The 260,983-nt window shown below is 32.7% G+C and overlaps 10 protein-coding genes, 2 long non-coding RNA genes and 1 pseudogene across 18 annotated transcripts; 5 read left to right on the top strand and 8 right to left on the bottom strand.

Moving 5' to 3' along the window:
• Window positions 1-25,814: 25,814 nt before the first annotated feature.
• Window positions 25,815-26,228, bottom strand: LOC133192825 (complement C1q tumor necrosis factor-related protein 6-like). The gene has a single exon (XM_061328831.1). The coding sequence runs from the start codon at window positions 26,226-26,228 to the stop codon at window positions 25,815-25,817; it is 414 nt and encodes a 137-aa protein (XP_061184815.1).
• Window positions 26,229-40,118: 13,890 nt separating this feature from the next.
• On the bottom strand, window positions 40,119-40,669 carry LOC133192824 (uncharacterized). Its single transcript, XM_061328830.1, has 2 exons — window positions 40,309-40,669; window positions 40,119-40,219 (listed from the first exon to the last, which is right to left on the bottom strand). The coding sequence occupies exons 1-2, from the start codon at window positions 40,661-40,663 to the stop codon at window positions 40,119-40,121; spliced, it is 456 nt and encodes a 151-aa protein (XP_061184814.1). The 5' UTR covers window positions 40,664-40,669.
• A 12,808-nt stretch (window positions 40,670-53,477) lies between these two features.
• On the top strand, window positions 53,478-68,841 carry LOC133191902 (PDZ domain-containing protein 8-like). Its single transcript, XM_061327652.1, has 21 exons — window positions 53,478-53,734; window positions 54,111-54,229; window positions 54,818-54,896; window positions 55,366-55,452; window positions 55,535-55,792; window positions 57,498-57,711; window positions 57,977-58,086; window positions 59,611-59,697; window positions 60,110-60,192; window positions 61,419-61,503; window positions 61,768-62,145; window positions 62,769-62,864; window positions 63,199-63,342; window positions 63,610-63,716; window positions 64,161-64,382; window positions 64,579-64,654; window positions 64,763-64,857; window positions 65,654-65,781; window positions 66,118-66,371; window positions 67,130-67,327; window positions 67,622-68,841. The coding sequence occupies exons 1-21, from the start codon at window positions 53,585-53,587 to the stop codon at window positions 68,330-68,332; spliced, it is 3,681 nt and encodes a 1,226-aa protein (XP_061183636.1). The 5' UTR covers window positions 53,478-53,584; the 3' UTR covers window positions 68,333-68,841.
• Window positions 68,842-78,022: 9,181 nt separating this feature from the next.
• LOC133192822 (uncharacterized) lies at window positions 78,023-92,787 on the bottom strand. Its single transcript, XM_061328829.1, has 10 exons — window positions 92,579-92,787; window positions 87,364-87,531; window positions 83,708-83,872; window positions 82,827-82,936; window positions 81,614-81,795; window positions 81,037-81,190; window positions 80,783-80,839; window positions 79,163-80,681; window positions 78,977-79,068; window positions 78,023-78,227 (listed from the first exon to the last, which is right to left on the bottom strand). Exons 1-10 carry the CDS (start codon window positions 92,785-92,787, stop codon window positions 78,118-78,120), a joined length of 2,766 nt encoding a protein of 921 aa, XP_061184813.1. The 3' UTR covers window positions 78,023-78,117.
• Window positions 92,788-108,031: 15,244 nt separating this feature from the next.
• Window positions 108,032-109,867, top strand: LOC133192512 (uncharacterized). The gene is made up of 3 exons (XR_009721819.1): window positions 108,032-108,183; window positions 108,493-108,662; window positions 108,890-109,867. It is a non-coding gene; the product is annotated as an uncharacterized LOC133192512 (long non-coding RNA).
• Window positions 109,868-125,627: 15,760 nt separating this feature from the next.
• On the bottom strand, window positions 125,628-128,954 carry LOC133192821 (uncharacterized; annotated as a pseudogene).
• Window positions 128,955-136,600: 7,646 nt separating this feature from the next.
• On the top strand, window positions 136,601-139,198 carry LOC133192511 (uncharacterized). 2 transcript variants are annotated; one of them, XR_009721818.1, is made up of 3 exons: window positions 136,601-136,816; window positions 137,041-137,151; window positions 137,307-137,454. XR_009721818.1 is itself a non-coding variant. In XM_061328508.1 (3 exons), exons 1-3 carry the CDS (start codon window positions 136,749-136,751, stop codon window positions 139,170-139,172), a joined length of 348 nt encoding a protein of 115 aa, XP_061184492.1. In that variant the 5' UTR covers window positions 136,601-136,748; the 3' UTR covers window positions 139,173-139,198. The 2 variants fall into 2 exon arrangements, 1 of the variants encoding a protein (XP_061184492.1); XM_061328508.1 differs by lacking the exon at window positions 137,307-137,454 and adding an exon at window positions 139,004-139,198.
• Window positions 139,199-143,201: 4,003 nt separating this feature from the next.
• On the bottom strand, window positions 143,202-148,126 carry LOC133191897 (uncharacterized). The gene is made up of 7 exons (XM_061327644.1): window positions 148,095-148,126; window positions 147,661-147,842; window positions 147,111-147,264; window positions 146,627-146,683; window positions 144,677-146,198; window positions 144,435-144,526; window positions 143,202-143,406 (listed from the first exon to the last, which is right to left on the bottom strand). The coding sequence occupies exons 2-7, from the start codon at window positions 147,790-147,792 to the stop codon at window positions 143,270-143,272; spliced, it is 2,094 nt and encodes a 697-aa protein (XP_061183628.1). The 5' UTR covers window positions 147,793-147,842; window positions 148,095-148,126; the 3' UTR covers window positions 143,202-143,269.
• A 7,972-nt stretch (window positions 148,127-156,098) lies between these two features.
• LOC133191900 (acid-sensing ion channel 5-like) lies at window positions 156,099-158,426 on the bottom strand. The gene is made up of 2 exons (XM_061327651.1): window positions 158,218-158,426; window positions 156,099-156,270 (listed from the first exon to the last, which is right to left on the bottom strand). The coding sequence occupies exons 1-2, from the start codon at window positions 158,424-158,426 to the stop codon at window positions 156,099-156,101; spliced, it is 381 nt and encodes a 126-aa protein (XP_061183635.1).
• An 11,766-nt stretch (window positions 158,427-170,192) lies between these two features.
• On the bottom strand, window positions 170,193-232,937 carry LOC133191899 (ankyrin repeat domain-containing protein 10-like). 5 transcript variants are annotated; one of them, XM_061327647.1, is made up of 6 exons: window positions 232,583-232,934; window positions 231,484-231,639; window positions 230,901-230,992; window positions 230,303-230,634; window positions 172,761-172,924; window positions 172,042-172,177 (listed from the first exon to the last, which is right to left on the bottom strand). In XM_061327647.1, the coding sequence occupies exons 1-5, from the start codon at window positions 232,781-232,783 to the stop codon at window positions 172,761-172,763; spliced, it is 945 nt and encodes a 314-aa protein (XP_061183631.1). In that variant the 5' UTR covers window positions 232,784-232,934; the 3' UTR covers window positions 172,042-172,177. The 5 variants fall into 5 exon arrangements, with proteins under 5 accessions (XP_061183630.1, XP_061183629.1, XP_061183631.1 ...); XM_061327648.1 differs by lacking the exon at window positions 172,761-172,924 and adding an exon at window positions 174,821-174,992 and having other exon boundaries at window positions 172,054-172,177; window positions 232,583-232,935; XM_061327650.1 differs by lacking the exon at window positions 172,042-172,177 and adding an exon at window positions 174,821-174,992 and having other exon boundaries at window positions 172,789-172,924; window positions 232,583-232,935.
• LOC133191901 (uncharacterized) lies at window positions 180,134-202,576 on the top strand. 2 transcript variants are annotated; one of them, XR_009721762.1, is made up of 6 exons: window positions 180,134-180,249; window positions 183,044-183,139; window positions 190,162-190,266; window positions 190,480-190,577; window positions 199,618-199,690; window positions 201,871-202,576. It is a non-coding gene; the product is annotated as an uncharacterized LOC133191901 (long non-coding RNA). The 2 variants fall into 2 exon arrangements; XR_009721763.1 differs by lacking the exon at window positions 199,618-199,690 and having other exon boundaries at window positions 180,138-180,249.
• Window positions 232,938-235,271: 2,334 nt separating the features above from the next.
• On the bottom strand, window positions 235,272-239,320 carry LOC133192510 (uncharacterized). Its single transcript, XM_061328506.1, has 5 exons — window positions 238,841-239,320; window positions 238,380-238,520; window positions 237,831-237,948; window positions 236,819-236,983; window positions 235,272-236,135 (listed from the first exon to the last, which is right to left on the bottom strand). Exons 1-5 carry the CDS (start codon window positions 239,299-239,301, stop codon window positions 235,932-235,934), a joined length of 1,089 nt encoding a protein of 362 aa, XP_061184490.1. The 5' UTR covers window positions 239,302-239,320; the 3' UTR covers window positions 235,272-235,931.
• Window positions 239,321-240,044: 724 nt separating this feature from the next.
• Window positions 240,045-258,019, top strand: LOC133191896 (sorting nexin-25-like). The gene is made up of 23 exons (XM_061327643.1): window positions 240,045-240,127; window positions 242,408-242,656; window positions 243,153-243,313; window positions 243,662-243,793; window positions 246,828-247,003; window positions 248,073-248,259; window positions 248,568-248,638; window positions 249,170-249,264; window positions 249,492-249,605; window positions 249,809-249,900; window positions 250,276-250,315; window positions 250,893-251,015; window positions 251,397-251,547; window positions 251,917-252,107; window positions 252,458-252,598; window positions 252,975-253,130; window positions 253,257-253,364; window positions 253,688-253,818; window positions 255,495-255,563; window positions 256,245-256,388; window positions 256,776-256,957; window positions 257,079-257,179; window positions 257,717-258,019. The coding sequence occupies exons 2-23, from the start codon at window positions 242,432-242,434 to the stop codon at window positions 257,783-257,785; spliced, it is 2,859 nt and encodes a 952-aa protein (XP_061183627.1). The 5' UTR covers window positions 240,045-240,127; window positions 242,408-242,431; the 3' UTR covers window positions 257,786-258,019.
• The last annotated feature ends 2,964 nt before the right edge of the window (window positions 258,020-260,983 follow it).

The following is a 260,983-nucleotide window of genomic DNA, read 5'->3' as shown; positions in this document are numbered from 1 at the left end:
CAGCGCCACACTCCCATTGAAATACAGTTCGTAGCAAATTGCAGTCATTGCTCGGTCATTTATTTACAACGAAATTTACCAATTAAAAATGTTTGTTATCAGTTTATTTTATTTGAATCTGTAATTATGACTTATGATATGGGTCACCATAAATCATTGGGTATTTCAAATAAAACAAAGAGGGTCCCTTTCACCATAGCGATTGATCACACTAATGCGGGAATATACAGAGTGTATTTTATATAGGTAATTGGTAGCACAGTGTTAACGATTTATTTGTTAAAATAAACTGCTTCCAAACATCTTTGCAAGGTTGCAAAAAATGATGTTAATTTCATTTTCTAGAGTAACGGAAATGTGCATGAATGTAATAATACGTAACAGGTGTGCACACAAAAGTTTTTGGTCTTCTTACAAATTACAAGACTATCTTGTTCATGTGTACGTCTTTTATTCAGAGATGAACTTTGTTATACGGTTTCGGAGAACATATTTTGATTAAATGTAGGTCCGTAGACAGCAGTTTAAGTTTAAAAAGGGTAAGTGGTCACAAACGAACTATAAAGTTAGAAATTCTTCGACAAGCCAAAAAGGGAAAAAGTCTGATGAGTTAAACTGTGTAAAAGTTAACTCAAAATATGAAAACGTTTATAAAAGATGAGAGTAGCCGTACTCAATGTCGAAACTCGTAAATATCAAAGGTTCTGATCAATATAATTATATGGTTATTCTAATATATATTGAGCGTTTAGAAACGTAAAAAAAATGTGTTTATTAATTATGATAAATTGCACATAAATATGTATTTACCTTTAGAACTTTATAGAGGAGAAGCAAACAAAGCAGAAAAATGGAAAGATTGCGTTTGAAAATTGCGTTTCCGATAAACTAAAATGATGTCAAGTCCCAACTCGGGGTCATATTTCAAACGTCAAGGTCACTTGGCGAGGAGGTAGCTATATATTGTTAAATCGTTTCCATCGACAACTTTGAATTGGTTTCAAACAAGGAAATACTGTGTTTTGGAATATCTGAAGGTATTCCATTGGGAAGTCAATTCACAAACTAAAGGTCTAGGTCCTTACCGATTCCCAGTAATATAATTAGGATGTGGAATATTTTTTTTCGTCAGAAAATGTTATGGTTGTATTTCTCTCCTTGAAGAGATGTAGCGCTTTTATACGTGTGAATTAGGAGTTGAAGTGTCGTAAATAATACGTTTGTGTACCCGCGAAGTAGATCATTTGAAAAGCTTTATAGCAATTTTAAGGAATAAATTTCTAACATTTGATGACAATCACTTGAGAAATTTCAATAATTCTTGCAGTCAGGCCTAAACTGATACCGAAGTACATTAGTAAGAGATAATGCTTGTGCCACATCTATTTTGTACATAGAAGTGTATATGTGTATAATTATCTTTATATTTAGTGTGTTGATACAACAAACGTAATTGTAATTGTTCAACAAATACTATTTTTAAAGTTCATATAACCGTTATTGCAGTGCATGTACATGTACTTGGGAATGACACAGGATACATGCACGTGTCATATGTTACAACAGCTTATATTAATTTTTCTCAGTAATGTAACTGAATAAAAGATGTGCTGTAGTGGTCAGATTTCGTTCGCAGGCAGTTCTTTTGAGTTGTCTTTTAAATATTAAATGTATACCTACTTGATTTTTTTAAAAAATGGTAACTGCTTCAGTTAATAAAAATTCCGAGGAGTACGATTCATAAGCATCTTCAATATGTAGGGGAACCCAGTACCACTGCTGCCTTCAAGATCAAGCAAAATAAATGTGTTTCTAATAACCCGTCCGACCTTGATTTTACCCATCAACCCTGCAGTTTATAGAAACAAGGAACCATATGGTGTTGAGAACCCTAGAGGGTAAACAGAAGTTGCCACCGATGGCTTGTTGCAAAATTCCACAGTGCATCGGGCATGGTGTGCAACATGGAAGGATTGCTAAAGCCATCTGCATGACGATGGCTAATGTCATCATAAAGAAAAGTCCATAAAATCCTTTGAGGTTCCTTTCAGAAACCATAAAGGAATAGGGCAGAGAGACACAGAAACAAACGACAAAAATATTTATCATATACATCTTTTACATTTATACGGAAATAATATGAAGATGTTGACGCTTACAGCTATGTCCGTGCTAAATAACTATATCATAAAAGTAGATAACTAGGGAGAGAGAAGGAAATCCATGGAATGATTTATGGAGATCTACATATAATAATTTGTCCCGTTAATGAATTCCAGAATGTTGGGGGGGGGGGGGGGAGGGGGTTGAGATCGATGAAGCAGAAAGGATTGGCGCGCAAACGTATTTCCTGACTTGCGGCTAACGGAGAAATTGAGCTAAAAGTAGTAGACATGATCGTTCTTAGACTGTTCTTCTTCAATAAATGGCACTTATCGCACTTACATGTAGCGATAATTGCAATCACATTGAAAGAATAAACAATTCAGTATGGCGGTATCTGACATGGTTTTATTTTGGTTTTACGTTTTTTACATCTTGCAATTAGATTAGCCATGTAGATTGATGAAATATTTTTGCAAGTGTGACTAATCATGCACCAGTCCTCAAAGTGACATTTGGAAACAAGAAGTCATACGGTACAAACCCTGGAGAGAAAACAGAGGTTTGTCATGTGGATTGTTGTGTGCGATTTACGGGACAGCAATCCATCAGCCAAGTGCAATAATTATCATTTGCCTCACGCCTTCAAACACTGCTGATTGGCCACTTAGTAATTCGAGTGAAATTTAGGGGGGTTAGCAAGTATTAATGCAGTACATTTCTAAAATGGAAAATCAGTACACTGAATACTTGTCATTACTATAAGTATTTTAAAATAAATCGTACTTTTAATCCATTGAGTCGAATGATTTTTCTAGCAGAGTTCCTGCGATTTTTAGTTTTGCGTATTGTTTGCAGCACACAAATAATATACTACAATGTCCAAAGAAGTTTAGAGATGTCAAAACTGATCACATGAGGTATTAGTCTCCACAATTCAAGGAAAACGCACATGTACGTATCGCATGCTAAACATTTAATTTACAACTGTTATGCAACTGTGATTAGTAGATGTCATTTGGATTTTTTTTCAGTTCGGGTAATACGAACTACATTTATACTTAATTCTCCCTCCAATGATCGAAGAAACCTGAAAAAATTTTGGAATTTTATTTTAAAAGACGTGACAAATTTGCTGTTTGTACGTATAATGTACTAGTTACTCATACAATATTTTGCTAAAGTAAGCTGATGATGGATTAAAGTGATTGTGCAGTAGTGTTCGTATTTTTTCACCGTGAACATTTTTATTTGGACAAACAGAGAAATGATACAGGTGTGTAAAAGAAAAAAATCGAATGTCATCCTTGTATTTTAATTTTTTTTTCTTATACTACAATTCATCTATAACAATACTCTATTTAATGTATATGTATAAACATTCAAATTTCTTTGAATAGTAACTTTTCTTACATCACCCCTACTAATGTTATTGTGATTTAAATTCAAGACACGTGGTGTAGGTTGACCCATTCAAAGTTTATAAGGTAGATCCGTTTTTTAAAGATAAAATTGGCAGTAAATAGGATATTGATATAGTCTGTTCCTTTTAAAAACATGTCCCATGAAACCTTTCTGAAAGATTTTCATGACTTAAAAAAGAAAAGGGTGGAGGGGAGGGGGTTAAAAATCAAAATCTACTTAATCTTCGCTAAATCTCGCCAGAGCTACTGCCAGAGCTATTGCGAACTCCTCGGTTTTTATAATTTGCAGAAGACCGAAAAATAAAAGGTTCCGAACACATTAGTAGGGGTATTACATTGCACAGTGACTGTGGTTACCGGTAATAAAAATGATTTCCATGATATTATTCATGTACAATTTTATTCAATGGTTCAAATAAGAACAGCTTAAATCTATTAGAAATCCCGAGACGTGCGAGCGATAAGATCTACCCGCAATGTTAAAAAACCACTTCCAGTGGTTTACTTCGTCCACTTCTGAAAGCTCCAACAAGGTTTTTTTTCTGATCTTTTGACCCAAAAACATTCTGTTCTGATAAACAAGTACGAGGAATTTGTGCCGTTTATCTCGATATGTATCCTCACGTAGTCAAGCACTGTTACAAGAGGCGGATGGGGTTGGAATACTTATAGTGACCATAAAGAAGTATAACCCGAATACAAGGGTGGTCAACATATCAGTATTATTGTTGTAAGCTCCTAGTTTTTGGATAGAACATTGCCAAAAAATAAAAATCCTCTGACGATTTTTATATTGCCTGCAGCAGTCGCCATAAATGACAAGCGATGAGCTAGAATACCAGACCAATCATCCATATTTAAAAAAACAATCAGTGGTATGCATGTAAAGAAGAAAATCAAGAACTAAAAGAATTAAACAAACTTACGTGCTCTGGTTTGTGAACACTCAATGGATTCAACTTTCGATTCCAAAAACGTCAACTTTTCTTCAATATACGTATTATACTCTGAAAGGTGATGTTTACAAGAGTCCTTATATTTGCGACGTAAAGGACCTTCCATATTCATATAAATTGAAATGGGTTGAAACCAGATTCAGTACTTTAAAATGATAATTATACATGTAATATTTAAGTCAAATAAAAAAAGGTGCACGTACATAAGAGTTACACATTCACAAACTCCAAAATATATAATTCATATAACATTTATAACAACTCGCTATTTCAATTTCTTTTTCACAGTTTTATTTTGACCAGTTCTTTCTTTAATTTCCAATTTTCCGTTTAAGTCAGAAAAAATAAATGCAAAACGAAAATATGAGATATATTTTTCTTTAAAAATATGGCACTTAATACAGAGCAGAAATAGGTTTAAAGAAGCGGGTAGACATTATATGGACTTGATTAGATATATGAATTTACAAATAAATTTGGAAAATCTATAGATCGCAGTGTCAATTTAGTCCAGTTAATCTATCGCCAAAACACTCTAATCTTAAACAAATTGCAATAGAGATTATACTACTTGAATTTTGATATTTACAATGCTTCCTATGAAATATCAAGACTGTAGAAAAATATATTTGTTTAAACATCCCCTTTTTAAGTTAAAAAATCTATAAAAAAGGGATTATAAACCACTGTTTAAGGTAGTTCGATCCTCAGGTTCTGAAAATAAGCTTTTAGGTAATTGAAAATGCTCACAAAAAGTCTCTGATTTCATATAGAAACTTGAATTTACCCATGGAATTTCTTCAAAATTCATTATTATAGTTAATCATCTTATGTAGGGAAAATTATCAAATCTGAAATATATTTTCAGAAAGTGCGAATAAAAACACCAGCTATGCATTTTCTAATTGAAAATTGATCAACAAATATAATTTAGGATAGAAAAATATAAGTATCCAGGCATTTGGAGAAAATTGCATCTTTTTTATGCTTATACAGTATTTAAGTACTTCTTTTTACTTCAATTGTCATATAATACATAGTGTAGAAGCTTGTGCTTTCATTGCTAGACATCACATATCATATCTTATTTCATATCATGTTAATAGGCAGTGGTATCTAATGCTAGACTAAAGGAAATTCGATTTCTCTAAAAATGAATTCATTTTTTTTTATTTTATGGGGTACAAATGTCAACTTTTTACTAGACCGTTTCTAAGACTTCAAAGAACATAAAATGAAAATTGTTGCACGAAAAGATCTCAATTTCAAGCTTCATTTTGAGACTTTTTAAGTAAAATAATAATTTTAAGAGTTATCCTTCCTGGCAGAGGATTGTATATCCTTAAGGAAATTCTCTGTATGCACATATACTTTTTGGCATCCATAAGCATGGATCATGCAGAAATGCACCTTCAAACTGAATCTAATGATTATTTCATTTTTCATTGCTATGGCTTACTGTTCTCATGGCAACGAGCCTAAAAAAAACTTTAAAGATATTTTTATTTCTCGATGTGGCTTTTTGCAGGGAAAAGAATCTAAATGTCCACAAATGTAGTAAAGACAAACTATATTTTTATGCCCCGGGATCGAAAGATCCCGGGGGTATATTGTTTTTGTCCTGTCTGTTTGTCTGTTTGTCTGTTGTCAACTTTAACCTTGCCTATAAATTTTGATTGGTTGGAGCTATGACTTTCATATTTCACATGTGTATTCCTTGTGACAAGACCTTTCTTTGCGTACCATCATATTTGACCTTTTGACCTTGGAGTTTGACCCACTTTTGCAAAATTTTATGAGATTTTAATATTTGCCATAACTTCTGAACAGTTGGTGCTTGGGGTTTCAAACTTCACATGTGTATTCTAGTTACAAGGCCTTCCTTTGGATACCATCAACTTTGACCTTATGACCTTGACCTTGGAGTTTGACCTACTTTTGAAAAACTTTAACCTTGGCCATAACCTTTGAACAGTTGGAGCTTGGGGTTTCAAACTTCACATGTGTATTCTAGTTACAAGGCCTTCCTTTGGATACCAACAACTTTGACCTTTTGACCTTGACCTACTTTTGAAAAACTTTAACCTTGGCCATAACTTTTGAACAGTTGGTGCTTGGGGTTTCAAACTTCACATGTGTATTCCTTGTGACAAGACCTTTCTCTGGATATCAACCTCTTTGACCCTTTGACCTTGACCTAGGAGTTTGACCTACTTTGAAAAACTTTAACCTTGGCCATAACTTTTGAACGGTTAGAGCTAGGGCTTTCATATTTCACATATGTAATCCTTGTGACAAGACCTTCCTTTGGATACCAACCACTTTGACCCTTTGACCTTGACATAGGAGTTTGACCTACTTTTGAAAAACTTTAACCTTGGCCATAACTTTTGAATGTTTGATCCTAGGGCTTTCATGCTTCACATATGTTATCCTTGTGACATCATCTTCCTTTGAGTACCAACCACTTTGACCCTTCGACCTTGACATAGGAGTTTGACCTACTTTTGAAAAACTTTAACCTTGGCCATAATTTTTGAATGGTTGGTGCTAGGGCTTTCATTCTTCACATATGTAATCCTTGTGACAAGACCTCTCTTTGAATACCAACCACTTTGACCCTTTGACCTTGACATAGGAGTTTGACCTACTTTTGAAAAACTTTAACCTTGGCCATAACTTTTGAATGTTTGATCCTAGGGCTTTCATACTTCACATATGTAATCCTTGTGACATTATCTTCCTTTGAATACCAACCACTTTGACCCTTCGACCTTGACATAGGAGTTTGACCTACTTTTGAAAAACTTTAACCTTGGCCATAATTTTTGAATGGTCGGTGCTAGGGCTTTCATTCTTCACATATGTAATCCTTGTGACAAGACCTCTCTTTGAATACCAACCACTTTGACCCTTTGACCTTGACATAGGAGTTTGACCTACTTTCGAAAAACTTTAACCTTGGCCATAACTTTTGAATGGTTGGTGCTAGGGCTTTCAAATTTAACATTTTTTATCTTTTGGCCTGGATTTTGACTTGCATTTGAGAAACTTTAACCTTCACCATAAGCTGCCATACGGGGGCATCAGTGTTTCACAAACACATCTTGTTCATCTAGATTTTTTTTCTTTTTCAAAAAGTTCATTCTGATGAAATGGGCTTGATAAGCAGGATACAAGATCTACGGAAGCACATTTAGGACCTATCAAAAATATTTTCGAATTCGATATAAGAATTGCAAGAATTTGTTATAAAGAATTTAATTCGTTATAACAATTTCTTTGAATTCGTTATAACGAATTTAATCTGTTATAACAAATTTGTTGATTTCGTTATAAAGAATTCAAAAAATTGTTATAGCGAATTAAATTCGTTTATATGAATTCTAAAATTTGTTGTAACAAATTTAATTCGTTAAGACGAATTCAAAAATTTGTTATAACGAATTAAATTCGTAAAATCAAATTCAACAATCAGGGCCTATACAAAAACAGGTATGAATTTGATATAACGATTTGGCGAATTCGTTTTAACGAATTTAAATCGTCATAACAAATTACAGAATTTGTTTTAACGAATTTAATTCGTTATAACAAGTTTCAGAATTCGTTGCATCGAATTTAATTCGTTGTAACAATTTTTTGAATTCATTATAACGCATTCAACAAATTTGTTATAACAGATTAAATTCATTATAACGAATTCAAAGAAACTGATATAACGACAATTCGTTATATCGAATTCAAAAATATTTTTTGATAGGTCCTAAATGGGCTTCCATAAAGATCAGTTTGATCTACTTGAAGACACAAATGGAAACTAAGGCCAAATGTTAATACTGATATTGTCCATCATTCACTTTTGATAGCATTAGAGTCACCTTCAACTTCAAACCCTATATCTAGATACCGGCAATTATCACCTTTGATTGTGTTAAATTTGTGTCCACTATATAAGCCTGCCCAGCTAATTACAAATGCTAATTCATTAGATTATTAATGCATACTCGTTTTACAATTATAACATTATCAGTTAATTAAGTATCACTTTACATTAAACATGTAGGTTTGTTCCCATTTCGCACACATTTGATTTCAAGTATTTAAAAAAATGTGTGCAAAACGGGAATTTATCCAGGTAAGACAATTACTTTATTGCTATAGTCTATTACATAGGCTGCATTTCATTTCCGGAATTTTTACAAAATTTCAACTTTCATTTCCGACATTTTATAGTTTTCATTTCCGACATTGAAAGTTTTCATCTCCGACATTTATCATAAAGTACTTATCCGGCAATGAAAAAGAACTCAAGACTCTCCTTGTAAAAAAAAATTAAAGAATAAATCATTGATATCCAGCATAAATTCGGTGCAGTCAGCTACATATAGTTCAGTGGACATTTAATTTGTTGAACAAAAATTGAAAGCTCTGTTATATCATGCAAAACTTTTAATAGACTTTGTGCTACATTTATATACAGTGCATTGTAATATTTTTATTTGGAAAATGTGGTTTAAAATAAAAGTAATATATATATATATATATTATGTTTAAATTTTATTTCCACCTTCTTGGTTAACATTAAATTGCTCGAACTGTATCCTTAAAAAATCCGGAAATGTAAAAAAAAAAAATAAATATCGGAGATGAAAATAGAATATGTCGAAAATGAAAAAAAAAATTGTCGGAAAAACAATGCAAAATTCCGGAAATGAAATTCATATGAATTTGAAAAAAGAGTTCTATTGAAAGAATAGGAAGAAACAATGCTTAATTTGCATTTGATATTTTGATTTATTTATGTACTTTCATAAAAAAAAAACATTATATTTTCAAAAATTAAAAGATTTCATAAATACTTATTAAAAGTATAATTACATTTATATGATACTAACCGGACAGATAATTTTTTTATTAATAAGATTGAATTCATTTACCCATTCATTTGATCGTTATATGAAATTAAAAAGCAGGGTGAACTGTGATAAGGATATTTGTCTAAATTTTCATCTTCGTCTTCAGTGGGGTTGGACAAGTTAAGTTTTCGAAATTTACTCTTAAAAATATATATTATAATGCATTGGTAAAATACAGTTAATTCCAGGTAAAACCCAGACAGAGATAAGACTATAATTGTTATCAAAACATATTTCACACGTATTGTTCTATACCTAATTATCAAAATGTAAAACTTTTAAAGTAATTGTAATTTAATGCATTACATTTCAAAGTAATTGACCCCAGGTAATTGTAGTTAGGAATCATCCTTCGAAATTCAATCACCTCAGAGTTAAACATTAAGCTCGAATTTTCTTTTCTTATTACCATGCATCTTTTAAAGAAACAGTCAAAATTGCACATTATGTTTAAATTTGACTCGATACGAACCTTAACAAAACCTTAAAAAAGAGGCCCATGAGAGACAACGCTCACCTGAGTCAATATGGCCCTGCTGTTCTTAATCAACAGATTTTTTTCTCCTATATATTTATATGTTAAGCTTTAATCGCCTGTTCTATCTATAACCTGCCCCATGTTTTGAACGAAATTGAATCTAAACTATCTGAGGATGTTTTCATATTCATATGATTAATCATGGCTTTGCTGGTCTTGAAAACAGAATTTTAAAGATGTCTGCCACCCTACCTTGGAGGGGGGTTGTTGTCATGATTTGAACAAAGTTGCAGGATGCTTCCATATCAATATGACTAATCAGGGCTTTTTTGTTCTCGAGAAGAAGGAAGAAGATTTTTAAAGATTTTTTCCTCTATATGTTCAAATGTAAAACTTTCATCCCCCATTTTGGCCTCACTCTACTACTGGAGGATGACTTGAACAACTTGAATCTACAATACTTGAGCATGCTTCCATATTAATATGAGTAATCATGGCTTTGTTGTTCTTCAGAAGATTTTTAAAGATTTTACCTATATTCTTATGTAAAACTTTGATCCCCAGTTGTGATCCCACCATTCCCCCGGGGTCATGATTTGAACAAATTTGAATCTACACTATGCCATGAAGGTTTTTAATACGTTTAAACTTTTCTCTCCCAATGCTCTTGAGAAGAAGATTTTTAAAAGATGACACCAAATTTTCACCAATTCGTATTGTCTCACCTTGAAAGAGGACGTGGTCCTTCATTTGAACAAATTTGAATACCCTTCACCCAAGGATGCTTTGTGGCAAGTTTGGTCGAAGCTGATCTAGAGAGGAAGTCGAAAATATGAAAAGTACAGACGGACAGACAAACGGAGGACGGACAAAATGTGACCAGAAATGCTCGTTTGAGCTTTCAGCTCAGGTGAGCTAAAAATACTATTATGACTTTCAAAATAAACATTTTTACGTTTTCAAGTTAAACATTTGTCCTGAAAGCTGTACTGAAAGTGTGTACATTTTAATCATAAATTAGACTTCTTTTGGAAAATCAAAAGCGTTATGAAGCATTATTTTGTATAAATGATCATAGAGATGATGAATATTAATTAGCTAAGAAGCATTAAACGACCGCTTTTTAATGTAATAGCGTAAAATTAAATTTCTACGTGTTTGTATGATGCTTACAAATTTTAAGAAGCGATAGAACTGACAACATCAAATATCTACACAAACGAAATTTTTGCTCTGGCCTGTTATTATAAGTGTAAAAAAAAAATAACGTTGGAGAAACTTTTATTGGAAGAGAAATTATATGCTTTAGAGATATAATGGTTACCAATGCATACATGTATCTTTATTGTTAATAATCAACAAAGACTCATTACCATTCATAATTGTTCTAATACAATTCTCATTGATATGTTTCTTCTTTTTTAGGAGGTCAGCAAACTTGCTCCTCGGTAACTCATTTTTTGAATACATGCAAACTTCTTTCAATTAAGGAAAATATTTAAAAATTATTAACTTTTACCATAACTAAATGTTGATGTTATATATCTTAAAAGCACTTATACGTATTATTGGTATTTAGTAAGTTCTACAATAAGAAATTGGTTTTTGTTTTAGCATAATCCATGCCGTGATTCATGATATGAGTGTGAAGATGGAAGATGTAGTCAAAGTATGAAATACATTCAAAATTTCAAAATACAGTTTGAAATATTTAACAATGTTTTATTCATTAAAACTTATCTACGACTCATTAACATTTGCAATTTTTTTTTTCATTTTAGGACAACAGCAATTCTGTTCCATGATACCTATTTTTTAAATACATGTATACTTCTACTCATGTTAAAGAAAAAAGAAATTTTTATCACAATCAAATGATGGTGTGAGATATCTAAAAATGATTAAAATATTATTCTTATTCAGTGAGTTTTGTTCTTTGTTAAATAGTTGCTTTCATATTCTGATCCATGAGATAAATGTCTAAATGGTAGATGTGCTTCAGGTATGAGATACATCGAAACATTTAAAATGTTGTGATAGGTGTAAACAGGATTTACAGATTTACAAAAAAATCACGGTCTGCAAATGTTTACACTTGTAACATTTAGTGCAAATCAGTACAAATTATAGGAATCTTCCTAGCATGAAATAATTTGAAACATAAGATTTATTGTCCTATTTCGGCAGTTTCTGCGAATCATTGCTCCTGTCCGTTATATATAAGCGAAAAAAAGTTTACTGTTGGATAACGTTTTTGCAAAGGATGATTTTTGCTTTTAAGTTATATTCTTTATTTATTTAACATTTCATATCTCAATCAATGATAATTATCTGCTCATAACTTATTGAAATGTTATAAATACAATGATATATGGGATGTTTTCTTTCATTTTAGGAGATCAGCAATCTTGTTTTCTGGTAACTGTCATTTTTATAATACTTTAAAGAAAATGGAGAAAAAAATGCTGGTATTACATTCTTTTAAAAAGGGTTATGCATTATTTTTATTCGCTTGGTTTTGTTCTTTGTTAAAAAGTGGGATCCATGTCCTGATCCACGAGATGAATGTCAAAATGGTATGTGTTCCAGGTATGAGATACATTGAAACTTTAAAATGTTGTTAGTGGGATAAACAGAATTTACAGAACCATTCTGCATATGTATACACAAGTATCAATATACATTATGAGAAAATTCATAGCATAGAATTATTTAAAATGAAGATTTTTTTGTCTAAATTGTCTTATTTCCGATGAAATGTTACCTGCCTGTAATATACAAGTGGCACTTGCAATACTCTAAGTATATTGATTAATGGGATGGGTTTTTTTTTTTCATTTTAGATCAGCAATTTTGTTCTCCGGTAACTCTTATTTTAAATATATGTATACTATTTTTTATTTTAAAGGGAAAAAAGAAATCTTTATCACAATTGAATGATGGTGTTAAACATCTCAAAATGATTAACACATTATTCTTATTCAATGAGTTTTGTTCTTTGGTAAATAGTGGAGTCCATGCCCTGATCCACAAGATGATTGTCGAAATGGTAGATGTGTTCCAGGTATGAAATACAATGAAGCTTTCGAAATGTTGTCAGATTAAGAAAAAAATTACAGATCTACCGCTAAAAACCATTCTGCATATGTAAACATTTAGTGCTAGCCAAATGAAAACAAATTATGGGAAACTTCCTTAAACTAAAGGAGTCAAAAGAAAGACAATTCACAATTGTGTGAATTGTCTTAATTGGACAGTTTTTATGAATTTGTTGCACCTGCCCATAGTAAACGAGAGGAAAGAAGACTAAGTTTTACTGCAAGAGATGACTTTTTAAAGAAAGTGTTTTTAACAATTAACGCCCTCATTATCAGTATTACGATACGACTCATTACCACTTGTACTGTGTTTAATACACTGATTTATGGAGGTTTTCTTCCATTTTAAGACATCAACAAACTGGTGCCTAGGTATTTCATTTTTAAAATACTAGCAATTTTCCATCAATTTAAAAGAATAAGAAAACGTTATAATTAAATGATGGCGATATACACATTTGTATCTCAAAATGATTAACATATCTTATTCAATGGGTTTTGTTCTTTGTTAAAAAGTTGAAGCCATGCCCTGATCCACGAGATGAATGCCAAGATGGTAGATGTGTTTCAGGTACGAGATACATTTAAACTTTCAAACAAAGACAATCGATTTACCGCCAAAAACAGTTCTGCATATGTAAACACAAGTAACAATTAGAGCTAATGAATATATATATTATGAAAAAGCATTACACAAACTGATTTGAAATATAAAATAATTATTTACAATTCAACAAAATAATCCATTTGGAGGTGTTTTTTTTTTTTTTTTTGAAAATGTGCATTATGAACTACATGTAGATATTTTTATGGAAGATGTGTTGTAGAAGAGTCTGTGTCATCAGTCTTAAAGGACTTATCGCATGTTTCTAAATTATTTGAAATTAAAAGCGTAAAACGTTCCTTATGACCAGAGTTTATAAATTTTGTGTTTTTACTGAGGATAAACCGCGGTAATTAACCAATTATTGACTCAAATGAAAACCCCTGAATTAAAAATCTAAGTTAATGAGATAGCGATCACGTGACGTCAAAGGCAACAATGGCTGATCAGCTCCTAACGTTAATCTTACTGAAATATACGCGATACAACCTGAATTTTCTGCGTTATGGACGACCAAATCACCGATTTTATCGATATGTAATTTAATATCCAACCTTATATTTTAGAATTGCCAGCAAGAAATAATCTGAAAAATCCGTTAACATTGTAAAAATAACAGCGACGATAGCTAGGGAGACGCGGCGAAGACGAAAAAACTCGCCATCACAATGCAACTTGATTTGTCATCATATCACATGTATAAACTTATTTGATTCACAAATTTAGTATTATATAACTTTGTTATTCTGCATTTTTAACATTATATTAATTTATGAAAGTATGCCTTCACATGTTTTGTACAAGAAAAATCATGCGATAAGTCCTTTAAATTTATGCAAAATCAGATGAAGAGTGTAACATGTGTTTCCCTATACAAATCTTTTGTCTTTCTTGCTTAGATGAACATATATTTTTCTGCCCTTGTCTATTCCGCTCACCAAATTTCAACTGATTCTATAATGCAAGTTTATATTTTTATTGTGTGATTTGTAGCCATTTTTTCTGTGAACAGTTGGTCGTCCACACCTGCGTTGTTTGAGCGAGTGTCTGTCGTTAAGGAGTAGATTGAGTAAAATCCTTCAAAATACACACAGACGAGAAACGTTTTCTTGAAAATTCAAAAAGAATATTAGAATTAATCTCCAATTTTCACAGTAAAAGAATAAAGGTAAAAGAATGTTTTGAGTAATCCCTTTTTTTGGGGGGGGGGGGTGTTCGACATTGGAAAAATGCTTGAAGTAAGTAAGAAGCCACAAACTGACCATTATGGCAGATATTTGATAAATGAATATGATAAATAAACATTTGTAGAAAATTTTAACTTAGTGCGCCCATTATTTTTCGATAGAAACGCTTTGTCCACGATTTTATCAACCCTCGTATATTTCTTTTTGTGCTTTTGTTTAATAGCACATCGTTATTTCCAAATTGTGCATTCATTTAGCTTACAAAATATGTAGAGTTAAAAGTTTTGTGTGCTGTATAGTGATATGTATAATATTAATTAGAAATGAGGCAAATATATGGCAAGCCCTTTTACTATTTATTCGTAAAATAAGATCTCACTTAAATTACAGAGATATTTCTTATTTTAGAGAGATATCTCTTAAATAACAGAGATATCTCTCAAATTAAAGAGTTGTCTCTCAACTTAAAGAGATATCTCTCTAAGAAAGAGATATCTCTTTCACTTAGAGAGATATCTCTTTCATTCTGAGAGATATCTCTTTTACTTTGAGAGATATCTCTTACACTTAAAGAGATATCTCTTTTCCTTTGAGAGATACTGTATCTCTTAGCGTTAAAGATATATCTCTTTCACTTAGAGAGATATCTCTTTTAGCTAGAGAGATATCTCTTTTACTTTGAGAGATATCTTTCCAAGTTAAAGAGATATCTCTCAAAGTAAAAGAGATATCTCTCTTAGTTTATCTTAAGAAATATCTCAAAGTGAAAGAGATATCTTTCAAAAGTACCGAAAAGAGATATCTCTCAAGCAAAAAGAGATATCTCTAGATCTGTACTGTATAGAGATATCTTTCTCCATTATCTTTATCTTAAAAGCATTTTTAATGACTTCTCCCTTTACCGGAAGTAAGCTTTATATTCACGGAAATGCATTAAATCAAAACGAAAGTAGAGACGAGAAAGTAGAACATGTGGTGTTTTATGGTATTTCACCGTGTTTATGAGCAAATTACTGACTTGCAGGTGTAACAATGACCCCAAAATACGACACAAAAAGGGAACTGTCTTTCTACAAGTGCTTGATCAACTGATTTAATGGAAAGAAGTTCAGAGTAAGAAATAAGCGTAGCCGATCATGAAACAACGTAAACGTATCATAGAGGTTTGCTCCCGAAATGTAAACAATATAAATTAAAAAATATATATATATTTTAAAACCCAAAATGACGACTGATACAATTTAGTAGATCTACAAATATTTCTTTCTCTTTATTAACATTGTTTACATTCCGGAAGCACCCCCCCCCCCCCGTGATCGTACCTGCATACGGGGGGGGGGGTCAAAACTGTTATAAGTGGAGAAGAAAATTTATAATATATAATTTTCTGTATATCTATCATTTTGAATATAGTTAGTTTGTCCTTTGCTGGTATAGAATGTAATAAGTTGACTTGAAAAATAGCCCTCTATCCCCCCTTCTTAGAATGAAATGATTGCCCCCTTAATTTCTAAATTTTGAAACATATTTAGCTTTCCTGTGCTGAAGGCTCAATTGAGCTTTGAATTCTGATCTATATTTGTGGATCAAATGAAGGGGATTCGAATTAAAAGGCCCCGCTCTCTTTCAATGGGAGATAATAGATATTTAGTGAAAATATTATGACATATTTGATAAATATAAATCTTCTTTCTTGAAAACCACTGGACCAGGTGAGTTGAAATTTATGTGGAAGCTTTATTATATAGTGTAGATTCAAGTGTAGATTCACAATCATTCATAGCTTGACCCTTTATGTACATGTAATAACCTTTTTATCTTGAACTCAAATAAAATAAAGATATTGAAAACTGATACATTGTTTTATTGACTTGGGAATAAATTGCTTGTCAATATTGAAATGTGGGTACATGCATCTACACTGTACCAGTAAGTAATTAAACTTTTTCAAACAATTTTTTGACATTTAAAAACAAATAAATGTGCAGAAATTGTAAAAGTCTGTGCATCACTTTTTATGGTCTGGAATTCTTCAAACAGGGCAGGATAGGTTTGGTAGGACACCCTTAGATTCTCAACTTTTTTTCTTAGGTAGTTGCTTCTTGTGATTCACCTGTGAAATTATAATTTTAAAAATAAATATAACAAAATGTAGAAATGTAACTATGCTCATTCAAATGTCAAGTAAACAGCTAAGCAAATAAAGGAATAGATAATGTAAAACTGAAAAAAATATGAAAGTGAGAGAGGGCCTAACTAAGAGATTAAGAAGTAAACAAGCTTGAAAGACACACAGTTCGATCTTAGAATATGTACCTGGTATGTCTTAAATTTTAAGTTCATTTACAGTGTATGTAGGTGTCAACCTTTCATCAACTACTTCTGTATATAATATTGAAGGGTTTTAATTTGTAAGACAGAGTGAAATAAAGTTATACATGTATTTATTTATGTGTATTTAATACATCACCATAAATGTGATAAATGGTCTACAACCAAACAAACTTATTTTGTATGATCTCATAGACTACATGTGTCTTCCTTCTGTGGACAAACATGTATAAAATTTGAAAGCTAAGGATATTACAAAGAAAACTAATATTGTTGACCGATTTATATCCAATTCCCACATAAATGTTCAATGACATGGATTCATAGTGACTGGACCCTTACAACTACAGTTGTCTTTCTGTAATAGACAATTCCTCTGTGTAACAATATATATTTTTTTTAAATATGTGGTAAATTAAAGGTTGGTGGATAGAGGGAATTCATTAAGTTATGATTAATATATATTTTTTTAATATTTAGTCATTCAATCTCATTAAACAAAAAGTAAGAATAAATACCTTTCTAAACTATCTACATATATTGACTCTCTATTCCCTTAGGAATACACCAGGTCTAGAGCACAGTCCTAAGTTAGCTTAGAGTACATTGATCAATCTCAGCTTTACACTTGCCTGGCATTATGACAAAGGAGGGGACACAACTCAGATGTTTCAAACTGCAACACACAAAAATGAATTATTTGAAGTGGCCTGCTTTACACTATATCAGAGATAAAAAAAAACAACAAAAAAAAAAACAACTCCCAGTCATGGTTACTTTATGGAAGGTATACTCAGTGACTTGTTCCATAGTCACTGAAACTGCTCTCTGTCAATACCAAACAGCCATAAAATTATTTACATCTTTTGCAGTCAAATCAAAATGAAAAGTGATTTTGAATACTATGTACCCTAAATGACTGCACTGAACTGTAAACGGTGTTAAATTTCAGAAAAATTTTATTTCAGAAATATAAAAAGAATTCTGAGGAATTGTAAGAGAATGTACATGTACCATGATAGATTTTGTTTGGAAATTAAAAAGACCAAAGGGCAAGGATTTTATTTTGCAAACTATAGATGTGTGGTAACGCCACAAATGCCCCTGCAGACAGCTAAAATTTCAAATTGCAAATTGTAAATTGCACATTTGTAGCCAAGATAATGATTAGAAATTGTGAATTTTTAAATAGTTTCGAAGTTCAAGGGGGATAACTGTCAAAAATCATCGAACCATGACCAAATTCAAAGTTGACCTGCGTATTCCTATGACGTATCCATTTATAAAATTTGAGTTGAATGTGTACATTTCTTGCCAAGATAATGAACGGAAAGTCAATGATGACGGAATGACAGAATGACGGAACATGTAACACTATATGCTCCCAACCATTTTATGGCGGGGGCATATGCCCCCGACCATTTTATGCAGGGGAATAAAAATTCTGAAGATTAATGGGTACTTATATTCTCCTACATTTCAGATGACAAGGAAAGTATTTCTATTCCGCTGAGGCAAATTTTTAAACTTCTAAAAAAAAAAAAACAAGTTCAAGCGATAGATTTCCGTCAAAAGAAGTGTTGCAATTATGACTTGGCAATCCATTTTTATAATTTGTATTTCCATTTCACACGATAGAATTTGCATCAAAATCAAGGAATGCCTTGATCCCATTTCTTTAGTGAGAGCAGAAAAAATTAAAATTAGATCCAACTAGATCGCAATGTGTAGCAATCTTGTTGGAGCGGAATAAAGATCTAATTTTAGATCTGATTAGTTAGACTGAATTTATTTAAATTTGTTAATTTTTGTGATTTATTGAAGGATAATGACCAGCGCATATTATTGATCTTTGCAATCAGAGTTCAGCTTATTGTATATAAGACAAGAGCCAAAATGTACGTAATCACTTTGTTTTTCTTAAATTAATTCCTTAAATATCTTTATAAAGCCTTCACTGTAAATTAAATACTAATTAAACCACAGGTGCTTCAAGGTGACAGGAACACAACCCACCCCCACCCTTCATAAATTTTGGGCTTCCCGAGTTATTTTTTATGATCTTTTTTTTAAAGCATATGTTGATGTATAATGCACTATAAAAATTCACAATTAATACATTAATAAGTTATGTATAAAAAATGTACCAATGATATAAATAGAGAGGTTATTTTTTTTGGGGGGGGGGGGGGGAGGAAACATCAGAGACCAGAGACATATATGTCTCAGGATACATATATAGCCTTTTCCATCAATTGTGAATTTTTGTAGTGCATTATACATCAACAAATGCTGAAAAAAAATCATGAAAAATAATTCAGAGAGCCATAAATATTTTTGAGGGGAAGTTGCTACCCCCCTCGCCTTTTGAAATCGTTGCAACGGGCCTGGTGAGGGGGGGGGGGTAGGGGGTCCTGTCCCCAAGTACCTGTACATTAAACTATGAGTATCAGAACCTTATCCCAGCAGGCACGCAACGTTGTTTCAACATTAAAAGTAGGTGGAATATAAGTTGTAACGTTGAGCAACTATAGTTCAACGTTGTTTCAACGTTGAGGTTTCAACTTTGAATCCTGAACCTTTCTACAACGTTGAAACAACGTTGAACCTGCAACATATGTTCAACGTTAAATGGTCGTCGATATTTCAACGTTGAAACAACGTTGAAGATTCAACATATTTTCAACGTTGAATGTTTGGTGTTATTTAAATGTTGAAGCTGCAACATATTTTCAACGCTGAATGTTCATCGATATCTCAACGTTGAAACAATGTGGAGGATGCTGTAACGTTTTTACTAATTACAAATGATTAATAATTGGATTCGCTTAACTTTCCTTCCTAAGAATCACGTTTATAATATAAAATCAAGGCAAACTTCAATAATATTAATTGCACTAAAAGAACTGACTGAAATTCACTATATATACTTTTTCTAGGTCCTATCTGGATAATGATTATTAAAATAAATGAAAACGAACTATAACAAATGAATCACCTGTAATCAAATCTGTAACGTTTCCCCTGTAGCTGTAGACTGAGTGGTTTAACCAACAATTCTGTTGTTTCCCAACACAGTCTGCAACTACCCTAAGACACACCCTAAAGAGTCACTGAGACAACTCTATTATTTAAAGTCACTAAGACACAAACTAAAGTCACCAAGACACAATCTTAAGTCACCAAGACACTAAGGAACTAGATCCCTGAGCTGAGTGGTCTAACTAACAATTCCGTTGTTTCCCGACACAGCCCTGGAACCTAGCCTTAACAAGTGTTACTCAAGCAATGGGTAACAACCAATTAGACGAAAACTAGATGGGTTTCTTTATTTATACCTTTTATCCTATGCCTAATTACTTTTGATTGGTTAATGATTGGAAAACTCTGATTGGCTGAAATGTAAACATTGATTGGCTAAATATAAAATGATTCGATTGGATGATTCCAGGTGCCTTTCAATCCACTATGATTATTCAATTTCATTACAATGCAATATATTTTCAACTTTGAAAAGTGAGGAAAATTTAACATTGAAACAACGGGTAATGAGCACCTTAATTTTCAAGGTCAGAATAGTAAGGGTTATTTAACGCTAAATCAATGTAATTTTTGGCAATATATATGCATTGTGAGAAAATAAGATTATTCACAATAAATGAAATGCATTATGAATAAATTCATTTAAATTAATTTTATTCAAAAGAATTGTACTTACAGTACTGAAATAAAACGTTTAATATGAGTTTATATGAAGTAGGACATCTACATTTAACACGTACGTACTTCAGTGTAATTGCATGTTTCAAAAAAGTTAATTTGTAAATTAATTGTGAATGCAGTATTTTTGCATAAATGTAAAAAAAGAAACCTTTTTATGCTGTATATAAGCTTTTTATAAATAATGACATCCTTATCTATTAAACACTTCACTATAATTCCATGTTACTATAGAATTAATAAAAATAATAATTTATTCCGAATCAATGTAATCTAATTAAAATTAGACTTCTTAGATCCGCGCCGTATACTCTTCGCAGAATGTGTACGGAGCGAATCTAAGAAGTTTGATTGTAATTAGATTGTTCTTTTGTTGCATTTATGAAAGAAAAAGGTAAACTGTATTAGATATATTACTATAATCTTTCCCATCACAAAAAATAAAAACATTTAAATAAACACGTTACAATTGGGGTTTAACAATTTTCACACTAACAATTAACCCCGGTCAGTTTACATTACTTAAGATCCACTCCCCAAATTTATTTTCAAGGCTTCAGATAAGGATCGAGTGGTGTTAGCTTAGCTGGTCAGTTTTAGTGTCATGCATATGATAACCTTGCTATGCAATTTTTTTGCTGGGCAGCATTACAGAGTAGTTGTTTGCAGATTATCTAAGTCAAAATTTGAATTCAACTGATGGACAAGAAGTGCGTCTTCCTGCTGTTCATATATTATGTATTTTATAAGCCACGCACAAGGATTAAGGCTGGATTATCAACTTCTGCTCAGTAAGAATAATTTCCGTTTCATGGATTTAAAAGAAATTTAGATTTTCTGGTACCCATATATCATTTTTTTTTATTCTTGTTTTGTAAGTATATTTGTGTAATCTGTGTGAAATGCACATCCTTGGTTAGTGTATTTATGTGTTTTGTTGATATTCATTTGCACATGAAATTAGTATAAAGTACAATTTAATTGCAGTTGGCCGTAAGGACAGATGTGTGATATGATGAACCTGGATATAATGATTACTGTGACCCCCTTTTCACTAGGAAGATAAATTTTGTTAAATAGTGATTTTTGAGATTCGTTGATTGGTTCCTGGATTTATGTTTGTCTTAAAATAATTGTTTTAAAATAGGTTCACTAAGAATCTTGATACGGAATTACAACTTACATAATTCGCAACTTCAATTTACTTGAATAAAAACTTTTATTAGAATTTGAAATGTATTTGTTTATAAAGCAAAACTCAATATGAATTCAATGTGATTTCAACGAAATATCAATATTTGTACAATTAAAAGTCAACCTAATTTCAACCAATGTTCAACCTTTTTTCAATGTTGATATTTGACGTTGAAACAACGTTGAAGTTTCAACGTTGGCTCAACTTTCATTTGCAACCAAAATTCAACTATAAATCAACCAAAGTTCAACTCATTTTCAACGTCTATTCAACGTTGAAAATTGAAGTTGAAACAACGTTGATGTCTCAACGTAGCCTCAACTTTCATATGCAACCCAAATTCAACGTTGATTCAACGTTGAAATTCCGGCTGGGATGGGGCTTACTTGAAGAATTGCTGGTGGGTGGGTGGGTGGGAGCAAATATCCCCACTTCTTTCCACAAAACAACATTAATTACGCCCAATAAAAATATTCAGCAAAGTTCACTGCTCAACGGAATAGACCCCCACCCGATTTCTCCAACTTAATTTCGACGAGGATGTTAAAGTAGTCTTAAAATTTGACATATTTTACATTATAACTTAAATAAATATGACAAGTAATTCAGTGTTGTCTAGATTTCAAATTTGGATCAGATGATTATTTCAAAAGCTGAGAAAATTCGGTCCATTGCAGATGAGATTATTGCTACTTTCGTTTTCCTGAATATAAAGACTTTATCATCTTTATCAACGAAGTAGTCATTATCCTTTTGTTGCTTCAAACAATGGATTTAGCATTTCTTTCTACATACTTCATTCTGGGATTGGACATGCTGAATCTATTCCAGAGGCAGAGATCTACATGATCAATCAATGATATATTACACTTCCTGCCATGGTGTCTAGCCTCGCTTTCGTATTATAGGGGAGGAATAATTATTTCATTTTAAGGATAACTTGAAAAGAGGTATCTCTTTCATTAAAAGAGATATCTCTTTAACTTAGAAAGATATTTCTTTTTGAAAATCTAAAGAGATATCTCTCTAACTTAGAAAGATATCTCTTTTAACGTTGTTAAAGAGATATCTCTCTTGCTTTAAGAGATATCTCTCTTGCTTTAAGAGATATCTTTCTATCTTAAAAAGATATCTCTCTTAGTAAAAGAGATATCTCTCTTGCAAAAAGAGATATCTCTTTTGTCTATAGAGATATCTCTCTAGCTTATAAAGATATCTCTCTTGGTCAAAGAGATATCTCTTTTAGTTAAAGAGATCTCTATACGCTTAAGAGATATCTCTCTAAGCTAAAGAGATATCTCTCTTATTGAAAGAAAAAAATTATTTTACGAATAAATAGTAAAAGGGCTTGCCAAAGGGGAACATAAATACGGATGTCCAAATTGCTGTTAGTATCCACTTGCAAGCCAAGAAAAGTGCGCACCAGATCGATTTAGTCAATTCATCTGAAAAGGAAGAGTTAATAAGGAGCAAACTGTATATATTAGCTAAACCTGATTTGGTTAAACTGCGAAACGTTTCAAATAAATTGCATTTATATATGTAAACACGCTATATGTGGCAAATATAAATGGGATCCAACTGAGAAACTGATGGATTCAACCATTTCTGGAGAAAATGTTATTTTCATAGGATATTGAATGTAGAGATTAAAGTATTGTAAGAGATCTTTTGTTCTAATTGTGCTACATGTATAAAATAGCATTTAGTCTATATACACAACAAATCTCAACGATTCAACAAATACTATTAATTATCAAAGTTTATATTACTGTTCAGTACAAAGAGAATAATACATACCCTTTTCCATATCACATGCGAGACACCAATATCTGCCAGAGGGCCGAAGGCGCGGGCTGATATGACATATGATATAGATTTCAGAACGTAGTATTCTATTTATCATATAATAGATAAACACTTCACAAATTGACCAATTACCCCAACACCTCAGTCCAAAGAGCCCTTACTGTCCTTACCCAGTCTGTCCTGTATTTCTTTAATGATAATAATTAAATCACCGTTGAGTATTGTGAACCTATTACATTGTGTATCTTTTGCAGTTATCTGCCAAATTATATTTTTTTATGCAAACACTGTAAATTAAGTAGTAGTGTAAACTTTGTTTCTAATTATGGTGACAATGCAGAATGACCGTGTGTAATGTCTGAGCCCCGGGGTCGTCATAAAGTTATCAATGTCCTACATGTATCTCCTGGATGTTTTATGGTTTTCCTTTCGAAATTGAATCAAAATACGTAAAGTATACAGATAAAGCATAAACAGAATATTAATAATGCCGTTTTTTTAATTTATATATTAATTTAATGCGAGGGAGAGGGGTATGAATAGAATTAATTTTTAAAAAACCGTGTCCGGAAATGTATATTTTGTTACGATTAACCGGTTAATCGGTCGGAACGTCTTGCGGTTAACCGATTGACAATTCTGTATTCGATTACCATCCCTAATATATATATATATATATATATATATATATATATATATATATATATATATATATATATATATATATATATATATATATATATATATATCTCCAAACAATGCTTAACAGAAAAACAACAAAGTTCTGAATACTAGTATCGAGATTTTTAAAAAGACATAGAGAAATTGTTGTCAGTTAGTTTTAAATAAAGAATACAATATTTTAATTTTATTTATAATTTTTATTTTTATTTTTAATATTTTTAATTTTATTATAAATCAATATTATAATGTTTGTTTGGCAGTGTACTTTTTTCCATCCATGGGGAACATTTTGTCTGGTTCTAAAGAAATGCCAAAGTTTTACTTTCGCCCCTTTCGTCTTCATCGCAAGAGGGCGAATTCAAAAGGGAATGAACTAAAGAGGAAGGCAGTTTTATCTCTTTGACACAAATGTGTCTGGCGAAATTGTAACTAAGCAAAATGGTTTTCAAGTGTGAAAGGACGAAAATAACATGGGGCGGGAATAAACCGAATATATTATTTCTCTTGCCTTGTGTGTCAGGGCTCAACATTAACATTTGTCCGATTAATTGTCCGTGTCCAGCTCATTTTGCAATCGGACAAGTCAATCTCCAGAGGCACAAGTATGTCCGATAGGACACGTTACTTATTGTCCCATTATGAAATATTGTAAATATGATGGAAAAAATCCCCACAGAATTCATTTCATACTGTGATTTTTTTTTCAAATTGCAAACAACATAATCTTAAGGTCTCGGTCAATCATCACCGGATATCGTTCAAGGACGAGCGCGATCGTACTAGGTAACAGACAGTGGTAGCCAGTGAATTTAAAATCAGCATTTAAAAAAAATTATAATAAACTTTTAAGGTCAAATTAAATTAAACATACTACTTCATTCTTGAAATGAAGTTCTAAAGATTTTTTTTTAATAATTTTTCAGAGTGGGACAAGTAAACAATAAATTCGGACAAGTAACGACTGTAGATGTAGCTGCAGATCTGTAGTTCGCTGGTGTCCATCCCAGTTTTTTTCCAGACCAGCGACCTACAGATCTGCAGCTAACAAGTAACATTTATTAGCAACTTGTACGATGGACAAGTGGGTATTTTAGTTAATAATGAGCCCTGTTTATAAAAGAAATATTCAAATGACGTATTTATTTTTTTTCATAGGCTGCAGTCACAACAAAACTAATACGTCCGCATTATTTTTTAAATCTTCAGTCTGCTTTAATTGTACACAGAATTTGGTTAATGGTTATAAAAAATAATTCGCTTTGAAAAGAGTAGGACTTTATTCATTTTTTTTCAAAGAGTAACTGCTTCAATTTATAAGATATCCCGAGAAGTGTGAGTGATAAGTTGAACCAGGATAGTGATCTTTTCCAGCAATGTAGGGAAACCCACTCCCAGTGGTTTTGATGAACAGATTTACTCTGTCCCCTTTAGAAAGCTCTAGTAAGGTATTTTCTGACCGTTTGATCCATAAACCTTCAGGTCCGATAAACAAGTAGGAGGACATTTTGCTGTTTTTCATAATATGTATTCTTAGATAGTCTCTGCCATTGGAGGTGGAAGGAGCTGGAAGTCCAATAGTGACCATAAAGAAGTATGTCCCACTTACGGGGGCGGTAAACATACCAGTCTTTCCGTTGTAAGCTCCTCCCTTATTAATGAGAACATTGCCAAAAACAAGAGTCCCTACGACGGGTTTTATATTGCTTGCAGGAGCCGCCATGAAAGAGATGTGATGAGCTAAAATGACAAAACAGTTATCTAGAGTATACTGTAAAACCTTATTGTTCGTGGGTTTCGTGGGTCACCCTTACCAACCAACCGTCATTCCTACAAACGGTATCTTTTCAAGGTTTCGGTTCATTGATGCAGAATTACCCATGAAATAACGTCATCACGATTCAGTAAAATATTGGTTGCCCTCGAACATAAACAGACCCATAGGAATTAAAATGATTCTACAAAAATTACCGATATGCATTCAGAAGGAAGCAAAAAGAAGTCAAGAACAACAATAATTAACAAAAAGATAAAAAGAACAAAAAAACTTACAGATGCTTGTCTTATTTAAGGAAAGCTCAAGGGATTCAATTTTAGACTCAAGATCCGTAAACTTTTTCTTCATACACATATCATATTCCGTGAGGTGGAGTCCACATGCGTTGTTGCAGATTTGGGTTGACTTCATACAGATGTTGTAATATTCAATGTCTTTATCGCAAGGAAAACCGCCCCATGCAGCCCTTACAAAAGCAAGATAAGCGCCAAGAGAAACCGTTAACTGAAACATTGTTTGATAAAATGAATTTCAAAAATTAAAATTTTCAAAATATATATTTATATATATAATGCATGTTAATTATAAATTTTCGTGTTGAAACATAGAAACACGATACCTAGAGCGCCATATGCCACATCAATTGCCATTTTACAAATGTTGCATTTGTTCAAAGCAAATGTTGACGGATTTTCCCTTTATTTCCCGATCATGGCAGGGAGCACACGGCGGGTTTGACCTGTTGGCAGGGGTTGCTCACTCCTCCATGGCACGTGATCCCACCTCTGATGTTTTGGAGGTCCGTGTTTGCTCTGCTCCTATTTTGTATTGTTTAATGCATGGCCGTAGGAACCGGGGGGCACGGGGGGGGGGGCGTGCCCCCCAATAATTTTGCCGATATATAGATTACTATAGAAAACATAGCTACTACACGCATGTGCCCCCTCAATTAAAACGTCTGATACCCTTTTTTTTGCTTGTCAAGGAATTTTTGGTAGTCGATAGTGCCCCCTCAACTGAAAATGTATGGCTGTGCCCCCCCAAACTGAAATTGCTTCCTACGGGCCTGTAATGGACTTTTGAGCTTTAATACTGTTCGTTATCTCCATATATTTCATTGTATAAAAATGAGCAATATTTTCACAATTTAAAAATCTCTGGAAAAAAAACCATTTACACATTTCTACTTTCAATTACCATATTGGATTATAAGAGAATATCTGAGTAATTTTATAGTTAATTGTCGAGATTACTCGCCGTCGATTTTTTCCCGAACAAAATTGACAAGTCAAAATGAACTTAAATTACAGCCTCTGTATATAAACATGATTCATGCCATAACTGACCTAGCTAATACATGTACGTATATACACGGGGTGCTTAATAATGAATTGAATGGTGAACACACTATGTTATAAGATAAAAGTTCCGAGGGGGGTTACCCTCCCCAAACCATCAACTGCACCTCCACCAATCTCGAGAAATTTGGTGACGGTCCTGACAGTTCAGAAAAGTTTGGAAGTAGAGCTTACAAGATCTCATACCCTTTTTGCCAACTAATGTCATTAATTCAATTTTGTTCAAAATTTAGATTGTTTTCGATAGGTCATCCCAAATTCATTATAATCAAGTGTGTATACTTCTGCCATGAATCTAATTTAGGCAACAGATTTTAAAAATATTCATGGTTTATCGATAACAGATTGTCGTTGCATCTAGATAAAACGGAATCTTTTTTTATCTTTGACCACCATGAAAACTAAAATGCATTCTAGATTCTAAATGTTTGTGTAATGATGATATTGTGGTTTTATATAATTTATTGGAAGTCTATCATCAACAAACAATATGGCGTCACCACTGCATATATTTGTAACCTTATTCAGATTGAGAATTGTTTCCCTTCCTTATAGTCAGGAATATTTGCCTTATTCAGTACTTACTTAGCATCTATTTGCATTTTCTTATTCAGGAGCGAGCCAACAGACTGACTAATACAACACAAATCACGGTTTATATACATGCAATGAAGATCAAGTGATTAAAATCAAAATGAAGCGACATCTATACATTGTAACAAAGAAAGATAATCTTAGCATAATATAAACATTAATGTTACTAAAAGTCACTTTTTATAACCAGGCCTCTAAGGGAATTTTTAGTCGCCAGGCAATTATTTCTTTAAGGCGCCAACTTTTAGAATTAATAGTAATCAATATTGGGACCCATGGTGTGATTAAGAAAACATGACATGTCCACTACTAAAAATAATTCCCTCTTCTTTTAAATTTCTTTTTGCTTTTTCATTAAATTGTTAAAAATGTTAAAATTTACAGAATTCGACGATTGCCAAGTCAAATTAAAATGGTCGCCAATTTGGCGACTTATGAAATTTTTTTTAGGCGCCAATCAAAAATTTTAGGCGCCATGGCGACTAAATTAGTCGCCAATTAGAGCCCTGAATAACACAACCTACCCCTCCTAGAGATACGTCCCGAATAGCGAAAATAAATGAAAATTTTGGCACTTTTATAAAAAAAAAAAACAAAAAACAAGAGGCCCATGGACCACAACTCTCGCCTGAATAACTTTGGCCCTGCTGTTCTTCACCAGAGGATCTTTTTGTAATACCTATTGTGGCCACGCCCTACCCACGGGGGTCATGATTTTAACAATTTAAAATCTACACTACCCAAGGATGTTTCCAGATAAGTTTCAGCATTATTGGCCAAGAGGTTTTTGGGGAGAAAATTTTTAAAGATTTTTCCTATATTTTTCAATGTAAAACTTGGATTCCCTATTGTGGCACCGCCCTACCCCCAGGGGTCAAGATTTGAATAGTTTAGAACTTACGCTGCCACAGGATGCTTCTACAAAAGTCTTAGCTTTTCTTACCAAGTGGTTCTTGAGAAGATGATTTTTTTCTATATATTTCAATATAAAAATTGGATTCCCTATTGTGGCCCCGCCCTACCCCCAGGGGTCAAGATTTAAATAGTTTAGAATCTACACTACCCAAGGATGCTTCCACATAAGTTTCAGCTTTTCTGGCCAAGTGGTTCTTGAGAAGAAGATTTTTAAAGATTTTTTCTATATATTTCAATGTAAAACGTGGATTCCCTATTGTGGACCCGCCCTTCCCCCGTGGGTCATGATTTTAACAATTTAGAATCTACACTACCCCAGGATGCTTCAACTTAAGTTTCAGTTTTTCTGGCCCAGTGGTTCTTGAGAAGAAGATTTTAAAAGATTTTTTTTATCATATATTTCAATGTAAAACGTGGATTCCCTATTATGGCCACGCCCTTCCCTCGGGGGTCATGATTTTAACAATTTAGAATTTACACTACCCCAGAATGCATCCACATAAGTTTCAGCTTTTCTGGCCAAGTGGTTCTTGAGAAGAAGATTTTTTAATGACCCCACCCTATTTTTGTCTTTTCTTGATTATCTCCCCTTGTAAGGGGGTTTGGCCCTTTATTTTAAGAATTTAAACTCCCCTTTACTCAAGGATGCTTCGTACCAAATTTGGTTAAAATTGGCCCAGTGGTTTTTGAGAAGAAGTTGAAAATGTGAAAAGTTTACAGACGGACGGACGGACAGACGGACGGACGACGGACAACGGGTGATCAGAAAAGCTTACTTGAGCTTTCAGCTCAGGTGAGCTAAAAAAAGTTAATGAAATATTCACATCGTCACTGAACGTTCATAATAATTTCAACTGAATTCGGTCCATTCGGTCTCTGAAATCCGTCTTTTTCGAACGAAACTCCATTGCACTGGGTAAACGCATCACACACATTCGAGGTCTCTTATTGGCATTGTTCTGCGGTATCCTTATATAGGAATCCTGTCCCCGCTTGACAACTGATAGATGTCTGTCCATGGCTGTGAGGAGCTGGTTTGTCTCTCTTAGGATTAAAGACAGGCATCGGCTGAGTGCGGCGCCGGGTTGTACTTCCCCAGTACCAGTGTCTTCCTCAGGACTTTGCTTCGGTTCTCCTGCTTCGCGTGTGCGGAATGTCGGCGTTCGTAATGTCTCTTCATATCGGTAGTTCTCTCTGAGGTATACTCACAGTTGTCAAACTCAATTCTTTTGTCGTGTTTTTGGCCAATATGCTCTAAAATTTCTTCAGGACTCTGAAACACCTCGATACAAAGTGGACATTTATGCATAGCGGTTACTTTTCTTACTGTATTCTTCGTCCTCGCCATTCGATTGCAAGAATGCAAATGAGAAGAAGCGAACTGTTCTGTCTTTGATGTTTTGTCCAATTCAGTCACATGATACAGCTGAAAATCTTCAAAGTACCTCGGCTGTCGGCAACGCCTTTGAGATCGGATGGTCGTTTCGCGGTCTAACTTTTGATCTTCCGTAACCGCAGCTTCGAATTCATTATCGTTGACAGTCTCTGTGTTGTACTCAACGTACGGAGCAGTAATAGGGTCAATAATAACGTCTGAAACGTATGGTGTATCAGTGACATCTTCTTTCACGTAACTTTCAGTTATAGTTCCCTGACTCTCAAGACTTATCTCTCGACTAACATAAGGCTTTAACCTGTCAACGTGAACAACCAGATACTCTTTGCCCTTTACTATCTGATATGTGACATCGCTGAATTTCTTTAGAACTTTGTATGGCCCTGTCCACCACATCTGAAACTTCGGTGAAATGCCTATAATTCGTCATGGAGTATACAACCAAACTTTGCTGTCAATGTCAAACTTCTTCCAATAAAGCTCATCATGTATCTTTAAATCAAATAAACAGGATAATGTATAATCAGTTGTACACCATATTTTTTATTTGAATCCAAAGTATTTTGCTACTCCCCTTTCTTAATCATGAACAAAGATAGAATCCTCCCTCCGTTACCTTCCACTGAAATTAGAAATCGTCTCCGTGCATTCCTTAAACGAGTATTTTCCAAATTCTGATTATCAAACAATAAAGATTATCAAATAATAACACACTTAGGTCACCTACATTCTACTTATGTTTCGTAAATATTCATTAATGCATATTTTTGCCATCGACGTAGCGAAATTTGTGACTACTGAAAATAGATCCGAAGTGTTTAAGCACACTACATGATTAAGCCTGGCAAACTTCTGATGTACGTGTACCTTAGTTATCATATTGTTCCATGCGATATAGCATTTGTGCAAATTCTAGTTATAAATGCAACAAAAAGCCGAGACCTACCTTTCGGCGGATTTCCAATTGAAGAAAATCGACTCCCCTGGCGTTAAAAGCGACTGCCTCGTTCTTTTTCGCGACTCCCTCAAAGTAACGGTTTGACACGATGATATTGCTCTGTTGATTTCTTCTAGGCTGGCACTCCCGCCAGGAGCTCTACGGGAAGTGCAATTTCTCGACCTAACGTTAAATAGTTGGGTGTAAATCCGGAGCTCTCTTGTTTTGCAGCCCTATATGCCACGCAAACTAATTGCAGATTTCTGACTGGAGTCGACGTACGTTCATAATCTCTAGTGTGTGGTTCATGCGCTCGACCATACCATCTGATTGAGGATGGTATGGGGTCGTTCGTGTCTTGTTGATCTCAAGTATTTCACACAGTTGCTGGACCAGCCTCGACTCGAATTGACGTCGTTGGTCGGTATGTAGTGCTCTGGGTACACCAAATTTAGTAACAAAGTTGTCTATGAAGGCTCGAGCTACAGTCTGTGCCTCCATATCCGGAAGTGGGACAGCTTTAACCCATTTGGTGAAGTAATCTTGATTCAACAAAATGTACTTATTTCCTTTATTTGATGTGGGCACAGGCCCTAAAATGTCCATGGCAACTTTTTCTCTAGGCTCACCGACTCCTGTTTCTTGCATTGGTGCACGCGGCGTTTTACCGTATTTCTTTCTCTTAGCATATTTGTAGCAGGACGCACACTATTTTCTGACATCTCTGTCCATGCCTGGCCAGTAATTTTTTTGTTTTTGTGAGAGTCTTCTGTCTTCCAAGATGCCCACCTGGTGGTGCATCATGATAATACTTTATTATTGTTGGTCCAAGGGAACATGGCACTGCACCTTGCTCATTTTGAACATTCTCTTTATTAGTATACGATTATCTATACAAAATACCGTCTCTAACTGATGATTGGTCAAACTGATCAAACTGAGCCCAATATGCTTTCAAGCTTGTGCTACATGTTGATATTTTGTCCCAGTCTAGCTTTTTGGTATTTTCAATCCACTTCTTTACTTCAGCTATTTCTGAATCGTCTGCCTGTTGTTGTTTTATATCATGCTCTGACGTTTCCAGGTTAATTGCTGCAACTGGCTTAGTTTTCCATTTGTTCGTCGACATGGCATCGTGATCTATCCTTGAAAATGCGTCAGCATTTCCATGCATTCTACCAGCTCGATGACAAATCTCTAAGTCATATTCTTATAACTTGTTCAGCCATCTGGCTAATTGTCCTTCTGGCTCTTTGAATCTCATCATCCATTTCAAGGCGCTGTGATCTGTGCGTAAGACATAATGTCTGGCATATAGATAGGGTTTGTATGCCTTGATAAAATGTACAGCTGCCAACAGTTCTTTTCGCGCGATACTGTACTTTTTCTCTGATTTGGTTAAGGATCTGCTTCCATAAGAGACAACTCGCTCAGCTCCGTCCTTAGATTGACTTTAAACGGTGCCAATACCAACGCAGCTGCATCCGTGTCAAAAATAACTGTTTCAGAAAAGTCTGGCAGTACAACAACAGGTTCTGTTGTATGTGCTCTTTTAAGGTCCTGGAAAGCTGTTTCACACTCTGTAGTCCATAAACATTTCTTATCTTTGTGCGTTAGATTATGTAATGGACTGGCAATGGTGGCAAATCCCTTTACAAACGTTAACCTTCTGTAGTTAAACCATAAGCCGAGGAAACTGCGTAGATTCCCCACGTTGCTTGGTGTTGGCCAGGCTTTTATGCTCTTCACTTTCCCTGGGTCAGTTTCAACACCTTGTTCTGTTATGATATGACCCAGATACGATACTCTGTGTTTGAACAAACTGCACTTTTTACTTCTTAGTCTAAGTCCTGCTTCATGGAGTCTTTTAAATACCGTGTCAAGCCTCTATAAATGCTAATCAAATGTAGAACTGAATACGATTATATCATCTAGATAAATCGATCAGATATCCCATCTCAGACCAGCACAGACAGTCTGCTTGGGTCGTTCAAAAAGTCCCCTATGTGACGTGAAGGCGGTCTTCTGTTTGTCATGCTCGTCGACTTCTATCTGCCAATACCCGCTCATCATATCCAGCGTACAAAACCACTTCGACCCTCCAAGAGCATCTAATGAATCACCATTCCTAGGTAAAGGGCATGCATCCTTTACTGTTACGTTGTTCAGCCTCCTAAAATCAATACAGAACCGAAGAGTTAAATCCTTCTTACGTACACGTACGACTGGACTAGCCCAGGGACTTGAAGACGGTCTGATAATAATGTTTGTAAGCATGTTGTCGATTTGGGTGTCGACTTCTTTCTTTAGATGGAATGGAACGCGTCTTGGCTGCTAGCAAATAGGCTTTTCTTTTTCTGTATTGATTTTGTGTATTATCAAGGTTGTGTGTCCTTGCTCAGCGCCCCTTTCAGCAAAAAGCTAATAAAAATAGCATCATGTGTTTCTTAAGTTACTATTGTAACAGAGGTTCCAGAGTCGGCTATGAAATTAGCGTCTATTCCATTAACACTGGTCAGAATATATAGTCCACAGTCTATTGATGTCAAGCAACCACTCCTTATCTGACAGGTTGGTACGTAGTGAAGACTTGTCGGACTTCGTTTTCGGTGAATCTTGCTCATTATATGTTTTCTTCTGCCTTTCTCTCTGGGGACACTCGCGGCGTATGTGCCTCTTTTGATTGCAAGTAAAACAAACGATGGCATCTCTTGATGTTCGTTTGCCACCCTTACTACGTTGTCCTTGACCCCTCCATTGCATGTGCTGCTGCATAAGTTGTTTTAATTGTTGGAACTCAGACTTGAATTTATCTAGTTCTGTGTCTTTGTCATCATTTTGCCAACTAAAGGCATCTGTATATACTTCTCTAACCATTTTGCTCCATTTTCTCTTTCTCGTTCCATTCGTTTAGTTCTGCGCAGTACTCAAAATGAACCTTGAAATCCATCCATGGCGATGTGCCGTCAAAAATTGATGGTGTTATTTTTGTCCTGCGAAATTGAACACCTTTAGATATGCTTGACTGTGTATCTCAATTCTCTTCTGTGTGTTTTAACTCTCAAGTAGTACCTTGCTTTCTACAGTTTTTGCATTTGTCTCAGCAGCAGCAATGCCTTTGTGTCTTTGTATACATGTACTCTCTTCACTCGGTTTTTCTAAAACTTTGGCGTCTGTCACTTTCTTAAAATCTTGTAAACGTAAAACTTCATTTAACGTCGCTACTAGATCATCCTGTAGCATTTCTATTTACTGTCCTTTTGTCTGCACATGCAGTTGTATCATCTTTCCTATCTTGGTTACTGTTAGATAATTTAAATGATGTTAATCGTCCTGATTTTGTCTCTGACTTTGCTGAGATTGGATATTTGTTATCCTCGTATGTTGCTGGATCCAGGTATGAACCATCCATTACCGGCGTAGGTCCTCTTGATCGAAGTATATCTCTCGGCGTACGACTATCTTGCGGCGTGCGCAATATGCTCACACCCCTTTGCGAACGCATTTCTACGGGCAAACGAGCAATATCACTTGGTCCCTTACCCGAAAAATAAAGATTCTTATAATCCGATGACAACTTTGGATGACTCTTTTCTTCCACCATCCTAACATCTGAAGTATTTTCAATGCCAGAGTCGCGCACTGGTTTCCTTCTTGTGCGCCGTTTCGCAATGTGTCCCCAATTCTGTTTGTCTTTATCTTCGCCTCCTGATGCCATTTAGTCTGAAGGCTGATACTTTCCAATCCCACCGCTGCCACCAATTTGTTACGGGGTTCGTTTGGGAAATTGTGGTTTTATATAATTTATTGGAAGTCTATCATCAACAAACAATATGGCGTCAGCACTACATATATTTGTAACCTTATTCAGACTGAGAATTGTTTCCCTTCCTTTTTCAGAAATATTTGCCTTATTCAGGACTTTCTTAGCATCTATTTGTATTTCCTTATTCAGGAACTATGGTTCTTATTCAGAACCAAGCGAGCCAACAGACTGACTAATTCAACACAAATCATGGTTTTTGTACATGCAATGAAGATCACGTGATTAAAATCAATATAAAGCGACATCTATACGTTGTAACAAAAAAAAAAAAAAAAAAAAAAAAAAAAAAAAAAAAGATAATCTTAGCATAATATGAACATTAAAGTTACTAAAAGTCACTTTTTTTAAAGTCCATAACATTATATTAAAAAGTTAAACCAAAAAAGTAAAACGAGAATTATATATTTCAAGAATATAATAAATAGTCTTTCATTTTTAGTACGTGATAAAAAGCCTTTTAAGAAGATGGCGGTTAAGTTAAGGGAAAAAACGCCTATGGTGAAGTAAACAAATCTCAATTATAATAAAATTTTCTTTGATATATGTCAGTTAATATTTATGTATACTTTAAGTAAAATAGCCAAATTTTGCAACAATATCACAAGTATTGCAATTATTCGTCTACCAAAGAGGGAAAATGATCATTTCTTCATATTGTAACACAATTTCACTATATAAGTCGGTTTTCGCTCCATTTCTTTTTTTTTTTTTGAACGTAAACCTTCAAAGTATACATAAAAATATATATTTTTGCTAAATAACGCAAAGAAAGGACCCACTCTACCTTAAAAATACACTTTTATGACACAACAATCGTATCTTTCCAAAAAAATAGTTGAAGTACAGTTAGTTCAAAGGGCATATTACATATAAGTTGTGTGTTGTGTGGTTAACGTGTTATTCTCTAAGAAATAAACTGATACGCAAGCTTTTTATGGCCTTGTTCGATTCCCCAAAAATTCTTATTATTTTTACCGTAGTATAATTTTTGCACAGTAAAGATGAGTTCTCATAATATCACATCTTTACTCTATATAGTTCACAAGTTGAATTGTTTTTTGATACATTTGAAACTAAAGGTATTTCGCTCGCCCCCCCCCCCCATCTTCTTTATATCCAGAAATGCATCCTGCGTCAATACGCAGTTCGCAGTCTAGAAAGACCCTATGGTCTACTTAGATATAATATATCATTATTAATGAGTCTGTGAAAAATTTGTGTTCCCACCCCCCCCCTCTCTCTCTCTCTCTTTAATGATAAACACTTATGTACAATTTGTATTCATCACAGTGTGTTCATATAGCCTATCATATTCATTCTATATATTTCAACATTATATGTACATTAATTCTCTTACAGCAATTATAAACGTTGACCAAGTTTCCTACGGGGTCAAATAAGGACTGTAAATTCATGGATACTTTAAATATGGACTCATAACAGCATTTATTACAAATAAAGCACCCCAAAATCAAAATATTATTCAAAATTGCTTTAATTGAAAAGCGTTGTTATCTGCAAATTAAGAGATTAACTCAATGAACATTTTACATGCTATTGAAAATTTGACTTAAGCATAAGTCTGTTTCATGATCCTGAGCCAGGACTTTTAACTAAATGTTGGAATGTCGATGAGCACTAATTGTGGTCCTAGAAGCCGACCTGTTTTTGTATTCATGTGAAGCAAAATTTATTCAAACTTTTACATGAGAAGAAGAAAACACTATTTTTAGGGTATTTATATCGCGTAAACTGTATATAGTCATATTCAGGATACTTTGTGCGACACATTTAGGTATGTTTATTTATATGACACGCATCATTGTTTTGTTTATCGATTAAGTAACAAAATAAACATGCTTTTGCTGAATACACCCACTACCTGGAATAGTCATTTCTTACAGTTGCTTAGATTTTCTATTGTCACAAAAATACACGGTTTCAAGTGTTATAATAAACAAAAAAGCAGGGGCCCGTTTCACAAAACTATCTTATGACTAAAATCTGTCTTAAGACCAAAAAATTATCTTTAGATTGCACCATAGCTGTTTCACAAAACTTTCATATCTTATGAAAATCTTAAGATCTATCTTAATCTTAAGACAACTAGATACCTGTCTTAAGTCTAAAGTGAACACTGCAACAGTATATCTTTTGGCTCAAAACCAAATGATTTTCAAAGGAAAACGTTTTTCTAGAGATAGATCAATCCTTTGGACTGTATTACGCCAGTCAGAACATTGACCCCCCCCCCCTTTTTTCACCTAATAATTTTGCCAATAAATAGTATACGATAGAAACATAAAATGTACCTACTTTATGGTTGTGCCACAATATTTTTTTCAAATTAAACCATTTTTGTTTGCTTGTGCCCCCTCTCAACTGAACCTCCACTCCCCCAGAACTTGTTTCTATCGGCCATGTATATATGTATGTAAGATCCAGATAACATTTATAACTTCATTCAAAATAATTTAATTTTGAATTCATCATATTTTCATCATATCATCATATTTTCTATGACAAAGCATCGCTACTTGTGCAATTTGAAAATGGCTAAAGCAATTCGAGATACATGTAATTGATTTATTGATATGTTATGTAAATTCATTTTGAATAAAGAAAAACACGAAATACCCCCGGTATAAACATTTTTTGTGGTTTGAACAAGTCCAGCCCTTGAAAGTAAACAAAATCGAACTTTGATGTAGCCATTCTGCATATTTAAGAACTTTTACATTTAATTATTTTGTTACATTGTGGTGATTTTTTTTCTATAGAAACTAAACATGTCTTTCAGTCTTACAAAATTAGAGGAAAATCAAATAGTTTAAGTTTTTGAGGTAAGCGACAATAATCCTCTGGAATGTATATGAAAACTCATTATAAATACTGCTGTACCATGAGGTGCTGCATGTTTTCTTCATAGCATTTGAAAGTTAAATTCTGATTGAAAATTGTACATGTTCTTTCGTTTCTCTATATCGTCTCCCGCACTGTTATTTTGTTGCAGTAGTTCAGCGTTTCAGAGACACCTACATAGATTTTTATGAACGAACCGAAGGGGGGGGGAGGGGGGGGGGCTTTGAACACGAGTTGGCGTTTCAACTGAATTTATTTGAAAATCATTTATTATTTGCAAAAGCATAAATGCAGTTGAGGATTTAATCAAAAGTATTATCACAAATATTTTGTCAGCAACGTTATTACTTTCTGAGCAAAAAGACAAAAAGACATTTAAGCAAAATTTATTCAATAAGATTTTTGTAATGAAATTTATTCATATTAGCTTTTCTGACCCCCTCCCTTTCCAAAGTACATTGAAGCTGATGGAATAACATGTTTGTTTTTTTTTTGACAGAGTATAACTGCAAAAGAAATTATTTGAGACACACAATTATTTCAATATTTTAAAGAAAATGTTAGAAGGACAACTAAACTTCCTGCAAACATATTTTAAAAATTTCCTTGTGACATTGAAGCATGAAATTTCTCTTAAGACTTGTCTTTAAGAGTTTTTATACTTAAGATAGTTTTGTGAAACAGCAGTGACAAATCTTATGATTATCATAAGTCACATCTTTTAAGATCTATCTTAGGACAAATCTTACGATAGTTTTGTGAAACCCGACCCTATAAGAAACAAACCATTCATACTAATTGGCTGTGCTCCAGGTTTGAATTTCCTCCATATACATTATTTTTCAACTCCATAAGCTTTACTAGAGAAACGTATACCGTCCCGTTGATGTCACAACTTATTATGGAAATACACAAGACTTTCAGTGTAATTGCATATGTCTGAATTATTTCTATAAAATATATAACCCAGATTTTTTTTTATAAAGATATTGTGTATTTTAGTAAATTGTAATGAAGTTATTGAATCATAACAAAAGTGTTGCTGGACTGAAGTTACACCCCCAAAAAATAATATTTAAAAAATAGGAAAATTTGTAGCATTTCTCTTCAGTGGTTTTAAACAAAAACCCATCGTCGAGTGTCTCATGATGGAGTGAAACAGTGGCGGATCCAATATTCTTCAAAAGGGGAGGGGGCGACAGTTAGGACTCGGGATGGTGGCCCAAGGGGTCTCCCCCCTGCTCAATGCTCTCGGGTTTTAGTCGTTTTTGGAACATTTTTTTTTTACTTATTTAGTTATATTTTAGGTAAAATTAATACAATATCATACACAAAAATTGATTTAATAATCTTATGTATATTTTTGGTCACAAAAGGGGAGGGCCTTAAAAAGTGGTGATTAATTCCTTGTGCATATGGGTCAAACACAAGAAAGTAGACGTTGGAGAGAAAACATTTCAATTTGCAGCTGTCAATTTTCCCTAGCTTCATTTCAAGAATATCAAAAGCCACAGAGGACAATAAATGTGATCATTATAAAGTTTATTGTTTTTTTTTCAAATAAAAAAAAAATACATGTATTATAAATTAAACAAGAGAGGACAACGGAACTTTAATTTTGAAAAAGTAAATTTTGTCATCAATGTGAGCCTAAAATCTGTCTTCGAGGCCAACATCTTGAAATTTTAATGAAAATATACGGTCGGAAGAGAAAAAAAAAGAAAGTCGTATAATACATCAATAGCCAAATCTTGTGAAACTGAGAAAAAGAAAGGCTCGGTGTCATCTCTATTCTTAAACTGAGATAATAATTTAAAATAAGCAAATAAATAAATAAATCTTCACGCCGTGATCATTGTAATTTGGAAGATGACAGCTGTTCGATGTGCTGTTACATAATGTTAACTTAATAATGAACATATAAGTATCTGTGTCTCTCTCTCTCTCTTTAGTTTTTCAGTTTGCCCCGTTCATTCAGTTTTCTTCTTTCCCCCAGCTTGTCTTTTTTCAAGAGACCCTTCTCCTGAAGAACTTTGTGGGTTTCTTCTGCTATCAAATATGATGGCTTTACATAATTTCAGTCATTATGAATTTCAGGAAAATTTTTAATCAAGGAATTTAAAAAGATTTCATTTTACCTTTCCATTTCTGGTAGGCGGCCTCGTTGTCAGTTGGGAGAATCAATATTCTCATGATGTTCCCATTGATCGGAGGTAGTTTGGGAACACTCGACTTGTAGGTGAGGTGCACCAACTCACTCTTTTTAATAACCTCTGATCTAGTGCCACCTGATCTAGGTTCATCAGTATTTTTGGTGTCGCCAGGGACTTCGTTTGGTGTCACACAAAACATGGCGTCTAGGAGAGATGGAGTGTGAACCTCCTTTTCCACATCTTCATTGTTCACCTTCTCTATCTTTTTGTAGGCAGCTTCCTCCTCATCTGACAGGATGCCTACTTTATTCTTCCGCATGCAACTATGGAATAAACCCATTTTGTTGTATTGCCTCACGACTAAATCACGCTTTCCACATCAAGCAATGCTATTATGACGTCATAAGCACTATGACGTCGACTATTTGTGATGTTAGTATATGTAACAGATCTCTCTCTCTCTCTCTCTCTCTCTCTCTCTCTCTCTCTCTCTCTCTCTCATATTTATCAATTAAGATTTGGCTGCACTTCGGTTAAATTTCATTAAAAAAAAATCCCACAGTACAAGCATTCCGGGCACTGGAATGTAGCATCGTTTTTCAATGTTAGGGGATGGAGGAGGACGGGGGCAACCAGAAAAGATAATTAACCATATATTACGTGTGGTGGTAGGGGGATTGGTGTCAAAATTTCCTTTCCGAGAAGAAAGAAAAATTTTTGAAATTTGATTTTTTTTATCTTTTGATTAATATATCTATTCCGACAAATACGTTGAGGTTTGAATAGATATCTTTCTAGGTTAAAAGAAATATCTCTGAAGCAAAAAAAGAAATGTCCCTCTAAGTCAAATAGATATCTCAATAGCAAAAAGAAATGTCTGTTTTTTTGGAATATATAGTCAGATTGCTTGACATAAACATGAATTACTGTAGTTCCTAATTATAAACAAGTTTTTCATTTACAATACTGGTAAAGTCTTATAGAATACGAGTTCTTGTAGAGGATGGATAGCGACTTACTTTGAAGCCAATAATAATTTGTTATCAAATTTTACAGTTTTATTTAAATTCGATAAAGAGCTGGGTAAATTACATTAAGGCTATAATATTTTGGAGACGTATGATGGGTTGTATTGTATGGAATTCCATATACGACAGCCAACTGCTTACTGCCAACTGCTCACTGCTTACTGCCAACTGCTTACTGCCAACTGTCACTGTGCATAGATGATATTGCCTGTTTTATTATCTTTAATGCGCATGCTTAATTGAATAAACCCTATGATAGATTACAATAATAACGAAAATTGGCGGATTCAGAAATTTTTAAACAGTGAAGGCAAGGAAGGAATAAATAGGAGGAAAGAGTATTCTCTCTGAAATACAATACATCTAATTCCCACATTTCCTTGCAGGCAAATAATTCAATAGATTTTTTGATGGGGGTGTATTAAAGGCTTACCGTATAAACGTCAGAAAAAAGGGGGGGGGATTAGTAGGATCTTGGGTTATATTTGTTGGTATAATTATGCATTTATATCAGAAATACTAATAAAATATCATAAAGGCCTTTTACTTTACTCTATGTAAAAACAGTTGATTTCAGGCAAGGAAAAGCAATTTCAGGGTGTGTGTGTGGGGGGGGGGGGGGGGGGGGGGCGCACAGCCCAACATAATTCCCTCGACAATTAATAAAAAAAAGTCACAGGCGTCTGAAGGTAGAACAACTGTATATATTGTATGTTGCAAATTTAGTGGTTACGCCCCCACCACCACCACGAATGTTTTTACAGATCTTTCAGATCTAACATTAGCCATTAAAATGATTTACAAAAGACACATATAAAAATTCCCACACATAGGTACTTTTCCTAGGGTAAAAAGAAACACCGACAGATATTACTAGATATTTTAAACTAGGCAAAAGTAATTTGTTATTATAACTTTCAGTAATATTTCTAGTATAAAAACATATACCAACAAATGTTACTCAAGACTCGTCGTCGTAATACGAAAGGCCACTGAGCTCATTTTCGCAGGTAAAAAAAATATTTTTTGCGTTATAACGCGAAACTTTCGCGTTATAACGCGAAACTTTTGCGAATAAACGCGAAACTTTCCCTGTAAAACAGAGACATTTGCATAAGTTTTCATTTTCTTTTCCGCTGTATTGACGAAAAGTGACCCCCGTAGAATATTGACTAGGAGGGCCATTTTAGCCAGTCGGTCGGGAGAAAGTTAACAAACATTTTTTTTAAAGATGGCCTTGGCTTGTCTCCAAATCATGCACTGCAGTTATTGAATTTCTAACATGTTTTCTACCTCCTTCCCCAGTCCTTTTCATAATTTAAGGAGGAATGCCACACCAAAATTCTATTTAATAGATCTTTAAGACATTCTTTTAAACTATGGTTGCAGCACTGAAAGACTGATATTAGCTCTTAGCTCTTAATTATTTAATACGATTTTGGGGGGTATTTTTCTGAGAAAATGAAGCTTATTTAAAAAATCAAATTTGCTGTAAATCGGAAAACTATTTCACTCATGTACACAACCTTTCTTAGACTCCAATTAGAATATGCTTCCTTGGCGTGGGGTGGATGTAATGTAGGCGATTGCGAAAAATTAGCTCTTAACTCTATTAGTTTCTTAAAATGCACTATACTTTGAAACTGGTTGGGATCCATTACATTAAAGAAGAAAAAAATACTAGATTAACTACAATAACCAAGTTCCTAAATATCTAACTGATATAATCCCAAATTTGCGTTGTAATTCATCAAGTTACAGTACGAGAAATTCGTATAACTATAGCATAGTTACCTGAATGCAGATTGCAAACATACAAGTCAACTTTCATCCCCCTTGTTATTGATGAATTGAACTCATTACCTCTTATTGTAAGAAATTCTTCCTCATTGTCTATCTTTAAAAAGTCCATTTCTTATAATAAACCTATGCCACCCTCTTATTTCAGTTACGGGATTCGACGCTTAAATATATTGCATACGGTGTGTTCCAGTTTTGCACACATTTGATAATTAGGAATAGAACAATAGGTGTGAAATATGTTTTGATAGCAATTATAGTCTGATCTCTGTTCGGGATTTACCTGGAATTACCTGTATTTTACCAATGCACTATAATATAAATTTAAAAAATAAATTTTGAAAATTTAATTTGTCCAACCCAACTGAAGATGAAGTTAATAATTTGGACAAATACCCCTATCGCAGTTACCCCTTTTATTCATAAAGATAGTCGCCCGCGTGGCGCAGTGGTTAGAGCGTCTGCTCTAGAGTCGCGAAGTAAGGAGTTGATCCTTACGTCGCGGGTTCGAATCCCACTGTGGGACGTGGAGACCGGTCCTTCGGATGAGACCGTATAAAAACCGAGGTCCCGTGTCGCAGCAGGTGCTGGCACGAAAAAGATCCCGCACTGCTCAATGGCCGTAAGTGCCGAGTATAGGAAAAAATTTGCAACTCTCCACCGGCAAGTGGTGGCGTCTCCATATGAGTGAAAAATTCTCTCGAGAGACGTTAAACAACATACAATCAATCATAAAGATAAAAATGAATGAGTGAATGAATTCATTCTTAATTAATTAAGAAGAAAGGGAGTGAGAGACAGAGATAATCATATGAAAATAATTATAGTTTTGATTAGTATTTATGATGTTTTTTATGTTTTACAATAGCTTTTTCTTCTCATGAAATCACCGGAATAAATCAATTAAAATATGAAATGCAAAATTAATAATTTTTTTATTCCTATTTTTTACATAGATTATCTTTCTCCAAATTCCAAACTATGATATAGACTATAGCAATTAAGTAATTATCTTACCTGGACAAATTCCCGTTTTGTACACATTTTTTTAATGCCCGAAAGTCAAATGTGTGCAAAACGGGAACAAACCTTTCATACAAGGCTTCCCACAACTGTGTGCTTAATAGCGATCTTTCTCGATGCAATGTAATTTTGAGTCCCCTGTGTTCTTGTGGAAGAGTGGAGGATAATCATCTTTATTTCTTTTCATGCAAAAAAAATATACAGAGGTCAGAAAAGAATTTTTTGACTCATTTCTGCGAATGGGAAAATTACATACAGTTGATACTCACACTTTACTGTGGGGAGATGAAACATTAAACGATGCTGAAAATGAATACCTATTTTCCATTGTACAAACATTTATTAAAAAGTCAGGTTGTTTTGGTTGATACAATTATTACTTTTTACGAATTATATACAGCCTGTGTATTATATTAAGAAATATATTTAATTGAATATTGTTCCTCTGATTATTATGCTTTTCTGTCTTTATGTATTTTAACCATATATGTAAATATGTTTGGTATAATTTATATGTAGGGAAAGGACGTGTTAATTTTTTTTTAGAACTTTTGCCCAATCCCATTTGTAAAGTTAATAGACAATAAAATACGTTCAAATCAAAGATGCTTTATGGTTTAAAATTTGCTATTTTTAAAATAAATGCATAATATGAATGTCTAATAAAATATGTAAAGAGAGGTTAGACAGACATTTTATTTTTTTTTTTATTTAATATTATTTATGAATATAAAACACAAAATTTGTAAATATTTTTTGTACCTGTGGATAAAATCTTCATAAAACTAGTCTCAACTAGGGAGAATATGTTAGTCAATCATATTTTAAAAAGAAATTGAAATGAAATTGCTAAATTAAGGGAAAATAATTATTTTAATATAGCTGTATTTAGATCAATCCCGATCAAAATGAAACTGATCCCTATAAAAATTAACAAAAAATAAATAAAATGATAATTATCGTCCTCTTTATGTATTTACCTCTAAGAAATCTATTTGATTGTCAGGTTCATTTATCTTTTAATCCGTATTACACCTAAACAAACTAGTATTCTTGTGAAAATGTTATCTATTTCCAATTATTACAAAATTCTGGTTTGGATCAGTTTAAATTTCGATCGGGATTGGCCAATATTTAAAAAAATTTTTTTTTTTCTAAAATTTGGCATTTTCATTTGAATTTCTTTTTAGAATATGATTGTCTAGCATATTCATTGTAGCTGTGACTTGTTTTTTGAATATCTTATCCATAGGTTTCGAAAATATTCGCAAATACTGTGTTTTATTTTCATAAATAATTTTTTTAGTAAAAAAAATAAAATTGTCCAGCTTGCTTTTGTTTACATATTTTATTAGATATTCATTTTCTGCATTTATTAATAGCAAATTTTTAACTATGAAACATCTTATTTGCAAATAAAATCTTTTTTTCTTTCATTTTCTATGAAAAATTGGGGGAAAATCTTATAAAATAATTGAGAGCTAATATCGGCCTTTTAATGCTGAAACCATACATGTAGTTTAAAGGGGATGTCTTAAAGATCTATGAAAAAAATAAATTGGTGTGGCATTCCTTCTTAAACTCTTCCTTCAGACTTAGAATTAAATTCTTACTTCAAGTGTTTTACAATTTATAAACTTTATCTCTAAAATGTTATGTACAGTACATGTAGATTGAGGAGGGTTCCTTTGAGCGACAGAGGCAACTATGGTACAATTTTTTAAGCCCACAATTTGCTTGACTTTCTTTTTTTATTGATTGAATGGCTCTATTTCTTAAGTGAGTGATTTTAATTTTCCCAGAGGCTTTGCTAGGACCTGTAATAAGGTGAACATTTACTCAAATTACGTTGATAGCCCAACGGTTAATCATTTAACACTGTCCATTCAAAACCGTTTATTACATGTAGAAATCTATGGTTAGCAGAGTAGAACCATGCAACAAGTAAAGATTATACATAGTTTTATTGAAAGTACGTATTTGAACAAATACCAAACGAACGTTTATGTGCAATGAGAAAATATGAAATGCCGGGTAATCCGTAGAACAATGAGTGAGTCATGATGCAAGTGTATTTTGGTTAACATTGAAAGCAACGACACGATGTCTGAACAAGATAAAAATTATGAATATACATGTATAGTAAACTGAAAGCTTACAAGGGAAAAGGATAGTGAATGTCAAACCCTTATTACATACTTGATCAAATAAAGGATATTTATAAACGTCCTCTCTGCATGTGGATAATTTCGGGTATTAGCCACACATCTATTTTTCATAACGGTACAACAAATAATATCCAACTTAGATTTCAAGCTGACATATGTTCCTTGCATGTTAGTAAGCATATAAATATTGTTTTCCAAGCATATAGAATTAAATGCACAAACGTATAACGCAATGAACAAATTGTGAACTGGGAAGCAGTATTTTCTGATGTTTGAAGTTATCGCCCTTATAATTTTAAATTACATTCATTTTTTTGCAAAAATAAACAAATTTGCCAAATCCAATTCAAAGTAAAAAGATCAAGAATAAATATTTTATAATTTCTTTTTTACTAACATTTAGAATTTTGTCTTTATTCTGGAATAAGTATTTTTTCCATTAATTTTATTGTAAATAACTTTGAAACATCTATGTATTATGAATATATAATTTTTTCCCCCACAAGGTCTAGTAATAAATGAGTCAGACGTTCAAAAAAAAAAAATAAAGAGAGAGGGAGATAGTGGGGAGATAGTGGAGTGAGAGAGACAGTGAGGAGAGAAAGAGAGGGAGGGGAGAGAGGGGGATAGGAGGAGAGAGTAAGGGGAGAGATAATGGGGGGGGGTGGAGAGAGAGTGGGTAGAGAAGGAGGGGGAGAGTGTGGGGAGGGAGTGGAGGGGATAGAGAGAGGGGGAAAGACAGAGGTAGAGTGAGAGGGAAGAGAGAGAGAGAGAGAGTGGTGAGGGGGAGAGAGTGTGGGGAGAGGGAGAGTCGGGGAGTGAGAGAGAAGAGAGAGAGTAGTGAGAGGGAAGAGAGAGAGTGGTGAGGGGGAGAGAGTGTGGGGAGAGAAAGAGGTGGAGGGGGAGAGAGTGTGGGGGAGAGAGGGAAGAGAGAGGCAAAGTGGGAAAACCCTTAAATGTGATAAAAGAAATCAAAGAAAGCGCGTATTCTTGTTCTAAAAATCAAAGAACATCATTATAGCCTTGTTACTGTTTGTTTTCCTCTAAATGGGATAAACCACATTGTATTATTTATGTAAAATATGGTAATAAATTTGAATTTGTTATTTAAACTTTAAAGCTTTTAGAAATGAACACTTCATATAATAAGACTTTGTGATTTTAATTACCCCTATGTATTTGTTTAACAAAAAATTTCTTTACAAAACCATATTTTATCAAAAAATGACAGGGTCATTATTCTACGGTGTCATTTTTCTACAATCCACACGGAGAAAAATGACCCAAAAGGCCATAATTTCTACGAAAACGTGGGTCATTTTTCTACGTAGAATACTGACCGGGGTGTTCAATTTTCTACATCAGAAAAATGATCCCCGGTCAATATTCTACGGGGGTCACTTTTCGTCGTTACACCGGCGTCATTTTTAACACTCTCTACAGAATTTGAAATAAGATTAAGAAATCAGAAAATTTACAACAATGAGGTGAAGTATATGTTACGGAACAATTGTGTCACATCACATGAGTAACCTAATGTGAAATTTATATGACAAATATTCGTATCAAATGATTCATCTCCGATGGACTCACTTTTGAAATACAACATCGTATTTTAAGGTTGCGCGACGTGGTCATACCATTACTTACAAAAACATTGACAATTTATTCAAAGATATATGATTGTCACGAGTGATATTGTGTCAATGTTTAATATTGATTGTAAGAGTTGTCTTTATTTTGGCATTAGGAGTTATCGTTTATTTCATTTACGCTTTAGTGGTCACTGAGTTGTACTTGTTACTATATTTATCTACGTATGCTGGTCGAACTCGTTTGAGTAGTCTGGCCGGTTATTTATACTGGGTGTCGGCTAGTATTTGGCAGATGAGGTCTGGACGCCGTAGTAGTTTACCCATGCTTAGTGATCTTGGGTGTGTGCTTATAATATAACCCATGCTGAGTGAACTTGGGTGTGTTTCCCCTGCTGAGTGATCTTGGGATTCAGTGGTGTATATAGAGGCGTTGAGAGCAAGACCTAGGGTGCCGGCAGAATGTGTATTTTTTGTAAAATGCCACAGCTCAGTGATCAAAATTGTATAAGCTTTTCTTTTGGACGGTGGATTTTCTTACATGTAGAGGCTACGTTTAGGACTATGGTGGACCGGCGGGGAGAGTACGGTGGGCCATAGATGACATTTTGACGTAGTGTGAAACCATCCAGTGATGACCATATTTGGGCTTTTGGCCGTTTTCATGATTATTGTACAATTACATATGTAGATAAACTCTTTGTTAATTTTTATTAATCTTGTTATTTCTTGGTAAACAGGAGTCTTCCAAACTATTATTTTTGTTTTGGTTTGTAAATACGAATTTAAAGAACCCATCACAACTTGAGGTCGGTTGTGACAATGATATTCAATGTTTTGTAGATGAATATGGAATTTATTTCACGAGTGGGACAGATATTTTTAGGAGTGCGAAGCATGAGTGAAAACTATCAAAAAACCCTGTCTCACGAGTGAAATAAATTCCATATTCATATACAAAACATTGAATTTTCTGTTTATTACATTTTCTTTGATTTTCCCTTTGCCTCAGTCTTACAGTAGAACCGTAAACAGTCTTTCAGTAAAACAGTATCATAGGCTGTGACGTCATAGTTAAGCGGTTGAGACGTCATAGCTAAAAAAAAGTTGTAAACATGGATTTTTATCAACATATTTGGAGAAACTTTGGCAGTTTTAGTCTCTGTCAGGATGGTTCATTTACTTTCTCTATCGTATGACAGGCAAGGAAGTTTAAAAAAAAAACAAAACAAAAACAAAACAAAAAAAACACTCTTCGTGAAGGGAAGGGAAATCGTGAGTTTTGTTGCACTTCTGATATTCTCACACTGCGAGAATACCCCATTTTAACATGTATGTATATATATATATATATATATATATATATATATATATATATATATATATATATATATATATATATATATATATATATATACAAGTCTGTTGATTTTCTTGAGCCCCGTTAAGCTCTGTTAAACCCCAAAGCTGTTTTCATCACGTTTAAAAATGTATATAAACATCGATTCCAACGGAAATGATTTTTGGTACTAAATTTATTTATCAAAGACAAAAGACGCAATTAATACATCAAAAATTACAAAACAGTTTACAGTTCTTGTTTTGGATCTATTTCATCAAAAGGAGGACAATCTGTTGTGCATGTTTCTGATGATTAGACTAGCGAAAGAGAAGGAATGGACGTTGTTGGGATCGCTAGTCTAATATTATTTCATATGTTGATTGTTTCCCCCGTATACACTAACCTTTCTACGCAAAGTGACTTTCAACATTTTTTTGAATCTTTAGTTATTTCTAAATATTCTTCACTTTTGAAGTGGGTAGCGGCATTTCTATGCATGTCCGATTTCGCTGCCGTATATTAACTAAATAATTTTAAAATGATTTGTAGATAATAGACCATCGATGTTCACTAAAAACAATCAATATTGAGGACCACAATAGGTGAGAACAGCTGGGTGATTGGTCACTAATTACTGTATATACATAGCCACAGGCGATAACGGGTGTTTTACAGGTGTTGAGATGACGACACGCAAATTACCGGATGCATATTGATAAAAATATGTACTTTGAAATAAGAAAAAATACACATCCGAGTAACCCAGTACCATTTTTAGTATTCGATACTCGGACGTTCGATCGAGTACCCGGTTAACCGGGTACTCGTTGACATCCCTAATATATATATATATATATATATATATATATATATATATATATATATATATATATATATATATATATATATATATATATATATATATATATATAATTATATATATATATCTTTGCTGTATACCTTAAGCAGTTTTGCAGTTTTAATTTATAGCCCTAGACTTTTTAAAAAAAACCCTTGTACATGTATTTATAAATTATGGGGGAAAATCAAGAAAAGTAGACCCCTCCTCCCCAATAAATTTGTGATAAACAGTATCCTATTATAATTATTCTTTAAAAACCATCATATGGCACGTTAAGCTTATGAAATTATACATTTTTCCCTCACTATTAAGCCAGATTAAACCAGTGTATAATTTATCTAAAATGATGGATTTCTTTATTATTTATAAAGTTGTAGTAATCTTAATTATAAAAAACAGCCTTGAAAAAGAAAGCGACGAGTGGAGATCTTCCTGAAAAAAAAAATCAGTCTAAAGGATTTCTTGGATTCAAAAAGTGAAAAACAAGGTAATCTTAAAAGGAATATTCATTTTATTAATTAGTAGGGTTTTAAGATTAAATGCAAATTCAACACTAATCTATCCATTTTCGCATCAATTCTCTTTCAGATCTTCTGAAGAAATGTCATTTATAAATTCATAGAAGTCCCCGTCTATATTCATGTTAAATTCTTATCTGTCAGTCAAAATCACAGGTTCCTGAGTAACATGACTATATATGTATAATTTCGCGTTATAACGCGAAAGTTACGCGTTTATTCGCGAAAGTTTCGCGTTATAAAGCGAAAAATGTTTTTTTTTAACCTACGAAAATGAGCTCAATGGGCTTTCGTATCAATGGGCTTTCGTACAAATCAAATAACTTTTAAAAAATGTTATATTAGAATTTTGATAAATTTCAGACAATTAAAAAAATCCCTATTATCCAGTAAAGCTGTAATCTTGTTAGAGACTTCTTGTCGATCAAACAGGGATGCTCAACACATCTGTGACTAATTTATGTGTTATAATAAAACAAAATGCCATCCTTCTAAAACAGCTGTTAAGGACATACGCAACGTACCTTACCTACTGATAATTTTTCAAGATATTCTTAATTTAAGATTATAGTGCCATCAGATGTTCGTCGACAAAAAATCAGCATGCATTACCAGGGGTTTTGAAAAGATATCAATTCATGAAAATTCTTGTATAATTCAAAGAAAAATACACAAAAATTACTAAACACATATTCTAGATGTTTTGTTTATCCAAACTTGTTTTAGAAGAAGTGTACAACAGCATATATAGACATACAAATGTATCACACAATTCCTTTAAGTATTGGAACTCTTCAACTCCAGGGAAAAAGACAATAAAGTTCAAACTACGTTGCGTATGTCCTTAAAGGGGCACAGACATAGATGTGTATAAAGTTCAAACATTTCGGTGGAATTTCATGACATCGTCGCAAACCCTTCTAAAAGGTTCTTAAACAGCTGTTAAAGGGGTATAGACATCGTTTATAAAGTTCAAAAATTTCGATGGAATTTCATGACATGACTTGCATACATCGTCGCAAACCACGGCCAAAATGCACGATCCTCTCTCATTCTGGAAAGAGGTACATGAATATGCTGATTCCTCACCGTGGCTTGTATATATATATATTGCGGAAGCGTTTCAGATCGATTTATAATATACATGTAACAACTTGTACATGTTGTACAGAAACTTCTTTTTATCTGAAAATTTATAAAACTACGAATTTGGGGGAAGTTTCTGATCAATTTTAAATAATATACATAATATATGCGTCTCGCTCTGAAATGCTCTCGCATCATGTAAGTCATGAAATTCTACTAAAACTTTTGGAAATGTGTTGATCTTATTCAGAGTATGTTTCTAGGTCTTAATATTTTGCATTAATGGTATTGATTTTCCAAAAGAAATTGTATTTAGGAGTTAAAAGGTACACAATTTCAGCCTACCAGTGGCGGATCCAGGAATTTATTAACGGGGGGGGGGGGGCGTAGAAGGTATGGGGATTGTATTGAAGCCCCCAGTGGGTCCAGGGCAAAGCCTAGCCCGAAATAGCAAAGCCCTGATGGGGTCCGGGGGCGAAGCCCCCGGAAGCTGACGAATTCTTACAAATAAGAGGTGTTTTCCCTTAATTTTAGGATAATGAACATATAAGTTCTACTAGTCCGAAATATCTGACGTTTTCCTGGCTTTTTCACGATTTTGATATTCTGGCACGTAAAATATCAAAAACGTAAAAAAGCCAGGAAAACGTCAGATATTTCGGACTAAAGTTCTACATACGAAGAATTCAAACGGGAGGGTGCACGCCCTTCGCTGGATCCGCCTTTGCCTACATACTTTGGGGAGCAAAATTTGACAGAAAAGTCATTATAAATTGACTATTCTTATAAAGAAATTAATTTTTAGAAAATCATTAAGAGTTATCTCTCTTGTCAGAAATCCGGAATTTAAACTTCCGTACGAGTAAGTTAGTCAAGTTTTCTCCCCTTAGTAAACAGTTGCAGCGAACAAAATCGATTTTCTGTGGAAAAGAGACTGATGTGTTATTTTACATTATGTAATCTTAATCTGCCATTATAAATAATGTAACCACTATCGGGCTGTCATTGGACTTCTGGTGAATTTCGGTCAATGTTATGGGCAATGATGCCCGAATTATCTCCAACAGCAAACCGCCCACAAATTTTGAATGGGTAAGTAAAGATAAATTTAAACAGAGAGCATAATGCACTGTAGTAGAATTCTATATTTTGTTATATCTGTATATTAAATATCTGTTATTTAAGGATCATACTACCAGTTTAAATGTTGATATTGCATAATAATCAGGGGGCATGCAGCTAATTGTATAATATATTAAACATCCTTATTTACTGCTAAATATAATCTGTTACGGGAACTGCTTTCAGTAAGTTACTGTTTGATTGTAAGGTTGTTGACAAAAATATTAAGATATATAATGTTGATATGAATATCATAAAAAAAGGAGAATGCTTAAACAGACATGCATATACCTATGTATCTGGTTTAAATTATTGTTAGATAATGCATCAAACATGTTAAATGCTTCTGCTATGGTGGAGTTGACATAGTCATTAGGTATACTACTTCATCATGCATGGCAACATGTCCAGGTAAGTATCAAAACTTTTGTCTGTTTGTGTCTATTTTGAGGCAAAAGTATACTGCATGTAATGTACTTTTTCCTTAATTTTACATGTGGTATTATCTACTAAACAAAAGCTTAATGAATAAGCATGCAGTGTTTGAAATAGCTGGTACATATACTAGTAGGCTCTTCAGGAATTTTATTATTGCTTTATTTCTGCAGGGTGATTATGATCAGTCTATCAATGCCTCATCCAAGATGTATGTAACAGATTCTGTCATCCGGAGTTCACCCAGACCATGATCACAGGGGCCAGGCAGGATAATCCAGTAGTATGTTGGTGACGGCTATTCTCTGCTCCTTCATCCTAGGCATTGTGGTAACATTGATCATTCAGTTCCTCATCTTCAAATATCAGCTCAGTCACACCCCAGTGGAACCAATCAAACATCGGCCACAGTTCACCGACTTCAAACTGCCAAAGGTGCCAACAACATTTTACTTGCAATAAGGTTTAGAAAGAATTGAAATTTAAAATATTAAGGACAGTTATATATAGATCTACAATTTTTTAAATACATCCAAAAAGCTGAGAAAGAGGTTTTTTGGTGATTTTTTTTCCTTATATTAGAATGATATAATTTCTATGAATGAAAATGTTACTTATGATATATTACATATAAGTCTCAGTTAAAATGTGTCACTTTCATCCACAAAGGTGAACATGGGTAGAATGGTCATTGCCAACAAATTTCTACAAAAGTTTAGAACTCTTGCAGTTAGGTGTGTTCATTTTAGAAATTGTAGGACAGTTGATACAGTTATACAATTGTATAAAGAAAAACTTGATTATTTTTAAGGACTTGTTGGCTGCTGCAAATGAAAGTAAAAAGAAAGAGCAGAAAGAGAGTTGTCTGGCCTTCAACCTGATCATCAGTTTCTTGTTTAGAGAACTGAAGGATAAAAAGCTAATTAGAAGGTGAGTTTCGTATATTGTACATGTTGTACCAGATATACATGTACCTTTTAAATATGTGAAACCTGGTAGTTAACCAGAATGTAAAGAAACAAGTGGTGGTCTAAGGTAGGTTAGAATTTATTTATTTAAACTGCATTTTTATCTAATTACTGTATACAGGGAAAATTTTGCCCTCATTTTATTTTCGCCCCTTTCGCCCTACTCACAGGTTGGTGAATTTAAAATGGGGCAAATTTAAAAAACACAGTATATTTCTTAAACAAAATTGTGACTGGTCTAATTTAAAACAAGGCAAAATTGTTTGAAAGTTTGAAAGGGCGAAAATAACCCGTATACAGTATGTAAATCAGATTGCATTTGTCCAGAAAGTATATTTTCTGAGAAATTGAATATATATATATATATATATATATATATATATATATATATATATGAAACATCTATAATATGTACAGTAAAAGTGATACATGCACTTCAAAAGCTGAGGTTATATTAGGTGACCTCAAGCAATGAAGCTGGATTGCAATACATTGAAGCAAAATCATCCAATATGCTATATTGAGCTCTTACTTGAAACTTTTTAAACAGATGGGTAATCAAGAAAATGAACACAGAATTTGCAGAACTGATGCAAAAAACAGCTGGAAGAATACTGGAACAGATAACAGTAAGCTTGACTTAAACAATTTCACCATGGCAACATTACGTAAATGAACTGGTGTGAGGATAACCAAAAAATGTTGAATTTATGGAAAAAAACCCAGTTTTTTTTGTAGTATCATTAAAGTTGATTGTCCCTCTGATAAGAAAGATAAATGTCACATGGATAAATGACAATTATTCCTTTATGAAATTGTCATGTTAAACATTGAAAGATAATGTCTGTCAATTTTTGTCCCAAGAGATATGCTAAAACTGTATGCATCATTTTAAATATGAATTCAATTTCTTTTGGAAAATCATTTAGCTTCATTATGATTTGCTGTCAGAGCAAGTGAACAGAGGGATAACAAAACTGGAAAAAGAACTTGAATGTCTTTATAAAAGAACTTGTAATGAATGTCTTTATAATTAGAATGTATCTTTTCTATGTTCACTCTTCTGATTATACTGAGATCCTTTATTTGTCAAAACAGGTTCAAGAATTCAATTTAGGCTCAACATTCCCAGTCATCAAGTCAGTAACTGTCAAAGATACCCATATAGAAAATGATGCAATAGATGTAAGTTACCTTATTCACTGCCTTTGGAATTGTTAGTATTTCCCCATTTCTTAATTCAAAAATGAAATTCCCTGATTTACAGAAATTAGACATAGAAGTTGACCTAGATTATAAAGGAGGATTCCAGTTAGCTCTCGGAATTGACCTAGTTCTTGGAAAGCATGTGTCTCTATCGGTCACTGTTACAAGTCTTCGGGGGCGGGCGAGACTACAGTTCTCTCATAAGCCCTACACTCACTGGTCTTTCTCCTTTTATGAGGAGCCCCAGATTGATTTCCAGGTGGAGTCCAAGTACGGAGGGAGGGCCACACCCCAACTTACTTCACTTATAATCACACAGGTAGGGTTGAATTTTGTAGAATAATTCCAGTACAGATATCCCGGCAAAATGATTTGGCTTTAGATTTATGAAGTAAAATATGGAATTTAAGATGTTAGAAACATTTTCAATCATGCCAAACAGTACCAAATGGTAAAGGTTTCTGTTGTATGTTTGCATTTATTTGCCAAACTGTAATGACTTTTTTGTTACAAGGTATTAATAAAAGTTTTATACACTCTGCTTATAAATGGAGGTTAATATGCAATACATATCGTAATTCAGTTCCAAATATCACAATATATCGCAATACGAAATTTCCAACCGATACCCAGCCCTAATATACTGAACTGAATACATTAAGAACACATATTTGTGACTTCCAGTGGATTTTGGCATATACAGTTAAACTTCGTTATCTCGAAGTTGACGGAACCATTGATGAACTTCGAGATATCCGGGGGTTCGACATATCGAGGGTTATAATTCAAATGAACTTCAAATAAACTTAGTGCAGTGAACATGTACTTAATAGTAAAATATGTCAAGTTCCTTTTTTGTTCGAAATTTTGTATACGATTTCTTTAATATACATGTATTTAGCAATCAAAAAATTACATCCTCTTTATAATTCACAAAATAAAAAGCTTGTATAATATGCACAGAAGTATAATCCTTCTACCAACGCTGCAAGTCAACCGCTAGCATCGTTTCCCATGTATACATAACTGGATATCGTCTATGCATTGTAAATTTAAAACCGGTCGCTGTCAGAATAACAAAAACGAAATATACAGTTTCTTTTATTGGAAAAACATGTTCACACATGTAAAATCAGTTAAAAGAAAATTATTTTACCATAATAAAATCAAATGCAAAAGAAGAATCACCCACTTTTGTCTAACAACAGTACAACACTGAATCACAGGGCACTACAGCACATGTTTTCACTGGGACACACGCTCACATGATGGTGTGTACGGACGATTGTAAATTCTGCACTCTCATATAGGGAAAATAAATTCTAACTGCATTTAATTAGAGAAGTTTGTTTTACTTCGATGTTTATAATTTTCACTTTCATATCCATGAACTATGTATGCTCGCATAATTCACATAGCATTAAATAGCGATTATCAAGGTAAACGTACCCAAGCCACAAAACAATTAACGTGTCATCAACGCGTATGCATTAGACTACTACACACAACCTTTCGCTTGCATAATTACAATCAAGGTAAGCCATACATACACTTCGTATAATTATCGCGCTATTATCTGTTGATCACAGAAACACAGGTAACCCGAGCGTGACAGACAGGTGGGTGTTATCAATAGAGCATTCAGTTTACCTAACGGACTTGATCATCAGAGCGGAAAATTATCCTGACTTCGAGATAACGCATGTGATTTTAATGAATGGGTACACAATTTTACTTCGAGATAACCGGGGTATTCGACATTACCGTGTTCGACATAGAGGGGTTTATTTTAATCATTTATAAAGCAAATTTAGTCGGGACCGCGGCCTTACTTCGACATATCCGGGGTATTCGAGATATCCGTGTTTGAGATTTCGAAGTTTAGCTGTATGTACATACATGGATATACATGTACCAATGTTTGAGATAACAAAGTACAGCTGATTTTGCAGCTAGAAAGCTAAATGTAGTATAATATAATTCTCCTGTAATATGGCCATACAGTATAGGGGTTTTTTTTATAGATAAAAAGGACCATTAGGAAGAAACATACTCTACCTAACTACAAGTTTAGGATGAAGCCATTCTTTACTCCCCCACCACCCAGAGTGCCTCAGAAGGATCTCTATGTGAACGGCACTAAGATAGGTCAAGGGAAACTGACTGTTATGATCAAGAGCTGTTCACGGTTGATTGATGTTCCAGCAGATTCCATGCTCTACTGCACATTATCCATTGGTAAGGAAGGATTTTCAAAAAATCTAATGAGACAGTTGTAGAATTGTAATTCAACAGGTTTAAGCTTTGCTATTTAAAGTAAAAAATGCTTTTTTTATTGGGAATTTAAATAGGAAATCTTTATTTGTAAATAAGAAACAACAAAGGCTATAATTCCAAACCTACATGTAACATACATGTAAGATTTAATATTCATTTTATGAAATTTTGATGCATGCATAGATTACATACTGGAAAATTACAGACATCTAAAATTATTAACTAGATAGCTGTCCATGGCTGGAGTTGCTTGAAAAGAAGAAGAAGATCTGGGTAATACAAGATGTAGAAATCATAAAAGGTTCTGCAGAATCAGCAGGACTCAGCTTAAAAGAGGCAAGTATAAGAACAGGTGTGGAAAACATGAAGCTGATCACTGACCCCTCCTTTAAAACCATCATCGGAACCCACGGGTTTTCTCTCTGTTACACTACATTCAATGTCGGAACCCATGGGTTTTCTCTCCATTACAATGTAGTGTAACGGAGAGAAAACCTGGGGGTTCCAACGATGCTTTAAAACATGCTGTAATGAATTGTATTACAGAACATAGGAAGTCTATGTTACTGAAAAAAATGCTGCCAGTTACTAACTTTGTTGCCAATACTGATATTACAGAGTTACTGGAATATGTATTGTAAATCTGATTTTTATGTCCTGACAACATGCAGGCTTGGTGAATATACCGTATAACGGGTATTTTCTGCGGTTGGAAATTTTTGCGATTTAACCCCTAAAAGATAGCAAATTAATTTCTGCGTTTTCAATTTCTGCGGTTGCAATTAAACCGCAAAAAATTATTTACTGGGTATGATCACCAGTCTCTAAGAATTATCAGATAGCTGCCATGTTTACGTTTTATAAATTCATTGAGACATATTGATCAAAGTTGCATGAGAACTGGTATTAAGCTATTAAGCTTAATCAAACTGCTATCTTTCAGTTAGTCTTTGTAAAATTATGTCGAATCCCAATTGAAATGAATTATTGCAGTATCCGTCCACCCAAACAACAATAAAATATCTTTATTCTACATTGTAACAAACGTTTTATGCGATCTATTAAAATATTTTAATATATAGATAATTAATGCATCCAAGCCATATTCTAAAAAATACACTTATACCGGTAGTTAATTGCCATCAAAATTAATCTGGTGTTCATATTTTAAGCTCAAACAAACAGTTGCATAATCAAGTAACCTAAAGTTGACCGTGTACAATCACAGGTGCCATGTGCATTGAGGCGTAACTAATCCTGTCAGTCGTCTGCATTGTGTGAAATTCACGAGAAAATCAAGCCACTTTGTGTATACAAGCAGTAATTATGGTCTCCAGATAAAACACAAGATTGAAAGAAGTGTTAAAGAAAGAAAGAAAAGCTACTATGTGTTGTTTGCAGCTATCGGAGTTTGGACTATTAATTGCGAAATCTCTTTTAGTCATTTACATGTATATCCGTATAAAATAAAGAAGTAGGTACAAGAAAAGATGTTTTTGTATAAACTTATTAAATTGATATTATTTACAGCAACGTTTTAATTCAATATGTTTTGGAAAAATCCTGATATCTAAAATCTTCAAATTTCGATGACACCCGAATTTTCTCGCTAACGAGGACATACGCACCACTTACCATACTTGCATGTATAAAATATATATCTGAAGAAATATTGAAAAATATTTTGCGATTGTAATTTTTGCGGATTTGTCCTATCCGCAAAATTCCGCAAAAATTGGACAACCGCAGAAAATACCCGTTATACGGTATATACTCCTCAAGTGGCTAAATCATCATATTGACCTCAAACACAGCAATAACTGTATTTTTCTAAATCTGACTTTTCTGTCCTGACAACAGGATTTTTTACTGGACAAATATGAGGATGTTGTTGTGGTGGACTTTGTAACTCCTGGATCCCCTGCTGACCAATCAGACATTAGAAAGGTAACGACCAGTCATTTTATCATATTAATGAGACGTGTTATAGAACACATTGCACAATGGTTTAAATCCATGATAACAACATTTAGGTTTGCTGGATAAACAGATAGGCTAAGTATTGCTGCTAACACTTGATGCTGTTGGTTATATGTTGTACAAGATACTTATTCAGCTGCATTGTTCAATTCCACCTTAGTTATATAGCTAGGCTGTAGATTTAGCTGGCGATTAAGTAGCATTTTATTAATGTCTTAGTATTTAATAGCTTTTATCCACTTCACTACTGAAATATAAGCTACACACTAATAAACATCCATGCTATTAAATGAGGATTAAAATTCAGTACCTAATGATAACCGTGAAGTCGTCATATGTATTACTATGATTAATTGAGTTATGATTTTTTTTTCTTTAGGGAGATGTTTTGACATTTGTTAATCATGTGAAGGTCACAAATTCTAAACAAGCTGCCAAATTATTCAAGAATGCTGGAGAGAGGTACGGGATAAAAAAGATTGTTTCACATTTTGTGGTTTTAACATCATACATGTATTTTGATTGTGTGGGTGTAATTTATACATGTATTTAAGACATTTTTGTGACGTCATTCTTTTGTTTCTACAGTTTCATATTTCAAAGAAGGTACTAGCTATAGTCCAATATTATTTTCAGGAGTACAGTATTATATCTAATATTGTACTCCAAAATAATACTGGACTGTGTGAAACAAAGGATGACGTCACCTAGCTTTTACACAACAAATGAATAAGGCAACAAATAGACAAAAATTATGCATTTTATATAGAAATCAAGATCTCATAATCCATTCAAGCCATATAGAAATCAACATCTCGTAATTCAATTCATGCATCAAAACTTCCGAAGTAGGAATATCCCAGAAATCCCTTAGAATTTACACTCAGGTCACTGATTGTGAAACTAACAGTATTGAAGCACATTATATGGTTGAGTTATTACTTAATATTAAATTTATGATTTTTCTGAAAACACATCCATTTAAATCCACATAAAGTGGTCCATTGAAGAATGCTAGTATTCAGAGGAAGAAAAAACGAAAACGACAAGTTTACACTCGATCTGTAAATATATCCCATACAACTGTGATTTTTTCCTGGAAAATTTAATTTCAATATATATTTTAAAATTAATTTACGTAAAGATGTGGTGCTTTCGATATCCAAGGGACAAAAACGGCACTTTTCTGGAATATTTGTCTACTGGTTACTTACAATCTTCATCCGTTGAAAAAAAAAATCCTTCACAATACTCTCAGAATTGCTTAATGTCATGAGGTTGCTCAGGTCTTTTTAACGCATCCATAAAGTGCCACAACAATAAATAATATATAATTGGGGTTCAGTAAGGGTTTTTAATTCAAAAACTATTCATCCCTTTGAAAGAAATCTCTTGTACCCCTAAGTGCCCCATCCAGCTGGTTTGGTCACTGTCACCAGTATTGTATTATGACAATAGCCAATACAAAACTGAAAAGTGCATTGAAAAATGTTTTAAGTAAGATACAAAACTCAGATGGTCTATTATGTCAGATAGGAGACTGAAACTCGGGGCTTCACACCTCGTCTCAGTACCGTATCTGACATATAAGACCATCTTCGTCTTGTATCCCTTACATATAAGAGTCAAATCATTAGAAGTGATGCTATAATTAATTTCTAAAAATGAAGTTTATTTTATTTTTTTAGGTTTCTGGTGAGAATAGAAAGGGCAAAGATGAAAAATCATCCTCCTGTTGACCTTCAAATTATCGAAGATAATGTTAGTCTCAAGGTCAGTTTAATTCACTTTAGTATAATGACACAGCCTGATTTTTTCTGTAAAGGTTACCCTTTTTTCACACTCAACAGGATGACACACTTTGACATCTTTCTTTAGTACATGTACTGTGTATTCTAGATTCTTAAAGATGTGTGTATGTACATGTATGTTCCTTACCAGACATATATCTGCATTGTATTTGCAAGTTAGTCTTGTTGTTTGGCTTCATAATGTCATATTAATTCAATATATGGCTTAATTAACCTTTTGTTTCAGGATTTTCCCCAGAATGAGAATCAGAAAACATCCGAGAGCTCTGAAGACTTTGTCAACATCAGTATAAACCCCCACCAGGGGGAAAAAAGTTCATTTACCCTCCCCTCCCCATCCAGCAGTCCACAGAAAAGGGTTTTAGACTTGGTAAACACTGGCCTTGGAAAAGGAAAGAATCTTCGAAGAGGGAGGCAGAAAAGTAATACAATTCACGAAGCCCCGGCCAACTTACAGCCTGCATCACAAACCAGTCCTAAGCCGGTCAGGAGGAATGTATCAGATAAGAACCTGTCTGCTCTTGGAACTTCACCTTCTGGATCCTCCTTTTCTGAGGTGATGGATCTCAAGGGGCGGAGTCAAAGTGATGTATCGTCTTTGAGGGTATGTTTATTATCTGATGGTGTTTAAGTTGTATTGTCAATTGGCTTTTCTATGGTCAAATACAAAAGGTTTGTTTAAAGTGAAAAATTTTAAATGTTAGTAAGTAAACAAAAAGAAAGTGAAATAAAGGTAATGGGGTTATTTTTGCCGTTATTTTTACCTACTTCACCTCAAAAATGTTTGGCATACAATGTATGTAGAATTTTATTAGTGTTAATCTAGCAATGAAGTGGAAATATTACACTAATATCAAAACCAAAGACCAAGAAATTTTGAATGATTTTTATGACTACATATATATATATATATACTGTTTTTGCTTTGCCATACAATTGTATGAAAGCTTTAAAGATTCTAATAAAAGTTTTCAAATAAGTAGACCTTGTATTTTATTTAAAATGTATTTTATCTTTAAGAAGCTGGCATATACCGGTAAATGTATAGATATGTATATTTCTTAAATGTGAATGTTTGCTGGTACCTGTTTAATATACCCTTCAGACATCACGGTATTGAGTCATGTGACCAACCCTTTTCTTTTTGTCACTGAACAGGTCAAACATTTATTTTTCTAACAGTTAGTTTTGAATAAAGTTATTTCCATTTTACTTTCTCTTTTAAAGTCTCTGGAATCAGCTGATGTACAACTTAATGAAGACACAGAAGATGAAGATGACAGTACTGATGTCATTCAAACAATAGAAATTCCTTCAAGCCAAGTAAGATTTGTGTTGTCATGGGAGAAAAGGCAAAAAGCTTCAGTTAGCTTTCTTTCACATCTAAAGCCCTACAGGAGAATGTTAGAAAGTAATTTAGATAAGATATACAGTATAAGACCAGATTTATCAACTTCTTTGAATTTCTCAAGGTACATGTATATATTAATGAAATTGATATTTTTTTTTAAGAGAACATCGGATTAATATGTATGTGTGTTTATCAAATGTAATTTTTAGTCCAAATTTCATCACAATACAAAACCTGTTCAAGTCTAAATGATTGAAAATTGTTTTATCAATTAAAGTTAAATGTAATTAACATTTGTTATTGCAGAATCCTGTGTGGAATGAAACATTCACATTCAATGTTGGTGCTGATGAGAAGTTCCTGAATGTGTGTGTGTCATGTAAAATACCAGAAAAACTAGACAAACAGAACAAAGTCATCAAACCCTCAAAAGTCTCTCCTATAGGACAGGTAATTCTGAAGAGCTGTCACAGAAAATATTACTGTCTGGTATCCCCCAGTAACAAGAGTTTACTAAAATAGTACTGTTTTAGTGAAAAATTAGTTCAGGACAGTGAGATATTACAGTGTACTATTTGATATAAAGAAATCCATACTGGCAAGCTACTTTTGCTGGGAAGGAATTTTTTTCATGCATTTCTCTGGTTTAACGAGAAAAAAACATAGCTCTATGTAGAAGTGTCATAACTGCAATGCAATTATTCTTACTTAAATTAGGTCAGTCTCTCACTTCTGGACATATGCCTTGACTGCCTGATGACGTTACAGGGCGATACTCAGCAGACAGTGCCCTTGGAACCAACAGAGGCTAGGGCAGGGGCCAGGTAAAATTAGACATTTACAGAATCTGTCAATAGGCCCTGTTTTGGAAGATATTATTTTGTTTACATTATACTAGAATTGCTCAGTTGTCTTAGATATTCCAGTATACTATTGAGATTAACTGTCAGATATTATAGTGAATGATTTTTTATGTGCAAAACAGAAAATTTGGCCTTTTTAAAATTAAAAAAATCTGGATATTGTGTATTAACAAATGTAACCTATTTATCAATATACCCATTCCACACATTCCAGAGTCATTATTTTCCTAAGCTTCATATTAAAACTATGTAAATGTGGCATAATCATGGTAATGCAAAAAAATATATATAAAAATAATCATAATATTCAATACATTCAATGCCTAAGTAATCTTTGATATTGCTTTCATGTTTTTTGCCTCAAAACAGAATCAAATGTAAAATAACTTTACAATTGCTTTTCAGTCGGAGCAAGTTCTCCTCATATTCAGGTCACCCAGGTTTTGACCCCAATCTGTGTTTTGGTGACATAACTATGACATTTTGCCACAGTCCAAATGATCTGAAGGAGAAAGACCTGAAACATTTAACTAGGAAGCTCCCAGAAGCAGTGCCAAAAAATCTGAAAAATGAGGAAAAATCTGCTGTGTGTAGAAAAGAGGGAACCCCAGGGAATGCCCTTAAAAAGTAAGAAAGATATTAAATCATTTGAGAGATTGACATTTTTTTAAGCAGGCTATCATGTAAAAAAGTTATGAATCATTTCATGTAATCTAACTGTACAATGTCTTAACTCACGAAATGGGCCTGTGATTTGAATAAAAAATGACCATACAGTATGGAAGCATTTTAAAGATGATGTAATAAGCTTGTACATTTGTAGGATTGAAAAAGGAAAACATGATTTAATACTCACAAACTTTGAAACAGCAACTTTTTGCAACTACTGTGGGAAGAAGGTAAATTATTTGTACAGAGTACATGCAAAAAAAAATTATAAATGTCATGTATAATTTTTTTTTTCAGTTCAAATGTTGGATAGGCCTACATAATTTTTCTTCTTCTAGATTTGGTTGAAACAAGCCTTTTTGTGTTCCTTGTGCAAAAGGAATTGTCACAAGAAATGTGCAGAAAAGTATCAAACAGAGACAATTTGTACTGAGTAAGTTTATTAGCTCACCTGAGCTAAAGGCTCGAGTGAACCTTTCTGATCAAAGAGTGTCTGGTGTCTGTCTGTCCATCTGTCATGTATCCTGTGTTGTGTATTGTCTGTAAACTTTTCCCATTTTCAACTTCATCCCAGAACCACTGGGTCAATTTCAACCAAATTTGCCATAAAGCATGGGGATTCATATTTGTTCATATGAATGGCCAACCTTCTTTCCAGGGGAGATAATTAAGAAATAGTAGAAATTTAATGGCATCATTAAAAATATCCTTTCAAAAATCAACTAGTCCATATTAATATGCAACCAATGCAGATTCAAGTTTGTTCAAATCATGAACCCTGTGGGAAGGGTGGGGACACAATGAAGCATCAACGTTTTACATAAAGTATTAATGAAAAAAAATCTTTAAAAATCTTTTTCTCTAGAACAGCAGAGCTATGATTAAATATATTGATGTGCAAGCATCCTGGGTTGTGAAGATTCAAATTTGTTCAAATCATGACCCCAGGGGATTAGGTGGTGTCGCAATATAGGGTCAAACAATTTTACAGGAATATAGAGGGAAAAAAGTCTTTTTCGCTAGAACAGCAGGGCTGGTGTGACTCAGGTTAGGATTGTAGCCCATGGGCTTCTTGTATAGATAACTTTTTGTCTATGATAAAAGTTGGAAGCGTGCTATAAAAAAAATTACCAGTAGTGGTAAAAAGCTGTCATTTTCAAGTTAAATATTTGTTTGATAGTATATTTTAAGAATCTGTGAAGTTTGAATGGTTTAATATTTATATCCAGATCTGGACCAATGAAGCGATCAGATCCTAAAACGATCTGGAAACCTTTACAGATCAAGTCAGACAGAAAAAAGAATGTCCCAGATACCAGCAGCAATTTATTCAGTAAATTTACGCAGAAAAAGACAAGTAAGATCTGCAGACCATATCATTTTAACTCATTTCTATAACATCATTTTCATGTGCTTATCAGATGTCTCTTCTTTATTTTTACTGATGATGTATTTATACAGGAAAAAAAGCCTACAAAAATATTCTTTGACATGTATGAAAAATATGATATTTCATTTTATTACATCTAGTTTTGAAACAAGGTGCTTTATATTTAATAATTTGAGAATTTGAAAAGTGAATTTTAATTCAGTAATAAAATGAAATCAAAACTGCTTACCATCTGTAGGAAGAAGAAATGAATCATGGATCTATGTCAGTCATCCACCAGTAATTAAATCTTGGCTTTTTCAGCATCTAAGCCACAGTCATCCCCTCACAAACCAACCACCCCCACTTATCCCCTCCCCTACACCTTGTCTCCAAGCATTAGTCCCACTTTTGCACGCAGACGCAATTCAGCGCCTAACACAGAAAGTCTGACCAGCGAGAGCACGGTTTCACAGTCTGGGGATTCCATCTCTATGACACAGACACAATCATCTGGGTCACTTCAGAGCTTTGTCACAAATTTACCCAATCGTCAATCTGATGAACTAAGCACAAAGGTAATTAAAATCTGAATAGGATACCGTATAAATGGAATTTTTAGTGAGACGCAAATTTAGCGATTTATTATTAAAAATTGGTACATATTTAAAGCTAGAAGTAATTTTAGCAATTCTTATTATTCCAGCAAAAGAAGATTTTATAACCAATGTGCAATTAATTGTTAGCAATATTCAATTTTAGTGACCTCAACACCCTCGCTAATATTGCCAAAATGGAATCCTCATTAAAAATTCTGCTTATCAAAAACTGCAGATGGATCATTTATAAACATAACCTTAATCATTTGATCAGCATCATAACAATTATTTTCATCTGTAAGGTTAAGTTGTAATGATGACAAAAAACAAACACCAAGTTCACTTGGGATGGGCAACTTTCTTCATATCTTAACTTTTTAAGGAAAAGTAAAGTAAAACTTTACAATTCTGAAACTTTGCAATAAAAATGGGTTGTACATGTAAGTTTCCCACACTTACATAGAATTACATGTCTTTTGATTTTTCTTTTGACATATTTTACTGTTAATTTGTGCAATTTTCCAACATTTTTTATATACAGCACTGAAAAGCCACTATGTCTAATATTCTGTGTGTCCATTTGTATACTTAGCATTAAAAAATTCAACTTTGTTTAATCTTAAAAGAAAAACAAAGCCAATACAAACTTAGAAAGTTTGCACCATTTTTGTGTAGTGATGGTTTTTATATCATTTCTGTGTACTCATGTTTTTTTATAACCCTGCTTTTGTTAACAGAGTAAAGGCTCGGCTAACTCGGACTACGACACCTCAGATGAGTCGGATCTGGAGATGGAGGAGATAATCAGTGGAATGAGGAGGAAACAGAGGGGGCAGAATCTGGATGAAATGGTGGTCATGTCTGCCAAGGAAATGGGAAAAGAGTTATATGCAGAACTCTCTTTGGAAGAAAGAAAAGCAAAGCTAGATGCTATGGTTAGTTTTTTTTCCATTCTAAGCAGGAAGATTACAGAAAAAAAGATTTTGAAATTCAGCTAAATACAGAAATCAGCCCATTTTAAGTTTATTTCCCAAATTATTCACAAATACCTCTATCTAAATTGTTTAGGTTTTATATTGCTCTGAATACAGTATACATATGGATATCACAGGGATTGTCTCAAAAAGCAAGTTTAACATGCTAGCAATTTGTTACGAGGGTTTTGAAATAGAGAATACCTTAATATGTACAGTTGTATGTGATGTGCTGGCATGAATTGTTTATTACAGGTTTTTAAACTGCAAAAAGAAATTGATGAGGAATCTGAAAATAAAAATGAGTTGACAAAGGTGCTAGAGGAATCAATTGACGTAGCTCAGAAGGAATTGTTACGACATCAAATTAAAAAATCTGATGAGAAAGTAGAAGCCATGATGATGGTGATGTTGCATTACTGTGCAGGACTTCAGTATTGTCTGGACCAAGAACAAGAAGAGAAGCAGAGAAAAGCCAGCACTGATCTGTCGTCTGCTGGCCATGATAAAGGTGATCATGAGGATCAGCCAGTCAAAGAGAGAAAAGACAGTGAATTAAAACCTTCCAAGGGTTTGAAGACAGAGGGAGATCCAAATTCCTATCCTTCTATATCAGTGGAAGTTGCAAGCTCCCCAGAAGAAGATATGGAAGACTTAACAATGTTTCCTGAGATGGAAGATGACTCAATGCACAAGGAAAATGCTTCTTGTTTGGAGCAAGATTCTGGAAGTTCTGTTCAACTGCAGGGGGAAAGTATTTTAAAGTCAAAAAAGACTGACAATCAAAAAAGATTTTACTCCACTGACAATGATGCTTTTGCATCACTGAAGCACCCAGAGGAATTTGTGGATGAAGAAGACATTCTAGCAGATGTAATTAACACTGTCACAGAGATCATTGAAAAGTCTGAAGGGGAGACAGATTCTAGTGACTTTGAGGATACAATAAAACATTCCACTAATTGAACTGATATTTATTGCTAGATACATGTACAAAAAAATTATCCACTGATTAAAGTGATTGCTTTCTCTGTTAACATTGATGTGTTAGAAATGGTTATGTTGACATTGCAAAGTCAGGTATACATTTCCTTGTTATGAATTATAACTTCATGTGCTTTATGTGACACAAAGGGTACCAAAATAAGGAGACAACACTTATCACATTATAATGGTGAACCTCCAGGGAAAAGTTGGAGTTGCTTCATTAAATCTCCATATTCTTCTACAAATTAATATTTTAACATATATTGTGTAGGACAAAAATGACTGTCATAAACTTCTGTTTACTATATAAGCCTATTTGCTTAAAAATTACATAACTGACCTTCAGTTTTTTTAAAATTTTAAATAGCATCTAAGAAATATCTGTGTTTAATTGTTTGTGATTTTAAAAGCTTATTGTGATATAGGAATTGTGATTTAATTAACAGCCATACTGTAGCTCTCTGGAGGACCCAAAGTTTAGGATTGGTTTGCAATTCTTAAAGCCTGTTAATTAGATTTTAATGAAAAACATCATTTTAACAAATTCACTTGATAAGCAATTGTAATTTTGATTAAGGTTAATCATTTTCTATATGGATTCTCGCACAATTCTATATATTTGAAATTTTTTTAAGTAGTATTGTTTGGAACCAGTTGAAAATTTTTTTAAACACATATATAAAAAAACTTTGATTAAAAAAGTCTAAAACGAAGCTGATATAACATCTGTTTGGTTATCCACAGAGTTTAAGAGAGTTACTTATGGTTTTCAAACATTTGATAACTGTTTGAATTTTCATCTAATATGTTTGAAGCATTGGGACTCCAAGGCGAAATCATATCTACTTCAGTCATAGAAGCTCAGTATTATATATAATTTTTCTATATCATATAGTTTATTTTTACCTCATCATTCTTTAACATTTAAAGTACTTCAAATACTCACATTCCATAAAGATTTGTACAAACTCCGTAAGTATGTACTTAATTATTATTGTTGATTTTATGCATGCATGTTCATATGTAATGTGTTCTTTCTAAGAATTCATTTTATTGTGATAGTCATGTGAATTTGAATTGCTTCAAAAATGGTTTCTAATGTAATTTTGTACTCACTGCCAATTTTATTCAGATAAAGAGTGCAATACACTGTCAGAGAGATAAAACTAAATTTGATTTCATAACTTAGAAGAAAAATCAATATTCAAGACAAGATTTTAAAAAAAAATTATTTATTTTGTCTACTGTACCAAAGATTTCATACCCACCTGCTGTTAAATGTATATAGACAATGTCTAAGTATTATTTTTTTTGATTAATTTGAAAGCAGAAATGTCTACGTTATGTTATTTTAGACAAATTTATGAAAATATTTGATGAGAAAGATTTGACAGCTTTATATGTGTCTCCCATCATACCGTTTAAAGTGTGCAGTATACTTAAGTTTTAGAATAAGAAAGCCAAAATTTTAATTTTCTACATGAAAAAGGTGGCAAAAATGAACAGTGATCGATCTTAAAAAGCATATAAACAATACAAAGCTTTGAACAGAGCATAAAATTGTACTAAATCCTGGAATTTTCCGAGGTGGGATCAGGTGCCTAGGATTAGTAAACATCTCCGGTTATATTTGCTAATATGTCATTATAACAACCAAATCATAAATCTGTTTTCATGTAAAGGTTTCAGGTATGTTAAAATAGTCATTCAGTAATTGCTGGGATGTAGATGGCATATCATCTACCAGATTGTGTCTGGAACAAAAGGAGTTAGAATTTCCTGTCACAACTTTTAGATGAATAAGATGAAAAAAGTATTCAAACATCATAGAAGTTAAATTATAATAATAATAAAAATCTTTTGTAGAATTTTTTTTCTTCAAAAAATCAGAAAAGGAAAAAGGGGATGTTTTTCAGCCCTAATTTACATTTGTTTATTAACAGGTATTTCTCTTTATGATATTATACCCATACATTTATCTAATTTTATTCACTAAATTGAACCAAAAGTTGACAAATGTCCACAAACTATGATTTGTTGTAAGATTCCAGATGATTAAAAATGTATAATGTATGTCAACTAGATTGGATCACACATATACATTTCTGATATATTTTTTTCTTGCTTAACCAGAAACTATCAGTGCTTTGTAAATGTATTGCTATATGACTGTCAATGATTATGTAATAAAACAATATATTTACTTCAATGCAAAAGTGATTAAAACCTATTGGGATTTGAACCTCAGTATGCTTATACCTTTCACTTGTTAAATGTAAAGCAATTCTGGTTGCAATTTTCCTATTGGATATTTTTGTTGTAAAATTGTAATTAAGTATCTATTGCGGTAAATGACAGCAAAAAAATATTGTTTATGAACTTCTGTTATTGATGTTTGGGTTGGAAAAATTCTTATTACAGAACATCTGATTAAAGCAAAATTAAACATCTTTCATCCTGTACAAGAAAAAACTTTTATAGGATACTGTTAATACAATCCAAAGTATAGAAACATTTCTTCTGATAATTAATGATATAGTGCTTCATATTTTTTGTGATAAGAAAGGATAACATTAAATGCAGTTTTATCAATTAAAAATAAATTTGTAGTTAAATGTTGCTTTATTCACATTTTCATAAAGTTACATGTAAGTCATGCATATCACCCCCTGGATTTTTCTCTCTAGTTGTTTTTCAGTCTATTGATATTACACTTTGTGCAATATTAAAATCTTGTTTTTGCCTGTTGTGTTTACAAATTATCTGACTACAATTTGTTTACTGTGTGGGTGTCACTTGTATGTATGTGTGTACATGTAATATAGAAAGACATGCTTTTTGATGTAATTTCTTTTTTGTTTGTATTTTTTTCTGTCCTCGTTTTTCGATTGGATTCAATTGATATATTACTGGAAAATTAATCAGAATTAAAACATTCCTTTATATGACTGCGGACCTCTGTTGTGGTAGTAACTTTTTTTGCACTGTTGTTAATTATGTTTTATTTCTGTTTTAAATGTATGGTTCTTTATTCAGAGTTACAGGGAAATGCTGAATGTTTTTTTACGTGAATTTCCTGTCTGTCTCACTTTTATTAAGAATGTGTCTAGTTTTATTTTTAATGCTCCTGTAATCGAAGATTCGGGAGCATATAGTTTTTGGTCTGTCTGTCTGTTTGTCTGTCTGTTAATATGTTCCACTGTTTGTTCACAGAAACTTAAACCTTGCCTTTAACCTTTGAAAGGTTGGTGCTAAGGCTTTCATTTTTCATTTGTGTATTCTTTGTGACAAGACTTTTCTTTGGGTACTAACATATGTGAACTCTTGACCTTTGAGTTTGAAACACTTTTGGAAAATTTTACCAAAATTTAATCTTGGCCGTTTGGTGCTAGTATTTTTATATTTCACGAGTATATTGCACTTGACTAAATCTTCTTTGGGTACCAACATTTTTGACCTTGGAGTTTAACCTATAATTTTTCAATGGTTGGTGCCAGGGCTTTTATATTTCTCTTATGTATTCTTGTGTTAGGACCTTTCCTTTGGTGTGAACATTTTTGACCTCATGACCTTGAGTTTAAGGAATGACTTACCTTTGAGAAGTTTAATCTTGGACATATTTTGTGTAATGTTGGGCATATTATCTAAAGGGTGGGTGTAAGGGATTTCACATGTGTATTCCATATGGCAAGATCATATTCTTTTTGAACCAACATTCTTGAATCTTGAGATTTGACCTACATCTGAAAAACTTTTACTTGAAATACGGGGGGCATCAGTGTTTCACACACACATTCTTTCTTTAATTGCAAAACGTGTATTTTTTCATGTTGAATTTCCTTATTTATTCCACAAGTATGTTTGTCATATTATGTTAATAAACAATAACAGACATGATAAATGTATGAAAATAATTATATCAGAAACATGAAGGTACGAGACGGCAGTAATGTATTTTTTATTCCCCAATATATATATATAAAATATAGTTACAGATATACAATGACTGCAACTGATTGCAAGGTAATTAACCTTAAGAGATATCATATGAGGAAGTAAGAGTCGGAGTACACGTTTTATGCTGCGTATTATTTTTAGGGAGGTCAACGAATAGTCGAATATTCGACTATCAGTCGAATGGATCGACGATCGAATAATGAAACGGCATTCGAATATTATTATAATTTAATAAATGCAATAAATGAGTGATAGGAAATGGAATTCTCATCAAAAAATTGAGAAACCGTCTTTCCTCAGAGGCAGTCGATAAGATAATTTTCCTCAACATGAAAACGGTAACCGTTGATGTACGTATAGAAAAGTACAGTAATTATATTAAGTGCTACTACTGCGATAATTATTTGTCAGTAACTGCGTGTGTTTTTGTAATAAATTACCAACCCAATATACTGGGCTGTGTTTGTTAAATTATCAATTGGACTTGATCTGATACCATGTACCAATTATCTTTTATTCTAAGATTGCTCAAATGCAAGGAATAAACCTGTTTTGACACTCCTCGATAATTATTGTAACAATTCGCTTACATGTTGAAATTAAAGGACAGTGAAAATTGAAATTTTCAGAAAACGTTCCGAATATTCGACTATCCTTCGAATAATGTAATCGAATAAGCGACTAAGGAAAATGAATATTTGACATCCCTAATTATTTCTCTTGAAAATTCACATAAAGTTCACATAATTTATCTAGCATGTAGTGGACAGAAATATCCTACCATAGTATGTGTAGTATCCTTCAAGTATAAGTATAATTACAACTTATAATAAAACAGATATAAACATTCTAACTCCGAACATTTTAGCTCACCTCAGCGAAGTTGGGGAACTTATTCAATACCGTCGGCGTCCCAGGTTAAAGTTTTTGGAGCAGATTTCTTTTACTTTTATGCCCTATATTAAACAGAGTGCGTGGAGGATGCTTTTAGTGTGTTTCATTGTATCAGACAAGGTTTCAGATGCTGCAATTTAAGCTAAAGAATAATCAGGTTAGTTTTTGGAGCAGGTTAAAATTTTTTGGAGTGGGTCTCACTTCCAAGTAACCATTAGCCCTATGGTGACCGAACTTGCATGGATGATTCATCACGCAATGCATACTACTAGACTTGCTTAGGATGCTGGATCTGACCTCCATTTTCCGGATGACTGACCAGGTTAAAGTTTTTTTTAGCAATTCCATTACCAAGAAGCTATAAGACCTTTCTGAACCAAACTTGCAAGTACGATACATCTAAGGATAAAAATTCTCAAACTTGCTTCATATGCTAGATTTGACTTACATTTTCTGGATGAGTGACTAGTTAAAATTTTTTAGATAAGTCCATTCACAAGTAACTGGAAGCCCTATCAGACCAAAATTGCATAAATGTTGAATCTAGGGATGCACGCTACTAGATTATTAGTTTAGTGTGGGACTTTGCTTTCCTTAAAGACAACATTCGTTGAGGTAGGCTCTGTAATCTCTGGTTACCTTTGTTTTAATTATTGGACATAACTCTATTTTACGCGATATAAACCATTGACTTTAACGACCTGAACCAAAGGTATAATTCCGGTCCAACACTTCATGAGAAAAAAAATGAACACCCCATCCTAAATGATTTTAAATTTCTGTATAGAGATCACCATCCTAGGTGCACGCTTTCACTTTGTGGCCCGAAAATGATAGAACCAATTCTTATCAAATTGATTAGCCCAAGTCAATTCTTTCTCTTAATTAAGTACGCACATGTATAGCTGCACTGCGACTAAAAGTTCTGTTTTAGTGGTAATTTTCAATGAATTATTACATGTATATATATGATCCTTTTACCTCACCTGAGATTCATTAAACTCTATAAAGCCCCCCCCCCCCCGCCCAATATACATGTATATCCATGCAAAGAATCTGTCAATAAGGTTCAATGCGGAAGGGGGAAGGGAAGCATATGTTTAAAGTTCCTCAATACGCTGATAAGAGAGAGAGATTCATGCAACACTCACTGTGATATAAATGACTATTATTCATTTATAAAATTGTCCAGTTAACGGGTTATTCTCTTCAAATTTTGACCGCTGCAAGGTTTTCTGAAATTGTGTGCATTTTAATTAAAATTTTTTTACATTTCTTTTTGAAAATCGTAAGCTTTAAGGAAAAATTTACGAGTGAGCAGAGGGAATATGAACGTGAAAGACTTAAAACTTTTTTTTTAATTAACCTAACTCTCGGTAAACAGCAAAGGGACATGTAAATACAATTATAAATTGCTCTGAGTGATGATGTAGCTACATAAAAAGGAATTCTTTAAAAACAACAACAACAATGTAAGGAATTGATTGAATAAATTGTCGATTGTCAATTATAGGAATGCAGCCCCATGCATTCAGGCGAAAAACCCTTCTTGATGAGATACGAAGGATCCTTTACGAGTAATGAGCAAAAAGATGATGAGCAAACATCGAGGTAAGATAGATAAGCGAAGATTAGGGATTGTCACGGAACTAAATTATGATTTATGGATAAAATTGTTCAGGTACACACAAAAATGAAATTCTCTCAGAATTGGTTGAATGTTGCATAATTTTATTTTCGGCACTGAGTGATTAAATTACCTTGATCTGTTTGATTTAATTATTGTGAGTACTGAATGTTGTGTGTATGGAAAACTATGAAATTTATCTAATAAATTTTTAGAAGCTGTTACAAATGGAGAGGATGTTGGTGCCCATGTGGTCAAAATGGGATTTTGTCCCTCATCCAGATCCAACCACCTGCCCAATCCATACAGTCAGGTATCATCTATCTGCAAGTCTAATTTTGAAGCTCAATAAGTATACAAGAATAGATTTAATGCTTTTTATTCTTTTCATCTGCAGAAAACATAATACGAGAAGTAGACAAAATTCATCCTCCAAATATTTATATATTTCATGCACAGCAATATTATGGAGAAAATAACTTGCCGTTTTAATTTTTGCTATATTTGTGATGTTCACTGAACTGTCAATTCAGAAACTGTGAAATACTGAGTTTTTAAGCTTAGGACAAACTATTTTTTTTATTTTGTGAAGAACTGCGAACTATAGTATTGTTCCGCTATTTCAAAGTCAATTTTGCATTGAACGTTTAAGATCATATAATACAAAGGAACATTAACTGGCAAGATTGGAAATATGCACTTACGTGATTTCCATCTGTTACAGTCAAAAGACAATAAATTGAGCGGGAACAATTCGACACGGACGTCCGAGAAAATATTGAATCTTGGGGAAAAAAAGAGAATTGTCAAAATTGTCCAAACTCGAAAAATCCTATGGGTGGGAGTTACGTTACAACTTACTTTCACAACTAAATTTTAACAATACATTACCAAATTTCCATGATTTAACAATACTACAACAAAAAAAGGCGGGGGAGGGGGGGGGGGGGGGAAGAATCAGCCTTTCAAAGAAAATTTTTAAATAGTAAAAAGTCACGTTTAGAAAAAAAAAAGGGGGGGGCTACCCCCCCCCCCCGATTCTACGTGCCTGCAAAAGACAAATAATTTCAATTCCCAAAGACATGTAGTTTGAAATCAATGTATATCAGAGATTTTTAGGACACCCAAACTTTGTATAAGATAGATATTTTTTTTCAGGGGACATTTGATTCTATAGGTGGGGAGGGAGTGCAAATCTTGTCGAGTCAGTTATTTTTGTTAATCTTCACCTGGCAGATTATATATTCATTTCTAGGGAAAAAAGAGATGTTTTTTTTCTTCACTATAAATGTTTGACAAGCAAAAACGGGGAGGGGGTGTCGAAACTATAAAAAAAAACTTTCTTATTTCCTAGACCTTTCAGCCCCCCCCCTCCCCCTTCACCAAACAAGAATCAAATTTTTGTCCGATTTTATTTCTTTAAAAACAATTGACAGAAAAATCTGATTTGTATATATGTCAAACTATTCCAAAATCGAAATTATTTGTCTTATGGATCAATAAGTAACACTGTTCTTACGAGTGTAGCTCGATTGAAAATGAATTTAGAACTAGAAATTCAATCCGATGTTTTCATAGACATCCACACGGAATTGTACCCGCCCATATCATTGTCTCTCATCAAATGTTTTTACTCTAATAGATGGAAATATGACGTAAGTTGCATATTTTTAATCTTGACAGTTAATGTTCCGCGGTCTTACAAGTTTTTTGGGAACTGACATTTCAAGCCATATAGGGTTGTTTGGAACTCTTAAACGGTAAATAAAGTATCTGGAATATACGATGGCCGATATCAGCCATGTCATTCTACAGTTAAATTAAGTGTAGAATGTCAGTGCTATGTACAGTTTGCTTTGTCAGGTTACTCATTGCTTGAGTAAAGTGTACAAGGTGTACACCAAGATTTCAACGCTGTCACGGCACTCACATTGCTCGGAAGATGTGAATTGTATACATGTGTTATTAATTGACGGTTTACTCCTATCTGCAATTGAAATTCTTCAAAAACATAAAAACAAATTCCTGGAAACAGCGGTAGGGACACAAAGGGTGCAACAAAATAAAACTTCTTGAGTTTTTGTGTTGATTAACAGAAGGATAATATATCAAACTTTCCCTACAAGTATAATTATATATATATATATATATATATATATATATATATATATATCACTTTCTTTTAAATTTATGTGATTAACAAATTTAATTAAAACTTGTCATATACTTGCAGAGTAAGGGCGTATTAAGTTTTTAGAACTTGTGCACACTCCCTTCTTACTTAAAAATAACAAAAATTTGTTGAAATTAAATCAGATTTGTAGGATTGATACACATTTGTATACATGTATTTTATCTTAATTGAGTGATATGACAAAGAAGCAAATGATAACTAGGTATACGTGTATACTGAATTATCGAATCTTTCAGACAACCTATTTAACATCAATGTTGCTGCACATTTAAGAAGCAACTAATTAATTGACAAACATTAATATATTTGAAAGGTACATGATCGTACTCTGCATTTTAGGGGAAAACACATCATTAAGAGTTGAAACGTCTCATTAAAAAAATTGAAAATGATATATTCCTAAGAAATAATCATTCTCAGAAATTACAACAAATGCAAATTTTGAATTTTTTTTTTACGACGGAGGGTGTCAGTCAGTCATTAAGGAATTTTAAACCGTCAATATTTCATTTCAAAGAAGAATGGGGACAGTAGCAAACAAATATTCTTCTAAATATAATAGGTTTAGCCTTATATATCTTTTTCCTACCAAAGGTTTTCTCTTTCATATGAAAACTTTATTGCCTCCTTGACCATACTTTATGCTCATACTGCTGTTTCCAGATGTAGGAATTTGTGTTTTATGTTTTTGAAGAATTTCAATTGCAGATAGGAGTAAACCGTCAATAACACATGTATACAATTCACATCTTCCGAGCAATGTGAGTGCCGTGACAGCGTTGAAATCTTGGTGTACACCTTGTACACTTTACTCAAGCAGTGAGTAACCTGACAAAGCAAACTGTACATAGCACTGACATTCTACACTTAATTTAACTGTAGAATGACATGGCTGATATCGGCCATCGTAGGAATAGGAGTCAAATATTACTCTCTGTCTTTACAAGTAACATATGAAGGATAGTTATTAAACTTTCCATTTCATTTATTCCCTTGCTGCTGAAAATGAGTTGTCTCTTCTACATTTCAAATCTTATGTACCATTCAGCCACTAACTTTATAAACCATGCTAATAGTCCATGTACTATGATTTCAAGACATTCTTTTGCGTTGAATTCCTCTGTGTAATATAAAGTCTATAATTTCTATGATGGATAGAAAGCTGGCTCCTAGAAACAGGCCCATGGTTCCCCCGATGTCACCTTCAAAAATGAAATCACATAATTATAATAGCTGGTTAAATGGTTAACAAACCACAAGAATATCAAAACTATTCCATGGAGAAATCGGTTTTTTTACCGGACTTTAACAAAAGTACAAATTGATTTTGGTCATAATTACATGGAGTATAGATGTCTGGTAATTGAAAATGACAAAGATCTTCATTATTAGACAGAGATCTCCTGTGACGTCAGGGTTAGACGAGAGGAGTTCATTTTTTTGATTAAAAAAGTTTCTACAGACTTATGCACGTCATTTTGACTCCAGGCAATTTCATTTATTGTAATGAACAACACTAACATTAATTTTTAAACATCCAATGGGAATCATGCAAGGTTAACCCCCGCTGGGGTGTTATATATAATTACATAAATAATGATTTTATGCACGGTGGATTAAAATTTTGCAAGAGTCACAAATAGATTTACCTAATGCAAGGATACTTTCATGTTGTCATAATGAGCGTAGACCGAGAAAGTATACGAATCATTCAAAGTTTTGCCAATTGGAAATGTAAGAAATATAAATAGCTTAATTAATACATCGATTTCCATTTGTAGAACAAATTAAAAAAAAAGAAATAAAAGATAGTTTGAAAATGTTTTATGTGAAAAGGTTCACTACATGCAATGCTTCTCATAAACCAGGACTGTATAGCAGGTATTAGTATATGATACTGAAAATGAAAATCACATAACTGTATGTAATAATGTAACTAAAGCCTACTTACACCATAGTGAAAACATGCTGTAAGCAACTTGTTGATGTATTTTTTCGTAACTCATCTCTCGATAAAAAATATTTATCTGCAGAAGGTTGTCCCTGTAAAGTAATAATTCTTTATTTTAAAAAAATCGGTTAACGAAAAACGATAAACGAAAAAAAAACCCAACTGATTTGCGTAAAAATTAGATACCTAATAAAATTGCTATCTATCTTCAAAGAAGTCTTAAATTCTTTCATATGTTCTACGATGCTTTTGAATGTAGATAAGAGCTGGGCGTCGCTGCTTCCTATCACATCGGAAAATCTCACATAGTCTAAAATAGCTGTGAAGCTTTCATTCAAATCGGTTGTAACTTCTGTTAAGTTGGTTAAATATTCCGTTTTATTGACGAACTCGTAATATTCCCAAGAATCTTCGTCATTTATAATATTCTCCCATATATCTCTCGAAATAAACTGCAGTCTACTTATCCAGTCTGTGAGGGACGTTTGTCTGTTTTTTAACATTTGAAAATAAAATTGGAATTCTGTAAGAATGCTGTCTGTTGTGTTAGAAAGAAACACTTGTGCTACATCCAGTTTTGTTGCATTTGCACTTAAGTATTGCTCCAAGTTACGATCCATGTTTTCTATCGGTTTCAACACATCTTCATCAAAATCAGCGTTTTCAGAATGTATTGAGTATATACTTTGATTGAGGTTTTGAAATACCAACTGAAATTCGTTCCACTTTAATTCAAAGTGTTCAAGTTTCTCTTCAAGTATCCGTTTAGGCCTATCTATAATTTCATAGTAGAATAAACTTCGTGCAAACACCCAGTTTCGCATGGCATGTCGAAAGTCCTCCACACAAAGCCCTAATTCTGTATCATTAAGCATTCCGTAGTAATAAGCGACTACTGCCAAATTTTTGCATAGGTTTAATGCTTTCACTGTGCTATTCAAATGTCTTTCATATCGTTCTGTTGATTGATTTGCATATAAATTGTGATTTAAAGAATCTTTCATTAATTTTTTAGGCGCTGCAGGGTTATTGTGATCCCGTGGTGTGTCCATGAATTGATAATTAAATATTTTCTCCCCTAAATTGTAAGCATCTTTTAAAGATGTATAGTTCACCATGACTCTCTCGATGATTTCAATTCTACTGTCTATCTTATCCATCAAATTTTCATAGAGAAAAAGTCGAAAAGAATCATTCTGAAATTTTGCATCTGTGAGTTTTCGAATCGTTTTCTCGATTTGTAATATAAATTCTGCATATGCCAGCGGTACAATGTGCATGTGACGCTCTTCCATTGCATCACGTGCCCTCATAAAATTTTTCTCCATTATGTATATTTGGAATTTGTATAGATAGTCCTTAAAGTTGAAATGTCTCTTCATATCTTTGTACATCGTGTTCGTCTTTTTCATTAAATGATTAACCATTTTCACAAGCCTATTGTACACATACGATGCTTGTTCAGTATTTGTTGTTAAGTTGGTGTAAAAATTCTTCACTTTCGATATTTTTGAATCTTCATATCTAGATGTGACTTCAGTTGCTTTTAAGAGAGCGGCAGCCAATTTAGAGGTATCATTAGAAGACAAATATTTTCTGAGATTGTAGTCCGACGTTGTACCATATGATAAGTCTGTTTCGAACACCCGGAACTTACATGAAACGGGACAAGAACATAGTTTATGAAATAATGTTGGAAACGTTTCTGTAAAGAGAACAAAAAATAAAAAGTGAACTTTTTCTTCGATGATATTTGAATTTATATATTCTTGATTAATTCAATTTAAAAAAAACCCACTAACACACCTATGACGTTTTTAAGACACCCATAGTACTGATCTAGTCTGCACACTGGTGGTTCGCCTGAAATTAAGCAAAATTGATGACTGTAAAAAGTAATTATTAAAAAGAATAAATACAAAGCAACATATTAACCTTTTTAATTGATGTAAGAAATACCTTATATAGAAAAAAAACCGGATATCATTACGTTTACTACTTGCAATATCAGTGAAATGAATGGTTACGTTGTTTCAGTAATACAATTCATTTCTGAGTACCATTTTTATGAGGCATGTACAAGGCCCGGCAACCACAGATTTTCTTGGCTCTTTTCGTCAAGCAGTCTAAACGGCAGGCATCAGTACTGTAGGTATCTATGTACTCCAACGCCTTCTCATGACAAGTACCGTGAGGTTCTGGAAGGTTCTCCAGCTACAACAACAAGCATTTAATGTTGCTATCTATTTTATAAAGGTCTATCAGCTTTTGATATTTTTTTTTATTTTAATAAACATTAGAGAATAATAAAAAGCAATAAATATCAATAATGCTTGTGGATAAAAGCAATACAAAACAGGATGTTTATTCAGTGAAGAAACTAAGTAAGTGTACATCAGGTAACATGGAAGATATTTTATATAAGAAAACATTTACAAAAAAAAATTGTTAATTACATTTATACTACAAAAAGCCTCATTTGCTGAGGTAAGTAAATTAAATATAATAGACAAAAAATATCACAACGATACAGTGTTAGATGTATGTATTGCTTTGATATTAAGTATTCAAAGAAACAAAATGGATTAAATACATAATTGATAATTATGAAAATTTTGTTTCATTTTCAGTATTTACCTCTATGACTTTCATTCCCACAAAGACCCTGGACCCGGGTGAAATGGCCTGACCTAGAGCGTGTACCATTGGAATATCCTTGTGGTCGTGTATGAGCATTTTTATTCCTGCCGCGTCGTGGGGACCCGGCATGTACTCATACTGCTCAATGTTTAGAGTCAGACGAAGGCCATTCTCAATACCTGATTGGAAACAAGAAAGTCAAGTTCTTTTAAACATGTCAGATGTAAGTTATGAAAAGATAAAGAATTAAACACTGATTGACCAAGAGTCTAATCAAGATAGTGTTCTAGGTGTATCTTTTATCTTTTAGAGATATGTTACATATGATATTCTATTTACTAATGTGAAACAAAATAACCAGTATTTAAAAGAAAATATTTGAAAATATTTTCTTTTTACACTGTATGACAAAAATAAGAATGGGATTTATCGAAAAAGTAAACGGAGTTTAGATCAATTAAGTGAGTCGATAATGTTTCTGATGCTATATACCTCCTCTATGGCACCTGATCCCACCTCTGAAATTTTTAGAGGTCCTGTTTTCTTTCCTCACAATTTGTACTGTCTAAATGCCTTCTGAGCTTGATTACTGTTCGTTATCTTTATATTTCAATTCAAAACTGTCAATTATTATTTTAAGAATTAAACATGGTAAGGAGGAATGTTACACAAAAATTTTAATCAAGGGATCTTTACGACGTGTCTGTTGAAATATGGAAAGGTTAATATTAGCTGCTAATTACTAGTATTTTATATGATTTTATTTTTTTTTTTCCCGAGAAAGTGCAAAGACTTTCTTACAAATTTTATCCATAGGTTTAAAAATATTAAAAAAATTATATTTTTTTATATCAAAAATTATTTTTAATGAAAAAATTACAAAAGTCTATGTGGCTCTTCGTAACATATTTTATTAGATATTCCTATTGTGCATTTATTAACCACAAATTTAAAACTCTTAATCATCTCATTTGCAAACAAAACAATTTTTATATTTTTTTTCAAAAAATACAAAACAGAACCTATAAAATAATTAAGAGCTATATCAATTTTCCCCTGATTAAACCAGATTTCAAAAGAGAAGTCTTAAAGATCCATGATATAAAATGGTGGTGTAGCATTCCACCTTATAACAAGAAAAGATTGTAAGAACCTCTGCAAAACTAACGCCACAAAAAACCTAAAAAGAAAATGTCTTTAAAACTATTACCTGGAGAAGAAACTCTCTCATTGTTGCTTTTAAAAGTATAACAGACGCCATGATCTGTGACGTATTGTTCAAAGTCGTCTGCTGTCAATGTCTGGCCCATCCACACTATCCTGTTAAATGAAAAAGACGTAATGCCGATAATTTGATGCTCCTGCCTCAAATGATATTTCTTATGCTGTAAACCAAATATTATTCGCGACTTGTTAGTTTGAATCAATTCACGATGATTAATTTTCGCCGAAAGAATAATTCAACATATTAACACATTTATATAAAACAAATTGATTATTAAGTTTGAGAACAATTTATTATAAAACAATCCATATTGGACACTGGGGACTGACAACGTTTACAGCTAAAATATTCAATTATCAGCTAAATAAATACTGAACAATCAAGAATAAATTACATCTTGAATTTGACATATACTGTAAAACATGAAATATACACTCTGCAATGAATGTTAAACATAATTACAAGATTAAACATAATTAAACATAATTACACAGTGAAATAAATAGGACATGCGAAAATAAAAGTTTACAGACGCAGAAATTAGAGATTGTTGAATAAAGTGTCTGTGAGCTTTTGAATATTATAATGTAAGTGAGTACGATGATTTTTTTTTGTTTTTTTAATAATGACAAATTCTTGCAAATATACTGTACTTGGGTACTTTTTCTCCGTTTTACTTTCACTTTGGCAAACTTGCAAACGATTTGGTCCCGCATCTGTTTTAAAGGACAGATGACCCTGTCTCTGTTGAATTCGTCCCGTTAACATGATCAAATATGATCTCAGAGTTAATCCACAGGCATCAATATTACAACATTGTACATAGCTTTGTAACAATTAAAATATAGTTCTTTTGTCTTCCTTACTTGAATAAGAAGTCTTTGCGTTTATGTGCTCCTTGTAAATAGAGATCCTTCAGAGTTGTATTCTCCGCTAAGTATTTCTTAAGACTCTCTGAATTAAAATTTTCAGGTTCAGTAAACATGTCTTCAATCAATTTATACCGGCCTGCTGCAGCTGCAAAAGTAGCCCTGAAAAGAACGACAGCCAATCATATGTGTAGGAAAATACGCAAGTGCTTCCATATCATTTTCAAAAAGAAAGAAAGAAAAACAAAGAAATAAAGAAAAAAGAAAACTATTAACTGATTAAAAGAAAGAAAAGTACTTATTTATTTTTCTATCTATAAACTAAAAATATATATGTTTTATTGTTTTTAGTTTAATATTACAAACAGTTGTGATATACATCTTATTCTCAGCTTTTATAGCAATACATTTTTTGTTAATAATTCGATATCCATAAGTTGAAAATAATTATAAATTTACAGTAAACACTTGGTATAAAAGGGATTTCAAATGTTTCTCTTACTTTGTGTACTTGCATAGTAACAATGTCATACAATTATAGGGCTAAGAATAAACAAGAGGCCCACCTGAGTATAATACAACAATTTACAGGATCCATAGAGTATAAAATGAACTGAAAGGTGAAGCTTTGTTGCCCAAAAGCAAGAAAAATAGGGTGATCAGGATCAACAAAATAATTAATCTAGTATTCATTGACAGTTTATAAATAAGGTTCTAATCTGGTCCCCATTTATCACTTTCACTATACAGTATATTAAAAAACTATCAGTGCTTCTGTACTATTTTAATTTCTTGTTGAAATCTCTGACATTGGCCTCTCTTGGTCTTTGATGAGCATTTAATAAGACAAGTTATTTTTGTTCCATTTTTATTTATCTATTACTTGCAAGTTTACCTGATCATTAAAACTATGAAAATACTTTTTGTATTATACAATAAAAACTCTTGCATAATTCTCTTATTCTATTTACCTTTCAAGTACATTGTTTACAGTGATTAATTATAAGAAGTAAACGGCAAAGGGGAATAACTCCTCTCAGTAGAATACAAATTAATAGAGCCCTGGCCAGGACCAGAACACTTGACCAAATGGTCCAGATGTTCAAAAATCCGGTAAAAATACCCCTCCTTATTAAAACTTTTCATCTTTTTGCCTCTGATATGCCCAAGTGCAGAGAAAATTTTTAAAGAAATAATGCATTTTTACTACAGATTCACTATATCATCAATAGAGCCCCCCCCCCCCTCCACACCGAGAAACTCTAGAGTCTCTCACCATGTGACCAGAAGTTTGGTCATCATAAGTAATCACTTTGTTTATCTGCTTAACACTAAGGAGCATGCAGACAGGATTATTTAATAGAATTAATGCATTTTCACTATATTATCAAGAGCCCCACCCTTACACCAGCACATCTGACCCGGAGTCATGCAATTCACTACTCTGGAAGAAGCACTCTTGCTCATCATAACTATTTACTTAGCTTCTTTGCTTTTTAACCAGAAGCAGAAAAGAATATTTTCAAAGAAATTTTGCTTTTTCACTATATAATCAATAGACCCCCCCCCCTTTTCACTAGAACCCTTGACCCTGGGGCCATGAAATTCACAATTTTGGAAGAGGCATCCGTGCGTATCATAACAATGTACTTAGTTTGTTTAAATAGTACACAGCGGCAGAGATGAAGATTTTCAAAGAAAAAATTCACCTTCACTATAGGATTTAGCCCCACCCTAGAACCAGAACCCCTGTCCCTGGGGAAATGAATTTCACAGTTTTGGAAGAGGCATCATTGCTTATCATAACAGTATACTTAGTTTGTTTTAAAAATACCCAAGAGCAGAGAAGAAGATTTTTAAAGCATTAATGCATTTTCACTTTATAATAAATAGAGCCCCGCCCTAACATCAGAACCCCTGATCTAGGGGTCATGAAATTCACTATTTTGGAAGAGTCACCCTTGCTTATCATAGCTATGTTTTTAATTTGTTTCAATAATACCCAGGAGTAGAGAAGAAGATTTTCAAAGAATTAATGCACTTTCACTATATGATCTATATAGCCCCACCCTATAACCAGAACCCCTGCCTCTGGGGCCATGAATTTCACAATTTTGGTAGAGTCACCCTTGCTTATCATAACTATGTTTTCAATTTGTTTCAATAATACCCAACCAGGAGTAGGAGTAGAGAAGAAGATTTTCAAAGAAATAATGCACTTTCACTATATGATCTATATAGCCCCACCCTAGCACCAGAACCCCTGACCCTGGGGCCATGTATTTCACAATTTGGGTAGAGGGCTCTATGCTTATTACAATCATGCCAACAGTTTGACTGCTTGAGGTCCAGGAGTAAAGAAGAAGATTTTTAAAGATTGCATTAATTTTGGTGGTTTTAGCCCTACCCCTCAGGCCCAAGGGGGGGGGGGCAGGGACCATGATATTCACAAATTATGTTCCCCTTCACACATAGATGCCATATTCTAAAATTGGCTGAAATTGGTTCAGCGGTTTCAGAGAAGAAGCTGAAAATGTTCAAATGTTAACACACGACGCACGACGGACGACGACGGACGAAAACAGATAGCAATAGGTCACCTGAGTGACTCAGGTGACCTAAAAACACACAACTCCTTGGATGAAAATCCTATTCCATCATAAACCAAGACCACTTTCTACATTATCGAAAGTTTAATGAGATAATATTCATTTTAAACGTAGAAGTTCAAACTAATTCACTGTAAATCTACTTTTCTGGACACTCAAATTTAGCTGTCAGAAAAGCTGAAAATTCTCCAGCATCTATAGAGGACGTCGCTCCCAGTGAGACTCCAACCAGTAGAAATTATAAAATCAGCATTTTAAACGCTGAAATGCAACTTGTTCATTTTAAATCTCCTTTTCTAGACACTCAAGGATAGTTGTCAGAAATGCTGAAATCCACCAGCTTCTAGGGAGCTTCGCCCCAAGACCCTATGAAATTCCATGATAAAATCAACAATTTATATGTTTACAATCAGAGCAATTCATTTTAAAATCACCTTTTCTTGAAAAGAAATAAAAATTTGCTGCCAAAAATGCTAAAAAATTCACCAGATTCGCCCTGGACATATTGTGGGGCCTCCAAATCCCATTCTTTATTTTTACATCCACATCAATTATACCCTAGCTACGCCCTTGGTCAACCTTTGTAAGTAGTGTAAACAACTTTGCATGCAGTCTTTTTTTGACGTAATATTTTTTTTCCACTCTCCAATACTATATTGCTTATTTAAATTAAATATGAAACAATCAAGTGGCAAATTCCTAAGAATACTCCCGATTTAGCTATTTTGATACAGCTAAATGAATGCAGCATAATATATATATTTAATTCAGTTATATTATCTTTGTCTCTATATCATCGTGTTATTTAATTTTATCTTTATGACAGATGTGACTTTATTAAACGCTTTTAGCCATATATTTTTTGTGTATCATTAGAAGTATTGTGGGATATTTCGAATATCATTGCATTCCTAAAATGGTGTGAACTTCTTTTTGAAAGGTTCATTGTATGACTAATCCTTCTTATAAAATTCACAGACAATCCTTAGATGGAATTTCCACCAGTCTTACATACAAAGTTTGCCGGTAAGACCATATACTTACTTGAAAGCATTTTGGTTACATATGGTCACTGCTGGGAAGATAAGTGAGCTATTGTAGTTGACCTGAACATTGACAGTGACTGGATTACTGATGAAGTAGCAGACTCGATCTATTATCTGGTACACGAGTACTCCAAGACACACCAAAAGCAACAGCAACCAAACCAGCCTAAATCATGTAAGAAACTGGTATAATTTACAGATTTCATTAACTGTAAATATAGTATAACTTTCTGTTGTTGTTGATATAATGTCAACATTGTTCAATGCTCTTCTTTTGAAGGGAAATAAAAAACAAATTATTTGACTTTTTCGAAAATCGAAGTCTTAAGATAGAAATCTAAACACATTTTGCTCAAATATTTCAAAATATTTTTTTTGGGAGGGGGGGGGGGGTCAAAATCAATTTGAAAAACAAGAAAGCAAGATGTTTATAAAGAACAAAAAACGGTCCCTGAGGTATGATTTTCATGAATGGGGGAATACAGTTTATGCGGTATTTCCATTAAAACAATTTGAGTAATTGTAAAAACAATTTTTATAAAGTTTCGATCCTTTGCTTTTCATTACTTTTTATTCACATGGGTGGTACGTCATTATGAAAACACAATACTAATCATGCCGTAAGTGATTGAATTAAATGAAAAAAAATAAAAACACTTAATGGAAATTTCCTCACACGCAATCTACTATCACCTACGTAAACCTAACTTGAAAAGAATAATGTTTACTTATGACATGCACGACAGATTTGTTAATGGGAAAGGTCGGAAGAGGACAGTGCACGATAGGCTACAAGAACAATACTAAATTATTTAGATTATTGTAAACGTTCATAGCAGTCTTAAACGTTGAATAAACTGTCATGTTGACTTGCTTTAGCTTTACAATTTTTCGTAGTCCTTTATTAAATTACTACTTGTGAAATCGTGCAAAAAGTTTTGCAGATAAAGATTTGTTTCCTTTGTTTCTTATGAATGTGACTTCTTAAAAAAAAATGATATTCTGTTTTTTTTGTTGTTTTTTTTTCACTGGTAATTTTTTAATCAGCATTAAACAAGAAAAACTTATCATGCCGATGAATAGATTCTTCCTTTTTTCAATTGAATATTAAAAATGATGATCTGAATTCGTAAATAAAATCAATGATTTACCTTGCAGCTGAAATAAAACGTACCAGTCAAAATAAAGATTTTGCAAATAACTGTTCATGATTTAATTTTAAAAATGGCTATAATTTTAACCTAGAGGCACTGTGGGCACTTAGCTCACAAGATGATACCCCCGCTCAAATATGAGTATAATAGTAAGGTCCATTTTTTGCCATGGGAAACCTCACATATCTGTCCGATCATAAAAAAGAAACTGCACAACGGCACTAAGTAAGACATCGTCGCAAGCCACAGGTTTTGTGTCCATTCTATTTCCACAAACCCGTGTTTGTGGAAATAGAATGGACACAAAACCCGTGGCTTGCGACGATGTAAGTAAGAAAGATTCTGTGAAAGTCTCATTAGATTTTGCTCAGTGGTATAGGAGAAGTTGCAGATAAGAAATGAGTATCTCCAATGTTATAAAGATAATGACAGTGTCAAGGTTTTGCTATGGGAAACCCCAAATAAGCGTCAGATCGAAACAAGAAATAGGAGATGCACAATCGCACTACCTGTTAAAGACTATTAAAGACTATGACTATGAAAGTCTCATTGAATTCTGTTCAATTGGCTTAAGAGATGCATGTAGACAAGAGATTAGTACCCCCAATATTATAGAAATAATGGTAGTGTGCAGGTTTTGATGTGGGATCCAAATTTTTGTTTTTTAAAGACATCAGATCTATGCATGTGTAATTTTAACCAGTTAAATCCAATCAATGAATTTTCTTTGCTAGATCATTTAAACGTAAATATTGTTTTAAGAAACACTCAAAAACAAGGTACTTTAACATACCGTATCTAGTTTTAACAAGTGAATAAAAAAACTTTGATGCATGTCAAACATCATTGAAAATTATCTCTACTTGATGGGGGTTTTGCAATGGATCTGCATGGCTGGATATTTATTTCATCCTCGAATTTGCAATTTCCCCAGACTTAATTGCAAAGAGCTTCTCCAATTCTCTCATACCAATTTAATTTTGCCAGCTGTCGATATAAATGTTCTGTTAAGAGCAAGAGATTGTCAGAGTTCAGTTAGTATCCGTAATTTAAGCTGATATTTACATATTAATGGCAAAGACAGGAATCAATTCTACACATGATAGTGAAAGAAGTAGGACTTTATTAGATGAAAACTGGATTTATTTATAATAGTCATTAAAACACAGAGCTTCCAGTTTATTATGTGTATGGGGGTTGAAATAAAAGGTACAAAACTCTTGAAATAAAAGGAAATTTTTTTATAGCGAGTCAGCCAAAAATATTAGTTAACCTTACTCAAAAATTTCATAAATTGATCTAAGGAAGAGAACATGATTTCGATTTCACTGATTTCATGGTACTAATGTGAATTAATGCAGTTAAAACAATAAGCTCACATCTATTTCTGTCCACCTGACTGTTTAATAACAACAATATCATTTTTAAATTAAATATTTGTACCTTCGTTATTTCAACGAGGGCTATAAGTGTGCTTTCTACAAAAGTTTAGAGTCTTTTGGTTGGAGGAGTTAAGCACATTAAGAAAAGTGAAGAACAGTATATATACTAATTTGAACATTTGAAAGGTAAAACTTATAATTTAGATTAAATAACTCAATGTGTGAAGTGCTTAAACAACCATATTAAAAAAATTAATATAAAAACGCTTTTTTGCTAATTGTTAATTCTAATGACATTACTCTTGTCTTTTAAAAAATACTGCATGTGTATATTTACAAATATAAACCGAGGTCCCGTGTCGCAGTAGGTGCTGACACGAAAAAGATCCCTCACTGCTCAATGGCCCTAAGTGCCGAGCATAGGTCAAATTTTTTAGCCCTCCACCGGCAAGTGGTGGCGTCACTACATGAGTGAAAAATTCTCGAGAGGGACGTTAAACAACAAACAAACAAACAAAACAAAACAAATGTTAGGGTTAAATCCCTTTTACCTCCTTTAAATATAACCAAAGGGTAAAGCCAGGGTCCTGCAGTTTGTTGGTGGGTGGTTTACTACCTTAAGTAGCTTTAGTACACTACATAATGGGAAGAAAAATCTGATAATAAATGTTACCAAAGCTCAAAATGCTTCAAAGGATACCATGTAGAGAGGCGTTTTGATCAATGTTTTTTTTATCCATTAAGAGTACTTGAAAACATAGACAAACTCCAGAATAGGTACTTATATTATTGATGTAGGTACATTCATTTTCTACAAGAATTTGAATTTAAGGTGAATTGAAATACTTCAGATTTTTAACATTGCTTTATAAGAACTTTAAATGATTTTTTGTGATCAGGTTATGTGTTTTATTTCAAACTTTCAACATCTGTGTTAAGTACATTTATCATGTATTTGAATTTCAAATCAATATTGTATGCTTTTTTAATCAATCATAAATGTCTTATACAACTGTATTTCGAATTAACCATACATCAATGGCGTATATTTATTTTGGTTAAAATACTATCAAATGCATTATGTAAATTATTCTGATAGAGAATACATACTTGGATTCAAGGTCATCTCCAGTTTCAGGAATGTAAAATTTGGGAACAATACCTCACGTCAGAAGTAATTTAAATGTTTTGTGAAAGCTTTGAAGAAGACAATTGCTTTTATCAATGAGGTGAAAATTGCTATAAATCAATTAAAAGTTATATAATGACATTAAATAACAAGTTACCAAACCTATTAATCACGAGTATGGGTCTGTGAGCTTAAGTAACTGATACATATATTGGTAGACATTTTCAGGAGATTGAAAAAGTTCAATTTTATTGACCTATCTAGACAAGTGATATTGTTGTCTCATTCCTATCTAGGTACGTACTCTGATTGCGATGTGATTCTTGTCCAAATATGAATTCTTTATTTTAAAAGTAAAGCAAATTATGAATATTGCTTCAATTGAAGGAAGGGAGGGTATTGAATTTCAGGAAAAGGGTCAGAAATTAGAGTTAAGTAAGACTAATTTTCCCCGAAGCCTGCAGCGGAACTTACTTGTAATTTTTAAAACATTATGGTAAAAGATCTAGTCATCAGTTAAAAAGGTACATTTTTATATCGGGAAATGAAACAGAAGAAAATGCTATTTAGCAGATTTCTATAGGACAAAACAAAGAAGTATCGAATCTCACAAAATTTGGCAATGAATTATTTTTTGTATCAACCTTATCAGTCTTGTTAACTATAGGGTTCTGTTAGAGGTATTCAGAAAAATACATAATATACTTGAAATGTATTATTTTCCTCACATTGATAGCCAACTAACTTTGTTAATTTTGAATTTTCTTTTTCATAATCTTATAGAAAAAAAACCAGATTTTGTGGGATTTTTATTTGACAATCTGTTAGACACGAGGTTTTTGTTATTTTTTCTATCTTGTAGGCACCATTCCAAGTGAGACGAATGATAAAATAAATGTGCGCGTTGTTTTTAATGTTTGACCTTCCATCAGGAATGGGTCAAGCAGTAAGTTTTATTGATTCATGTCATAACGTTTGCCAAAATAAGATATCTGCGGGTATGACCTAAAAGCCAAGTCCGGTTTGTATATAGAGAGAAAATATAACTAAATACAATTGAAACAATTATCTCATAGGAATTCTTGTTATATTGGAACTTTTTAAAGAAGTAGGTAAAACGAAAGGATTTTGCGTCTCTTAAATGGGACAAATTGATATCATTTCTCTATTTTGCCCCTATTAATTTCATATCCCATTATTCACGATTTTTTTTTGATATTCTATGTGTAGACATTTCACATAACCCTCAGTGGTGAATTTAAAGGAGATTCTCATATTTTTCTCATTCTATCGAGATTATAAATTAAATAAACATATTGCAAGCTTGAAGGTCTTTACATAATATATCTAGAATTCTTTAAAAGAGATTTCCGAAATTGTTGTTTTTACACTTGATAAATAATTATCGCTCAAAATTTTGAATTTTTTGACTTGCAAGAATAAATTTGTTTTTGCTACATGTATATTCTAGAGGAATGAAGTGTCCATGCATTGATATAAAATTCGAAATATAGTTTACACTTAAAAAATAAAATTTTAGGAACGTACCGCCTAAAACAACCTGAAGATGGTTCCGTCACATACTTAATCCCGTGAACAGAGCTGGTATCTCCGAAGAGATAAAATTCCTCACAGAGCGAAGTCTTGTCTCTCTTTATCTGCTGCTTTTCCATTTTGACACTGGTATCTAACATATTGATCATCTCATCCCTTATAGCACCGTTAGTTCTGGTGTGATTGAGGTGAATACTGGCCATCTACATTAGAATTGAGCTTCTTATATCCATTATGTTTTGATATGCAGCAATGGATTAGTTTAAGTATCAAGACATTTAAAAAACTTTCAACAAGGTTTTTATTTTATAGAATTTGTTTTAATTGTATTGGTATGTGCAAATAGATGTACCTGATTATTTTAAATGGTCTTCTAAACCCCTTGACAAGATCACAAAAGAAATAGATTCCAATTCAGAACTATTTTAGATATGAGAAATCTGCCTCCCTCTCCCATTCATTAATATATTTAATATATGCAACACTTTATTATTAATTAGTAAGATATCGGTAATGAAATATATGTATATAGATAACGAACAGTCATCACATTATAATTTAATCTTCGATTCATTTTTTTAAAGAAAAAACATCAAATCATACCTTGAAAGTTAAAAATCAAAGCAGTCTAGATAGAAATTTTACGGCATCTTAAATAGCGGAAGGTCCAAGGATTCGCAATTCTTCTGAATTATCTGTGTAGAAATCAAGAAAAGGCACACAGAGCAGGTTAATAAACATCTAATTATTTGTGGCAAGAGAGTGACCTGGGTGCATTTTTTGAGCTCAATTCAAAATATGTTAAGATGGTTTTAATGCTTTAATAGCATAGAAATACAAGTACATGTGTGTACGATTTTAGAGATGTTATTTGTCCTCTGTGTGAAACAACACTTTCCCAAAGAGTTTTACAAGTCTAATTGTGGTCTATATCTGTCTAAAATGACGCTCTGATTTAACGCTTCTAGTATTTGGTGGTCCATAAGCAATTTAATTATCTATTTTTTTAAGTAGTACAGAAACTTACATTTCTTAATTTAACAAGCTTGTTATCTTTTATTACATTACTGTGATTTATTCATTGAATAAAAGTGATATTCTCTCACAGTGTGAAAGGATACCAAAGTGATATTCTCTCACAGTGTGAAAGGATATCAAAGTATGTAAAATATAATTTCTGGCCTGTAATAAGATTGAGATATTTAACTAAACCATCTTGACAGAGACTAAAACTGCCAATTTCTTCCCAAATATGTTGCTAAAATCCATGTTACAATGTTTTCATCTCACAACTGCTAAGCCATGACGTCTCAACTGCTCAACTATGACGTCACAGTCTATTACATTGTGTTAAGAAAAGACAGAGGCAAAGGGGAAATCAAAGAAAATGTAATAAATAGAAAATTCAATGTTTTGTAGTTGGATATGGAATTTATTTCACTCGTGAGACAGGATTTTTTTATATTTTCACTCGTGCTTCTCGTGCTTCGCACTCGTGAAAATATCAATAAATCCTGTCTCACGAGTGAAATAAATTCCATATCCAACTACAAAACATTGAATATTCTCTATATATTTCACACCTTGCATGTATCATAATGATGTCGAGTATGTCAATCAGGCAATTATGTCATTCCATTTTTTATTACAGAATTTAGACGAGACCTGAAATATGGACATAAACTTTTTAATGGTTTTGAAACGGAAAACGAATTTCAATTCATGTAGAATACATCCTTTCAAAAATGATAGCAATGAAATGTGTAGTTACCGAACAGAACTCATGCTAAAGAGTCCATTTTAACAATACAAACTATCAGCAAAGCACAAGAGAATCTCTGAAAACAGAGGTTGGATCAAGTGCCATGGAGGAATTGGCATTCACTGTTGCCCAGTCACACAAGCAGTGCGTCCTTTGTCATGATCACGTATACGGAAAAATCCGCAGACAATTCAGTGTGAAAATATGGCCTAACATTTTGTATGAAAGACGTCAACATTTGACCTAACGATAAAATGTATTTGCAAACTAGGTAATTGTAGCGACCATAGATTTTTCTAAATGTTGACTTTAAACGAGAGTGTTGCTATCTTTGTATCATCAGCTTATTTGCCAGTTGTCTGTCTCGTTTTATGAATTGTTCGTACGCATGTTCGAACATGCTCTTGTGTATCGAATCAACTGGGTGACATAAAATCCATATGCAGGTACAATTTAATGTGACACCCAATGCAGTTTACTATATAAAGTAAAAATAGACCCATAAAGTATTCATTTATTATCTATCATAATCATGCAAAGAATGTATAAGATAAGTCATCTTCAAACAGCAAATGCGATGCAGTGAACTATTAGTTGCAATTGTTTTAGTACTGCTCACAAGGGCTATTGATTTACAAAGCCGACCTTATGGCAAATTTTAATTTTCAACAATCTTGCGTTTAGTTTTTAACAATCAAGCATTTGAATGGTCAGAATTGTTTGCTGAATATCACTTTAAACTGTACAATTTATTAAATACAGTCTACAGGTCATACGTTTTCTTCTCAATATTATCACCAATTATGTGTGTACAATTTTTAACGTGTAGTCTTCAAGTCAGAAGTTGATAAACTTGGATGAAAATCATTTGTGTACAAACTTTTTTCCTGATCTCAACTTTAGAGATTCGTTAGTCCTTGAGCTATAGGTCAGAGGTTACTTGCTATAGATACTTTGCATTTTTCAATCCCATCTTTATGAAATAATTGTCTAACCCTTTATAATGATATGCCAAATGTGCCTGCCCTCCTGTCATAGTGTCGACAAATGCTGTGGAATTACATTTGTTTATTGAAGCGTTGTGTAATAATGATCTTCACTTTATAGATATATCTTGTAATAATCTGTCGTCATTTATAATAAATGACTTTTCTATCTATCACACTTATGTGGCATTTTGAATACTGGAGTACAACCGAGGTCTTACATAACGAAACATTGCTAAGCATGCGCAAATAATAGCATCAGTGAACCGAAAAACTACACTAGAGGACATAAATAAGCTTCAGTGAAATAAGAAAATAACGAAAAGTACTCAAGCTCAAAATTTAAAACAATACAAATTTGGAGCAGAGCAACCACGGACCTCTAAGATAACCAGAGGTGAGATCAGGTGCCATGGAGGAGTAAGCATTCCCTGTCGACCGGACACACCCGCTGCGTGCTCCTTGTTATGATCGGGTAAACGGAAAAAGCTGCAGTTATTCAAATAGTATATTTGGATTAAAGGGAAATTAGAATGGTGAATTCATTTACCAACATATTCTAAAGAATACAAACAGCAAAAGATAAAGGAATATGGCTTCATGACCTCTGATGTTTGAAGACCTTTTGTGTTATTAAAAACAGACGCTTGGAATTATTGGAATTGAACAATTTAAAAATTTAAAGAATTAACTGCTAGATGAACTTCTAAGACATGGGATTTAGATAAAACGATCAAAAAATTCGTTTTATTATTGCATTTTGGTCAATCCCCCCCCCCCAAAAAAAACAACCCCAACAATAAATTGAACAATATGCTATTGAATTTATGATGAAAAAACAATAATAATATAGTTCTGACTATTACTTGCCAAACAACCTACATAGAATTTATCAACGATATTTATGCCTTTTACAGGAAATATGGTGGTTTTGCAGATTTAACTAAGGAAATTAAATTAAAAGGCTTTAAAAATTCACATTGTGGCAAGGTTTTATTATCTACGGGTTAACGATTTCATTACAAAAGTTTTCACCTTTGGAGATTTCATAAAGTCAAAGTATATTCACCTTCGTTAGTGCCTGCAAATCAATAGTGTTAAATACGTACATAATCAACAACCAGTGAGTTATAGGTTAAACAATAATCGGTTAATCTTATATTTGTTTATATTGTACATGAAATACAAGGTGTGTTTCCTTTAATTTCTACTTGTAATTGTTGTTGTAGTTGCTGATCTTGCTTTTTAATTCATTAATCTTTAAAAAAAAAAAAAAAAAAAAAATCATATTATAGTGTTGAAATAGGATACGAAAAATTATATAATTTGTGATCAAGTCTATAAAAATGTCTATTTTCAATTTATTTTAAATAAAATCAAAAGTCAGTCAATTCTGTATAGATAAATCTGGATAAAAAGATACCAAAATTTCCCATATTCCCCCTCCCTTTCTCGCGAGTAAAACTCAAAGTTTCATGTATTTATTCAAACGCAATAGTAGAATGCAATACTTCGACTTCTTTCCCCATGGTATTGGTTTCTATTGTGCTAACTAATGACATAATTTTCAGTAAATTTTGATAAGCATTATTTTTTGGTTAACGCCCAAATTCGTTAATTAGTTTGAGATTAACAACCATTGACTAACAAGCATCAGGTACTCTGATCGGAAAATATTATTCTTGGGCTGTCATCTCTAAATAATTAATTTAACCTAGAAATGAATGTTTTCCTACTAAAGTTCAAATCTAGAATTTAAGAAAAATCACTTCTGACACTGGTTATATGAAAGATTTTTTAAAGAAATATATTAAAATATCTAATTGTAAGGAATAGCTTAGAATTAAAAAAGCTAACTAGGGGTCAATGTGCATCTAACTGAGGATAATACAAATAGCTTGACCTTTTTGCACTTAAATTGGAACTTTTATGTTTCAATCATATTAAACAAGACGTCACCATGACAAAAAATGTAAATTTATTTTATCCAAAATAGTTTAAATAAAATACTTGTATAAAAATGAAAAACATTTGCTGATGAATTCGCATTAATTATTGTGTTACCCTTTTGCACTTAGAAAATGAAATATTTTGGGTACTATAAATCTCAATAGGCAGTAAAAATATTCCTTGTATTTATGTAGCTTTCTATGAATTTTATGCTGATCTGTTAGAAGTAGAGGGAAAATTAAAAAATAAGATAAAACGATTTGGCAAGAATTTAAAAAATAAGATAAAACGACTGGCCATTGATGTTAATGTTGAGATACGCGTCAAAATATGCAAATTTCAGGATATTTGAATATTTCAATATATCTGCAATTTTTGCGAAAATAAGTTGAAAAAATGAATAAACTTTGTTCTAGGAATAGCATTTGAAATCTACGTTGAATATTCCTGGCATATTGTATATGACAACTTAAACTTTTTTAAGTTAAATTTGTAGGGCAAAAGTTCTAACAAATTAAATAAAACAAGAGGGTAGATTCTGAGAATTTTCTTCTAAATATCCTTCCACCACAAGAAATATTGTTTCCGGTTGATCTGGTGAGCTTTTGTTAATTGCATGTTGTACAATTTGCATTGTTTGATTTAAATATGCCAAAAAAATAATAATTTCATGTTATTTTGATACCTTAAGATAAGAAGAATAAAATTCCAACACATATTACACAAAGAAAGATTTTCTTTGGAACAACATATAATCTCAAAGCATTCAGTGGCAACACAAATACTAAGCCGATCGTCTAAATACTCACTTGTACTAACTCCAGTTTCCGAATTTACTCTAGGTTACTGTTCTTGACGATAATTAGCCTTCTATTCACAACCCTGGAAGGGTAAGATGTTTCTAGTATCTCAAAAAAAGATTGGTGTTAGACAAGAAAGCTTTAAAGGTTAAGAAGTAATGCTCTACATCTCAGATTGTTTACTTGCATAGTAAAACACAACGTCGTTACATCTTAATTTCTGTCTATACAGATATTGTCTGCATCTTCTAAATATTGGAATATTTATTCAAAAAGTTTGATGGCTTAATGACTCCATTAGAAAAACCATTGGTCGATGCACTTTATGTAATAATATGTTCTTTATCAATTAAAATCGATAACTAGGTCACGTTCCAGAGCGTACTATATTGTAGCTGTTATTAACAATAAAATAAACATGTTTCAGAGAAAAGTTTAATAAGGATAGATTCAGGTCTCTCCTGAATTTATAACCAACAAGTAATACCGATCTTATACGATCAGATTTTTTACCTTTTTAAGATTACCTTTTTAAGAAAATCTCTAACATGGATGAAAGAATAAAATACATATTGATGCTTAGTAGTTGGATATGGAATTTATTTATTTTAGGATTTTTTTATTTTCACGAATCCTTTCTAACGAATGAAATAAATTCCATATCCAGCTAAAGCCTATTGAATTTCATGTTTATTAGTATTTAAAACATATGGATTTTCTTTGCTTTATACAACCATTCATTGCGATAAAAAGATCAGGGTTTTTGACATCATGGACAACTGCTTCCTCAATAAACATGGAAGTCGTGTATTTTTTTCATGTCTTTTGACTGCTTATTTCCAAAATAACTTTCTTAAAAACCCTTCTGATTCTACATACAAGTACTCTGAAGTTGATATTCAGAAGATGCTGTAGTTCCTCATGGATAATGTCTTTGTAGTCTTTGGAGACCAGGTCTTAAACAGTTGGAAGTTTATTAGCCGACTTATCTTTATTTTCCTATGAAGCAGATTTTTGTTGGAAGTTTATTAGCCGACTTATCTTTATTTTCCTATGAAGCAGATTTTTTTTCTCAGAAACTTCTGCACGAGAAAAAGAAAATTCTTGATGTGGCTTTCGACTCAGCATTTAGATATATCGACAACATTTTATCAATTAAAAATAGTTACATTCATTCATGTGTCGACTCGGTATATTCCAGTGAACACAAAATAAAAGACACCACAGAGTGTGCCTCATCTGGTTTATATTTAGATGTTTTACTGACTATTGGCGACAATCGCCAACTAAAAAATCAAATTTTATGATATCACCTTCTTCAGCTTTTCCATTGTAAACTTCCTTATTTAAACATATGTAATATTCTAACATTAACTGCATATAGTGTTTATATCTCCCGCATGATTCGATACACAAGAGCATGGTCCGAGTATGATCAATTTTGAAACCGAGAGAAGCTACTGACAAATAAGTTGATGTTACAGCCCCATTAAAATTCAGCTTATAATGACCTTGTTTGTAAATACAACCTATCGTTGAGTCGTAATTTGTCTGACATGTTTCATACCATTTGTTAGATCACTGCTTTTATACTTATTTTGTACGGAGTACAATGTTTACCTGACCAGTTAATAGGACTTACTGCGAATGTGACCGGTTGGCAGGAGATGCTTACTCCCCCTTGGCACCTGATTCAACCTCTGATATTTCCAGGGGTCTATATTTTTGCCCTGTTCACTATTTGTTTGTCTGCTGTATTTATTGACCATTGTTCTTTATTTTCACCTTTTTCAGCTAAGGGATTGTGAGATTGAAATTGTAAACATTGATTTTAACAAGTTGGGAAAAAAACTTTTGCAGATTTAATCTGTGTCAGGATGGTAAATTTACTTTTGCTATCATATAACATTGATTACTTTTTATGGCATTCTTTGTGAAGGGAAGAGGAATCGAGAGCTATGTAGCACTTTTGATTTTTCACACTGAAAATATCACTTTTGATATTTTTCACTGGCTGCAATTTTTCTAAAATGAAAATTTATTGTGCTTATGTCTGCTAAGAGAATGTTAGGCCATTATTTACACACTGAAGTGTCGACGGATTTTTCCGTTATTTCCCGATCATGACAAGGAGCACACGGCGGGTGTGACCGGTCGGCAGGGGATGCTCACTCGTCCATGGCACCTGATCCCACCTCTGATGTTTGGAGGACCGTGTTTGCTCTGCTCCTATTTTGTATTGTTTTATGGACTTCTGAGCTTGAATACTGTTCGTTATCTCCATATATTTCATTCTTAAAGTTATACCATTGATGGTACGGTGTATTTGTATTGAAAACAGTTCAAATTTACCAGATACCAAATTAAATTTATTTTTGAAGTACTAATTAACCCCTCGCCCAAAAATAGGCCCAATTCTAAATTATAGATCTTTTACAAGTGCTCTCATAACTATCCCTTCGCTGGATAACTAAGTTACCAGCATTATAAATATAGGATCTCCCATGATTTGTAGTTGGATGTGATTTTTATCCAACGAGTTGTGTGTTTTTTATCCCCGAGCCTTGGCGAGGGGATAAAAACACACAACGAGTTGGATAAAAGTCATATCCAACTACAAATCATGGGAGATTCTTTTTATCCCATGTTTAATACTTCACAACCAATGTTTTACACTGTTTTATATAGGACTCCACTTTATTTTACTTCATCGCGCTAACGCAAAAACCATTGTGACGTCACAACTGTGGATTATGAAAAATTTATCCAATGAGTCATATCCACGGGATAAAGGGGTAAACATGGGATAAAAACACATATTCACAATTTATATCAAAATTTCTCATTAAGCGATTAGCTTGTCTATCTAACAATCTTTTATGAAGCTTTTTTTTCTCATCCCTGATTATGTATTCAACACAGTAGATTACGAATTACAGGTATTTAATAAAAGATAACTTAAGGTATTTCACTCGTCAGCCTTTTAGAAAAGTTCAGTCAGAACCTCTTACTTAAAAACTATTTATTACAATTCAATCTTTATAACATCTTTCAATTAAACAATCTAAAATGTTCAACATTCAATTAAAAAACTGCTCAAAAATTCATAATGAAGCAAGATTTGTAAGGGACTATTTCTTGTGGTGAAAGGACATTAAGCAGAAAATTCTGCAAATCTACACATTTACTAAATTTAATATCTTGGAACTTTAGCCTCACATACTTTTACTCAGGGAATATTTTCCTTTATGATGTGCCTGGAATATTAAATATAGGTCTCAATTTATATTTGTATAACAAAATTTACACCTTCGCTCAACAAACTTTGCCAAAAAATGAAGATATATTAAAGAAGTCGAGATAAAATTTACACAGTTTTTTGCCAGAAAATCCATATTTTGACCAATATTTCAAAATTTACATCACTGACCCCAACTTTTTCTTTCATTATTTTAAACTACTCGATACTTTTGACCGATCAGCACTTAAGTCGTAAAAAGTTTGATACAAGAAAATATTCTATTGCCTATTTAGATTTTTAATACCCCAAATATGAGACTTTTTAGTGCAAAAAGGTCACACAATAATTTACGCGCATTAATTTGCATGATTTGTTCAATGATAAATATTATTCAAACTATTTTACGTAAAATAAGATTATGTTTATTGCCATGGTTACATCTGATAAAATATGATAACGGTTAAAGTGATTAACCAACGAGTTACAATTTAAGTGCAAAAAGGTCAACTTAATTGTACCGTAGCTCAGTTAGATGCACACTGACCCCCCATTTTCTCTGCGATTTTGAGTCATACCGTAAATCTGGAAATTTTTACTGTAGATAAATTTTTAGCAAATTTGCGCGTGCATTGCATTCGCAAAAATATTTTTCTTAAAAATAAATCAACAATAAAAAATATAAATAAAACGTTTGCTGACAGCTGATGTCTTTTTAACCCAGTGACCAGTGTAAAAATTTTAAGCGCTTTTTATTTTTTGCACCGATGACAATTCGCAAAATTTTAAAACGTAAAAATTAATCAACACCTTTTTGACCCAGATTCGCAAAAATAAATCGACGTAAAAATTTCCAGATTTACGGTACTATATGAGTGCTTATCCAAAATATACTTCTCAGAAAATCCTTGATATAACAAATTTCACGAGTGACATACCTTAAAAAATATCTTTTACTTTACAACGACGGGTAAACAACTTCAGTAATAATATTAGTATCTTTCGTCAGCGCATCTGTACACATGAGAAAGTTTTTATGGGTGGAAGATTCTTCGTTTAGAAGATATTGGTAGAAGCAAATGATTCATATGCATTTATTGATTTCAATTTACTGGCTAATTGGGTAGAAGATAAAGCATTTACTCTCTAGCAATTATCTCAAAACAAACAAACCAACCTCATTTACGGTATTTAATTAGTGCATGTTTGAATGCAGGTACGATTGAGGTGATTCCAAATCAATTACAGTGTACTTTCATCTTCTAAGCTTAGCAAATGAATTTTTTCCAATTCAATGAAACATGTTTTCTTAATGATTCTAAAGATAATTGATGTTTACCTGCATCATTGTCTGCACTTTATTTTCAATGCAATGTGTGTAAAGGAGCACAGCAAATCAAATATTCATAACATTAAATTTAGTTGTTGTTTTTTTAAATTCAATATTGATACTCCTTAATTAAAAGATAATTATACTGTCTTTCTTAAGCAAAAAAAACCTTCTTTTACATTGTATTAAAAACAGATTTACCTAGAAGATTCATACATGAATCAATTATGTACAAATATACAAGACATGATTATTCACATGGTCATTTGAAAAAAAAACTTTTGGAAGAGGTAGTTTTGTTTTATTCTTGTATATGCTTTCTGGTTATCACTAATGATAAAAGATACACTAATGAAAATGAGGAATTTTTATTCATTATTTATATCTTCAAATCAAAAGTCGATAAATTTTATTCTTGTTCATTATAAGTTTAAATATTTTTTTTAATCATTGATGTAATCAATAATTGACAAAAGTATCGAACGGTGTTGTAACATTATTGGTTAAAATAATGGTTGATGAATTATACAACTGTATAATTAACGAAAGCAAAGACATGCACTAATGCTACATTGTATTTTTAGTGAAATTTATATCATCAGTCATCACCATAGTGTAAGAAAAATCTTGATTGCTTTCAGTATATAAAAAAATCTGCTCCTACCAAAACACATTTAAAAGTACAATCGTTTGGACTTAAGAACTAAGTATTGATTATGAGAAAGTACATATGCATAAGTCCAAAATACCTTATGATCATTAAAAACCTAATGTACATGTATGTCCGTTATATGGAGTTCTTGGTCCCGACGTGACTTTTTCACTCTTAGTAGGACTTCACAAGAGATAATCAATGTGCCTTATGAAGGCACTTTGTCGTTGCAAAATATCAATACAAGATTTTTGTAAGTTGTTGCTTAAGAGCTGAAACTTTTCAAGACGAAATGCGAAGTCCTAATACCAGTTTAACTTGAACTACTTATCCCGAGCGTTTGGCGAAGGAAGAGTTACTATATCTTCTTTTTGTCTAAGATGCCTTTCGCCGGATGAATATCACAATATTCCACAAAATTAGATATGTATCATACATTTTGCATTGCGGATATTTTAAATTGCATATATATTTCAAATACGTATATTGAGAATAAATCGTACCTTTTCATATCATATACTTTATCAGCCGCTGACTGATATTCGTGTATCGGGCTGTTGCGAGGTGTGATATAGAAAAAGGTATGAATTATTTTCTATATATCTCACATATCACGCATTATTATGAGTTTTATCATTAGTTCGTTTGATATCAAGTGTCAAGGTATAGAAATGCGGATAGACTAGGTCTTTCTTAACCCCTTCACTTCCACACCAGTCAATTTGACCGATGGCGCGTTAAAACACGACTTCGCGAAAATAAGATCTCTTTATTTATTTTATGAAAGCACAAAAGTATATAAACTATATATCATCTTTTTGGAAATTTTCTCTACTTTAAAACTATGTAGAAAATTTATGTCTTAATGTCGGTAATAAATAGATTTTACGTTTTGAAGACATACATGACTTTTTGAAAATGGCGCAATTTTCCAAAGCAATTGACGATTTTCCCGACGATTGACATTTTTTTCCCGATTAACATAATAAAGAAAGTGTGATATATTCTTAAAGTATATTTTCTCTGCTTTTAAAATATGTAAAAATTATTGTTATTACTTTAAAATATTTTGTAAAAACAAGAATTTTCTTGCACTTATGTGTTTTTTCTCGTTTTTAATCGTCATATTTATACAAAGCTCATGTTTACGTGTATTTCTGTATTGAAATAGGGAAAACAAAATAAAGCTGGTAAAACTAGAGAAAATTTCCTTTTCAACAAGCCTTTACTGATATTCTTACTCTCAGTATTTTCTTAATAACGATAGTTTGAATTTGTGACCTTTGCATAATTTTTATAGAAAAATCACGGGCAATCAATATTTAACGTCAAGGTCGATTCTGTTGCGTCTTACTCGGAACAAAATATTGTTTTATAACATATGAAGTACTATTTTAATATATACTTTTAATGAAATAAATACTTAATACAAAATAATTGTTTTGAAAAACATATATACTATCTTTCTACCTTTTGTGAAGTTTAATTTTTTAATATAATGAATTTATTTATCTACATTACATGTACAATAATGTTGATACGAAATGTAGATTCCCTAAACGTCTTTACGTCGGAAAAAAAAATCAGATTTAATATTGCTGTATGTCATATATTTTCTTAATATGAAATCTAATTAGATCTATACCATGTATACTGACACGGAATTTAACAACTTTTAAACAAGCACAAAAACTCGCATTTACACGACTCATCCCTGTAAGAGTTGATACGAATTGAGATTACCACGTGTTTCCGCTGTAGCAGTAAACAACAACATGATGATGTTTTCATGATTATTTTACAACGAAGAACATCACATCAATGCATCAAATAATACGGTCTTTCCTTTGGTTTTAGAGGTGAGTAAATATTGACTGAAGAGTTAAAACTGTCTTTAAAACGCATTAATTCACATTCAAATGAAAACAAAATGTACACATGTACTAGGTCTTCATGTATCTAGGCACAAGAGTCAGCAGCTTTATCCATAAAACAAAGTAAACACTAACCAGTGAGCTTCGCGAGCGTAGCGAGCTCACTCGCGAAGCTCAATGGTTAGTGTTTACATTGTTTTATGGTTAAAACTGCTGACTCTTGTGATGTTACCCTGTGTCAGTGTTTGAATCTCGTATTTTAGATTGAAACTAGTTCAGCCAATTTTGTGTTGCTTTTGAAGTGTATACTTTTGACGACCACCCTGAAGTACCTTTCAAAGTAAAATCAAGTTGGCATGATAATGGAGAGTTGTTGTCAGTATGTGTGTACATACACTATCACACTGAATTTTTACGAGTTGATGGTATCAACTCATGTTATGTGACTTGTAAGGGATTCCCCAATGTATCGAAACTAATCACATTTTCATTTGAGTATTTTGCGTACAGGTTCTTGTATAATATTGGTTTATTTACCGTTTTCATAATCTACAGAACAAGAATATGTTTCCTGATATGCTTTAAAGTGTTTATAAACATAAATATTTATTATTAATTTTATTGGAATTTGTGTCCATCCGCGAAAGAAAATAGTGTTAGGGGCATGCGGTCAACAAAAGTGACATGTCGTGCAAACAAAGTTTTGATTTATAAATCAATAAATGTTTTATATAATAAGAAGTATTTTGAAAACAGATTTTTAAAGAAAATTCACAAAATTGAACATTTACAAACCAGGTTATTTTTAAAAGATTGACGTGCTGGTGGTATATAAATAAAGTAATTCTTGCGCTGTTATGCTAATGAACAGAGCAGTTTTTCCGCGTTAGTGATGAATCGTTCAACACAGAGAACACTTCCTATATTTGTAAACAAGGCGAGAAGTATGCAGTAAGGACGGTCGAAGTAAATCAGCTACTAATCTCAAACGGAAGAAATGAGCTGTACTAGTTGAAAAAACAATTTTAAAATTAAAGTTCTTATTTCTTGTGCAAGCAATAAAATATTTCGATTGCTTAAAGGGTCAGATTTTTTCAGCAGCGGACAACTTTGTGCTCCAATTTCTTTTTCCCTGTTAAAAACACTGTTGAGAATTCCTGTCTTCCACAATCTAGATCTGTTTCACAGCAAGCTTTAAATACAGCAATGGTCACTTAACACGCCTATGATTCTTATCTCAATTGTCGGCACTACACTGGAAAGTGGTTTTCTTTAATATGTCCAGCTGTGTTTTGCTACCAGATGCTGGCCATGTTATAAAGTGAATTAATAGTACTGAAGGCGATAAATAAAAACAAAAAATTAAGTGGGATGTTATTGATAAATTAAATGTGAAATGCATATTTATAAATGTGAAATGATCAAGAAATCAAATTAATTCAATAGTAGATAGATCATGTAAATAGTCAATATCATGTCATTGTGATGAATTTAAAGTCTTAAGTCGAAAAGCCGAACGAATTTTTAAATGCATACATGTATCAATGAAAGTCAAGTAGTTGAATTTCAAGAAAGGCTAAACCGAGAGAAATGATATATAAAATGTGCATGTCAATTAAAGTCAAGTAGTTATATTTCAGGAGTGACTAAACTAACCGAAATAACATATAAAATGCTCATTTCAATTAAATGTCAAGAAGTTGAATTCCAAGAGTAGCGTAATCAAGAATATTATTGTGAATGATCATAAAAGACAGGGGGCTGAATATCAAGAGTGGCTAAATCAAAAGATTTGAAATATCATATGTGCATGTAAATTTTGAAAAAAGGAGTTGAATTTCAATAGTAACTAAATCAAGAAAATTGAATTATGAAATCTACATATAAATGAATTGGAACATATTGATGTGCATTGAAAATGTCAAATTGTTTGTCAGTTTAAGAAAGCAGTGAAAATATTCAATAAGCATGTTAATGAAATAATTCAATTTGCGCTATTTGTAAATAATAATTCCCTATTTGTAATACTATAGTAGGTTTGACCTATTAGTTTTAGATATGTGTGTTTAAGGCTTTTTCTTTTTCTTTCTTTCTTTTTTTTTTCTTTTTTTTTTTTTTTTGTCTATTTAGGAGTTGTTTTAATACTGTTATATGATTTTACAACAGTTGTGCCATTTGTCCCTATTTGAAATTTCTAGTCATTTGATATATAATATTTCTGTCAAATGACATCGAGTGACCAAAAATTGTTCTCGGTAGTTTTAATGATGATAGTCTGTGCTCTGTGACCATTTCAATGATGGTATCCTTTAATATTTTGTAAAAATACGAATTACTTTAAATGCAAGCTACATTGCCATTTTATGAAAAATCCCAAAACTAGCTAGTATTATTTGTTTTCTATGTTTAAGGGTTCGATTTGTGATAAATTATCATACATTCCAGTAAATATTAAAGAACAAAAATAAATATACATGTTAAAAATACATGTTGCAAAAGGTGTAAATAAAATGATATAATTTTATTTCTCAAAGAAAACAAAAAGAAAAGATTTTAAAGTGATAGCTTTCATCATTGAACATAATATCACATATCCATATATGGACTAGAGACCTCAACTCATTTAAGAGGGCTGGGTGGTCGTGGCCATTTTTAGACTATATTGATCTCCTTTAAAAGAAGAGCTCCATATAAAGATATACAAAAATGATCAAATTTTAAAACTAAAATGTATGAATTTTTTCTTTGCCAAATGATAGTTGACAGCTTAAGATATCATATCTAAAAAAATAAGTTATATCTGATGGTTAATTTGTTGACCCCCAGCCTCCTTAAACATTATATAATCAATACCATCAACTCGTAGTAGTACTTTCAGTACTTTGATTAGGGTACTGGCACCATATGCTTCAGTACTTTCATCTGTGAAGACCCAATTGCTAACCCCACCATGCACTAGAAAGATCATTATGTGGGGACACAGGTGCTTATTATGACCAACGAACAGGTAAATTTTTGTTTTGGTAGTGAAAGTGTCTGTATCTCTAAAAATTCTAAATAAAGTGAAATTTTAATTGCATTCTCTTGATATTGCATTCACACAAGTTTATAAGAATTTGATTTATATTCTGAAAAAAGTGTGTGATACACATGATATTTATGATTCATGATTATACATTTAAACACACTATTTAAACACACAATATTTATTCGAATTTATGCCCAGAAAGGGAATAAGCAGTCTTTTATAGACTGCTGTGGTATTTTCAATCTAGTAAAGTATGTGGTTAGAATTTCCATTTTCTCAATTTTTCAGTCATTTTCGAATTATCATGTACATGTATACATGGATGGACAAACTATGTTCACTGGATGGCTATATATCAACACTCCCATGTACATGAACAGCCTTGCCCCAAGAATTTTGCCCTGAAGTAACAGTTTTCAGTCCATTGTGTCCTTTCTCTTAACAACCCTGACAGCCAGGTATGCTATTTCTTTTAGTTCAATAATTCAACCATGATGGTTTATTACTAGGTTGATGATTTTTCAGTCCTGATACATTGACTTAACCAAATCATTTAACTACATGAATCACATAAATATACTTTTTATTTTAAAAGGAAAATTACATCAATGTATTAATTGTCGCATTCTAATTTTATGTATGTAAATTCACATTATCTGTTTCAAAATATTTAAATCTTTTACAGGATATTAAATAGCTGATTACATGTACTTGACAGAAAATGATCATGTCTTAGACAAGTCAAAGACATTCCTCCTGTCTTTCAGAGAAATGACAGTTGATGAAAGAATGGTGGCCACAAAGTAAAAGTGCTCTGGTCTTCAACATTTTGTGGAAGATTAAATCAGTCTGATTTGGAATTCAGCTTGCAATATTTCTGGATTTGTATATTTGTATAAAAACATAACTTTTTCAACTTATTGACTAAACAGTTTTGCATTAGATATTGCCAATGTCTTCTATTATTATTTTTTTCCTCCAAGATGACATGTCAAGTCTTTATTGTACGCCTTAAGAACTGTTACCAGAAAAATCTTAAGCTTGTAATGAAATCAATCAGTTTATATTTTCTTGTTAAATTTAAAGTCGGGAGGAAAATCAATGAAGTATAGGTTATTTTTAATGGCATCAAGAAAATGGATTTGTTTTTGTTTAACAGAAAGATTGTATACATGTTGTAGTTACTGTTTTGTAATTTTTACATCACGTACTGTTCAGTCAGACCTTTTTGTCCTTTTTTTTTTTTTTTTTGGAGTGAGAAAAAAAATTAAAAACCTTTATTAGCCACATCTTTCATGAAATGTATAGGACCTGTGGGTCTGTCAATTTAATTTGCTAGTAAATATGCATCATAAATTGGAACGAAGTTGCACTAGTGGAAAGTACTGTTTATTTTTTAATTTACTTGATATTATGGTTGTGAATTTTTTTTTAAAAAAATTAGAACACAAGAAACCCTGTTTGTAAATTGTACTTCAAATTTTTGACAACCTGATTTTTAATTACTTGCATTGTCAATTTATTATTGCCTTGAAAGACCAAGTCAATTGTTTCTCATCAAACATGGCTAGTGAATGCCGTCTTCACCAGCGAAGGGATTTGCTGTTCTTCTCACAAACCCATGGTCTATCTTGCTATCAAAAGTCCGGATTATTTTCACAAGTTGTGGTTGGAGTTTATTAACATCATTTGACCAATCAGCAAGTGCTATAGTAAATGACGATATTTTCATTCAGGATGTTTCTTGACTCTCTAGTCTCAGTAATAAAAACCCTTGTAAACAATGATTCAAAAGATAACATTCCATTCTTGAAATTGCTATGACATATCATCCACCGTGAAGATTATGTGCACATAATGTAATCTGGAACCTATATTGCAGATAAAGACTTGCAAACTTACTAACAAATAAACATGTCTGCTTGTTAATTATTTTTCAGATACTTCACGTTTTATAAATGCTCTTTATTTCTATGAATGATGCAAGCTGTGATTCAAGATCAGGTGACTTAAACAATCCTGACTTTTGATATCATGATAGGCTAAGGGTTTGTGAGAGGAATAGCAGACCAGAATCCTTTGCTTGCAAAAATGAGCAAATGCATGTCACATAAATAAGATGAATGAAAGGATTGTAATGCAAAAACCACTCATTTGAAAAAGAGATTCCAAGTTCCATCCATTGTCCATCTTGTGAGGTTTCTTCATGCTTATCAAATGACAAAATTGTTTTAACAAGTAACTCAGTAAAGACAGGAAATCTGTTAAAAATTTGAAATTTATGATAATTCTTTTTTTTACCATATTATTTTAATATGTGTGTCATGAACGTTGAATTACATGCAATCACATCTTACAAATTTTATTTCAGTTCACAAATTTTAGATGGATTTATGGAATGGCAACCAAGATATGCAAAATTCATTTTTTAAAAATTTCTCTCAGGATTTTGTTGTTCACAATTTGTTTACGTCATCTATTAGATGATATATCCGTAGTGATTGCAGCATTTTAAAATTGATATATACTTGCAATTTAAGGCAGAATCCTGTACTGATATGATCTTGACCCCCCCACCCCACCCCTAAGAACAGAGGTGTCAAGGTCAATACTTAATTAAATAATGTTCTTTACATTATTTTGGCCCATATCTTACTTATAATATCATGGAATTCACAAAAAAGTGTCTAGAATGAGCAATAACAAACATACAGTGTATACAGCCAAAAAAATTAAAAATGTTGTTGCTAAGCAACCACTTAAAGGTCATTTAACAAATATTTGAAATGAAATGTTGTATGGATATTGCAGATCTGATGATTTCTTCAGAGTATATTCAGAATTTTCTTTTTCAGCAACCATTGTGTAAAATTTTAGCAAGAATATTGAAAAGTGTTGAAAAAGTTGATGAAATTTTTGCACTAATTTGACCTTTGACCTCCTAAAAATAGTGTTAATGAGGTCAAACTTTAAGACAATTTATCTGCTGTATATCCCTTTTAATTTTATGACCTCATATCTGACTTTAAAATGTGCTGGAATGCATGAATGTGTCTAGGATGAGAAAAAAACGAAAATTACTGCCCGAAAATTGAAAAATACCCCGTTGCTAAGCAACCCCTTTAAAGTCATTATATGCAGAATTGAAAAAAAAGTTTATGTAATTCATGAAGTACAGTATAATGCTCTTTTGTGAGTATATTCCAAATTTCCTATTTCAACATACATCATTGTTAATTTTTAGCTTGAAGTTTAAAAAGTATCGAAAAATTCCATAAAATTTTGCACTTATTTGACCTTTGACCTCCATTTCTACTAATAAGGTCAGTCGTTGGGTATCTGAATAGTCATGAAATATCATCTCTAAGAAATTCCCTACAAAATGGTATGCATTATGTCTAGCTTTCTCCTTGGATAAAAAGGTTAGAAATAATTTGATAATGCTATGTCAAAAGGTCTCCAAAATCACGTAAAATGTGCCGGTAGAGAAAGGGTTAATATAGATAGACTTTTACTTTCTTATAATAGATTAGAGAAGTATTGTTACTTGTAAAAGTGAACGTGATTCACTGGTGTATTTCATTCAAACAGGGATGGGGGTCAATTATATAAGAAAGTAATTAGTTAAATTACAATTACATGCCCAAAAGCTTTAATTAAATTACCTTTACCATTACAAGGATTTCGAAATGTAATTAATTAAATTACAATTACTTTGCAAATGTAATTCATTAAATTACAGAATACATTTTTAAGAAAACACTTAAAAAGTCATGAACGTTCCTATTCATATTCATATCAGATGCAACATTTTTTTTACAATCACAATTTTTTATTGTTCATGAAATTTTCAAATATAGTGTCCCCTTACCTACATCTCTAAGGTCTACAGGTTTTTCCTACCAACTGAAAAAAAAAACTTTCCACTGGAGCAGATGTGGCAGGAATAGATAGATATTGATTAATAGTATCAAGTTTACTCTTGTTTTTACTTTATATAAGTAATTCATATATGTTACCAAATTTAATGTCATTTTAAAACTTTCTGATATATTTATGTAAAACAATGGATGCATTTGCCTAGGTGTTTCCTTTTTCAGCATTCTAAGCTATCTCAAAATGCTGGAATATGTGTCAACTACCATAAATACGAAGTCAAAGTATGTGGTAAGGTCAGACGATACGTTCCTCAAAAATCTGTTTTGTATCTCTTTGTACTGCATAAAAATATTAAGAATTTTAATTACCTTCGGATTTCTAAACTGGTTTCTGAAAGTCTTTAAATAATCAAAAGGCTAAAAAAATTTACATTGACAATTGAGGTTATTTCCAAAAGGATTATATAGGAAACACCAACCATTTGTATCATGCATAAATGCCTGGTCAGGTACCTCAATTTTTTGTGAGGAAGCATGTTAAAGTAGCAATGACAAAATCTTGGAAAAATTATATATTACTGAAGAACGTAGCATCTGTCTTTTAAAGATATCTATTAAAGTTCAGTGTCAATGTGTAGGGCACTAATTAGCACTTTTAACAAGCAATAAACATATATGGCAAACAAAGGATTAGAAGCCATTGGATTAGGTATTTTAACTGTCAATTCATAACCAACTTGATCAAAATCATTAACTTTATTTTAACACAGGGATATTATTTTGATTCAAACGTTTTTAAGAAATTGCAAAAGAGAAATATTTAAATTCCTTTTAAAAAATTGACAATCAAAAATATTTTGTCTAAAAGATCAGTTAAGCTCTCTTGAATAGAGTGTGTGTGGGAAGCAGGAGCTAGTTTTCATTCATTAAATATCAGTGTAATTGAAAAGTAATTGTGAATGACATGCTTTTTCTCAAAATTAATTAATTAAATTACGATAACATATGTAATTAAAAATTTGGCCAATTACACGTTACTTTCAATTACATGGAAATTTGTAATTATTTACTATCAATTACCATTACACATTACCATTACCCCCTTCCTGCATTCAAACCAATCAAAATTCTTTTCCAGTTAATGTGGTTAATCAGTAAATACTCGGATTCACCGATACTTTCTAAAAATATATTTTTTCTTTATTTTATAACAATCTTCCTTTTCAAAAAAAATAACGAATATAGCCTTTGTAGAAAATAATATATTATAACAAATGTAGCCCTTTCATTCGGTCCGTCATAGATAAGTCTGATGGTTCGTTTCCTATGAGATACGCCACACTAAAGTGCAATGGAGAAACAATCAACAATTTATAGGGTTAATCCTCTCAATGAATTTGTTTGACTTAAGATAGTGCTTGCACCGCCCCCTTCCCCCTAAAATATTAGAATTATTCCTTTTGCACACCTTTCACAACATTTGACTGATCAGTGTTAGTCTCACACCAACCACAGAGAGTAAGTCCTTGCACACTTCAGTGTCACTCCCACCCAAGATATCTAGGTTTCATGGCGTCAGACAGTACTAGATTTAGTCAAGGCTTGTTGGTCAAGTCGTTCAATAGAATGCTTGTGATAACTTGATCTTTGAAACTTCATACTATCTTAACTATCAATTGGAGAGCATGAGGAGTAAAGGAAACATGCTAAACACCCAAACAAGCCTGAGCATTGGAGCTGATGTCATTATTATCACATTATACACAGGCCCGTAGGAAGCAATTTCAGTTTGGGGGGCACAGCCATACATTTTCAGTTGGCGGCACTATCAACTACCAAAAATTCCTTGACAAGCAAAAAAAAAAAAAGGTCATCAGACGTTTTTATTGAGGGGGCACAAGTTAGAAGTAGCTAAATTTTCTATAGTCATCTATATAACCCCCCCCCCCCCCCGGTTCCTACGGCCATGATACATTACAAGTTACAAAACATTTGGCCATTCTCGAATGCATCATTCATACCCAGCAAAACAGAAGGAATTAAGCTGGTCAGGTCAACACTTGTCGATTATCTTTATCAGATTAACTAATGGATGTTTATTTTCAATGAATACTAAGTCTCTCTACCTTAAATTTTTTTTTATAAATCTACACATATTCATACCTTGCAGGCATTTGATTTATTCAGAGTTTAAAAATTATCAAAGTGAAGTATAGATGTTGAATATTCTTTTGCTTAAATGCAAAGTTAGATCATTTGTAAAACACTTTTATTTTTTTGAATAAAACAATTATTAATTATCAAAATTGTTCACCAATTGATGTTTAGCTTTTTCTGTGTTGTAACTTTTTCTTTCAAAGACACTCGGTATATCTTTTTATCCATGCATGAACAGGTCCATTGGAAGAAATGTCAGAAATTTTCAGTTTAGGATGGACACTATCAAGGAAATATTCCTTATAGAGCATAAAAAAAGTTATCAGAAGTTAACATTAAATTTTACATGATTTAGGGGACACAAGCATAAAATAGCTATGTGAACTTCTTTTATTTCTTAGCAAAAGAATTCATTTTATGAATCAGAGTCATGTTGATTACACTTTTTTTTTCCCGAGTAAAAATATAGCTCAAGTCAGGCAAGCTTTTTAGAAAAGCTAATCCTTGTAAAAACCTTCGATTTAAGGCGCCGTTTTTGTTACTTGCTTCGGATATTATTTCTTGTACATGTATTTTGTGCATTCCACTGCTTTAAGCATGGTTTCCTTTAATTCATAATTATATTTTACTCCTATTCCTGATATTTTATTTACTTTCAATGGTTCATAATAGCCCTATATGGTCTTGGAGTATTAGTTTTAAAAAAAAATTGCATTCTATGTTGTAGTCATGCTAAAATAACACGCCCGAGTTTTATTTTTCTAATTTCTTTTTTATATACATATTTGATATTTGAACCTCCAAGTCTTTTTTATTTACATTTTCTCGGCATGTGTATGTTCTTTGACAGTCTTTTTTTTTTTCGCTGGACCCCGAACATGGACGTCGTAATGCGAATTTTTTAACTGACATTTCCAAGGCCATATACGGCTGTTTGGAACCGATAGTTAAATAAAATATGAAGAATAGGAGTAAAAATATACGTTTAAATGACGGAAACCATTGTTGAAGCGGGGAAACGCATAAAATAGAAGAAATAATAAAGAGCGACAAAAAGGAGTCGCCGTAAATGGAAGGATTTTACAGTGCTTGGATATACATGTAAATCATATACAGTACCAATTTTGATGCACCAGATGCGCATTTCGACAAATTATGCCTCTTCAGTGATGCTCAAGCCGAAACGTTGGAAATCCAAAACATTTAAATAAAAAAGACTTGGAAGAGCTGAAAAAAGGAAGCCAAAGACTGGAGCCAAATACATCGAAGGATCAGAGATATGCATAAGGGAGATAATCCTTAATTTTGAAATAAATTTCTAAATTTTACCACAGCAATTAAATATATATATCTGTAACTCTCTAATTTATCTGTCCGAATTTTCTCAACCAGAGAGCTACAGTTCTTCAGCTAACGTATCACATCATCAGACTTTGGTGACTGCATGTGAAATATCGAGGTGTCGCGCAGTTAGTGTGACCGGTTAGTCGCAATTTTTTGTTGACCGAGTAAACGGTTATCCGAACTGATAAAACTGCTTTGTATTTATTCATTTATTTATTTAAGTGTCTTAAACTTGTAAGACACTTAGAACTAGATTCTTTTCGATATTACCGGTATATCTTGTCTTTTGTTGCAAATTAAAAGAAACACTAAAAGAGAAACTATTTTATGGGGGAAAGGATTGTGGAATAAATGAATTTGTTATGATTGCATGTTTTTGAGAGCATCAAATTGTCTAATCATTTTTCCTCAATAAAACGTAAATTAGCTAATGAAATTCGAAAGAAGTTAATCAATTAAGGCGATTAATCTTTCTAAAGAGAGTCATAGTATTCCTGAATTTGATCAGTGAATTGATTTGCTAAATGTGAGGTCGAATTAATCCTCTGGATAAATTCCCTGTGAAGTCTATCAATTTCATACTTTAGAAATATTGTTATATTAGAATGATGACAAACCAATGTAAAAAAAAAAAAAAAAAAAAAAAAAAAAAAAAAAAAAAAGATCAGAAAATACATGCATTTTCGATTTACTTCTTTAAAGTCTGAATTAGTAGTTCTTGAATTTCGTTCAAATAAATTGAAACTCAAAAGATATGGAATAATACTATTTCTTTATTTGAATATGGCATTAAATTAGACAAAACTTGCAAGTGCAAAAATATCCATTCTCACAATTCACACAATTACACACACTCTTAGGATGAAACATGAAGAAAACGAACTATAATCTAGCTCAAAAAGTCCATTGAAATACAATATTATTATAAACTATGAGCAGAGCAAACACGGCCTCTAAAAATTAGAGGCTGGAACAGGTGCCATGAAGGAGTAAGCGACCCTTGTCGACCGGTCACACCTGCCGTTTACTCCTTGTCATGATCGAGTAAACGGTAAAATCGTTAGACAATTCAGTGTGAAAATAATGACCTAACAATTTATATGAAAAATGTCAGTCAATATTCGACTAACGATAGATAGTACCGGTACTTGGTCACATCTCTGTTTTGTATCAGTAGATCTAGACCATTATAATTTATATCTGATCTTTCCTATAATAATTCTAAATCATTCTAGATATAAATGCAGCTTTTTTTGATGTGTGAATTCTATTCAAAGACACAAATGAATCATTTCCAATATATATTTTTAAGTGATGAAATAAGGACCATTTTTTTCGAAATCCTTTTCCTTGAAGCTAATATCGACTGAAATTGTTTGATTGTAAATTACATGAATCAGCAAAAACTGAGACAGAAAGCAAATATAAAAAAAGTACATGTTTAATACAAATGGATTCTATGAAGAGGTGTGTTTGGGGAAAAATGACACAATCACGTTTACGGTCTAATAACCTTCCTTTATTTCTAAGAGGAGGATAAATTGATCGTTAATTTGGAAATCTTTGACATAGATTTAGAGATTACAAGCATGACCCAATGAAATGTTATATTGACAAAAATAGTAAAAATCTTAAATCTTCGAATCAATGATTATTTCCATACACAAAAACACGTTACGGATGAGAACATTAATATAACCCTGTATAGTAATCACTAATGATATTTGATACTCTGATGATATACCCGGTAATCAAGCTTGGGTGGATTACTTTACACCATTATGATATAGTTACATACTAGTTTTATCATTGGTGGACGAGTCTTTTGCTTATTTATAGGATTTTTATATTCATATTCTTGCAAAAGAAAATTTTAAGGAACCTTAACTATATTTTAATTCACGTATATTGCCAAAAATATGCCAAATAACAACATTTACATTGTCTGCTTTGCCAACAAAAAATATCTATAAAATATTCAAATTTTACAATTAAATAGATAGGACAACGCCAGTAGATGTCGAAAGAATGATACAACGTTCATAAAAATGTTTAAGTAAGATTAAAACTATGCTATTTTAGAACAATTACTCAGCTCATTCGGTCATACTTTCTAACTGCAATTTTAAAAATACATTAATATGCAACTCAGTGCATTTGATGTCATAGTATGCCTCAATTGACATGGATAACATTTTTGCAAGAGTTTTGGTATTAAATAATCCGTATCCTCCAAATACATAAATTGATAATTAACTTAAAATCTTTACAACAATAAACGACGTAATAGAACAAATACATTTGATGTGTAACCTTGTTTACTAAACATTGTGTACATTGATTGCAACTTACTCTGTCTACTCTGATGTGAGTTGTTATCAAGTAGAGAATATGAAATTTAAACATAAATATTAATTACAGAAAAAGATATTCCAATCAAGATCTAATCACTAAAACTTTCAATAAGTTAACTTCTTACCTGTGATTTGATTTGTGCTTTGTCGTATAGAATATTCAAACGCAGAGGGGATTCTTAAGGTCGTTTTTTTTATTTGAAATGTTTAATGCAGAAGAGTTACACAATAATCATGTTACTGACTCCCTGATAAAAGGCGATGCAATTAAGTTTGATTTTCGAGACAATTGAGAAAGGAAACCGTTTTTATGGGTCGCTTTATGAGTTTGGTTCATGTTTAATATTCGATTAACTTTTCTCGTTATGCAAATGGAAACATAATGTGCTTGGCAAACATGAATTCAGCAGATCATTAAACAAAAATGAAGAGATGAACCTACTCTGAGATAAATTCTGAATGAATATTTGTACAAATTCATTGATTTTGACTCAAATGAAATAGATGTCAATAGTGATTAGGTATCACAAAAAATCCTAACACAAAAGTAGGCATTTTGACCCAATTTTTAACAATATTTGAAGCTCCTTACATCATAATTTCTTTTAAATTTTTTATGTGTTTTTAAAGTTGCGTACATGTATATTATTGACGTGAATGTATGGAAATATACATTTACGAGGGTTGTTCAATAAATAATGAAAAAGTCATCAAACAATAAAAAAAAAACATGAAAAGCGGTTTGGTTATATTTTTAATCCTTCAAAATACTAACCTTTAAGTCTTTGCACATTGTACCCACGACTTGAACGCCTCCACGTACGCTCAAAAGACAATGGTGGGAGACGTACTCAAAACCGCTGGTCTGTTTACCTGCGAGGATTATCACGATTTCTGGGAATGAAAAATGTTCTCAGTGACTGAGATTTGAAAAATATAGGGGATGGCTAAGCTCTATATCCGTTTTATCTTTCAAAGAAGTTTTACTTCTTCATGCTTGTTTGTAGCAGCGTTGTCCTGTTGAAGAAAAATACCACGGAGACCGGTATTTGGATGTCACTTTCAGAAAACTTGCTTAACTTTTTTTATTATATTTAGCAGAACGATCATAGATGTTTCTTCTTTTGCGTGTGTGTTCTAGCAATGCTAAACCTTTCGAATCTAAGAACTACTATATAACACAGTATGGGATCTCTGGCATTTCTTTGCGATAATAAAACTTCGTCTTTGAGGCTACATTTTATTATTGATGTTCCTTTGTGGCTCAAGTATAGTACATTCATGTTTCGTCAACCATGAATATTCACCATGCCTTTCTCCAAAATAATTTAATTTTTAGAGTTTCTTGGCAATTTGAACGTGTGTTTTTCTTTGGGTATCTTTAAGCAGACGATGAACCATATAGCAAATATTTTCTTCAGATTAATTTCCTTTGTCAGAGAAATGTTCTGAATAAAATAGTGTCCTATAAAAGCCTTTCACTGAAGAAAATCTGGTACCTGCATTTATCATGTTGCTTAAACCATTGACACGTTTCTGTGTCACTACTGATTTCAGTCGACTGGGATGACGAATGTCATCTTTATCTCTCCTTTTCCGCTATTGAATTTCTTAATCTGTATACACACTTTACCACACGAAAGAGAAGCTTTTCTTTATATTAAATTTATATCTTCACGCGTGTCCTTCTGAAATGTTTGTGGGTTTTTTTCAAATAAACAATGTGCCTTCATCCTTTGCTTCTTCCCAGAGACCTTTTTTTTGTTTTCAGCAGAATGTGGTTATTATGCCTAGTTTAATGTCGATGTCTTTTGGAGAGCAATAGGATATAACATGTTTTTCATTGATTTGGAGAGAACTGTTAGACGGTAAAAAATGAACTCAGTCGCTACAGTATTTAGTATGATAAGTCTTTTTTTTGCACTAATTTTTTAACGCTTCTCGTATATGTCTATTTCATGAAGGGTTTTTTTCTAAGATGGACACCATTTTCATTATTTATACCAAATCCCGATCTATACTTGGCAGGATATATAGTGAAATAAAATTTTTAAGACATTTGATAGATGGAAAAATATGGTACATGTATATTCTATTGAAATTGCATTTTATTTTGATTCAATAGCATGTGATATAATAATCTTATCTACACGATATGGACTTCCGTAAATGTTAACGTTCGATTTTTTATGGCATTAACTTCCAACGTCAAAAATCTAAAACTGGAGACAATGAATAATAAAGATAAAAGTACATGACAACGAATTGTTCTTTTGTACTTAGTGAATGCACGTACTTTAAATAAAAAAAATTACTCTTACTTTTCTATAATATTTCTTTGCTTCTTTAGCTGTGAGCTGTGGGTGTACATTTATATAAGTTCAAAGGATGATTTCAATAATTAAGAGGAACATTAAAAGATATCAATAATTGTTTATTGAGAATGTTAAAAACCAAAAGGTCGTTATCACAGCCTGAGTAAAGATCATTTGCCCATAAACGACCACTTCATGTATTTTGATATTAAATAAGAAATTTTAAATGAAATGACATTTATATGAATCAATTTTATTTCATTTTCATTTATCTTGAGACATATCTTTTCGTCGGATTTTGATTTTATTGGCACGGAAGAAACTGGAAACTGTTTAGAGGGAGATACACTGGGGGAATTCTGTTAAACACTAACTAAACTGTCATTTTTATATTAAATTAAACAATGTACTTTTGCTCAAAATACTTTTTTCACCTGATGTGTTAGCAATTGATCCTCGTAGAGTCTTCACTATGTCAGCAAGTCTTATGATTTTAGTGAATATGTTAATTTCCAAATATATAAAATTTTATTGAAAATAAGAACAAAGACAAGGCTTTACCTATTAAATACAAAGGAAATATTTTCGTTTGGTACTTATGCAATAATGAGTAGGACACAAAATAACGAAAATATACTGGCTGGCGCATCACCCAATATAAAAAGGCGCCACTCTTTAGAGTCTATAAGGGACACAGGCTCTAAGAGTTCGACTAGTGTCCCTCGGTTTAATCTTCGGGATAATGAACATACGTAGAATGTGCAGTCGTCAATTTATTAGTTTTGGTATTAATCTTACAAATCATACAAAAAATGAATAGTTCCCTTTCAAAGGAGGAAATTAAAATATTTTTATATTTCCAAAAACAAATTGAATTTGAGTTACCATATCTATTCTGGATTCCGAAACTTCATGAAAATCCTTTAAATAAGAGATACATAGTGGGTTCTAGTGAATTTTCTACCAAGCTCTTTACTCCTCACAAAAATATTAACATCAGTGAAAAAGTAATTTCAGGAGTATTGTACAACATATTCGAGAGGTTGTGTTTTTTAGATGTGGATACTTAAAAACTCCAAGGAAATTTTTGAAAATTTGAAAGCTCAAATTATTTTCCAAAATCAATAGCATCAAAACGTACGATTTTTCAACACTTAAAACAATGAAATGTTTGGAGATAACGAATAGTATTCAAGCTCAAAAGTCCATTAAACAATACAAAATAGGAGCAGAGCAAACACGGACCTCCAAAACATGAGGTGGGATCAGGTGCCATGGACGAGTGAGCATCCCATACCGACCGGTCACACCCGCCGTGTGCTCCTTGTCATGATCGGGGAATAATGGAAAAATCCGTCGACAATTCAGTGTGTAAATAATGGCCTAACAATTAGTATGAAAAACGTCAGTCAGCATTTGACTCAAAGATAAATTGTATTTGCTGACAAGGTCATTGCATCGACAATAGAACTTACGAAATGATGACTTTAAACGAGACTGCTGAAATTCTTGTTTCATCATCTTGTTTGTCAAAAATTTACCTCGTTTTAGAAATTGTACATACGTTGAGCATGCTCTTGCGTATCGAATCGACTGAAAGATATAAACCCCGTATGCAGGTGATGAAGGTATATTGCTGCATAAATAAGGGAAGTTGACGATTGAAAAGTTAAAGTCACTATTTTTCAATGCTTTATAAACCATTCCTCAATTATTAAGGAGGTTGGATCCTGCCATCAAAAGTAATGAGAATTTTTTATCAAGTATATTTTTAGAATTTATACACATAGCTTTATTAAAAATCAAAACAAAAAATGGGGGTCAATGCGCTTCTTTTGGCGCTACAGAGCATTTAGTTTGACCTTTTTGCACTGTAAATATGTCTTACACATAAATCAATTTTTAAAGTTTTTCCTTCAATATTTTTTGTTCAAATAAATTATGGTGAACAAACACAGTCTTATTTTATCTTAAATAGACACATTAAAATTTGTAACAACGAAGAAATTTTCGAATTACTCCGCATGTTCAATTATTTGACCTTTTTGCACTCAAACATTTTCATTTTTCTGGCATTAAAATTTTACAAGCAAAAAAATCATTTGAAAGTAATGACATTTTACTGAATTTAAGAAGAATGGTTAAAAGTATCGTATATATTCAGAAAAGAAAATTAAAAGTGGGGGTCTGTGATGTTAATTTTTAGATATTACTAAAATAGTGCTAATTTTAAGCTTAAAGTAGGGCTATTTTTTTCTTCATTTCAACAATATATTTGCTATATTTATCAAATATGATGATAGAATTCATGACAGTTTATTTAATAAATAATTTAGGACCAGTATAAAACAGTCCACTGCACAAAATAACTATGTGTGCAGACTGCATGTAAAAATAGGAATCCAAACTTAACATACTTTAAATACTTCGAAATAGAAAAATTGATCATTTTCTTCTAAAAAACCTTCCGCCACAAAATATAGTTCCTCACTTAATGCTTTTGGTATGGAATTTATTCATGGAGTTTTAACTGAATATAGTTAAATTGGCATTGTAGAATCCAAATTTATTGTAAGAATTAAAACATTATGCAGAATTTTTGAAATATAGGTTAAGATAAGAATCTGCTCAAAAGCTCAGGAGCGAACCTCGTTAAAGACCAAAAATTAAAGACCAGACTTTTTGACATCATAGACCACTGCCTCTTCAAAAAAAATTAACTCTTATTATTATTAGAATTATTTTGTTAGAAAACATTATGATTTTACACACAAGTAATCCGAGGTTGATATTAAAAAGATGCTTGAGTTTCTCATTGACAATAGCTATGTGGTTTTCTGAGATCAGTTCCTCCAACAATCTGTTGGAATTCCCCTGTGTTCTAATTGTAACCCGTTATTAGATCTGTATTCATATGAAGCAGAATTTATTTTGAAAAGAACTTCTACATGAAAAAAATAATTTTTTTGCTCTGGCCTCCATTCGATATATAGATTTATCGACGACGTTTAACAATTTAAAACATTTATTTCCATTCCTACGTTGATTCTATATATCCATTTATACTCGAAACAGAAGAATCTGACGTTTCTGTTACATATTTGAATGTTTACTAGAGAAATACATTGATGGCAAACTGACAACTAAATCTTTTGATAAATGTGATAACTTTTCTATCGTCAACTTCCCCTTTCTATGTAGCAACATACCTTTATCACCTGCGCAAGTTAGTCAACGCGTTTCTATGCAAATGAACTAATTAAAATGCCTAGGTGCTATACCTATTATATTGACACAGTTAAATTCTAATCCATACTTGGCACCCATGACATAATATAGCCAGTACACGTTGTGACGCCTATGTTCTTTATACACAAGATTATAAAGAACACCAAGAAAGAAGCTTAGGCGCTATGAAGGTAATACCCTATCAAATTTAACAGAAACAAGGTATAATTAGAAGCAGAATTTTCCAAGGATTGATTGTATTGCTGCACAAATATCAACAGTAACTACATGTATATGTAAAGTTTTATGTTAAAGCAGGGTAAAAGTGTACAGTCCGGTAAAAAGTTCCTAAAAGTCTAATCAAATGAGAAAGTGCATAGGATTTGTGCTAGAAGTTTATTAAACTAGAACATTCTTCTTAGCATTACACAATTTTTATGTAAAATTAAATAGGATATGCCCTTACGCCGAAGCAGTACTAGTTTTGTTGATGTGTCTTATTACCTCTAGTAGTTAGGAACAATGACGTCATATTATGACGTAAAATGTGTAGTGGCTATATCACGTCCTGAGCACCAAGCATATAAAGGGAAATTAATTAAACTCTCTCTGTATATATATATATATATATATATATATATATATATATATATATATATATATATATATATATATATATATATATATATATATATATATATATATATATATATATATATATATATATATATATATATATATATATATATATATATATATATTTGCTGTGTTTTTCTACTAAGCCAACTGTGAAATTGATTTGAAAGCATTTTTGTGTATACTCACGCGGAGAAATATACACAGAGAAACTCGCGCTAAAGTGACATCACAATGAGGCTACAGAGAAAACAATAAAAAAAATGACGATAGAGGGCAGCGAGAAATTAAGAAATGTTTTTAAGTTTAGTGTGAGTTATTGGTGAGTAAATCACATAGACTTGCACGTAGGCATATATATGAAATATGCCTACGTGACAAGTCTGTGTGATTTACACACCAATAACTCACACAAAACTTTCCTCATATATATATATATATATATATATATATATATATATATATATATATATATATATATATATATATATATATATATATATATATAATGCCTTTATCATTAGTTCCTTTGCTTAGAGACGCCTAAACTTTGCATTAACTCATATAAGTTGATATAGAGTTTATGTCTCCTAGTTGATTCGATACGTATGAGCATGTTATACGTACGATCATTTTCTAAAACGAGGCAGATTAGTAACAAATAAGTTGATGATACAAAGATATCAACAATCTCTTTTAAAATTTTTTGGTCGATACAATGACGTTGTTTGCAAATATGTCGAATGTTGACTGACGATTTTTTTTTTATACAAATTGTTAGGCCATTATTTTCACAAATGCATTGTCTACGGATTATCCTTTTATCCGATCATGACGAAGAGCACACGGTGGGGGGGGGGGGGGGGGAGGGATCGGCCAGCAGGGGATGCTTACTCTTCAATGGCACCTGATCCCAACTCTGTTTTCAGAGCTCCGTGTTGGTTTTGCTCATAATTTACATTGTTTAATTGGACTTCGAGAATGATCCCTCTTCTCTATCTTCACATTTCATTGTTACTCAACAATCAACCTAGTTTATTAGAACATCAACTAATACAGGAAATTAAAAGAATGTGTTAATAATATATTCATACGAATAAGCATATATTCACTTTAATATACAGTATTTCCACCTTCAATTTAAGAGGAATATAAACGAACAGCGATATGATTGTACTATATACTAAAATGTATTTCGCCTTTTACAGTAGATACTGTAAATCACTTTTTATATGATAACATTATTAATTTTTAAATTGCTTTCCAAATGATATTGTAAATTATAATAGTACCCATCATACAGTTAGTTGCAGATCTTTACAGTCGACTAGAAAAGCAAATGACCAAGTAAACTTTAATCATCAGTGGGTTAATTTCTTGTATTCCTTGTCTTTGTTTTGTTTTTTCTTTATTTCCCATTAATTTATAAGTAATTAAATATGCATTCTGCAACCGTTCTCTATTAAAATTCTAATTAGATTGTAAGATAGAGATAGAGATTTAGTTTGTTTCTACTGGAACTGTTTTCTAGTTTGGTCCTTGTTTATTTTCTTTTGATAGGTTGTGTGGGTAAGTATAAAGTCCACAATTTCTACAACAGACAGGAAACTGGCTCCCAGGAAAAGCCCCATGGTTCCTCCAATATCACCTGTAGAAAAACACGGTTCTAATGCCATTATCTCCATAATAAACGATAATAATTCAACAGTTGTTGTCATTTCTGGATAAAGGTTTATTTAATAAGTACTCTATCAAATTGACAGACTATTCCTTTTCATTTGTTGTATAAATGATTTTGATTTTCATCAATGATGATATTTCAATTGGAAAAAAAGTGTCCAGGATGATTGCCTTTTTCTAATATAAATAATATACTGTAAGTCGTTTTAATTCTATGGCGCTGAAATTTCACGACTTGTTATAGGGGTACCAATAGCAATGGTTTTAATTTCGACACTTACACCAAACGGAAAACATTCCGCATGCCTGTTGCTGGTGAATTTCTTCGTAACTCATCTGGCGATAAAAAATGTCTACCTGCAGGAAATTATCTCTAGAAATCGAAAAAATAAATAAAATGTACAATAAACCACATCGCATATTTAATATATTTTGTGGTTTTAAGCCTTTTCTCTACAATAACTGTGGCGATTCTATATTGCATGTGTGTATTTTTTGTAGGTTAAGCATGCTATCTTAATAAAAGAACAAAAGCAACTCTTACTTGATAAAACTGTTGTCAATCTTCAGAGAGTCTTTATAAGGCGTCATCTCATCCACAAAATCATGCAATGCCGACAGCAACATTGAATCACTTAAGTTCACACAGACAGAAAACAGCATTGATTCGGCTACTGAAGTACAATTTTTGATCAAGTTTCTCTCGATGTCAGAAATATTAAGTCCCAAATCGCTTCCCATACTTCCTTGCATAGCTGTAATGAACTCTTGATTCTTTTATAAGTAATTTTGGTGTGACAGGAATGTTATGTGAACGAGGTGTAGAAAAGAATTTGTAATTGGAGATTTGTTTTCCTGTATCGTATGCCTCTACCAGGGATGTAAAATTAATCAAGGCAATCTCTAACACCTTTCCCTTTTTTCAACATGTTTGATGTGTCTTCATACCAAATTGCCTTGTAGGTCCATCTGTGAAATTTTTATTCGCTAGTTCGCGAATTCTACTTTCTATACTCATTATGTATTCAGCTTATCCCAGTGCAACTATATGGAAAGTGCGCTCTTCATACGCGTCGCGAGGACGCATGAAATTTTTTTAAGAATATAAGCTTGATACCTGTACAAATATTCTATCCAAATATAATGGTCTTTGATTTCTTGATATCTTTCATTAACACCAATTAAGGTTTCATTAACAATTTCCTTTAAGTTAACAAGGACTCTTTTCCGTACCACTTCCATATTGTTTAAAATGCGGCTGTGTAGAGATTGAACTTTCAAAAATCGAGCTTCTTCATATCGTGACGTCACTTCTGCTGCTTCTAATACACTTATAGATAAATTCTTTTTATCACTCTCATTTAAAATTCTATTCAAACTGTAGGCTGACATGCTGGCATATGATATATCTGTTTCAAAAAGTCTGAATTAACATGGCACTAGACAGTCACAGAGTTTGTCAGATAATGTTGGAAATGTGTCTGAGGAACGCATATATATATATATATATATATATATATATATATATATATATATATATATATATATATATATATATATATATATATATATATATAATTATTAAAGAAAAAGAAAATGCACAATTTCTTTTTTTGACCTTATACTGAATGTAATTAAAAAATTCCAAAATAAGAACCTAACTGCTATCTAACCTAAATTTGATTATCAGTAAAAATAATAATTGAATTTTTTACATTTGCTAATCAAACGTTGGGAATACAAACTGCAAGCATTTATACCTAAAACATCCTGAAGACAATCATAGAAGTTATCCAGAGTGCAAATAGGAGGAAATCCTGGAAAAGAAAAATTTAATTGGCTCTGAATGAAGTTCACTTATTGTAAAATAAACAGTGTATGATAAGTTTTGTAATTTGTTCACACATCTCAGCTAGGATTTATAACATTAAATAATACAAAATATTAATTATCTATGTATCAAGTATCATTTACCATCACACATAGCTCTATAAAATTAACCTGGCACATCCTTTAAATTTACTTTATTGCCACATGTAAATCTGATTACTTGTTAAGGTATTCAATGTATAACAACCATTTTTTGTACCTAATAAATGATTGGTCCGATTTTTAAATTATGGTAGCATTTTGAAGGTATTATCAAACAAAAGTACTCCACCAAAAGAATTTACCAAATTTTGATTATTGTACAAGTAATTGTACCTTGAATTTAACATTGAAGTCTATGGACAGCCCATGTGCTTTTAAGATATTGTATAAAGTAATTTGAATTTTATACAAATCTCTTGGTGAATATATGCATAAACTCTCTCTTTATTATAAAATGAAATAAAATGAATCATTCACCATAGATGTTTTGAAAAAATTAAATTTTTCTTCTCATCAAGGGCGGATAACTCTTAAAAAACTTTTAAGGTGCAAAATGACTGGCTTCTTACATGTTATCTGTCATGTGAATTTGGTTCATTTCACTTTCATCGTGATCTAGCAATGCATCTTAACTAGTTTAAGATGAATCAAATTTTTTTCAAAATCCCTTCATTATACACTGAATACCTTAATTAATGACTAAGAAACTTTAAATATTTACAAACCATCTTTCTCAGGCATAAACAATCACCGACATCCACAAATTGCTGCCGCCCTTTTGGTAAGACAGTCTAACTGACAGGATTCTGTTGAATACACGTCTTCATACTCCAGAGTTTTATCCTGGCAAGTGCCGTGCGGAGGAGGGAGGTTCGATACCTTTCTCAGAAATCAAACATTATGCTTTAAAGCACCTCTCTATTCTATTATGTGACATACATGTATTATTTTGTTGATGCAGGTTGTTTTGCTAAAGAAAATCTGGATTTTTACAGGACATGCCTTGTTTTCGTAACAAAGGTACATATATATGGCAGACTTGCTTTAAGTATTGAAAACTAATTCTAAATTGACGACTCCTCTCAGTTTTTATACGTATGTATTCAATTCTACGTGATTTAAGTGATAGTTGCCTAGATAAATCATTTACTTACTTCTAGTACTTCAACGCCAACAAACACATGAGCTCCTGGTGGTATAGCTTGACCGAGGGCGTGGACACGGGGAATTTCATTTCGATCATGAAGAAGAATCTTTATCCCTGCTGCATCTTGAGGTCCCGGCATATACTCATATTGTTCAATATTCAACGTCAAACTCAAACCGTTTTCAACTCCTATGAATAATATGAGGTTATTTCAGACAAATTAATAAAACAAGGAAAAACAATAACTGTGCTAGAGAAAAATCAATGTCCCATGTGCAAGTAAAACTAAAAGTATATAAAACAAATTGAATTTCCTTTTTTTTTTATTACATTTCCACATCTTTTCTCTAATTGCATAATCAATACACATTTTTTTATATAAAAAATGCATGTTAGAATAAAGAATAGTTTTGAATTCAGCATTGTGTACATGACTTGCATTATGTTTCATTACCCGGAGATGTTACAAAGCCATCAAGCCCGTAGGTTTTGAACGTATAACAAACTTCATGGTCGGTAACCGTCGTATGTATGTCCATATCATGAACAAATTTGCCTTTCCATATATACTGACTAGAAAAAAGGAAAAGATTTTGGATCATTATCTTACATTGCCGAATAAGAAGATTTGATATATTTGTACAAATCAATTCGTAGCACATGTATATACATCATATCATTCTTTTGTTGTGTGCCCTTCTTTAAAAATTTTCTTTCATATTACTAGTATAATACAGTACCTATAATACTAAATTAAACTGTGATCTAATGCATAAAACATCAGTTCTGGAATCATTATTTTTCTGTAAAAAATGACCAGGAATGAACACTAACAACGTTCGTGACTTCCTAGGACTTACAACCCCAAAATAAATAGAAATAGTTTTCATTCAGGTTTATAATAGCATGTAGGCCATGACTTCAAAACACATATTTTTGTCTTAAATCTTACATTTACGTGTATGCATTTAAGACCTCAAATAATATTTCTTTCAAACGTAAGCTTTTAACATCCTGCACATTAAAGATTAACAGGTTAAATTAATATGTTTGTGTACTCATTGCTTGATCACAACACCGGAAAATGAAGTCATTCTTCCTGTGCGAGGTCTGCAGAAATAGATCACCAAGAGAAATGTTCTCCGCAGAAAATTCCAGGAGATCAGTGCGATTGAAGGATTTTGTAAACATCTTTTCAATAAGTTTGTATCGACCCAATGAAGCAGCCAGTGTTGCTCTGAATAAAGTATTTCTATTAAACTTTAAAACAATTAAATTGCATATCAATATGCATCATTTTTCTAATGCAGTTTTACAATTGCAAATGCCTTTAATAGTATAATTCCTTTGTTACTCAATTCATTAAAAGAAGCAAATCGAGATAGTATTTGATTGATCCTTGATAAGGAATTTGATCATTCAAAATTATGATGTATACTAAATGAGAAAGTAAAAAATAAATTTTGAATCGCCTATAATTCATGATCTGGTGTTGGTTATACATGTACTTTTAATGAAATGACTCAAAGTGTTCAAAGTTGCGCATGTTCTTGTATTATCTTACCGCAAGGATACCATAGAGATTTATTTTAAGTCCATTCCCCTTTTCACCATGCATGTATTATCTACCTTTTACAAATTTATTCTTTATTAATATTGATATTTTTTTCAAACGATACAAATCTGAATGAATCTGACAGCATTGTACCCAATATTGAAACAACAAAATCCCTATTTATGTGAAATTTAAAATGGTGTTTAAAGATTCAGATGATTCTGAACATTGACAAATCAAAGTAATTTTGTCTATGCGACAGAACAAAATAGTCCAAGCTTAGATATTCCAGCTTAATACAACAATTTTTGGAAGAAGAATTTAAAACCTGGAAACGTTGAAGTTGCAACCTCGTAGTTGTGTTGGTAATTCAATATTTATCATGCTCAAAAGTCCAATTACATGTAAACAATTATACAAATTGAGAGCAACGAAAACACAAACCTCTGAAACCATCAGAGATGGAATCAAGCCGTGGTGGAGTGATGCCGTGGTGCATCCCTGTCTAACAGTCACACCCGCCCTGAACCCTTTGTTCTGATTGAGTTAACAGAGCCATCCATAGACAATTCAGTATGAAAATAAGGGCCTAGAAATTTGTTTTAAAAATTCACTTAATATTCTACCTAACGACAGGTTGTGTTTTCAAAACCTGTCATTGTATTGAGTATAGAATGCTGACATTGAAAGGATTATGGATACCCTTGTATCATCAAATTATTTATCAGTAGTCCGTGTCGATTGAGACGTTTTTCGAAGTCATCATGTTTATCAGGAAGTTTAGTTGCTAGTTTGCCTTTAATGTCTTTCTCTAGTAAAAAAAAAATCAGAAAAAATGAAACAGATGTGTCAGACTCCGTGGCGCTTTTTATTCCCAGGTAAGTAGGACTTATCTATTCAACGTATGAATGAAAACCATTTTTGTTAATTAATATTTTGAAACGTCGTCGATCCATTGAAATGTCAAATTGAAGACGTACATTTTGTCCTCAATTAATTGTTGTATTAAAGTTTTGAGGTAATGATCTGAACAAAGCATTGAAAAACTCCTTGAATTAAAAAAAATGATTGCTACAATTATAATTATTTGACACGGCTTCAGGTGGGCCATCATAACCTTTGTTTTAGAAGCTAGTTTAATTCTAAAAATTATAGTTAATTAATGTGTATTTTAATGTGCAATTTTTATGCTGTGAACCCGTAATATCTCCAGGATATTTTTACTTTTTATAGTTAGGATTTCTATTCCCTTCGTTCAGAATTCAATTTAAATCTGTTACCAAAATGATTCTGTTTAAAACCCTTTAATATTCGGTCATACATATATAGATACACTACCAATAAGTATAAATTTGTGCTTTTCCGGTTCCCGTTTTTTTTTTTAAAGAAAACTTTTCCTCGAGCTCGTATTTTTCCCTTTGCGTATTGCGTATTGTGTATCATTACATTTTGACTTCCATTCGTTTCCTAATATACTATTTTACATTATTAATAAATAAGAAAATTATCATTATATGCATATCTTTGAATGTTTTGTAAATTTATATGTAATATATTGTTAAAAATTATCATTATATGCATATCTTTGACTGTTTTTATACATTTATATTTATGTTGTTACAGATTTCAGAAAACTCGGGGGAAGAATATAGTACCTCATACAAATAGAAAAAATTCCATAAATAATAACAGCATACATGTAAATGTATTTTGAAACCTCGTCGATCTATTGAAATGTTAAATTGAAGACATACATTTCGAAGAAGTCGAAAATGTGAACAATTTACAGACAGATGGACGCAGGTCAAAGATCACTTGAGCTTTCATCTCTGGTGAGCTAAAAAGCTTTATTCAATTCAGTATTGGAATTATCAAGGGTATTACATTCCATTTTTAACATAGTTTTTTAATCACCTAGGTAATTAATCCATTGAATCAATTCATCTATAAAACTTTGGGATATAAAACTTTTTGTTGGTGTACATCAGATTTATGAGAGTGTTAAAGTTAAAAAAAAGATTCATACTTGAATGCGTTTTGGTTACAGATCGTGACTGCCGAAAACTCCAGTGTCCTGTTGAGTTGACTTTTACATTTACAGTGTCGGGGTATGAATAAAAGTATATGATTCTGTCAATTATCTGATAAATCAAAACAGCCAGACAAACCAATAGGAGAAGCAACCAGAATAACCTAAAACAAAAAATAAATAAAATTCCCATGGACCACAACGCTCACTATATCAACCCTACTGGTTTTTAGAAGATTCTTAATTTCTTTTTTTTCTTTTGATTCTCATGAAAACTATAAACAAATATTGTGGCAAAGCACCAAGGGGACATGTCTCAACCTTACTTGAATTCATACAACACTGGTATGCTTTAACATCAATAAGACTAATACAACCTGGCTATTGTGGAACAGACTTTTAAAGTATTAACTCTTTGAAGCTTTGCTAGAGTTCACTTAGAAATGCTTGAAATTATGTTCATTTCTGCTAGAGTGTGTGGTAATCCCTGCTCTGGACTTGGCATTTCTAAACAACAAGTGTGTGGACATCTCTGCTTGTTGCTGCACAAGATCAGGTGTGTGGACTTCCTTGCCTGGATCTTGTGGCAGACCCCGGGTGTGCGAACATCCGTGACAGTGTCTAATTAGAATCAATTCATAAGTAACAAGTGTGTGGTCATCCCTGCTTGTCGCTGCGCAAGGGCAGGTGTGTGGACATACCTTCTTGTCCCTTTTGGAAGTGTGCTGATGTGAGGACTTCCCTGCCAGGGTACTTGTTCGCTGACAGTTAAAATCCTATATACGCGCAGTACCTAGTGATTAAAACTGCGCATTGTAAACATTTGCAGCACTTCAGGAGTATCTGTTTTATCACGGATACGAGCCCACGGGGGTTCACAGGTAGTGACCTCCCTTGCACGTTACAGTTGGGTCATGATTAAATTAAGTCATATGCAAACATCGATCCTTGATTAATTCACGTTTGCTCAAATCAAATCGACGGGATAGAATGGGGTCACTTTATTGCATTAATTTAAGGTTTAAGATGAATACCTATTAGGAAAAATCTTTTAAAATCTCTTTAAGTGCACACTTGGTAGTGTATTATCACAAAAGGTGATCAGTGTTTTAGGGAATATATATAGGACATAAAAAATTCAAAAATAGCAGGACCACTTAAATCATATTAATAGACAAACAATCCCAAAATGTATGTATTCATTTTTTTTTTATTTATTGACCCTGGGGTTAGGGAGTGGCCAAAATCATGGAACAAATTTTAAAAAATACACAGAGAAAACATCAAAGGTCCTCAAGCTATAGAAAGTAAACCGACTAGTTATGTCAAAAAATATTCTTCAATAAGATATTTTAAAAGATTTTTTTCCCTTTGTAATCCCTTGTTAACTTTTGATCCCCTATAATCCCTCCATCCCAACCCCGGAGACCTTGATTTGAACAAACTTAAATCTGCACTGAGGATACCTTTATAATTTATATAGCTGACTAACCTATGCGCAGAATGACAAGAACACTTATCAATTATCAATCACTTAAAATTGTGCTCTACCTGAGGATGGATCCATATAAATATGACTAATTGTGGCCCTGCTGTTGTTAACAATATTTTCCCCTACATATTCTTCTGACAAACTTTGATTCACTATCATGGCCCCGCCCTCATTCTGAAGACCATGGTTTGAAGAGGCTTAATCTGCACTACCTGGGTGATGCTTACACACTAATGTGCCTAAACATGGCCCTTTTGATCTTAAAAACAAGATTTTTTTCCCAAACACCACATGCATGAATTGATTGTATCCTCTCTTGGCATTACCCTATCTCTAGGGATCTTGATTGTAAAACATTCAATTCTATACTTTGTCAGCAAAACTTGCACGTTTTTTTCTGGCTCAGTGTTCTTGAGAAGATTTTTTTAATGATTCAACTCTTTTCTAGTCCGGTTCTGGTCTTTTCTAGAATATTTCCCCTTTAAAGGACCTTCATTTAAGCAATGAACAAATTTGAATCCCCTTTATTCAACATAGGCAATTTTGCCACATATGCTCCACATATGCAATGCCCTTCATATGAGGATCATATAAGGATCATATGAGAATCATATGTATATTCAATCATATGAGTATCATATGTGGCAAATCATATGTGGATCATATGAAAACACATATGTAAATCATATGAAGCAATATACATATGATACACATATGAAAGATATTGCATATGAGAATCCTATGTATACTTTGAGAATTATCATATGAGAATCATATGAAACAGATCTGTGAGTGTTTATATATTTGTCCTTGTTATAAACAGGTAAAATTCATTTTTATTTTAATTCAATGAGATAAAAAAAAATACGTTTATTCAATGTTAATCAGTTAACACTTGAGTAATTTCATATTAAGCTTAATGTGAAAAAGTTGGTGTTATACATGTATTTTAACAAGTAGACTGCATGATTAAAAAACAATTTCAATAACATATATATCAAGGTGTGTAAATTCCTTAAGAAGCTTGGATAAAAAGGGAATAAGTAATCTATTACTCCCCCCCTCCCCCCCTCCCCCCCAAAAAAACCCTTTCATAAAATATTCAAAATTTGTTTTCTTGAAAAACAAAATTCATCAAGAATAAATTGATTTGTATTTCATCCAAAAACTGTCATGGTTGGTTTTATTTTATGAGTAAAATTAAAATCATTCCACATTTTATTTACGGACCGGTTTCGGTTTTTATCAGATGAAAGTGTACGTCATGTTTGACGTCACTTCTGCAGCAGAAGAGTTGGGTGTTGGAAAAAGTAAGTGATCTCGGATACGTTTTGAAAGACTTTTTAAAGGCTAGTTCATTGTGTTTAGATCATTTCATTACGGTTACAGATGAGTATAAACTTTCTAGTATTCTCATCACTTGTATATAATTGTTATTAAGATTAATGCAGTTCGTAAAAAGCCGATAAACCTAGGTATCAATAAGTAATTTTGTTTGTTAACGATGAATGTTTAGGCCATTTAGCATCACTTATTTTTCAGATTTGTTTCCCTTTTGTTAATAGCTACGCTTGAATATTTATCAGTTTATATTCGATATGAAAGTGAAAGTAGAAACCTTGTAAAGCAGTTAACGTAAAATGTTTGTTGAGATCGTTATTTATTCGGTTCTTTCATCAAATTAATGAGAAACGTGTTTTAAATAATGTATTTAGGAACTGGAGTTCAGTGTCACAGTGCTATTTTGTATTTTTTTTGTTCAAAGAACCAAAGCTGATTAGACTGACGATTGAACACAAAGCTGATTTGACTGACGATTTAGACCCAAAGCTGGTTTGGCAGACGATGCATGATCACAATGCAGGTAAAATAAATAAATAAATACAATAATCATCACAGTATATATAAGTAATGACTTAAACATATATCAAAAACTAAATTAATCCAACTCTTTTTCTATAGAAAAAAATCCAGGACACTAATAAATATATATAGTATGAAAACATGTGAAAATATGTAAGGCATATATTATAGAACTTGCTGGCTATAAAAACTATGAAGAACTATAAAACTATACATTATCTTCTGGGGGATAATGACTTTTAGCTTAATCAGACATTCAAGGTACTATTACATGTGTATTGAAAGTACATTATCTAATTTCATTTGATTATTTACATGTATATAAATTGACATTTATAGATTTTTTTTTCAACACTAGAGAATTTAACCTAAAGACTTGTACTCACTCTCTTTTGTAGTTTCTTTTAACTTTTAGTTGGATTAGATATATGTCTAGAAAATATTTATACTGTGTGAATATTTGTTCTATAATTTATATAGGTTCAATATACAGTCAGCCTCTCTCATTAATAAAATGGAAGAACAGACATCAATATCCTAGGCTTGCTTCAAAAAAGGGTAAGTACACCCTGTATAATAAACTTTGTTATATTTTTCCCAACAAAGTTTTAGGATATACTGGATTCACAATGTCTGTTTCTCTGCCTGTTTGTTTGTCTGTAGATTTTTTGGTCCAAAAATTGTACATTTGTATCCGAATCTATTTAATTTTTTGCAATCTGAATTAATATATACTATTTGAACATTCCAAATTCAATTGTCAAAATTTTATGATTTTATTATGAAGCATGTCTTCCAAAAGTGAAATTAATGTCTTGGAAATAATATAGGGTGTCAACAACTGTTTTAAAACATTACCTGGTAGTTTTATCATATAAATGTATACACTTTCATGTACTTTGGTTAATGATTTGGGGGTCTGCATCAAGCAGAAATGGATTATATATATTATATCAATTATTTTTTTTATATAAATTAAAAATTTGCAGAGAGAATGTCAATTGGCTTAAAGAAAGATTTAGCATCAACCCCTGGATTTCTTTTAAGGGTACAGAAGTACAGGTATGATGAATAAAATTGCTAGCTAACTATTTGCAAGAATTGAGCATTTAAGTAGATGCACTGAGCATTTAAGTAGATGCACTGAGCATGTATGTCATATTATATGAAATTAATAAAGTTTATAGTCAATATGTATAAAAGTGAACCATTTTTTCTTGAAGAATCTTAGTATGTGTTTGATGTATAGAAAAATAAGTGAAAAATGCATTGCTTTATTCATTCAGGAGATGCTCAGCAATCTGGCAAAGAAGGCTGGCTGGACATGAAATGTTATGGGGGTTATGTCTACATGTAGCTTTGGATCCACATATTACAGAAATCGCATCAGAGCAAAGGTGTGCACACATTTTATTTATATATGTTACATATCATCCTAAGAAGTATTAAAGTCTATTGCTAAATTGAATTACCTCATCAAAACAAAAGTTTGCACTGCATTCCATTTAAGCTATACATTGTGAATTGAATAGTTCAGAAAAAAATGTTTTAGCTGATGGGTAACAAAGAAGTTGATGTAGAGGGTCCCTCCATTAAGTCTCTACATAATTATCGATGAAAATGTTTCCTTCCTTCTACAATTATGCTAACAAATCCAGAGAGGGAATACTTCACACTGATGCTAGTATGATGCTAGTATGAAAACAGTAAGAGTCAACATTTTAAATTGTAAAAATATTGATGTTAAACTTTAATGTTAAAAATTTGAGATACACTGTATATATTTGTTTATTGGAAGGACATCTTTGCTAGTAAATATGATCAATGATAGAAAATTAGTTCATGTTTGTTGGATGTCACAAACAATTGTTCCAATCATATTCATCTTTAAAATCACTTGAGCCTTCAGCTCAGATGAGCTAAAAACAAGTACTTTCATTTTAAATGAAAGTACTTGTTTTTAGCTCATCTGAGCCGAAGGCTCACGTGAAGTTTTCTGATCAAAATTGTCTATTGTCCATCATCATCATTGTTGGCATAAACTTTTCACATTTATGTCTTCTTCTCCAGAACCACTGGACTAATTTCAACTGAACTTGGCAAAGAGGACCAATAGTAAGGTACCAGTAGGGGTTCAAAGTTCAACCTATAGATTATATAGGGTAAAGTCTTTAAAAATCTGCTATTCAAGAACTACCACACTAAAATTTGTGATATTATTTTGCAAACATCCCTATGCAGTGTTGTTTCAAGCTTGTTGAAACAATGACCATTAAATCACCAGTGGGGCCCCTGAAGGGTTGCAAAGTTTTACATAGTAATTTATACTTGTGTATAGGAAAAAATCAAGTCTTTTTAACAAATTCTACATTGCTACAATAGTGGGGCCTAAGGAGGGAATCTTGAGTAAATTTGTTCAGTATGGAACAAATATCAAAAAAATACTTTTGCAATTTATTCCAGCACTTTTTAGCTCACCTGAGCTGAAAGCTCAAGTGAGCTTTTCTGATCACCCGTTGTCCGTCGTCCGTCCGTCTGTCTAGCTGTCCGTCTGTCCGTCCGTCCATCTGTAAACTTTTCACATTTTCAACTTCTTCTCAAGAACCACCTGGCCAATTTTAACCAAACTTGGTACAAAGTATTCTTGGGGGAAGGGGAGTTTAAATTGTGAAAATAAAGGTCCAAGTCCCCTTACAAGGGGAGATAATCAAGAAAAGACAAAAATAGGGTGGGGTCATAAAAAAATCTTCTTCTCAAGAACCACTGGGCTAGAAAAGCTGAAACTTATGTGGAAGCATCCTGGGATAGTGTAGATTCTAAATTGTTCAAATCATGACCCCCGGGGGTAGGGCGGGGCCACAATAGGAAATACAAGTTTTACATTGAAATATATAGGAAAAATCTTTAAAAATCTTCTTCTCAAGAACCACTGGGTCAGAAAAGCTGAAATTTATGTGGAAGCATCCTGGGGTAGTGTAGATTCTAAATTATTCAAATCATGGCCCCTGGGGGTAGGGCGGGGCCACAATAGGTATTACAAGGGGGAAGTCTGGTAATGAACAGCATGGCCAAAGTTACTCAGGTGAGCGATGTGGCCCATGGGCCTCTTGTTTTGTATTGACACACATTTCACAAAAGCCACTTGTGTCAGAGTTAAGTGAGTTTGCCATTGTTGCTCAGGTGAACAATGTGGTCCATGGACCTGTTGTTATTATTATTAATGCTAATTATTTTCAAAATAATTTTTAGAGATTATTCTGTGCCACAAACAAATTGTTCAGAAAGGGGACATTGGTGGATTTGCATTTTGGGTACAATTCAAAGAATTTTCAATATGATGATGGAAGATCAGAGGGAGGACAAATGGGAAAAGTTGACAGAGAAAGAAGAGAAAAGAATTAGGAAATATCTGGAATAAATATGAATGAGGAGGATGTACTTAATCTTGTCAGACTTTGATATGCAAGGCTTTCTATATTTATATGTATACTGGAATATCATTTTGATTGTAAAATCTCATTTTAATGTATTCACTTTTTATATTTTATGCTTTATGCATAAATACATAAACATTTTCATGAAAAACTATATATATGTATATATGTATCTTTGTTCGATCGAGACACCATCCTTTGTGATTTCATACTCATTTATGTGTTAAATATGCTGTAGGTACATGTAATCTGAATTTATGATTTGTCATAAATTTACAATAGAGATTACATATATTGACAAATGTTATTGCAGATATTTCAATTTTGCTAAGGACACTTCCATGCCATATGGTATTTTTATACAAGTTCATGATCTAATTATGATATTTATTGGTACATGTATACATGTTCATTTCCTTGATCATTTTGCTGAAATCCTTTCAAATAATTTGTACTCGTTTTAGAATATGTAAAATACATGTATCGACAAATGCTACTGACTTGTTTGTATACTTTCTTTTTTAAAGTGTGCACTGTGTGATATTAGTTATTTCTGTTGATGAAGATACTTTTGGAAAATTATGCAAGCATTATCAAATATTTACAGGTATTTAACAGATCATTGGAATGTACTGAAATTTCATCTAAAGCAGAAATACCTGGTTTTCAATGTGTACAAGTGTGTATTTCCTTTTGAAAAATATGAAAAAAAACCCACATAAATGTTTCATATGATATACATATGATGCCCATTTCATATGATTCTCATATGTAAATGACTTGAAACACACTAAAACTTTTCATATGATTCACATATCTGAATCATATGTGACTCATATGATTTGCTTCATATGATTCACATATGATGCCCTTTTTTTATGATTCTCATATGAAACCAATCATATGATTCACATATGATACACATATGTGGATCATATGTGGCAAAGTTGCCTGTGAAGGCTGTTTTGTTGCTTGTTAGGTTGAAATCACTTCACTGTTTATGAAGAGGTCGAAAACCATTGCTTCAAGTGAGCTAAAAAAATGTCTCAGGTTGATGTCATTTAATCATTTTTGCAACCAGTCTTGGATATGACAGACTGTAACTCTAGATCAAAACTGGTCTGAACTTGAAATAGCTATAGTTGGATAAAACGTAAAGAGCCTAAAATAAGAGTCTAGTTTTTCCAATTTAATTAATTTCTCTTAAAATCTTATTTCTAATCAACAAACCCTGAATTTCATATTCATTATAGATGATAGAAAATAGGGTTGTAGATAATATTATTCTGTTTCATAATATGATAAGAAAAAGACAGTAGTGTAAACGATTTGATGGATTTTTTTAGTTCAGATATGAAAATCTTTCAAAATAATTCAGCAACTGTTATTGCTTTGATGTCATACATTTTGACCGCAAGAAATACAAATACATGTAGGATAAAAGGATTGACTTTTCTCATTTGACATTATGATAGGTTTGCCGTGTTCTCCATTTATCAAAACAGTTAAATTTCTCTTTTGTTACAATCGGTATCCTAGTGAGAAAAACGGTAAAGCACGCGCATGAAAGGGTAAACATAAATGTACAATAAAATAAAAATTATGCTATGGCCAGGAGGAGGAGGGCGAGTTTACCTCCACAGCTAACTCCTGAGATGCGTTGTGGCAATGTTTCGAGTTATTAATGCGTGCACTGGCAGATTACTCCACATACAAGTAACCAGGTGTTGGATCTAAGACGCACCAGCCAGTTATTGGTTGAAATTTTAGTTTATTCAACCTTTATCAATTTCTTTTCTATTAATTTTAAAAAGACAAGAGATAATTTTACCTTCTAGGTTTTTTTGACAATGGGTCCATCACAAAATGCAAACCGTGAAAAGATGCATTTTTGCCGTACTCTTGTAAACAATTGTAGAATTCCCTGAATCTCTCGGATGTAGAGATATCGTTTACAATGTCTTCCTCTTGGCAGCTGGATGTGTATGGCTTACTAAAATCGTCGAAGCATTTTTTCTGACTTCGTTCCATCGTATATCCTGAAACTTTGAATAATTTGCTTGTAAACAAATTAGCAAAGACTTTTGAGCTATCGATCCTGCCTAGCTCGTAGCATTTCTGGTCATGCACGATTCCTGCTGTCGTATATGAAAGTTTTTGCAAATTTGCAGAAAAAAAATCAGCTTTTTCTGTTCAAAATTGTCTGCAATGTGTTGTTCCGTTCGTTCGTTCCTAGTTGGTTGTCATGTTGAGGAAGGATATCAATTCCCTGCTGACCCTGATCGTCAAAAACTCAGGATTTATGCTTAACAGGGAAATGCTAAAGCGATTGAATCATGCAGCATACTATGTAACCTTAAATCCTCTCAAAGGCAGCTCAGTTGTTTGTAAGGAACATTTAACTGCAAACGACTATGTGCAACAGACGATTAAAAAAATTATATCTTGATAATAATTATATTATCGAGTATTTGGATGAGACAAACCATTTAATTACACTAAGAGGGTAAGGGGGATTTTGTATAACCTACTTGCAAGCTTAACCCCCCACCCCCAATGAAGTAAAAACAAGACAAAAGTGCAAAAAGGTAAATACGAAAATTTAGCTTTTGATCTTTATGTACCCCAAGTAGTTTTTCCGTTTCAACACTGTCAAGGTGTTTGTCAGAAACATGTAAAATGATATATGGATTATTTAATTTCGATTTCCTTTGTTGGGTTCCCATCAGCATACATTTTGTTTTATCGACATTTAAAACTATTTGATTTTCTAAACATCATTTTCCAATATTTACTAAATTAGAATTTAGAGCTGTTTCAAAACTCAATATATTATTCTCATAAGCATGCAGAGTTGCATCATCAGCAAACACATCAATGTTTGTATGACATACATGTAAGGGAAGATCATTAATATACAACAAGAACAAAAAGGGGCCTAATATTTGGTGGCGTTCATGTTATGGTGTTGGGTGCAATTTCATACAACCAATGAACACAGCTGGTTCACATTCCAGGCTATTTAACAGCCAATGGGTATCAAGATGAAATTCTTCAACCACACCTTCTTCTGTCACCAGTCTGCGCTGATACTTTGCGAAGACAGGTATTGGAGAGATAGTTTCCCTTGCTATCCTGCTGCGTAGATAATATCTGAATGTAGCGATGTAGCGATCCAGTTTCGTTGATATAATGCGTTGGCGACCAGTTTGCGACCTGCCATTTGTGGAACCGGTTTTTAGAATATCTGCCGAAGATGGGAAATTGTGGTCCTGTTAACGTTATAAATATTTGACCAACTGCAGCAACTGTATACTTGGACTCCCCGGCTTCAAGACGCCCTATAGCGATAAAGCGATATTGCAGCAGCAACATAAAATCTAGGCATAGCATTATGTCAACTGGAAGCTAGCAAGTTAACATAAGTTTAAATTTTGCGATAAGTTTATTTCATGAAAGGAGAAGCAAACAAAAATAAGAGGGATTTTGAGTCGCATTTTTTTAAAGGCGCTCGCCGAACAAAATTACTTTTTTTAAAATCCAGAACGGTTACTGTTGATCGCACACAAAATTTCTACTAAAAGTATGCCTACAGATATATGGAAGATGAAGTACATCAAAATAACTCTTCATTTACTTTTTTTTTTAAAAGAAAATTGATGTTTCAAAAATTTAACATGCAAGTAAACATATACTCGTATTTATCTCTTTCGAAGTGTGTCACATGATTATATTTAAGATTTAATTTCGATACATTTTTACAAAATTATTTATGGCCTGTATATATGAGATGAATTAGTGTTAGTTATGATCTCGTGACTATTGATCAACAAATAAAAATCAATCCAGGAAATCATGACATTTAATTTCGTATTCCAAAAACCATTGTAATTGATAACAACACGCGTCATTCATTAGTTGTCTACACAATAGAGCAAGTACTACGTCTTTTGATTGTTATTCAACTCTTTATAGCATTTTATAAGTAAGACCAAATAAAATTCAAGCACACTAGCTAAAAGTTCTCGATAAAAAAAATCTAATTCTGTTGTTAGAAAGCAGGTAGAGAGTTGATTTGTTTCTACAGGAACTGTTTTTTAGTTTGATCCTTGTTTTCTTTCTTTTGATAGGTTGTGTGGGTTAGTATAAAGTCCACAATTTCTACAACAGACAGGAAACTGGCTCCCAGGAAAAGCCCCATTGTTCCTCCAATATCACCTGCAGAAAAAAGGCAGTTCTGATGATATAGAATTTCTAATGAACGTGATTTTTTTTTCACAACTGTGTATTATTGTCAGTTAACAATTTTTTCTTAATGAATACTCATAAAATACATTTTTCTCTGTATTTCAAGTTCATCAGATGGGATTTTAAATGGTGCCCCGTGTCAAATATTACAATCCTCTTCACAAGCAAATCATAGTTTCTCTAGTTTTCGAGAAGGCTTAATGGGGTCGCAATGTGATTAATTAAGTTTAACTGTGATTTACAATACTTATAACTTTCACACTTTGATTTTCTATAGTGGTAGCTTTGAAACTTTGATTTCTATAGTGGTAACTCTAATTTACTATAGTGATAACTTAGAAAACTTTAATTTATTATAGTGATAACTATGACACTATACATTTAGTGATAACTTTGAACACTTTGATTTACTATAGTGATAACTTTGATTTACTATAGTGATAACTTTGATTGACTATAGTGATAGTGATAACTTTGATTGACTATAGTGATAACTATGACACTATACATTTAGTGATAACTTTGAACACTTTGATTTACTATAGTGATAACTTTGATTGACTATAGTGATAGTGATAACTTTGATTGACTATAGTGATAACTATGACACTATACATTTAGTGATAACTTTAAACACTTTGATTTAATATAGTGATAACTTTGATTTACTATAATTAACGATAGTATTTTGTTAGGTTAAATTCAAGCGCAAAATATGATTGATATACTCTCAACTCAGCATTAAACAGTAAACAATCAATCAATTTCCCTAATCTCCGCGTTTCTATTTTTGAAATAAAACATTTCACAATAAATCAATTTTTTTTTATCTCCGCCCTTTAATTAATGAAATGAAAATTTTAATTTCTATCATACTGATGAAATTTCAATTGGAAATAAGTATTGGTTTACTATGATATTTCAACAATTCCAACCGTTCTGAATGCTGATTCAAAAAAAGTTCTAAATTCTACTAAGCTCGGGATTTCGACACTTACACCAAAGAGAAAACATTCCGTATGCTTCTTGCTGGTGAATTTCTTCGTAACTCATCTGGCGATAAAAAATGTCTACCTGCAGGAAATTATCCCTGGAAGTTGAAAATATGAATAAAATATACAAGAATCTATATCGCTTATTGTATTTGTGGATTCCTATGGTAAATGATTGTGGCAATTCTTTATAAAATACGCCTATTTCTTACAGAGAAAGCAAGCTACTTTGATAAAACAACTCTTACTTGATAAAACTGCTATCAATCTTCAGAGAGTCTTTATATGACGTCATTTCATCCACGAAATCCTGCAATGTCGACAGCAAAACTGAATCACTTCCGTTCACACAGACAGAAAACTGCATTGATTCGGCTACTGAAGTATAATTTTCGATCAAGTTCCCCTCAATGTCAGAAATATTACCCAAATAATCTGTCCGTCCCGTAAAATTGTAATATTCCCACGAATCCTCGTCTAAAACTATTACTTTAAAAATACCGTAAGCATCATTCTGCATTTGGCTCAGCCAATCATATAAGGATTTTTCCCTAGAACGAATTTGTTGGAAAAATATATCAAACTTCGTTAACAGTTGTTGAAAGGTGACAGATGTGAATATTTCCGAGATATGAAGCTTTGTCAATGTATCATTCAAATAGGCCTCTACAGAATCTCGTGTAACCTCAATATTCTCAAAAGTATTCTTTTCAAAAAGTTGTATGTCGGTCTTCAGTGAAGTTAAACTTTGATTCAGATTTGCAAACATTGTCTTCAATTCGTTCCACTGTGTGTCAAATCTTTGCTGTCGGTCCTCAATCTGCTTTAGAGGCCAATTTATGGTATCAAAGTAAAACACACTTCTTGCAAACACCCAATTTCTCATAAGATATCGAAATGTCTCACGGCACTCTGTCATATTTCCTTCGTCCAAAGTCGTATGAAAATAGGCATCATCCAACAGTTTTTGACAAAACTTGAGAATAGTAATTGTTCTTTGAAGATAAGTCCCAAATCGTTTCCCATACTTCCTTGCATAGCTGTTATGAACTCGTGATTCCTTAATAAGTAATTTTGGTGCAGCAGGAATGTTATGTGAACGAGGTGTAGAAAAGAATTTGTAATTGAAGATTTGTATTCCAGTATCGTATGCCTCTACCAAAGATGTAAAATTAATCAAGGCAATCTCTATTATCCTTTCCCTATTTTTCAACAGGTCTGATGTGTCTTCATACCAAAGTTGCCTTGTAGGTCCATCTGTGAAATTTTTATTCGCTAGTTCGCGAATTCTACTCTCTATAGTCATTATGTATTCGGCATATCCCAGTGCCACTATATGGAAAGTGCGCTCTTCATATGCATCGCGAGGACGCATGAAATTTTTTTGAAGAATATAAGCTTGATACCTGTACAAGTATTCTTTCCAAATATAATGGTCTTTAATTTCTTGATATCTTTCATTAACACCAATTAAGGCTTCATTAACAATTTCCTTTAAGTTAACAAGGACTCTTTTCCGTACTATTTCTATGTCGTTTATCATCTGGCTGTACAGATATTGAACCTTCGAAAATTGCGTTTCTTCATAACGTGACGTCACTTCTGCTCCTTCTAACACTTTTCGAGACAAATTCTTTTTATCATCCTCATTTAAAAATTTGTTTAAACTGTATGCTGATGTGCTGGCATATGATATATCTGTTTCATAAAGTCTGAATTTACATGGCACTGGACAGTCACAGAGTTTTTCAGATATTGTTGGAAATGTGTCTGAAAAAAAAAACAAACATTTTTTCTTAGGCCACCTTAAAAAAATGTGTACTTGCCCTACTGACTCAGGATAAAATAATTAGATTGGATTGGGGGGGGGGGATAAAAAAATTAAGAATTTGAAGTTAAAATAGTAATTAATTGGATGAGAAAATTACTCCTATATGTTAAAAAAGTTTTGAGTCGCATCCTTTTCAGTCAGTCGGTCGGGAGAGGGCAAACATTTTTTTTTAAAAGATGGCCTTAAATACATATAAATATTTCTTTTAAGTAATTTTGTACAGGGTAAAATTAATTATTTTCGAAGTTAACGAATCAAATCTATGCAAAATTTATATTTGATAATCATTAAAACTTATGCTTAAAACCAATACATTGGTTTGTCAATAATATAGGTACCTATAAGAATACAGACTAGAAACACTTACCTAATACATCATGAAGGCAGCCATAGAATTCATCCAGGGTGCAGATAGGAGGAAATCCTGAATAGTTAAACAATTGTTTAATATAAATATTGTTTTATTTTATAAAAATCTATACCTTTCAACAACTGATAATTTCTTCTATTAAGTCGCTCACTTAATTTTTGCTAAAGTCTTATTTCAAGCCAATGAAAAAGTGTGTTAGGTACTATGTGAGTTCGACCATTAATGAGTTTATATTCTCAAATAGTTCATAAGCCCTTACTTCATAGAAATATAATATCTGATACTATATGTAAAACGTTAAGGGAAACAGTTGAGAGTAAACTTATGTTACAGTGAAGTACTAATGTTAACCTTAAACATTTATATATCTGAATTATAAACTTAAATAATACAATTAACATATGTGAAAGCCATTTCTTTTTTCGGGAAAGTTTAAACATAATTCTTTATAAAAAGACTGAAATTTTAAATATTCAGAAACCATCTTTCTCAGGCATAAATAATGACCGACAGCCACAAACTGCTGCCGCCCTTTTGGTAAGACAGTCTAACTGACAAGCTTCTGTTGAATACACGTCTTCATACTCCAGAGTTTTATCCTGGCAAGTTCCGTGTGGAGGAGGGAGGTTCGATACCTGTTCCCAAAAAAGATTTAAATGTTATGATTTAAAGTAACTCTCTATTAATTACCATGAATTTTTATTTTACCGATTCAGCTTGTTTTGCAAAAGGAAAATTATACTGTTGAGAGAGAGAGAGAGAGAGAGATTACATAGATAGATAGATAGATAGATAGATAGATAGATAGATAGATAGATAGATCGATAGATATTGTGTCTAATGAATGGTTATTGTATAACTTTGGGGTATTATGATTGATCAAAAATTGAATTTGAATTAAGGACCCTCTAAGCATCTTTTACATGTACATAGTGACAAATGTTATAAGTTTGATAAGAACTTAAATTTATATATTGTTCTCATTGTTTTAATATTTAAGACACGACAGACCAAAACAAATTATTTTCTACCTCTACTATTTTAACACCAACAAACACATGGGCCCCTGGCGGTATAGCTTGACCGAGGGCATGGACACGAGGAATTTCATTTCGATCATGAAGAAGCATCTTTATCCCTGCTGCATCATGAGGTCCCGGCATATACTCATATTGTTCAATGTTCAGTGTCAAAAGCAACCCATTTTCAACACCTGAATAATATGACTCATATAAACAAACACTAAACAAGTTAGGTATACTTAAGAAGAAATCGTTGTCACGATATACGGTTTGCACTAGTCATTTAATTTATTTTGTTGGGAAAATTATATTTCGCACATGCATATTTTCCCCATTTTTCATTAAAATATTTATGCAATACAAATTTTTACTGAATATAACATATATAATTATATATAAGAATAAAGGGGAGTTATGTACATGATTTGCATGTGAAATATTACCCGGGGATGTTACAAAGTCATCAAGCCCGTAGTTTTTGAAGGTATAACAAACTCCATGGTCGGTAAAGGCTGTATGTATATCCTTCTCATCAACAGGCTTGCCTTTCCAAATACGTCTTTAAAAATATAGAGCACTCATTTAATTACTAGAAATACTAAATTTGTTTTATTAACAGAAACTATTTGATACGGCGGTCATTCAAACAAAATGCGTGACTTTTGTCATAACTTTTTTTTATTTAACGTATTGTATACGTATTTGAATTAAAAATATATCTCACGGTGAATTTCAAAATTGTTTTAAAAAAATTAAAACTGCTGAAATGCGATCAAGGAGCAAACTGCGAACGATAGTATTGTTCTGCCGCCTATCTCCAAATCAAATTTCAAAAGTTAACATATTTGAATGATTTTTCATATTTATATAGATATTTATGTGAATTTTCAAAAAAAACAAAACTTATTTGGGAAAACTAAGAGCGATATTTTGGTAAAAATTGCGTTTTTCACAATAGAAATTAACGGAAAACGGAAAATATTTTTAACCAACCCTCCCCCCCCCCCCCACCCGGTGAAACAAAAATTCCTTATTATGGGTTTTATAAATTGTTATTTGACAAATTCATGCCAAAGCTTTTGTTGTTTCACGGGAGTGGGGGGAGGTATTTTTACAGACAAAAAACTGCGAAAATTGTCATTTTATTATCAATTTCAAATGCGATTACAAATAAAATAAGGTCTTTTAGCAGTCTTTTATGCTGAATTTTACATAAGTTAAATATACGGGAAGTTTTAAAGGTCATTTTTTCATTTCCATACGTGTTTGAAAATCAAGCATTTTTAATGCCTGATTTCAATGGATAAAATGTTCAACCCCCCTTTTGAAAAGAGTCGTAAATAGGACCAATTAAGTTTTTGACACTGGTTTTAAATTACGAATCAATTAATAATGAACTCTTTTTTAAATTCAGTCAAATTTAATGGCCAAACTGCCATTTGTATTGAATTAAATGGTTGTAAAATGTAGGCGGGAATCGAGAGTTAGCGTGCGTGATTCTTTAGTTATTAACAAACACACAACATTATGTTTATTGTCATATCTCTGTAAATTGGAGCTAAAATGAAATAAAATTTAAACCTTGAAATCGAGTATAGTTATATCATTTCAGTGCCAAATTGCGACGTAATACCGGTATATTGCTTTGTTGAGGAAAAAACGGTTGCAAGATACAGGTAGTCATCATTGAAAATGAAAAAAAAGATTACTTTACGCTAGAGGACGTAATGGATAAGCTATTAGCAATATAATTTTGTGTTTCACCAGGGAAACTCGAAAACAGATAAACTCAAAAAATGATGGGAAAGCAGGCTATTTATCAAAAGTGAGTCGTGCATTTGTGTAGAAATGGTAAAGCCAGCATTTGAATGGAAGAGACTTTGTATCGGATAGTGAACGGCCTTTTTAGGAAATGGATATTCAGTAAAAATCTTGTCAAAGTAAATTATGCCATGGAAAGCTTTTGGCGCTTAACTATTGCAGAACTTATGAGAGCAGGGTAACGCGATAAATGAAGACAAATGACGAACTAACTTATGCTAAATGAATAATTGTAAGCAAACCAAGTATCAAGAGGTATAGAGACAATTTTAATGACTAGCTAATGCACCCAACTGTTTTGAGAAACCCTAATTTACGTTATGTTTGTGACAGTACAATGTCGTCAGAATGCTCAGAGGTGACAATATATGTTCATTTTAAATACAAGAATTACGAGTTCCATTTAATCAAAGAGAATGAAACTGCACACATCGACAAAATAAACGTTTTGACAAATTTGATAATATGCTGGCCTTGAAAGTATGAAAAATAATAGGACGATGAGCGACGTTATCTACGTATTTGTTGAATGACCCTTGTATTACTGTCAAATCGCCTTATTGTAAGATCTGAAGTATAACTGCATGTTTAATCTAATAAGTTTTCAAGGACACCTCTAAATAATAAATAGGGCTATAAGATGTTGTCAATGAATGTCAATTCTTTGATTTGAAGAATGTCAAGGAGCTCTTTTGAATAATTAATAGGATTTAGTTGTAGTCAATGAATTGTCTTTTGATGATTAAGTTTGTAGGGGGGAAAACAAGAGGTCGTCACCTTTCTAACAATGCAACTGCATGCACTTAAACAAAGTTCACCGAGAAGTAATCTTTTATTCAGCTTCAACAAAGACTTTTCTCATTTTGACTATAAATATATCCAATCGCTCAATTCTGACAAAAAAAATAAACTTCTTATCATTGAAAATTGTACAGATTCTTGAATCGGATAAAGATTTTTTTGTTGATTATCGTATATACTCGCGTATAAGTCGGTTAAATTTTTAAAGATTATTTTTGAGGGGCTTGCCGTTGACCTGCAAATAAGTCGGTACAACTTTTTTCCAGAATTGGTTGACAATTTTAAATCAATGCTCAAATTTTTAACCAGTATTTTAATAAATATTTTGAGAAATGAACATTAAATAAACATTAACAATAACAGAGCTCGTGTCCTGTTTGCAAAAATAGTTTACGTTTCTCCAGGTGTATTCAATTTATTAAACTCTGCACACATCACTGAAAACGGACTGAAAATACTGGTGAGTTGTTTTTGCTTTCTCACATTTCTACTCTGAATTTTCTGGATTATAGTTTTAATATTTTTCATTGATACACAACAAAATATCTCTTTTTCTTAAGTACATGTACTAAGGATAAAGTTTACTCTGTGAAAGTGCAAGGATGTGTCAATCAAATGCCTCCCGAAATTCGTAGTTTCAATAATTCCCAGATAAAATAAGTTTTTATTACATTTCCGTGTGAAATGCTATAGAAACATATAAGTCATGATTTATAGAGAAATTTGAAAAAATGTTAACTTCAAATCTGTGTCTAGGCCCCTTTAACCCTTTCCCATAATTTTATAAAGCAGATGTAAGCATTCGAAAGATGCCGTTCAAATTCTGATATCTGGAAAGCATCTGTTCACAGACATCAAAATAAAGCTCCCAAGATCTAAATTTTCATTTTATGCATTTAAAATCTCACAACAATTCCTTTTTCCATATGTTATTTCTTTTCAAAATATACTCAGCATCCTGCAAATAATTATACATTAAGGTATGTCACTCGTGAAATTAGCTGTATCAAGGATTGTTTGAGAAGTATATTTTAGACAAGTACTCATATAGCATGACTCAATATCGCAAAGAAAAATTGGGGTCATTGTGCATCTTATTAAGCAACGGTACATTGAACCCGACCTTCTTGCACTTAAATTGTACATCTTAAGTTAATCAGTTTAATCTCTGTTATATTTTACCAGATGTAATTAAGGCAATAAATATAATCTTATTTTATGTAAAATATTTTGAATAATATTTATCATTGGACAAATCTTGCAAATAAATGCGCATAAATTATTGTGTGACCTTTTTGCGATAAAAAGGTATCATGTTTTGGGTACTAAAAACCTAAAGAGGCAATAAAATATTTTTTGTATCAAGGTTTTTATGACTTCAGTGCTGATCGGTTGGAAGTATTCTGTAGTTTAAAAGAATGAGAGAAAAAGATGGGGTCAGTAATTAATTTTTTAGATATTGGTCAAAATATGCGATTTTTTAGGCAAAAAACTGTGTAAACTTTATCTTGACTTCTTCAGTATATCTTCATTTCCTAGCAAAGTCTATTTAGTGAATATGCAGAAATTGTTCTAAAAACATTAATTGAAACCTATATTAAATATCCCTAGCACATAATAACGGAAAAAAAATATTCCGAGTAAAAACGTGAAGGGTTTTTAAGTTCCAAGATATCAAAGCAAACAAATGTGTAGATTTGAACAATTTTCTTCTAAATATCCTTCTACCACAAGAAATAAACATTCTTTGTTTATGATTTTGTGAGCAGTTTTTAATTTGAATGTTGTATAATTTGCATTGTTTATTTCAAATATGTTATAAATATTGAATTGTAATAAATAGTTTTGAAGTGAGAGGTTCTGACTGAAATTTTCTTAAAAGCTGACAAGTGATATACATGTACTACAACGTAAGTTTTTTCGTAAGTATTGATGGTGGCCCACAATACCTGAAAATGAAGTCATTCTTCCTGTGCGAGGACTGAAGAAAGAGATCGCCAAGAGAAATGTTCTCAGCTGAAAAATGTCGGAGATCGGTGCGGTTGAAAGGTTCAGTGTACATCTTCTCAATGAGTCTATATCTACCCAGTGAAGCAGACAGTGTTGCTCTGAAAAGAATTCATTTTTTGTACCATATGGCATGTCAATTGATGCAGTATTTGATCTTTTCCATAAGTGTTCATTTGTTTTGTATATTACACCATTTTCATTTTATAGTTTTTTAAAATTTTCTTTAATTTTTATTTTTTTTGTAATTTTTCTGTAAGTTTGTATTACTGTAAATCCCTTTTTATTCACGAGACCTTTATTTTCGCGCAATTACGCGAGACGGTCTGCTCGCGAAAATTTAATTCTCGCTCATAATTTTATTATCAAAGAATATATACAGCAAAAATCTCCATTCGTGCAAATTTTGTCCCGCTCATAAATACCAAATATATATTACTCGCAAAAATAAGGTCTCGCAAAAATTTGGTGATCTACGTATACAGTATATATATTAACAAAGAGTAAAATTAAAAAAAAAAAGTACAAATCGTGGCCTATATAATAGATATAGTAAAGTGGTGGAAAGATGGAATATTCCAACGTTGGACATGTCATGGTATCATTAAGATTCACTTTGACACAATCAAACAATATTATAAATAGTATCTTTCTCCAATGAATCATATCTTTTTCAATTTCTATCACAGTTTTAAACGACACTTCATATAACTAAGTTCATCTATTAATGTTATGAGGAAATAAACCCACATGTCGTTTTGTATAAATGAAGCCAGGAACCAAGTGTAAAATCATGAATAATTATGATGAAATCTCCGCCTCGAAAATGATTGAATGAGAATGATAAAGATTGATTGAAAGAGTTATTTAAGTTTATTGACATTACATACATGTACATGTACGAGGGTTGTTGGAAAAGTTCGTGGACTTGTCATATCTTTTTTTTATTTAACGTCATATTATATCCAAATTTTGTAGAATTATTTTAACAATAAATTCAAATGATTTGTATCAAAAAATTTTAAAATATCTTGATTTATTTAAAAATTAATAGGAGTTAAAAACTGCGAAAATTGGTTCGCGGAGCGAGTCAAAATTTAGTAATTTACAAACAATACACTAATTAATGCCTGTAGTCATTGCCTCTGTAAAATGGCTCTAACCCCCCCCCCCCCCCCCCCCAAAAAAAAATCCACTTTATCTAGACGATTAAATTAAGAATTGTTACATCGTTTCATATACAAAATTATGAATTAATAGTTTGCTTCATGGAAAACAAATCAATTTCTGAAGATAGGTAGTCCTCAATGAAAAAACAAAAATGGTGACGTCGTAGAACGTCAAGGAGCAGCAGTTTACGATACAATTTTCTGTTGTATTCTGGAAAACGTCAGAATAAAATCTAAAAATGTTGTAGGAAGCATGAAATATCTCAAAAGCGAGTCCTGCATGTGAGTGTGTGCAAATGATCCAGGCGGTATTTGAATGATATGGACTTTGTATCAGACGAGGACGATCTGTGAGGAAACGGGTCATCTGTAAAAATCTAACCAAAAAACGTACAGTTAGGAAGGTATTGGAAAGAGAAAGGCGCTACACGCTTGCTGATCTTGTGAAAGCATAGGTAAGTGGTAAAAAAAAGGGAAACCTTGACAAACAAAATTATGCTACTGGAACAATTGATAACAAAATGAATTTCAATTGACAGAAACAAGTTTTTAATGAGCAGATATTGGACCAGACTGTGTGAAATGTTTAGGGAGAATATTTTGAGAACCTCATGACGCTTTATTTTTGACGTTATAATGTTGTTAAGTGTGCTCCGGGGTTATCAAACATGTTGATTTTAAAATGTAGTAAATTGATTTCTATTAAATCGAATGGAATGAAAGTTCACATAGGGGTGTGCAATTAGTATCGCCCGACGCCCGGGGCTACCATTTTCGGGGGTCGGGCTAGTGGTTTTCTGCACGGAGGTAGCCCCTTGTGCTAGTAGAAATTAAAACTACACATGTAATACATGAAAAGCACAACCGGTAATTTCACTCATTTTTCATTTTCTCCATATATTTCATGTGGATACTTAAAAACTCCAAGGAACTTTTAGAAAATTTGAAATCACAAAATTTTACCAAAATCAATAACATCAAAATGTACGACTTTTCAACACTTTATCCAGCCATTCCCAACGATTAATTACACACAGTCCAGGCTTTTTAACATCAAAGACAGCTGATTTTTCAATAAAAAAACTCGTAAATTTACTTACCTCGTCATTGGTCATTTGCAAAATTATTTTGTTAAAAAGCATTGATTCTACATATATACTCTGAAGTATATATTTAAAAAAATGCTCGAGTTCCTAACTGTTTGTTAGTTTTTGGAGATCATACCCTCCAATAATCTGTCGGAATTTCCATGGGTACCAATTGCGTCTCGCTATTAGCAGACCTATTTTTGTATTTATATGAAGCAGAATTTATTCAAAACTTTATTATATTTATTATTTTATTCAAATTATGAGAAGAAGAAAAAGACACTTGCTGTGGCCTTCAACTCGACATTTAGATATATCGACGACCTATTATAAATCAACAATAGTTACTTCCATTAATATGCCGATTCGATATATCCCAGTGAAGTTGATATAAAAGATACCACAGAGTCTGAAACATCTGTTTCATATTTTGATATTTTACTAGAAAAAAGGCGTTAATGGTAACCTAACAACAAAACATTATGATAAACGTAATGACTTCAACTTTTTTTTATCGTCAACTTCCCTTACTTTATTATGTAGAAATACACCCTTATCACCTGCATATGGAGTTTATATCTCCCAGTTGATTCGATACGCACGAGCATGCTCCATGTAGGAATAATTTCTAAAAAGATGCAAGGTATTGCCAAACAAGTTGATGAAACGAGGATATCAACAGTTTCTTTTAAAGTCATCATTTTCAAGTTCTTTGTTTGATAGAATGACCTTGTCAGCAAATACAATCTATCAACCTATCACAAGTCAGTCGAATGCTGACTGACGTTTTACATACTAAATGTTAGGCCATTATTTAAACACTGAATTGTCTACGGATTTTTCCGTTTGCCCGATCATGACAATAAGCACAAGGCGGGTGTGACCGGTCCACAAAAGATGCTTACTCGTCCGTGGCACTTGTTCCCACCTGTGATGTTTTAGAGGTCCGTGTTTGCTCTTTTCCCGAGTTGTATTGTTTCAATGAATTTTTGAGCATAATTACTGTTCTTTATCTCCATATTTCATCCTAGTCTTACAATCTCACTCGCAAATAAAGACCATCTTTGCTATTATACACCACCTGACTTTATTGACACATTTATGCTTAATATAGGTTATTTCAGAAAGAAAAAATACATACCGCAAAATAGAAAATACTTGCTAATGAGCCAATATAAATTAGAATTTGAATTAGCCCTAATTAATTTTGAGTGGCTGCCGTTGAACTATTATGTTCAATGTATCTTTTTTCATTTAAAATGACGTAAAACACTTATTTCTCTGTTGTTAAAATAAAAAGCTTACTGAATAATTGATAGAGCTTCAAACAAATAGCAGAGATGAAATATATCAGACAATAAAAAATGAATTATGGTCCAGAAATGCTTTGAAGTCATGAGAAAATATCAATAAAAAGAAAACTATGAAAGAATTATTTATAGAGCATAAGAATATTATCTACGGTATACTGTTCCATTAATAGCAGAGTCTTTGAATCATCTCAATCACCTATTTTTCCTTGTACACTAGTTTTATGAGGGTTAACAATTAAGAAAGGTTCTTACTTGTATGCGTTTTGGTTACAGATCGTGACTGCCGGAAACTCCAGTGTTCTGTTGTAGTTGACTTTTACATTTACAGTGACGGGGTATGAATAAAAGTATATGACTCTGTCAATTATTTGATAAACTAAAACAGCTAGGCAAACCAACAGGAGAAGCAGCCAGAATAACCTAAACAAAAACAGAAATGACAAAGGTTGATTTCATATACTCTAGTAATCATAATTATATCTACAATTAGGTGTTTGCCATTACAAACTATATATAGCTCTTGGTCTACACTAGCTGTAGAACTGTAGAGTTACGCTTTTATATTTTAGTCTTTGACAAGAAAGTTAATGTTTTGTCACACCAACAATATTCGCCAGATCTTTTACCCTACGACTTCCTTCATTTTCCAAACTTGAAAAAACACCTTTCAGAAAGAAGAAACAAGTCCAGGAAATCATAGGATCTATCATATTCCAGTATACGAAGGGCAAACTCAAAAATGTGTTCTAAAAACAATTAGGAATTGGATAAATATATTACAGACATGTGTTTCAATTAAAGGAGCATATTTAAGGAAAATAATTAAGACAAAATCATTGAATAGCGGTTTTCTTCTTTTTTTTTTTGTTTCTTTCCGAGCACCGAGGACATAATTTATTGAATAGCCCTCGTATAAACGGTTAGGAGATGGATAAAATATACAGGTTGGTTAAAGAATATGTCTAGAATTAGAGGATTAAAAGTCGTTGATTGACCAATGCTGGACAGTGGCGAAATACATCCCCAAAGTGCGCAGAAAATCTTGCACCGTAAATTGCACTTTATTTACATTACGGGATCTGTAGCGTTATGGTCAAAGACTAAGATATAAAACCATAACGCTACAGTTCTGCATCAGTCTACACTTATTTGAAACTAAAATAGTGAGGGAAAAAAGTATAAATTCGGTAGTTTGTGGGAAAACGATTCAGTTTGAACACTTTTCGGTTCATTTTTATTGATAATCGTTTATTTGAAAGTAATAGCACATCGTACAAAGAGGCATTATACATATCAAAATGATTCTGAAGCCATTTGGCATCATTTAAAAAGCAGTATTTGTGCAACACTGTTTCAATTCGAAAAAGATACAATAAATTAAAGATAAATAAATAAGATTACTCTCTTCCAATAACATAAAAACTTTGAAAGGGTCGACATTTTAATATATTTCAGAACATTCAATTCCAAGTTTATACATGAAAAATATTGTGAACCTTGATATAGTGTCATGCTGTAAATTTTGAATTTACCGGGTGGCAGTAAATACAAAATTTACAACTTGTCATGTTGTAAATTTTGTATTTACTGCCACCCGGTAAATTCAAAATTTACAACATGACAATAGTCTAAACACTAAATTGAACTGAATTCATGAGTGAGAGCATTTTGAAGAAAAGGTCACAGAAAGGTCAGAAAAAGAATGAATAGACTGGCGAGGATATCGCGTACATTACAGCATAGACAAACAGAACAATCAGCAACGGAAATAATTACAAAATACCCTGAGTCAAGAGATGCTACCTTGAGATAAATCAGTAATATACGTCAAATGAACAATTTGAGTAAGATTTTCCAATTTGACTTATTTCCACTTTTTGATAGCTACTCCACGGTTCCTGGTGTAGAATGTCATATTGAAGATGTGATTTTAAAAAAGTGCTTCAGTGAAGAACATTCTGTTTCACAGTGTGATAAAAAAGAGATACACGACTATTGTTTGAGCGGTAAGAAATTTGAAATTGCCAACGATTTGCAATTTTTCCATTGTTAAGGATCAACATTTCTACGTATCAATGTTACAAATAGTCCTAGTTAAAGGGAATCGTTGAAAGGAAATACTAAATTTCAAAAATTGTGCTGGGAAAAGTGGTGGAAGCATGACTGGGATAGATCTATATATTATTCAAAGGCATTTTGCCCATTTTATAGTAAATTTCATATTTCATTTCTTTCAATTTTGGTTACTAAAAGTATCTTTTGCTCGACGTATGTTACAGAAATTACATTCAATTTTACCGATAATGTCTAATAACTTACAATTTACAAATTACAATTTATTCAAGAATTTTGACAAGAAAATTTTACCTTCTAGGTTTATTAGACAATGGGTCTGTCACAAAATGCAATCCATGAAAAGATGCATTGTTTCCGTACTCCTGTAAGCTGCTATGGAATTTCCTGTATTTCTTAGACATAGCTGCTGATGACTTCACGCTTACGAGACCTTTATCTCCGCAGTTCGGTGTGTATGACTTATCAAAATCATCGAAGCAATTCTTCTGTCTGGGTTCCATCATATATCCTGAAATTTTAAGTAAATGGACATTAAACCAACATTAATCATTAATTAGTTTGTAATGGTACTAACACTAATGATCTGCAAATACGTTTAATTCTTTGGATTCAGAGATGCAGGTATTCTAGAAATTCCTGCTAACACGAAATAAAGTTCCTTTTTTAACACCGTGCACTTACGAAATATTATACATAGATTTCTGAAATACGAGGGCTGTTCAATAAATTATGTCCTGAACTCTATAACGTACAACATAGAAAATATTTTACATTAATCTTGGCTTTCTCTCATGATTGAATCTTTAATAAATTGATAACCGTTTATGTGACCATGTTTCATCGTATAGTTTCATTGTGAGAAGCTGGAAAACAAGGGCTATTCGAGACACTGCATTAAAAATGAATGGTAAAGAATCGGTTAACAAGATTGAAGTTATACGCTTCATGTAAAACTTCTGTAAAACTTGTTAAGAATGCAAAAGTAATATTAACTGAAATGTGTAATGTTTACAGCAACCATTGTTTGTTTTATAGACACTTGAGCAGATGGATTTCAATGATCAAAAATGATAAAATGGGCATACAAAATGGGTACCGTCCTTGGCGACAAGGACTTACAAAACCAATGTAATATTTTCCAAAATTCAACAAATTATCATTGATGATGTTTAAATTGACTTTAAGACGCGTAGCAAATTTGGTAGGCATAATTTTGGGGGTAGTTCACACTGTTTTAAAGAAACATTTAACAGTAAAATAGCTTTGTACTCAATGGTCACCCTATGTTTTGACAAATAAGTGAAAACGAGAGCGTGTAACAATATCGAAATATTTTTTTTAAAAATTAGAAATTGTAGTTACATGTACATGTATCCACGTTTGTCTAAATTTTCACTGATAATGAAACCTGAATCCATTGCTTTGAACCCCAAAGGAAAATTTACAACAAGATGCACATGACCAAATTAACAAGGGTCTTTGAAGAGCAAAGAATTGCAAGAGCACAAAGAAAGTTTTATATGCCATTTTCTTCAATAGTAGTGGTCTTGGTGTTCAGATTCTTATTTGGGGAGGCCGTTTAATTTCTGGACGAGTCAAAATTTTTGCAAAATAATCGAAAGGTTTATGAGAAGAAGGATCCAGAATCAGGAATCTACTACATTAATCTTCATGACAGCGTCCAAACCCACACGTCCTGAACAGTAAAGGGTTTTTTGGAATAAACAGAAAGTTAATGTTTTGTCACACCAACAATATTCGCCAGATCTTTTACCCTACGACTTCCTTCATTTTCCAAACTTGAAAAACACCTTTCAGAAAGAAGAAACAAGTCCAGGAAATCATAGGATCTATCATATTCCAGTATACGAAGGGCATACTCAGAAATGTGTTCTAAAAACAATTAGGAATTGGATAAATATATTACAGACATGTGTTTCAATTAAAGGAGCATATTTAAGGAAAATAATTAAGACAAAATCATTGAATAGCGTTTTTTGTTTCTTTCCGAGCACCGAAGACATAATTTATTGAACAACCCTCGTAAATACCTTAATTATAATTTACGATAATGTAATGATAAACACAAAGTGCAATAATGCAAATTAATTAGCAATAAAAAAAATCTCTATTCATGGAAAGAATCCATGAATAGAGATATTAGTCATTGTGATGAATACTTTGTTAAATAGTTGCTCTTCAAGGGACTAAAAGTAAAACTAACACTTACATTTCTGATGGTTTTCCAAAAGAAAAACACAGGTAACATTAAAAAAAACACGTTTCTGTATTACTTTTTGCGTATTTTAAATATTCTGAGGTGTAACTTAATGAATACAAATCTTTAAGAAGCAGAGAGGAGACGATGAACCGCTTGAAATATAGATATATTTTTTGTATAGGATAATTTTGACTGTCATTTTAATACATGTTTATGCACCCGCTTCTTAGTCTCTTCTTCAAGACTTGCTCCTTGTGGGAAACTTAGCCTATACTCAGAGTTCCCCTTCAAAAGATGAAATTCTTCAAAATCACCTTTCAGCCTTTAAATTCTTTTAACATTCGTGTCAATGGAAATGAGTTTGATTTACCGTACCTATACTGGATTCCAAAACTTCATAAACATCCTAACAAACAGTTATAGGATTCAGTATATATATGTTCAACCAAGCCCCCATCCTTACTCCTCACCAAGGAGAAACGTCAAACATTGTACATATTCAAGAAGTGGTATAAATCAAATGTGGATTCTACTTATGAAAACTCCAGTTTTTTGGAAAATTTAAACTTTCAAAACTTTTCAAACATCAAAAGCATTAAACATATGACTTTTCTACGCTTTATACAACCATTTCTCGGGATAAATTAAAGAGCAGGCACTTTGACATCATAGACAACTACTTCCTCAATAAAAATGGAACTCAAAAATTTTCATGTCTTGTGATTGGTAATTTACAAAATAACTTTGTTAAAAATCATTCCGATTCGACATACATGTATAAGTACTCTGAAGTTGATATCAAAAAGATACTGGAGTTATTCATTGACAATATCTATGTAGTCTTTGGAGACCAGGTCTTCCAAAAAAAACTTTCGATGAATTTCGATGGGCACTAATTGTGCTTCTTTATTAGCCGATCTGTTTTTATATTCCTATGAAGCAGAATTTATTCAGAAATTTCTATATGAGTAGAAATAAACTCTTGCTGTGGCCTTCAACTCGACATTTAGGTATATCGACGAAGTTTTATTAAATAGCAATTGCTACTTGAATTCATATGTTGACTCGATATATCCCAGTGAACTCGAAATGAAAGACACTACACAGAGTCTGTCACATCTGTTTCATAGTTGGATTTTTATTAACTATAGACGATAATAACTAAACTTATAACAAATTGTATGACAAATGAGATGACTTCAGCTTTTCCATCGTCAACTTTCCCAGGCCCGTAGGAAGCAATTTCAGTTGGGGGGGGGGGGGGCACAGCCATACATTTTCAGTTGGGGGCACTATCAACTACCAAAAATTCCTTGACAAGCAAAAAAAAAAAAAAAAAGGTCATCAGACGTTTTTATTGAGGGGGCACAAGCTAGAAGTAGCTAAATTTTCTATAGTCATCTATATGTCATCTATATATCGGCCCCCCGTGCCCCCCCCTCCCCCCGGGTTCCTACGGTCATGTTTCCTTTTTATGTAGTAATATTCTAACAGCACCTTCATATGGTGTTTATGTCTCCCAACTGATTCGATACGCAAGAGCATGCTCTGAGTACGATCAATTTTTAAATTTGAGGCAAGCTACTGACAAATAAGTTGATGTTACAAGGATTTCAACAACCTCGTTTAAAGTCACTTTTCGTAAATTCTACAGTTGTTATAATGACCTTGTTTGGGTTGAGTCGTATTTTGTCTGACATGTCTGATACCATGTGTTAGGTCATTGCTTTTATACTAAATTTGAGTACAGAGTACTCCGTATACCTGCTCAATACATAGGGCTCTGAGCGGGTGTGACCGGTCAACAGGGGGAAGCTTACTCCTCCTAGGCACCTTATCCCACCCCACCTCTGGTGTTTCTAGGGGTCCGTGTTTTTGCCCTGTTAACGATTCGTTTTGTTTACTGAATTTATGAGGTAGATCACTGTTCGTCATCTTCGAATTTTACATCTGTAAACTTAAAACGACACAGTGAAGTGCGTTCTCTGTTCGTTAATGTCTGGATTTCGGTTGCGACATTGAAAAAAAAGAAAAGAAAAGAAAACCCTCGGGTACGTGCTTTAATTGTACTTTGTTATAGATGCAATGATTGCAACCGTTATCCCTGTATTAACAAAGAAAGAAAGACATTTTATTGTTTATATTTTCATAAATTGTTTGTACAGATTAAGTGAATGTGTGTAAAATATTATATTATATCATTGGTTCATAAGTTACATTGATGGAGGAGTCCAGTTCTTAAGATATATATTTTTTAAACAGGTGGCTTTAAAGTTGGCTTCTTACTGGTTTAATATTAAAGAGACAGTACGGCGCATCTCATCAACAAAAAAAACAGACTTGATAAAATTTTCCGATAGGATTTGGATTTTTTTTTTACTACTCATAAATGTATAAACTTTCAGAAAAATACAAGTTTCATAACTAAATAACTTTGATTATTCCATTAGAGTTAATAATTATTTATGGACCATAAATATGTTAGGGGCTCCACATTCCATGTCATTCACGCATGCGTACTTACCATAAACAAAACATCATGGTAAAAGAGGGGTAGCCCGGTAGGCCTGCTACCTTGACAAAGTCGACCAAGAAGAAAAAAACTGAAAATAGAGCTTTAAAAAAACGAATTTCTTGACCAAATTCTACTTGGGGGATTAATATAATCGTTGGTAGAGGAAAAAACGGGTGTTCGACGAGATTCATGCATACAAGGTTCGCAAAGGTTGTCCTCGACAGGTTTGTTGATACATATTATCATTTCTCATATCTCCATCACTTTCAAAGAAAAAAGCAATATAAACTCAACACCTATGATATATAAATATTATTGCCATTTAAAGTGCAAATTTAAATGTAACTCTCCTGGAAATATTTTTGACGTTTTGTCGCGATAACGCATGATTTGATTATTTTCCCCTTCTCGGACACCAATACACAAAACGTCAATATTTGTAATTTTAATTCTTTAAAAAAAATTTTCTCTGCTTTCTCTGAACGCAGATAAAAAAGTTCACGATTAAAAATTTATCGGAAAAGTTATAATACTTTGCTTTTGAGAATTGCTTTTACCTCATATTCCATTATAATTGTAAACTTGTAAAGTTTAGGCAAGTGTCATTCAGAATTCACGTGGTATATAAAACAGATCCAAGATTGCTGCGGTTTATACAAGCCTTGGATTTCCGGCAGATTCTAATTACGTTAATTTTGTTTGAAGAGAGAAAATTCCAGTTTCTCAAACTGTTGACATCAACTTTATACCTCATTTCATAATGATATATTGGGTAAATTTGACTGAAAAACACACGTTTTGCAGCCGTACTGTCGCTTTAATGGATTGATAACGGCAATGCGTTTTCACAAGAAGTAAACATGGTAAAGGGGAAATTATTATTTGATAATTAGAAAATTTGTTTTACCTGTAGAAAAAGATGAGAGGGAAAATTTTTGTTTGTTGTTTTACACATTATCTCTTTGAAACTTTGTTCTTGTCTGATGATAATTTTGCAATTCGCCATGTCTTTTAGTGATCTGAGAGGAAAGGTAAGGGAGTGCAAGGTCATGTACCCTTTTTAGGGAATAGACTTTGCGATTTTTCGCCTAGTTATAAAAAATTTACCAATCCTCTTATTAAATTCAAGAAAGCTGTAACGATCCAAGCTGTCTCAATGTTAACATTTCCAATTTTCTTGGCAACATTAGAGTCAAGGTCAAAGAATAGACCCTGAGTAAAATCGGCTTAAATGTCACCCCAGTTTGACATACATGTATATCGTTTAGAACTACGCTTGACAATCTTTTTAATATCTTTTCTTGAATAACTCGTAAACCAATTTTATTGATGGCAAGGCCGAGATTCCAGTTTTCTCAACTTATAGAGTATACCGTTATGCCCGAGTCTATTGAAAGCTTTGTAAGTGTCGTAGAAGACAACCTACCCTCCTCACCAGTTAAGAGAGCCTTTCCTAATGGCGTCTTTGTGTGAATAGAAGCACATCTGAAAACGATTTTGAAATACTTTAATTTACAATGACAACAAATGTGGCAATGGGGAAAATAAACTTGCATGCCTTCTTTGTTCTGAAAATGCTTCTTTTATTCTAAATGCATCCATCCGCAATTCGGTTTGTATTGCATAGATAAACTCATTGCACTCTGAATAAATCCGCTGAAATGAAATATTTCGTTAATGATTTATTGTGTCTGTTATAGCCTATATAGATATCGATTTCAGATTGTAGACCATCCATTTATTATGATTTAACAAAGTCAAATGACGTGTTGGAAATTAAAATCTAGATGTTGGTAAGATTAATGGCATGTCGGTTATTGGAAAATGGCTTTAAAGACATGTTTGTGTCATATTGATATTATAATCTATGTCTAAGCATTTTATACCAATATTAATACATGTATAAAAAAAAATATAAAGTGAATATATTGAACACATAAAAATGTCTTAATTTTTTATTTTTATGAGGAAAAAAAAACACTAAAAGTTTCAGGTTTTATCAGATAATTTTTCATATCATACATATATTTCCAATGAAATAATTAGATTTTATTAATTTTTGTCATGTTTGAGCTATAGATACATGTAATTAATGTAATGGTATTCAGCCGAATTTTACAATGGTATGCACACAATTCAACATTTAATCACCGTCTTCTCATAACCATGATTTGTAATATTAATACGTGTGAATAAACAACTGTATTCATAACTTAATTAGATTTGAATACTAGAGTTGAGGCACAAAAATTAAAGCTTGATTGAGTCGACATAAATGTCATTGATTGTTATATTTTCTATTAAAAAATCAATATACAATTGGACAATGTAAATATTGACTTCTACTTGTGTACTAGTAAGTCAACCGACCCCCCCCCCCCTTTTTTTTTTGTTTTCTTGCTCAAATCCATCAAGTTTTATAATTTTAATCAAAAATCCAAATTTGGAATATTTTTTCAAAATAAAAGTATTTAAGGGTGTTGAACAGATATCTTTTAATATAGATACAGCTTCGTAGACGACTATTTACGGGTTTGTCTTTATTTAGGCAAAACACATAACATTTTACTTATTGATGGTTTTTTTATCGAACATTACAACCGCCTGTTAATGGAATTTTAATACTGATATTGCATGAGAAGAAAGCTAGCGAAGAACAATAAAAAGCACATTGTACAATGTCCCTTGAACAGTATTTTGAAAGATGTATTCAACTTTTTTTCAATAAATAAAATTGTGTCCCATAAGTACGTTGTGGATTCTATATCCAAGACATTCAATTTAGCAGTTTCAGGTCAGATGTGGGCCACTTTCAAAACTTAACAAAAATGAAACAATTAAGTACGCCTATTGAAAACAGTAATCAGAAATAAATGTTTCATGTTATGAAGAAAAAAATATATATATACCAGGCCATTTCCTGATTTAAACCCATTAAAAAAATCGCGATATTAGGTGGACCTGCTTAACGACTTGACCAATCCATTTTAACATATATATGTTATAGTTATAGTTTTTGTACATGTATATGCCTCTTTGAAACAAAAATTATAAATGACAGTTTTTAAGAAAATCCTTTGCTCTTAATGTTCATATCAAAATAATTCTGTCAAGAAGACAGTTTTACATAACATTAGAAAAAACCTACATATATTTAAAAAGCACAAAATCTTTTTGCGGTGTGACTGATCTACATTTCATTTAAGTTTCCGGATATAATTCTTTATTGTATAGTATATATTGTTATATATGGGGGAAAATAAACATTGTTTTCGATTACCTTAATTGCCTGTAATAGTTGCTACAACTTAAGGGAAAACTAAAAGAAGAATTGCAACACTTTTTTACTAAGCTTATCGATATGATATAAGCGTATAGATGGGCCAAAAGCCAGCTTTGCGACAAAATTACAACTGTATTATCTATTTTCTCAGAAATCCTTTTTTTTTTCGCTATTTATCCAGCTATATTTTCACATATATGTTTTTTTCAATGGATATATTTAATTTATAAATTGTTAAACTATGCTTTGCTTAGTTTTTCCCCTCGAATTTTGCGTTCCATTGATTTAGTATGTACACATTCACACACACACATCTATAATAAGTGGGGTTTTTTTTCCAATACCTTCAACCAGTTTATTGTTTTCACCAAAGTTGCAATTGTTAAACTTTTTTGTGTTTTTCAACAGGATTTCCCCAACATCGAACTCTTGATGCAAAAAATGATTTTTATATGAAAAATATTTTATTATACATATCATATCTTATTGTCAGAACATTTGAACTAACTTACTGGAAATTTATTTTTGAATGAAATGTACAATTAACAATTTCCATTAAACTAGCATTTATTCATTAGCATCAATTTCTCAACATTATTAGAAAAATCACAACGTTTAAAATTTAAATGATTTGATTTTTTCTTCAGTGTACCAAATAAAAAAAAACTTGTATTAAAATCTGCCAACAACGCGAAAAAACTTACCTTTTATTTTCCTATGTTTCACAGGACGGTAGCTAAGAGTAACAACCCGCAGACAATTTACAATTCTATTATCCTTATCGCTTCAATGCTAAATCAGTTTCTACATGAATAATATCGAAAGAAAAGGATTCCACATGCAGCATGAAGTCCCCGTCGTTTTTAATGAATTATTATGATCAAGGTGATTGACTCTTGGAAAATATGTCGCTGAAATGCGGGAGGTATGATCAGTTAGACTATATTTATATGTTTAATATCATTATGTCTAAAGCGAATAATTGTAGTAAATTAATTCCAGAAGTCCTAAATTGCCTTTAGTGTAATGAGAGTAAATCTCGGTTGAATTGGTCATAAAGTTCAAATTTTCAATTATCAGCTGACTTATACGAAAAACGTGTATTACTCATCGATCGACTGCTTTTATTACGGAAATGGAAAATATTATATTTATACTAAATATACAACGTATCATTTCAATTGTTTGTTTGATTAGGTCTGTCAGTCTCAGAATGAAATTTTAAGAAAATAATTATCACGACGGAAGTTAAAATGATAAAGATGGATATCTCATCCAAAATTATATCGAAAAAAAAATAGTTTGTTTTACAAATAACTTCTGTGATTTCAGTCATGATAAAATATATGGACATGATACAAAAACAGGAAATATAACGATCGTGACTGATGCCACAAAAAACAGAATCTATCAACAATCTTTGCTATTATTTTCCATTCATTCTCAGAAAGTGCCTCAAGTTCATTATCTTTGCGTTGTTGAAAAAATTTCTTTGTATGTCTCCCGAATCAAACCCATAAACTCGTCTCTCTGACAACCACTTAATGTGATCTTTCCCAACCTGTACCGTCACGGTAGATTAGTCGGAATAGAGCGCTCGCTCCGTGATCGGAAGGTCGTGGGTTCAGACTCCGGCTTCGACTGACCCAAGTCGATAAAAACATGAAAAAATAGGTACCAAATGTTCCTTCACCAAGCACTTGGCACTTTGAAGGGAAATTGTCACGACAGGCGTTGGCACGATTAAGACCCTTCACTGCTCAATGGCCCTGAGTAGAGGTCTAAATTTGAAGTCCTTCACAGGTGACGTACGTCTCTATATGAGTGAAAAATTCTCGAACGGGACGTAAAACACTTTATATACATTCAATCAATCAATCAATCAATCCAAAAATGCACAGTGGACTTTGGCACTTCCGGTGAAATACACTGCGTAGACAGATGATCTTCCGTTCGAATCTAGCGGAATTACTCATTTACAAAATATATTTATCTCGAATTAACGGATTGAGAATCACGTTCTTTTATTTGGATTTCTGGGAATTGATTGTGGGGGATTCCTTGGTCGCCGGGTCCAAGACTACTATCTTTGGAAGTTGAGGATTGGCTGGAAGTTGAAAGTTAAAACCAAGAATCTTCGAGTCATATGGTCCTGTAGAATGTATATTTCAGATTCGTGTAACATTGTGTAATTGTTAGTAAATTTTTTCACTGTTTTTCTTGCATACGTTGTCTGAAAGAACATTCACTTTGAATGATTTCGTATCACTTCTGATGACTGATTCTGCGCATAAATACTATATTAATAATATACATTCGATTCTTCTTCCTTTAAAACATCTTCGCTAGCCAAGGGTTTCTGATACGCTACTCTCCTCATAAGCTTATGAGGAGAGTAGCGTATCAGAAACCCTTGGCTAGCGAAGATGCCTTTAAAATGTCAGTATACCATTTAAGCGTTTCGCTGGATACCGTTTGTGTGTGTGTGTGTGAGGGGGGGGGGGGGGTAATATACAGTGCAAGTAAAATCTCTAAATACAGAATATAAAACACGTGCGCGTATGTTCAATGAGCCGGACAGCTGGGTCTTAGGCCTCCACTATTTCTCCTGAAAGATGGTTCTATAAAGCCTTATTTCTTGGGAGAAGAATGACGAATGGTGAAATGTGGTCTTTGCGTGTGGTACAAGGAACCGCAAAGTGTGACCTCTGGTCCGCAGTAAAGTGCGCTTAAAGTGTTGATCAGTTGGGATTCTACTAGATTGTATACAATCTTGTGCTATGTTTCTAGTGTTTGCCACTGGAGTTGCTGTAGCATGGATGTTACACTACTGGTGTGGTGGTAGTTTCCAGTAGTAAATCTTGCTGCTCTACGTTGTACCGCCACAAACTTAGTGATGATGTGTTTGGTTGATGGGTTCCACACGCTAGAGGCGTACTCCAGGGTTGGTCTCATTTATGTGGGGTAATGTGCCTTGATGGTTATTGGGCATTGGCTGATGTTCCTTCCGAAGAAAGCCAGGGTGGAATTTTCTTTCTTTGTAATTCTATCCACATGTGTGTCCCAGTTTAGGTTTTTCTGCAATGTCACTCCAAAGTACTTTGCAGAATCAGCAATGTTGAGGACTTAACTATGGATAGAGTAGCTGGTTAGTAGTGGAGATCTTCTATTGGTTACCCGTAGTACCTCACATTTGTACGAATTATTCCTCATTAACCAACGGTCTCCCAGTGTTGTATATAGATGGTTTCAATATAGGTTTTTCTGTAGCATTTCTTGGTCCTCTTTTGTCATCCTTCGATACAAGAGGCTAAAGGTCTGTTTGTAGATGTCACTGTAGGGGACATGTCGTTTATGAAGACTAGGAATAGTAATGGACCTAAGACAGTTCCCTGTGGGACACCTGAAGAATCTTTTGTGGCAGATGATGACTGGCCATCAAGAACAACACAGCGAGTGCGGTTTAGGAGAAACTTGCCATCCAATCAGTTTTGTTTCAAATTCCATAATGGTGTAGTTTCAACAGAAGTCGTTGATGGGGAACCTTGTTGAAGGCTTTGGAGAAATCCAAAAGTACTGTCTACTGTTTCGCTTATATCCAGATTCCTAGCTAGGTCGTTGGGATGAGCCGCGTTTCTGTGTTTCCGCGTTTCCTATCGAGTACAATCAAGTAAAAGCTTTCTCAACTTGACAGGTGGAGGTTTGTATTCCATTCGATGATACAAACTACCTACAGATAAGTACTGGTATGCAAATAGAGTAAAAGGTCAGAAACTGGTGTCCCATTGTTTTTCAATAATCTTTATTATCCCCTCGAAACGAAGTTGGAGGGGATATATAACTCGCGTGTGTGTGGGTGAGTGCGCGCGTACATGTAACGTAACTTACGCAAGCATAATTTGTGCTCTTTTGCAGGGGATGCTTAACTATGCGGTGTCCTTGTTTTATTAATTAATTCACAGTATTTATATTCCATCGGAATTCCATAAACATACTAGTACACACACTCCATAAAGAAAAGTATCTTTATGTCGCACTTTGTGTATATTGGAGCAGGTGAATACTAGTTTGGCGATTATCAGTGGAGGTAAGCCTAAGGGAAGGGGATATTTAACTCTCCAACCAAATTTCAATTCTCTCACTTCAGTGACTGTGTGTCAAAAATCAAGAGCCCCTTAATGTGCCGCAGCACCTTCAAACTCTCTAGGAACAACATTATCACTGGAATAAAAAAGAGAACTCTGGTATTTCTCTATAGAAGTTTCATTGCACTTATCATCCACAATAAAAATACAAAACTTTCAAAAAACTTTGATCAAATAAGTTTTGGACAATTCATGAAAATCTTTGCAAACCTAATCAAACGGTGGTCCGATGTTAACAAACACTCTCAGAAAAATAATCACTGAACACACAAAAATTCACTCAGTAATTAAAATTTTAACGAACAGATACATCTGTTAATTAACAGCACCAACCAATAAAATAACATATTAAGGAGGAAAAATAATTTCTGACATTCAAAACTCTGAGACAGTGATGACAGAAATAGCAATAGCTATTATTATTAAAATAATTGCATTCAGAAGTATAAAACAGCAAGAACATGTATATATGTATTTCTATCTATTCTTCAGATCTTTAAGTCAAGTTATGAGGGACGATTTTGAAAATTCTTGGTAAATCAGAACTCAAATAAAAACTGGAAATATGAATCAATAAAAATCAATAAAAATCCAACTAAAAAAAATTTTGGCAAATAACAATAACATCTAATTAAAATGTACAAATAAAAAGCAAAACCTCCAATATAGCTGTTTATCTTGGTAAAAAAGAAAAAATAGATACATGATTTGATTACCTTTAATGGACTGGAGTTATTGACCTTTTATAAAGATCCGGTAATATAAGTATCATTCCTCCGTATTTTTCTTTTTTTTCTTTTACAAGTTCCAGATTATACATGTACATTCACTTGCTTCAATAATAGTCTTAAAGATATTTCAAATACAATCATGTTATAGAGAACATTTAAAGCACAGAGAGAGGGTATAAAATCAATTTTTTTGTCCATAGGACATATATATATTGAATATCTAGATGATACATAATTTGCTACCTTTATACAACCATTGAGATACTTCAGTGTCAATAAAAGTGGCTGAAAAAATTACAGTGATTGCTGATAATTAAGTTTTGGCTTGAAGCCTTGATGAGAACCTTACAGTAATTCATGCAGTTATAATAACAAATGATATGTAAATTCAACTCAGTGAAACAGTAAATTCAGCTCAATGAAAAATGGTAGAAGTTTACCAATAGCAATGAAACAAATTCAATAATGTTTTAACTTGATGGGAATATTTTGTTCTTCATTGTCTGTAAAGAACGCTGCCTATACATTCATAGAAATAAAAAAAAACAAATCTAATAAAAACAATAATGTACAAGGTACACGAACATAAAGAGTGGTAAAAGAAGCAGCTTAAGAATGGCATCTCAATGTACAATGTGTGGATTTTTGCCAATTTTAGTGTCAGGCCTATTTTTTCATAAAAATTACTACAAGCCTTTGATAGTGAATTCCAACATTGACAAGTCTTTAATAGCAAACCCAAGTGACAATGCATTGTTTCTTTTTCCTCACCCATAAAAAAGAATTTTAAGTGTAGTTGAAGGGGAAAAAATGCTCAGAATTGTACAAATGTACCAGGTGATGCCTCAATTATTTTTTTTCCCAATGAATCTTCAAAAGAATGCAAGACAATAATTTAACAAATTTTGTTAAGCATTTTATGAAATCAAACCAAAGAAGAAAAAAGGGATTGAGATTCTTTTAAAAAAAAATACTTAAAATTGCATGTCATGGACAAAATATAAATGCACATCAACATTTGTCAGTTGTCACACATATATATATGTGCATGTATACGCAAAAAAACAAATATCACAAAAAAGAAACAAGGCTATTTAGAAAGATACATTGATGAACTAGTAATTTGGGCAAAAACAAATAATATGATCCCTGCTTGTGTTTGTTTTTAAGATCAGCCACCTTAAGATCCATGGAATTCACTGATGACCGAATGGATAAACAGGGAGTCATATCCTTGCTGTGCCCACACTGTTTTCTCATGTTCTTCTACACTGCTCCCAGTCATGGAAGGGAAATAACTGTTGTTGTTAACTAATGGAGTGTCAGAAATGCCAGAGTTTTGTAAAGAAACCACATCTGAAGAAAAAAAAATTTAAAAAAATTCATTTATTGATTTTAGACATCTCTTTCAACTTTATATGTACTATCAAATGTATGGGCAAGCATTTCTATATATCTAAGAATACGAAATATGAATATCTAACACAAGAAATAATCATTTATGTCTGAATTTATATTAAAATTTCTGCATCTTTTGATTTTGCACAAACATAACAAATCTGTTTGGTTTGTAATCATGGTAATGTGTGCTACTTTAATACTATAGTTTCAGGACAATGGTCGAACGAGCATTTCTTATTATGTTCCCATGTTATATCTCAAGATCGCGAAAATATTGTCAACATTGATACCATGGATCTTCCCTTCTTTGGGCCAAAGATAAACTAACTGTACTGGTTCTTCAACATTTCAATTTTATTTATTTTAAATTTCAACTGAGCTACCATGATTTCAATGATCTCTGGAAATTTTCAGTATTATATCACGTCATCTTTTACAACTAACACATGTGCTGCAAAACACATGTTGCATGAAAAAATTATCAAAATTTGTATAGATAGCAATTTGACTGTGAACAATTTACAACAGCCTGACTTACTTATATATAATGGGAAAGCAAGCCCATACATTTAACAGGTACATTAGCATTAGGGTGTCTGGAAATCTTGGAGCAGACCAATCCATTGTTGTTTTCCTTTACTTGCATAAAATGGGGGTTTTGAGCAGGGGGAATTTCATAATTGTTTATTTCCCACAATGTATCTAGAAAAGAATCAAGAAATCAGAAAATTTTTAAAAAAAAATTAAAAAAATATATTATAAATTATAATGGTGGTACATGTACAAATAATAGTCATAAAATTGAATTGACATGCAGCAAAAACTTTTCTCCCACTTTAAAAGACAAAAAATATAGTATTTGTTTCTTTGTTTTTTCTTTAATAACAAATCTATGCTATAGTCAAACATTTGTGAATGTACTCTCCCATAATAAATAAAATTTATCTTTCAAAATGTAGTTTTAAAGATAGGACTGGTTCTTTTTGATATGGATATGCTTTCAAAGGGCTGTATTTACAGAACAAGTATGTTAGGCTCTCAGATGAAGGGTAGAACTTGGAATGTGAACTACTTTATGTTCTAGAGTTTACCTAATGGGAGAAAAAGGTAAATTTTAGTTTGATTAAAAGTTACTGGTATAATTTTCCAAAAAACAAACTTTATAAACATGAGCACATTAACCAGCTGTTAACAATCCATCTCAGGTTTAAAGCTCACCATTTGAAAATAATTAATGATATATAAACTTCAATACTGAATTTAAAAAAAAAAGACTGAAGATGCAGGAATGATGCAGTGAGTGCATGCAATTTCAAAGAGGGCTCATAAGGTGAAAAAAAATTATTTAACTTTGCAAAGCATCCTTTAATACCTGCTCTGTACTAACATAAAAGGCCTTGTTTACTCCAACAAGTTGCAAACAACATTATGCAAAATTGAAATTAATGAGTATTTTCTAAAATATGAAGTCTTTAAATCTTGATTATTTTTAATCACCAGCAAAGCAAAACACTTACAGATCATTTTGCCCATTTTCCCATTACAATCTGTATTTTAGAACTGTTAGAGTTATGGATTTGATTTAGTGCTCACATACTGCTATTTGCTTGAGTTTTGCAGAGGAAAAAGGTACCTGACTCTATGACCTTGAACTTTCACCTGCTCACTAGAAAACAAATTACACAATCCTATTATTATTTTTATTTTTTTATTCATCTATTTTTTTTTTTATTAATTTTTTTTTTTTTTTGGGGGGGGGGGGGGGGGCTTTTATGACCTTATGATAAATATGAAAAGATTAAGTCACTGAACAACTGGCTTTGTAATGCAAAAAGTAAAGATAATGAACAGTGGTCTATCTCATAAATCTGTCTCAAATAATATGATTTGCCAACAGGGCATGAATTTGGACCTCTGTTAAAAAGCATATTATACAATTTAACAGCAGTAGGTGAAGATTAATTTTTGTGTGTATCAATCAAACCATGCAAGACCTTTAGAGTAGAATACATTTCATCATTACGTGTACTTTGGCTTTGTTTTTTTTTTCTTTCTTTTTCAATTTTAGGAATAAAATCAAGTTTGAAAACACATTTTAACTTTCTTTACATCTACAAGAAAGATAAAAGATTCATAGTGCTGTTTTTTTTTTTTTTTTGTTTTTTGGTTCGTTTGGGTTTTTGTTGTTGTTGTTGTTTGTGTATTAGAACAATAAGTATTTAACTCACTGTCCCTGCATGATTCTCAATGCAGCTTCAGCACTCAAAGCAAATTTACAATCAAACAATATAAACATGATAAATGCAGCAAAATACATAAAATTATTAAAACATTACAGAATTCAAGCAAAATGATCTGTTTTCTTTTTTAAATCTAAATGATTTTAGCAAAAATACTCTTTCACAGCCAATGCTTTTCCCTTAACAGTTGTATCAATTTCTATCTTGGAGCGGTCCAATTTTTTTTTTCTTTTTGGTCAAATCAAAGCACATACAGGATACTTTACAATGCTATGACACAAAACAGCCAAGAAATCTAGAACTCAGGCATCAGAAGCACTCTAATGATGTCAGGATGGCACACAATGCATAAACTAACCTTTCAAGTATTAATTAGGACACACAATTCTATAAAAATACTTGGAAATCAGACTTGGACACGAGATGTGAGCTCTCCTCACACCTGAGGGGCTCAGTAGACAGCGCCAATACGGCCTGATAGGAGACGATCACATTATTAATGTCTGTTTCTAGCTCATTTTGAGCTTGTACTGAAAGCAAAAGGCAAAGAACAAACATATCTCAACGAATTCGTTACTATTTGTGTTATATGAAATTTTGAATTTGTGTACATACAGGCAAGAATTTGATCATGATTATAATTTAAGTATTGTACTTATATACATGTACTGTATGAATTGAAAGCTGGAATTGCATAATAAATTTTTATGGTGTTGTTTGAAGAATATTTTTAATATGTTTAAGCTGCATATATCTGTACTATTTATATACTTGTCAGAAGTTGAGAAGGTTTGCTAAGAATTTACCAATACATAAGAATTTTCTAATAAAATGAATTTCTATAAATATCATGTATGCATGCAATGGTAATGCATATTATGGTTTCAAATTGATTAGTATGTCAAAGAAGCAAAGTTACCTAAATATAATTCAGGTGTATGTATGGATGTCTTAAAATATCCAAATCAGTTTGTATTTTGACGATTGTTTCCTGACCTTCTGAGGGAAGTTCAAATTTGTATTTAATACATGTATGAGGGGTGATAAAAAAGTTCTGAAACTGTCTTCATATAATGAAGTATTGTGAGTTTTTATCATATATGATCAAACAAATTTGCAACTCCTGTTCTAGCTGCAGATCTGTAGTTTGCTGGTTTGAAAAAAAATTGGGATGGTCAATCAGACAGCTACAGATCCATCTACTGGAAAGAGTGTATATTTAATTTAGCTGCCATCTCAAAATATTGCTAACAATATGTTTCCATCATATTCTTTAACTACTTCCACTACAAAACATTTCCAACATTGTTTATAGCCCTCCAGGGCCTGAAATTGAGACCCCAAAAAATTTGCCAATTTATTTTTGGAATTATGTACATGTAACACATTGACATAGATTATAAAAAATCAGTTTTAGCAATTCATTGATGTTTTTATTATACAGAGGACAACTAACAGATTTAATATTTATTGCTGTAAAAATCTTTCAGTTTAAAAAGAGTATTAGAGAAATGATTAACCCTAAAACTTTAAAAACAATACAGAAAATCTGTATCTTCCCTGAAACAAAAGAAAAAAATAATAAAGTACTGAGGTGAAAAAAAAATACAGAGGGGGAGGGGGTATTTTGATGAATCAGAGTAAATCAAACAAGGTTCCTTTTGGGATAATTTATGAAAGAAATTATATTTCAGAGAAGTCTATGTTGAAAACTTGTCTTCATAAAAGTTTCCTGATCACTGTGATTGATAATTACTCTAATTACTGTCATACAAAGATTTAAGGGATTTTTAATGAGTGACTTTTTTTTCAGAGATAGTTTAGGAACTTAGAGAGTGATTTCCTCACAGTGATAACGAATGAATGATAACCTTAAATAAATATAACTGATCTCTTCAGTACAAATGATCCACATTCTTGTCCTCTCTATAAGTGTATGATTTACCCTGAGTTGTCCCCCTTTAACTGTGTTCAGTCTGTATGCTGATGTGTGAAGTTTCCCACACAACATCAATTGCAATTCAAGACCAACTTGAAGTATATATATATATATATATATATATATATATACCGTAATTTTGGGGGTATAGGTCGATGGGGTATATAGGTCGAAAGGCTCATTTTCAGCCGAAATTTTTAAAAAATCCTTAGATAGGACGAATCCGGAAGATAGGACGAGGCTTTGTTTATCGATTTTCTAGAGATTCTTACGTATATACTACGTATCAGAACATGTAAACCTCTTTAACTTAACCCGTGATATTAACGTATTGAGAAAATAAACTGGTATTTTTATGAGTACAGCATTTTAATAGTGTTTTATACAAACATAGTTAAAATTTCCTTTAATTGTGATATAACGTATTTTCTCCAACTTGCCTGTTCAATGCCGTCGTAGTTTGACTCTGTCCTTAAACACATAAATACGGTAGTATACAACAGCTATTATTAGGGAAATACCCGAAATCAAACAATAATCATTTCCATTTTAGAACATCTTGGACACATTCTTTTATTCCGACGTTATTTACCGGGGTACAATATTAACTTCGATGACCGCCATTTTTATATTTCTTGTCCAGGGATTTGCTTAAACACGCAAATGACTATTACCAGTACATGTAACAGTGAACAATTGAAATTAGTTATATTAATATGCTATAATTTTGCTTGAGATATTGCTGAAAAAATAAATTTAATTGAGAGTACATTCGCAATTTAACAGTCATTATGAATTTCACAGTTTTGTTTGTTCAATGATGTATAGCACTAATACCCCTGTAACGGCACGTGGATCTGTTAATCATGCCCCGCAGGTGTTTTAACCAACACAGGTGTTAACACCTATGTGTACACAGTATATATCCCTTTATCTGTCAGACAATTAAAATTCTATTAGAAGCCAATCTTTGTATAATTCAGTGTACCCCCTGGGATATAAAACAAAATAGTTATGACAAGCGGTATATTTGGTAAATAATTTTAGGAATTTACTGGCAACAATTTATTTCACGTATTTTACATTTAAATAAATATCACAAGACAATGAAAAAATATTTAGGTATACTATTTCAATTAATTGTTACAAATAAATGGAAAAAAAAAGATTACAACTGCGATTGTGAAAACGCTTCCGTATTTTAAACTTTGATACGGTTGCGGTTTTATTTTTAGTAAGCGATTGCGACTTCCAACTTCACAAGATGGACACAGCATGTTGTAAATATACGTTGAGACATTATTTACTAGATGATATAATGTGTTTTTTTTTTGTACATCGACGGATATTTAATGGAACTTATTTTGTAAGAAATCAATGGAAGATATTTAATTCTTTATTGTTTAGTACTTTTTTCTCGGTAAAATAATTAAAAAAGTTACGAAAATGGCACAGATTTGTTTTGAAATTGACGTAAATTTCACTAATTTGGGGGCATTTTTCATAAACTTGAGCCTTAGAAAGGTCGATTCGTTAAATTGGGCGACCCCAACGGTTCTGAGAAAAAAAGTATCGACCTATACCCCAAAACTTACGGTATATATATATATATATATATATATATATATATATATATATATGACATATGGCTTTAGGAGACCATGGAGGATATATTTTCTGGCTTGGGGAGACCACTGGATTAAGGCGACCTTTTTCGGTCTCCCTATTATTTTGACCTCATCAGTATTGCAAATGTCTTTTTATAGATAAATAAACAGTCTGCCATTAAATATTATTAATCTTTAACTCTGTTATTTAACATTCAAAAGTTGTCTAATTTCTATCATCTTCCCTAAAAAAGGAAAGAATTTATAACCTACGTATAATTTCAAAGGATAATTTTTCTGCATTTTGGAGACCATGAAAAACATGCAATTAAACAAAAAATCTAGCATATATATTTTTTCCGCTTTTGATTTGTTCAAATGAGTGTTTCTTTAACTTAGTTTTCCATGTTTTATGTTAAAAACCTAAAAAGGAAAAATATTGTAAATTTATGAACCATGTTTTGAATTCTTAGCAAGTGCTTTCCGTCACTTGTTCCGAATGCCATCGGAATGCCCCTTCAGTTTTCAGAAAATGACCTCTGAACACCATGGATGTTGAGAAATTTGGGTAAGTAACTAAAATGATACAGTAATAAGTTGTAATTAAGAATACACAAGACAAACATTCGTTGTTTTTTTTTGTTTTGTTTTTTTTTTTTTTTTGCCTAGTAATTTAGCTTTCAAGAGAAAAAGTATGATTTTAAATAATCGTTAGACTATAGTTCGGTATATAAAATCCTGAAGGAAATTCGAAATAAAGTTAAATGATAGGCCCCTATATTTTTTAATTCTTTTATGCAAGTCCACAAACAAATTGAATATTTAAAGATTAGGCCGAACGTAGAAAAAAATGGTCTCGCAAGTTGACGCAGCTATTTCGAGCTTAAGAATTTAAATTAAACTTTCTGTAAACATCATGCAGGACATGATCATCATGATATAGTATAAATGAAACAGACCCTGTAAGAAAAAAAATAGCTGTAATTTAATAATTGTTTATTAATATAATGTGATCCTCTGCTAATAGAATATATATGCTGTAAAAAAAATCTGAATCAGGGTGAAGCAGATTTGATACAAAACATGGCTGAAGGAACGGGGGGGGGGGGGGGGGCAGGCCCCCTGTAATTTTGCTGAAATTTAGGTATACTATAGAAAACATTGCTCCTTTATGCTTGGGCCCCCTCAATAATAACCTCTGATGATCTATTTTTCTTTTGCTTTTGGGCCCCCTCAATAATAACCTCTGATAATGTATTTTTCTTTTGCTTATTAAAAATTTTTTGGTTTGTAGCCACCCCCAACGTGAAACTGAAAAATGTTGTTTGGTTGTGCTCACCCCCCCCCCCCTACCCCCTCCAACTAAATTACGTACGGGCCTATTCTCCATCCCTGAGGTTTTCTTTCACCAAAGAAAGATTAATTGGTAACAGTTCAGATATATATAGCAATATTTACGGAAGGGAATATTCTCGTTTAATTATGAAGATGTGACAGTAACTCAGTCAAAGCCACAGTGAGCGTAACATTTATTTAATATTATTGTTAATGTTTACAAATAGTGAACTACTGATACTATGAAATTTTAATGGATATATAGAAAATATACAAGTACAACCATTTATTGTAAATCACATACATGAAACGCTTCTTTTTTTTCAAGCAATTGGAAATTCTTCATTTTTTCATGAAATTATTTTATTTCGTATGTATGATAATTTATTTCGTATTTTAATTCAGTCAACAAATCATTGTCGCAGCCTAGTTCCCTTCATTATTTTCAGCAGTTCAGTGACAGGGATAAAATGATCATTTGAGGTTTATACCCCCCTTCCCCACCAAATGAAACTGAAAAATGTTTGGTTTTGGTCCCCTTCAACTGAAATTGATTCCTACTTACCATGCTTACAGGCTTAACTATGAAGATGTGACAGGGAGTGTAATAACAATAATTGTTCAGATGGATACATAAGCTGATATACGTATCAAATTTTAATGGATAGATAGAAATTAATATACAATTACAACCATTTATTATAAACTACATAAAGATAATTTTTCAAGCAATTTGAAATTCTTCATTTTTTATGATAATATTTTATTTCATATATGTTTATAGGTTTATTCGTATCAACAAATCTGTGTACGAGTTAATAACGCAGCCTGGTTCCCTGCATTTTCAGTGACAGAGAACCAGAATAAGATTGCAGGGAAACAAGCCTCAATGTTACAAGGTTTGAGGTTTGTTTATTTTATATTTTAATTTACACTTTTTAAAAATTATTATTATTATGCAAAAATCTGTGTGCAGATGAATATTTACATTTTAATGTTATAAGTTGTTTTGTGGTTCATTTATTTGCGGTGACTGTCCCACGTGTGTTTACCTGTTTACATTCACCTACTGACCTAGAGTCTTCAAAATATACCTTCTGTAATCATGACTGTTGTAAACTTGTTTTTATGTTAGTTTACCGTATGTAACTTGACTGTTGTATAGATTTATAGCGATCACTGCAAGCTTTTAATATTTAGGTGAAGAGAAATTTCAGACTATCAATCACAGGCACTTGTTTCATATACGGTGCATCCCTACTTATTTTTACCACAAGATATCTAACTCAATTTCAGGCACCCCCGCTTCAAGCTCGTATTTTGTTCATGTATCATTATCAATCATTAACCTACTTTTAAATGACATCGTTCGCTTCAAGAGACTTTTTTCTTGTCAAATAAATCGTTTCAGACATCTCTGGTCGAGCCTCTTTATTGTAAATCACTCATTTATTCCTCGAAAATTACCTCGATAGATTTTAAGACTTTAGATGGGATACAACTTCCAGTTGGGGGTAGAATAAAACCAGAGACTTCCGAGTATTCCATTCCGAGGTCTCTGGTTTTATCCTTCATTTATAACCCCAACTGCAAATTTGTATTGAAAAATTACCTTGATACATTGTAAGACTTTAGATTGGATACAAATTTCATTTTTTTCACAGGTCACGATGTTTCAACTTAAAAAATAAAAATTCTCACCGTTAAGATATGTTGGAAATTTTAGCTTGATGTGTTGATAATTTGCCAAATTATTATGTAATAAAGGGGACTTTATATGATCACCTGGCGCTGTCGCTTTAGTTACAGTCTTCACAACAATTCTTTTTCAGCACATGCCCTTCGGGCATGTAGACCTATCATTTTTTCCAAGGCCATTCAAATTTGTACATGTCCTACTCAAAATTCTTACATTTACCAGTATTGTGCAACAAAAAAAACCCATTAGGTATAAAGGTTTTATATTAATGTTTTCAGCATCGTAAACCAACCATGGCCTGTGATTGCCATTTTCTAAAGCGTTTTTGTTCATAAATAACTTTTGAGTTGCATGCTGGTCATTTGTTGGCCGGTTTAGCTGAACTGAATTTCTGAAATGGGATCATGACTGTAGTGCCACAGTTTGTGGCATTGATGAACATCTCATAATTTAGCAAGCAACTTCGAGAAAACACATAGGTTAAACTAAACACTTCAATGATTAGATTGACAATCATTTGACAGGTCGTATCGAGAATGTAGACAGGCAATCCATCGACATTACATATAGCAACGTTTAAGCGAATAATGGGGGTAGGACAGAATAAATGGCGAGTAAAGATCGTACAACGAAAGAAGATTCACATATGCCCTCTTCGGACATGTAATTTGGCAATTTTTACATGCCCGGCTGCAAATTTAACAGGTCCCTGGCATTGGACTCCCGGGTTATTTGGAAGACTGTTAGTTTAGTTTCATGAGGTCTGACAACATTGATTCTCAATGTCTGCTCCCTCTACCCCATACACTTATCTTGATAAAATTATATTTAAATGATATTATTAATTATATAAATTGATATAAATTATATAAACCGGTCTTGTTTATATAATTTTACAATGTCATAAACAGCTGCTTAAGTGCATATAATATTGTAAATGGATTTATATATAGGATTAGGGAAAGATCCTCACTTGATTATGGCAGCATATTTAGCTCGTAGGAGTTTATTATCTACCACACATGATCAATGTCACTTTTGGACGTGAATGACTTTTGACACCCTAACTTCAGTTCAAATCAACGTTAACTTTATGTGACATCTCTCTGAATCTTTTTTGGCATGTAACTTGGGTAAAAACAATTAAGTACTCTTGATGCATTTGATTTCTCTTAGCCCGTTTAAACATTTCCAAGGTCTATACCAGTTTTTGCAGGGGCGAAACTATGTAGAAGTTGGAAAAGAAACCCATCCTCTTTTTGACGTATTTGGTTTTCGAGGGGTGAAAATTTTCAATGTTACACTCAACTACATGCAATATTTATTATATTATACTGAATATGTTTTATACAAATACAAATAATAGTGAACCTTGAGCGCATATATCTGCGCAGTCACTATTTTTTGGAATATCACCCGTCGTCAAGCAATGTTGACTGTTGCGACACTGGGCGTAGCTTCATTATTCAGCGGATAATAGTGCTTTTTAACAAATGTTTCTTGACGAATCAGATTAATTCATCTAATATACCTGAAAGTACAATATTAATTAATTGTCATCATTTTCCTATTATTAGCATTTTTACTGGTAATGGTTTTGAAATGATAGGAACATGCACTGTTCAAAAAGTCTTAAAATGTTGTTTTGGCTCAATTTCTTTGTTAGATTACTGTGTTGAACTAAGGCAGGTCAATTAAAGTAACATGATCCTATAGATTCCACGTACATTTAGTACTGTAAAGTAGACAAATTTATTGTTCTCACAAGTAGTTCTCAAACTTTGATTTAAGTTGGTCTCCTGAAGGATGTAATAATGCAATTGGGCTGCTTAAGGTACAGTGTATAATATAGACATGCATATTTTATTTTGAATTTGTATTATGTCAATCATTAGAAATATATGGATCTTAATTAAAAAACATTGTTTTCATTAGAATTTAAGATATGTATAATAGGCATATATTCTTCATGCTTTTCCATAGTTAAGTCCTTTTTTACAGGGTCTCTGCTAGAATCATGTGGACCCCAGTGTAACAAATCTATGGAAAGAGAGAAAATCTCAGCTCAAGGGTCAACATGTCTTTATTCCAAGAAAGGTAAATTGATATTTTTTTCTGCTAAAATACTCTTTTATAAATTGTAATATCAATGCAAAAGAGTGAACAAACAATGTACCTAACAACATTTTGAAAATGAAAGTGCAATAACAGTTAATAATTATGATCAGTTGAATTAATGTTAATAATCCAATCAAAGTCCTTGTTGTATATCATTTTTGCTAGGGCTGTGTATTGAGCAAAAAAAAAAAAAAGAAGACATTTTTTAATGCGATATGCAATATATTGAATTCTTTAACAATTCTGTCAAAAAAGTCTTATAAATCATTATGCATGAATTTTATAAAAATAATTGTTTTTTACTCATTTTTAATTTTTTGTCTCACCGTCTTTAAAAATTACACTTCAAATTTAAATTTTTTTTTGACTGTAAAATCAACATGTTAAGGAAAGTTGTCTATGTATTTTTATGATTTTGTAATAATCATCTAAGATGTGCTACACCTCCTTAATGATTATATCATTTTTGATCATTTTTAATTCAAAACAGTTAAATATAATCTTTGGTGATTGAAATTCCCAACTTTTTCACAGAATTACATAAAAAAACTGCCTGCCCAAAATGTATTGGAATTAAGTTATTTTTAGCTCACCTGAGCCAAAGGCTCAAGTGAGCTTTTCTGATCAAAATTTGTCCGTTGTCTGTCGTCGTTGTCGTCTTTGTTGTTGTTGTAAACTTTTCACATTTTCATCTTCTTCTCAAGAACCACTGGGCCAATTTCAACCAAACTTGCCACAAAGCATCCTTGGGTAAAGGGGATTCAAGTTTGTTCAAGTGAAGGGCCACACCCTCTTTCAAGGGGAGATAATTAAGAATAAGTGAAAATTTAGTGGTATCTTTTAAAAATCTTCTTCTCAAGAACCACTGGGCTGTAAAAGTTGAAACTTAGGTGAGACCTTCATTACATAGTGTAGATTCAAGTTTGTTCAAATCATGACCCCCAGGGGTAGGATGGGGCCACAAGGGGGGATCAAAGTTTTACATAGGAATATATAGAAAAAAATCTTTAAAAATCTTTTTCTTAAGAACAACAAAGCCACAATTAGGCATATTGATATGGAATCATTCTCAGGTAGTGTAGATTAAATTTTGTACAAATCATGACCCCCAGGGGTAGGGTGGGGCCACAATGGGGGATCAAAATTTTACATAGAAATATGTAGAAAAAAATCTTGAAAAATCTTCTTCTCAAGAACAACAAAGTCACAATTAGTCATATTGATGTGGATCCTTCCTCAGGTAGCGAAGATTCAAGTTTGTATCAAATCATGACCCCTCGGGGTAGGGTGGGGCCACAAGGGGCGATCAAAGTTTTACATAGGAATATACAGAAAAAAAACTTGAAAAATCTTCTTCTCAAGAACAGCAAAGCCTTGTTAAGTCATATTGATATGGAAGCATTCTCAGATAGTGTATATTTAACTTTGTTCAAATCATGACCCCCAGGGTTAGGGTGGTGCCACAATTTAGGATCAAAGTTTTACATAGGAATACATAGGAAAAAACTTCAAAAATCTTCTTCTGAAGAACAGCAAAGTCATGTTTAGTCATATTGATATGGAAGCATCCTAAGGTAGTGTAGATTCAAGTTTGTTCAAATGATGGGGGGGGGGGGGGGGGTTTAGGGAGGGTCCACAATGGGGGATCAAATTTTTAACAAGGGAATATATAGGAAAAAAATCTTTAAAAATCTTCTGCTCAAGAACAGTAAAGCCATTTGTTATATTGATATGGAAGCATCCTCAGGTAGTTCAAAATCCAAGCCCCCTCCCCTTTAAACTTTTCAATACTGAAGTGATTTGTGCTTTTTCCTAGCCAATGTGCTCAGGTGAGCGGTGTGGCCCATGGGCCTCTTGTTTTTGATACAATATATTCATTAATCTAGATATGTATCAATATGTTTGATGCAGCCCTAATTTTTGCTGGTTCATAAAATAACTGAAAAAATAAACAAATGCCAAATGTTGGCATGGTTGGCATTGCAACTGTATCTTACACATTCAAATCAGGCCATTCTTACGAGTTTTGGAACATGTTGGGTTCTACACTAGTTCCGCTACTACAGAGAAGACAGCTTGTTTTCAAACTGTGTCATTCAAAGTTTCAATATATGAGAAACACAACAAATCTGAATGCTTAGCCATTACACTAAATGATGAATCTACTCTATTGTGTTATTTATTGACATTTGACAATCATGATTTATAAATCATTTTGAAATTTTATATGTATCATATCATAAGGTCTGTGTATTATCCCAACCCTATATACCTACATATCACGATGTATCATTTCAGCATTTATTTGTTAGTTTCTATGTTCAAGATTGCTTTTGAGAATTTGTTTTACTCATATTGAGATGCCACTGTCCCACCTGCCTGCTAACGTGGAAACAAAACTCCCCTCTGTAACAAAAGAGTGCACCAATGGAGATAATCTCAAAACTTGTGTAGCAGGATCAACTCCTAACAATGCACCACTTTTCAGCATTTATATTCATTGCTTAAGGGTTTATTCTTACTAATGAAATAAGTTGTGGTGATGCATATATTTACTGTAAGACATTTGTAATAATGAAGCATTTGTGAGATATATCTTTTATCAGTTATTTACAAACAAGGCATTTGAAGAGGATGAGCACAGTGCATTTTTTTTTTCTGAAATTAAGGTGATTTTAAGCAAAAAAACATTTATTGCCCATATTTAGAAAGCAAAATATTTTGACCTAGTTTGAAGTTTTTTAAACCCATTAAACTTAATTGTTAAAAAATTAAGTATGTAAACTAAATTTTGAATAAAGAGTTGGTCCTCTGTGTAAAACTTGCTCTGTGAGCAAGTTGAAATTACAATGCCTTTCATGATTCCTTCACAAATCAAAGTACTGAAAGTACTGAAAGCCGGGCTTTAATATGTTCGAGTGTATTGTCTAATCCTGAATTAGTACATATTTTAAAATCTTTCTTTCTGACCATTGATATTTAACAGGTCGAGTTTGTATGATTATAATTAACAATAACCCGTCTACCAATAATTAAAATTTACGGTCCAGAACCCAACGTTAAGACCCCAGGATAGGACTTGGTGATATTTTTAATGAAAATACATTTATACCTTTCTAAACATTAAGCTCACAATGGTTATGCATGGTAACAGTGCACTTTGAGTGGTTTTGCTGATTCATACAGGCACATATATAGTATCGGAGGAGCTAGGGGTGTCACCATTTTTCAAACATAAACTTTTACAATGGACAATGTACATTGAAAGGTTGATTGACTCTTCGCAATCAAATTTAAATTGGAACTTTCAACTCACTCTTCGTAATATAAACCAGGTATTTATCACGAGCGACGAACAGATTTACTAAAAGCAAAATGGATAGTCTAATTTTAATTAGATTGTACCCATCATTTTATTGTAGCATATTAAAAGTACGGTAATTTGGTAATGAATTAATGAAATTCGAAATGTGAAAGTAAGTTGTAGCCCACCCCTACTCCTTCTCCAACGGAATAGGATTTTTTGGGTTTGGACAATTCTCCTTTTTCTGATAATGATACTACATGCCTGTATTAATCAGAAAAGAAATATTCTTTATTTTTGGTCCTCTAGGAAACCAGCTGCACGAAAATTATAATTATCTAATCTTTATGACATGAATATGAGTCTAGTTCTAGTTCCAGGTTCGGCCATAATGGTCATTGCCTGAGAAAATCATGATGTATTCAGGTCTTTATGGCTCGTACATAGATGGCTCTTCATTCTGAACAGGAAGTTTTGAAGCAAAGACTAACCAACTTTTTCTGAAAAATTATAATGTGTTGTACTTAGATAAAGACTAATGAACATTATTTTTTATATGTTGTTTTCTTTTAATGATATATTAACATAAACGATTTTTATTTCCCAGCACCCTTGAGAGCTTGCATATGTTTTAAGACCAATTTTTTTTTTTTGGAATGCGCGCGCACGCTCAATATACTGTAAAGCGCTTTGGGAGCACATGCGAGATGAATCCAAGGTGAGAAGTCTCGAACAAAATTTTCACATTCAAAATATACCATTGACTTTTCACTAAAAATTTGATCTGAATTTGTAAGCATAAAAATTTTCGACGCTAAATTGATTGTTAAATGGGTATAAATAATTTATATATTATACATAAACATATTCACATGAAATTTCTATCTTAAAGTTTACATTTTTATTTATTTATATTCCATGCTTCACAGGATATAAATCTTTATCCCAGTCATTTAAATCAATACTATTAAATTAAAATATTAACCAAATGGAATCGCATTGTTTATTTCATATTATGAAAGAAAACAAATAGCTTTGAACTTCATTTACATCACCTTTACACAAGATCTTAGTCGCCCGCGTGGCGCAGTGGTAAGAGCGTCTGCTCTAGAGTCGCGAAGTAAGGAGTTAATCCTTACGTCGCAGGTTCGAATCCCACTGTGGGACGTGGAGACCGGTCCTTCCGTTGAGACCGTATAAACCGAGGGCCCGTGTCGCAATAGGTGCTTGCACGAAAAAGATCCCTCACTGCTCAATGGCCGTAAGTGCCGAGTATAGGACAAAATTTGGAGCTCTCCACCGTCAAGTGGTAGTGTCTCCATATGAGTGAAAAAATTCTTGAGAGGGACGTTAAACAACATACAAACAAACAAACACAAGATCTTTACCATCATAAGGATTTTTGTTCGAAATTATTTATTAGAAAGGAGAAAGTTATTTTAATTGCATTCAGGGTTATCGAAGTAATACCGTATTTTCAAACCCTTTTCTTTAAACGCATTCAAATCTTAACTTTTTTTATTTGAGTAGTAATTTATATATTGAAAACATTTCAGCATTACCAGTATTACAACTGTAAGATTAATCTTCATGAATATTTACATACATACATCATTAGGCTAAAAAAAATTTGTTTGTTTCCGGTTATACTCGACTGACCTCCTACACATTTTTTTTTTCAGAAAATTACGAGTATCCGTAACTGTCTCTTTGTTTTACGAATTCGTAATGGCGGCGCACTTGTTTGCTGCAAGTAGTCGGTGTTCGCTGTTATTTTATGCCGTTAATATAATCATAAAATCATCATCTTTTTGCAATTATTTTGAAAGGAAAATTTTAATAAATTGTCTCCTGTTAAGCCGTTTTCACAAGATCAACCCTGAAAATATCAGCAGGAATTAACACGGTATCGTACCAAATTACATCTGATAAATGACCACCGATGTTTTTAAAATTCATTATTACATTAAATTTCTTGCCATTCAAGACACCTTAATGCTATACTGATCTTAAAAAAAAAAACAATTACAGATATCACGACATTGCCAGTGGGCTTACTGTTTATACATGCATCACGGACGTAAATAAATATAGGTCAGACTAATTATACTATAATATCAGTAAACGAACAAAAAATGTCATATTTTTTTTTTAATTCTACCAATAACATATGGCTAGTGAGGGGAATATATAAGTCATTTGTTTTATTTAATGTCACTAATTTAAACATTTAAGGTCACTTATTTTAACTTTTAAGAAAGCAATTAATTTTTTTACAAAAAATGTTTGCCTGTCAATTGCCAAACTTTTTTTTAAAAGAATGTTGAACCATATGGTTTGCTGATTTTTCTTTAGATAGATTTGAATTAGAATTTAATTTTAAAAAAAATTAAATTCATATTGGTTTAATAATTTATGTAATTCATAGTTAAAGAAATGCACATATTTTTAGAGATATTCTTAAAGTTTCAAACAAACACTACTTTTATCGCCGACTAGATACACCAGATACACCATGTACAATTGTCATGCGACCTAATTCAGGCATAACGCACATTAATTCTTTAAACTCCAATTTACTTATCTATTTATTTGCTGAAAGACAAAACAGAGAATATAACCACTCACATAACATCGACGAAAACGATATGAAATATAGGCAACCTGTCGAAAAGCCCGCGCTTATTGAAAATAGTTTGCTTACAATATGCATTCAGTAGCGCATGTGCACAAATTGTTATATCACGGTAATAATAAACTAAATATCTAATTCCTCTTTCAATTTAATTCTCAAACAAAAATATTGATCAATAAACAATTCCGTAGATTGAGATGTAAAAAATATTTGTTTAAGTATCGTCTTTCAATGTGACTATTTTGTTTATCGGAAGCGTCTGCTTTGACGCTGTTAGGCTTTTTGTTTACTTTTCTGAACATGTGCTATTTATAGTAAGGCAGTCGATCACGATGCCTACAGCCAGGACTTTGCTTTCAGCAAAGCCCGGCTAAAAATGGGGTGATGACCCACAATATTAATAAATTATAGGTTTTAAAAAATATTTTATATTTCATAAATTAAACAGTGAAATTTACAAAAAAAAAAAAAAAAAATTATTCATTTTTAAACTGTTGTTACATTTAGGCATGTGGGTATATGTACATATCCTGTTAAAGTCTTTGTGTATCACATTATATCATGATATACTTCAGACAAATTAGTACACCCGTAGTTTTGAATACAATTCATACATTGATTTCATTTGCCACAATGGTCTCTTTAATATTGCAATAATGCATTTGGTCTTCCTAATGCATGTATAATGCAGGTACTGTATATACTCTATGTCCAACTTATAGGTGAGTCATAAAAAGATTAGTATTTGAAACCAGGTTAAAACATCAGAGCATTGATTTGAAATTGTCAATTGATTCTGGCAAAAAGTTGTACCGATTTATAAGCAGGTCAATAGCAAATCCCTCCAAAATAACCTCAAAAAATACAACTGACTTATAGGTGGACCACCTTATAGGCAAGTATATATACGGTATAGTTTTTGTTGAATTTTGCTAACAGCAAAACACTATATATGAATAATGAATTTTGGAAAAAAAAGATTATTAAGTTTAATGATGCATGTATGTAGTATAGAAATATTGTTCATATGCCTGTACATACCTACAAATATGCATTTTACAGAGTGTACATATGCCAGAATCATATGGACCCCAGACTGGCCCTGGTGATTCCGTTAAGAAAAAAGAGGAAAATTCAGTGCTTGTGCTCATTGGTCATTGGACAAAGGTAAATAGATTTATTTCATAAAACTAAACATGTAAATTACTAGGATATTAAAATATCACAATTAAAATACATGTACTGATTTATATATATATGGATATCAGTTGGTCTCCTTGATGGAGTTAAATGCATTTGTTATCCCTTTTAAGTGGATCATTTAAATATTATGCAGTTTATTTAGAAGCTCTTTATTATCTGCACTGTTCACTTTTACAGGGTGTATGCCAGAATTTTTTCAAGAACAGTCTGAATCTGACATGGAAAAAATGAAGAAAAACAGCCTTCCTGTTTATAAATCTACATTCTGACAAAGGGTAATTTTGTTTAGTTCAATTAGAAGTGCACATTTAATTTCAGTTGCTTTCCTTAATGATATATTATAGCATTTTTATTCCCTTATGAACAATATGTATACTTGTAAAGCATGTATCACAAAATCTACTGCAAACAAAGTTTTGGGTGTATAGTGTTTGTTGTTTAACATCCCTCTTGAGAATTTTTCACTCATATGGAGACGCCACCACTTGTCGGTGGAGAGCTGCAAATTTTTGTCCTATACTCAGCACTTACGGCCATTGAGCATTGAGGGATCTTTATCGAGCCAGCATCTACTGTGACATGGGACCTCGGTTAATACCTCTGTCTCATCTGAAGAACGGGTCTCCACGTCCCACATTGGGATTCAAACTCGCGATGTAAGGATCAGCTTCTTTTTCCGCGACTCTAGAGTAGATGCTCTAACCACTGCATCTGCTCTACTTTGGCAACTTTGGGTGTATATAAGCATAGGAATCATCATGTCCATCTGTCTGTTCATGTGTTTGGCCACTTTAATGATTAGCTTTTTTGTTCCAATTCTGGCTGAGATAAATTGATTTAAGTCATCTAAATACAAACAAATTAAGGGAAATTACTATGGTATTGGAATGAACATTTTGGAATACTGTCTAATTGTTCCATTGTAGTTGGTTTCTTTAATGTTGAAATAATGCATCTGGTCTTCCTAATGCATGGCATACGCTGTATGCATGTGTAATGTTAAAGTTGGCTGAATGTAAAACAGTTCTTGCGTTATGACAAAGGTAAATAGATTTAGTTCATGTAACTAAACATGTAAATTATTAGAGTATTAAAATCTCAAGTTTTGAATACTGATTTACATGTGGAGAGTAGTTGGTCTCCTTAATGCAGTAATAATACATTTGGTCTCCCTTATGCGTACTGTATATTATATAAATTTAATGACTGACATGTACGAGGGTTGATCCAAAAGTTCGTGGAATTTCTTCATATTTTATTTATTTATTAGTGAAAGTGGTTGAATACTGATTTACATGTGGATAGTAGTTGGTCTCCTTAATGCAGTAATAATACATTTGGTCTCCCTTATGCGTACTGTATATTATATAAATTTAATGACTGACATATACGAGGGTTGATCCAAAAGTTCGTGGAATTTCTTCTAGTGTTGTACCGATAATCAGAAAACATTGATTGTCGACAAAAAATGCTACCGATTCCGATGATCGATTATAGTTTTTCATAATCGATCATCGGAAACATACTTCTAATACAATACATTCCGGAATTATCCATTTCTGGTTTAAAATTTATTTCTTCTTAATGAAAGAAAATGGCATCTGCATCTGATACTAGCCAACTAGCATGAAGCAGAGGTGATTAAGAACCGAAGATGCATATATAGGGCTTAAAAAAAATTATTTTTGTTTCCTGTAATAACCCGACCGACCCATTCAATTTACCCCCGGGTGAATTTTTTTTTCTGCCAAATCTGTGTTTGCTCTTTGGTTTGATCAATCAGCTGATTCTTTTTATTCAAAAAATATTAATTGTATCTTTTATTTGAGATATAAAATATGCAACTTAGTCAACATTCACCTTAAATATAAAGAGTGATCAATTCCCCCCACAACTTTTTGAAGTTCGTTTTCTGCCGCTAGGCAGCCATGTTGGGTGTCCACTGTAAATATTTTTAGGTCTAGAAAGTGTAAAAGAAGCAAAACAACAAAGAAAATAATATATTATGTATTTTATATATTCATGTTAAAGAAATAAATGAAATTATTGTAATTGTCTGCTTTTTGTATACAAAACTATGAAGAAATCCGATTATAATCGGTGAAATCGCATCAGAAGCAGTAACCGATTCCAACCGATTATCGATTATGAAAATTAACCGATGCCTCATCACTAATTTCTTCATATTTTTTTTAATTTATTAGTGAAAGTGGTTGAATACTGATTTACATGTGGAGAGTAGTTGGTCTCCTTAATGCAGTAAGAATACATTTGGTCTCCCTTATGCATACTGTATATTATATAAATTTAATGACTGACATGTACGAGGATTGATCCGAAAGTTCATGGAATTTCTTCTTATTTTATTTATTTATTAGTGAAAGTGGTTGAATACTGATTTACATATGGATAGTGGTTGGTCTCCTTAATGCAGTAATAATACATTTGGTCTCCCTTATGCATACGGTATATTATATAAATTTAATGACTGACATGTACGAGGATTGATCCGAAAGTTCATGGAATTTCTTCTTATTTTATTTATTTATTAGTGAAAGTGGTTGAAAATTACAAATAAGAATAAGACACTTGTTGAATTTTTTAGATAAAAAAATATTTTAAATATTAATGATAGTAACTCTATGGCAGTTGCCATAGCAAAGGATGTTTTAAAATGCAGGGGAGACATTTACTCGTTCATTATCATTTTAATTCTTAATACGTGAGATAAGAAAAAACCTGCACTAAGTGACAAATAAAATGAGAATTTTGTCATTATTACGATTGCTTGACCACTACTATACCTGTCTGTGAGAGTTTTACTGATTTAACTTGATATTTAGATTATTAGTTGATGATTTCTTGTTCATCTTTTAATTGTTAGAGAATGTCACATTTCAGTCAAGTTATAAGTTTTGTTAAAAATCTTAGGAACACTCTGACTTAAAGGGGTATACTACTGATACAGGCTGGAGAAAAATGCATTTAGCAACTGATTTTCCAGTGGCGTGAGAAATTTAAGAACAATAGAACTTCCATGAGGTTGATTAAAGGTGTGGCTGCTTTTGGAGGGTCTGTTTTTCTCGTAGACAAATTAAGCGTTGATGGATGTTGACCGCTGACGTACTGTGCTGGACTTTGCTACTGAAATTGGAACATCATATGGAAAGATGGGGAGTATTTTTGAAATATGAGTGTAATATAAAGATAAGTTGATTGGTGTGAGAGGATACCCAGGCTTTTCTTGAGAGAAAAAAGGAGAAAAAGGCAGAATATTCTGTAGAATTACTTAGTTGAATTGAACATGAGGGTGAGATGCTCCTATAACATGACATGACATGCTTAACTTGACGTTACGTCTAAGTCTCCCCCGGATTTTACAACTATCAGTGTTCAGAAAGCTCATGTGACCTTATTGGTAATTGGAATGTGGTGAAATTTTCCAGTATTGTTGCATAATGACTCTATATTATAATATGCCTATTGTTTGCTTTCATCAAATCACAATAAAATTTTAGAAATAATTAAATTCCATGAACTTTTGGATCAACCCTCGTATTAGAAAAAAGATGGATCTAAGATTGAACAGGTTATAATTCACCTGAGTCATTTAAATTACTTATTGCTATCTGTTTTTGTTCAGTCATCATGTGTCAAGTATTGTCTGTAAACTATTGAACATTTTCAGCTTCTTTTCTGGAACCAGTTTCAACTAATTTCTCGGTTGAAGTACTGTATAGGGGATTAATTTCAGGGGTTGCAATTTTCATGTTTTCTCTCCTCTGACACGATCGCGGTTTGTTGAATTCGTGGAATCGGTATATAATAAAGGTTACATGTACCTCCCTTCAATGTCTATATTCGTTTAATCCATAGCATAGCTAGAAGGCATTAATCAGCGTTATGTATTCACTTCGCGAACAACAGGGTAGATTTATATATACCTCAGCAAGTTCGATAGTTATTTGAATGATTTTTTAAAACCAAAATGTCGATAAAAACATGATAATGCAGGTAACAAATACACGTCGTAACATAGTTACGTACGGGTATTCAAAACCCATGACCCTAGTGTTTTGATTGATGAAACATGTAGCGTTGGCTATTAAAACAGTTTTTTTTTTTTTTTTTTTTTTACAAATACAGGTTATTATCTGCTGAGTGATCTAAATTAATGTCAAGCGTGATAATTAAAATAATTGAATGACAAGTAATTACTGAAATGACCATGCACTGCACATATATTTACCTATCGTAGTCTATTCTCAAATTTCCAAATATAACATGTAGGTTATTGAAAACTTATTCACTGTTTCTTGAATTCACGGATTTATTCACACCGTGAATATAGCGAATATTAACACCGCGAGTTATTTTCCCCCTATACAATATACAGACATAATATAGAAATGATTTTATCGACTTTCTCAATCTATCATGAATTTAGAAATGTAAATATAAGCATTTAATTGTAAGTATTAAACATTTAGCATCTCATAACCAGAGTTGGAAATTACTGACTGCCCGAGGCAGTCTGTTTTTCAGGTAGGCAGGGACAAACTTTAGATTAACCTCGGTGGTCGGGGTCATTTAAACAGGTAGTTCCTGTTTTCCTTTTTTTATCAGGGTATAGTAAGTCTATAGAAATTAAGTAAAATATAGTATATCAAAGGAACACTATTAGTTAAAAATATGAGATGACCTATAGGACCAATATTGGTTTCAGTCTTTAGAAAAAGCTTATCGATATATGTTCCGGTCACTGACTTTAGGTCACATGTGTGTAGTTTCTTGTTAGGTCACCTGAGTTTACTCAGGTGACCTATTGCTATCTGTTTTCGTCCGTCGTCCTCTTCTAAAATTGTGAATTTCATGGCCCAAGGGTCAGGGGTTCTGGTGTTAGGGCGGGTATCTAATGATTATATAGTGAAAATGCATTAATTATTCAAAAATCTTCTCCTCTGCTCCTGGGTATTAAGCCGATGAACTAAGTACATAGTTATGATGAGAAAGAGTGCCTCTTCCAAAATTGTGAATTTCATGGCCCAAGGGTCAGGGGTTCTGGTGTTAGGGCAGCGTTCTGTTGAATATACATGTATAGTGAAAATGCATTATTTCTTCTAAAAATCTTCTCAGATCCAGGGCAAACAAACTGAAGGCATAGTTATGATGAATAAGGGTGCCTATTCCTATGTTGTGAATTTCATGGCACCCTGGTCAGAGGTTCTGGTTTTAGGGCGGGGCTCTAATGATTAGATAGCAAAAATGCAATAATTCTTTGACAATTTTCTCTTTTTCTCCTGGGTAATAAGCCGATGAACTAAGAGTATAGTTATGATATGTAAGGGTGCCTGTTCCAAAATTGTGAAATTCATGGCCCCTAGGTCAGGGGTTCTGGTGTTAGGGTGGGGCTCTGTTGAATATATAGTGATAATGCATTATTTCTTTAAAAAGCTTCTTCTGTGCTCTTGGATATTATGAAAACAAAATAAATACATATTTATGATGATGAAAGGTGCCTCTTCCAAAATTGTGAATTTCATGGCCCCAGGGTCAGGGGTTCTGGTGTTAGGGCAGCGTTCTGTTGAATATACATGTATAGTGAAAATGCATTATTTCTTCTAAAAATCTTCTCAGATCCAGGGCAAACAAACTGAAGGCATAGTTATGATGAATAAGGGTGCCTATTCCTATGTTGTGAATTTCATGGCACCCTGGTCAGGGGTTCTGGTTTTAGGGCGGGGCTCTAATGATTAGATAGCAAAAATGCAATAATTCTTTGACAATTTTCTCTTTTTCTCCTGGGTAATAAGCCGATGAACTAAGAGTATAGTTATGATATGTAAGGGTGCCTGTTCCAAAATTGTGAAATTCATGGCCCCTAGGTCAGGGGTTCTGGTGTTAGGGTGGGGCTCTGTTGAATATTTAGTGATAATGCATTATTTCTTTAAAAATCTTTTTCTTTGATCCTGGGTATTTGACAAACAAACTGATGCATAGTTATGATGAGTAAAGGTGCCTCTTCCAAAATTATGAATTTCATGGCCCGTGGGTCAGGGGTTCTGGTGTTAGGGTGGGGCTCTAATGATTACATAGTAAAAATGCAATAATTCTTTGAAAATCTTCTTCTGTTCTCCTGGGTATTAAGCTTATGAACTAAGAGTATTGTTATGATGTGTAAGGATGCCTCTTCCAAAATTGTGAATTTTATGGCCCCTGCATCATGGTTCTTTTGTTAGGGCAGGGCTCTTATGATTACATAGTGAAAATGCATTAATTCTTTGATAATCCTCTGCTCTCTTTCTGGGTATTAAGTAAGCTTACTAAATGTAAAATTATGAGGAGCAAGTGTGCCTCTTTCGAAATTGTGAATTTCATGGCCTCTGGTTTAAAACATGAATCCATTGTGGCGAAGTTGTTGCATGATACTCAGGTGACCTATAAGGCCCGTGGGCCTCTTGTTTCTCATGTATTGCTTTAGTTCTACATTAATGGTAATCTAACAACCAAGCTTTATGATAAACGTGATGACTTTAACTTTTCAATCGTCAACTTCCCTTACTTATTCAGCAGTATACCTTCATCACCTGCATACGGGGTTTATATCTCTCAGTTGATTCGATACGCAAGAGCATCTTCTATGTATGAACAATTTTTAAAACGAGGTAAGTTATTGACAAACAAATTGCTGAAACAAGAATATCAGCAATCTTGTTTAAAGTCATCATTTTGTAAGTTCTATGGTCGATACAATGACCTTGTCAGCAAATACAATTTATCATTAAGTAAAATGCTGACTGACGTTTTTCATACTTATTGTTAGGCCATTATTTACACACTGAATTGTGTATGGATTTTTCCATTGTTTCCCAGTCGTGACAAGGAGCACACAGCGGGTGTGACTGGTCTGCAGGGGATGCTCACTCCTCCATGGCACCTGATCCCACCTCTGATGTTTTGGAGGTCTGTGTTTGCTCTGCTCCTATTTTGTATTTTTTGATGGGCTTTTGAGCTTGAATACTGATTGTTATCTCGATATATTTCATTCTACTCAACTGTGTGTTCATGTGATCCTACCTCTGTATTTACAGAATGATACATCCTTTGTTTGAAGGTCATTCTTGATGTCTGACTGAGTAATGGCAACGGGACATAAAACCTTAACTGACCTTACCACATTCTTTTCTAATCTGAAAACCCTCATGCATTTTTAGCATAACATATCGCTAATGCACACATTTTTCCCAAGGAATGAACTGCATCTACTCTGCATAGAACAGTATCTCTCCCACTGGCACAACAGTACTATTACATGTCATTATGTTCTTGAAAGGCAAACACAGCAATTATTGCTCGGCATGATTTTTTTTCGTGACACCTGCAGTATCGAGTAACACAAAGTGAATGATTCATGTCCTCGAACAAAGTGTGCTTACAATGAGGTTTAGTTCCGGTTGATTGCGCTTAGTTAAAGAGAATTTATGATCTGCATTTCCATAGATGTCTTTTATATCAACACCAAAAATGCATTTAAGGAAGAAAATATATTAAGTAAAATGCAAAAGCCTGTATTAAAAAATCAAAGGACAAGTGCACTTAAGCAATGCTTAATGGGCCCTTTTTCAGTGCCGTATTACTTTAGAATGTATTACCAAATTGTTCTCTTTTGGTAATAGTTAAACACAAGTGGACATTTCTAATTAAAATCACATTAAAACATCACCTAAATCAGCATGGATTTGAAACAAATGAAGTTTTTTAAATGCCTATAGATACCCCAAATCTGGAAAAGTTGTACCGAACCTTTTTGAGTTTCGTTTATTTAAATCAAGGGGAGGAGACATTTAAATCAGACACTTAAACAATCTGATGGTGGATCATTGACAGGCGCGTTTGCTGAATGATACTTCTTGTGCTATTTTACCTGAGAAAAAAATCGAATGTAGTTGTATAGATACCTGTATCCATAGTGATCAAACTAAGAAATTTGCATGCTTGCATTTGAAATAATACAATAAGTATTAACATTAGTTCCTTTAAATTTTAAAATGAAAAAAAGTGTATTTAGGTGGCTTTCAATACCAGTACCATTGTCTTGCATGAATGTTAAAAATGTTCGACACTTTTATTTATGATGACATTTTAACGACACTAAACTCTCCTAACCATCCCGTGTTCCTAAAACCAAATACATACAAACTTCTCTATGCGGCTTGACTTCGATATAATGATACAAAACATGGCTATGTTTTACAGTGAGCATCTTTGAGGAATGTTTACCTGGGTAGAACTCACGTGACTACCAGTATTTTAAAAAATATATTCCACGGGTGGGTTCAACATAGGTCATACAGGTAAATAGCTCTTGCTTGTTATAGGAAAAACATTGAACTTTTCATACATTTTTAATATTTTAAGTACAAGCCTAATCATGTACAAATTTCCTACTTTCACACAAGTTTTATAAATCTATAATGCGTTTTTTGTCAATCGCACAAGTTTGTACAATGTTAGGCTGACAATAAACAAAAGCTTTGAAATGAATGACCGTCCTCGATTTACTATAGAAAATCACGAATATTGGCTGACCCCCTACCACATTGTATGGCTTTGCTCTTTGTATATTCATGAATTTCAGCGATAAAATTTGTTGAATCTTATGGTTTAGATATCAATTAATGATGTGAGATGGAAAATTATGCTTAATTTAATTCTTCATTTTTTCACATTTTACCGGGGCCCATAAGTGCACTCGTTCTTTAGTGTTTATACAGGTAAAAAGTTTGAAAATATAAAAATGTGCCAAAAATGGTTTCGAACCAGGACACTAAAAATGTTCATGGTAAGAGTCTGCGGTCTATCGCTCTGGGCTATGCTGACTATGAGGACATTTGTAATAAATATAAACCAGTATGATAGAAATAGGTTTTCACGTTTTTTGTAGGGGTTTTTTTTTTTATGAATTTCGACCCTAGGCACCTCTAAAAGAACCTTGTTTTAAATAATTGCTTACTAGATCAAAATCTATCAAAATTTCATAATTTAATTTAGGGGCAGGCAAAGAGTGATTATATTGCATCTATCGGGTATAATTTTCTTATCAGAAAATAGTAGAGATATGCAAGGTTAATTAATGACAACATTTATTTTTCCTTTTTGCCTAATACTTTTATGATTTTCACTAATAAATTGATTATTGAAAAAAGCCTTTAATATGACTGCTGATTTTATCTCCATCTGTTAATTTTCAACATCTTTTCTCATGATTATAGTAGATAGAGAACAGATTATGATTTCTAACATTTACTTTTACAGATCATTTCCTTGAGATAGGTGGAACCAACAGTCAAATACAGACACTTTTAAGAAAAGTAAAAATCTGGCTCAGGTAAAAAAAAAAAATCATTTACAGTTTTAACAATTAGTAATTTTACCTTAATTAACTGGAACAAGATGTGTTTGTGAAACACTATGCACCCGGCGGCAACAAAGTTCGAAAAAGCTATTTTTAGCATATAGGTCACAGTCAAGGTCACAAGGTCATTGACCTTGGTGTCATTTGAAAGAACTTAATGAGTGGAGTATGCATACCAAATATGAAGTCTCTCTCTCTCATGGTTCAAAAGTTATGGTGAAGGTTAAAGTTGACAACAGACAGACAAACAGACAGACAGGACAAAAACAATATGCGCCCCCGATCTATCGATCTGGGCGCATAATAATCTCATTTGACGAAATACAGGTCAAGAATGAAGAGTTTAAAGCCTAGTAGGGATTTTGGTCAATCATTACAGGTAATCTGCAGTCCCTCTCGAGAATTTTACACTCATATGGAGATACCACCACTTGCCAGTGGAAAGCTGCAAATTCTGTCCTATACCCTGCACTCATTGCAATTGAGCAGTGAGGGGTCTTTTTCATGCCAGCACCTACTGTGACACAGGACCTTGGTTTATAAGGTCTCATCCGAAGGACTGGTCTCCGTGTCTCACAGTGGTATTCAAACCTGCGACATAAGGATCAACTCCTTACTTCGCGACCATGGCGCCACGCTTGTGACTAGCTCAGTTTTAAAGAAATCATTCAAGATATTTTTTATCAAACTTAATATGCTGATACATATATAATAAGTAAGACCTATTCAACTATTTCAAAAACTTTTGACCTTTCCTGTGACCTTGACCTCACTTTCCTTCAATTTGCATTTTGCATGGTTTTAAAACCATTTAAAATATTGAAATCTAAGGTTATGCATCTATACATAACTTGGTGAGAATTTATCATCTATATCCATTTTTTTTAGATTTCAATTTTAAAGAAACTTTTCAAGATATTCTCATCAAACTTCATACACTAACACAAAATTTCATGTTGCATTACTGTATACTCGGTGGGCATACATGTCCTATGGACATATTTCTAGTGTATTGCTATTTCTGTTGTTTGTTTACTTCCGGTCAGTAAGTGCCCCCTAGGGGCAAGCCCCAGTCCTGTTTTCTTTTCCAGGGTTGCAATAGCGCCCCCTAGAAAAACAAGTTGAACCATCCAATCAAATCGTGTTTTGTGCTGCTTTATGCCAATGAAATTAAGGCTAGACAGCATATGTATTATATTCTGACCAATGGGGTTGCCGTATTTTCAAATAATTAGGATAGACTTACCACTTCAGCATTCCTTTCATCACTGAAGTGATATACATGGTCAAAAATGACTAACTTTCATTTTTGTGTCAACTGCAGAGCAGAACGACACTTAGAGATCACTTTACCTGGTGTCTGTCTGTCCATCTGTTACACCTTATATCTCCAAAATTTTGAGAGGCAGGGTTTTGATAATTAGCATTTATATATGTTTTTGAGCTCATGATACTATACTTTGAAACTGTATGAAATTCAGTTACCACACAAACTTATATTTAAAGACTATGAAAATACATTGGGATCAGTATTCCACAATGAATCGTGTTGACTGACAAAGTGACAATTAAAGTAAAGACAGTCTGAAATTCCTTTCCTCCGAGGATTGTTGGAAGCACCTACATGTGTATTATTAAAATGATAAATAGTTATTCATCATAATTTCAATTTAATTATTCATTTGAGGACTGGGGAACCATATTTTCTTTGATTGCCAGATTCTATCCCAATCTTTTACTTTTGGATCCTTTTTTTTCCTTGCAGGCAAATGCATGAACCTCCATGCTAATATTAAATTAATAGCTGACCACTCTTAGATTTATTTACCTCTTTAATGACGATACCTAGCAGGTGACATATACATTCCTTGAAACACTCTAGTTCCTATTTGATTTTCACTAATATAAAGATTATTGAAAAAAGACTAAGGTGCTCTATAGTGTTCAGTCTATTCATTCATCTGTCTGTCAAATACACATATCCCTTGTTCAGAATACAGGTGACTCTAAATACTTCAAACTTTATATTTTTAATTAGGTACATGTAGCTGCTTTGGAACATCTGAAAGGTCTATTATATTATCACTAGTTTTACTAGTTTTCTTCATGTAAGTTGAATATATTTTAAACTTTTAAATTTTTATTTTTTCTAGGTAAGAAAGAAATTCAGGAGTTCTTAAATTGCCCTTGGAGTTCTTGGATTGCATCAAACTGCTAAAAGACCTCAACAAAAACAGCGTCTTGAAAATAAAAATGAAAATATTCAGTGAAAAAAAAATGATGAAAGAGCCACTAAAAATCTTCGAGCCTTTGAGCTGAAATCTGGAAGTCAATCTGTGGACTTTACTAGTATGTCTTACTAAGTCATCATTTGTGTATAATAGATACACTAAACTGTAAACACTTGTTAAAATGTGTATAATTTTTAGATATAATTTGTAGCTCACAGACTTCAATAGTTTCATGTAATTTAAGTAATAATGAAAATTTCCTGTCGTCTAGCTAGATTAGAAACTATTATTGTCCAATTTTGGTTATTGTGAAATAATTCATCTAGTATGCATACATGTGTGTACACTTACGTGTAAATTAATTGTTACAGCAAATTCAATCGATCATTAAGTTGAATGTTGACTAATGTTTTTCATCGAAATTGTTTACACTGAATTGTTTGTGGATTTTTCCATTTGCCCAATCATGTCAAGGAGCACATGGCAGGAAATGCTTTCTCCTCCATTGCACCTGGTGTTTTTAGCGGTCTGTGTTTGCTCTGCTCTAATTTTGTATTGTTTCAATGGACTTTAAAGCTTGATCACTGTTGGTAATCTTCATATTTCATATACTATTAGAGTACTTGAAGAAAACTGTAAAGATTTAACATACAGTATAATGCATGTATATTGCACTTTAAGTACAGTGTATGTGGTTAAGAAATGTTAAATCCTCTCATAGTGCATTGAATTTGTTGAAAATTAGAAAATGTGTTGAAATTTTTTTTGAAATAATGTTAGATTGCAGTTTTTTTAAATCATGCAAGTAAGAAATTGCTAAATATTTTTTAGCTTTTCTGGACAGTCTAGATGAGTTCTTACTATATACCTAGCATTGTATCCCAGTTAAAATTTAAGGAGCAAGGTTCATTCTTAAGCTCTACCTGGACAAACTTGCATGGATTAAAGCACATTAACAGATTTACTTCAGATGCTTGACCTGATCTACATTTTCCTCATGTGTTTTTTTTGTTTGTTTGTTGTTTAACATCCCTCTCAAGAATTTTTCATCCATATGGAGATGCCACTACTTGCTGGTGGAGAGCTGCAAAATTTGACCTATACTTTGCACTCAGGGCCTTGAGCAGTAGGGGATCTTTTTTGTGCCCACATCAACTGCTAGGCGGGACCTTGGTTTATATGGTATTATCTGAAGGACTGGTCCCCACATCCCCAGTGGATTTGAACCTGAGACTTAAGGATTAAATCCTTACTCGCGACTCTAGATTACAAACTCTATCCTTTGCGCCACATGGGGTATTTCACAAGATGAAGTGTTTTGAGCAGTCCTATTCTCATGTAATTATAAACTCTATGTTGAACAAACCTGCAAAGATGATGTATGTAAATGTTTCAGGGTACCAATCCTTGATTTGACTTAGATTTTCTGGATTAATGACCAGTTTTTTAGAGAAGGTTCATTCAAAGTAACAATATACTCTTTGGTGATCAGTAAACATAGATGATATATCCTGCTTCTGATGCTGGATGTAACATACATTTTCAGGGTTATTGAGCAGTTTAATCTAACCCAGACCAACTTGCATAGATTTTGGATCCAGGTGATATACATTACCAGAGTGTTTGTTGAGTGAGACTTTGCCTTACTAGTAGATAACATTTATAGAAGTGAGCTTTGTATTCTTTGATTAGGTATGTTTTTTCTTTGCTCAGGATATATATACCATCAGTGCCAACTACCATACATTTTATATAATAGATGTAGCTGTTGTTCAACTGAATATGATAAAACTGTGGATGAAAATAATTTGATTTTTTTCCCTTTGAATGTATTGAATTAATTTGTAAAAGCTGTTATGATACAATGTTTGATATTATATAAAAGTTTTTAGCATATGCAATCAATAAATGTATCAACATTTTTATTTTATTATACTTTTTACCCTGCAAACTTCTTAAAAACAGAATAGTAATGATCCATTTAACTGATACTAGGTTAGTGTCACATTGTACTGGTATATCATGTATACTGAACTTTAAATAAGAAACATCTAAATAGGTAAAATCACAGCATGAATCATTGGATTATGTACATGTAAGAAGTGCACTATCTTGTGCTTTGGTATGGTATTAATAATAAATGTTAAACTATCATTTTTTTTTTTCAAATTAACAAAGGATATGCTTGAGTGACTGTATTTTGACTAGCAGTAAAAATAAAATGATTTTTAAGCATTTGAATTATTTTGATTCATGGTCTCTGCAAGTTTAATGATAGCAAATATGTATATTGAACATATTGACTGGATGGGGCATAACTTTTACTGAATCTTAATCACAACCTTGAAATTTTATGTAGTACATGTACTCTTGGTTTCAACTGGTCAAATGTATTCTTAAATCACAAAGAATTTAATAAATGTAGGCATAGGTCAGAACTTCATCAATTAGTTGGAAAGCGAATGCACTCGGTGACGAAGCTGGGTATAAATAGCAGGAAAAACTACTTGATGTCCACTGTGAACTTTGTGTCCTCAACAAAACAATATGGAGTATACTATACTTGGTCTAAAGAATAATCTATGCCTGCATTCACTTTTAGGTTAAACTGTTTTGGGCATTGAGAGTTTGTTGTTTAACGTCCCTCTGGAGAATTTTTCACTCATATGGAGATGCCAACACTTGCCGATGGAGAGCTGCAAATGACCTATGCTCGGCACTCATGGCCAATGGGCAGTGAGGGATCTTTTTCATGCCAGCATCTACTGCGACACTGGACCTCTGTTTGTATAAAGGACCGGTCTCTACGTCCCACAGTGGGATTCAAACATGTGACAAAAGGATCAACTAACTCCACGACTCTAGAGCAGAGGCTCTTTCCACTGCACCACGTGGGCGACAGCATTGAGAGTTAAATGTGGATATCAGAACAAGCTACTCTGGGCTTAAACTCTCTATATATTGATTGATTGTATGTTGTTTAACATTCCTCTCGAGATTTTTTCACTCATATGGAGACACTACCACATGCCGGTGGAGATCTGCAAATTTTGTCCTATACTCGGCACTTACGGCCATTGAGCATCGAGGAATTTTTTTCGTGCCAGCACCTACTGCGACACAGGACCTCGATTTATATGGTCTCATCTGAAGGACCGGTCTCCCCATCCCACAGTGGGATTTGAACCTGCGACGTAAGGATCAACTCCTTACTTCGCTACTCTAGAGCAGACGCTCTAACCACTGCGCCACGGGGGCAACTAATCTCTATTTAAGTCACTTGTGCAATGACTTTAGTTTAATTCAAAGTTTTGTACTGATCATGTTGAGTCACATTAGCACAAACATCTTTCTGCTGACCTTGACTAATGACCATCCGCAACTATTCTGCTTGGAAACAATATGTTAATTAATGCATAATAAGTGAAATTACTATGAAAGAAAAATGGTCTACTTAAACCACAAGTTATATTTATAAGAAATATACACTGGTCTCCTTAAGTCATCTGAGAGAAACATAAAATATTAAGGAGACCATTTTTTTCATATATTTTTAGGAGGCATTTATTATGAAAAAATAAAGCAAGAGTCGACTAAATGGTGTTCTATAGATCTTTGATCTGGTATTTCTTTTTAGAAAAAAGCAAATTTAAAAAATCTGTATATTGTCTCCTTAAGCCATATATAATGGTCTGGTCTCCCTAGTCCTTAAATCAGAGTTATATATATATATATATATATATATCAGGGATGGGGTAATTGAAAAAAGTAATTGTAATTGACTGTAATTAATTACATTTTTTGAAGTAATTGGAAGTAATTTGTAATTGAACATTTTTTCAATTACTTGTAATTGTAATTTATGTAATTTAATTAATTACACTGAAAAAATACCATGTAATTTCAATTACTTTTTCAATTACATTCAATTACTTTATATAATACACATTCATGATATATTCATGATATATCGTCACCACTATCTCCCCATTTTACTGGGTTTTATTTTATTGTTAAACACATCCTCAATCCTTCAATTATACAAAATCTTATAATTAGGTTCATGCTCACAAAAAAAATAATTAAATGATTGGCTTGATAATAATAAACTAGTTTCTTTCTAATCATTATGTAAATTTTGAATTTTTTTTTTATCTATGTTTATAAATATGAATTTTAAACCACCCTTCTTAGGTCTATTCAGCTATGAAACACACATTTATTATATTTCAATCTTTGTTGTTTGATCAATAATAAAGAAAAAAAGGTGTGTGTCATTAACTAAGTTCTCTCTTACTTGGAAGATATAATTGCCCTCCAGATCACAGCTTTAAATTGCAATCAAAACAAATCAACTCCTCTAAAGAGATATTCATTCCATGATTTAGAAGACAAAGCCAATGGAGATAATTATTTCAATTTAAAATGCTCCGCTAGCTATAGAAAAGAAAAACTTTCAATTTGATAATTATTTTAACATCTAAACAGATTTATATGAATGAATTTTCTATCTGTACAATTCTGATTTATGAAGTAAAATTGTACAACATAAATAGCAATTTAGGATGTTCAGGTTACCTTTAAAGGAAATATTTAATTTGAGGGGTTACAGTTGCGACTCATTTCACTCTATTAAAATACTCACTCTTAATCAAATATCATAAGCCATGCAATTTGTGTAGATGTAGGTTTTGTGGGGTGGAAACTGCATCAAACTGATCTCGGATAGTTCTTTAAGAGTTTCTTTAATGTTTTGTAAATAAATGTAATCAATTAAACCAGAATGATACACAATGCCTATAGCATATTATTTCTTGTATTGTTTGTGCAGAGGTTGAGCTTATATACAAATAAATGATGTTCTGTATATTCATTGACAAGGATTATGAAAATTTTCAAAAAAATTAAATATGTAATTTGTAATTTAATTAATTACTTTTGCAAAGTAATTGTAATTTAATTAATTACATGTCTTAGAAAGCCTATAATTTAATTGTAATTTAATTGAAGAAAAAGTCAAAGTAATTGTAATTTAATTAATTACTTTATAAAGTAATTGACCCCATCCCTGATATATATATATATATATATATATATATATATATATATATATATATATAGGTATATGAGGTTGTTTGTGGGCACCGACCTTCTAAACAGGTTTGTGGGATCTCGCATTTCTACATTGCATAGCTATATCATATTCATGATTTAGGCGTTATATATGGTCATTGTATAATATATAATATAATTTTTGAGATAAGATTAAAAATGTTGTATATCATTGTGGGTCATTATATTCATATATATAGAGCATTGTGGGATAAAGTATATACATCGCACAATGCTCTATATATATGAATATCATGACCCACAATATTATCATATGCTATATATATTATGTGCTGCATTTCACAATGTAAGACATAAGAATTAATGTTTGATATAAATATATATATGTATATTTACATATGTACAATATGGAATGAATCATTAAGAACAGTTTTGCTGGATTCAATATAAGATTTTAACTATTACTTTTCAAGTATTTTGGGGTCATATTACATAATGAATCACTGCGATATACGATTTATGAGATTCTTAACAAGATATTTTAGGGATATCCTCTCTCTATATATATATCCCACAATTTCTTACATACTCAAATATATATAGTGACAAAGATGATTTATCAAATAATGTCCACCCCACAATGTATTATTTATAATTTATTTATTCATTAAACATTGTTAGATATTGAACGGCATATTTTATCTTTATGCCTACTTATCCCAGATTTTCTTATATACATGTATATAGTGAACCACATTTAAGCATTGAATTCTTATTTTTAAAAGTAAATATACAGATATAATCACTGAATTGATTCCATAATGTCCAATCCGTAATGTATTTTTATTGATTCAACATATAGGATAGCAGAGTAATATTACGAGATTTTACACTATATATTTTATGCAATCGCCTGTCCCACAATTCGTTATATACATATATATATATATATATAGTGACCCACAAACAGCTATCATCACTACATTTATAACATAATGACCTTCCATTCGTGAATTATTCATTTAAACAATAAAGAGCTTATCAACCTTATATTTTGAGATTTTAAAGACAATATCTTACGTATATGCTTACATATCCAAAAGTTTATTATAAACATATCTATATCATGACCCACAAACAGGTATAATCACTATATTTATCCCACAGTTCATATATACATAGATACATGTACCGTGACCCACAAACAGGTATAATCACTATATTTATCCCACAATTCATTATATACATATATACAGTGACCCACAATCAGGTACAATCACTACATTTATCCCTCAATTCATTATATACATATATACAGTGACCCACAATCAGGTATAATCACATGCAATATATATATCCCACAATTCGTATATACAATGACCCACAAACAGGTATAATCACTTCATCTATCCCATAAGTCAATCCCTTATCGTAATATATTTACTATTACCATAATCTATTTATTCAACATATAGCTTATCAGCCTAATATTAGAAATTCTCAACAAGATATTTCATCCCCGAGCCTACATATCCCACAGTTTCTATATACGCATAGATAGTGACACAAAATAGGTATAATTACTACCTTAGCCCGATAATGTCCATCTCATAATATTTTATTTATTTATTTAATATTATGACATTATTAAAAAGATTATTTTATGCATAACACCTACTTATCCAACAATTTCTTACATATACATGCAATGACCCACAAACTGGTGCATTCATTAGACTGATCCCATAATGTTCATCTTATCGTACTAATATTTTATTTATTTATTCAATATACAGCTAATAAACCTTATATTATAACACTCTTGCATGTTACACTTTTTTTGCAATCGCCTACTTTTCAAACAATTCCTCATATACATGTAAATTCGTGTATATAGTGACCCACAAACAAGTATTAGCATGTACTATACATTGATCCCGTAATGTCCAACTCGAAAGTGTATTAATTATTTATTCATTATGCAACTTTTCAGCCGAAATTATTAGATTCTTAACAAGATATTTTATCTAAACGCCTACTTATCCCAGAATTTCTTTTAAACGTAATTATTAATTAACCAAAATCAAGTATTATCATCGCGTTGATCCTTTAATGTTCAATCCATTACGTATTTTTTTCTTTATTCAATATACAGGTTATCAAATTAATACTATGAGATTTTCACAATATATTTTACGTAATCGCTTGTTTAACCAACAATTCGTAATATACATATATTATAGTTACCCACAAACTGGTATGATTGCTACATTAATCACATAATGTCCATCCCAAAATGTATTATTTATTTATTCAACACAGAGCTTATCAACCTTATATTATGAGATTTTTAACAAAATATCTCATCTATATGTTTCGTATCCAATAATTTTTTATGCATATTTAAATATAGTGAACCACAGAGTGGCATATAATCACTTTATTTATCCCACAATACATTTATATATACATTTGTAGAGTGACCCACAAACAGGTATAGTGACTATAGGTATCCCACAATTCGATATATAGATATATACAGTGACCCAGAAACCGGTATAATCACTTCATTCATCCCATAATGTCGATCCCATACCATAATACCATTATAATATGATGATATTTTTATCAATGAAGAGAAAGGTTTAAAGCGTCAAGTGCCTGTGCATTGATCCTAATAATTTACAGGAAGGGGGTGCACCCTGTGAAAATGTTTACATAATGTACAGTAGTTAAGAAGATTTTAAAGATTGTATGAATTTTGATGGATATATGTCGACACAACAAACATTAAAAGGCTAATCTAAAACTGCAATATTCCAACTAGCATTATCTGCAGAACACACTCAACAAAATGTATTTGAAAGCAAATATATGTCTAATTTGACAAGAAATTTTACTCCCATTTCACAGAACTTGAATATTATTCAAATAGAATTACTAAAAGTTAAACATCTCATTTAATAAATATTCTTATTATGATCGACCTTCAGAATCCACCCATTTCAATTCAATTGACTGAGTATTAACGGAGAATATTTAAGAATATTTAAGAACCCGGGTTTTTAATTTGCCCGTACAGGTCCGACAGCACCAACCCATTTTACCAACACTCGAATTTTGACAATGGAAGGACATTTTCAATAAAGAAATGATAAATTTTATACCGAACACATCTATCGTATTTTGTATCATAAACCGACAACGCAAATGTCGTGATATCTTACATGTACATTGTGAACAGAATACAATAAGTTTCATTTTGATAACTGGTCATCATGGTCATTATTTATGGGATTATTATTGAAGAATGATTCAATTTGATCCTGTGAGAGGATTTTGGGGCGGGTCATGTCTTTTATTGCTTCCTCACAAACCAACCTAATTTGAATATATAATTAATTTTGTACGATATATACACACATATTTGAAAAAAAAATGTTTCGTGATACATGTATGTTGATATTAAAACATATATATCATTTTTCATTCTTGTTCTATAAGTTAGAAAAGAATATCAAAAATTATAAGAGGTTTGGTATAAGTTTAGGAGTAAGGGTTTGAACGGAAACCCGCTGAGAAAATTGCGTTTAAAGAGGTTCGCTCCTCAGCTTTTGAGCATGTTTTTGGTTCGATCTCTATTTAAAAAAAAATCTGCATAATATTTTAGTTCTTACAATAAATTTGAGTCTACAATGCCAATTAAACTATATTCAATTAAAATTCCAAGATTAAATTCCATACCAAAAGCATTAGAAAAATTTTCTGACGGAATTTTTTTTTTTTTTTTTTTTTTTTTTTTTTTTTTTTTTTTTTAATAAAAAAATTATAGATTTTTCTCTTTCGAAGTATTTACACCACTGTTAAGTTTGACTTCCTATTTTCCCATGCAAGTTGCACACAGAGTTATTTTGTGCAGTGAAATGTTTTATGTTGGTCCCAAATTATTTATCAAAATATCTGCCATGAATTCTATTATCATCTTGTGACAAATATAGCAAATTTATTGTGAAAGTCCAGATAAAAAATAGCCTCACTTTATGCTAAAAATTGACACATTTTTAAAATTTTTTTTTTAAATTACATCATAAACCCCCACATTTAATTTTCTTTTCTGAATATTTAATATAATTTTAACCATTCTGCTGAAATTCAGCAAAATCTTTATATTCTAAAATGATTGACTGCTTGTTTAATGTTTAACGCCAAGTCGGCAATATTTCAGCCATATTTCGGTGGATAATTCTGTTTATATGATCGGGTTTTGAAAGTTTTGGTTTCTTTGGCGGCCCCCGATGAGCCTACTCTTTTTCGAAATCCAGAGAAAAGATCTTTTACGTGCCAAGGGGGTTGTAATCCTTGACAAGGGGCACCATTTAATGTCCTATCCGACGGACTTAAAAATACGTAAACTGTTAAAAAATAAATTGAGCTATGTATATTTCTCATCAAAATTGCTTGAATTACTTACTTCTAAATTTTCCTGTAAAAACCAGTTTCATGCAAATATTCTAAAATTGTATTAACATTTGTAAGAAAGTTCTTACATCATTCTCACATTAACTAAAAGTCTCCTTTGAATAGGCGAGAAATCGGAACATTCCAAAAGAATATGATTAATATTTAGCGGACAGTCACAGGATATACATTCTGGCTCAAACCCTCGTTTTAATATTATAAGTATGCATGTTAATTTTTTGAATGACCAATACGTATTCTTGAAATAATCACTTCGTCTTGACGTTTATGGTTGAAGTCAAATGATTTATTAACTTTGTTTTCTATAGTATATTTTAAAATGATTTTATTGCTTGTTATTTTTTTAATGCCAGAAAAATGACATTTTCTGAATGCAGAAAGGTCAAATAATTGACTATGCAAAGTAATTTGAAACTTTTTCGTTGTCATAAATTTTAATGTGTTTATTCTGGATAAAATAAGACTTTATGATTTGTTTGGATAAGAAATATTGAAGGAAAAACTTCGAAAAATTGATATATTTGTTAGACATAATTACAGTGCAAAAAGGTCATATAAAATGATCCAAAGTGCCAAAAAAGAGCACTAACACTCATTTTTTGTTTTCATTTTTAATCAAGCTCTGTGTGTAGATTAAAAAAATATACTACTTAGTATTCTTAATGCTTTTTGTAACATGATCCAATCTCCTAAATCGCAGTAATTATTGCGTTTAAACAAAAAAAAAAAGACTGCGTTTAATCGCAATGTTTATTGCTTTTAAATGCAAAGCACAACTCGTAAAAATGCATACGCCATATTAGTTTTCCTATCTCCGATATACGCAATGGGGTATACTTTTCGCATTTGCTTTCTTGTCAGGGTTATACCTGCGTGGAATGTACGACAAGTGTTCCTGTTGGTTATGTAACATTACCTTCGTTTACATTTTATTGCAGTTTACGTGTATTAGTGTTTGTTTTGCACTGACCTGTGCAACTGATGTTAGTTTCTTTAGTAACTTTTTTTTCTGCCGTGGAAGAAGCACAGTTACTTTTGTCGCTACCCGAGAGTTTTACAATAGCTATGTAGAATACAATTCGTCCGTCACCGATGAAAACTGATCACATTGAACTGTGACCAAGTTAACGGCTTATTTTGGGTCTGTACAGGTAACCGAAAATGCAAAGTAATATGGCAGACAAACCTAGATTTCTACCTTTTACGAATCGTGTTCAGCATTAAATTATAAACCATATCAAAAAAAGGAATTTTCTGGATTGCCGTACTGGCCGGTTACATGTACCGACTGCGGTCCAAACGTACATTGTATCAGGATATATCAGTATATCATTACAACACTACATAAGCATCAAAACAATTCTTGAAAATTTACAAAACATTGACTTTTTATGAAATATTTGTAATGTGTAAGGATATTATTTCGAACAATGGGGGATGCAGTTGGGAACACATAATTTTGGCTTAAAGATTTTCAATCCTCATGCTTTTTCGGATACTTGCAGTTTCGGCACAAGAAACAGATCATCGTGTAAGATCTCATGGACGGCAAAATCAGACTTCCGCGTATATTCCAAGTCATTAACATGTTTCTATTAATCGCATTTCAACATAATTTACTTTAAACATTTTAGCATAATGACAGTTTTTTCCTTTACATGTATATATATATCAACGTATCTTTAAAGATATACATATTAGGGATGTTAATTTACTCGGGTAGCCTAATAGAATAACCGGGGTCTTTAGTCAAGCGATAATCGAGTGCTCATTAAAATAATTTTTGTCTTATCTGTTTATCTGTACTTTCTTGTCAAAATGCTTGTACACTCAATATTAAAAGCAAGCCACTGTCACACCTATAATTTATGCTTCTGTATATTAATTAAAATTAAAATCTCTACCGCATATCTTGTCTTTAAGTTCACTTTATCAAATACTAACTATGGCGTGTAATTCCTTCTCCAGATGCTAATACATGTACAGTGTATAAGTAATTGAACGATCAGTCGTGTCTATAATTCCAACTCATTTATTGATCCGCTTGACAGTGGAACAGTTAGACTGTTCTTTTCATCAAAATTTAAGAAAAGCCTGTGATAAATCTTAATTATGCAAGTTTTGTGTGAACAAATGTGTTAAATTAATTCCATGGTGGAATTTGATGTTCACCATGGAATTAATTTAATTAGACATTAAGTATGTAATCATTCTAGTTAAAAATAATTCGGTTCGCAAATCAAAGGGTCTAAGCTTTGATAACAACCGAAGATTAAAAAAAAAAGCGATTTATAAATGAATTTAGATTACAATAGCACATTTTTAACGAGTAACCGAGTAAAAAAATATTTAGTCGATAGTCTTTATGACCGAAAGATAGTCGAGTACTCGATGACATCCCTAGTACTTATAATAAACTAATTATGTTCTATCTTTATGTAGTCTACCAACTTATGTTCCAAGTTTTATTAAAACTAGCTGCAGATCAGTAGCTCGCTGCTCTGAAAAAAATTGTGATGGATGACCAGAGAGCTGCAGTGCCACTCATAGAAAAAACTGTATATTTATTGCGCACAAAAAGTTGCGCTCAATTTTGGATTAATTTCTCCAAATTCTTACCTCAACTGCAGAAAAGCTCGATATTAAAATATTCCTTTGATTTCTATCAACTACTCTCATATTTGATATCTACACGAAGCGCGTTGGATTGAATTATCTTGCCGTCCAAAATGGTACATAGGCAAAATTTTCGACGGTTTCAATTTCAGACCCAGGAGGGATATTTACAATGGCTATAAGGAATGTTTTGTTGTTGAAATAGTAAAAGAATATGTTAGAAACACATGGTTAGTAATATTTTGAGATGGCACTTTGAAAAACACGGAGAAATTAATCGAGAAAAAGCGTAATTTTGTGTGCGCAATAAATATACACTTTTTTCAATGGGTGGCACTGTAGCTTTCCGGTCTGTCAATATTTTTTTTCCGGAGAGCTACAGTTCTGCAGCTATATTAAAACTGGACGAAAAGTGTAGAAAAACGTAGCACTTCGAAAATATATTTACAGACAAAAAGACAAACAAAAGAACGGCTATCCCAGATCTAAATCACATAAGCTAAACATATGCAATATTTCTTCATTGAATATTAATACAGTAGTCAATGAAGACCTATCATTAAGAACATTTTATATCGAGTAAAGTTTCCAGTTTAATTTTATTGCCGAATATGAAAAGTATAGAACACCGGAAAATAAAAGTTCAAGATTTTCAATAATATCGGAAATGAAATGCAGCCCGCACAGTTAAATTATTTTAACTACACAATTTATTTACCTTTTTCGTGGTCTATTAACCTTTTCTTAAGAATCCGGGATCGTTTCCCATAAGTTCCCCTTTGTATTACATGGCGCGTTCGGTACAGTGTAGTAATTTTCACTATGTGAAACCAACATTATTTTCACAATGTGAAAGGTTTCTTCTGAGGGTTCCAAAAAATCACTCTCATTCAATAAATGTTACAGTATTTCACTGTTGAAAATATAACAAACTATATTATTATTTAAATATTCTATGTTGCTGTAACTCTAACTTAAATATGAGGTACACTACTATTAATGTTTATTAATCAAGTTATTATTGTTTTAATCCTTTACAGAAATGGGTAAATAATGATAAAATTAATCTATGATTACCAAAATCAAGATTCAATGAATTTACTCCACATATCTGTACATAAGTGTTGAAAAGGGGGGCATTCCCTACATGAAATTCTGTTTCTTGTTTTTAGTGATTTGACGGTGCTTAAAAAGTCTATAATATGTATTTCGTGACGCGTTTCTGTAATTGAAGGTATGCAGCTCATAAAAAAAAAATTGGAATGGACGAGTACGATATATCCTTTTTTCAGATCATTTTTCCATTACAAACCTGCCAAAGACGCAGTCATTAAGTGGAAGGGGTGGGGTGGGTGTGTCAACTGAGTTAAATATTTGAGAAGCAAATAAAGTAACATTTTGTTTTACAATTTGAAACCTACTACGAGCATTTCCTAGTTAACATGTTACTATATCTTCTTTTGTACAACTCTACCCGAAATGTAGGTGTGGGCACAAAAATTCCTTGCCCTCTCAAAAAAAAAATATATATATATAGGACACTAACCTCAGCCGCCCTTCCCCCGTGATTACGCTTATGCTTGCAGCTAAGTAAGTTTTGTAACTTTATATTTGCTGATAATTGTTTAATGATATAATTTTACAGTAGTGAATTGCTGTGTAAATACATTGCTTAATGTTTGTTTGTTAATTTGTATCGCTTCCCAACTTCTAGTTATTCACAGTGGGGTGCCGTCTGGTAGGGGGAGTTTGGTAGCCAGCATCTCTATTAATCCACAGTATATAACTGTCATTGAGAGGATGACCAGTATAAATAGGGTTCAATTGGTTAATTGCTCTGTAGACGTGTTGATTATTTTGAAGATGTCGGAGGCACAAATAAGACGGGCTAGAGAGGATTTGGTAATTAAACATTTATTATAGTTTGGTTAGGATTTACCAAGTGACACCTGATATTTCACCGAAATCCTTGGTAAAATTATTGCACACCAAGGGCTTTTGGAGAAATTATTTGTGATAGCCTAAATTATTAAACGGCTATTACTTCTCTTATTTCTGGGAATTAACACCAGCACCAATTTTACACCGAAATATTTACCAAGGTGTTGTGTATTGGTGACTTGGTTAATTTTGGTAAACACCGAGCCGCACCGAAATATTTACCAAGGTGTAGCTCTGGTGATTGATTAATTAGGGAATTGAATAAAAAATAAAATATTCATTGGTAATAACATATAACTTTGGAAATTATTAGGTAAGTGAGGTGAATGAAAAAAAGTTGGGGTGAATTAATCTCATTATGTTCATAAGTTTCTTTATTTTCTTTAAACTGTAAATAAATGGTAGAATAAAATTGGTTTTATTTCTTAAAGAAAAGTAAAGGTTTATTAATACAAGGATTACTTTATCAAATTCATACATTGGGATTTATATCTTGGGATTTACTAGTGCAGTGGATTATAGTTTGCGTTACAGTGTGTGATTCAGTATGGAGTATTAAATAATTTTCACAATAAAAACCACGTTCCCTATAAAAATTGTGTTGTCGAGTTCCACTCGCGTCAAAGTGTAAACAGGATATTTTATAAATATTGTTGCGTATGCATACACGTTTTATTTCTGCTTAAGATGGGTTCAGTTATTTAAACAAATTTTATTAATAACTGAATATACAAATAAGTGTATCTTCATTTTCAAACTTCAGAATAATGTCATCTTGACATATTATATTTAGTGTTTGTGCATCAGATTCCCAAACCTAAAAATATCTTCAGAAACTTTTATGTTATTCGTATGCTCTGTAGGGCTACTTGTTGATATGAAAGTTCAGATCAAAAGATTACGCTCCCAGAGAGGGAATTGATCCATTGAAGCTTCTTAATGAAGCGTGAACCCTCCCGAAATTACCTACATCTGATACAGAATTAGTAGTGTTCAACAATAATTCTGTTGGATAACGTTTTAACTTGAAATACAAGGCAACTTTCAAACACTTACTATAAAATGTGTATACATATTATTGACGTGTAATTCATACAGACTTGTTAAGTAGGCATATTTCAATAAGCTACTGTTAAGTTCATAAATCAAATTTTCTCGGTGTACATCAATGCATGTGAGTATACACGAAAATCGTATTCAAATCGAGAACCAGGTATTAAGATTTCATGAGATTGCATGTTCACTAAATGACAAATCTTTTTTTTTCAAGCACAAGTGTCATATTTTTAACTCCGTGGAAGCAGCTGCAATAAAAATGCCATATTGCATGTAAAACGTGTATTCGGGTTGTTCTTATGAGGATGATTAACATGATTAAGAGATATAGATTCTTAAAAAAAAAAATAATAAAAGAATCTCTCTTTCTCCGACCCCAGTAAAACATTCTTTAAAACGATATTTTTGGTGATAAAATATGTAGAAGTTCGCTGCACTTACATTGTATTATCACATTATGACTATGTGCCGATATGTATGCATGGACCATTCCATCGTCCATTCTTCATAAAGGGAAAAAAGTATCAATTTGTCGTCGGTGTTAATTTATATCAATGAACGACATGTACAGTAAGGGTAGCCAGGTACATATTATCGCCGGCGAAAAAATGTACAGGGTGTCGATATTCACTGTCAGATGCATCCCAAGAATTCCGTGCCAATTTAGCTTTGAGCTGAACTCCATAAAAGTGCTACCGGTACTCCCCTAAGAATGATTCGAGAAAAATGATTGCAGCTAGAAGCTTGGAAAAAATAAACTTTTCACAAATATTTCCTTCGAATGTCATTTATAGCATTCATTTCCTTTATTAAATATGGTCATTTATTTTTTTACCATGCGTTCTTCTTTTCTTACATGTGGAATGTATTTCAATTTTATGCAGAATTAATTATATTAATCTTGTAACGTAGCAATTTTTTATTCAAGCCCCAAAATATTTCTGAATCTAAGGAGAATCCATAGTGTGCAAGTCCTGCTAAAACACCGCAAGTTACATGTAACCTACCCTGCATATTTCACTTACCCCTTCAGAAGATCTAGAAGGGAAATGTGGCCTATTCACACCTTTTCTACTACGCATTTAAAGACACATTTCTCAATATTTTTTTTCACAGACACTGTCCTTTCCATCTATGCCCTTAAATCAGCCCATTCACCCCGTATACATTTCCAGACATTTGTATGGGATAATTGGTATTACTTGCATGGTCAATGTAATGGGCTGTCTATAACATCAAATTAAGGGTTACAGTTTCGAACATTTATTTATTTTTTTTTTTTTTTTTTGTTTATTGTTTACTCGTTTATGTTTATTTTATAATTTTACTCAGTATTATTATTGAGCACGAAGGATATTGAAATCATTACCTCCCCCACCTCCTCCAAAAAATGGTGAAAGGCCTCATATTGTTCTCTGAGAATAAATTTTTAAAGCTTTAATTTGAAATTTGTAAAAGTTTTGCATCCTTTCCTCAAAACTGCTGACATCATTTGCCTCGCACCACTCTCATGGGTAATATAAAGATTAGCGATAATTGCACTTCGATTCAGTTCAGTCTAAAGCTACACCGGAGAAAATCCACAGAATTTCTTCCCTCAGATCAGCAATCACGATCCACACTCACTAGCGGCCGATATCGGCATTATCCAGTACTACATATATATGACTGTGGGTCACGTGAAAATGCAATAGTCGGGCAGTAAGTTATTGGATGCAAGTGAAAAGAAAAAGCATGCGTATTTCAGAATTTTAAAAGATTTTGAAAGAGTTATTCTATGAAAAACTTTGATAACCTACTGTGGCCCCACCCTTCTCCCCGAGGGGCATGATCTAAAAGAACTGAATTACACTTTATAAGAAAGCTTTCATATGAATTTTGACTCTTCTTACAAAGTGGTTCTTGAGAAAAAATTTTAAAAGATGTCACTAAATTTCCACTAATTCATAACTATACTTCCCTTGAAAGAGGGCATGGTCCTTCATTTGAAAAAACTTGAATTTCTTTTATCCACGGATGCTTTGTGGCAAGTTTGGTTGAAATTGGCCCAGAAGTAGTTCTACTTATAATAAGAAGAAGCTGAAAATGTGAAAAGTTTACAGAATGATGACAGACAAAATGTGATCAGAAAAGCTAACGAGCTTTCAGCTCAGTTGAGCAAAAATGTTAACCCCAACACCAATTATATCGGCACATGAATAAGAATCACGCAAAAAATAATTTCCAATAATCATTACTACTGAAAAAAAAATCTATTTCCAAGTATATATAACGAGGAAAAAGGATAGACTGATTTATCAGATATCTCAAGAAATACGGTATCTTGACATATCATAGTGATGTACACCAATCCTGGACACAATTTTCTGACCAAAACTTTTTTCCTACATTATTGCGAGTTATGCTAAATAAATACAGCTTGTTTACTTACTTATCTGCCTTACACTTTGCCTATCCTTCTGTGTGTGTGTGTGTGTGTGTGTCAATCTCTCTCTCTCTCTCTCTCTCTCTCTCTCTCTCTCTCTCTCTCTTCACGACCTTAGTAAATACTCTTTAACACAATATATCGGCGACAAAGTATGCATATGTTCACAGTACCTGTTGTCACCGACGACAGAATGTGCTCGACACATTCCGGCCCAAACGTTTCTAAGGTCGACTTTAAATTCAAAGTAATACGAAATTGACCAAGCTGTTAGAATAATTGGACTGTATTGAATATTGATTTTATGTTCTCTTTTTTAATTGAATTGTATTCTTACCAATAAAAAGTGTTTGTGATTTGTACAGTTAATGTTACATTGACGTTGAATAATATGCTGTTTGGGTGTAATCAGGACAAGCTAATTCAGAGAATCTGTGTCCCCCGCTTAAGGGAAAAAAAGAAGAAGAGCATGCAGTGATCGGGGGGGGGGGGGGGCGGGTCCGAGGGGGGACACTTTAAGAAGGGCGGGCGGAGCCATGGGGAGTTAAGGTATAAAATTTAATTGCAAAAACAGCTTCTTGGGATATCGCCCGGAAATGAAAGTTTCACACACACACAGAATGTATGAATTTACGACTTTGACCGTTTGACCTCAAAATCAATAGGGGTCTTTCTTAAGCCATAGGGAGTTGTGGTATAAAATTTCATTGCAAAATCCCAAAGGCTTCTCGAGATATCGCGCGGAAACGAAAGTGTTAAAACAGACAGAATTTATGAATTTACTACCTTGACCTTTGATCTTTTGACCTCAAAATTTACATGATTCTTACGCCATGGGAAGTTGCTGTGTAAAATTTCATTGCAAAAGTCCAAAAGCTTCTCGAGATATCGCGCGGAAACGAAAATATTACAGACAGACAGAAATACATGTGTACAGACGGACTGCCCTACGGACGGACGGACGGACCGAAAATAATATCCCCCACTTTCAGTAAAAGCGGGGGACAAAAGTTCAGTCTTATGATCTACACATCTATTATTAATTGTAATATTGGCTTGATCAGTGACCTCAGAATAAAGGGATGGTTATTCACATACCGCAGTGGATGTGATCTTTCTAATATCATATGAATCAGCAACCCCACCCCAACCCACCAACACTTAATTCCCTATAAGTTACTTGTATCATAGATATTCTCTGTCTAAATTGGTGAATACACGTATATTAAATATTTCTTCTATACTTCATACAATTTACAAAGCTATAACATTTTTTTCACTAATCAAGATTCCGAGCTTATAATTAGAACAGCAAATTAAATATATACACTGTACCTATATGGTATTTAGAATTGTTGATTAGATTAAAAGAAGTGTAAACTTTCCGTGTAAGTCGATCACTTAAAATACATATGCTTAGGCGAGTTATACATGTACATGTACATGTACGTGTGAATATAACGAGTTTTCCCGACGGTGAGTCGATTCTGACTGGGGTGCATAGTCCTAAGAGTGAGTTGTCTTAGCGATCTGTCAAGCGCTCAGGTGCATGTGCAAGCTGCATTGCATCCGGTTTCAATTCGCTTATATATTTTTGCCTGAAGCTTAGAACCCTCCACGCAATAAAGGAAAGTTACACTTACTAAACTCATGAATTCTTAAAAGTTTTGGGATTATATCTCATCAGTACTTTCTATGCCCCAGAAGGTCGAAGATCTGGGCATAATGTTTTTGTCCACCTTTCTGTCTGCGAAAACTTCAATTTTTGAACCATATTTAGTAAACTTGAAGTTTGGAATTAATATTTTAATATTAATGCCCTGTTTTAAATTCTATCGGGAAAAAAAATCTGCATTTTAAAATAAATGCTAAAATTTTTAAGAACAAACGGAATGGCATACAAGGTCATGTCATATGGCATACAAAGTCATGTCATAAAAGAAAATCTTTATTTTTTTCATGATGATGATGATGCATATTTTGTATCATTTTATCGATCCTTAATAATTTAGTAGTCCATCCTATGCACAGTTACATCTTTACATAGGTATACAAGTACATAAAATTGTAACAGATTCTCGATCTCCCTTTCTCTCTTCTTCCTTACTGGAAAATTAAATTTGTATCAAAACCAAGGGGGGGGGGGGGGATGGTGTAAATATTCCAAAATAAATATTTTCTCTCCATTCATTTACAAGAACATTTATTTCTTTTCTCAGACTTTGAATTTTGGAATTTGATCAGTTGGTATGTTGTAAGTAGTTAGTATTTTTAATTATATGATTGAATAATTCCCATCTCTCTGATTGGCTGAGATCCAATAATTGCTAGCGCTCTCGAGCGCTAGCAACTACGTTAGTCTATATTTCTGGAATACGCATGCTCGACTTCACGGTCGGGCATTCTGGGAAAACTACTGAAGATAGACTGTACGATGATAATTTCGTTTTATCATAAAAAATTGATATGGTCCGAATTCTGAATTTCTTAATTTATTGTCTAACCTATGATTAAAAGTACAAGAAATTTTGGGTCATATAATGCCAAGATCAACTGGTGAAACCTAGCTTTCCTAGATAATTCCTGCAAGCTCAGAAACAAACCCAGGAAATCTTTCAGAGTATGTCGGAAAGACACGAGAAACGATTGATACAATGCAGTAGCACTGACATAATAATAATTATTTAATTTCTCATTTTTCCTTTTTTGACGGAAAAGCCCGAGTAATGATCCGATTGTTATTGCTGGCGCTCTCGAGCTAGCAATAACTCGAGATGTAAGCTCGACTTCATGGTAGGGCACTCTGGGAATACTACTTGTAGATAAATTGTCAATTTCGTTTTTTAATCTGAAAATACATATGATCTGAAGTTTCGCGTTTTGTTGTCTAATCTTAAATAAATGTTCAAAAGGTAACAGTAAATGCCAAAATTGTACAGATCAATTATAATTTCTAAAATTATAATTAAAAAAAACTAGCTATTTTTAACTATCTTCCTGGATCTTTCCGGCAAGCTCGGAATAACAACCTCGGATATGTTTTCCGAGCTTGCCGGGAAAGGCCCGAAAGGACTCTGATGCGATTGCTACAAAACAGTACCACACTGGACTGCTTTTAAACTAGCTGTTCATTGGTTCTACTTATCTCTTATTTTTCACTTCAAAATTGAAATTACAGTAAACTACAGTATGCTTAAAGCACAGTATCCCGAATTTAATCCAACAATAGCCTTTTTATAAATAGTCTGATGAATATTCTGTATTAAACACTGAATAGCTGATACATTCACCATTCTGAATTAAGACACCCCCCCCCCCCCAACACTACCTCCAGTGTACCACTGTGTCTTCCTATTAATAATTAGGGACGACCATTTGATTCTGAAGGGGGGGAGGCTGAAAGATTTTGGAAATAAATAATCTGTCCTCAAAAAAGTTGGAAATAAATAACTGTCTTTCCACGAGAAAATAAATAATCTGTCATTGACTATTACTACTTAACAACCCCCCCCCCCCCTCCCGGTTCCTCTTTGAACTTTTTTTTGTTTTTGTCAAACTTTTTCGATTAAGAAGAAAATAAATAATCTGTCCTTGATCATCTTGAAAATAAATAATCTGTCCTTGACTGGCATGAAAATAAATAATCTGACTCGAAAGATTTTGCCAGACCCCCCCCCCCCCTCCTCAGAATCAAATGATCGTCCCCTTGATCGATTCAGCAAATAAATCCAATAATTCAGATATCTAATTCTGTGGTTTATGATAGCTACAGCGCTAGCTCACCTACCTTTTTAAAAGATAAGCTTGTGTTAGAAAAATACTGTTATATTGACCTGCACGTGACCCTCCAGGTCAATATAAGGAATTATTTATTCTTCATTGGACCAATAGATAGGGAAATTCCAAATTGATGCAAATAGTTTTGGAAAGTTATTTCACTTGTACCTGACTTCCACTCATATGAACATAACATTAACAGGTCGAGGAATCTACCATATATGGATATTGTCGTCATTGCGCAAAGAGGTTTTTACAGCGAGCAATCGTCCAATCCAATGAATGAGCCGAAAAGCATGATGGTCTACTACTGTTTATATTTTACTACAAACACGTGGGTCAGTCAAATTTAGGACGCGATTTCAAATGACTGCGGGAAAGTCAACTAATAATTATTTTTAATGTTTTTGTGAAAAACACGAAGAATAGGTTCTAATTAAGATTTTCCATGCTCACATTAACAAACAAAGTCAATTTTCCGTGTTAAATGGTACGCTGAAAAACCGCTCACAAAGTCTTCACAAGTAAATAAGAGTTTTTATAACTTGATATTCGTAAATTTGCCATGCTACTGGTGTTATTCGTTGTTACTTTGTTATTTGTTTACTAGAAATTAAAAGTTAATTCAGTTATTCAGTTATAAAAAAAAACATAAGTCTATTGCTGTACGTTTTTTTAATTCTCATGTATATTGATCATAGAACGTGTATATTGAGTAGCATACATGTATATATCGAAGTTGTATACGTAGTAAACAATGACAATACGTGAGTACACCTCAGAGTCGATTTGTTTTGGACCAGGGGATAGTCAAGTAAAATTTATACTGACTGATAGTACAGCACGGGAAAAACTGCCAGGCTATTGTCAACAAACGGACTTACACAGTGGAGTAGAGAAAACCCAGATTTTACCGTTGTAAAACATTTGTATGTAAATATGAGTATGGAATTAGTAGATAATGATGTACATATTATATTAAGTGTGTAAAATTCTTGGAAAAATGCATCATGCATGTCTTTCCGAGAGCGATTTCAAAAACTGGCCTTCACGAAACGTACAAGTAGTATTTTTTGTAGTTACCCATAATGCAACTCATTTAGCTGATTGGTCAGTTTGCCAGTCAGTTGGGTGCCTCATTTAGCAGGTAAATTTATCCTGACGTCACAGAAAATAGTTTCCTCGACCTGATTAAGGCACATAGATTATTGGGTGAGGGGTGGGAGTGGGGGCTGCAGGTGGCCTGCCCCTCTCCCCACCTTTTGAGAATGTAAATTTTTAATTTAAATTTTAAGGATGAAAAATTGCAATGAAAGCTCCCCTCTCCCCTCGTTTATGGACCTTTACATCCCACCAAATAAAATTTTGAGTTGGGAGAATTCTTTTTCTTTTTTTTTGGGGGGGGGGGGGGCTAGTCAAAGATTTGTTTTCAGGTAAGTTGCCATTTTTTTTCTTTTAACACCCCCTTTTTCAAAATCAATCCTATATATGTACTTGACATTTATTTTTTCTACATTTCACCTAAACTAGAATTAAAAATTCCAAAATAATACATTTGGTTGTTTTTTAACCCCGTTTCTCTCATTATGTTTGGCTAGTACTTCAGTAGATGTGAACAAGTAAGATGGCATGGATTGCTTAATAAGTGTGTGTCATTTAATCATTGAATCATATAATAAAGCAATTATTGCTGTTTTTTTCGGTCAATACGATGATTTAGACACCTTCGAAGTACAATATTCACCTCGCCCTTATTGTCAGGCCTTTGTTTTTATACTTACTACGGATAACTCTTTTCTACAAGGTCCCTAAAAGTTAATGTAATTTTTCATTTAAGTTATCTTATTTTTTGAAACCGATCTATGAACTGCCGGTCAATAAACTGTGATCTATTGGACCAACTGTCGGTCAATAGACTGCGATCTATTGGACCGCAACGAATTTCGGAAAAACCGATCTGGGTTTCGAATTTATATATAACATTGCGCAGACGTCAATGGTAAACAATAATTTGAAACAATGCTATAAATAATGAAAATGGAATTAGGTAACAAAATAATAATTTAATGCCTGAGCAATTAATAGACGAGAATATTTTTCCCGAGGTGCAGGGAGCAGCTCAGTGTATTCTATTGCCCTCGGCTGTTGGCCTCGGGCAATAGAACACACTGAGGCAGAGCTGCTCCGTGCACCTCGGGAAAAATATTCTGGTCTATTGACTGCTCAGGCATTAAGGTAGATCGCGGGTTAACTGTGTCTGAAAACATACGCTGAAAATTTGTCAGCTAAATCCTTTCGTTTCGAATTTTTCTTTCTGAAATTTTTTTGAGATTCGTCTGCGTGGTTATGTTGTTATTACTCAACACAATAAATCTGGAGTAAATTTAGAATCGATCTATTAAAAAAAAATTAATATGTACTCTAGCTCAATTTCTCGAAAAAGAACTTTAAAGTTTTACAATTTTCCATCAAACATTGTATTTTCATCAAGACGTTATATTACGTTAGTGCGACATCACTATTTTCGTATACCTGCGTGACCAGAAAAAAATATCAATTAATCAACAACTCACTCAAAATAAAGCATGTTATCCGTAAATTCAATTTTTATTGATTGATGATAATGTTCATGTAAAAGTTGCCATACTTTACCCACAGCGTGACATTATTTCAATGAAACACAGGAGAGAAGTCATATGATTTTTTTCCCTCAATAAACTCAAGCAATGCGGAAAAATTCTACAGAAAAGGACGTCTTATCCAATGGGAATTTGGCCAATTTTGATCAGTTTAGCATGTTTGTTTTCAGCTTATGACTTCTAAATAAATCAAGTATTACAGTGGCGGATCCAGAAATTACAGAATGAGAGGGACAACTCTTGCCTTGACCCCACCCACCCACACACACAACACTATCTACATGTAATGCGAATCACTATTGGATGGCAATTTAGAACGTACATATATTTTATTTCATGATGTTAACTACTTTTATTTCTTTTTTAGAATCGATTTCTACATTTCTACATATGATTAAAAACAAAATCACCTCAAAACTATATTGATGAACGCCTCCCTTGTTGAGAATTTTCTAATTCATCACTGACACCCCCCCCCCCCCCACATGTAGATATGATCATACTATTTTTTTTCACATAACTGTGCATGGCTAAGACAATAGTGTTGATCTTTAAAAATCAAATTCCAGATATTACAAATTCCAAGTGTGCATTTCATCAAGATAATAACTTTGTAATAATGATTTAGAGATATGTAACCTTATGTGTAAAACAAATTAATATCTAGTCACGTAAAGTAGCATGTAGACTTAAACAAAACAAAACAAATTTTACAAAAGTACCGAATAAATCATCAAATAGGAGGGCAGGCGCTTGACACTCCGGCGCTGGATCAGCCTTTGTATTGTATCAACATAATGACATCTTAGAAGGGTACACATACATATATCATGTGAAGGACTACATGTAAAGGACTGCCTTGACCTCAACATTGCTGACACGCCATTCCGGGGGTAAAGGGGGGAGGGGTGTTGTTCAAGTTTCCACTTTGGGAATTTTAATCTGTGTTAAACTGATCTGAAATAAACTAAATCAAATAACATAATTCGCGAAACTGTGCCAGTTTGGTGTTGATGTCAAAGCAACAGTCCTTTGCCATTTGTGTTGTGGCGTGTTCCTGTGGACACGGAATTCGTTTTGTCGCACTTACTGATATTCTATATAGAGAATGGATGCAAATCCGTATTTTATTTTCACCAGTGCAAGAAAAGAGATGTAAAGGTTAATTGAAAAATACACACTCTTTCAATCCCTCTGCAACAATTTCAATTCAACTACTCGCCTCCCTGCCTCCCATGAATTTTCGTCCATGCAGTATTTTGCAAGTGCGGGGGCATCTTCCGACTTTTCTTTGTGTTGTGTTTTTTGTTTTAAAAACCAAGTTATTCAAGCTTGCTATTCTTTCCCTGTTACACAAACTTTCCTTTATGTTCATTGCGAAAAAGTTTTGATGGTTTGTTGATTGTGACGCAATTTTCTTTTTAAAAATGATGTAATTTTTTAATTCCGCAAAAATAAATTGAATGACAATTATATATGCAAAGAATGAGGAATTATTGCGTTTTACTTTGATAAACAGAATTAGTTTTAGCCCCTGAATTTTCCAACATAAAGAACACTCTTATTTTAGTTAATGATCCATCCTTTAGCTATAATTATAAATGAATAAATATTTTTACAGACTACACAAGCTTTACTGTATGTTTCATATAATACCGTATACTGCTGAAGATATTTTTTGCTTGTTTGTAGTTTGATACGTAAACGCGATAGGCTTTCTACGTTGAATCCTATTGTGACGTCAGCAAACCCGCGATCTACCTTAAATAATTGTATAGCATAGGCGTCAAAAGAAAATTAAAGTGAAGGGCTAATTGAAAGTGTGTGTGTGGGGGGGGGGGGCTAAATCTTAAAAAAAAAATGTAAGCCCCAATTTTAACGCCTATATTATGTATATCTTAGCACAAAAGTGGGAGGTTAAGCCCCCCTAGCCCCCCCCCCCCCCCCCGGTTCCGCCGACGCCTATTTATAATGTGGACCGAGGCACTTCCTGGTATCGAAGATGTCGAGTGTCATCCCTTGTTTTTTATGTAAAGTGAAATATGATTTTAAAAAAAACTGTGGATTTCAGTGATTTCCGATTTTTAATATAATTATTGAATTTAAACACTCAATACACAAAATACACTATCCCGAAACAAAGCCTTTTTGACTGGAAGCAATGTATCTCTATAATATAAGTTACTAAGCAAAATGATCTAGTGCGAGAAGTTTCTTGGTGCAAAACTTTCCATTGATTAAGAACCGCTGTGTTTATGTCTTACAAAACAAATATCTGGTCAGATGCTGAAGACTTGTAAGTGGCAGATCAACATGCGTATATATTTCTTAATCCAACATCATGATCCACCCTTTTATTTTAAGATAAATTTTAGAGACATTTTATGTCATTAATTGATCTATTTTTAATTAGCTAGTTTATATAATTCAATATTTAGGTACAATGTATGTATGATATAATTGTGGGTCATTAATTTGTATATATATAATGTTGCGGGATCAATGTACAGTACGAGTATATTGTTGTGGGATAGTATATAAGTATAAAGATATACGTATATATCCAAAAAAGTAAAAGAACATTGTTGGATATATACTGGGTTTAGGCAGTTTACGCTTTATAAACCGCGAAGTGGTCACCTTTTCAAACCTTCAGGGACCATTCAATCGACTGAATGGCAGAGGTTCATCCCGTGGGAGGATTAAAGCAAATACTCGAGACTATTTAGCGAGTAAAATGGTTAGTGATTGTCCTATTTTGAATTACTTGTTTTATTCAATACGTTTTAGACGTAATTTTTTTTGTTCCCAAATCTCCTATCTCTTTCTCTCACATAAATATGTTAATATTACAAACACATATATTACATAAATATATCTATATATCTATATCAAGGTTCTACATGTACATGTAATGCATGTATCGGATAATTATGGGTCATTTATATGTACATATATATAGATATAGAATATTGCGGGATCAAATTACAGGCAACTATACATCATTCTGGGTCAATATATTGATATAAAGAACATCGTGGGATATGTACAGTTGTACTTGTCTATCTATCAAATATTAAAATCACTGTTGATTTGATTACACTTCCCTAAAATCTTAACGCGTAATAATTTTTTTCTGAATAATCCTTGAGTTGTGAATGATTTTCTGCGACTTCATACTGACATATTCCTTTATTACTTAAACTTCACTGTTCACATCAGGGTAACGCGCCTTCTTTATAGTAACATTTTAAAGTCATTATATCTTATAAAATGATATACTTGAAGCTTTCTTTCATATCTGAATAATTATATAGACTTTCGGAAGAACACAACTATAGTACGATTAAAACTTATAAAATTATTTAACCTTATTTTTTCTAGATTTATACAATGTATTACATTAAAAGCAAAAGCTCATGCATGGCATGACATACATGTAAATAAATAATGCGTTACAATCTGATAATGATTCACTGCAATTAGGCTATAAAATCTAGCTGCTTCCCATAATCCCTCCAATACTCATGGGGAAGTATATAAAAAATTGTGGGTCACGCGCGAAATTCTGCCAATCCACAGAGTGGTAAGATTTCATATATATATATTTGCATTGTGGGTCATTTTTTGAGTGTGTAATTATGGGTCAAAAAATTTTTTTTTGTAAAAAATGAAAATAGTAACTATATTATTGTCATAAACAAATTTTTAGGCACATGGTTTGTGGGTCAATATATAATGACCCATAAACCATCCATGATACCCACAACGTGAGTGAAAAAGACACAAAATATCCCACAATCCGCATGGCACAAAACTATATATATATATATATATATATATATATATATATATATATATATACTGGTAGTTTATTGAACATATTTTATTTAATCCAGTTTATTTCTTCATTTCTCCTGTGTAATTTGCAAAAATGAATAGACTCTGTCTCCAGATATTTCTCTTGAAATGAATCCATGTTTGGATGAGATTGTTTTATACAAAATTTATATACTGATTTTAAGATGATGTAATACAATTTATAAAATATTCCCATATTGAAGATTGATAATCTTCAATGTCTGAAAAATATTTTGTAAATAAACATTAATGTTCATTGATTTATAAGTATGAAAAATAGCATTCATGTGGCTTGCATGTTACATGTATTTGCTTTATGAAAAAAAGTCTCAGAACTTTTTTGCTCCCCCCTCATATGTTCAGGTTTTACATAACACTACAAAACATTGTCTGTAATAGTAATTTGATGTTAGATGTTTACACAAGTAGACAATAGCAAAAAATAGGTACACAATGTCCTCAATATGAAAGACACAGCAATACTGACCCCCTTTCCTCATTCGTTTGAAGGAATCCTCCTCACAGAATTCATCTCGCCCCCTCTTCATGCCAACCATTGGTCCATCCCCTGACATATCCATGCCATTATCAATAGGACAGGGGCCATCAGAGAAGTGACCATTTTGATAAGCCATGTCGGTCACTATGTGCTCCATCTGACCATGCAGTAGGTGCGATGGTTGCATAGTAACACAGTGAGTCTTGGGCAGTTGCCCTTGACCCTGCAGTTTGGCAGCATTTTCAATGTATTGAGCGCACTCAAGGTGACCATTTTCTGCTGCTGCTTGACTAGGTGTACAGTGACTATGATTGAGCAAACTGAAAGTAAAATAAGCCAAGTACATAAAAATAAAAAAAAAATCAGGAAGACGATTCAGCAGAAGTTGTATTCCTCTAGTAATCTATATGGATATGAAACTGAGTTTCAAAAAAAAAAAAAATAATAATAAATCCTAACACTTAGTTTCTTGGCCATTTTTTTTTTTTTATGAGAAATGAAGCAACTTGAGACTTAGATTATCATAATTTGCAAGACTGTTTATATGTTAGCTTATTAAGACTTATAAACTCAAACAATGTCCTACCATAAACTTGCACCCTGGGATACTAGCAGACTGACACACTCCATATGTCCTTTCTTGGCAGCTTTGTGTGTTGGGGTATCACCCAAATAGTCCTGTAAGTACAACAAAATCCTCATATTCTGAACCAAAATTGAATAAAAAAGAATTTACTCTGCTGTTGATAATTTAACTCTCCAATAAAAATAAAACAGAATTATCTTTAAAAAACATTTTATATATTATTTTCTACCACTCAAGTTTATAGATGTATGAACTCTTCAAATCATTTTCTTATATTCATTTATTTCTTATAATTATGTATTAAGCATTACTCATTTTAAATTCATGAATACAGTGTATTATATGTATAAAGCAGATCTAGGCAACATCCAAATATGATTACATGTAACTGTTTTAAAGTTGATTTGATCAAACTCAATGTCCCTTAAAGTTGTCTCAGGGATTTCTCTACCTCTTTAAACTTTTCCCCAATATTTCAGGGAGTCATATAGGAAATGGAACAAAAATCTTTGTATTTTTATCACACTGATATTAGCACCATGCTGTACTCTCTTTGGAACTGGCTGAAAACAGAGCACAATACCTGGCGATCTATATTAGCACCTGACTGGACTAGCCACTGAGCACAGTGAGGGTGACCCGCACAACACGCCAGATGAAGCGGAGATTGTTGGAACTTGGAGGACACATTGTCACACCCATATTGTGAGAGACTAGAGAGTTTCCTCAGACAAGCCAGCTAGGGGGAGAAAAAGAAAACAAAGGTCAATTAGCACAAACAATATCATTTTTTACCTGTCGATTTATGAGGGCATGGTTTTGAAGCAACCAGGATAAACAGTGCCCTTTTCCACTTTCGGCAGCAACATGGGATGGGGTAATGTTGGTCCGCTCAGTGGGAACATCACAGTTCGCCCCATTCTGTACTAATCTGATCAGGCAGGTGAGCTAAAATAAGGACATGCTGACATTTTTCAAATTCTTTTCTTTTAAAGGCAATGTATCACAGACACAGCGTCATTGTTACAAAGAAATGTATGCTTACATTCAATAAATACAATTAACATTTTTATTTTGCCATTGTTATGATATAGATTTTATTCTCAAAATGAAAGAGGGGGCTAACCCTCCTTTTAGTATGATATATAATTTTTCACCATGCAAAATATTTCTCTTCCACTATATTCCTTCAAGAGAAGTCCTTCCCTTCAAATGCTCCTTTACATGCTACGTGACTTAACATTATGGTGCAATCTACACTTTGCATAAGGTAAATAAATCTTTTTCATTTCATTTTTTGATGTAGCCTCATCAAAAGACAATCAAATATGGGATGTAACAATCATTCATATGTCAAATGACAAAGTTGCAAACAAACAACTGTGACAATTTTCTGCTTTTCCCCAAAGATGGCATCCAAGCGACTTTAAAAAACCGTGTAGATACAATTAACCCGTTTAATTTAAAAAAGTGTACTTTATTAACCCAGTACCCACAAAAGTAATCTTTGTTTATATCCGAGCAAGGAAAGTTTTAATTCCATGCAGCTAATCTACAATGTACATTATTTGATCGTAATAATTAAAACAGATATCGCTGTTACCAGGTAACTGAAAAAATACCTCTCTCAAAATCTTGATAATTATAAGGAAAAATAAAATGACATGCGTCACATTTATCACCTTTCCAAAATTTGCTGCCCAGTGTAACGGAGACCATCCGTAAAAACTGTCCTCTTCGTAGAACTCGGCATTTCCGCCGGATAATAAAATCGACAGTTTTTCCAAGTCGCCATTGCGGCATGCTTGGTGTAGGGGAAAATGTCGTTGGAACAACTCCTCTGCGGACAAAGACCATGTTTGAACTTCGTTTTGATGCGCCATGATTTCGTTTCAACAACGTATATGATTGTTTTCTCTAGCTTTATTTAATATTCTTCTTGTAAACATCAGCTTATGGATCGCACAGCCGGCATCAAACAATGCATGTTGTTTATTAGTACATCCGGGCGTTCATGACGCGCTGGTTCTAAAAATAGTACACAATGCCATTGGCGCCAAACTATACATACTATCTTGAATCTAGAGCCCTTCATTACATTTTACTTTCATCAAACATAATTTATTTTAAATAAGTAGGCCCGTAGAAACGGTTTCAGAAGGGGGACCCCCCAAAAAATCTGAAAAAAAACCTAAACTGACCAAAAGTGGGGGGGGGGGGGGGGCTAGATATGGCAAGAAATTAGTGCTGACTTTCACCTATGTTCAATTGTAACCCTGTTACAAGACTATTTAATCCAGTAACATAGGTTACATATATCTCTCAATTAAAGATGGTGGTCATTTAAATCCAAAAGGGGTCTTAAAATTTTTAGGTTACACTAGTTACAACTATATTCCATTGGTGATAATCGGTTACAATGGTTACAGATCATCTAAAACCTAAAGGGATCTTTATTTTTAGGTTACACTGGTTACAACTATATTCCTTTGGTAACAATCGGTTACAATGGTTACAGATCATCTGAAACTGAAAGGGGTCTTTATTTTTAGGTTACACTGGTTATAACTATATTCCTTTGGTGACAATCGGTTACAATGGTTACAGATCATCTAAAACCTAAAGGGATCTTTATTTTTAGGTTACACTGGTTACAACTATATTCCTTTGGTGACAATCGGTTACAATGGTTACTGTAACAGATCATCTAAAACCTAAAGGGATCTTTATTTTTAGGTTACACTGGTTACAACTATATTCCTTTGCTGACAATCGGTTACAATGGTTACAGATCATCTGAAACTGAAAGGGGTCTTTATTTTTAGGTTACACTGGTTACAACTATATTCCTTTGGTGACAATCGGTTACAATGGTTACAGATCATCTAAAACCTAAAGGGATCTTTATTTTTAGGTTACACTGGTTACAACTATATTCCTTTGGTGACAGTCGGTTACAATGGTTACAGATCATCTGAAACTGAAAGGGGTCTTTATTTTTAGGTTACACTAGTTACAACTATATTCTTCTGGTGACAAATCATATAAAATCCAAGTAGGAACTTGTAGATACAGATGTAACCACTGTAACCATTGTAACCAGTGTAACCAATTAATAACTGAATAAATGAAAAATGCTGACCTGTTCACCAGAAGCTGTGTTACTGGTTACAAATGAAGATAAGAACTAATCACTTTGTAACCACTGTAACCAGTGTAACCACTGTAACCTTTGTAACCAGTGTAACCAATGAAAAACTGAATAAATGCTCCCCAGTGAAAAGGCTATGTAACCTGTGTTACTGGTTACAATTGAACGTAGGTGAAAGTCAGCACTAAATTCTTGCCATATATGGAGGGCTGAAAGCAAAAAAAACCCCTAATTTACTCACCAATTCCTTGAATTTCCCAATGCTCGACCTTACAACAACAAAAAGTGGGGAGGGGGGGCAACCAAGCAGCATCTAAAGGAAAATTTACTATAGCAAAATACTAGTACTATATACTCAGAAAAAAGGGGGAGGTGTTCTATGGGCCTGATCAGTACTAAAATATTTACGACCATAGACTTACTCAAGTCTCTCTGTTTTGAAAGATGACATGAAAGTACATGATCAGACCTTGACCCAGGGTCATTTGTACAGGTTCAAGGCAGAAAAAAAACTGTAAGGTTTGTCTTGTTTATAAATTTTTAATGGCGAATTTTTTGGAGTTCTTCAAGGTTACTTTCATAATAAGAAAAATTACTGTTCTATTTTAGCTCTCTGACAGAAAAGTACACATGGATAGGACTTACATAGGCTATATATGCCTGATGTCCAAACCAATAAAATTGAATTTACATATTAAAGTAATAAAATTAAATTAATTAATTGAAAGAAAAGTATTGGGTGATGATACTTCACTCAAGGATAACTGAAGGCCTGATCATAAGGTGTATCTTCGTTGACATTGAATCAAGATCATTTTGGCAAGTTCAAGGCCACTTTTAGAGAATTGTAGACACCTGGCTGACTTAACTTGAAATGTAGTACATGTATATCAGAAGAAAAAGTGTATTACATGTATCTGCATCTGTTTATCATTAGATATGGACATTCTCAGTCTATTGTGTGTTTTTTTTTTAAACATCTTGAATATTGAATCTTAATTCTTTTGTTTAGCCATAGGTATTTTTCTCAGAAATGAATTTTCATCCATAATTTTTAGCTCTCTGAAGTAAACTCAGACCATCGCAGTCAGAATTACCAGTATCTATGGTGCCAAACACCCAATTTGAGAGATGTCCGATTTTAAGGATTGGTGGTGTAAACCTCTTCTTTAAAGACACTCAACATAGAATGTTTCAATTTTATTTATTTAATCACACTGTTGTAACATAAGTCAGACATTACTTGCTGTTAATCACTTATTCCCATTTACAAAAAAAAAAAAAAAAAAAAGAGCATAAATTTGATTTGAACACATTAAAGGAGCCTGCATGCATGGACACAGTTGCATTACCTTTTTTTCAAATTATGAATTTCTGTTCTTATTCAAAAAATAACCTCAATTTAATGAATTGAACTTAACAAGAAAATTCTTAGAGAATTCAATGACAAAAATGTTCTTCATAACATCACGTCAAACACCTGTGTTTGTAAACATAGACATCAGGTCTGTTATTGTTAATGTTTACATTTCAATTGTTTGCTCTGCACACATCACTGCATGAACATGGAATGGCAATACTTGTGATTTGGTTTGCTTTCTCACATTTCTACTATAAATTTTCAGGGTGATAGTTTAAATATTTTTTATTAATAAACAACATTTTTTTTTAAATATATATATATACTTTTTTTTAATCTCCAGGAAACGATATTTTTTTTAAAAAAAATTTAATTTAATACATGTATATTTAAAAATTAAGCATTGATTTTGAAATTTTCTAGGGAAAAAATTTTCCCACGTACCTACCGACCCAATTTTTTTTACCCTTGGTTGGGAGAGGGCAAACAAAGTTTATATTATTTCAAATGGCCTTTACATCTATTTCCATTTAAACTGGTAAGCATTTGACTGAACAAATCCAAACCAGAAGAAAGACTCTAGGATTTCCTCTCTATCATTAGTGTCCATGAAATCATATGGTCTGGTGTAAGATATAGTGGCTTTGCATGATTTATTTACCCTTCCTTTCTCCACTATCTGATGAAAGTGAGCTTCATCAATGTACAGGTATGTCAAAATGACCTGAAATATATGTAATAGTAACCTAATGCAGTAAAACATTGTTACAGCGAACATGCTTAAAGGAATTCATACTATTAATAGCAAAGTGATTTTTATTCCCTGTGGTTTAGAAGTTTATTGTGAACTTAACATTTAAAACTTAAGAATTATGTTTATAACAAATCAAAGATGTTTGTTTCTGGCATTTCCCTATAAGCATGTTTTACTGTATAAATCAGTCGTAAGAATTTTATACACATGTACATGTACTATGTCATTATCCTTAAGTTTTATTTCTAGAGGCTGCTGTGTCATGTCAAATTCATTTCATTTGCTTCTTAGACAAATAGTCCGAGTTGGATATTTATTTTAAATATAGTCCTAGATGGATATTTATTTTAAATATTTTTTTTTTCAAGATCACACTGACCCTATTTCTTACTAAATCTAAAAACTACACTCTCTTGGGACAAAAGTCTTTCATTACCGTATATCAATTTGAAATTCCTTTCTTCAAGTTAGATTGAAAAGATGTCAAAATTTCAAGCATTAACAAAGGCCAGAATGATGGACAAATAATGACTGAACATCAATAATGAATACCTTCTGTGACCTGACAACATGTTATATTAAATTTTAGTTAAAAAAATACTTCTGGTTCATATTCCTGAAAATATGTGTAAAGATCGACACAGCATGCTTACATGTGTTCCAATACACAGAAACCCCACAACATAAGGAAAGAAGAAAGATCCCTTCCTCTCCATGAGTAGCTCAATTCCATGTTGACCTAGAATTTTTTTGGCCATATTTTTATATGTGAAAGTCTCTGTTTTGTAGCTTCCTTCAAAAGCATCATATGGCTCAACCTGAAAATTCAAATACATGAATAAATCTATATATACATGATGCAATATCCATGCGAGTTTGGTCTGGGTAACATATACAGTAACTCAATAACTGTTAATAATTTAGTGAACCCAATAAATTAAAAAAATATACAAGATGAAGAGGCCCAAGGGTCTTAACGGTCACCTGAGTAAAACAATTTAGAAGATCTATAAACTGATACATGAAGTTTTGTTGCCCCAAAACAAGAAAAATAGTATGATTAGGATCAACAAAATAATTGGTCTAGTATACATGTATATCTGTCCCCAATTTATCAATACAGTGTATTAACATGCAGACTATTAACAAAATATATTTTTTAACCCCATATTATTACATCTCGACAGACAAAAATGGATAGCAATAGATCACCTGCATGACTCAGGTGACCTAATATATTCATGTAATTTTTTCCATAAGTGTGGTACATTCCTATAAATTTTCATTCATACTGGAGCAAAACTGATGGAAAAGTAAAACTTTTAAAAAAAATTAACACAGGTTTAAATTTTTAGTAACTTTTAAAGCTTTGTTCAACAAAACTAAAAACTGATATACAATGCATAAGTACAGTTATGTTTTCTTGGTGAAGTCTACTTTTTTATCAGACAAAAATTTTAGTTCATTTTGGATGATTGAATATTATACATATTTTCCTGTGTGTGCCAAGCATTCATTATTTACCATACATTTTTTTAAACTTTCACTCTTTTTATAACACAGTTTATATGGCTGAAAGGTTACAGTTTATGATTTCGGTGAAGACTGTATTACTATGGTTACTAAACTTAAAAATTTGTCATTTGTAAAATTAAAGTATCTTACCTCTGTGACAATAAACACCTTTAAAATCTTGTCTTGAAAAGTTTTAAAACGAACTTCTGGACTGCCACGGACGACAGTATCTTTGATGATCATGTTTTCTATAAAAGCCTCACCTGGCCTGAATAATAATAAGAAACATGATGGGTGATTCTCAGAAAAAAAATTCTGGTTATCATAAATCCGTAGTTACCATGGTACATGTAGATAAAGTGGGGCACAAAAAATTTCAATCTAATCAAAATTAGACTTCAAACGAGCAACAAATACTTATTAAAGGTCTAATTTTACCGGATTAAAAAAAAGTACCTTGTTTATTTTTATATGAAATATACAGCAGCACATGTTTAAGAATAGACCATCTCAATTTTACAGTACAACAATGGCATTTTAAACAACACACATTTTGTCCAAAACAAAATATGTTAATACCAATTTTCTTTTTTTTTTTAGCATAACGTGGATTTTTAACTGCAAATTTATTTTAATCAAAGTTTGAAATTCAAATTTTATTGACAATTCTCAGTTCATGAAAAACTGTATTATACTTACTCTGGTGAAAGGAAAAATATTCTGGAAAAAGCCATAAAAAGGTGTTTAAACCTTTTTTCTGTTGCTCCTCCGAGTCTTTCCAGAACCATTGAAAACTGTCTCCAGAACTCAAAAAGATTGATCTTCCATCCAAAAAATAACCTAAATAATAAAACATGAGGCCAAAGGTCTATGAATTCATCTGATCAACTATGACTCAACTGAGAAATGTTAAAAATTAGATTGGAATTTTTGAAGGCTGCATCTTTCTTAAAAAGCTAGCTTGCACAGTTAGTACAAAATCAGATTTATAACTTGAACAGAAAATGAATGATTGGACAAGGAATCAGGTCCAGAACCCCTGCATCACTAGCTATAGTCAAGCCAATATCCACAACCCCAAACCATCAAATCAATAGCACAAAAAATGAAAATCACAGCAAATCAATACCAGCATTTAACAGGATTCAATGGATCAATACCTTTTCCAATTATTGCTTCCATTTGACTTTATATCTTCCATGATGTCATTTTCTTTCTCTTCAAATTCACGTGTCGCTCTCTCAATTTCATCCCTAACATCCCATTTCTCTTCCCCCGTTTCTTTTTGAAACACATAAGAAAAATTCCACACCTCCTTGGTGTTTTTTATGAAGGCATGACTAATTTTTGGCATTTCTGACAGTCCACTCCGAACAACACATTTCAGTTTTCTAAGTTTGGTCATAAATTTTTTAAGTTCGGTGGCCTCTTCATCATAGAAAATGCAGATTTCTGCGAGATGTTCTAATCTCCAGTCTGGCGCTCTCTTCGGAAATTTTTTGACGAGCATGTATTTGCCGCCGTAGGCAACTGATGATGATCCTGTATCATTGCTACCTGATAACGAAGTGTCTACTTCCTCACTACTCGTCATGACTATTTCTTTTACGCACATATGCATGTAATACCATGTCTGAAGAGTAAATCACTGAATGTATTTTATGTCAAGTACCTAGTACGTACTTTCGCGGTAGCTTTTGTTTATATTTATTGATCATTGAGCCCGACATTGAATTTTCTCCCGATCCCGATCAAATTTGTAAGAGTGACTGAGGATATACTGCTTTAGAAACCGCTTATATTGCTTAGAAAGCTGCTTTGGAAAACTGTTTTCTTCCAAGCATAGGAAGTTTAAAATGTGAAGCAAAACCCAAAGTGCTTGAAACTGTTTAAAAAACTGCTAAAGACCTGTTCAATGACAACATATAAATAATTTCAATTTCCCATTGACCAGTACATGTACAAGTACATGTATGTATGCTTAATGTAAGTTCATTGACCGGAACGGAGATCGATAAGCTCAAGTAAAGACTATGCGTCCTTATAATAATAACGAGCAGATTCTTTTGAATCCTTTCAGTAATATAATTTAGATATCTAATATTAAATTGAAGTTTATATAGAGTGTGCCAACTGTCACGTGCGGTTTGAAAAGCCCAATCTAGATTAAAACTGAATAGGTTTTTTTGCCCTCAATATTTAAAAAAAAATAAAAACTAAATGAAAGAAAAGACTATTTTGACACCATAACAGAATATATCATCTAGTTTAGATGTAGGCTACCTTTTTTTCTAAATGCACATCGGGATCGGCATACAATATTTTCATAACCTACTTCTAGTGCCAGTGGCCCAACGACACCGTCGGACACCTCGGCCCATGGACATCCTACTGATCAAAGCAAATGACACCTCGGTTCAGACTGGTCGGTCCAAGATTTAAGACAGGTCGGCCCATATTTAAGACACCTCGTCCCAAGCAAAATTACATTAGGAAATTATATATTATACATTTCCCACTGATATATCCACAAATACTGTATAGGGGGAAATAACTCGCGGTGTTAATATTCGCTATATTCACGGTGTTAATAAATCCGTGAATTCAAGAAACAGTGAATAAGTTTTCAATAAACTCAATGTTATATTTGGAAATTTGAGAATAGACTACGATAGGTATATATATACGTGCAGTACATGGTCATTTCAGTAAAATTGTGAGTAGTACTTGTCATTCAATTATTTTAATTATCGCGCTTTACTTTAACTTCGATCAGCAGATAATACCCTGTATTTGTTAAAAAGCTGTTTTTAATAGCCAACGCTACATGTACGTTTCATCAATCAAATCACGTGGGTCATGAGTTTTGATTACCCGTGCGTAACTATGTTACCCCGTGTATTTGTTACCTGCATTATCATGCGTATTAGTTTTTATAGACATTTTGGTTTTTAAAAATTCAAATAACCATCAAACTTGCTGAAGATGTGTAAGGATATTATTTCGTTGATACATTTCTAACCGTCCAGTGGTTTTTCGCCGTGATGTATTATCCCTTCGGAAAGTAGATCTTGGGGTGTACATGCACTCATCGTAATAGTATATAGGAAAGTCATTCGACGTTTATAGTCAAGGACTTTTAATAACTGCACTTGTTTTAATTAGTCGTCAATTGATTATTAAATCTAACTATTTTATATAAACTTACCCTGTTGTTCGTGAAGTGAATACATAACACTGATTAATTTCGTTCTAGCTATGCTATGGATTAAATAGACATAGACAAGGGAGGTAACTTTTATTTTATACCAATTCCGCGAATTCAACAAACCGCGATCGTGTCAGAGGAGAGAAAAACGTGAAAATTACAACCGGTGAAATTAATCCCCTATACAGTACTAGTCGCAGACTATTGAAAAATCATCGCTGAAGGCAGCACGTCCAAGACAATCGAGAGAAAATTATTAAAATTGATAGTCACTAATTTTTTTTAAAATATTATTTTTATACATACATTTATAAAGGACGTTCCTCAATTTTTCTAGCAAATGGTGGAAAAGTATTCCCACTGTCTGACTAAAAATAATTTTCAGTTGTATATTTATCTTGTATTTTTAAATATACAGTTGACCCTCGATGGCTCGAACTCCGATCTCTGGAATTGAACCTCCAGTCCCGTTTTTTTTTTTGCTCTATATAACTAAGTAAATTTACTCCTGATCTCTCGAAGTTCTATATCTCTCGAACCAAGGCCTGGGTCCTGTTACACACATTTCATTGTTTTTTACTCCCTATCTCTCGAAGTTTTGATTGCGCATGTATACATGCCAATCAAGCATGAAATTAATACAGCTTGGACTCCCTGGATAACAGTGAACACCTGAGGCTGGCATGAACGTGTTAATTGGGTGTTTACGTAGATGGCACTACACCTGTGAGCCTTCCGAGTGTTGATACAATTAATTGGTAAATTATAAACTAATCGCTTCTCTATTTTTTTTTTACTTGATTTTGAGAAAATGATTAGGAGACGTGTCAATAATTTTTCATAGATTATAAACTTTTATTAGAGTCTACACAATCCCATTATGACAAACATTGCAATGCACGTGAAATCCTATCTCAATTAAGAATTGAATACTTATTATGAGCAACCTGGTGAAGGACCCGATCAAGCCCAGCGAGTAGCCACATCGACAATTGCTATTCAGTTAACAGTTTCATGTAATCATGAAGTGAGAACAAATAGATGTTGAAACTTAAAGAAATCATTTTATTTATTCAAAATAGATTACGATCATTGTTGTTGAATTCAAGTGAATTACCTGTAAAATACGAATGAAAACGGGCAACTTGATATTATCAACTTATACTTCCAGTATCTATAACACATGTAGTGGAATGATGATCGGAACTGAAAATTCCGGATTTTATTCACTTTTCATCTCTCTAACCCCTCAATCTCTCGAACTTTTCTTACGGTCCCTTGAACTTTGAGACATCGAGAATCACCTGTATAATGGAAAGAATTTGTCATTGTAACCAAAAAATATCATTGAATATATAGTCATTTGCAATGTCTAACAAGAGAGACAGCGTATGTATCAAGATTATACTTATAACTAATTAATATTGTATCATTATACATACATATCATGCATTTTATTAATCAAAAAGTAATGAATTATTCTTGAGGGTTAACACTGAAAGTTTTGCTCTTTTGGTAGATGAATAAGATACGCTGAAGAAAGATGACTGCAACAAGATACATCATTTTGGGAGGTGGGATAGCAGTTTTGGCAATTGGTTATCACTATGAGGTCATTGGAACAGTCTTGTCTGTGTTGGTTCATTGTATGATAGCTGTACTAGGTATCTACCTAGGTGTCACCTGGTCTCTTGTCCAGGGGAAGACATACAAGCCAGCTGCCCAGCCCAGAGAGTCAAAGATGGCACAGGAACTCATCAAATTGATGGTAAATTAAATTTGTACAATATAATAGTTGAGGTTAATGTTGATGTAAATACGTGCATGTTATAGAGTTAGTAAAAACTATCATCGTACCTTAATTGTTAAAAACAAGATTGATTCCTGTTTTTTTTTATGGATGAATAAATAGTAACAGACTTAAACTTATTCACAGTTATTTGTTTATTTTTCTTTCTTTGAAAAAAAAATCCTTTTTAAAGCCACATGTCCATTCTTGTTAGTTTCGAATGTAAGGTACATCAATAACATACATACATGTGTTTGTCATTTGTGTACTTATTCTAGAATAATTCTAGATGAGACATTACGTTTTGAGCATGTTGCTATATCAGATAAAGTGCTTTTTCCAAAGACTGAAACAACAAAAGTTGGGATTCAAACCCCTGACCTCTAGCTGTGTTAGCTACATATCTGACTTGACCATTGGGCTATGATATTTTATGTGATATTTTATATGATATGGATCTATGGATTACTTGTAGGAAAAAAGGTATGAGAAGAAATCAGAGACAAAGAAAGTAGTGATTACAAGAAATGTAGATGGCGCTTTACAGGAAGTGCTAGACCTTATTATGCGAGACTATATCATGTCATGGTATGCTGATCTTTCTAAGGACCATGAAGCTTTTATAGGTTCTCTAAGGTATGCACTGTAGAAGAAAATTTTGCGACACCTTATTTTCGCAAGATAGTTATTTGGTTTTTATAAGCGAGATTAAATTTTCAAAAAATTCAATTGCAATCTTACATCATTGTACAACTACATGTTTTAGATTTAAAAATATCTGTCCTCGAATTTGAATAAGTACAGTTGAGTAAATACTAAATTTTAATAACATTCATTTTCTACAGTACAATTATAAGCAGCTCACATGTACTGGTACATGTATGTGACAAGTGTACATGTATCCACTATCTTTTTTTCTTCAGAGTGAAATATTTTTTCAGAGCTAATCAATAGTCAGTGTATATTTACCACATATCATTTTAGAAGTGACATTTGGGTGATATTTGAGTCTTTGACAAATCGACTGAAGAAGATTGACAAAATGAAGCTGATTACAGAAGAAGTGGTGCTGAAAATCCACAAACATTTCCAGGAGATCAGAGAATACAGAAAAAGGTAAGACCAAAATAATTATCTGGCCATCTTGTTGTTCTAACAGTGTTTGTCATCATAGATGAAATTTCACAAATACAAATTTGTTTTTTGACTACAATAGTATTAAGTTTAAATCAATCCCTGTAGCTATGGATGCTTTGCTAATCATTCCATAGTTTTATGAGACACTATTTGAAGTCTTCTGATCACAGTTAAAGCGCTTGTGGCAAACATATACCGTATAACGGGTATTTTCTGCGGTTGTCCAATTTTTGCGGAATTTTGCGGATAGGACAAATCCGCAAAAATTACAATCGCAAAATATTTTTCAATATTTATTCAGATATTTTATACATGCAAGTATGATAAGTGGTGCGTATGTCACAGGGTTCTCATTAATGCAAGAACCTGCGTACTGGATGCAGCAAAATTATTTGGGACTGAAGGTTCTTAAAAATGATGAAACCGCAGATTCATGAGTGGATGCGTCCTCGTTAGCGAGAAAATTCTTGTTTCATTGAAATTCGAAGATTTTACGTCAGGATTTGTCCAAAATATATTGAATCAAAACCTTTCTGTAAATAATATTAATTTGATAAGTTTATACAAAAAAACATCTTTTATTATTCATATTTCTTTATTTAGATACGGATTTGAATGATTAAAATCATAGAATCCAAACTCCAATAGCTGCAAACAACACATGGTAGCATTTCTTTCTTTCTTTCTTTAACACCTTTTCAATCTTGTGTTTTATCTTGAGACCATAATTACTGCTTGTATACACAATATGACTTGATTGTCTCGTGAATTTCACCCAAAGCAGACGACTGACAGGATAAGTTACGCCTCAATGCACGTGACACCTGTGATTGTATACGGTCAGCCTTAGGGTACTAAACACCCAGTTAATTTTGATGACAATTACTTAAAAGTGTATTTAGAATATGGCTTGGATGCATTAATTATCATTATCTATATATTTAAACATTTTAGTAGATCGCATAAAATAAACGTCTGATACAATAAAGATTTTGATTGTTGTTTGGGTGGACTGATACTGCAATAATTCATTTCAATTGGGACTTGACATAATTTTACAAAGACTAACTAAACTAAAAGATAGTAGTTTAATTAAGCTTAATATCTTAATACCAGTTCCCTTGCACCTTTGATCAATATGTCTTATAATGAATTCATAAAACGTAAACATGTCACAGTTTTGATAATTCTTAGAGTTTGGTGATCATACCCCGTAAATAAATTTTTGAGGTATAATCCAACCGCAGAAATTGAAAACCCAGAAATTAATTTGCTACCTTATAGGGGTTAAATCGCAAAAATTTCCAACCACAGAAAATACCCGTTATACGGTATACTGAACAAAAAAAGAAAGGTAAATATCTAAAATACATTTGTTTTACTTAGATTTGAACGTAAATGTTTACAACAAAACGTCCTATATAGGAGACGTAAGCAACAGTCAATTGTGATAAAAAAAAATCCTGATCATTCAAGCGTAACACCTTTTAACTCTAAGTGAGTACAAAGGGTAAAAGCCCGTGCTCGAGAAAGTCAGACCACGTGTATCCGTACAATTCTTGGCATAGAAAATCCTTGTCTTTAGTCCTCAAAGAAAATCTAAAATTTGGTTAAATTTCTGCATTTTTTGAAATGCCCCGATTGTCTAAAGATAAACGAAAACGTTCCATAGGGATGCTCCAAGCAGGCATGTCCCAAAACGCTGTTGGGGCGACAATCGGAACAACTCAGAAGACAATTAGCCTTCTCTGGAGACGTTTCCAGACCACTAGATCAACTGATGACCGGCCCCGCAGTGGAAGACCTAGAGTTACCACCCTTAGGTAGGACCGGCAAATCCGTTTGCTCCATCTGCGAAACAGATTTTTTACTGCGGTAGATTCTGCTCACAATGCTTTAGGGAGGAGGATTAGCCCTCAGACAGTGCGAAACTGATTGAAGCATTGCGGTTTGAAAGCCCGTAGACCGTACAAAGGGACAGAACTAACAGATTGGCACAAGACCTTGCGACGGAATTGGGCACAGCATCACTTGCACTTTCGATTGCAAGACTGGTCCAGAGTACTCTTCAGTGATGAGTCTCGTTTTAGTTTGAAATTTGCCGATGGAAGAACCCGTGTCTGGAGGAGACGTGGAGAGCGTTTTACTGGTTGCTGTGTGATGGAAGTAGACAGATTCGGGGGTGGTAGTGTAATGGTTTGGGGAGGAATTTGTGGAGGAAACCGCACAAGATTTGTTGTAGTGAACGGTACGCTGACAGCTCAAAGATACAGAGATGAAATTCTCTCGCCAGTTGTACTGTCGTATCTACGCACCAATGGTCCTGGTTTAACATTCCAGCAGGACAACGCAACAGCACACACGGCTCGAACAACCAGAGATTTCCTGACTCAAAACAACGTGGATGTTCTAGACTGGCCCTCAAAATCTCCGGATCTCTCACCAGTTGAACATGTTTGGGATGAGTTAGGTAGGAGAGTAAGGATGCGCAGACCCCAGCCACAGAGTCTCTTGCAACTGGTGACAGCACTAGAAGAGGAATGGAATAATATCCCATGGCACGTATTTCGACGATATGTATCCTCTATGCATCGCAGATGTGTCGCAGTACTGAATGCAGGCGGTGGTCATACACGGTACTGACTTGTGAAATGCAATTAAAACCCCAGGGTAGATCAAAGAACTGTTCTAAGCCCATGTGATTATTAAAATGACCTTTTTAAAAAGAATATTGTCAGACAGTGGTATCTTGTTATTATAACCAAATAATGTTTTAGATTCTATAACTTAATAAATTGAAAATAAATTATTTCTACGATACCTTTCTTTTTTTGTTCAGTATATGTGCCTGCATTTGCATTCCTTATGATATACAAAGTCATATTTTCCCGAAGTACAACAAAATGATAAATAACAAACTGGATATAGCAAATCATGGATATTACTATATTTTCATCTGTATCATTTATGCATAATGTACATGTAACATCATTTGCATTTGTGGCTTACACAGAGAAGATGACAAAATAGCCAAGAAATTCATCCTTCATCCCTGGCTGGAAAATGAGGACACAGAGACAGAGTTTCTGAGGAAGGTTTGTGAATCTCTGTTGATAGCACTGCTGCCTAAGGAATACATTCACTGTCACACACTGAGGAGAATGCTGAGAGAGATACTGACATCGTCAGGTAAGGAATTACTGTAAATTACTGTAAAACTAGGGATTACAGCTAGAACTTAGAGATAGTGTTAGAATGTTAGGGGTACATGTGTACTGAGTAAAATAAAAAAGGTGTGAATTAGTCTAAACAGAGTTCATATATATATATATATATATATATATATATATATATATATATATATATATATATATATATATCTCTCTTTCACAACAGCTTTTACTTGCAGTTTGTCAGTTTGAAATCTGTCCATGACTGAATGAAGAAATTTTCTATATACATGCAAAATGAAATAAATGAGTCACAGGTAGAAATATTTGCAAGTTAAAGAAGGTCAAGAAACTTATGAATATTTCTCACACTTCTCTTATAGTTGACTTACCGTACATGTCTAAAGCTAGACAATAGAGATATTGAGAATGTTAGAAGTACTATGTAAAATGGTTTGTTCTTAATTTTGTTACGTATACAATATTGTTAAAGTTTGTTTAAATTTGCTGACTTTTATCTAATTGATTATTATAATGAAGAAATATATTTGTTTGAAAAATAACTATTTTTAGCTCACCTGAGCTGAAAGCTCAAGTGAGCTTATCTGATCACCCGTTGTCCGTCGTCCGTCCTTCTGTCTGTCCGTCTGTAAACTTTTCACATTTTCAACTTCCTCTCAAGAACCACTGGGCCAATTTTAACCAAACTTGGTACAAAGTATCCTTGGGTGAAGGGGAGTTTAAATTGTTAAAATAAAGGGCCAAGTCCCCTTACAAGAGGAGATGATCAAAAAAGACAAAAATAGGGTGGGGTCATTAAAAAATCTTCTTCTCAAGAACCACTGGACCAGAAAAGCTGAAACTTATGTGGAAGCATCCTGGGGTACTGTAGATTGATTCTAAATTGTTCAAATCATGACCCCCGGGGGTAAGGCGGGGCCACAATAGGTATTACAAGGGGGGAAATCTGGTAAAGAACAGCATGGCCAAAGTTACTCAGGTGAGCGATGTGGCCCATGGGCCTCTCGTTACTTATGAAAATCTTTTTAAAAATGTTATATGTTCTGTATTTATACATGTATTTCCAGTTCTGAAGCCATCTGTAGACATGATGTGTGATCCAGACTATATAAATCAGAAATTGATCAACTACATAGATTACCGACGACAGCTTTCTGAGGACACTCGTAAGAAGTATACGTACGCTGCTACATACGAGGAATTCGTGAAACTCATCGACAAGTGTGATGATATAGAGCATCTTAAACAAATAAGGTTACAGTGTAACAGCTTAATTTTAAAATCAAAATATACTGCACATTCACTTTAATACTCAATTAGTACTATCTGTTTTCTATACACACTGTAATACATATCTTTCAAAAAATAAGATTTTTGTTTGTGAAGAGGGTAAATGAAATGAGGGAAGTCATTGAATTTCATAGTTTTTTATATACTACACAAACATGTGTAACCAAGTGATGTTATTTGAAAATTAATGCATTCAAGGAGAAAAGAATTTCCACAACATATTGTCATATAATGTATTCAGTGTCAGCATTTTGTACTTTTGTGTTTTCCAGATACAATATCATGACAGAAATCATCCATGCTACAACCATTCAGAACATTAAAAAGGAACAAAACATTCCAGGTACTGTTGGTTTAGATTGAATTCTGCTCGGATTGTAACTGCAGTTTTAAGAAATCTTCAGAGATATAAAGTTGGAATTAAATATGCTGTGGAAGTACTTATTTCAGCATGGTATTAATTTACACTATGAACTCTGTAGTCACAAATTTTCTGCAGAAATTTGTCCCAACATACAATGCACCTAAAGTATATATATTTAAGGCATAAAGTGCCAATCTAAGAAATCAGTGTAATTTTCTACCTGCTGATAGACAAGAAATTGTGATTCCCTGAAATTTTGACCACATGGAAAAAAGGACATTTACAGTATGCCCTTGTAAGCATTATGGTACCTGAAAATACATTACATGCACCCTTCTCTCAAAAATTCTGTCTGGTGTGTTAGCATTTGCTATGATTAATAAGATTTTCAGTGTCATGCTTTTTTCATATACACTTATTTATATAAGCAGGAAATAATGAAGGAATACCTATAGAAAAATTCTTTTCCTCTACTGTGAATTAAATACAGTAATATTCTTGTTTTGTTAGAAAAACCTTTAAAACCTGGTGAAAAAGGACCATCTCGAGCCACTGGTAAAGGGGATCTTCTAAAAGCTAGAAATTTGAAAAGATACATAAATCAGGTATTCATTTTGTGTGCACTAAATTTGCTAATTGGTGTTAGATAGAAACATACATGTGTATAATAGATATTTCATGACCCGAAAGCTTAGAATGAATGAATACACAAATGGTCAATTCATTCAGTGGAAATGCTAAAATTGATCTGGTATACATGTATGTTTATAGATTTCAAAATATCATTGCTCAAGTTGATAGAATATTTGGCATTTCTTCCTTTTTCTTGTAGCTTACTATTGCCAAAGTTCACAGTGAAAAGAGAATACATGCATTAGGGGGACCAGATTACAAGAGCTATGAAACAACAGAGGAATCAGAAGGAATGGTCACCAAAAGTACCAAGGTACATGTACTGATTATGATTGCATGGATGTTAACCCCCCCTCCCCCCCCCCCCAAAAAAAAAATCTCTATGGCTATAAAATTACTTCAAGTTTGATCATATGTATAAGTCTATCGATATACATATATGTTAATTAATACTACAGAAAAATACAAAATCTTAGAATATATAATACTAAGCATTTTTTTCTTTGATTTGTGAAGATTATGTCCTTTGAAGAAGTGATGGATTCAGTGGAAGCTAAAATGGAATTTTTCAAATTTTTAGAAAAGGATGACAACCATTCATTGCTTGGGTAATTTGAATAATTGATAAAACTTAAACATTTGATTTAGTGTAATGTGATAAAGATGGCATCATATAGGATTCAGTGTTTGAAATTTTATAAGAAAGTTTACCAATATTCCAAGGAAAAATACTATCTATTGTACAGTCAAACCTTGTTATCTCGAATCCAATGGGACCAAGAAAATACTTCGAGATATCCGAGGGTTCGAGATATCTAGGGTAAAGTACTGAAGGAATAAGTGATTGGAACTTCCAAATCACTTTGACATATCCAAGGTATTCGAGATATCAGTGTTTGATATACTGCAGTTCAACTGTATGTTGTATTTGAGACAATGAAGATAAAAACCAGTTACTCTGTTTCCTTTTTGATCATTACTAGATTTTGCATGGCTGTAGAAAGACTTGAAACTGCTGAGAAGGTAAGAATAACAAGGTCTAAGAAAAGCAAAGCCATTCTTTAATTGACAATCAGTTTCCTTATCCATGGAGAATAATAATGATACCAGTTCTGTTCACCTCAAATTTCTTATCAGCACATATTCTATTTGATTAGATCAGCCAAAACTATCAAAATATATGCACAAAAATTATTTGATTTTGAAAATTACCCTCTTGTAAGCAATTCTAATATTTTTGATATATTTGATGCTCTCTTCTTGTCTAAGTTGGCTGATCCATAGTATATATTTAATGTATGGTGAATTTACCCTATACATATATCTCTACTAGCTTTCCCAAAGATTTAAACTCGAAGAACAAGATCAAAAGATCTTTGGGTAAATCTCAAGTTCATAGTTCACTGTACATGTATATTTTTTTCAATGACTTAATCTCATTCTTGCAAAAATCTGACAGAACCCTTTGATATATTTGTAGGTACATGTACTATCTATAAAAATAATACCTAGTAAATATATCATGAAAAATGTGCTTACCGCTAACTATTCTGTTTATCATTAAAGATTCAATAGTTTAGATATCTTTCTATTCTTTCAGAGGAAACAGTATCAGTTGGGAAAGGAGATATTTGACAAATACATCGCCAGTAGTACGAGCGCCGTCAAGCTGGACAGAGGAACTGTAAAGGACATGGAGTCTTTCTTACTGGGTAACTCACCGGTAAGTTTACCAAGTTACACAGGACAGATTTCTGTTTACTGTTAAACTAAAGTCCATGCTTTTTGATGGAAAAGAACAATTCGATGTTGATCTTTTTTGATTGGAGCTTACAGCAATTGTATACAATGTAAGTCATAAAGGCTTTTTACAGTACATGTATCCACAGGAAAATTAATTTTTGCTAACCATATGTATTTGTATTCAAATTTACAATTTATAGCTTACTTATGAACAGCATATCTATCACTGTAATGAATAAAGCATATATACATCTATGTATACATCTACATTTTCAGATAATGCACAAACCGGTATATATGTAGGTTTTGTGTACAATTCAAGAAAAAAGTACTTTTTTTACATCTTAGTCTTAAATTGTAGGAGTGTGAAGCTTTTGAGAGGGGAGAGAAAACTGTATTGGACATCTTGAAGAAGCAGTACTATCCATCCTTTCTTGTCAGTGATATTTACCATAAATATATCAAGTCCTTAGAGCAAGAAACCCCAGCAGATCTCACTGAGCAAAGAAAAGGTATATAACTGCCTTCTGCATATTAGTATACAGTCAAACCTCGTTATCTCGAACTTGATGGGACCAAGAAAAAACTTCGAGATATCGGAGGATTCAAGATACCCAGGATAAAATACTTAAAGAAAAAGTGGTTGGGATTTCCAAATCACTTCAATTTAATCATAGTATTCAAGGTGTCTTTGTTAGAGATACTGAAGTTCCACTCTATATAGAGAAAATGCCTAGCTATCCTCTAAATGTTATAGTCTTGTAAGAAAAAAGTTCTACAAAAGGGGATTACTGTGCCTTAGACATTACCCTGATGTTGACGGAGAGTATTAACGTTTTGTAGATATATTATTAATTTGTAGCTTTATTATTATTTTGTAGATTTATTATTCTTTCAACCTGACAGTGATGATGAAGAAGTATACATGGATTTTAATAGTGATGACAGCGTCATTTTTAAGGATCAGTCTTACTTTGCTCAACAGAAGCTGGAGCAGTTGGATGGAAAAATTCAGAATAAGAGCCATGCACTAAAAGCAATCAAAGAATCACATAAAATGGATGACTCAAAGGTTTGAGACTAAAAGAATGTACAATTTTATAAATTCATGTACTAATATATATTATAGATATGTGTGAAATGATGTAATTTCATTTCTTTATAAGACTAATGAGTCTGAAAGTAGAATTTTTTACTCCAAAATTTAGGCTTTTAATAACACTGGTAAAATATTCATGTAGGGCAAGATTTTTGTGCCCTGCTTTGAAGTACTGTATGAGGGCATATGGTGTTCAGTCTTCAGCATGCACAGCCAAGTTATTTCATAAGAGCTCATTTCTCATGAAATATGAGAATATATATGTCAAAAGTTTAAATAAAAAATATTAACATTGCACCATTTTTGTTCTTTCTTGTATCTAGGCAGAGAAGATAGAGAAAGACTTAGAGAGGGAGTTGGAGCAGTTGATCCTACAGAGGAGGCAGCTAGAGATCCACATCCTGAGGACTCAGAAGTGGTGTGAGAATCAAGGCTCCTGGAGGGCCACTATATACGAAGCACAGGTCAGGATCTGTAGGAAATTCTCTCTGATTTCAGTGATTCATGCAATACTCTTCATTCAAAAGCTAAATCATGTGTGTGAAATAAATATAAGGACTCCTGTAATACAGGACATAAGCTTACACACACATGTACGGATACCAGTAGCATGATATACCCTGTATTTGTGGGGAATACCCATGATAGAAAAAAGTATTTTACACAAGTTGATAAAGAAAAGAACTAAGTTGTGATCTTTACTGTACTCAGTTACATGTATATAATTTTGAGGTTAATACATGTAAAAGCAATGTACATGTACTTGTATTTTTGGAATAGATGAATACCTTTCTAATATATGTATATTTCCATGTCACTAGTATTGTTAATAATACACAGATTGTTGAGGAGGATGATAAGAGGATACCTACCTTTGTTTTGATCGTGCATCTGACAGGACAGGAAAAATCGTACAATCTTCAGCATAGTGCAGAAGGCTGGCTAGTCACCAGAACTATCCCAGACTTCAACCGACTCCACGAGAAACTGATTGAGGTGATATATATAGATGATAGATAAAGAAAATGAAAACCTGTTTCTGTAGCTGTTCCACAATGACAACGATGTCTAGTTTTCCATACATACATGTACATGTATCTCTTAATTTCAATGTTTTGATAGATTGGACCTTGGTTGAAGAAGAAAGAACTTCCATCTGTGCGGCGATTCACAACACTGGACGATAAATTCTTAAATGAGTGTAAGAGAATGCTGAATGATTATCTCAGTGTGAGTGTGACCTTTGACTTATTACTTAAGTCTAAATGATTTAATGAATACAAAAAAATTACTTTCTGAAGTACAAGAATTTATTTTACTAAGTTTGAATATGAAATTGTAGAAATTCAAGGATTTTTTTTCTTGTTCAGTTTTTCTTTATTTGTAAAAGTGTTACTTTAAACACAGTCTGTAGGTGGCATTTAGAATTTCAAGGATTGCTTCAAGATAACATGCATATGAATTTTATGTAAACAAATAAATAGAAGCCAACTTCCTGTTTTAAATATTATATTGTGCTGTCAAATGTACTGACTTCACGTTTCTGATTTTAGGCCGTAATGAAAGATGGAATGATGGCCCAGAGTGAGGCGCTTTATGGCTTTCTGACGCCAACACCAGAGTTCTTCTTGCACAGGAAACCAGAGAAAAAGAAAGAGTTCTTCATCACCTCCATTATAAAAAGGTCAATATTTCTCTTTGTCTTATCATTAAACATGAATCTGTGTCAAATTAAAATTGACCATTGAAATGTATGACATGTATCAGTTCAAAGATATAAATGCATCACAATATCACCCTGTATCTACTAATAATGTACAGTACATATTTACAAAGAATTCTGTAATCAAACCTTGAATATAATCAACTTGTTCCAACTAAATCCTACTTCCTATTTTGAAATTCAGTTGAACTTTGCTATCTCAATCATTGATATCTTAAATACCGTGGATATGTTAGAGTGAGCTGGAAGTTCCAATCATTCTCTCTTTGTACATGAATATTTTTCTCTTTGTACATGTATATTTTTAGGGCCCCGCAAGGATTTGCAGGTGCCCTATAGTAATCACTCTGTCTGTCTGTCTGTCTGTCATTCTTCTGTCCACAAATTTTCTGTTTTTTTCTAATAACTTTTTTTAGGGTAGACCAATTAAGTTCAAATTTGGTATGTTGGTTGAATAGGCAGTAAGACATATTTTGATGCTAAGTTTGGTTCTCTGTGTCACCCGGTTTGGAGCTGGGGTGGTGGGGTATATTCCTTAACTTTATATAAGAGTGAATGGGCAAAGAGAGATAACTGCTGAGAATGTTCCTATTGTAAAACTATGAAAGGCTGCAATGAGTCTCTTGGGATTAATTAACTTTCCTCTTGCACTCATATTGAGATTAATTAACACCTCTGTCTGCAAATGAAGTTTGTTTTGAAGTTAAGGTCAATTCTGAATGATGTTTACATTCTCTGAAATGTGGATTTAAATTATGTTCATACTTTATTTTGGTAAAATACACAATGAATTATGATTTTATTGAATTCTAAAAACAAGATATAGATAGAGATATCATTTTTATTATTATTTTCTTTTTTCTTTCTTTTTTCTTTTTTTCTGCCTTATGTAAATTCAAGAATACTAATTATTTTAACAGGTATTCAGATAAAAACCTCATTCTATCATTGCTGAAAAAGTTCTTACTGTAAACTTAGAAGAAAAGGTTGAGAGAGCATTATAATTAATCCCGTGGGTTTGATTATCTTGCTGGTTTGCAGAATATTTTAGAGGGTTATCTTTCTGTCACTTTAAGATTAATTAACACCTTTGTCTGCAACTGATATTTGTTTTGAAGTTAAGGTCAAGCCTGGGTGATATTTGCATTCACTGAAGGCTGGCATTTTAGAAAACACATGCTTCATTCATTTTTAAATATACGTTTAATTGAGTTATTATAGATATGATGTTTTTTACTGCCTTATGTAAATACAAGGATACTATTTACAGATTGTTGGATATTTAGCAGTTGCTGTTGCTTATTCTTTATATATTTTGAAATTTTTTGGAATCAAGTAAAATTCTCATCCCCTAATCTGCACCCTTATATTTCTAACCCTTGGTGGGGCCCTGCTGACTGGTCAGATTTCTAGTTCTCTTTGTATATTTTAACCTCCATATTTTGAATCCTAAGATACCGATTGAGTTTGAGATAACAAGGTTAGACTGTACATATTATTTTCTTTACAAAAGAAAGGAATTGTAACATCTTTCTAGTTTGCCCCCTCATTTTTCAGATAGTATGAAATTCATACTGTATATAGCATATATATATATATATATATATATATTGGGTAGATTTTCTATCGTACTGTAGCTTGCCCATTGGTCAGTACAAGCAAGTCAATGAGGACGAACTTAAACTGGTGGATGAAGAAGACGATGGGTAGGCCTCAATGTGCTGTCTTTGACTGCAAACTGTTAATTCATGTCTGTATTGTGTAAGATACATGTAACATGAAGATTTGATATTTTAAATGTCACTTACAACTTTGTTATACAGTATTTGCTAATTCATTGTTCAAAAGTAATCTGTAAAATATTTGATTGACTAAGTTTTCTATTGGGATTAGGCTGGTTACCTGAAATACAAACATGTCCTGCTGATGAGGAATTGTGTTTTGCAAAGAGCACTTCAGTTGTAGGATTTGATTTAATGGAAATTAGAACTATTTAAACTTGATGCTGGGGTTATTTTTAATAGACAGTAGTTCCTTATCTATGGAGAGATTTTCTACATTTTATGTACAAATTATTTCACTGTGAATATTTATTTATAAAAAAAAAGATTGCCCAAGGATCAAAATAAAGAACACTGTGTATTTAGAAGTACAGTTTTATCAGTTTTACACTGCAATGTTTAAACATGTACATGCATTTCTAATTTTATTCTAAAACATTGCATGTGTCACCCAGTGCCTGATGTAACTTAATACTATAGTTTCTCTTAGATTATGGCAACCAATCACTTTAATTATGTAAATGATTTGATTTGATTTTTTTTATAAATTTTCAAAATATTGCAGCTCAGTTAATTTTTATGTGATTTTTTTTTTCCCCCATGCAGTTCAAAGCTGGACAGGAAAGACTCCATTGCTGAGCCATTTTACAGACTGGTAGATGAGGTGTTCGAGTGTCATGGTATGTTTAAATGGCTGAGACGCAGCTTCATCATGTTTGTGGAAGTCACTTTTGGAAGGTCTATAAATAGGTGTGTATGTTGAATGAAATCTGTATTTCTAAATGGCAGTTATTGGGCCATTTAGATTAAAGTATCTTTTCTTTCGGTGTCAGTAGACGTGACCTGCATTTTTATGTCTGATACCAGATTATGAAATGTTAGTTTTGGATTTTGACTAATTTCCCAAAGATATACAGTGTATGTGTAATTTGTGAGTTTTGCAATTTATTTTGATGAAAGTCAGCTGGTTAACAAAATAGGCTTAATAATAGTGAGAGATAAGATATTTCACCAATAAACAAACACACAGAGGAATTTTCTCTCTCTCTCTTTGAATGTTCTAGCTTTGCAAATAACACAAATATTGTAGGTAAAATGCGTAGGTAAACTTTTAGTGTATATTTGCTTATTTTGTAGACAACTGCGAGAAATGGTGGACTGGATATTTTCAGAGAGCATGATCATTTACTACATTACTTTGTTCAAAAACTCCATGTGGCCAAATGGCAAGCTAGCTGACCCTCCGACCCCGAAGACAGACCTTCAAAAATTACAAACGAGGCTTGAAGCCAAAGAAAAATTCTTAAACAATATGCCAGGTAAATTTATCTTTTACATTATCAGAATATACATGTAGTGCACTTAAAAGGCTTGAAATGAGCAATTAACATATTGCTATTTTGGAGAACTTGGGAATAATGAGAATTTTTCCGATTTCAGATGCAGTCAGAACACTTTTAGGAGAGGAGAATGGCAGAAGAGGAGCTATTAAAATGTTTGAAGTTTTACAAGACACAAGACTAAACAAACATCTTTTCTATGCACGTATTTTTACTTAGTTATTGATTATGCATCCCCCCTTTTCCAAAGGGATTTGATAAAAATCTTTAATAATATTTTCCTGAGTAGTACCTTTTCCTTTTGGATAGAAGGGTAAGAGAAAAGACAATATGTTTCATGACTCTTCTCACAAATGCTAAGATTAAACTATTTCAATGAGAGAAAAAAAGAACATTTATAAACTACTGTTGGTCATATTTGCAATGGAAGACCTATTTTTAAACTTTGATTGAAGCAAAATTACATTATTGTTATCCTGTACAAAATTGATTTCTTGTAATACTATATAACGGTAATTGATTGTACAGAATCCTATTCTGAAACAATTTGATACTTTATTTCTGTCTAATTGATCAAAAAGGTTTAAATTATATACAAATTTATCATAATAACACATTTTAACAGCAAAATAAAATTCTCAAAAATGCAGCTTGTATTGCTTTAAGTACATGTATAAAAATTAACAATACTGTGTTCTTTTAGTGTCATGTCTAATACTGTGATGCTTTTGTTCTCAGAGTCTTTTGGAGGTCTTTCTCTTGGAAATCTGTCCAGAATTAAAGGAGAGTACAGAATCCGGTCAGTGATGGACCAAAAAACAACACATAGAATGAATTGCAAAGCTCAGTTCTTCTTCAAAATTTGTCATTATAGATAAAAGATGTACTGTATTAAAAGTAAAGGGTGTGTGCAATTAACATTTACATGTAGAAAAGAAATACATGTATTATACATGTATTTATATTTTTTGTATGATTTTCTGGGTGCAATATGATTTTTAATTCTATTTTGTTATTGTTCATTTATGATTTGATGAAAGGGCATACATTTGCAAATTGTTTAATAAAAATATAAATATTTGAAATTGTTGTTCTATTGATTTGAAATGTTTGGATCACAAGCTGCACTATTTAAATCGATCCAAGTTAGTTACATGTACCTGTCTTTCATTCCAAATTGAGTTTCTTATCACACATTGAAATGTTGGGCTCTGCATTATATTATGTTGTACATGTACATGTTTGTTCACAACAAAGCGTGCGATTACTCCTTTGACATCATGGCAAACAATGAAATATTTTTTTGGCTTTCCCTAACATTACAGAAACACAAATTAAAAAACAAGATGTGTTTGTGAAACACTGATGCCCCCATATGGCGGCTTATGGCAAAGGTTAAAGTTTCTCAAATGCAAGTCAAAATCCAGGCCAAAAGATAAAAAGTGTTGATACCCAAAGAAAGATCTTGTCTCGAGGAATACACCTGTGAAATTTGAAAGACGTAGATACAACTGTTCAAAAGGTTAAAGTTTTTTAAATAAAAGTCAAACGTCAAGGTCAAGGTCAAAGTGGTTGGTATCCAAAGGAAGCTCTTGTCACAAGGATTACATATGTGAAGTATGAAAGCACTAGCACCAACCATTCAAAAGTTATGGCCAAGGTTAAAGTTTTTCAAAAGTAGGTCAAACTCCTAGGTCAAGGTCAAAAGGTCAAAGTGGTTGGTATCCAAGGAAGGTCTTGTCACAAGGATTACATATGTGAAGTATGAAAGCCCTAGCATCAACCATTCAAAAGTTATAGCCAAGGTTAAAGTTTTTCAAAAGTAGGTCAAACTCCTAGGTCAAGGTCAAAGGGTCAAAGTGGTTGATATCCAGAGGAAGGTATTGTCATAAGGAATACACATGTGAAGTTTGAAACCCTAAGCACCAACTGTTCAAAAGTTGTGGCCAAGGTTAAAGTTTTTCAAAAGTAGGCCAAAGTCCAAGGTCAAAAGGTCAAAGTTGTTGGTATCCAAAGGAAGGCCTTGTCACAAAGAATACACATGTGAAGTTTGAAACCCCAAGCACCAACTGTTCAGAAGTTATGGCCAAGGTAAAAGTCTCATAAAATTTGGCAAAAGTGGGTCAAACTCCAAGGTCAAGGTCAAATATGATGGTACCCAAAGAAAGGTCTTGTCACAAGGAATACACGTGAAGTATGAAAGTCATAGCTCCAACCAATCAAAAGTTATGGGCAAGGTTAAAGTTGACAACAGATAAACAGACAGACAGGACAAAAACAATATACCCCCGGGATCTTTCGATCCGGGGGCATAAAAATGGAGCACGGTCAGGAAATGATGATTATTTAAGAAAAGTGTTTTTAAAACTAGAAATAGTATATTTATTTGTTATGTTTTATCATACAATGTAACTTCTTCAAGATTTTCACAGTAAATCGGTCTACTCTGTTAAAAAATCCTTTGTAGGGACCTATATACATGTATTTTTAAAGCTATATATGGCATATCTGAGCTAAAAGAAGATACAAGATAGAGTGTAGATATACATGATACATGTTTATTTATGTTCAAATTAAAATTTTCATCGATCTTGAACTTGTATATCTAGACGTTTCTATAGTTAAATTGACTTTAAGTTTATTATTGTTTTAAATTTTTGTTATCTTTGAAACGAGTTTGATTTAAATTGTATAATCTACAGAAAAGTCCTATCTTTACATAAAGTAATAAAACAAATAGAAAGATCTTTTTAATTTGTTAGTCTGAACTGATTAAAAAAAAATACGCCATGTATGGCTTTAATTAATGATATTTATACAGTAAATCGGTTTACTCATTTTAAAAAAATTCCTTTTTAGGGACCTATATACATGTACATGTATTAATGCTATGAAAGATTGTATGTAAGTCCTTGCTTTCTCTCTGCATATTATTTACATAAAGATATTGTAAAGGGACAACCATTTGATTTTTTTGGGGGGGAGGGGTGCAGATTTTGGATATAAATAATCAGTCCTCAAAAATGTTGGAAATCGGAAATAAATAATCCATCCTCGACTGCCAAGAAAATAAATAATCTGTAGTTGACCCCCCCCCCCTCCCCAGGAAATAGAAGTTTTTAGAATTTGGCAATTTTTCTTTTATCAATGAAGAAGAAAATATATAATCTGTCCTTGACCGTCTTGGAAATAATTTAATTAAACTGTCCTACACCAACATGAAAAATAATCTGACTCGGAAAAAATTGCCAGCTCCCCCCCCCCCCCCTTGAATCAAATGGTCGCCCCCAAATGAACTTTGTCAAAATTTTTCCATGCCCCTGAATTCTACCTGGATGTTCTTCCCTAACACTTGATTGATTGATTGATTGTTGTTTTACGTCCCATTCGAGAATTTTTCACCCATATAGAGACGTTACCATATACCGACTGATCTATCGTGACTGTCTTCTTTCCTAACGGAGTTAAATGTGTTAGCATATATAAAACATTTTGAACTTGAATCCCGCAGGGCAGAGCTCTCCCCTACCCAAATCCTCATGCACATGTTATTAAAATAATTATTTTTTTTTTATTAGAGTCGTTATTTTGGTTCTACATGTTCCATTAAGAACTGCGAGCAATGGTATTATTCTGCCGCCTACCTCCAAGTCAAATTTAAAAGTAAACATATTTGAATAATTTTTCATATTTATGTAGATATTTTTGTGAATTTTCATAAAACATCACTTATTTGGAAAAACAAAGAGAGATAACTCTTTATTTTTGGTAAAATTTGTGTTTTTCACTATATAGAAATAAACGAAAAATATTTTTAACCCCCCCCCCCCTCGTGAAACAAAAATTCCTTTTTATGGGTTGTATAAATTGTTATTTCACAAATGCAGACCAAAGCTTTTGTTGTTTCACGGGGGGAACATATGTTTGCAAACAAAAAAAACCTGCAAAAATGGTCATTTAATTATTACCAATTTCGGAACACTTCTAGTATACCGGTCCCTATAA

This window comes from Saccostrea echinata, unplaced genomic scaffold (assembly GCF_033153115.1).
Source record: "Saccostrea echinata isolate AGI-Se365-2 ecotype Australia unplaced genomic scaffold, CSIRO_AGI_Sech_v1 ptg000025l, whole genome shotgun sequence".
Taxonomy (NCBI): Eukaryota; Metazoa; Mollusca; class Bivalvia; order Ostreida; family Ostreidae; genus Saccostrea; species Saccostrea echinata.
The sequence above is the reverse complement of the archived record's forward strand: the minus strand, read 5'-3'. Positions and strand labels throughout refer to the sequence as shown.

What these genes read in the sequence shown, in the direction of transcription:
- LOC133192825 (XM_061328831.1), bottom strand. Translation starts at nt 26,228, where the DNA reads ATGGCGGCTCCTGCAAGCAATATAAAACCCGTCGTAGGGACTCTTGTT.
- LOC133192824 (XM_061328830.1), bottom strand. Translation starts at nt 40,663, where the DNA reads ATGGGTTTATTCCATAGTTGCATGCGGAAGAATAAAGTAGGCATCCTG. An exon ending in CGCCTACCAGAAATGGAAAG is followed by an intron (nt 40,220 to 40,308) that starts GTAAAATGAAAT and finishes CATATTTGATAG; the next exon opens with CAGAAGAAACCCACAAAGTT.
- LOC133191902 (XM_061327652.1), top strand. Translation starts at nt 53,585, where the DNA reads ATGTTGGTGACGGCTATTCTCTGCTCCTTCATCCTAGGCATTGTGGTA. An exon ending in GATAAAAAGCTAATTAGAAG is followed by an intron (nt 54,230 to 54,817) that starts GTGAGTTTCGTA and finishes CTTTTTAAACAG; the next exon opens with ATGGGTAATCAAGAAAATGA. An exon ending in ACAGAGACAATTTGTACTGA is followed by an intron (nt 64,858 to 65,653) that starts GTAAGTTTATTA and finishes ATTTATATCCAG; the next exon opens with ATCTGGACCAATGAAGCGAT.
- LOC133192822 (XM_061328829.1), bottom strand. Translation starts at nt 92,787, where the DNA reads ATGGCCAGTATTCACCTCAATCACACCAGAACTAACGGTGCTATAAGG. An exon ending in GTGTCTTAAAAACGTCATAG is followed by an intron (nt 80,682 to 80,782) that starts GTGTGTTAGTGG and finishes TTCTCTTTACAG; the next exon opens with AAACGTTTCCAACATTATTT. An exon ending in CAGCATGTTTTCACTATGGT is followed by an intron (nt 78,228 to 78,976) that starts GTAAGTAGGCTT and finishes TCATTTTTGAAG; the next exon opens with GTGACATCGGGGGAACCATG.
- LOC133192511 (XM_061328508.1), top strand. Translation starts at nt 136,749, where the DNA reads ATGTCAATTGGCTTAAAGAAAGATTTAGCATCAACCCCTGGATTTCTT. An exon ending in TTAAGGGTACAGAAGTACAG is followed by an intron (nt 136,817 to 137,040) that starts GTATGATGAATA and finishes TTATTCATTCAG; the next exon opens with GAGATGCTCAGCAATCTGGC. An exon ending in GAAATCGCATCAGAGCAAAG is followed by an intron (nt 137,152 to 139,003) that starts GTGTGCACACAT and finishes AATAATTTTTAG; the next exon opens with AGATTATTCTGTGCCACAAA.
- LOC133191897 (XM_061327644.1), bottom strand. Translation starts at nt 147,792, where the DNA reads ATGCCGGGACCTCATGATGCAGCAGGGATAAAGATGCTTCTTCATGAT. An exon ending in TTGGTGTTAAAATAGTAGAG is followed by an intron (nt 147,265 to 147,660) that starts GTAGAAAATAAT and finishes TTTTGGGAACAG; the next exon opens with GTATCGAACCTCCCTCCTCC. An exon ending in ATTGATAGCAGTTTTATCAA is followed by an intron (nt 144,527 to 144,676) that starts GTAAGAGTTGTT and finishes TTCAACTTCCAG; the next exon opens with GGATAATTTCCTGCAGGTAG.
- LOC133191900 (XM_061327651.1), bottom strand. Translation starts at nt 158,426, where the DNA reads ATGGAACCCAGACAGAAGAATTGCTTCGATGATTTTGATAAGTCATAC. An exon ending in TTGTCTAATAAACCTAGAAG is followed by an intron (nt 156,271 to 158,217) that starts GTAAAATTTTCT and finishes GTTTTTGTTTAG; the next exon opens with GTTATTCTGGCTGCTTCTCC.
- LOC133191899 (XM_061327645.1), bottom strand. Translation starts at nt 232,783, where the DNA reads ATGGCGCATCAAAACGAAGTTCAAACATGGTCTTTGTCCGCAGAGGAG. An exon ending in GTGCTAATATAGATCGCCAG is followed by an intron (nt 230,993 to 231,483) that starts GTATTGTGCTCT and finishes TTGTACTTACAG; the next exon opens with GACTATTTGGGTGATACCCC. An exon ending in CAAACGAATGAGGAAAGGGG is followed by an intron (nt 172,178 to 230,302) that starts GTCAGTATTGCT and finishes TTTTTTCTTCAG; the next exon opens with ATGTGGTTTCTTTACAAAAC.
- LOC133192510 (XM_061328506.1), bottom strand. Translation starts at nt 239,301, where the DNA reads ATGCATATGTGCGTAAAAGAAATAGTCATGACGAGTAGTGAGGAAGTA. An exon ending in ATATTTTTCCTTTCACCAGA is followed by an intron (nt 237,949 to 238,379) that starts GTAAGTATAATA and finishes ATTATTATTCAG; the next exon opens with GCCAGGTGAGGCTTTTATAG. An exon ending in AGGTGTTTATTGTCACAGAG is followed by an intron (nt 236,984 to 237,830) that starts GTAAGATACTTT and finishes TTGAATTTTCAG; the next exon opens with GTTGAGCCATATGATGCTTT.
- LOC133191896 (XM_061327643.1), top strand. Translation starts at nt 242,432, where the DNA reads ATGACTGCAACAAGATACATCATTTTGGGAGGTGGGATAGCAGTTTTG. An exon ending in GACAACCATTCATTGCTTGG is followed by an intron (nt 249,901 to 250,275) that starts GTAATTTGAATA and finishes GATCATTACTAG; the next exon opens with ATTTTGCATGGCTGTAGAAA. An exon ending in TGCTGAATGATTATCTCAGT is followed by an intron (nt 253,365 to 253,687) that starts GTGAGTGTGACC and finishes TTCTGATTTTAG; the next exon opens with GCCGTAATGAAAGATGGAAT.